Raw genomic sequence first — 229,059 nt, 5'->3', positions numbered from 1 at the left:
AGAGTCATGATACAAGAGGCTCCCAGAGAAAGCACTGGAGCCAGAGAAGGTAGCCACTGCCCGGTTTCTCCCTCCCACCCCCAAGACCATTGGAGCTAAGACCACTGTAACCAAACCTCACTCACTGCTAAGAAAGCAGAGCTTCTCAGGGGCCCAGCGGGCTCAGTTGGTCAAGTCTGTGACTTGGTCTTTGGGTTGTGAGTTCAAGCCCCACATTGGATGTGGAGCCTACTTAAAAAAAAAAAAAAAAAAAAAAAAAGATCTATTCATTTATTTTAGAGAGAGAGCTTGAGTGGGGGGAGGAACTGAGGGAGAAGGAGAGGAAGAGAATCTCAAGCAGACTCCCTGCTGAGTGTAGCGCCCAAAATGGGGCTCCATCCAATGACCCTGTGATCATGACCTGAGCAGAAATCAAGAGTCAGATGCTGAACTGATTGAGCCACTCAGGTGCTCCCCATTTCCTCCCACCCTGTCCCAAAATAAAGCTCTTAAGAAGAAAAAAAAGAGGGGCACCTGGGTGGGTCAGTGGTTGAGTGTCTGCCTTTGGCTCAGGGCATGATCGCAGGGTCCTGGAATTGAGTCCCGCATTGCGCTCCCCACAGGGATCCTGCTTCTCTCTCTGCCTGTGTCTCTGTCTCTCTCTGTGTGTCTCTTGTGAATAAATAAGTAAAATCTTTGAAAGAAAGGAAGAAAGAAAGCAGAGATTCTCACCTAGGCGGTGGAAATATATCTAAACTTCTAGTTCTAAATAGATAAGACTTCCATGGAAAAAAATAATGAAACATTTTTTCCAAATGTTTCAAATTTGAAAGTCAAAAATCATGAAACAGGGGCACCTGGGTGGCTCAGTTGGTGGAGTGCCTGACTTCTGATCTCAGGGTCATGAGTTCGAGTCCCACACTGAGTGTGGAGCCTATTTTTTAAAAAATTTGACAGATGGACTAAAGAGTAGCATAGGTTTAGATGAAGGTCGCATTAATGAACAGGGTGAATCAGGGTAGTCTCAGGTGGAATTAGTGAATTAGGGTGGTCTCCCACATTCAGTGGATAAAACTGAAGAAGAGGAGGAGAAGAAGATAAATACTGGGTCACGGAGGCTACAGGCACACTTTTAGAAATTACCTACCATAAATTCCAGAAGGGATAGACATAAAAAGAATTGAGAGGATGAGATAATCAAAGAATCAAAAAATAATGTCTCTGTCAAAGAAAGGCTCAAATCTCCAAATTGAAAGGGTCCAATGAGTACTGGGCAAGAATAATGGAAAACTATATCCTCATGAAATTTCTGAATTCCAAGGGGAAAGAGAAAATCCCCAAAGCTTGTGGTGGTGCTAGTGGTGCTGGGGGTGGTGGTGGGGAGGCCAGGGAGACACACCACCTGGAAGGAGGTGATAACCAAATTAGCCTGCGGTTCTCCTCTGCAGCACTATCGCGAGAGGACTAAATTTCCAGGGAAAAATCCCAGACCCCGTTAAACTATCTTTTAACTGTTTTTTAGAATTTAGAATTCTAGGGATCCCTGGGTGGCCCAGCGGTTGAGTGCCTGCCTTCCGCTCAGGGCAGGATCCCGGGGTACCAGGATCAAGTCCCGCATCGGGGTCCCTGCATGGAGCCTGCTTCTCCCTCGGCCTGTGTCTCTGCCTCTCTCTGTGTGTCTCTCACGAATAAATACATAAAATCTTTAAAAAGAAAAGAATTCAGAATACTACACCAGTTAGATCTATAATCAAATTATGAAAGAAAATCAGGCCCTGTTTATTTAGACACGCAAAGATTCAGCAAGTTTACCATCCAGGCAAACTTTGTGAAAGGAATACTCAAAGGGGGGAAAAAGAAGAAAGAAATACTCAAAAAAAAAAAAAAAAAAAGAAAAGAAAAGAAAAGAAAGAAAGAAATACTCAAAGAAAAAAAAGAAATACTCAAAGAAAAAATACTGAAAGAAAAAAAAAGAAATACTCAAAGGGGGGAAAAGAAAGAAATACTCAAAAAAAGAGAAAGAAAGAAAGAAGAAAGAAAGAAAGAAAGAAAGAAAGAAAGAAAGAAAGAAAGAAAGAAAGAAAGAAGAAAGAAAGAAAGAAAGAAGGAAGGAAAGAAAGAAATACTCAAAGGAAAAAAAAAAGAAATACTCAAAGAAAAAATACTAAAAGAAAAGAAAAAGAAAAAAATACTCAAAGAAAAAAAGAAAGAAAGAAAGAAAGAAATATCCAAAGGAAGAACACAAGAAATGCTCAAAGATATTTTCCAGAAGGAGTTTCGGGAGGGGATGGTGGAGGGAGAAGAGGAAGACACAGGCCCGGGAGACCGCAGTGAGCAAGGAAACCGGCCCGACTAGCAGCACAATAACCGACTGGGGTGTTCCTGCTTGGACGATGGGCCTGTTGGCCAGGGTCAGGGCCTCGGGTGTGCGTCAGCTGGTCTTTATCACACACAGTGCGCTGTGGCGGCGGGCGGCTGGGTGTGCCCTTGTCCTCGGCTGTTGTCCTGTGGGCTGTGGGCGCTGCGTCCGGAAAGGGGCCGGCAGCAGGCTTCCTTTCAGAGTCTGTGGAACAAACAGACCCCCGGCTGAGACTTCCTCTAGGGAGGCAGTGACTGTGTGTGTGTGTGTGTGTGTGTGTGTGTGTGTGTGTGCGACAGGCCCCTGACAGAGCCCCAGTCTCACTGGGGATTGCCTCAGCTCTTGAGGTCAGCGGGGCTGGACGGGCGGCCCTGAGCCAGCTGAGGCTCGGTCCCTCAGGGGTCTGGCGTTTGTATCCGAATCCACAGCTGCCCCTCCAGGTCCTGCTGGGGGGTGTCCCGGGGCTGTGGGTCCCCTCAGGGCGCTCAGGCCAGGGGGACCCGAGGAGGAAGGGCCTGGCTGCGCTTGGGGCCTCCCCTGCCCTCGCCCATGCGGGCCTGGCCTTCCCGAGAGCCCGGCGTCGTGGGGCGGCCTCCCGGCCCGTGGCCACTGGCCCCAGCGCAGCCACGTGCAGCCGCACATGCTGTATTTGCTGCCCACGGTCCAGGGCCCCCTGCGGCCGGTGTGGCCTCAGGTGTGAGAGGAGGCAGGGTGATCCCACTGCGCCTCCTCACAGGGCCACCGGGGCTCTGGGAGTCTCTGGGTGTCCCAGAGCGAGGAGTCCAGCTCTGCCCGACTTAGAGCGTCAGCAGCAAGGCATTGCTCCAGACACGCGTCCCTGTTCCCAGTCCTGACAAATAGGCCTGAGATGACACCGCTGCCCGGTGTGGCTCCTGTCGGGCGGCCTGGCGGTGTTCGCGGATGTCGTGCCAGCCTGGGAGGGCTGGTTGTGTGTGAACATGCCCTGGGGGCTACACAGGGACCCGTTTTTATCTGTTTCAGACACAGTTTTTTGTTCGGCGTAATTGTAAGTGTTAAAATACAACCAAGTAAATTTGAAGATTTAATTGGCTGCTTTAAAAAAAGAGTATTTATTTATTTGACGGAGAGGGAGAGAGAGAGAGCTCAAGCAGGGGGAGTAGCAGAGGGAGAAGCCATGTTCTCCACTGAGCGTGGAGCCTGACACAGGGCTCGATCCCAAGACCCTGAGATCATGACCTGAGGCAAAGGCAGCCACTTCACCGACTGAGCCACCCAGTGCCCCTGCCTTGAACCCTTTATCCTTCTGATCAAATGTTACCCAGGCGCCCCTTTATTTATTCATTTTTTATAAATATATTTTTATTGGTGTTCAATTTGCCAGCATATAGAATAACACCCAGTGCTCATTCCCCCAAGTGCCCCCCTCAGTGCCCGTCACCCAGTCACCCCCACCCCCCACTCTCCTCCCCTTCCACCACCCCTAGTTCCTTTCCCAGAGTTAGGAGTCTTTCATGTTCTGTCTCCCTTTCTGATATTTCCCACTAATTTTTTCTCCTTTCCCCAGGCGCCCCTTTAATTGGCTTTGTTAAATGGTTCATGAATTGGGCGGCATCCCATCTAGCAAGGTGAGAAGAACTCTGAAGAGTTGCACAAAATGGGAGGATTTTATGGGAAGGAGAATGGGGCAAGAGAGGTATTAGCAGAAGGACAGGATTGTTCCAGGCAAGGTAGCTTTCCCTTAGGGGGAAGGGCAAAGGGTCTTATCATGCAGATTATCTCACCTTCCTTTGGGGGTAGAGAGGGCTCAGGCGACAGACTTTGGCTTTTCTGGGGAAATTCTTGACTGTCCGGTTAGGACTACATTTCTAGGAGAGTTTGAAACTGCAGTTAGATTTGGTTTTAAGCCCCCATTTGGGAATTTGGCCTGAGTGACACCATTTTGGGCACTTGGTTTTCTTTTTAACAAAGTCTCCAATGGACACCTGGGTGGCTCAACAGTTGAGCATCTGCCTTCAGCTCAGAGCTTGATCCCGGGGTCCAGGATCGAGTCCCACGTCGGGCTCCCTGGGAGGAGCCTGCTTCTCCCTCTGCCTATGTCTCTGCCTCTCTCATGAATAAATAAAATCTTTAAAAAGAACCCCCCCCCCAAACAAAAAACAACAAAAAACCCCACAAAGTCTCCAAGCACGGGGTGTTACACTCTATGTTGGCAAATTGAATTTAAATACAGTAAAATTTAAAAAATATATATTATTTATACTAAATTGCTACCATAAATCTGCTAAGAGTATAGATCTTAAAAGTGTTCATCACAAGAAAAACATGAACATTAAGTAGACTTATTGCAGTGATAATTTTGCTGATATACACAAATATATTACATTATATATCTGAAACTATTATAATGTTACATGTCAATTATACCTCAATAAAATGAAAACTCAAAAAAAAAAAAAAAACAAGAGTCAGATGCTTAACTAAGTATTATTCAGGTGGCCCATCATTAACCTAAAAAAAAAAAAAAAGATTTTTAAATGTAGAGTTCAGTGGCATTAAGTACGTTCACATTGTTGTGCAACCATCACTACCTTCCGTCCACAGAACTTTTTTCATCTTGTAAAGGAAAAACTCTTTACCCATTAAATACTAACTCCCAGTACCCCTGTACCATCAACCCTTTTACTTTCAGTATCTATGAATTTGACTATTCTAAGTACCTCATATGAACAGAATCATACAATATTTGTCCTTTTAAAAGTGGCCTATTTCACTTAGCGTAATGCCATCAAGGTTCATCCACATTGAGGCATAAGTCAGAATTTTCTTCCTTTTTATGGCTGAACAATATTCCCTTGTATGGATATACCACATTTTGTTTCTCCATTTGTGCTGTCATGGATATTTGGCTTGTTTCAACCCTTTGGCTATTGTGAACGATGATGCTACGAACTTGTAAGTTGTCAAATGTACAAGTTGTCGTTGAACGTTTCAATTGGACGGCAACATACATGAAGATAGATTTCAGTATTAATGTTGATAAAAGAGACAGGAACAAATCAGCAGTCCTAGAACTATCAGAAACTTCTCTGTGCTTCCAATAGGTAGGATGATTTTGTTGTGGAAGGGGTCACTTTGAGAAGCTCTTTTCACCTTGTATACCTGTTTGAGGTCCCTTAAGAACACTTGAGATATTGGTCAGTAATCTCAATATTTTAGTTGTGATTTAAGCATTTTGTCTAATTATACAAAGACCCTCTGATGACTAAATCACTATAAAAAACTTAAAAAAAAAGACTATTTATTTTGAGAGAGAGAGAGAGTGAGTGTGTGCCCATGTGTGTGGGAGTGAGTGGGAGGGGCAGAGGGAGACAATCTCAAGCATACTCCATGCCCACTGTGGAGCCCAACATAGGGCTTGATCTCAGGACCCTGGGATCACGACCTGAGTCAAAATCAAGAATTGGGATCCTTGACTGACTAAGCCATCAGGAGCCCCTATAAAAAACTTTTTAAAAAATGAAGCTTAAAATGATATTTTTTAGAGGCACCTGACTGGCTCAATCAGTAGAACATGTGACTCTTGATCTCAGGGTTGTAAGTTCAAGCCCTACACTGGGAATAGAGATTACTTAAAATTTTTAGAAAATAAATAATAAAATGATTTTAAAATTTTTATTTTTATTTTATTTATTTATTTATTTTGAGAGAACGAGCAGGCACAAGCAGGGGCGAGGGCAGAGGGAGGGAGAGAGAGAGAGAGAATATTAAGCAGGCTCCATGCCCGGCTCAGAGTCCTACACAGGGCTTGATCTCACAACCCAGAGATCACGACCTGAGCCAAAATCAAAAGTTGGATGCTTTAAACGCCAGAGCCACCCAGATGCCCTCTAAAATGATTTTTAAAAATGTGGAAACTGACAGGCTTTTTGGAGAGCCAGGAAACTGTTATTTGGGAAGACTGAGGCCTGAAGAAGGAGCTGATGGCAATGCACAATATGTACACAGATGAGCAAAATAAAATACTTTGAATTGGTAAGAAGTGTACCTTGCTTTTTTTTCAGTAATTCCTATATAGTGGTTCTGAATTACATTTAAAAAAATGATATAATCTGCACATTATATTAATATGTACAAATAATAACAAAGTACACACATAGTTTTTAAAAAATTTAAATTGCATGTTTTTAATATTTTTTGCTCAACTTCCTGTCTCTTTTGGTGGATGTTTTTGTGGAGGACATGTGGCAAATGTAACCTAATACATTCCTCAAAGCTATCTGGTTCACTGATGTCATCCTTTCTGGTTTGAAAGCACTGTTGCATATTTAATTGTGTGTGTGTGTGTATCTTTGGCCACTTTACTGAAAGAGAATTTTCAGGAGTTACAATGTCATCTTGAAACCAAAAGTGAAAAGTTTTTGATGAAGCCATTGAAATCTAGATATGGACAAAAAGAGCTCTCTCTAAAATCTCTTTAAGAAGATGTTAAAAAAAAAAAAAAAGATGTTGCTGTATTGGCCATGCTCTCTTAAAAGAGGAACATTTTTCTTAAGCTAAAGATTTTCTCAGCAGTAATCCCACTGCTGCAAATATAACACTGGTTTAATACTCTGTTTTAATTCTAGTGACACATACCAACCAGGAGATAATTTTTCATTCTGTGATTCCATGAGCTCACCATTGGTAAGAAGTAATTATTTTTACAAAAAAAACCCCAACCAAACAAACAAAAAAAATAATAACCCTATTTGTTTGAAAGCAACAAAATGAGCCAATAAAAAGAACTGATGAGAGTCACATGATCTAATGTAGAATGAGTACATGTATTGTGCTAACATAAAATTTTGAAAATATTAAAAACATGATTCATGCAAAGACAAAAAGAAAACCTAAGATTTTATTCAACTAATTAATTCATGAGAGACTCAGCAAGATGTTGACTTCAAAGGATACTAGTAAGATGTCAAGGTTCAAAGGAGAATTTGAAGAATATACTGTACATATACATATATTTCTGTTAGGTGTGATAAAATAAATTTGCTAAATGCAAAATCGGTTGCCATCATATAAGACAAGATCTTATTATTAGATTTATCTTATTTTCACCTGACAAGAATCTCTTCTAGCTCTACTGGAAAAATTAATTTGCATTGCTATGGACAAGAACCTTTTGCATTATCAGTTTTCTGCAAGTGAATTTCTATCCATACCTATAAGAGTTATCAAATAGTCTCGTCAATACAAAGTCTATCAAAGTGCACAACTCTGTAGAATTAGATAATCCCCAGGAGGGTTACCAGACAACACCCAGCACCCCACTGAAAAGACCTGGTACACTTGCCCATTTCCAAGTTTTAGACTATTTCCCCCTGTATCACCGGTTTTAAAAAAAATACGTGTAAATAGACGCACACGTGCACACAAATATATTTAAATTTATTTATTTACTCTGCAGGAGACACGATGGTGAAGGAGAAGTATAGGTTGGTTTAAAAATAACCTACATGAATGTATTTTTGTTGAAACAATTACATGGTTTCAAAGTTCAGGAAGAGTTGAGCTTAACAAAAATTCTCTAAATTATAGAGGATAGACCACTGTAACCCCACTGCCCATCTACTCCCCACCAAAGCAGCCTCTTATCTTTGCTGAACAAAAATTAATTAGCAAGAAAGCCCGCTGCAAAAGACGCCAGGCAGTTTATTTTTAACTACGTCTTTTTAAGGCTGCACAACAAGTTTGGCCCTTATATGGGTGTGTTCACGGGTGGTTAGATTTAGAGCAGGCTCATGGTGGAAAGAGAAAGCAAAGTGAGGATATGGGTGAAGTAGTGGGGAGCCCTGCTCTTGGCCAGACCCGCGGAGGTCAAAGCCTTGAAACTGGAACTTCTTTTCTTCCCCCCGCCCCTCCCCTCCCTTGCAGCCTCTCCCTACCCCAACTTGCAAACGGTCCCTTGGGTCTGCATCTCAGTGACTCCCATCACCATCATGACCCACCGAGCTGCCCAAACCAGAAATTGAGGTGACGCCTGTAATTTCTCCTTCCTTTCCCCCACATTCTACGGGTCATAAACTCCAGCGGCTTCCACCCAACGCCGCCCTCCTGCCAAGGCCCCGCTCCCGGACGTGTCCTGTCTTGCCCGGGTTCCTGTAGCCGCCCCAGCCCCAGTCCCACGGGGCGGACCTGGAGCCCTTCTGGATGCGGTCACGCTGCTTATAGCCCTGTTACAGCTTCTGAGCACCCCCTGCCCTCGGTTTATGAGGTCGACCTTAGCTGCACAGCTTATGGCTCTCCCCGGCCATCGGTTCCCCCCCAAGGAGGTCCTCCCCGTTTCTAGAAAGCGCTGGGGCTCCCGGGCCTCTGCAGAAGCCCTCCCCGCGGCCTAGGTTCCCCTCCCACATCCTTTCCAGGCCCCGGGGCTTAGCTCACTTCCTCAGGCAGCTCCCGACGCCCCAGGCCCCGCGTCCTCGGTGCACGGGGGCCCCGGTCAGCTGCGCCGCCCCGCGCCACCTGTCACCCGCTCTCCGGCGCCCTTGGCTTCTTGCCCTCCCCCTGCGCCCCTGGCGCCCCTTGCCTCCTCCGGGACTCCCGCTCCTCCTGTCCCCCTCCGGGGAGCCCCCCCACCCCCCCCAGCCCCAGGCGGGCTCCGATCCGGCGTTCGGGTCTCGAGGCTGCCGCGCGCGGACGTCGGTCCCCAGGAGGGGGCGGGCCCCGTGGCTGTGCCCGCCGCGTCCCCGGGCGCGCAGCAGGTGCACCGGCCCCCGCCTCCCCGGGACCCCGCGCGGCGCCGGAAGCGGCCGGGCCGGCCCCCTCCCCGCGGAGCCCGCCGCCTTATCTCGGCGCCCGGGGCGGCGGGAGGAGGCGGGCGCGGCAGGGACGCGGCGGCATGGGCCGGGGCCCCCGGGGTGCAGGCCGCCCGCCCCGCCGCCTGCTGCCGCTCGTGCTGCTGCTCGGCCTGGCGCGGGGCGCGGGCGGAGCGCGGGGCGCCCACGGTGAGTGCGGGCGGGGGCGCGGGCGCGGGCGCGGGGGCCCGGGGCGAGGCTGGGGGGGGCGCGGCCCGAGCCCCGGGGCACAGCCGCGCCCGGCGTGCAAGGGCGTGCAAGGGCGTGCAAGGGCGGTCCCGCCGCACTGTCACGCTTCCGGCCCTGCTGTGGCTTTTGCACGACCCGTTCTTGACCCGAAGCAATTTTCCTTCTACTTTTTAACTTTTTTTTCCACCGAAACGAAGAGCCAGATGCTAACGTGGTGAGCGAGAAGTGCCGGGAAGATTCCGGGAGTAAAGCATCCCCGAATCCAGTCATTGGTTCAGGTCGCCGCGCTGGCCCTCGTGGAGCTCAGGGTCTGGAGGCGACAAATCATCCTTTTCCAGGGAACTGGAGCGCAGAGTCACGTGTGGTGGGACAAAGTCAAACACGTAGGGCAAGTGGCGTTTGCCCATCTACCCAAGTAACTGGAGTCGAGGGCAGAAGGCCCCAAGTGCTCTGAGAAGGCCACGGGGTCAGAGGAGGGCAGGATTCATTCTAGGTCGGGCGTCTGGTGGCCCGGTGGGTGAGGGACTCGGTGTGGATGAGGGACTCGGTGTGGGTGAGGGACTCGGTGTGGGTGAGGGACTCGGTGTGGATGAGGGACTCCGTGTGGATGAGGGACTCAGCGTGGATGAGGGACTCTTGAACTGAGCCGGTAGGTTTGGTGATACTGGGGATGGGAAGATGAGGAAAAGGCATCCCAGCCCAGGGCAGAGGGCAGAGGCACCTCTCCGTAACTGTGCGCAAAGCACAAATGCCACATGGAAGGGACAATGTGAGGAAGCACACGGAGGTATAAAAGCATGGGGCCCGTGGCACCTAGGAGACAGGTGGCAAATGGAGTTGGAAGGGCACATTGGATTAACCAGAAGGCAGAAGACCTTGGTGGCAGAGCAAGGTATCCGGCTGGTGGGAAGCCCCTGGAAGTCACCACAGGCTTTTGTACAAGGAGTGATATACAGAGCGGGCATAGGAAACCCTCCAGCTTTCTTAGTAAAACCATTCATCCTGAAGTGGGAGGGAACTTCCATGTAGGAAGATATGGGGGGGGAGGGTTCCTAGCTCAGACTCCTGTTCCCCCAAATTATTTTCATTTTTGGACTTTTGCCATCACTTTTGCCATCACTGGTGGGTGTTTCTCTTGATGGCTCAGCCTTCTGGGGTGGCCATTTTTGTGCATCAGATACTCTGGTAGGCTTCCTGACTTCCTTCCCTGACTTGGTCTCCCACGGCAGTGTGTATAAAAACCTGTAGATGTGTGGGGCCTATTTCAGAATCTGTGGTAAAGCTCTCTAGCCTAGGAAACGGTCCACCATGGTCCCACTGAATTACTGGGATTAGATGGTGAAACAAAGGTAGCATCCTTTCTTCATTTACAACCTTGAAGTATCTGGTTCTATTAAGGGCGGATTTCCTTCCAGGGGATGATGTGGGAAATGAGTGCAGGCTTAGAACCATTGAGGAAGTTGAAACAGCAGGCCTAGAAGTTCTGAGGACTGGCTCCACCAGAAAGATAGCAGGAGAAGGAGATTGGATGTAGACAGTAAGGTAGAAATGGAACCACGGGACTTGACAACAGACATTATGGTGGACAGAAGAGAAAGGGGACAAAGAGATTTGGGGACTGGGTGACTTGGATATACGGTTCCATAGGAGGAGGAATAAGATTTGGGAAGAAGGAGAAGTCATTTTGGATATCCAGAATTTGAGGTGGTGATGTTAGGACTTCTTGAAGAAGTGAACTGAATGAGGAGTTAAGACTGTGGACAAGAGGTGTGTGACAGTGGTGGAGACTTGGTGGACCCTTGAAGCCTTGAAGTTGATGAGAAGAAAGAGACCAAGGCCAGATTGGGGGGTGGGGGGGAGGCTCATTTTAGATGGCAGGTGCAAATGGAAGAGAAAGAGCAGTGGCCACACAAGTGGGAGGAAGACTGGACTGGTCCAGAGGAAACCAGCAGACAGGGAGCTATGGGAGAGGAGACTGGGAAAAAAGCTTTGGATTTGGTGGCTCTGGTCTGCGTAGGCCAGGGCTAGCAGAGAGTGAGGGTGAGAGCCAGGTGCAGGGGCCCTAGGGAGTGCAGAGGTGTTGGTTGGCTCTTAAAGGGACTCTCTAAAGAAGTTAGAAGGAAAGGGAAGATTGTATTGAGCTGGGCTGGCCAGGTCAGTGCAAGAATTTTTCTTTTTTTTTTTTTTTGGGGCGGGGTGGTAGCAGACACAAGCATACTGTAGCATGAAGGGCATTATTCAGGAGAAGGAGACTTTGAAAATGCAGAAATAAATGAGGTATTTAATGGAGCATGTCCAAAAGTGAAATTGGCCTGCAAGGGGGAAAGCTTAGTCTCTGCGAGGGGAGGGAGGAAGAATGGAGAAGGACAGCTCTTCCCTCCCCCACAGATGTCCACTTAGTGAGGGCTCTTCATTTCTCTTTTTTAAAGATTTTATCTATGTATTCATGAGAGATACAGAGAGAGGCGGAGACACAGGCAGAGGGAGAAGCAGGCTCCATGCAGGGAGCCCCATGCGGGACTCGATCCCAGGACCCTGGGATCACGCCCTGAGCCGAAGGCAGACGCTCCTCAACCGCTGGGCCGCCCAGGCGTCCGAGGGCTATTCATATTTCAAAACCAGCCCCGTCATCCTCCCTCCTCCCTCCTCCCGGGAAGCTGTCCAGTTAGTTCCCTTGCAGGCCCAGGGATCCGGGGCCTGGGATCTTGTAGGGGCCCCACATACTTGTACTGCACCCTCACCCCACACACTTCCATGCCATGTCGCAGTGCAGTTGTTTACTGGTCCAAGAGCTTCACGTGGGTGGGGGCCGGTGGCTTGTATGAGGAATTGGGCGTGAGAGTAAGTGAAGGCCACCCACGTGGGAGCGGGCAAGGGCTGGTGATACAGAGGCGGCTCTGGCGGGACAGCCCGTCAGCATCACCGACATTTATCCGACTCAAAGGCAGGCAGAGGAGTGTAAGAGCTGATAGTGGGTCACAGGGGAAGGCTTCCGGGGTGCCCTGGGCCCAGGCTGTGGGCAGGGAGAGGCTGGAGGTGGCTTACCCACAGCAGCCGTTCTACGTGATTGGCTGGGGGAGTGTACTGGGCCTTCTCGGGTTGGTCCTGAGTGTGAAAGTGAGGGCCACAATTAGGGAAGCCAGCTGTTGTTGACCCGAGCCTGGCCTTTGGGGTCTTACCGCTACAGAGCTGATGGTTTGGCTTCCTGGGCTGGTGGCTGGTGACCCACAGATCCACGTGGGTCAGCTATTTTCATACACGGCCTGGCCATTGTCTGTTTGTCCCTTCAGTGTCTGGCTGGTAACGTGCACTGAAGTTCGTTGACCTGTCATCAAAGATGTTGCAGGGAGGAGAGAGTGGAGTTGCTGAGTGTGAGGGAAGTGTGAGGCACATAGTTGATAGAGCGGAAGGGTGTTGAGAGGTGGGTGGGGTGCCCAGCCCAGGGGAATGGAAGCCTAGGAATGGGTGAGGAGGGGTGGAACCAGTCATTCCTGTTTCTTCACCTTCTCTGGCTTGGCGGTGGAGTTGGGAGTGGCCGGGGACTTGTTGGCTCAGGACTGGCTGGGTTGGGAAGGCCAGAGGACAGACAGAGGCCTTGAGAATCTTGGGGGGAGTGATGGTGGAGAGGCCTGGGGAGATTGTTGTTGCTGTAGGAAGCGTAGGCACGTCCATCACCAGTCATGCGTTTCACACAGGCCCGCTCTTCACTCTTGCATCCTAAGTCAGGGTAGGAAGGAGGAGAAATGGCGGGGCGTTAGGGGGTGGTGGTGGGGTGAGTTATTTTGGAGTGAGTGACAGTTGCTCAAAGTAAGGGAGGCGGATTCAAGCAGATGAAGAAGATCGTCCCTTTGCCCTGTCTTCGGCCTCTGGGGACTTGGCCCTGGGCACCTCCTAAGCCTTCTGGTCAGATCCTAAAATGGGTTCCTCCATCTCTGAGGCCCCGGGTACCACGTGTGGCCTCTTGGCCTTCACTCTGTGGGGGAGACAGTGGAAATTAATTGCATGGATTACCTAGAGAAGTCTTCCGCCTGCTTGAGAGAATGCGGGAGCGGGGGACGTGCCAGACGTGAACCGAGGGTGTGGCCTACGTGCAAGGCTGCTCAACTCCAAACTCAAAAGCTGTGAAATAGGGGCACTTAGTGAGGCTTGGTTCCAGGTCTGGAGGCCATGTGTGGGGGTCCCCACTGTCCGCTGGTCTTGATTCAGCAGCAGCGTGGACACAGGAGGACAAAAGGAAGCCGAGGGCCCTATATAACCATTTTACACCAAGTTCTCGGGTTCTTGATGGGGAATGTTGGTCTTGGGTTGGTGTGGGGAAGAGAAATACATGGTGGATCCCACTACCCTGCAGGGATCGTCTTGCCTGAGAGAGTAGAATGCTCTCTGTCTTGAGGGATTTGGGGAGGGGGTATTTTAAAGCAGGGGCTATGGTTCTGTTTTGTTTTGTTTGTCAGGGATGAGGGGAGGAGAGAATTTGAGGTTTCTCAAGTTCCTTCCATTTCTGGAATTTGATGCGATCCCTTAAGAGCAATACAGTTTTCTGGAAGGTGGGAGACTTGGGAATGCTTTCTCTTCCTGAGTTCTAGGCCCCCTTTCCTTATTCCCTCAGGTCATTCGCTCCCTTCCCACAAATCTGCACACAGTTTTCCTGAGAGACAAGGCTCTCGTGAAGGAAGTGCAGGGCATTTGCTTGGTCTCACTGAGACTAGCTGGGGATCAGATTAAAATCCAAACGCAAGCGCTCCATTTGTGCATTCAAACCACCTTCTTCCCTTGGCCGGGGTCGGACCTCTTCATTGTAGCGTCGAAGTCCACGTGCTGCCACTGCCCTTAAATTGCCGCTTGCACATTGAACCACCAGCCGGTGCTGAGGTCCAGGCGCACCTGTGCGTGGAGGCGAGGAGGGGGCCGAGGCCAGGGCCGAGAGGGCGAGGGCTGAGGATGCTGAGCTCCAAGGTCTGAGTCAGGTGTTACTCAGAAAGCTGGGAGGCTGTGGGGAAGGCAGGGGGTGATTATGTAAATTAGGGTGTCCTGGATCCTGGACTCTCAGCCCCACCAACAGGTAGGCATGTGTCTACACAGAGGTACTGCTTTGGGTGTTTGCACTAACGCAGCTCTCCATCACCCTCCTCATTAGTGTAACTGGGAGGCGGCCGGCTACCAGTACCTTCATGTATTCCCTAACGGGGTTGTCGCGTGGTTGTTACAGTGGCATCTGAGATATTCTAATTGCTTTATGTATATTAACTCATTCGTTCTGTATTCCTCACAGCAGCCTATGAGGTGGGTTTTTATTAGCCTCATATTCAGATTCATAGGAAGCCGAGGCCCAGAGCCTGATCTAGGACTATGCAGCCAGCAAGTGGCGGAGCTAGGATGGTACCCCTCATCCCTCTCACCCCTGCTCGGAACCGCTGTGCCAAGTGGCAGGTGCTGCCTCTCGCACGACCTCTTTCCAGCTGTAATAACAGTATCTATGGAGAGAGGCACAAATATTCAGATAAATCACCCTTTGCCGAGTGCTTTCGAGCTCGGGCAGCGTTTCTATTTCTCCTTGAATCCTCACAACACGATTCCACCTCCCAGATGAACATTGGAGGACTGACTGTGTCACCCAGGGAGCGAGAGAGAAGTCTCCCAGCCTGGGTGGACCACCAAGACCTGTGTCGCCCTCTCACCGTTGGATGTGGTTTTAGCTGGCTTGGTCGATACAGTGCCGAAGGGAAGTGAATCTAGGGCATCCTCGCTGGGGGTGCAATGAATAGTTACAAAGAGTCCTTAGCCATTTTGTCCGTCTAGACTTCGGAATGCCCACTGTCCTGTTTCTCTGCCAGTTGTTCTGGGTGGTGGGGGCCCCTCACGTCTGCAGCAGTGCCCTCCGTCACTACATGGCGGCCGCCTCTCTGCTCTTCTCAACAGTCTGCTGATGACAAAAGTAAGTCATCCTTGATCCAGATGTGAAGCTGCGCCCCCACCCATGGGCTGTACAGCAAAGGCGCGGGGATCATTCCATCCGCCCGGAGAATTTCCATTCCTTGGGTTCTTACCTCTGTCACCGTGGTCCAGCCACGCTATGCATCAGTCTAGACTTGGTGACGAACATCCTCACTGTTCCCTCGTCTTTCGCCAGGATTCTGACCCAAGCCCCTGAGGTTGAACTAGACTTGCACTGCTACTAGAGGTGGGGTCCACCTGGGAGCTTCCTTAGAAATGCACATTCTCAGGCCTCACCCCACACCTACCGAATCAGAATCTCTGGGGATTTTGTTTTAAGAAGCTCTCCAGGTCGGGGGACCAGCTGCTCGGTTTGTGCCATAGTGAGGGCTTTAGTGGGTCGCAGGACATTTAGTATTAAAACCGGGATGAGGAGGTCCCCCTCTCTCTAGGTGATTCTTAACTGAGCTAGGGGCTCGTGAACAGTGGAAACAGGGGTGTAGTTAGAAGCGACCCTCCCCACCCTGTCTCTTCTTGGATTAGGGTTGTGCTTCCTGCCACTTCCCTTAGGATAACTTGTGTCGCCCCCCCAAGAAGCTACTTAGTCCCTCAAGCAATTAGAACTCAGAAGCTGCCATATAAGGCCCTGCAGATGAGAATAATTATGACTGAATAAGAAACTTTAGTTGAGGCCCTTCTTCCTCTGGAAATGGCTTTCCTTCTGCAGGTGGGCTCAGAAGCCTTTGGTGGCCTGGGAGACGTGTTGGCTTTTTTACCAATGTGGGGAACAGACATTTATTGAGCCAGACGTGCCAAGTACTGTCCTTTTGGGGTTACACTTTGCTAAATAATTCTTAGTGGGTCATTAAAACAGGTACCCTAAGGATGATGTATCAGCTGATTAGGGGACAAGACTTTGGAGGCCACTTAATCCCTGCTGCTCAAAATGTGGTTCCCCTGGGAGCTTGTTAGAAATGCAAAATGTGCCCTCCCCACCATCAGAGCCTGTGGTTTAGCGCTATCCCCAGGTGATTTGAATGCCTTTTGCATTTTTTTTTAAAAGATGTATTTATTTATCTTAGAATATATGTTGGGAGGGGCAGAGAGAGGGAGACCAGCAGATTCCTGAGACCCTGAGATCAGGGCCCTGAGATCATGACCTGAGCCATGCAGGTGCCCTTGAATGCCCTTTAAAACGTGAGAAGCCCAAGGCCCTTGTTTTATAGATGAAAAAACTGGGATCCAGAGAGGTTCAGTGATTTGTTAAGGGTCCTCCAGTGATTGAGACTCAGCTAGATTTAGGATCTAGTTCTGATACTCAGCTCCAGGGCATGCTTTCCCCCTGTATCTGGCTGCCTTCCTACAAGGCCTTATTTTGTTTGGTTCTGTTTATTGAATGAACTTGGACTTAATTTGATTTATTTAAAAAAAAAACAACAACTTTACATTCTGTCCTTCACTAATTCAGACTGGACTTCTGTTAATCTACCTGAGTGGGTGGCATGACTTTATTTCTTGTGTGTGTTTATTTTGTGTGTGTGTTTATTAGATTCACCCAACAGTTGAATGAAATAATCCTTTTTTCCCATCTGATGTAAGTTTCTGGAACTGTAGGTACATAAATGCTGCCCTCTTTATAAAAACAAATATTCCATATAAGAAAAAAAATTAAACATTTTACCATTTTGTTGATTTCATTACTATGATATTTATTTTTTGTTATTGCACTATGCGCACACACTAGGGAGAGTGTTCATCGTTATCTGGTCGATCGATACTGGATTTAGGGGCTTGACCCAGGATCCAATATTTAAAAGGTACTTCCAGGATTTTGGGTGCATGTGATTATGAATAGACAATGTCCTATGGCACCATTTAAAAATGTTGTGTGTTAAATTTACTCCACCCTGATGGACATTTAGGTGCAGGGACCCATTCTCACTTGCCTGTTGCCCCCATGAGCAAGAGCATCTCTAGTCTATTTCCTCCAGGTTGTAAATTCTATCTTTTGCCAGGGCTAGTGAGGAGAACTGGGTGTCCACCTACTTCTTATCCATATTTTTACCTGGTTCCTTGAACTCTGAGTCCTGTCCCTTATACCTGCCTTCTGCAGCACTCAGTGGCCCCAATTCCTGAGCCTTTGGGATGGCCTTTTAGTTCCTCCTCTCAGGCCATTCGCCTATGTCCATCTCTTTCATCTTCTGAAATATTGTTGACATCCTCATCTGCTCTCATCTTGTCTGCCAGGGTTTATACCTTTCTGGTCTTTGATCCCATTTGAGGGAGGAGGAGCTTTGAGAGTTAGCTAAATCTGCAGTGTTTAACTGGATCTTTTAAAGTACAAAAACATGAAAAACTCAAATTTGCTGGAGTAGATACATCTTTGTATCTAGTATTAAATACTTCAATTTTTTTTTAAAAAAATTTTTATTTATTTAAGTAATCTCCACACCCAACATGGGGCTAAAACTCACAACCCTGAGATCAAGAGTTGCACACTCTACTGACTGAGCCAGCCAGGTTCCCTTAAACATTTCAGTTTTGCTATCCTCTTTGTCCCAAGAATTATTTAGGAGAATGTTTTGAAGTTTCCAAGTAGGTTTCTTTTGGGCTCTTGTGTTTTATTTTGTAGTCTTTCTACATAATTACGAGGTAGTCCTATAGTACGGCTTCTACAATTTCTACTTTTTTTGCACTTTGTTGCATTTTTTTTAATGGTTTGGGATATATTAAAATTTGTGAATATTCCATGGTTAATTTTGTATTACTTGGTGATAAAGCAGTGGTTTGTCTTATTTCTGTATCATATTTGTTTTAAAAGAAAAAGCAGGCGTGGTTAATGATCAGTACTGATCCTCTGAATTTACCGATCCGGTTACATCAGAACTTGGAAATCTCCTAAGTCAAAAATGCATTTAATACTTCTAACCTATCGACCATTGTAGCTTAGACTGGCCTACTAAATGTGCATAAGACATTTCTGTTCACCTACAGTTGGGCAAACATCATCTCACACCCAGCCTATTTTATTTTTTATTTTTTCCAGCCTATTTTATAATAAAGTATTGACTATCTCATGTCATGTACCGAGCACTATACTAAAAGCCATAAACAGAATGGTCGTGTAGGTGCAGACCGGTTGTGAGTTTATCAGTTGTTTGCCCTTCTGATCGCATGGCTGGCCGGAGCTGTGGCTGGCTGCCATGAGAGAGATCACACTGCATATCCCTAGCCTGGAGGAAAGAACAAAATTAAAAATTTGAAGTACGCTTTCTACTGAACATGTATTGCCTTTGTACCCCAGTAAAGTTGAAAGATTGTAAGTTGAACCATTGTAAGTCAGGGGCGGTCTGTATTTGGAAATCTCCCTGCGTCAGTTGCCTAGAGCAACCCCGAGGGCTAAGTCTTTATTATCTGGGTGGTAGTGGGGCCTAGACTAAGATGGAATTCCGTGCTGACTCTCCTGACCAGGCCACTCCTGAAATTACAGACCCCAAAAGAACAACATGATATCTCCCATGGCCTCAGGTAGGAATTCTTGTTTGACCTTGGGCCATATATCAATCACCATCTAGTAGGTTCGTGTGTGTCAGCCTCACGCCTTTTTGCTGCCTGTCTATGTGATTAGGATCTGGTCACCCAGCTGGGGACCCAGCTGCTCATCTCACTGACATCTTAAGCACATTAAGTTTTTTCCCCCAAGCAAACTGGATAGGGTAATAGACGGATGGGTTCTTCTCCCTTCCACTTGCTTTTTGAGTTGTAGCAAGTAGGATTGCAAGTTCCTTTATCCACTCGGTCAGTAAAAGTCTATTGAATGTTTCTACTGCACTGTGATGACATATGGGCGGATGACATAATAATCCGTGTCCTGGAGGAGAAGCTCATTCATGCTCCGCAGCTTGGAAGACAGAGCTGGAACAGTATATAATGACACATTAACGTGGTTGATGTGGGAATGTGCAGGTGTTAGTGGAGCACAGAGGTAGATACATTTAATTTTCCACAAGAATAGAGGAATGGGGAAGATACCAGGGAAAATGTGATATTCAAGGTGAGTCTTAAAAGTAGGAATGGAAAAAAAAAAGTAGGAATGGGTGCTAGCTGGACAGGAGAGGAGGGATAGGCATTCTGCTTGGAGGGAACATGGTAAGTATGGCATGAAGTAGGATGGGATAACATATGTGGGAAAGAGTCGTCAGCCTCTCCTGCATAGAGAATATTATGTGTGGTTTGGGTTTGGGAACAGTGAGGCTTGGAGGGATTAGCTTAGAGTCGAAATGGTCAGAGCTTTGACTGCCAGGTAGAGGCATTTGCCCTTTACTCTGTGGAAAATGAGCAGCCATTGCAGGTTTCGAAGGATGGGATCAGATCTACCTTTTATAATTCTGCTATTCAAATTTTGGTTCTCCATTTTAAATGTCCACTACCCAAAATGTGACTTGTCCAGAGGAGGTGATTGAATTTTTCTTTTCCTGTAATACACGATGTATGCTTCTGGTATAGATGTCTGTGCCACTTGCCATGAGCATGCTACCTGCAAGCAGATGGAAGGCATGAAGATGTGTGTTTGCAAATATGGATTTGTGGGCAACGGGAGGACTCACTGTGTTGGTAAGTTCTGAATCCTGGGTGAATTGGAAAGGTGAGTCAGTAACAAGATTCCCTAATGTTAAAGAGCTAATGACCTTGTGGGGAAGACGTTTTGTTTTGTTCACATGCTTTTGTTACAAGAGGGGCTGTCCATGCCTTTGTTTCAGGGTTTGAATATAGCCTTTCTTTAATGTTTCCAGGCAAGTATCTTTCCTGTTAGAGGGTCATTGAACTTGAATCTTTGGAAAACTCTCTGACCTCACACAAATTTGGAATCTGTTTCAGAGTCTTGAGTCTAATTTAACAACTTGAGTGAATTTTGCCTTCTTAATTTCTCCTGGTGGTTTTGATGCAAGATGATTTGTATTAGTGCCTGGAGGAAAAAGAAAACACAATTGCCTGTTGGACTTTTTTGGCTAAGTGGTGAAATACTGTTGCTTTGGATTCTAGGCCTGTCACAGTCCATCCTCCATTTTTTTGGAGTTTTAGCCCTTTGGGATCTTGGGTGGCTTAAAGGAATACAAAGACTACCAGGAACTCTCCAAGGTTGTTTTTTGCTTCAAAGCCTCCCCCGTGCCCTGAGGGTCATCCAATATCCAGTTCAAGCCCAATTCAGAAAGAAGGAGAATCTCACAGCCCGGTTGTAACAATGAATGCTAGGAGAAGCAGTTTTCTCCCAGCAGCCTTGTGATGTGCTGGGCACAGTTGATAGTCTGCCTTGGGGTTGTGCACTGGCACACGGTACACAACCTTGTGGTATCTTTGGGTTCTTTTCTTCCTAAAGAAAAAATAACAATTCTAAATTCCTGGGACCCCTGGGTGGCTAAGTAGTTGAGCATCTGCCTTCGGTTCAGGTTGTGACCCCAGGGTCCTGGGATCGAGTCTGGCTTTGGGCTCCCTGAGGGGATCCTACTTCTCCCTCTACTTGTGTCTCTGCCTCTCTCTGTGTGTGTTTCTTATGAATCAATAAATAAAATCTTAAAAAAAAAACCCAAATAATTCCAAGTTCCCCAAATCATATTTCAACTTCACAGAGTCAGGCTCTCAGGCACACACCACTGCCTGTTCCTGCGGGCCGGACTTGGGTCACCCTTGACCTTCTTTCTTCAGGACTCTGCCCCTGAGACTTGTGGCTGCCTGGCAGCCTGAGGCCCCTGAGGCATTTCTGGCCCCCCTTGTCCCCCTCACCCCCCCACGGCTTGCTAGCAGGGGCTTGGAAATGAGGTTGGACTGGAGCAGACAAGCCTTTTGTGCTCCCTCCCCGAGTGTAGCTCCCTTCCCATGGAAGCTCCCCGAACTCTGGATTGCTCTTTGGCTTGCCAATAGAAACTTCTATTCCTGGGAGGAAGGCCTTATTAACTTATGTGGACCTTGCTCTCAGATGCTAGACATGGCACATCCCAGCACTTGGCCTGCTGAGACCAGGCCACAGGATGCATGTGCCAGACGTGCCCTAACATGGCATCCAGGCCAGGGACCTCAGAAGTTTAGGATTTTCCCCAAACCCACTGTCCCTTCTGGTAAAGTCTGCGGGGGAGACCCGTCTCAGAAACAATAGCAAAGGACAGGAATGGGCCTTTTTATGGGTGGCAGGATGTGGCCACCGGTGCAGGGCTTCTGGGCTGGGCTAGACACGTGGCCAGGCCCAGGCCTTAGGGTTGTTTCTCTGGTCCCCCATGCAGATCTCACCATAGATGGTGTTAGCAAATGGACTGTGCTCCACGTTCAGGTACATTTTCAAAAAATATATTACCTGTGAGGAAAATGGGAAAAAAAAAAAAAAAAAAAGGAACACTGGATTTTGGAAAGGGTACTTTTGAGTTGGCAGGAATCAAGTGCAATTGTGAGAGGCCATTGACGTGCTCCGAGGGAGCCAGTGCTGTCGTAAAACACGAAATAACAATCAGGAAAAACTCTGGTTCATCAATTGATGGCACTGCTCCCCCGCCCTCATCAAACCAAACCAAGCCAAGCCAAGCCAAGCCAAGCCAAACCAAACCAAACCAAACCAAACCAAACCAAACCAAACCAAACCAAACACCAAACCAAGCCAAACCAACCCAACCCAACCCAACTAGCAGGACAGATTGGCCCTGAAAGAATGCATAAGAAATTGGCCACAGAAGTTCTTCTGATGGTAGCAGCCAGGGCACAGTCAGCAAAGTCTGGCCTGCAGGCCACATTTGGCCGCTGCCTGTTTTTGTAAACAGAGTTTTATTAGAACGCAACGTTGCTCATTTGTTTGCTTATTGTCTGTGGCTGCATGGGTGAGCAGTTGCAACCAGGCACCTACGGCTGGCCCTTCACAGAAAAAGTTTTCGAACCCCTGGGCTACAGGACAGAGACAGGAGAGAGATTTACTTTCATCTGACATCGTGACAAGTGGCTGAATTAAAAATACCCAGGGCAGGCTTGTGTGGACTCATCCAGTGTCCTATACTTCAGCTCCTTCTCCCTGGGTGACTAATATTATTCACATGGGTCATTGACGATTAGCAGGAGCTGTTCCTGCCACAATATTAGCTCTGCTCCCGGATGAGGCTTAAGCACTAATTCCATTGTGTTTCCTGGTAACTCAGAAGTAACAAATTTTCCGGTTAATCACTGGATGCAAAAATCATCCTCCTCTGCCTTTTATGAAGGAAGCAAGAGAGTGGCTCACTGAGCTGGAAAAAATGGGATGCTGCTGGATTTGTTTCTCTGACAAGGCTTCTTGAGTATGGAGACATTGAAAAAGGATCCCCTTCTCCCAGTCCTCAAATAAGATGAATGTTCAGATCAAGATGTTGGGTTTCTCTTGTGGTTTTGTTTTTACGATTTTATTTATTGAGAGACAGAGAGACAGAGAGAGAACATGCTCCTATGGGGCAAGGGGTGGCAGAAGGAGAGGGAGGGAGAGAATCACAAGCAGACTCTGCTCTGAGATCACAACCTGAGTTGAAGTCAAGAGCCACCTGCTTAACCGACTGAGCCCCCCAGCCCCCCCCTCTCTTGGGGTTTTAGATACACCTAGCCCATGACCACAAGAGGCCCGTGCCTTGTAGTCTGAGAACCACCCCGAGCAGAGGCTGGCCAAATAGACCATGGGGATGTTGTCACAGAATGGCAACTCCTGAGTCTGTAGCACAGGAGAACAGTCTGGGTTGTTGAACATGGTATGGATTGATAGCTCTTTCCTTGCCTTGTCTCAATGTATCAACAGATAAAAATGAGTGCCAGTTTGGAGCCACTGTGGTCTGTGGAAACCACACCTCTTGCCACAACACACTCGGGGGCTTTTACTGCATTTGCCTCGAAGGATATCGAGCCACGAACAACAACAAAACATTCATTCCCAATGATGGCACCTTTTGCACAGGTACTCAAGGGGGGGTGGCGGGGCGGGGCGGCTGCGGTGATGGCAGGACAGTGTCTGGCGTGTGGAGGAGGGAGAGGGCAGGGCCGGGACAGGGTGTGATCGAAGGGAGGGACTCTCCTTTGAGAAGGCCTAGAGGAAAATTTGCACGTGGACTGAGTGTTAGTTAGTAAGAGGAAATTATTGTCAGCTTTGTTCGCCGGCATAACAGCATCGTGATATTGGGCGTAATATTCTTATTTCCAGAGATGCATGCTGGAGTATCTAGGGGTATTATGAAGTACCTAGTGTTACTGTGATCTAGAAGATATCTTAAATGACAAACTGAACAGTTGTTGAATCTTGGGGGGGGGGGGCGGTCTGTGATGCGAGGTCACTGTAATATTCTTTCTCTAGAATATTCTGTGTGTTTGAACGTTTTTCTACCAAACAAGGAGGGACTCTCAGAGATGATGTGCCAGCTGCAGGTTTCTGTAACCCCAGGTGGGGTGTTCTTGGGGTGGCTCTGGCACCCACCACTGTGCACACTGCCCACTAGGACCCAGGGTGTGGACATGGTGATGATGGCTCCCGAGACGTCTCTAACAGCGAGGTGCCCTGTTAGAGATGGGACTTCCTCTCAGAGGACTGAGCTGGGTGAGGGGTGCATTGTTTTGGATCTCAATAGCTTTGAAGCTTTGGGCATGTGGTAGTTGAATACAGTGGGTGGGCGAAATCCTAATTTTCAGTGGGCCCTGCAACTATTGGCTGGACTCTATGTTACAGCACGTCATGACATTATAGCTCTTTGGTTTTCTAAGAAAAACCTATAAACAATAAAGTAGAGGAAAGGCAGGAAAAGACTCCTGGTTCTACGATGGCTTTGCATAGACTTAATGACTCTGCTTAAAAGCTTTGTGATATTTAAAGGTTTTCGGGGAAAAGGAAGGGAGGGAACATGTTTTATCTCCTTACCCGCAAGGAGGCACAGATTCTGATGCTCTGATTCATTCTCCCTCTTGACCTGTACCGAGGTAAAAATCCTGCAGGGGGTACATTTGATTTATTTTTGGCATGAATGAACTGCATTCCCTCAGAGAAAACATGTTATGATATACTGTTGTTTTAGGCAGCAAATTGCTTGTCGTATGGTTGCAGAAGTGCGGTGCTGCAGAATTAAATTAGATATGTTAAAAAAAATAACATACCAATTTTTTAAAAAAACCTTACAAGATGATGAAATGGTGTTCATTCAATACACATTTCTCCTGTACCTACTGTGTGCCAAGGCTGTGCCAGTGGGAGGTGATGGCAGACAGCTAATTTCAGTATAAAGCATAAAGCAAAGGCCACTTAGGGCACCTGGAATCCATAGGGGCTCTTATCTTGGAAGCTGGGAAGGGATCAGGGAACTTTCTGGAGGACATGATACCCGAAATTGCGTTTTCAGAGGCTATGAGAGTTTGCTGGGAAAAACTTCTATAACTACGTATATCACTCTAGTTCCCAAGGATGTGTTTGACTTTAAAAAAATAAGGAGGAGGAGAAGTGAGAAATATTTTATGCAAGAGCCAAATAGATGTCAGCCTAGTAAGAACCAGTCTTCCTGGAACAAAATCCTAATCTTGGCTCTGCTTCTATTTCTTCTACTTCTTGTAATTATTTAGTGACTTTTTTTTTAATGAGATATAATTCACATACCATCAAATTCACTCTTTGAAGGTATACAATTCAGTGGTTTATAGTATACACAAAGTTGTGGAATAATCACCAGTATCTAATTTTAGAATATCTCTGTCACCTCAAAAGAAGCCCCAACATCTGTTGTCAATCATCCTCATGACCTTTCCTTTTGAGGTTTCCAGTTATCACTTTGTAAAAAGCTGATGGACTTTTCTCAAGGATACTGAGTTTCTATCAGCATTACAGTTGCCACAGAAACATCAGTAGACTTTTTAGCTGGGGCAGAGGCTTTAGCAAGTTTTGGGGTATCAGCAGTTATCCAGTGTTTGTCTGGAACCACAGGATATGAGTCCTAGTTCCATGAATTCCAAGCACTCCTGCAACCGGGTGTGGATTGTACTTTGCAGAGTTCAAGCCAAATTCAGGAGCTGGTTGCACGTAGGCCTCTTTGGATGTCACCAACGAGAGATGAGGAATGAGTTTTAGGGGCAGATGTCCCGGCCCCCAGGGCTGTCCCCAAACAAATTCTGGGGATCACGGAAACTTTGCAGATAAAGAAGCTCTGTGGCACTTGCAGTGTGAGGGTGGCTGGGGAGAAAGGGAACTGATGTGGGACTAGGCCTGGGGCTGTCATCTCCCTACCAGCGTGGCTCCAAGGAGCATGGCCCTACCGTGTCTGCTGAAAACTGCAAGATTAAAAAAAAAAAAAAAAAGAAAAAAGAAAGAAGAAACTGCAAAATGCCTTTGAATTCCCCAAGTCTTGGGAATCCATCTCGACTCAGATGGCAGCTACAACCTTCTTTTTCATCAGCTCATTTCCTGCATCAGGGGCCTGATGCCATTTCTTCTAGGGAAATGTAACGGTATTTCAGCCTTGACTAGGATATGGGGAAATGGGAAGGGAAAAAAAAAAAAAGAGGACCTAGAGGCAGTGAATGCCTTGCCATTCATCAGTTTCTGGAACCTTCTACTGAGAGCCTGCTTCACATAGATCTGCCTGCGGTGAAGTAAATACCTTCATTCCTAGGTGTGAATCCCTACCCCTGCCAAGACCGGCCTGTTGGTTTCTCTCCCAGGTCAGGAACCTGTTTTCCATGTGAGCCTTGGCTCACAAGCTTCTCAGCTGCCCAGTTGTTTCAGGTCCTGGAGCAGCCTGCTGTGGACTCCGACACGATGTGTGGTCCCACTGAGGTTCCGCCGGCTCTGTGTGGGGTATTGCTCAATGGGCTTGCAGCTGTCCTGAGGTTTCTCCAGTGCTCTCTCCATATGGGATTCTGTTCCCCAAATCCCGATCCTTTGTTTTAGCTGGGTTTTATTCCAAAGTGTCATGTTTTACTACTTTGAAAGAAGGAGGGAACAGGGAAAGATAAACCTAAGGAAGAGTGCACTGGGGAGTCCTTATTCTCCGCCTCTCCAGAGCTCTGCCATAACCGGTGGCTTCTTCATTACTTTCCCTGTGGGATTCCCCTAACACCTGCTTAGGTCTCTCATGGTGGTGGGTGATGGCTTCAGGCCCTCGCTACTGCTCCAGTTCCTAGGAAGGAAAGAGAGGCCAAAGATTCCGAATTGGAAGATGGTTAAGGCAAAGCACCCTTCCCTTAAATGCTAGAGGCCTTGACTAAGGCACTGTTGTTTTTCTTGGGGAGTGGAGGAGCATGCCTCCCACACTTCACTCTTGCCTCTCGCTTCCCAAGGCCCTGTTGAGTGTAGTAAAATATGGACACATGGTTCTTTTTTGCTCCACTAATTGAAAGTTTTGGGAGGGATAATTGGGACAAGAGCTTTGAAGCATCTATAAAACAGGTTTTCCTAAGCAACCTATCAATATTGGCAAGATTGTGAAGGAAGTGGGTAGCCCTTTGTCTTCAGGCTCTTTGCTCATGACCAGTGCCTCTATGAGCATGACCTTGGAAATGGCTCTCCATGTATTCAGCTATTGCTTTAGCAAAGGTTCTATGTCAAAGGACACCTGGGTGGCTCAGTGGTTGAGCATCTGCCTTTGGCTTGGGTGGTGATCCTGGGGTCCTGGGATCAGGTCCTGCATCAGGCTCCCCTTGGGGAGTCTACTTCTCTCTCTGCCTGTGTCTCTGCACCTGTCTATGTGTCTCTCATGAATAAATAAATAAAATCTAAAAAAATTTTTAAAAGTTTATGTGTCAAGAAGAATGGAGCTGTTACCCCAGGATAGAGCTCTGGGATAGAGTAAAGACAATTGGGTCATAAAATTCTGATTGTGATGATCTATGATTGTTCTTCCTAAAACAAGACAGAAGAATAAGTCAGTGTTTTTCCCCCTAAGAGTATAGCTTTGTTTCTTCAATTTATTAAAAAAATCACATACTCACGTAGAGTGGTCAAGCAGCTATGCAAAAGCATAAAGGACAAAAAAAATCATATTAATTCAGAGGTTGCAATGCTTAATATTTTGGGAAAGTTCTTTTTTTTTTTTTTTAAGAGGATTGGGGGAGGGCAGAGAGAGAGAGAGAGAGAGGGAGAGAGAGAATCCTAAGCAGGCTCTGTGCCCAGCCAGAGCCCCTTGTGGGATTTGATCTCACAACCCTGAGATCATGACCTGACCAGAAATCAGGAGGCGGACACTTAATCGACTGAGCCACCCAGGTGCCCAGTAAATCTCTTTTAAGATGCCTCTATGCATATGTACTGCAATCATATTTATATTTTTATTTATTTATATATAGTTAAAGATTTTATTTATTTATTTTAGATAGGGGCAGGGAGTGAGTGGAGGGGCAGAGGAGGAGGGAAAGGGACAAGCAGACTCCATGCTGAGCTTGGAGCCTGATGTGGAGCTTGATCCCACGACCCAGAGATCACAACCTGAGTCAAGATCAAGAGTCAGACCCTCAGCTGGCTGAGCCTCCCAGGTGCCCCTGCAATCATAATTTTAGATTAATAACATGTAAACATACATTGTCCCACTATATGATATTTTATTTCCATAACACGTGATACTGTTTTCTCTACATGTAACTCCATGAAGAGAAGACGGAAGTTATTTTAGTCACAGCACATGATCTTTCCATTTCAGTAAGAATAAATATAGGGGGCACTTGCCTGACTCAGTTGGTAGAGCATGTGACTCTTGATCTTAGGGTTGTGAGTTCAAGCCCTATGCTGGGAGTAGAGGTTACTTAAAATTAAAATCTTAAAGGGGCACCTGAATGGCTCAGTTGGTTAAACATCCAACTCTTGGTTTTGGCCCAGGTCATGATCTCATGAGTTGTGAGACTGAGCCCTGCGTTGGGTTCCACACTCAGTGGGGAGTCTGCATGAAGATTCTCTCCCTCTGTCCCTATTAGACCCACTCACTCTAGCTCTTTCTCTCAAATAAATAAATAAAGAAATCTTTAAAAAATCTTTAAGAAAATCTATATAGCTCAAGAGAAATGAAAATATATGTTCACAAAGACTTGCACACAAATGTTCGTGATAGGAACACCTGGGTGGCTCAGCAGTTGAGCGTTTGCCTTCAGCTCAGGGCGTGATCCCAGGATCTGGGATTGAGTCCCATATCGGGCTCCCTGTGAGGAGCCTGCTTCTCCCTCTGTCTATGTCTCTGCCTCTCTCTCTCTCTGTCTCTCATTAATAAATAAATAAATCTTTAAAAAATAAAACAAAACAAAAACAAATGTTCATAATATCTAAACTGGAAAGACCCCAAATGTCCAATCAATGGGAGGACAGATAAACAAGTTGTGGTGCATTCCTGGAGTGGGGTACTACTCACCAAGGGAGGAACTCTCTATTGATACATGCACAACAAGGAGGAATCTCAAAGACATTATGTTGAATAGAAGATGCCCTTCACAAAAAATGTGCACTATGAGAGTCCATTTATGTGAAATACAGGCAAAAATAAGTTATAGTGATAGAAATTAGAAGGTGTTTTTTTGAGGCACCTGGTTGGGTCAGTTGGTGGAGTGTGTGATGCTTAGAGTTGTGAGTTCGAGCCCCATGTTGGGTATAGAGATTTACTTAAAAGTAAAATCTTTCTTCTTTTTTTTTTTAAATTTATTTTTTATTGGTGTTCAATTTACTAACATACAGAATAACCCCCAGTGCCCGTCACCCATTCACTCCCACCCCCCGCCCTTCTCCCCTTCCACCACCCCTAGTTCGTTTCCCAGAGTTAGCAGTCTTTACGTTCTGTCTCCCTTTCTGATATTTCCCACACATTTCTTCTCCCTTCCCTTCTATTCCCTTTCACTATTATTTATATTCCCCAAATGAATGAGAACATATAATGTTTGTCCTTCTCCGACTGACTGACTTCACTCAGCATAATACCCTCCAGTTCATCCACGTTGAAGCAAATGGTGGGTATTTGTCATTTCTAATAGCTGAGTAATATTCCATTGTATACATAAACCACATCTTCTTTATCCATTCATCTTTCGTTGGACACCGAGGCTCCTTCCACAGTTTGGCTATCATGGCCATTGCTGCTATAAACATCGGGGTGCAGGTGTCCCAGCGTTTCATTGCATTTGTATCTTTGGGGTAAATCCCCAACAGTGCAATTGCTGGGTCGTAGGGCAGGTATATTTTTAACTGTTTGAGGAACCTCCACACAGTTCACATTCACATTCCCACCAACAGTGTAAGAGGGTTCCCTTTTCTCCGCATCCTCTCCAACATTTGTTGTTTCCTGCCTTGTTAATTTGCCCCATTCTCGCTGGTGTGAGGTGGTATCTCATTGTGGTTTTGATTTGTATTTCCCTGATGGCAAGTGATGCAGAGCATTTTCTCATGTGCATGTTGGCCATGTCTATGTCTTCCTCTGTGAGATTTCTGTTCATGTCTTTTGCCCATTTCATGATTGGATTGTTTGTTTCTTTGGTGTTGAGTTTAATAAGTTCTTTATAGATCTTGGAAACTAGCCCTTTATCTGATACGTCATTTGCAAATATCTTCTCCCATTCTGTAGGTTGTCTTCTAGTTTTGTTGACTGTATCCTTTGCTGTGCAAAAGCTTCTTATCTTGATGAAGTCCCAATAGATCATTTTTGCTTTTGTTTCTTTTGCCTTCGTGGATGTATCTTGCAAGAAGTTACTATGGCCGAGTTCAAAAAGGGTGTTGCCTGTGTTCTTCTCTAGGATTTTGATGGAATCTTGTCTCACATTTACATCTTTCATCCATTTTGAGTTTATCTTTGTGTATGGTGAAAGAGAGTGGTCTAGTTTCATTCTTCTGCATGTGGATGTCCAATTTTCCCAGCACCATTCATTGAAGAGACTGTCTTTCTTCCAATGGATAGTCTTTTCTCCTTTATCGAATATTAGTTGACCATAAAGTTCAGGGTCCACTTCTGGATTTTCTATTCTGTTCCACTGATCTATGTGTCTGTTTTTGTGCCAGTACCACACTGTCTTGATGACCACAGCTTTGTAGTACAACCTGAAATCTGGCATTGTGATGCCCCAGATATGGTTTTCTTTTTTAAACTTCCCCTGGCTATTCGGGGTCTTTTCTGATTCCACACAAATCTTAAAATAATTTGTTCCAACTCTCTGAAGAAAGTCCATGGTATTTTGATAGGGATTGCATTAAACGTGTATATTGCCCTGGGTAACATTGACATTTTCACAATATTAATTCTGCCAATCCATGAGCATGGAATATTTTTCCATCTCTTTGTGTCTTCCTCAATTTCTTTCAGAAGTGTTCTATAGTTTTGAGGGTATAGATCCTTTACATCTTTGGTTAGGTTTATTCCTAGGTATCTTATGCTTTTGGGTGCAATTGTAAATGGGATTGACTCCTTAATTTCTCTTTCTTCAGTCTCATTGTTAGTGTATAGAAATGCCACTGATTTCTGGGCATTGATTTTGTATCCTGCCACGCTACCGAATTGCTGTATGAGTTCTAGCAATCTTGGGGTGGAGACTTTTGGGTTTTCTATGTAGAGTATCATGTCATCGGCGAAGAGGGAGAGTTTGACTTCTTCTTTGCCAATTTGAATGCCTTTAATGTCTTTTTGTTGTCTGATTGCTGAGGCTAGGACTTCCAGTACTATGTTGAATAGCAGTGGTGAGAGTGGACATCCCTGTCTTGTTCCTGATCTTAGGGGAAAGGCTCCCAGTGCTTCCCCATTGAGAATTATATTTGCTGTGGGCTTTTCATAGATGGCTTTTAAGATGTCGAGGAATGTTCCCTCTATCCCTACACTCTGAAGAGTTTTGATCAGAAATGGATGCTGTATTTTGTCAAATGCTTTCTCTGCATCTAATGAAAGGATCATACGGTTCTTGGTTTTTCTCTTGCTGATATGATGAATCACATTGATTGTTTTTTTTTTTTTTTCACATTGATTGTTTTACGGATGTTGAACCAGCCTTGTGTCCCAGGGATAAATCCTACTTGGTCATGGTGAATAATTTTCTTAATGTACTGTTGGATCCTATTGGCCAGTATCTTGTTGAGAATTTTTGCATCCATGGTCATCAGGGATATTGGTCTGTAATTCTCCTTTTGGTGGAGTCTTTGGTTTTGGAATTAAGGTGATGCTGGCCTCATAGAACGAATTTGGAAGTACTCCATCTCTTTCTATCTTTCCAAACAGCTTTAGGAGAATAGGTATGGTTTCTTCTTTAAACGTTTGATAAAATTCCCCTGGGAAGCCATCTGGCCCTGGACTCTTGTGTCTTGGGAGGGTTTTGATGACTGCTTCAATTTCCTCCCTGGTTATTGGCCTGTTAAGGTTTTCTATTTCTTCCTGTTCCAGTTTTGGTACTTTGTGGCTTTCCAGGAATGCGTCCATTTCTCTTAGATTGCCTAATTTATTGGCGTATAGCTGTTCATAATATGTTTTTAAAATCGTTTGTATTTCCTTGGTGTTGGTAGTGATCTCTCCTTTCTCATTCATGATTTTATTAATTTGAGTCTTCTCTCTCTTCTTTTTCATCAGGCTGGCTAATGGTTTATCTATCTTATTAATTCTTTCAAAGAACCAACTCCTGGTTCTGTTGATCTGTTCCACAGTACTTCTGGTCTCGATTTCATTGAGTTCTGCTCGAATCTTTATTAACTCCCTTCTTCTCTTGGGTGTAGGATCTATTTGCTGTTTTTTCTCTAGCTCCTTTATGTGTCTTCCTTTTTTTTTTTGTTCTTAAATAAAGGTGATTGTTTAAGGGGAGGGGAGGATTGGCTGGGAAGAAACGTGAGGAAACTTGCTGGATGATGGAAATGTTTTATCTCTTGTTTTGGATGTTGGCCCCATGGTTGTACGAGATTTTCACAACTCACGAACTATATACACTTAAGGTCAGTACATTTTTGGGGGGTGCATGGGTGGCTCAGTTGGATAAGTGTCTGATTTGTGATTACATAATTTTTTAAAAGATTTTACTTATTTATTCAGGACAGACACACACAGAGAGAGAGGCAGAGGCACAGGCAGAGGGAGAAGTAGGCTCCACGCTGGGAGCCTGATGTGAGACTCGATCCTGGGTCCCCAGGATCACGCCCTGGGCCGAAGGCGGCGCTAAACCACTGAGCCACTCAGGGATCCCTGACTCGTGATTTCAGCTTAGGTCCTGATCTCATGGGCTGTGACATTGAGCCCTGAGTTGGGCTCCACACTCCACAGGGATCTGCCTGATTCTCTCCCTCTGCCCCTCCTCCCCATTCTCTCTCAAATAAATCAATCTTAAAAAAAAAAAAAAAAAAAGATCAGTACATTTATTTATTTATTTATTTATTTATTTTTTAGATCAGTACTTTTAAAATATAGATTATAACACTTGAAAGTTAATATAGAGATTGATATATAATACCTTTACCATTAACTACATGGAATTTATTATGTGACTGTACTATGTTACTTAACTGATTATTTTTTCCCCTATCATGGTTTTTGTCCTTTTTTTTTTTTGTTTTGTGCGTGTGTTCTTTTCTATCATAAGAAATGTTATAATGAACATCCTTTTACCTACATCCTTATAGATAATTATCTCTTTGTTATAAATCCTGGAAAATAATTTCTGTGTCAAAGGTCTACCTTTGCATTGTTACTTTGCAGTACAGAATGTCTTCCAACAAGTCCACACCAGTATTCTCTCTCACTAATCATTTCATGAAGGTCTTCATTTCTTCACATCCTTGCCAGCACTGGATATGAGCAATGAATGATGTGAGTTTACCAGTCTTGATTTTATTTTATTTTATTTTATTTTATTTATTTATTTATTTATTTATTTATTTATTTATTTATTTTTTACTGATTTCATTTATTTATTCATGAGAGACACAGAGGGAGAGAGAGAGGCAGAGACACAGGCAGAGGGAGAAGCAGGCCCCACGCAGGGAGCCCGACATGGGACTCGATCCCGGGTCTCCAGGATCACACCCTGGGCTGAAGGCGGTGCTAAACCGCTGAGTCACCCGGGTTGCCCCAGTCTTGATTTTAAATGGGTGTTTGTGTCCCTCTAAATGTGGCTTCTTAAGAAGTAGGCTTCTTGGCTGAACTTGCCATTTGAGGAAGGCAAGATGGCAGGAAAAAACCCAGTGACATGACTTTCCAAGATGTGAGGAAATAATTTTCGTCTCACCTGCATGGAGTTGGAAGGAACTGATTCTTAGCTGAGTATATGGAGAAGCGCAGACTGTGAGAGCTTTTGAATAAATGTGAAATTTCTTCAGTGCACTTTTCTCACCGCGTCCATTCTGATTCTTCAGATTTTCAAGGCTTCTCCAGGCAAGGGCTTGCACGTTCTCAGACTTGCCTCTCTGGCTCGCCTGCCAAAGCTAAACTCTTGCCTCTTTGACACTCCTGTTCTAGGTCAGGGTCCTCCAGATGGGTCTTCTGATTCTGCCCTAGAGCATTCACATCCAGTGGGGCAAACCAGGTGGCCACTCCCCAGACCGCAGCCAGGAAAGCCCTGAGAGTGTGTGTGTGTGTGTGTGTGTGTGTGTCAGCATTGCTCATGGTCACACTGAGGGGCAAGTGCAGGCCTTGGGGGAGTGGCTTGTGCTCCAGGGAGAACTGAGTCCATAGAAAGGCAAGGCCCATTCATGTATTAGCCAACATGTATTGAAGACCTAATTAGCTTCATTTTACAAAAGGGCTTTAGAAAGGTTAATATATCTAGCAAGTAGCCGAATCAGTTCTCAAACCTGGGTCTGTTTGACTTTCAAACTGAGGCTATTAGATGAAAGGAGTAAATACAGAACACCGGGGCCCTGGGATCAGGTCATCGTGTCCTGCTCAGTTTTGCTACTTTCTGGTAAGGAATTGTTCTGGCTGTGGATAAAGTTAAATAGTCCTGTATATACAATAGGACAAAAGAGAATTTTCCCCTTGATTAGTTAAATATGTTAATCTGGTTGCTCAGTTGCTCAGAATGTTTCTCGTTCACAAGCAAACATGTTATGACCTTGGAGCCCCCATGGAATCCACCACTTGGAGAAGTTATTCTAATGAACTAAACATGTTTACCCAGCCAAGATTCTAGAATAGGTTAGAAGAGTGATGGTTTGTGAACATTGAGAGGTAGCAGCTCATTAAAAGTAAAAAAATCACGTCATGCTCATCTCAGGGATAGGTGATAGGTACTTCCAGACTTCATTAAGACAATTGATATCTTCGACAATGCCTGTGGACAGGATGGAATTAGTGGTTGGATGATGGTCCAATCCTATTGTAATGGGAGCCACAGTGTGGCTAGTGGTTACGGGTATGGTCCTGGAGTCAGGTATCTGGTTTCAAGCTCTGACTTTCCCACCACTTGACCTGGGTGACTTCAGTGCAGCTACTAACCCACTCTCTGCTTCACTTACTTCCTCTGTAAAATGGGAATAATAATAGCATCTTCCTCATGGGGTTATTGTGAGGAATGAGTTGAAAATAATTAGTAATAAGTGGTGAAGTGTTAGAACAGTGGCTGGCATGCACAGGATGTCATACAGGAGTCATTGAGATTAGCTCTCATTATAACAATCATTGTTATTAGGTTGTGGAATGACTGGACACAAAGCAAACTGATTAATGACTTCAGTGACTCATACAGAGCTGATCAGTATCTAGAAACTCTAAGTCTTTTCCATACCATCACTACCTAACCACATTTTTGTCCTGTAGGATTGGCACTGCCAGTACCAGAAGTCTACCGAAAAATCCATTTATTCACTCACTGTCTTTTGAGGAGTCTGAGGCAGATGGGCAGGCTGGGAGATGAATCTAAAAATATATTTTAAGAATCCTCTGTTAAACAATACCCAAAACTCCATGATTCTATTAGCAACAATTGTTTAACTGAGTTTTTGTTGGTTTCATTTCATTTTGTTGTGTTGTTTTTTTTTAAATTATGTTTCCCCCCTTCTTGACATTATTTATCCTGATGTTTTTCACTGGCTCGAATACTTTAAAAAGTCTTTTTCAGAAAAGAAATGTCAGGGGTTGCCTGGGTGGCTCAATTGGTTGATCATTCGACTCTTGATCTCGGCTCAGGTCTTGATCTCACTGTTCTGAGTTCAGGCCCTGCATTGGACTCCGTGCTGGCTGTGCAGCCAACTTAAAAAAAAAAAAAAAGGTTAAGAAAACAGCGTAAAAAAAGATTAAAAAGAAAGAAATGTCAATAATATAATTTCTGAGATCCTTCATGTTCTAAAGTGTCATTTCTTGACTTAAATATAGTACTATGCCTTGCTTCCTTTTCCTTAGAACTCTGTAAATATTATTCCATTCCTATTTGGTGTTTCAGACAAAAAGTCCTAGGTCAGGTTGGTTTTCTCTTCATTATAGATTATCATTTCTTCCTCTCCTGTTTTCAGAGATTTTTCTTTTAATCCATGAAATTCAGAATGATTTTTCACTTTTCAACATTAATGTCTGTTGCCTCAAAAGGCTGTTTTTTCCTTTTTAAGATTTTATTTATTGATTCATGAGAGACAGAGAGAGAGAGGCAGAGACACAGGCAGAGGGAGAAGCAGGCTCCATGCAGGGAGCCCTATGCAGGACTTGATCCCGGGACCCCAGGATCACGCCCTGGGCTGAAGTCAGGCGCTAAACCACTGAGTCACCCAGAGATCCCCTCAAAAGGCTGTTTGGATGTGAATACATAAGCAGAGGAAATTTTTCCTTTGATATTAGCTTTTTAAAAGATTTATTTATTTATTTAAGAGATTGAGAGAGAGAGAGATCATGAACGGGAGGGGCAGAGCTAGAGAGAATTTCAAGCAGACTCTGTGCTGAGCACAGAGCCTGACTCAGGGCTCAGTCCCATGACCCTGAGATCATGACCTGAGCCAAAACCAAGAGTTGGACACTTACCCGACTTAGCCACCTAGGTACCCCCTACAATTCCTCTTTAAGGAATTTTACATCTTTTGGATCTGTTCTTATATTGTTTATTGTCCTATAGCTTCTGTCTCATATAATTTCTTTTTCTATATGTTTTTGGAGAATTTTTTTAAAAGATTTTATTTATTTACCCATGAGAGATACAGAGAGAGAGGCAGAGACAGGCAGAGGGAGAAGCAGGCTGCCCTTAGGGAGCCCAATGTGGGACCTGATCCCAGAACCCTGGGAACACACCCTGAGCTGAAGGCAGATGCTCAACCACTGAGCCACTCAGGTGCTCTGGAGAGTTCGCCAAGTTGGAATTTGCAAATTTAGTTTTCAGCAGTGACCACCCTATTATTCAATGCCTCTATTGGGTTTTTATTTTTGACATTCATATTTTATTTTTAATTTCCAGAATCTCATTGTTTCTTCAGGAGTTCCCCTCTTTTTGTATTGATTACAATATCTTCTTTTTTTAAAAGAAATTATTTTTAAGTAATCTCTATACCCAATATGGGACTTGAACTCACAACCCTGAGATCAAGAGTCACACTGTCCTGACTGAGCCAGCCAGGCACCTTGATTACAGTATCCTCTTAAACTCATTTGGACTTCTGCATCTCTTCATATGTCCAGAGTGTTTTGGTCATCTATTATAATGGTACTCCCTGCCCCACCCCCTGCTCGGCTCCACTGAATGGCTTAAAACAGCACTTTATTATTACTCACAGTTCCATGGCTAGGTGCTTGTCTCACTCATGTGGAAACATTCAGCTGGCGGCTGGGCTGGGCTGGTAGGTAAAAGAAGGCCGCTTCTACATCCCAGGGCCTTGATGCTGACTGTTGGCCAGGACACCTTAGTTTTCCATGTGGTGTCTCAATTTGAGGGTGTCCCCTGAATGGCTTCTCTCCCAGGCATGATAGTGTGGATTTCCTTACAGCATGGCCACTGTGTTCCAACAGGGGGATAGAGGAAGCTACCAGTCATCTCCACGGTTAAATTCAGAGCAGGCACAGGGTTAACTTTTGCATTTTATTGTCTTAAGCAAGTCTCCAGACCATCCTAAGGGGAGAAGAGATGGATTCCACTCTTGACTCCCTAAGAAGTGGCTACCATCTATAGTGATGATCTCCCAGATTTTCCCTCAAATTTGCTGCACTAAGATGTAGGTTGATCAGAATTGGTAGCTTGTAGGGCCTCTTTCAGGATTTAAATGAATTACTGGCTCCTAAACAATGATTAGTGAGTGATGAGGAGTCCATTGGGCCACGACCAAAAACAAACAAACAAACAAACAAACAGGAGAATATAGTGAATTTTAATAAAGGCAGAAACAAATTTAAAAGGGTTCTGATATTATATTCTTTCTTTTTTGGTAAAATTATGGTGTTAGTGTAGGTTTTAGGAAAAAAAAGACAAAACAAAACACTCTTTCCTGGCAAAATAGAATATTGGCCACTTTATACTGGTCCTTCCAAAATAACTGGCCTTTAAAATCCCAGAGCCTGGTAACCACCAGGTTTTCTTCAGTCTTGCTCATCTCTTGCTCCCCTGCCTCCTAACCCCCTACCATGGTTCTTGCAAGTGTCTTGGGATAAGTCCCATTTCACTTAAGGTATTTTTTCCTTTAGGTGAAATTCGTGTGTGTGTAGCTCTGATGGAGTTCCTGAAATTTTAGTATTGTTCTCTAAGCCATTCCTGGGGGAAAAAATCTGCTAACTGGCAGAGTGAGTAATCCAGTCTCTGAATTACTGTGTGGTTTTTACCCCTGTACCTAATGCTTTTGGTAATCTTTAGTTTAGGGGAAAAGTCTGCCAAGGGGCATAGTCTTTTTCTTATTGAAGTTTATCATAAATTCTTATAATCTCAGTAAAAATAATGAGACCCTTCTGGAGTTTCCTCTTATACTACCTGCCTCACCATTCTGTGCCCAGGAACTAGAAAGAATTTTTCACTCTGGTTTAAATTGTTTTATATTTGGAGTTCTACTTCAGATGTATATATATATATATATATTTTTTTTTTTTAAGAGAAGGACAGAGGAGGGGCAGAGGGAGAGGGAGAGAGAGAAAATCTTAACCAGGCTCCACGCCCAGCATGGAGCCCGAGGAGGGGCTTGATCTCACAACTCTGGGATCATGACCTGAGTTGAAACCAAGAGCCTGATGCTTGACAGGCTAAGCCACCCAGGCACCCCATCCTTCAGGTATTTTAATATGAGGTGGAGGCCATCCTTACTTTGTAGTGATTGAATTTTTTTCAGCATTGTTTTTTTGGGCTCGTTTTGTTGGGTGTCAGAGAGTTGGTGATGGTCATTGGTTTTTGTAAATTTCCAAAATATCCTGACAAGGATTTATTGAAAACCTTTTAGTGCCGATGGTATAAAGGGTATATGAAAAGAACCTTTGAGGAATGAAATAAAATTCATGATGCCATTGCAAACAAATGCATCCATTTTTGTAAGGGTAGATTGAGAATGTGAGAACTGGCTGTTCCAATGCTCCCCCCTGCCCCTGTGTTTCCCCTTTTTCTGTTTTTCTCTCCCTTCTTGTATCTGGGTCTCAAGACATAGATGAGTGTGAGGTTTCCGGCCTGTGCAGGCATGGAGGACGGTGTGTGAACACTCATGGAAGCTTCAAATGCTACTGTATGGATGGATACCTGCCAAAGAATGGGCCCGAGCCTTTTCACCCGACCAGAGACGCCACATCATGCACAGGTGGGTTTCTGCCAAAGAAGGAAGCTTTTTGAAAATGGGATTCTGGTCTCAGAGGACTTTCTCCTGCTCTGAGCCTGGGTCCACAGCGTCTGTGTTGGGGATGTGAGCGGAGATTATTTATTCCTTTGCGTGTCTGTACAACTTGTGAAATCCAATAACACAAGGTAGAAGGGGTTGGCTATCTTACATTTTTTTTTTGAAAGCTACATTAGTAACCTTCCAGGATTGTTAGCAGTTAATAGATAGTCTCCTATTAAAACGTGATTTTAGGTAGTAAACAGCCAATCTGGTAAGGACCAGCAGCAGAAAAGTGACTCTGGAAATGACTAAGCCATATATAGGAAGGTATTTTGCAGTTCAAATTTTCTACTTTACTGGGCTAGACTTCTTTTTAACTAGTGTGAATTAGTGAAGGTTGATTGCCAAATTCCATCAGCTTTGTGCTTGTATAGATGCTATTCCCTATGGAAGGCCAGAAGATTGAATAGAGACAGTCGTTGGAAACATGCCCAGAAGTCAAATGGAAATGAACCAGTCTATGTAAAATACCTCTCAGGTGTGTGTAGGGGGGTAGGGGAATGATGGGGTAGAGGTAGAGAGAGAGGATGAATTTTGAAAATTCATATTCACGTAGTAATGAATTTGACGTTAATTTATTTTCAGAAATAGACTGCGGCACCCCTCCTGAGGTCCCAGATGGCTTGATCATAGGAAATTATACTTCTAGGCTTGGCAGCCAGGTTCGTTATGCTTGCAAAGAAGGATTTTTCAGTGGTCCAGAAGATACAGTTTCAAGCTGCACAGCCTCGGGCACATGGGAGTCCCCAAAATTAAATTGTCAAGGTGAGTTTTCAAAAGGTTCAGGTTCCCAGCTTCTATCATTTTGAGATTGTTTTCATATTTCTCTCTGATTTTCTCTTTCGGGTACTGAATGCATTAAAGAGATCCGATGAGTTCCTTGTCTCTAGTATTCTCTTGGTATTTTTAGGAATAGTTATCCTCTGCAAATAATAATAACATCTTTTATTTTTCTATATTTATAAAAATTATGTTTCTCTTGATTGACCCACTTGGTTAGCATTTTCAGAGCAAAAATTTAAATAGTAGTATTGATTTTGAGTCTTCTTATTTATGACTTTCATGGCAGTGGTTTTAGTTTTTCATTGTTCATTTGTGGTCTTGGCTCTTTTGATGTTATGGATATCTACTTATATTCTTATGTACACTGATCCAGTTCTATGTGCCAAGTGCTCTTAAGTACTTTATATATCGATGCATTCTCTTAGACACATGTTAAAGTGGCCATCTATGTTTCTGCTTTAAATAAGTCATATGGTAGGTTATATTATTTGCAGATAATGGTCTTACATACTAGTATCTGGAATGGATTCTGGGTCTTTGGATTTTTTTATTCTTTTCATCTGGATTATATTTGCTAAATTTTCTTTAGAAATTTTACATTGATATTCAGAAGCGAGATTGGTTTACTTTATTTTTTTCTATGCCATCTTTGTTGGGTTTGGTGTCAGTATTATTCTAAATTAAAAAAAAAAAGGATGTGAAAGAATTTCTTTCTTCATTCTCTGGACTATAAATAGACTTTTAAAAGCTTTGGGAGATTTCACTTGCAAATTATCTGCATGTGGCTTTTTTGGAGAGGTAGTCCTTGAGTTATCTTAAAAAATCCTGTACTAACTGGTCTAAGTTTCCTATCCTTTTTTGGTATCCTTTTTGGTAATTTACATATTGCTAGAAAATCATCCATTTTACCTAGATTTTTAAACTGATTTGTAGAGAGAAGCAAAAAACACTCATCTTTATAATTTTTTGTAGTTATAGTTGTTTGTAAGTGAAAAATTAGAAACAATCCCAAATATCTATCAATAGGAGGCTGGTTAAATAAATCATGACATATAATGAAATGGAATATTATGCAGCCAATAAAAATTACATTGGAAAATTATATTTATTGATATAAATTAGTCCTAACAGTCTATTATTGAGTTATCAACTATATGAATAACATGACATTAATTTTAAAAAACTCATGTACGTATATGTTTACAGAAGTTTAGAAGGTTATACAGCAAAATATAAACAGTGGTAACTCCCTTGGGGGGATCCTGGATGATTTTCAATTTTGATATTCTTTCTGTAGTCAAAGAGTTTTAAACGTATTAGATAAAGAAACAAAGCTGTTTCCATTTTGGAAAAAAGAAAACAGTTTTCATTGAATTTACTGGGCAGCCGGGAAATCTCAGTGATATGCTTGGCTAAGTTAATTCTTAACGCTGTTCTGATTTGCGATTCAGGCTCTAAATACATTTTAATAGTTAATTATCATCCTGGGGGGCTAGGAAATTCTAAAAGTACATTTTAGTTCTAACATTATCTTTCAATGGATCAATTAAATGCAGAACTTCAATTAAAATGTGCCATAATGCCTATCAAAGAACTCCCTAAGGATTTATATAGGAAAACCCCAATAATAGAGTTTGTGGGACTTTGAGAACTAGTAGTCATCTGGATTATTGGACTGAGAATGGGGAAAGTTAATTTAGAGAAGAGTACTTGTTACATTCCCCAAAGAACTGTTATTTGGAAGATCTTCACTTCCTTTTTCCCTCGTCTAATAACTGCTCCGTCTGCCTGCTGACACCCTCCACCTCCTCCCCACATGGCCACTGGCTCCTCCAGGCTGTGTCTGCTCCTCTGAGCACACCCCTTCTTATTTATCCTTCATCATCCCTCGGGCTTCAGAATCTGGGCTGCATGCCAGCCGGCACTGTATTTTCAGCTCAGAGGTATAAAGCCACAGGAATTGGGACTTCCACTAAAAACACTGGCAAACTGTGAACTTAGATGTTACTGAGGAGCAGATACTCAGGGAGGGAGCAGCTGTGTGTTACAGATGCACCTTTGGTGGCCGATTGACAAGACCTCCCCATCAGAGAAGTTACTGTTGGTGGATCCCATTGTTTGCCTTCTTCCCATTACTGTGACCCTGGAGGCTCAGTTGCTGTGGCCAGGACCCTGTGACATGTGCCCACATCTGAGCAGGCCTCAGGGGTGAGAGCCAGAAGTGAGGAGGAAAGCTTCTAATGCCAGGACTTCTGTGGCTCCCTGTTCTGACTCAGGTAGGGGTGGATAGAAGCATCAGTCCCACCCTTCCATCAGCTCTCTGGAAAAGTCGGAATCAACCTTGAGTTTGTGTTTCCTATTATTCTATTATGATTTTTTTAATTTTCAGAAAAGGTGCACAATGTATGTGGAAGCTTAAAGAAAATAAAAAAAAAAAACATTTTATTTTAAATTTTTAAAATTCAGCCGAGCAGAAGCAAAGTGAAGGAAACACTTCCAACTGTGTTGTCATCAACAATAAATCCAGAGTCCAGGGCCGATGTAGATATCCTGTAGATCTTGTGACTAAGAACAACTGGGGTCTGGGAGAAGAGAAAGCACAGGTACATCACGAACTCCTACATATTATGTGAGAAGAATGGATAAGAATGGATAAGATGGGAAATAGGGTGGTTTCCAGGGAAGAGGCTACTTGGGTGCTCTTCCCTTTGCTTGCTGTGTGAGAGAGCGGTGAGGAGTGCCTTGTAGGATAGGTAGGCCGGGTAGAGGGTTCTGGGGAGAAAATAAATCTGTCTTTCAAGATAAAATCCAAACTTCTAACCATGGCCTCTGAAGCCAATAGGCCTTTTTGGCTTTTCTATAGGTTACATCTGCTATCATTCTCTCCCAACCAACATGTCAAGCTTTTGTCAGCTTCAGGGCCTTTGCATATGCTTCTCCCATTACTTACATTACTTGCCAACCAGCTTAATTTTTTTTTATATTGTGGCAAAATATATGTAATATAAAATTTACCATTTTCACCAAGTACACAATTCAATGGCATTAAGTACATTCACAGTGTTGCCCAGTCATCATGCTTATCTAAGTCCAGAATGTTTTCATCACCTCAAACAGAAATTCTGTAGCCATTAAACAATAACTCCCCGCTCCTGTGTCCCCCAGCCACCTACCCTCATTCTACTTTCTGTCACTGAAAATTTGTGTTCTAGGTGCCTCATATGTGTGGGCTTGTATGATATTTGTCTTTTTATGTCTGGCTTATTTCACTTGGCGTACGTAATGTCTTCAGGGCTCACCCATGTTGTAGCAAGAGTGAGAACTCCATTCTTTTTTAAGGCTGAGTAATATTCCATCCTGTGTATGCACCACATTTTGCTTATTCACTCATTTGTTGATGGAGTCTCCCTGTTTTGGGCATAGCAAGCTCCTTCTCATATTTCAAGTTTCAGCTTGAAATATGTAAGTACCTGATTTATGATTCTTTGTGTGGTTTATATCACTCCTACTGGACTGTGAATCTAGAAGCCCCGCAAGCATGGCGTCTTCCTCAGCACGATCTCTCACTCCCTGGCACAGAGCCTACCATACCTGAGAGCATACTGAAGGCCTGTGGAAGCACCCTGAATCCCCTCCAAAAGGCGGCACAGACCATGGCAGGCATTATGGAGTTAGCTCCTCAACTGCCATCCCAACTTATCATGTGGCCAAGCCCTGCTGAAACCCTGGCCTCCTCTTTTGTTTCAGCCCTTGAGCTTCATGTCTTTTCCTGATTCCACATCTTCTTACTTTGTCTTCTGTATCTCCACGTTTGCTTCTCACTTGGCGTGACATCTCCGTGCTTTAATGAACCAGGAGTGAGGCCTTGGGGCTGACTCCTGGTCTTCCCTATATCTGTACATATGGCCCTCAAAAGATGGGTAGCCCAGCACTGTGGGCTGATTGCAGAGGCAGAGTTTCTCCTTTGAGTTGGTTGATAAGAATGAGACATGGTTTCTAAAGTCTAATAGTAGAGCCTGATTCTCTAAAGATGGTCAACCCTTTAAGGTGGTTTTCTATAAACATTGTCTCATCTGATCTTTAGAAATGCCTTGTGAGGTGGTTTATTAGCTTATTTCTCATTTCACATATATTCTATTTACAGCTAATGATGGGTATCATATCCCATTAAGAACCAGAGATAGGAAATGAATTAGCTTGTGTCGCTAGTTTATGTATTAAAATGAGAACCCAAGGCACTTTCTAGAAGGCAAATTCCATGTTGAAGCGACCCTTGTGAGTGCTGGAAATGGGAGGTGATGAGGAAAAGCAGAAGGGTGTGGAAGTACACGGTGTGGTCTGCGGCCCACCCAGAAGAATATGTATTGGAGTCAACTCTTCATCTTTTGAGATTCTCGTAGTAGAGCTCAATCTCATCTCTGCAAAGTTGGCAGTGTTTGAAAAAGTTTTGATGTAAGTTGGAACACAAATTAGGACGTTCAGGTGAGAGGGCGGCAGACAAATTTTGTTGTGTTGCTTTCTCTGAAGTTTCATCAGGGGTGTGGGGAGGGGGTGTGTGGAGAAGATTCACATCTAGACCTGGCCACAAAGAGTGCTGTGATTGACTCGTGCTGTCTGCCATGGGTGAGAGAGGATGACACAGTGGCAGCACACCTATCTTGTGTTTTTATCTTTTGTGTTCCAGGTAATTATTTGAAATAGATTTTTTTTTTTGGTACCACACCACATACTGATCTTTTAAAACATTAAGGAGAACCATATTGACTTCCTGGGTGCGTGCAATAAATCTCTTGTGTTATCCTTTTTGCCAAGTAATTGCCATTACAACATGTCACTTACAAATGGTTGGAGTCGGGATGCCTGGGTGGCTCAGTGGTTGAGCATCTGCCTTCAGCTCAGGGCATAATCCTGGGGTCCAGGATCGAGTCCCACATCAGGCTTCCTGTGAGGAGCCCACTTCTCCCTCTGCCTGTGTCTCTGCCTCTTTCTCTGCGTCTCTCATGAATAAATAAATAAAATCTTTAAATTAAAAAAAATGGTTGGAGTCATTTGAGTGTGCAGAATGAATGATGTTGCTGGTTATGAGACTACCACAGGGTGGTGAATCGGGAGCTTGAGAATCAGCAAGAAATGTATTCACCATCATAATAAGAGGGTCATAATCTAGTGGGTAGTGGCAGGTAGTATTTCTGACAGATATGTAAGATCTTTGTGAAACTTCCTACCATTAGAGGGAGAAGGTCTAAAATTCTCCAGCTTTCATGTCACCTAATTTATTAGTTTTCAGTTTAAATATTCTGTTTACAAGTAGAGCATTAAGATGAAGAGTTTTAATGTTATTTTTTGAGAAAAGAAAGATGCATGTGCAGCTCAAAGCGTCTCAACAACCATTATCGCTTCTACAAATAGAAGATCCTTATGAGAGATACACTGATAAACTCTTTCTTTCTTCCCAGCACTCATTTTTTTTTCATCTAGCCTGTCAGCCCTGCAGTTTCTGAAGTCTTCGGATTCTAGCTGTTTTCATACTAGACACCAGTTGTTGGCAATAAGTGTTGTTATGTGAAATGGAAAGTTTTTTCTTCTTCCAGGTGAGCTTCCTCTATGAATATGATCTGAAGGAAATGTATTGTTCATCGAGGCTAAAGTTCATGGAAGACTCTAGACTACAAATACATCAAGAAGTTTTTTTTTTTTTTTCCTGCTGCCTTAAGGGCGAGTGGACTTTTTGGTACTAATGAGCTCATTAGCTTAGTTACAGCAGTTAATAAGCTACCCTTGAGAGTGTGCTTCATGGATAGTATAACCCTCCTATTTTCCTTTGATGATCATAATAACATTTTCTAAATGCAAGTTGCCACATACCGAGATGCTAGATTCCAGCCCCCCACATTGATGATATGTGGAATTTAGGACTCAAATGATCCTGGAATGAGGCTCTAACTACATGTGGCCAAATTTAGGAGCATGCCAGAAAGTGCATGAAACTGTCTTACGGTTACATTTTTCAGCCCATTCCTTAGGCCATAATTTTTATGTGTATACATCACAAGGACTCATGTTCATAATCATATTAATAACACATGATTGCAGGGGATATTCTAAAAATATGGGATGTAGATATAGCGCACAAAGAGCTTACCATTAAGAGGGAAAAGGGACATTTTTACAAATGAAGCAAATGAAGAAAATACAGGTCTACGTGCTGAATTATCTGATCTAGAACACACATATAGTGGAGACTCTGGTGTTAATCCACTAGACTGTTTGGACCCTTACAACCTGCCACAGCCCACTGATCTCTAGGTGATATGTAAATCTGCTTTGACTCTAAGGTGCAAGAGTGACATTTCTGTTATTGTTGTGTAAATGAAAGCTGATTTTAATATGATTTTCTTTAGTTTTCATACTTGTTTCTGCTCCTCTGCCAAAGCTTCCAGGCTAGTAGTTTATTTCTCTGGGAAGACTTTTTTTTTGAGTCAATATCAGCATGTGGAATAGGTCTATCATTCATTCTCCTGGCAGTTGGCAAAACATCTGCCTCAATTTATGGACACTATTGGTCTGTTTTTTTCTTTCTCAGCTTGGTATTTATTGGTCTCTAAAACAGTTTTAGATGGAGCTTATATTATTCTGTTATTTCTGAAATCAATCACATTATTGTGCTGATGTTTATAATGAGAAGCAGCCAATGAGGATGACATTGGCGACACAGCCAGTTGTTGATTTAGATGCCACAAATTGCCAATACCTTTCATCAAATAGATTTCCTTCTGGAATATTTTCTTGGATAGAATATTAAAGCTAGTAGTGTGGATAAACATTTTTACCTTCAAGATATGAAATAGAGTTATAGTCTGAATGTGGTCCTTGAAACTCCCACAGCACATCCCCCCTCCCCTAAGGAGACTTGTTTTGAAGCTGATTATTTGAATAAAATCACAGATAGTAGGGTAGTAAAGACAAATTCCCAGCCATGGGGGCACCTGGGTAGCTTAGTCGGTTAAGTGTCTGACTTTCAGTTTCAGCTCAGGTCATGTTCCCAGGGTCCTGAGATCAAGCCCTCCATGGGGCTCTGTGCTCATCAGGGAGTCCGCCTGGGGATTCTCTCCATCTTCCCCTCCCCCCACTCGTGTGCTCTCTCTCTCTCTCTCTCTCTTTCTCTCAAATAAATAAATAAATCTTAAAAAAAATTTCCAGCCATGTTCATAATTAGTTGACTGTATTGCTGATACATATCCAAATGTTGTTCCCTCATAATATAATTAGCTAGAGAAATGTGTGCTTAAATGAACACCCCTAATGCATATCTAATGCAGATTTGTGCTCCTTATTTTTTCCTTTCCTTTGAATATAAACTGTTTTTAAATGGACTATTTCCTTGTGATATTGAGAACTTTGGGCATTTTGTGTAGAACCATATTTTTATTACCACATATTGAAGCCTCTGTTGATTGGTTTTGAAGGATTTCTTAAGAGTAGTCACCTGCTTTCTTGGGTACCATTTGGTCTGAGTAGAAGTGGCAGTGGCTGCGATCTCTCTTAAGCATGATGGGAATATCTGTGACAGGGCCATGTGCCAGGACAGACCCCTGTCCCCTGTGTTATGGGGTTAAACAACAGTACTAAGGCAGCTTTAGGGTATCTCACAGATGTAGGGGTAAGTCTATTTCCAGCAGCTGTCTTGCTCTGGGAAAGCTGTTGGAAACAAGATTTGGCAGAGGAAGTTGTTATAGAACCATTCCATACTGATTTGAATGCTCCTTTATGCAACTTTTTCTCCTGAGCTAACTTCTAAGTTCAGTCCTAATCAGGGTCTACACTCCTCAGATTTAATGGGCCTGGACTTTGGGGCCATACATCCCACGGCTTGAATACTAGCTCTATCTTTCACTAGTGGTGTGACTTTTGAATGAGACTTAAGCCCTTACGAGCTCTTAGGGGCTCTTAAGCTCCATATTCATATCTATAAATGACATGAGAAAAAACCATCTACCTTGCAAGGTGTTTTGTGAGGAATAAATAAGATAATATATATCTAATAGGCTTATGTTTAGTAGAATTTTGATGAATGCTATTATGATTAAAATGATTGAAGTCTGAACAACATCCCCAGGATTCCCTGATAGAAAACTGAGATTAGTTTTTTGTGAGTCTATTACTCTGCTTTCATTTACTTGGTGTTTGGTAGGTGTGTGTTACTGCTGTTGGGTTACAAATATAAAGGTAATGTATACTTGTTATTTGTACTTACAATTTACTGATGCCTCTTTCCTTCCTCAGGGGCTGTTATTCATTTCAAAGTAACATTTACTGCATCTTGAACAATGATAAAGCAGTAGCAAGCTATCAATGAACAATTATTTACTGAGTATTTACTATGCAAAACATACTATTTAAGCAGGCATGGGGGGGTACAAGAGATGATTAAATAAAGATTCTGTCCTTTACAAACTGGCCATATATTTGGGGAGACATAATATATTCATAGAAAGACATTAAGCCCTCAAGCATGTGATGATAAATGGTAGCTATTCATATTAGTATTTAATTTAGGTTCTGAGTTGAGCGTGTGCATAAAAATCAAACTTGGAACCTTGTAGAAATGTGGATGCCAAGAACCCAACTCAGTGCCACTGATTTAGAAGAATTATATCTGGGTAAGGGGAGAGGCTGTGAGCCACCAGCATGGGTGTTTTTCCAAAGGTCCCTAGGCAATTCAGATGTACAGCAGCTGTTTAGAACCATGTGTTTAATCCAAGCCATGCTAGAATCTTCTCTAGATATCTCTCCGCAAGAGACTATCCAACTTAAGTAGCTAGAGCATGGGATCTCAGAGAGTCCTGGTTGCCTGCATCGCCTTGAGTTGCTGAACCTTAGTCCCTAGAGACCAAGCTACTGCTCTCTCATCAACTCCCAAATTAATATTTGTGGTAATTAATTTTAAAAAATCTTGTATTTTTATGGGCCTTCCATTATTCTTGGTCACGTCCAAGGATGGAAGCCAATTTAGATATCTTCTGTACTCTTATACCTTTAGAATCTCTGCTTCTCCCTTAATCTGATTACCTATCACTGGGTTCCCAAACCTCTCCAATGTATTATTTAGAATTCTAGTTTCAAGGTCCATAAACCTACATAAACCTATACACTCAATCTCTTCACTGCTGTTCCCTCTATTTCCTGCTATAACTGAACCCTGGCTTTAACTAGAAGATATTTTAGATGTCAACAATGACTGGGCAGCCTTATGAAACATTAACCACCTGTTCGGTTGATTGCTTATGTACACACAAATATACTCATGTCTTGCAGTGTTTTGGGATGGTTGATATGTCTAAAGGTTTGATGCTGGGAAAAACATAATGAGGGCCAAGAAGCCTGGTGTCTAGTAAATGTGTATGAAAAGAAAACAAATCTCTGTGAGCAATAAGGGACTTGCAAGGTGGGCAGGGTTGGAGGATTTATGAAATGAGCACCTGGTTCTGGCTCCATAACTGCTCATGATGTCAGTCTGCACTGATCAGAGACTCACTCTTCTTTTAAAATCTCGGAGGCGAGTGACTGGTCAGGTGGGTTGAGCTGTTGTATTGATGTTCTCATGAGAGTGTTAATGACAACAGATGAAAGCCTGCTCTGGGAGGCCTCCCTCAGGGAAAGAACTCTGGGTTCTTCAACAGACCAGGCGTTCACACTGGGATGGAGGCATGTGCAGTTCCATTAAACCCACCAGTTCTTTACTGGTAACTCATTTAAGAGAAGCTACCTTTTTCTAAGGCCAAGAGTGGTTGATGGGGATTTGGGAAAATACCATTTTATCTATCTTGAATTCTTTATCTCAATAAATGCACTTATATTTTATTTTTTTTTAATAGTTATTTACTTGAAAGGGAGAGAAAAAGAGTGTGAGTGAGCATGAGCAGGAGGGGCAGAAGGGGAGGGAGAGAGAATCAAGCAGACTCCTTGCTAAGCCCAGAGCTAGAAAATATTCCAATTATAAGATTATTTACATTATGAAGAATTCCTCTCACGACCCTAAGATCACAGCCTGAGCTGAAACCAAGAGTCAAACGCTTAACCCACTGTACCACCTGGGCACCTCGCACTTACATTTTAAAAGCCTGCATGTCAAAAGTGCCTAATTTTCTTGCCTTTCTACAGACTTGGGAGAAAACTAAAAATCAGAATGAATATCAAATGTTATATATATTTTTTCTATGCATTTGGGTCTAACTGGGACTCTTGGCTACATTTGGAATGATTATGGCCTCCTTATTTTAGGTTTATTATGCTTTCTTGAATAAAATTGTGTCTATGAACTTTCCACTACTGCAGGAGGAATTAGCATGTCTCTTTTTTCCCTTTGTTTCTTTCCCTCATTGCTCAGAGTTTTTGAAATAATTTGGAATTTTATTTTCAAATTATTGATTTTTTTTTTACATTGTTCAACTTTTCATTGTAGGATCCTTTACTACTAGATGTATCTTACCTGCACATCATGCTGATTTCATTGCTTTGCTAGTGTTTCTTCTAAAACCTGTCCTCCACTTTTCTTAGGATACTTATTCTGGTTCATTTATTGTTGTTTTTGGGCAGGAGTATTTTTTTTTTCCAGAAACAATACACATACGGATTTTTAAAAATTGTAAAATATCTGAAAGAGACTTTTAGTCTTACGTGAAATAGAATTCGGCTAAGTCTAAAATAGTAGCATCATACTCCAGTTCCTTCAGATAGTTTCTGTAAATATTCTAGTGTGTTCTAGTCAGAGTTGCAGAGAAGAAATTTCATGTCAATTTTGTAATTCTAGGCTTGTCTTCCTCTATGCAGTTGATTATTTTCTTTTATAGAAACATAAAGTGAATGTTTAGACTGTATGTACTTTCCCTATTAATTTGCCTTAAAAAGTTCAAAGATTTTGTATATATTTCATTTAATAATCAGTTGGCAACAAAACTACAATTGCGTTATCATCTACTTTAGGAGTTTGTGATCTCATGATACATAGTAAAAGGTACCTGAAAATCTTAATATTTAAAAGAACCCTGGGATGGATTATTTCATTGACCAAGGAATTCTTCATAATGTAAATAATCTTATAATTGGAATATTTTCTATCTGAACGTGTTTGTAAATTTCATTGATGTCAGGCATATCTCTTTACTTCTGAGCAGTCTTCTATATCTGCAACTGGATTTTTAAATGGGGTTCATGTTTTCTCTTTTCCCTTATGACTGGACTCTATCATTGCTAAGTGTTTATTTCTATAATATGAATTATAAGGAAAGAAATGGGGGGTCATAACTAGTGCTGTGCTACTTCCCATTGCAGAAATCAACTGTGGCCATCCTCCGGAAGTGCAGCATGCAGTCCTGGTGGGGAATCACAGCTCCAGCCTGGGCAGTGTGGCTCACTATGTCTGTCAAGAGGGCTTTGAGAGCCTGGGAGGAAAGATCACTTCTGTTTGCACAGAGAAAGGCACTTGGAGAGAAAGTACTTTGACATGCACAGGTATGGACTCCATTTGGTGGGGCTTTTGTTTCCTGGAAGTGACACCCAGCAGGAGTAGTGGGACCTCCAGCTGCCCCGTTGCTCCCTCTGTGTACTCTGCCTGGCTGTGCCATTTATCTGACTGGGCACCTGGCTTGAGGTTTGCCAGCTAAATCCTGAAGATTTTGAGGATGGATTGGGAAAATAAAGTGCACAGAAAATTTCACACATATATCTTTGCAACTCACCTGAAATCACAGTGATTTCTATCTTCTCTACTTGGCTGGCTGAGAAATTTTTCTCCATGAGCCATTTTCTTAGGGGGGTTGGCATACTCAAAAGTCCTAACTTAGCACACGTTGGCAGCTTTTCAGAGAAAAGGTGGTGTAATGGATAAAGAGGTTTTAGTGTTTATTTTTATTTAAAAAATTTTAATTAATATTTTTTATTTTTTATGTTGTGTTAAATATACACAACAAAATTTACCACCTTAACCATTTTTAAGTATTATGTATACTCACATTATTGTGCAACCAATCTCCAGACCCTTGTCATATTGCAAAACTGAAACTGTGCACTCATTAAACGTTACCTCCCCATTTCCTCCTCCCGGCAGCACCACCATTCTACTTTCTGTTTCTGTGGATTTGACTAATTTAGATACCTCCTATAAACAGAATTATGTAGTTTTTGTCCTTCTGTGAATGGCTTACTTCACTTAGCATCATGTTCTGCAGGCTCATCATGTTGTTGCAGATGATGGGATTTCCTTCTTTTTAAACACTGAATAATATTCCATTATATGTATTCACCACATTTTGTTGATCCATTCATCCACTGGTGGGCACTTGTGCTGCATCCGCCTTTTGGCGATTGTGAATAGTGCTGCTATGAGCATGGGCATACAAATGATCTCTTTGAGAGCCTGCTTTCAATTCTTTTGGGTATATACCCCATAATGGAATTACTGGTGAAAGGGGTTTGGAGACATCCGTTCAAATTCTAGCAGTGTCATATATGAGTGGTGTGTCACCAGGTAAGGCATTATTTGCTTAGTTTCTTCATTTATAAAAGGGGGAAAATAAAGTCTGCTCAGTTTCTTCATTTATAAAAGGGGGGAAATAAAGGCTGCTTTTCTTATTTCAAAGAGTTATTGAGAGAAAATCAAATGAGATCATCTGTGGAGAACATTTTGAAAAGGTTAAAGCCTACATACACGTTAGGTCTTTTACTGAAATTATTGGCCTATCTTGAAGAAGGTCTTCTCATGACTCACAAGTACACACTTCTACCTGTTTTATTTCACACCACTGCCTCCAAGTAATAAGGTGGGAGAAGGCAGTGACTCTGTTTATGATGGTTGGGCAGAAGGTGTGATAGGCAGTTGTCTTCTAGTGTAGAATGTAGAATGTGTTGAATTCTAAATGTTGACTTGCTTGGCTCTAATGACAGATCTCTAAAGAGGGAAATCTCAACGTATCTTTGGTCTGGGTCTCTGATTTGATCTGAGGCAGAATTGTGGTAAGCATGTTTTGGGTGTTACTGGTCAAAGTTTTCCATAGGAAAGTCTAGCCAGAGCAAGCAAAACTTGGGGACTGCTGGTGATTATTTGTCCAGAGAGCAGTGGTTTGTAACCATTTTGTGGCTAGGAATTTGGTGAAATCTATCAAATTGACTTAATAGATACCTATTTAGCTTACACTATGTATGGAGGTACTTTGCTAGACACTACCTTCCTGGAATTTATGGGGCAACAGGGTAAACAAGCTTTTCTCCAAAGAAACCTACATACCCATATACATATAATGTCTTACAAACTCAGGATGTCTACGGACTTCCGAAATTCTTGGGTAAAGCATCCCTTTACCCTGGGATAGACGAAGAATTCAGCTCTGCTGCTAGAGCCTTCTGTGCCATGCAGTTCCCACATTCGCTCATCTCTACTACGAATGGAAGAGGATGTAGGCTAGAGACTGCAAACGTAGGGACAAAGAAGGGTAGATGTGGGTGAGAACCCAGAGATCTAGTCCAGCCTGTTCGTAGGAGGTCTCGTTGACTTAACCCTACTCACACAGAGAAACAAGGGCAGACCTGTAACTACCACCAAGGAAATTGAGTCCCAGTCTAATTAGGGAAATTGAGAAGAGCTAATGCCATGTTGGACCAGACTGATGGTCATTCCACCCTATTAGTGTATCTCCAGTGGCACTTCTAAGAACTGTTTGGAGGAAGTGAGGCAGCCGTCTCATGTGATGCTGAATAAAACATTTGGGGCAATGATCCTGGCCCTGAGATACTCAGGGAGGCGCTTGGTTAAGGGAGCTGGGCAGAGCTTCTGGACCCTCAGCCATTTGCTTCATTGCTCAAGCTGTTCTGCTTCCACCATTCAGAGTTCAGTGGGGGTACCGGGATTAGCCACTACATGAAAAACCAGTGGATCTGCATGGGGCATAGTAAGCTATTAATTAGCTGATGCTTGTAGAGCACTTTGAAGAACAAACATGTTATGTAACTGCTAATTATAATTACCGTCCTCAGCCTGCCACCTTTCACAAAGTCTGTGGTTCCAGCTGCAGCTGTTTCCTTGGGTTTATACAAGCTTTGATTTAAGGAGAGAAAAGGCATTTTCCCTGAGAGCTGTGATCTTTCTGGGAGGAGGCCTCTATGCCCTCAATCGAGATTGGCAGCTAAATTCAATTTCCGCAGATAAAGGGAGTGATTTACATGCTGATTAATTCACCGTGCAGTGCACACGATCTGGGTGGGTAGGTAGGAGAGGCTTCTGGAAATGTAGTGAGAGATGCTGATTACCATGGCTCTTGCCCAGCTGAACCCCCTTCTGCCTTCTTTTCCCTGTTTTTCACCCATTTCTGCACGCCTCTCCTATACCACCTCCCTTTGGGTATTTTGTGTTTACCTTCTTTGATGTCCACTTCTGGATTTTCCTCCCATTTTCTGCTTTTCTGCCTAACGTCTGAATGCCTTCTACCTCTGCTCTGTGTTTTCATTGTTTACCCCTCTTTTTATACTTGAATGTTTAGTTCCAAATTGGGTAGAATAATTTATCTTCACGTTACTTGGATTGTTTTTCGTTAAGAATATTTTTGGAGGCCCTGCTTCTTTGGATTAGCAGCATGGATCTGTATATGTTTTTAATGGAGTGTGAACTCTGGCAAGGTGGAGGGACTCCCCGCCCCCCCTCCTTTATTTTTTTTCCTTTAAGGCCAGTTTGGACTGGAACCTCCAGACAGCTGAGAATTAGGCAACCATTTTAGTGTCTGGAAAAACCCCAGGTGGAAGCTTGATGTTTAGTGGGTTGGTTTACCTCAAGATCAAAGAGGCTGATTCATTCTTGATAAGACTGTCCCTGGCTTTCATTCTGCTCAGGTCATTTGGCTTTTCATGTTTAGAATCTGAGTTAATAATTATAAGGTTGATACTCACTCATGCCACACTCGTAGAAGGGTAACATCTCTGTTGAAACACAGACTGTTGACCAGCTGGGAGCGATTCTGAGCTCCCTACCCTGACTCAGGCCATGAGTCCAAATGCCTCTGGGCCTCCTGTTAGCCTCTGGCCCTCCTGTTTTGTTGTTCATCTTCCTTTTCAGCCTGGTAAGCTTTCACTTGCAGTGATAATGCAATTCAGATGGGAAACAAAGGTCAGCTGGAATAAATGGACACATTTATATAAATAGCCACATGGCTGGGATTTGTTTGAATATGTGTATAATGTTTGGACTGTCAAGCATTGTAGTTACCGTGGACTGTGTACCGACTTATATACCTAGGGCTCTGCTGGGGGTCTTAATGCTTGGTTTCCTTTGTCCTCTGAAAAACCCTGTGAAGTGAGTATTGTTATTTTTCATTTCATAGATGAGTAACCTGAGACTCATAGAAGTTAGGCAAACTTTCACAGGGCCCTTCAGTAACTAGCAAATGGCAGGGATGGGATTTGAACTTCGGTCTGGAAGCCCAGAAAGCCCACGATCTCTCTCCTACCATTGTTTCCCAAGCTCGAATTATTTGTATACTCCCCTGATAATGTTTGCCATAACAAAAGTATTTAATAATAATGCAATGTTAAGTTATTAAATTAATAATACATTTATTTAAGAAGTTCCTTTTAATTTTAAATTTTAAATTATAATATAAATTCGTTGACCAAAGATACTCCATAGTGTATGTGATATTATGAGCTGGATGAATTGTGTATTTTTTCTAATATACACAAAAGTCAATACAATCCAACATATATACATTTATTCATGTGCCATAAAAAAATCATCCTAAGGTGGATAATGCATTTTAGGAAAGCACTCCTCTAAGCCATGCTATTTCTATCTATTGTATGTGACTCTAAAGACTTAAAAAAGAAAGGAAAAGAAATACAGCAGAACTCTTATAGCTAAGCATGCACTTATTCAAAGCAGTCACTTTGATTTCAGTTGATGCTGCCGTTATCAGAATGTGTCTGTTTTGTAATCTCTGTTTGGGAATGGGCTTTGGAAATAGTTTGTGGGTCCTAGTAGAAGATCAGTCATTTAACTTTTGAAATCAGATACTATTTTTGACTAGAAATGATGTTGAGCTTGACCATCTGCTTGGGTCACCTGAATTTATTCTCTATGATCTTTTACTGTTTCCAAAAATAGAGAAAATGGATATAAAATTGGAAACCAACAGAGTCTGCTGGATCAGTTCCTGCCCACAGTGGGACTTCTGAAGCCTCTCTTTCTCTTCCCAGCCTGTGGAAGGAGAGTCAGGCATCCAGCGCCTTCGCTCCACGGTAGCTCTCTCCCAAGGTCCCTACTGACCACCTGTCAAATTCATGTTCTAGCTTCAATCTTCATTCCTCTTCACCTTTCCACGACATTTAGCACTATTGATCACATATCCATACGTTCATTCATTCATCCACTCAATCAACCAAATAATAAGTATTAAAATAACTAAGGTACTTTATTAGGTGCTAGAGATAGAAAGACAAACCTAGTCTTTGCTATCATAGAGCTTCCATCCAGGAGAGATAGGCACTAAATAACCAATTACAAAATTCTTTAGTTATAAATATGATAAATACTGCAGAGAAATACTGGATGCTGGTTGAATACTAAAATATATACCTATTATATACATACATTTATATACATGTGTGTACCACATACAGAATCCAAAGCAAAGCAGAGGTACTTTATTACCCACTGAAGCTTTGGTTCCCCAAATCTTTTTTTTAAATTTTATTTATTTATTCATTCATGAGAGGGAGAGAGAGAGAGAGAGAGGTAGAGACACAGGCAGAGGAAGAAGCAGGCTCCCTGTAGGAGCCCGATGTGAGACTCAATCCCGGGACCCTGGGATCATGCCCTGAGCCACCCAGGCCTCCCTTTGATTCCCCAAATCTAATGGAGAGTTCAATTGGATGGGGTTGGTGCCTCCTTTTTTTTTTTTTTTTTTTTTTTTTTAAATCCAGTGAGGCCTAAGTGTCCTATAACTGGACAAGGCACAGCCCTGCTCTACCTATCTCTGGCTGAAGTCAAACTTGTCATGACATTTTGGACACTTTGTCAGGGGATAAAGAACTGTGTAGGAGAAGAAAGAGGTGGAGGCTTTCCTTGATACCATGATGACCTGCTCTTGTCCTTCTTGGATTGGAGGTGAGGAGGTTGTGGGGAATTGGTGGGAAGGAAAAGAGAGAACTTTTGAGAAATCAGACACTCTTTCACATCTTTCCTTGACTTCCAGGCATCCCACCAGCCACTCTCCTCCCTCTCTGCTGCTGTGTGTCTGCTAGTTTCTCCTTGGGTTCCATGTTTCCCATGTCCTGCCATTGGGCTGCTCTCCGTGTCCTACCTGGATGTTATACCAGCACCCACAGCTTCAGTGACCATCCTTGTTGACTTTCAAGATCATTTTTTCATCTGGATAGTCTGTAGATAACTCCTATCAAGCATGTTCTAAACACAGTTTATTAGTCTTTTCTCACCAACCTGGGGCGCTTCCTTCTCTGTTTCTCAGGAGAACAATAAAAGACAATCCATTGGACTCTCAAACTCAAGAGGCTGGCAGTCAGCCTACACTCCCGGCTGTTCCTTATCACTCACCTCCTAGTGTTTCTCCTTCAGAGTTGTCTCCTGGCTTTAACACCTGGCCCTGAGGCCACCTCCCCACTTCTTTGCTGAACAACTGCCACAATGCCCCAGTTCTTGGCCTTGGAGCCTGGCAATTCTAGTTTTGAATCCTGACTTGACTGCTTACAACCCACATGACCTTTGGTGGGTTACGTAACTTCTCTAGGCCTCTGGTCTAGAAAATGGACACAATAATATCAAGCTCATGGGCTTATTTTATTTTATTATTTATTTATTTATTTATTTATTTATTTATTTATTTATTTATTTTTATAAATTTATTTTTTATTGGTTCAATTTGCCAACATATAGAATAACACCCAGTGCTCATCCCATCAAGTGCCCCCTTCAGTGCCCATCACCCAGTCACCCCCACCCCCCATCCACCTCCCCTTCCACCACCCCTAGTTCGTTTCCCAGTTAGGAGTCTTTCATCTTCTGTCTCCCTCTCTGATATTTCCCACCCATTTTTTCTCCTTTCCCCTTTATTCCCTTTCACTATTTTTTTATATTCCCATGGGCTTATTTTAAATTAAATTGATTTTTAATGTTTTCCCCCTAGTTTTTTTTGAGAAATAATTGACATACATCAACTGCATAAGTTGAAGGCATACAGCGTGATGGTCTTACATGTATCATGAAATGATTATCATGGGGTTATTTTGAAGACTAAGGTAATGACACTTTTGGGGGGCCTCGGTGGTTTAGTTGGTTAGGCATCTGCCTTCAGCTTAAGTCATGATCCCTGGGTCCTGGGATTGAGTCCTGCATCAGGCTCCCTGCACAGCCAGGAGCTGCTTCTTCCTCTCCCTTTGCCCCTTCCCCAGCTCGTGCTCTCTCTTGTGCATGCTCTCTCTCTCAAATAAATAACTAAATAAACAAATAAATAAATAAAATCTTCAAAAAAATAAATGACTTAAAATACTATAGTATTTTATATAGTATCAGTTCCCTAGTAATAACTCAATAAATGTTCACTGTTGCTTCTTATGACTGCTCTTCAGGAGAGATCTGGTCTTTAAAGATCTGTCAGTGTCTGAGATATTGTAGTTGCTGAGTAAAGTGTATTCTGCTCTTATGAGCTCCAATTCTGCTCCACTGTCTACTTCACAAAACACCAGAGTTATCTTCCTACAGAAAGAAAAATTGCCATTATTTTCCTTTTAGTTACCCATAGGAGTAAGTGTGCACTTAGTGTGGCAAAGGAGGTTGTTCCCAGTCTGATCCCGTCTTGCCTCCTCCTCAGCACTCTGAATATGCCACAGCCTCTTATGATTCCAGGCATTAGACCCGCTGTCTGTTTGCTCAAGTGTCTTCCCCACCCTTCAGCCATGCATCCATCAAGGTCATGCCCTCCACAAAGCTGGCTTCCCCAGGCCCTCCAGTAAGAGTGGATGGTTTCTTTCTCTAGACCCCACGGTACTTGTGTATAACTTTGTTCTAAAATTTATTGAGTTGTAATATACCTGCTTATATGTTTGCTCCATTAGACAACATGTTCCTGAAGGAAGGACTTATGTTCTGATCATTGTCACTGCCCAGTGCCTGGCATGGGAGGATGCTTGGCACTTGGTAATCATTCAGTGAATGGTGCATAGAGTCTTGGAGTCAGTTCCAGAGAGAACTCTCAGAAATGTCTTCAGTAACCGGTACCATTAGAATTAGGGTATCTCTTTTAAAAGGGCAGCATTTATGTGGATGTTTAATATCTGATGGGTTTATAAAGAAGTCTTTCCAGCTGATTCGGAGACAACTGGAGGGAAAAGCAACCACATTTTGTTAAACTGCTCCTTGGGATGAGATATCTGACATCTCAGTAATCAGATCTTGGTCCCATCTGTGCAAGAGAGCATGGCACAGGCAGGAGGCAGATGGCAATTTTGAGATGTCATTTGCTGTTGTCATAGTGAATGAGCAAAAAGGAAGGACAAGAAGGGAATCTTTCATGTCTCCTTTCTAATCTCTGCCTGGGTGGCAAAAGGGTCCCCAGTGAGAAGGAAATTTGCTTTACTGGCAGTCAGAGACAAAATGAGGAGTGGGCTGTTTCCTTTTCCTTCTAGACCAGGGGGTAAGTTAATATCAAAGGGATGTGTGAGTGAGCAGAGGAGTCCAAAGCTCTAGGGCCTTTGAAGGGTGATAGGGAGGGAAGGGGCCAGAGTATTTGGGGCTCGTACAAGTTGTTGAAAGACTGGCACCAATGTCATCTTCACGCTCCCCAAGGGGGTGAACAGATAGGATCTTTGCATCTGTTAGGGTACCTATGTCCACAACTCGAGGATTTATTTGATTTCATTTTATCTGTGCTCTGGGAGAAGTATTAGTGTAGAGACCCGGGAATGCTTTAGACAGCCACAGGGGATCCTCTGATGTCTGTCCAGGAATTTTCCTGTTTTCCAGTCTGTGTTTATTCTTACTTACTGACAGCCTGACCTGGGCTTACCCAAGAGCCAGTAATGCTGCTGATGGATGATTTAGTAAAGGTGTAAAATCTTGGTAAAGAGATCATCAGTAGACCAGGGTCTAAGGGTAGCATTGGTTCTGGGTACAGGGGAGGTGAGTCAATACCACAGGTGCCTGAGGTACAAGCTCTCTTTCCCATGTTGGAGGCTGAGAAGGGAGAGAGGGGGCTGAGTTGAAAGGAGGCATCTTCTGAGATGGAGAATTATCTTTCCCATCCTTCTTAATGGGAGTCTTACCTTGGGTTTCCTGGAAAGCAGAGCCTGAGGCACAAAGCTTATCTTTATTACACAATGCGGAATGACACCCCAGGAAGCAGGAGTGAGGGGTACGGTGAGTAAAGCAGGGGAGGAGAGAGAGCCAACACAACTCATTGAAATCTGTGACCTCAGAACCAAGGCCCTAAGACAGTTTCCCATATTGCCAATTTTTTTTTTTTCACGGAATACACACAGAATATTTGAAAGAAGCAGGACAACTTGAAGAAATTATAACTTTCTGATAAATCAGAACTAATAGCTTCAGGTAGAGGAGCCCCAGAATATCCAGGGACCTTGTGGAGAATTTATTTAGTTGACTCCAAGCTGCTTCTGAAGAATGGTCCTGTGTGGTGATGCATGTCATTTCCCTCTTGGGAATAGTGGTGACCTGGAAATAAGAGTGTTTTGTCAGCCAGGTGGGATGAAGCCAGAAACAGATCTTACCTGGGCAGCTGCAGGGAAAATTCAGGGCTCAGCTCTGGACTTCGTTCCATCCCACATGAGTGGAACGCCAGTGGCATCCAGTGGCGTGCCAGGCCAATCACAGTTTGGAGTTCTTAGCTATTCTCAAGTGGGTATGTGTCTTTTCCCTCCTAGTCAGGTCATGGGCCGGGCTCATTTTTGATGAAGCTAAATTGGGTGTTTGGCCTGGGGCAGCTTGAATTGCCCGGTTTCTGAATCAGAGCATACAGTGATTAGCAGAGATATCAGCCACACAGATAAACTAAGTCATGCCCTCTACTCTGGTTCCATTTTGGAAAAATCCTATTTTCTAAAAGCTATTGATGCATTTTGTGAGTGGATTCTCTTTTTCTGTTTTAGAAATAATTCCAGAAATTAGTGATGTATCGGTGTTTAATAACACCTGTGTGAAGTGGCAAATAAACCCAGGAAGCATCATCTTCAAGATTGTCTACGTGGTAAGTAAAGTGATCCACTCTTTCCTGCTAGAGCAGAAGTGGTATCCTACAGGAACAAGACTTGGAGACACTTCCTTTCATAAGGGCTTTTCCATCTAATTGTCTGATTGTTCTTTTAAAAAGTGATCAGATTTTCAAAGATATACCTGGTTTATTTTATTTTACATTCTATGTTTAATATGTGTGTCATTCAGCAGGGTTGTATGTGTGGGGGATATGCTTCTATTTGGCATCATCGTGATTGCTTGTTTCCCAGCACTTGTATTTCACTTGCCCAGAGGAGGCCTGGAAGCATCTGCTGACTTGGTGACGGGATGCAGCAAGTGGTCCTCAGGTTGTGACTGCCTCCATTGTTGGCTGTCATTTGTGTGCAGGCTAGCCCTCCCTAGAGGGACTCCTCATTTTATGTCACTTCTTAGGGTTTATTGTTTACTGGGCTGATAGGCCTTCATCATCAGATACCTGATTGCGGAGCCTTACCTTATTCATCTCTCCTGGGTGCACAATGTGGTAGAAGAGGGATTAGCAGGAAAATGGGATTCAGCACCACAAAGTCTCTCTCAGCTGCTTTAACCAGAATCATGGTGAGTTCTTTTTTCTTTTCCCCTCCTGAAGATCTACATAAAAGGACACCGGTTGCACCCCGTGGAATCAGTTCATGAGGAGACAGTCAATGTGACCGCAGACAGCAGGACCCCAGAAGTGTGCCTCGATCTGTACCAAGGCACCAACTACACCGTGAGCATTTCTACCGCCCCTCCCACACGCTCCGTGCCAGCCATCATTGGGTTCCAGACAGCTGGTAGGTGGAGGTGAAGTCTCATTGCCTCCTAGAAAATGCTAAGCACAGGATGTGGGGAAATGTACTTCAGAATCAGCTGGGCACGAGAGTTCATAGTTGCTTTCTGAGTTCTGTAGCCAGGAGGATGCAGTTACTCCAGAGGTCAGAGCCAGAGTAGGTCTAGTAGGAGAGATTCCTGTCCTGTTGATGCCAGGCTGAATGTACTATTTCTCAGCTGGGTCCTTGGTTGAAATGGGAGGTAATAAGGCATTTAAAAGAGAACATTAGATGATGAGGCAGTCAGTTCTCAATTATCCAAGGCACTAGAGGGTAGCCATGTGACTTATTACTGGTAGGAAACACAACAGTCCCTTTTTACTCTTGGCTTTGAGAGAGGAGAAGCCAGGGAGGTGACCCAGTGGCTTTACATCTGGGTTGGAAACTGACCTCAGGACTCGGGGGTTCGAATCAAGTTGACAGTGAGCGAGCAGATGGGGAGAGGCAGCCCTGGATGCAGAAAGGGAGATGTTGGGATCCCTGGGTGGCGCAGTGGTTTGGCGCCTGCTTTTGGCCCAGGGCGCGATCCTGGAGACACGGGATCGAATCCCACGTCGGGCTCCCTGCATGGAGCCTGCTTCTACCTCTGCCTGTGTCTCTGCCTCTCTGTCTCTCTCTGTGTGACTATCATGAATAAATAAATAAAATCTTTAAAAAAATAGTACCTGATGTACTATTTCTCAGCTGGGTCCTTGGTTGAAATGGGAGGTAATAAGGCATTTAAAAGAGAACATTAGATGATGAGGCAGTCAGTTCTCAATTATCCAAGGCACTAGAGGGTAGCCATGTGACTTATTACTGGTAGGAAACACAACAGTCCCTTTTTACTCTTGGCTTTGAGAGAGGAGAAGCCAGGGAGGTGACCCAGTGGCTTTACATCTGGGTTGGAAACTGACCTCAGGACTCGGGGGTTCGAATCAAGTTGACAGTGAGCGAGCAGATGGGGAGAGGCAGCCCTGGATGCAGAAAGGGAGATGTTGGGATCCCTGGGTGGCGCAGTGGTTTGGCGCCTGCTTTTGGCCCAGGGCGCGATCCTGGAGACACGGGATCGAATCCCACGTCGGGCTCCCTGCATGGAGCCTGCTTCTACCTCTGCCTGTGTCTCTGCCTCTCTGTCTCTCTCTGTGTGACTATCATGAATAAATAAATAAAATCTTTAAAAAAAAAAAAGAAAGGGAGATGTTGGGTGAAAAGAGAAGTGTACAGGAAGGAGTTTCAACAGTAGTAATAAACCTCATTACACATAGGTATCTCATAGATTTTTATAATATTGTGAAAATTCTAATATTTTTTTCATAATTCTGGTTATGGGGTGTCAGGACTAATTAAATACCTTATAAGCAAATTTTGAGAAGCCATTTGTGTCATTTATTATTTTGGATGAGTTGAGGTAGTTCTCACCTAGCTGCTTGATGTCCCACTTAAAATGTGTCCCAGCCTCCAGGTACTGCCGACACCAGGAGCTGGAAAGTGACATGGATTTGTCAGAAATAATTAAATAGTCTGCCCATCTTCACAATGGAAAGCCAACCACAAAATTATACAAATTAGGTCCCCAGGGTACTTGTATATAAATAAAACATTTCTAAGTAAATAATATGTAGGGAAAGATATTGTAGAATTAATATAACTAGAGGGTCTTGTTCAGAATTAATGATTAACTGCTATGGATTTGTCAGGAATATGTCATCTTCTTCCTTTTTTTCTTACAAGTTTTTAATTTTAATTCCAGTACAGTTAACATACAGTGTTATATGAGTTTTAGGTGTACAATAGAGTGATCAACCATTCTCTGCATTACTCAGTGCTTATCATAGTGTACTCCTCAATCCCCATCAGCTATTTCAGCCGCACCCCCCACCCCAGCACCTCCCCTCTGATAACCATCAGTTATTTCTCTATAATTTAGAGACTGTTTCTTGGCTTGTATCCGTTTGTCTCCTTTTTTTCCCCTTTGCTCATGTTTTGTTTCTTAAATTTCACATATAAGTGAAATCATATGGTATTTCTCTTTCTCTGACTGACTTATTTCACTTAGCATTATACTCTCTAGCTCCATCCATGTCATGGCAAAGGGCAAGATTTCATTCTTTTTTATGGCTAATATTCCAGTGTGTGTGTGTGTGTGTGTGTGCGCGCGTGCACGTGCGCATGGGCGCCTGCATGTGCACATGCACACCACATCTTTTTTATCCATTCATCAATTGATGGACGCTTAGACTGCTTCCATTGTTCAGCTATTGTAAATAATAGCTGCAATAAACATAGGGATGCATGTATCTCTTTGAATTAGTGTTCTTGTATTCTTTGGGTAAGAACTTAGTAGTGTGATTACTAAATCATAGGGGAGTTCCATTTTTTATTTTTTGAGGAACTTCCATACTGTTTTCCACAGTGGTTGTATTCCCAACAACAGTGCATGAGAGTCCCTTTTACTCCACATCCTCAGTAACACTTGTTGTTTCTTGTGTTGTTCATTTTAGTGTTCTGACAGGTGTGAGGTGATATGTCATTGTGGTTTTCATTTGCATTTCCTGATGATGAGTGATATTGAACATCTTTCAGTGTGTTTTTTGCCCATCTGGATGTCTTCTCTAGAGCAATACCTGTTCATGTCTTTTGCTCTTTTTTTTCTTTTTTAAAAGATTTTATTTATTTATTCATGAGAGACACACACACACAGAGAGAGAGAGAGAGAGAGAGAGAGGCAGAGACACAGGGAGAGGGAGAGAAACAGGCTCCATGCAGGGAGCCCAACGTGGGACTCGATCCCGGGTCTCCAGGATCACACCCTGGGCCGAAGTCAGCACTAAACTGCTGGGCCACCAGGGCTGCCCATCGGTCTTGTTTTTTAATCCATTTTGACCCCCTGTCTTTTGATTGGGAGGTTTAGTCCATTTACATTCAGAGTAGTTATTGAGGGGCACCTGGGTGGCTCAATTGGTTAAGCACCTGCCTTTGGCTCAGGTCATGATCCCAGAGTCCTGGGATTGAGCCCTGTGTTAGGCTTCCTGCTCAGTGGGGAGCCTGCTTCTCCCTCTCCCTCTGCCTGCTGCTCCCCCTACTTGTATTTTCTCTCTAATAAACAAATAAAATCTTTTAAAAAAAGTAATTATCGATGGGTATGTATTTATTGCCATCTTGTTACTTGTTTTATGGTTCTTTTTTAGTTTTTCTGGGAATATGTCTTTTTTTTTTTTTTAAGATTTTATTTATTCATGAGAGACACAGAAAGAGAGGCAGAGACATAGACAAAGGGAGAAGCAGAGTCCCCACAGGTGAGCCTGATGCGAGATTCCATCCCTGGACCTGGGATCACGCCCGGAGCCTAAGGCAGATGCTCAACCACTGAGCCACCCAGGCCTCCCGAAATATGTCTTTTTAAGACTTTAAACTCATATGCAATTATTTAGTCAGAATGACAGTTTGCTATTCAGTGTCAGCTGTTTTTACTAATATCCAGTTATCTCTGCAAGGCATCTTCCTCTGGGAAAAGGATTGTCTTTAGGGTCAGACAGACCTGGTTTTGCATCTTAACTCTGCATTGAAGAGTTAAGTGACCATGGCTGAGTTTTTAAATGTCTCCAGAGCTCTTTCCTCTTTCTGAAATTTTAAGTGGAATTGGATTCAATTTAGAAGTTAATTTAGTGAGAACTGGGGTTTATATGGAACCATCTCAATTGGGAGTAAAGCACTTTTCTACATTTACTCAGTATGTACGTAAGTTTTATCTTTTCTGTTTGTATATGCACTGTGGTAAAAATTTACTATTCTCTTCTTCTAGAGTCTGCATGTTTGGTGATCTGATATTATTTAAGCTTTATACTAGTTCTCTTAAAATGAATTGAAAATTTTTCCATAATTAATTTTCCATTAATTAATTAGTTAATTTCCATATTTTTATGCTCTGGAAAAGTTTGTGTCGCTTTGGAATTATTGCCTTCCTTTTAAAGTTGGACACATTTGTTCATAAGATCATTAAGTTTCACCCCTTTTGGGAGATAGTTCTTTGATAACTTGTTAACTAATTAATCCTTTGTGATTTTCTTTTGATCTGTTTATGTTTCCTACAATTTCTTCAGTCAATTTTTATAATTATATTTTCCTAAAAAAGTGTCCTATTGGTTGGGATTTTAAATATTTCAGCTGAATGTCCTATGGAATATTTGCTTACAACTACCCTGGGGTTACAGGCTATATAACCCCAGGTTATTCTGATTCCTAATTTTGGTTTTATTTCTTTTAAAAATTGATTAGCTTAGCTTGAGTTTTCTGTTTTATTACTGTTTCTTTCCCCAAAGAATAAACTCTGGGGTTTTTAAGTGTTTTTCTTTTTCTATCTCATTAATTTGTCCCCTTAGTTTTATTACTTTTTTCCTCCTCCATCCCCTTAAATTGGTTATATTATTCTATTACTAAATTCTCGAGTTGATAATAAGTCTTTAATGCTTCTGGACTTGAGTATTGGTGGAATGCCTTAGGCATTGATACATATTCTCTTTATCCCTACTTTCAAGACATGATATAATTGCTCTTCTGGTTTTCTCTCCGATGGAAGAACTACTTATGCGTGTGTTCATATATGTTCTCTTTCTGTTCAATTTCAAAGCATTACATAATTGCTATTTGATTTCCCCATTGAAGAATTAATTACAAGTAAATTATACAAATGGCAGGTTTCCTTTTTTTTTGACATTTAACTTTGTGGTTAATTTCTAGATTTATTATATTTTAGTATATTTCTGGGGGCTTATAATTTGGGAAAGTTTTGTGAAATGTAGTACGTTTGCTTGTGAGTAGGGTAAGGTCCGTCTTCAGTCAATTATATTAATAAAGGTATTCACGACTTCTGGATTTTGTTGTTATTGTTACTTTTTAGTTACGTGGATTGCCATTTTTCTCGATTTCTCTCAGAAATTCCAGTTGTTTGGGTTCATACATTTTGCGTTATGTTTATGTTCATGACTGTTGTCTTAATCGTAGCTTCTCACTTTCATTGGTAACAAGTGGCTCACTTTGTTCTGTTGAATGTTTTTTGCCTTATAGTTTGATAGCAATATTGGTTTTCTTGATTTCTTGGTACATCTATTTGCATAATATGCCTTTGCCTACTTTTGTTCTTTTTTAAATTAAAAAAAATTTAATTTCAGTGTAGTTAATGTACAGTGTTATATCAGTTTCAGGTGTACAAGATAGTGACTCAGCACTTCCATATATTACTCAGTGCTCATCATGATTAGTGTACCTAATCCCCTTCCCCTGTTCCCCCCTCCCCCTCCAAACACTTTTTTTCTTCTTAAAACTACCTGAATAACATTGCTTTGGAGGTAGCATGTTGTGAACCCTTTTGAGAGAAGTTTTGTTTTTAAGTAGATAAGCAATTTACATTTAGTGTTCTTTGTAATATGATTTTCTTCTGTCATCTTATTTTTTTTTCTTTTTCATGTTGTTTTGCTATATCCATTGTTTTCTTTTTGCTACACAGATTTTTCTTTTTCAGTAATTCAGACAGTATAGATTTTGTTTTTATTCTATGTTACAGATTAAAAAACAAACAAAACCCTATTTGAATGTATATTTCTCTGATTACTGGTGTTAAGACTGAAATAATGTTTATGTCTTCCTGAATAAGACAAGGAAGTTACCATTCTCTACTTCCTTTTTTTCCTTCCTCTCTTGCTTTCTTTATGTTATTGGTTTAATACAGCATTTTATTGCCAGCTTCTTACTTTAACTTATTTTTAACATGTATTGCATCTTTAAAGAATTCATTTTTATATTTATAGCAATACTTATAACACTTATTTAAAAAGGTATGCGTTTTAACAGTTTCAGTGCTTACTACCAGCCATTTCATACCAAAGTTTCTCTGTTTTTTTTTTTTTCTGTTTTTATTTCATTGCACAATGATTTCTATCTGCTCCTTACCAAGGAATGGGATACTTTCTGAGCCCATGATTATGTGAGAGTGTCTTTTTGCTGTCTTCACGAGTAAATGAGAGGTCGATTGAAGATAAAATTCTTTTTTTTTTAATTTAAAGATTTTATTTATTTATTCATGAGAAACACACAGAGAGAGAAGAGAGAGAGAGAGAGAGGCAGAGACACAGGCAGAGGGAGAAGCAGGCTCCATGCAGGGAGCCCGACGTGGGACTCGATCCCGGTTCTCCAGGACAACACCCTGGGCCAAAGGCAGGCACTAAGCCACTGAGCCACCTAGGGATCCTGAAGATAAAATTCTTGGTCCATAACTTCTGTTGGTAGAATTCTTGAGGCATTTCACATTGATTTGGGGAATTTAAAGTTTTGAAAGAGAAAGTTGAAGATATGTTTTTTTAGAAAAAAATCCTATTGTAGATAATCTAATTTTTAAGTCTTGATATCAGAGGCTTTTTTTATGTGTGAAATTCAAGACTAATTATTCATGCACATAGTAAGTGTTTATTGACCACCTACTGTGTGTTTGACATTATTTTAGGCATTGGGAATTCAGTAGTGAATGAGACATAAATCCCTTCCCTCCTGACAACTGGCCAGGCATGATATAAATGTTATTGTTTTTCACTAAGTTTTCCTAGTACTCTGAGAGTTTTTGGACCTTCAAATTTTGGTCCATTTGATGTAGTTTGAAGTGGTGGTGGGGTTCAGAGCTGACGGTGGTTTTTTTCTTTTTTTTTTTTTAAGATTTTAAAAAATTTATTCATGAGAGACAGAGACACAGGCAGAGGGAGAAGCAGGCTCCATGCAGGGAACCCAACGTGGGACTCGATCCCGGGTCTCCAGAATCACACCCTGGGCTGAAGGCAGGGGCTAAACCGTTGAGCCACCGGGGCTGCCCCGTCGATGGTTTTATTAAAGCATGAGAACAGGACCTGTGGGCACAAAGAGCTGCATTAGGATTGTGACAGGTGATTAATTATATACTTTCAAGTTGGGAGGGGGTAGGGATCGCACAGGCCTCCAAGGTATTTTGGAAACAAGGTTCCCAGGATCCTGAGGGGACTAATTATTGTTAGGAGAAGGTTATTTATTATTATCTGGTAAACTCTAAGTCATGAGACCCTTCAGATGTTTATCAGTGGGCCATATGCTTGGAGCATGATTGCTAACATGTGTCTTGGTGGGGTCGAGATAGAAGAAGTTTCCAAAGGAATTTATATGTTAAAGTAGACTCATAGGATGTGGGGAGGGGGAAGGGTCAGGCTAAAATTGTCTTTTGCCCTTAGCAAAGTGTCAGCATCCAGGCAGCTAGCCTCTCAGAGGAAGGTCACTCTGCCTGTTTCAAGGATTTGTCAGTGGCTCTAGGCAGTAAGGAAATTTATTTATGTATTTATTTTATTTTATTTTATTTTATTTTATTTTTTTAATTTTCTTATTGGAGTTTGATTTGCCAACATATAGTATAATACCCAGTGCTCATCCCATCAAGTGTCCCACTCAGTGCCTGTCACCCAGTCACCCTATCCCCCCACCCACCTCCCCTTCCACTACCCCCTGTTCGTTTCCCAGAGTTACAAGTCTCTCATGCTGTGTCACCCTCTCTGATTTTTCCCACTCATTTTCTCTCCTTTCCCCTATAATCCCTTTCACTATTTTTTATTTTCCCCATATGAGTGAAACCATATAATGATTGTGGCAGTAAGGAAATTTAATTCTTTCTTTTGCCTTTGTTTCCCACATCACATTTACACATTAGAAATAGTTTCTTTCATGCAATCTCTGATTATTGCTTTTTTATTTCATTTGGTGTTTTGGCTCATCAAACACTCCTACGTAGAATTCCTTGTTTGTCGGCGCTGGTTTTCACTCTCTCCCTTTTTATATACCTGCCTTTTCCCTCTGCCTTCTGTGAGAGTGGAACAGGTTTGTTCATACAGGCATTTATTCATATGTTCATCAACCTTTCTGACCTTCACTATTTCTAATACATGTTATATTTTGTTGTTGCACTTACATTTCCTTTTGTTTTCTGGTCTCATCTAGTTCCTTTTTTTTTTTTTTTTTTTTTTTTAAGTAAGCTCTAGGCCCAGTGTGGGGCTTGAACTCACGACCCCAAGATCAAGAGTCACATGCTCTACGAATTAAGCCAGCCAGTCACCCCTCATCTAGTTCCCTTTTTATTTCTGCCCTTCTCAACTAGTTTCCTCTCTGCTCTTGCATTCTCTTATTAACTCATCCTTTATCTGTTTTAATCCATCTTTAAAATTTTTTACTGAAAGTACAAAACAGTGTTGCCTAATTTTACTATTACTTTGCTCAATATTTTTCTTTCAAAAGAAAATCATTCTTTGCCTCTTAAGCAGTCTTCTTGGTAGAATCATTTCATAGGCTTGCTCTTCCTTCCTTCCTCCTTTCTTTCTTTTCTTTTCTTTTTTCTTTTTCTTTCTTTTTTTTTTTTTTTTGCTTTTAGGTTACTTATTGTTAGAAGTTAGAAGTTTTATCTAGGTCTGATATTTCTCTCATAATAAATAGATGACATTCTCTTTGATATTACTTTTTATTGGATGTTGGATGATATTAGTGTGCTTATCTCAGATCTCATCTTGAAGGATTTACTGTTGATTGGATAATCCAGCATCCTTCTGTCCTTTCTCTTCCTGTCTTTCCAGGGGCAGCTAGTGGTAGGAAAGCTTACTGCTGTGAGTTTTATTTCTGAATGCTTTTTTTTTTTTAAAGTAGGCTCCACACCCAGTGTGGAGCCCAACATGGGGCATGAACTCACAACCCTGAGATCAAGACCTGAGCCAATATCAAGAGTCAGACACTTAACTGACTGAGCAGCCCAGGTGGCCCCTATTTCTGAGTACTTGGCTATCTTTTTATTTTTTTAAGATTTATTTATTTATTTATAATAGAGAGGGGGGGGGGCAGAGACACAGGCAGAGGGAGAAGCAGGCTCCATGCCTGGGGCCCGATGTGGGACTCAATCCAGGGACTCCAGGATCGTGCCCTGGGCCAAAGGCAGGCGTCAAACCGCTGAGCCACCCAGGGATCCCTTGGCTATCTTTTTAAAAAAATGATTCATTTATTTAAAAGAGAGAGAAAGAACAAGAGAGAGTGGGGGGAGGGGCAGTGGGGGAGAATCTTCAAGCAGACTCCTGCTGAGCACAGCGCCCATCTCAGGGCTGGATCTCACCATCCATGAGATTGTGACCTGAGCAGAAACCAAGAGTCTGATGCTTAACCGACTGAGCCATGCAGGCGCCCCTGAGCACTTTACTATCTTGATTAATGGAACTGTTGCTCTTGGACAGCATTTTGTTGTCTGACTTCATTATGATGCTATGGTCTACAGGGGCAGGAGAGAACCAAGTCCCTCCTGCTATCCCAGGCTCTCTGTCAGGTGGAACCTCTAGGTCTCTAAGCCTCCCCATAGAAGTCCCTCCATGTTACTGATCTCCAGTGTGCTAAGGAGGGACTAGGGACTATAGTACTAGTAGTAGTAGTAGTAGTAGTAGTAGTAGTAATTAGTGGTATATATACTTTTTGCCTATCAGCATTGCCTAGTGAATTAAAACAAAATACGGATGTGTATTGTTCCTCAGCTGATATGCAGATAGGATTGATAACTACCAGGCTAAATTGTTCCAGACAGCAAATTCATAACTTATTTGTCCTGTTCCCGCCCTCACTTTTAGCCCCCACCTCTGTGGGCATCAGTCCTTCCCTTCCTTGAAGGGTTTGAGACCGTGCTCCTTTGCTTGAGGGCATGTTGTACCTAGTACCTCTCAGAGTCTTTCTGCTGTCTGGTCTTTTCCACCTGGTGCTGAGCAGAAACATCTTCATGTCCATGCCTTGTGTATGTCAAGCACAACCCTCCCTTCCAGCCCAGATGCAAATTTTGACCCATTTTTACTATACTCAGTCACTGCTATCAGGATTGGGGGTGGGATGTGGGAACCAGATGCTTTTGCTCACATTGCCATCTTCCCCTTAGTTCAGACTATCACGGCTGTGAGTGAGAAAATCGTACTGAGATGGGAGCTGTGTTCTCTTTATGTCTGTTTGTGAACAGACGTGCTGTTTGTGATATTTCTTACATACATGTACTTTGTGTGCCTCAAAATCATACGCAAACACCTAGCAATTTTTGTCTCTGGTGTCCTTATGAAATCTTTAAAAGTTGTGAAGATAAAGGGGAGTACGTGTGATAGGTCTTCAAGTTCTCTCTCATAACCATATTTTTACATTTTTCCAATTATAGCCAAGAATATTTTCTCCTGGCAAATTGCCTTATGTTGCGTGTGTGAGAGAGATTTAATATGCTGGGTAGTTTTGATTTTGAATAGAATAATTAGTTGTCATTCTTACTTCTAGGATAGCAGAGACTCCCATGGGAGAAATGTAGTTTTCTAGGTAGTTATAAGAAGTTTCTCTCTGATAGACATTTAAACTTTTTCTCATTTGTGGAAAATGTACCAGCTTGTTGGGAAACTTGCTTTTCCTTGAAAATTAGCCATGGTATTCCTGGACACTCTATGAGTTTTTTACTTGTTAGTGACAAACCTCTTCTTTCTTTATGACTGCATGAAGAAAATAGAACATTGAAGGAATAAATTTGACTGCAGGAGGTATGAAATGACTTTTTAAAAAAGCTCTAGTGGTTGAAATAAATCTACTCCTTGATTATTTTACTGCCTTCGTCCTTATCTGAATAGCTCTTGAAATACTATCTGCTGTGAAGCAAACATCTTGCCTGGCCATCTCATTTCTGTTCATCTTCTAGGTTGGAAACACCAACTCTGAGAGTTCTCACCCATGGTTTTTGACTTTTATTCACCTTTTCCTTATTTTCAGACTTTCTAGCTATTGACATGTTTACCTTCAGGACATTTAACCTATGGAGTCTCCAAGTACAAGAGATAAGATGAACTTTCTAAAAATCTCAAAGCTCTATTAGTTTATGGTAATTTTTAAATATGAATTATTTCTTCTGATTCTCTAATAACCCGTGAGGTAGGAAAAGCAAACCAGAATACTTGATTTCACAAAGAAGGACACTGAGGTTCGTAATGGTTAAGTGACCTGTTTAAGGTCATGCAATTAACAAGTCGTAAAGCCCAGACTTGAAGCCAAATGAAATGCTCTTGCATCTTAAACACCCAGTTGGCTCTTGTAAGACGTCAGAGTTTCAATTGTACTTAGCCAAGATATGTTTTGCTAAGATATGCAACCTTTCTGTATGTTTTATCTTTTAGAAGATGATCTCCTAGAAGATTATGGAATTTTCAATATTTCAGTATTCAGTGAAGCTTGTTTGAAACTGAACAGGCACCCCCGGAAAGTTGGATCAGAACAAATGTATCAAGTAAGAAGATCTCTCATGTTATCTGTCAAAGCCTTGTGTCACTTAAAAATTTGAGTGCTCTCCAAGTGAGGATCCAAAGTATTTACACTAATGGAATGAACTTCTAGGCAGCTTGACTTTCATCTCTAGAGATGGATGTGTGGTGGATGGTCAGTAGGGGACTAAGTTGGAGGAAGGTATTCTAGAGAGTAACTTGCTATTAGTTTCCTTGTCTGATACTTCACGTATGTGGATTATATTTTATTTTAGTGCATTTTATAATTATAGCTTATTTTGTCATCAACTTTACATTTGCTTCTAGATTTTTCAGAAACTCATTGCATGGCTACTTGTCCTCATTTAACAACTTCTTAAAAGTCACACATCTCAAGCAAAATTACTAGTAAATTCAAGCAGGAGCTGAAATTCATTATTTTTTGTCACTTTTAGTACCTAGCAAACATTTGGCAAAGTAGATTAAGCATTAAATTAAAGTTCATTCATTCATTAGCCATTTACCAAAAGAATATCGTGTATTAGGATGTGTAACTTTCAATTCCCACTAATATAAACACACAAGTAAATGACAATGTGGTATGAGTGCTTCAATGAAAGGTAAATAAATGGGGGATTGTGTGTATGTCCAGGGAGGTTTTTTTGTTGTTTTTGTTTTTGTTTTAGCAAGAAGCAAAGACTGTGCTATATCATAGAGAATGAATAGGAATCAACCAGATAAAAGATGTGGGGTGATGGTAAAGAAGGGCCCTGTGGACAAGGAGAGGAGCATATTGAATATTAGGAAATGTGGTTCTCTGAGGGAAAAAGTAAGGATGGGAGAAGAGGAAGAGATGAGGCAAAAACCTAAGTAGTGACTAGATCATGAAAAGCCCTGTAATTGTGAGTTTGCATCTTATTTTGATATTTCTGTGGAGCCCCTGAAGGATTTTAAGCAGATGAGCAAAATATTCAAATTTTCATATTTAGAAGGAACACAGAAGCTAGAAACATGTTCCAGTACCCAAATAAAGTTAATATTAATATAAGATACAGATGATTATAAATAATGAGTATGGAAATAAATGGCCCTGGGACAGTTGGTTAGCTACTTGGTTAAGAAAATGATTCTTAGCATTTACACTAAAATGATTAAAGAGTTAAGTTGGAAAAAAGTTTTAAATATGCTAAACAAAGATTTATTTGTTAAAAAAAAAGATTTTTAAAATATGTTAAATGATATTCATTTAAGTAAAAGATTAAAAAAAGATTTAAAAAAGATTTTAAAAGTTTTTAAATATGTTAAAGATTCATTTAAGTAACATGTAAAACACTTAACAAATTCATGGAAAACATTAACATATACATTCATAATGTATAATATATATATATAGCCCAAACACATATGAACATGTTATACTTCACTAGTTAGAAAAAATTACATGACGAGATACCATGATTCTTCTATAAACATAGAGTACTGTTTTTTTAGAGAGTTCATGTGCGAGGTTGGGGGGGAAGGGCAGAGGAGGAGAGAGAGAGAGAATCTTAGGCAGACTCTATGCATAGTATGGAGCCCAACGCAGGACTCGATCTCACCACCCTGAGATGGTAACCTGAGCCGAAATCAAGAGTCAGACGCGTAACTGCCTGAGCCACCCAGGCGCCCCAGGCATAGAGTACTGTTACACAGGCTGCTGGCCACTTAAACTGGCAAGACTTTTGTGGAAGAGTTATATCTTAGCCTCTATCAGTAAGTTTTTGGACATGGGCTGTCATTAACTAAGCAGGTGTATACAGAAAGGTTACGCTGTTCCCTGAAGCTTCGTTTATGGTAGGGGAAATTGGAAACAACTGAAACGTCCAACAGCAGACATCTGGCTAAATAAACAATTAAACATAGATTGGAGAGAACCCCACACGGATGTGAAGTACGTTCTATATCACACTGAATAGTGTTTGCTACCATTGGCCAATATTCCCATTGAAATGGTCTCTGTTTCTCCTATTATTTTGACCCCTTTCTGTCTCTCCTTCCTAGGGCTCCCTTCCTCTGCCTGTCCCTTAAATCTGATTACCCTCAGATTGTGTGTTGCGCATTCTTTCGTCATTCTGTACCCTTCTCTGGGCCATCTTATCCAGTCTCTTTACTTCCTTCACTGTCTCCAAGCTGGTAAGTCCTAAATCTGTTTCTCCAGGCCTACCCTCTTCTATAAGCTCTCGGCCCCATACTCTCTGATTAACTTCTTGTGTTCTCTTTTGCACTGGGTCTTCACATATGTGACTCTCCTACCAGCAGCGCCCTTCCTTCCCTTACCCTACTCTGTATATATATCTATTTGATAAAATGAATTAATGACAGAGAAAAAAACTTGTATTTTGTACCCTACTCTGTATATATATCTATTTGATAAAATGAATTAATGACAGAGAAAAAAAACAATGTATTATTAAATAAAATGACTTTACTATAAAATCATGCATACAGGGTGATTTCCAGTTTGTAACCAGAAAGTTATTTTTTGTTTGTAGTCTAAATCACGTGGAGTTTAGGATGAGACTGAATTTGTAGAAATGCAGCCTGTGAGGTTTTAAAAACATTTTTATTATTTTTTTATTATTATTATTTTTTAAAGATTTTATTTATTTATTCATGAGAGATGCAGAGAGAGAGAGAGAGAGAGAGAGGCAGGCACAGACACAGGCAGAGGGAGAAGCAGGTTCCATTCCATGCTGTGAGCCCGATGTGGGACTCGATCTTGGGTCCCCAGGACCACACCCTGGGCTGAAGTGGCGCTAAACCGCTGAGCCACCCGGGCTGCCCAAAAATTTTTATTATTAAGATTTTATTTATTTATTTACGAGATACATACAGAGTGAGGCAGAAACACAGGCAGAGGGAGAAGCAGGCTCCCTGAAGTTGCCCGATGTGGGACTCGATCCTATGACCTTGTTTGGGATCACAACCTGAGCCGAAGGCAGATGCTCAACCACTGAGCCTCCCAGGTGCCCCCAAAGAGATCTCCATTTTGCTTTAGATCTGCTAACCAACACAAAATTTAATGCATCATTTCTTTTAATCTCATGACAGTTTACAGTTCTGGGTCAAAGGTGGTATCTGAGTAATTTTTATCATGCCGCATCATTTAACTTCACAACGAGGGAACAAGCTCCAGTGGTGTGTTTAGACCTGTACCCGGCAACTGATTACACAGTGAATGTCACTCTCCTGGGATCTTCTGAGCACCACTCAATGCAAATAATGATGGCAACCGCACCAGCAGGTGGGTGTATGTGTCTCTCTGTTTTGTCTCTCAGGACAAGTGAAGTACATGAATTGCACAATGTGGGGGAGCGTAAAGAATGCTCATCTGGGAGTCAAGAGACTTGTGTTCTCATTCTAACGACTACCAACTTTTTTCTGGGCTTCAGGGTGCCTGAATCTAACTGCCTATCTCCTTCCCCACAAGGGTTCTGGTCATGGAGGGTATAGACCAAGGATGGAGTGTTTTATTCAGGGCTTCCTGATAGTGACGATTGAAAAATGCTCTAGCCCCAGCTTTAAGATAGCTGAGCCCCAAGGGTGGTCATTTTGGACAACTAGAACCAAGTTCCTGGAGATCAGTCATGTGAGCCACACTGTGCTGGCAGTGGTGAGAGAAAGAGGCCTTATGACTGGACCATGTTTGAGCACATGACCCTGACATAGAGACCCAGGGACCTAATGAAGATCAGGCTTCCTAGAAAGGGCCTGAGGTCCTGCGAGCAAGCCAGATAGACGCCAAGCTGTGCCAACTCTACAGCTCTCTCTAGGAGAAAGGGACACAGGATTTTGTTGTTGTTGTTCTTTAATCCATTGGATTTAACAGACAAATTTATGGGCAACTGGGTGGAAGGGCTGCCACCTTTAAAGGAAGGCAGTTGGATAGGTCGGGTCCTGCTCCTGTCTTCCTGATGCTTCTCTCCTATATTCACCATTGTTCTGGGAAAAGAAAAGCAGAATTATGTGATGGTTGCCCAACACCGTGAGCTTGCGAAATGTCACTAAATTGTACACTCGAAAGTGGTTTATTTGATGTTGTGTGAACTTCACCTCCGTTTTTAAAAACAGCCAATGAATTAGCTATGTTCTTCTTTCTCCCGGGCCTCAGGTACCTTGTGACTGATCTTACATGACATAATACAAGTAAAATGTTTAGAATGGTTCCCAGCACATAATAATGATGATGACAATAATAGCTCTGTTTATCAAGTACTAATCAAGTGCCAGGCACTGTTTAAAGTGCCCTCCTTGGGTTAGTATCCGAAATACATAAAGAACCTATAAAACGCAACACCCAAACCCCAAACAATCCAATTAAAAATGACAGAAGAAAAAAAATGACAGAAGACACAAACAGACATTTTTCCAAAGAAGAAATACAGATGGCCAGCAGACACATGGAAGGAGGCTCAACATCATTCATCATCAGGGAGATGCAAATCAGAACCACGATGAGATACCACCTCATACTGTCAGAATGGCTAAAACCAACAACACAAAAAACAAGTGTTGGAGAGGATGTAGAGAAAGGGGAACCTTCTTGCACTGTTGGTGGGAATACACACTAGTGCAGCCAGTTTGGAAAACAGCTTGGAGGTCCTCACAAAGTTAAAAATGGAACTACCCTACAATCCAGCAATTGCACTACTAGGTATTTACCCCAAGAATACAGAAACACTAATTCAAAGGGATTACATGGACCCCGATGTTTTTTAGCATTATTTACAGTAGTCAAATTATGAAAGTAGCCCAAGTGTCCATCGATTTGAGGAATAGATAAGATATGGCATATATATATGACGGGGTACCCCCAGCTGAAACTAATATTACACTGTATGTTAACTAACTGGAATTCAAATAAACTTTAAAAAAAGAAAAAAAATTGGAGTGAGCAAGAAACAAAACAAAAGGGACGCCTGGGTGGCTCAGTGGTTAAGTGTCTGCCTTCAGCTCAGGGCATGATCCTGGAGTCTTGGGATCGAGTCCCGCATCGGGCTCCCTGCGAGGAGCCTGCCCCTCCCTCTGCCTCACTGTGTCTCTGCCTTTCTTTCTGTGCCTCTCATGAATAAATAAATAAAATCCTTAAAACAAAACAAAAAACACAGCAAAAAACACAACAGTGTGTCCTCTTTGAATCAACTCAAACCTACCAAACCTTCTGAGGAAGGCATTGTCATTATTACCATTTTATAGACAAAGATCATGAGGCACAGAGAAATTAAACAGTTTGCCTAGGATCACACACACCTAGTGATTTAAACACAGGCTGATTTGATCCCAGCTCCACGGCCCTCATTCTTAATGTACTTCTGCTGCTTCTCACTAGTTATTCAAAAGAAAGAAGCAAAATTATGTTCTCAGAATCCAGTGCATAATCAGTCCAGACCCACCTTGCTTTTGTCAACCTTGCACCCTGAGCAAAAACGTCAAATGCCATGGATGCATAAATGCATGTTTATTTCTTTCCTACTCTGTGTCAAGCAGGGTTTGATAGCTGACATTGTGGCAGCAATAAAACAGTCCCAGCTGTCATGGAGTTGGAAGTTGTTGGGGGGGGTCATGGTGGAGAGAGTTAAACAAGTAAGAAAATAAATCACATGTTAGGTGGGGAATAAAGCAAGGCAAAACGGGGTGACAATTGACGGTCAGGCAAGGGCTTTATTTTATATATATATTTATTACATATAAATATATATGTATTTTTATATTTATTTATTTTTATTAAAATTCATTTAATTAACATATAGTATATTATTAGTTTCAGAGGTGGAATTTAATGATTCATCAGTTGCATATAACACCCAGTGCTTATCACATCACGTGCCCTCCTTAATGCCCATCACCCAGTTGCCCCATCCCACCACTCATCTTCCCTCCAGTAACCCTTAGTTTCCTATAGTTAAGAGTCTCTTACATTTTGTCTCCCTTCTGATTTCTTTGTTTTCATGTGCTTTTATTTTTTTACTTTTTATTCTTTATTATTTAAAAAATATTTTATTGAAATTCAGTTTGCCAACATATAGTGTAACACTCAGTGCTCATCTCACCATGTACCCTCCTTAATGCCCGTTACCCAGTTACTCTATCCCCCCATCCACCTCCCCTTCCACAACCCTTTGTTTGTTTCCCAGAGTTAGGAATCTTTCATGGTTTGTCTTCCTCTCTAATTTTTTCCCACTCAGTTCCCCTCCTTTCCCTTATAGTTCCTTTCCCTATTTCACATATGAGTGAAACCGTATGATTGTCCTTCTCTGATTGACTTATTTCACTCAGCATAATACCCTCCAGTTCCATCCATGTCAAAGCAAATGGTGGGTGTTTGTCCTTTCTGGTGGCTGAGTAATATTCCATTATATACACACCACATCTTTATCCATTCATTTGTCGAAGGACATCATGGCTTCTTCCCACAGTTTGGCTATTGTGGACATTGCTGTCATGAATTGGGGCATAAGTGTCCTGTCATGTCACTACATCTGTATCTTTGGGGTAAATACCCAGTAGTGTAATTGCTGGGTCATAGGGTAGCTCTATTTTTAACCTCTTAAGGAACCTCCACACTGTTTTCCAGAGTGGCTGCACCAGCTTGCATTCCCACCAACAGTGCAGGAGGGTTCCCCTTTCTCCACATCCTCTCCAACATTTGTTGTTTCCTGTCTTGTTAATTTTCCCCATTCTCACTGGTGTGAGGTGGCATCTCATTGTGGTTTTGATTTGTATTTCCCTGATGGCAAGTGATGCGGAGCATTTTCTCATGTGCATGTTGGCCATGTGTATGGTGTCTTTGGAGAAATGTCTGTTCACGTCTTCTGCCCATTTCATGACTGGATTGTTTGTTTCTTGGGGGTTGGGTTTGATAAGTTCTTTATAGATCTTAGATACTAGCCCTTTATCTGATATGTCATTTGCAAATATCCTCTCCCATTCTGTAGGTTGTCTTTTACTCTTGTCAACTGTTTCCTTTGTTGTGCAGAAGCTTTTTATCTTGATAAAGTCCCAGTAGTTCATTTTTGATTTTGCTTCCTTTGCCTTCATAGATGTGTCTTGCAAGAAGTTGCTGTGGCCAAGTTCAAAAAAGTCGTTGCCTATGTTTTCCTCTAACATTTTGATTGATGGCTTCTTGTCTCATATTAAATCTTTCAACCATTTTGAGTTTATCTTTGTGTCTGGTGTAAGAGAATGGTCTAGTTTCATTCTTCTGCATGTGGCTAATTTTCCCAACACCAATTATTGAAGACTTTTTTCCAGTGGATATTCTTTCCTGCTTTGTCAAAGATGACCATATAGAGTTGACCATATAGAGTTGAGAATCCATTTCTGGGTTCTCCATTCTGTTCCATTGATCTATGCGAATGTTTTTGTGCCAGTACCATATTGTCTTGATGATCACAGCTTTATAATACAGCTTGAAGTCAGGAATTATGATGCCACAGCTTTGTTTTTCTTTTTCAACATTCCTCTGGATATTTGGGGTCTTTTCTGGTTCCATACAAATCTTAGGATTATTTGTTCCAACTCTGTGAGGAAATCCATGGTATTTTGATAGGGATTGCACTGAATGTGTAAATTGATCTGGGTAGCTAGACATTTTCACAATATTTATTCTTCCAATCCATGAGCATGGAATGTTTTTCCATCTCTTTGTGTCTTCCTTGATTTCTTTCATAAGTGTCCTGTAGTTTTTAGAGTACAGATCCTTTACCCCTTTGGTTAGATTTATTCCTAAGTATCTTATGGTTTTGGGTGCAATTGTAAATGGGATTGATTCCTTGATTTCTCTTTCTTCAGTCTCATTGTTAGTGTATAGAAATACAGCTGATTCCTGTGCATTGATTTTTGGATCCTGCCACAATGCTGAATTCCTGTATGAGTTCTGGCAATTTTGGGGTAGAGTGTTTTGGGTTTTCCCTATACAGGATCATGTCATCTGTGAAGAGGGAGAGCTTGACTTCTTCTTTGCCAATTTGAATGCCTTTTATTTCTTTTTGTTATCTGATTAGTGAGGCTAGGGCTTCTAGTACTATGTTGAACAAAAGTGGTGAGTGGGCATCCCTGTCATGCTTCTGATCTTAGGGGAAAAGCTCTCAGTTTTTCCCCAGTGAGAATGATATTCACTGTGGGCTTTTCATAGCTGGCTTTTATGGTACTGAGATAGGTTCCCTCTATCCTTACACTTTGAAGAGTTTTCATCAGGATTGGATGCTGTATTTTGTCCAATGCTTTCTCTGCATCTGTTGAGAGGATCATATGGTTCTTGTCTTTTCTTTTATTGACGTGATCCATCATGTCGATTGTTTTACGAATGTTGAACACTCTTGCATCCCAGGGATAAATCCCATTTGGTCATGGTGAATAATCTTCTTAATGTAGTATTGGATCTTATTGGCTAGTTATCTTGTTGAGAATTTTTGCATCCATGTTCATCAGGGATATCGGTAATTCTCCTTTTTGGTGGGGCCTTTGGTTTTGGGATCAAGGTAAGGCTGGCCTCAGAGTTTGGATGTATTCCTTCCATTTCTATCCTTTGAAACAGCTTTAGTAGAATAAGTATTATTTCTTCTCTAAATGTTTGGTAGAATTCCCCTGGGAAGCCATTTGGCCCTGGACTTTTGTTTGTTGGGAGGTTCTTGAGGACTGCTTCAATTTCCTTGCTGGTTATTGGCCTGTTCAGGTTTTCTATTTCTTCCTGTTTGGTTTTGGTATTTTGTAGGTTTCTAGGAATGCATCCATTTCTTCTAGATTGCCTAATTTGTTGGCATATAGTTGCTCATAATATGCTTTTGTTTTTTATTTTTTATATTTTTGAAGATTTTATTTATTCATGAGAGACACAGAGACAGAGACACAGAAGCAGGTTCCTCGCAAGGAGCCTGATGCAGAACTTGATCCCTGGATCTGGGATCACATCCTGAGCTGAAGCCAGATGCTCAACTGCTGAGTTACCCAGGCGTCCCTCATAATTTGTTTTTGAAATTGTTTGTATTTCCTTGGTATTGGTTGTAATCTCTCCTCTCTCATGATTTTATTAATTTGAGTCATTTTTCTTTTTAATAAGTCTGGATAGGGATTTATCTGTCTTATTAATTTTTTCAAAGAACCAGCTCCTGGTTTCGTTGATCTGTTCCACAGTTCTTCTGGTCTCTATTTCATTGAGTTGTGCTCTAATCTTTATTATTTCTCTTTTGCTGCTTGGCTTAGACTTTATTTGCTGTTCTTTCTCCAGTTCCTTTAGATGTAAGGTTAGCTTGTGTATTTGAGATTTTTCCAATTTTTTGAGGGAGGCTTGTATTGAGATGTAGTTCCCTCTTAGGGCTGCCTTTGCTGTATCCCAAAGATTTTGAACAGTGTGGTTTCATTTTCATTTATTTATTTTGTTATTTGCCGTGAATCTTTTTAATTCTTCTCTAATTTCCTGGTTGACCCATTCATCTTTTAATAGGATGCTCTTTAACCTCCAAGTGTTTGAGTTCCTTCCAAATTTCTTCTTGAGATTGAGTTTTTGTTTCAAAGCATTGTGGTCTGAAAATATGTGGGGGATAATCCTGTCTTTTGGTATCAGTTGAGACCTGATTTGTGACCCAGTGTGTGGTCTATTCTAGAAAAAGTTCTGTGTGCACTTGAGAAGAATGTGTATTCAGTTGCATAAGGATAGAATATTCTGTATATATCTGTGAAATCTATTTGGTCCAGTGTGTCATTCAAGGCCCTTGTTTCTTTGATAATCTTCTGCTTAGAAGATCTGCCCTTTGCTGAGAGTGCCATATTGAAGTCTCCTATTAATGTATACAATCTATGTATCTCTTTGATTATTTTTTCTTTGATTATTAATTGATTGATATAATTGGCTGCTCCCACATAAACAAATATTCATAATTGAATACTTATTCAATTAAAATATTCATAAATATTCATAATTGTTAGATATTCTTGTTGGATAAACCCTTTAAGTATGATATAGTATCCCTCTTCATCTCTTATTACAGTCTTTGGTTTAAAATCTAATTTGTCGGATATGAGGATTGCTACCCCAGCTTTCTTTTGAGGACCATTTGCATGGTAAATGGTTCCCCAACCCCTTCTTTTCAGTCTGAAAGGGTCCTTAGGTCTAAAATGAGTCTATTATAGACAGCATATAGGTGGGTCTTGCTTTTTTACCCAGTCTGATACCCTTTGTCTTTTGATTGGATAATTTAGCCCATTCACATTCAGAGTAACTATTGAAAGATAGGAATTTAGTGTCATACATAGTATTACCTATACAGTCTCCATTTCTGCAGATTGTTTCTTTGGGCTCCCTCTTCACTTACAGTGTCCCCCTTAATGTGTCTTGCAGAACTGGTTTGGTGGTCACATATTCTTTCAGTTTTTATCTATCCTGGAAGCTCTTTATCTCTCCTTCTATGCTGAATGACAGCCTTGCTGGATGAACTTTTCTTGGCTGCATGCTTTTCTTGTTTAGTACTCTGAATATATCATACCATTCATTTCTGGCCTGCCAGGTCTCTGTGGATAGGTCTGCTGTTAATCTGATATTTCTCCCCATATAAGTTAGGAATCTCTTGTCTTGAGCTGCTTTTAGGATTTTCTCTTTATCTCTGAAATTTGCAAGCTTCACTATTATTATTATTATTTTTAAATATTTTATTTATTTACTCATGAGAGACAGAGACAGAGAGAGAGAGAGAGAGAGGCAGAGACACAAGCAGAGGGAGAAGCAGGCTCCATGCAGGGAGCTGACATGGGACCTGACCCCAGGTCTCCAGGATCACACCCTGGGCTAAAGGCGGCGCTAAACCACTGAGCCACTGGGGCTGCCTGCAAGCTTCACTATTATATGTCAGGGTGTTGATTGTTTTTTGTTGATTTTGGGGGGCTGTTGTCTCTATCTCATGGATATGAATGCCTGTTTCCTTCCCCAGAGTAGGGAAGTTCTCAGCTATGATTTGTTCAAATATATTTTCTGGTCCATTCTCTCTCCATACCCTCTGGAATCCCAATAAGACAAATATTATTCTTTCTCAAACTATCACTTAATTCCCAGAGTCTCTCCTCGTGGGCTCTTGTTTTTCTCTTTTTTCTCAGCTACCTTCCTTTCCATCAACTTGTCTTCTATGTCACTCACTCTCTTCTGCTTCATTAACCCTTGCAGTTAGCGCATCCAGTTTAGACTGCATCTCGGTTAAAATATTTTTAATTTTGGCCTGATTAGATCTCAATTCTGCGGTAAAAGAATCTCTAGAGTCTTTTATGCTTTTTTTCAAGAGCCACCAGTAATTTTATAATCGTACCCCTGACTTGTATCTTTGACATCTTACTTAAACCTGTATCCATTAGATCTGTCGCAGAGCATTACTTCTGGTTCTTTTTGTGTGTGTGTGTGTGTGTGTGGTAAATTCTGCCCTCTAGCCATTTTGCCCAGTGCAGAATGGCTTATGTGTGAGCAGAGTCAAAAATATCAACCACGACCTAAGTAAAATATACCCTAGACAATTCCGAAGAGGTCAGGGACCAGAAAATAAAAGAAAAAGAAAAAGACCACAAAAGTGAAAAACAAATTTTAAAAACAGTAAAAATTTTAAAAAGTGGGGGAGCAAGTGGTGGGGGATAGAGAATATAGTCTCACAGAGTAAACTAAGATGGTGATCCTCTTGGTTCACCTCTTGTATTTTGGTCTGTATGTTGGAAAGTGCTAAATTCCAAATTTATATAAACAAGGAAAACTTATATAGAGAAACAATAGCAACAACAACAAAAAACCACGAAGACAAAAGAGGCGGGCAGAATGGGAAGGAAGAGAGAATATAATCTCACAGAGTGGACCAACATGGTGCTCCACTTGGTTCTGAATGTATTTTGGTTCATATGTTAGAAGGTACTAAATTTCAAAATTACAAAAACAAAATAAAACAAAGAACAAAAAACCCTCCAAAACTTATATATCTACAAAAATTAAATTGAATACACTGAGAGGAAGCAAAAAATGAATATATTTATGACATGTAATTGTCATTTTAGTCTGTCCTCAAAAACAGGCCATTTGTTCTTCTCTTTGATGGTTTTGAGTCACTTTCCCTGAACTAGTAAATATCCCTATTTTTTCTAGGCTTTTTAGAGTAGTTACATTTGGATGTATTTCCTTTTCCTTATATTTTTCTCACTGGACAAATAGGATTTCAAAATTTCTTCTCCTTGGTATGATTCCCCTCACTTCATTTCATTCTCTCCTAATCTTGTCCATGTGCAGCTCCCAGAAAGCAAGAATCTGCATCTTTTTTGGGGGCAGTGATCTACACTATGTGAACTCTACCCACTAGGAAATGTAACCCAAGAAATGGTAGTCTCCTTCCAGTCAGATTATATATTTACTGTTCCTTCCTTGAGGATTAGTGAGTAGGCAGTAGAGAGAGGCCACAATTGTGTTTTCCTTTGTGGAAATGGGAAGACAGGTAAATAGCAACCTTTAACACACTTGAGCAAGGTTAATTAGCCTCTGCAGTGTTAGGGGGTTGAACAGGAAAGTTCTATTATAGTTCTAGGAGTCTATATTAGGAAAGCAATTTTAGGTTCCTTCAAACACATTTATTTCAACATCGAAATTTCTTGACCAATATATTTATCATCATTATTTCATCTATCCAATTTTGTATTCTTATTGATAAATGCAACTTATTCATATAGTAAGAGTTTCACTATTTATGTCAAATATTTTGTCTTCATTAATAGTTTCTTTTAATTTTGTTTAGGGTATTTTTGACATATAAAAGTTTTAGATATTATGCAGTCAATACTATCGATCTTTTCCTTTGTGATTTTTACATTAATATGAAATATAGAATTTTAAAACAAAAGAGTATTTATTTATATCCCATCTTTTTTTTTTCTAGGAAAAACTTTAAGTGACCTGCATGGGTATAGAAAATAAAATAGGAAAAAAAAAAAAGAAAAGAAAATAGGTTAGATATGTGAGCTGAAGAAGAACGAAAACAAAGTTAGGGAAGTTAAAAAAAAAAAAAGATGTAGAAGTAAGTTTAAGAATAATCTAATTCTTATTACTTACTTATTGTTTTTTATCAGTGGCTCACAAATTTGGGTTTAGTTTTTGACCCGTCTAGGCATCATTACATTGTATTTATTTATTTATTTATTTATTTATTTATTTTTTTTTTAATTTTTTTATTGTTTTTTTATTTTTTTACTAATTTTTTTTTTAAGATTTATTTATTTGAGAGAGAGCATGTGTGTGAGAGCATGGCGGGAGGGTCAGAGGTAGAGACTCTCAAGCCGACTCCCTGCTGAGCAGGGAGCTGGATGTGGGTCTCAATCCCAGGACCCTAGCATCATGACCTGAGCCAAAGGTGGATGCTTTAACTGACTGAGCCACTCAGATGCCCTATATTGTCTTTAATGTTACAACAAAGCAGTGCTTTCCAGGGGAAGTACAATTTTTTTCCCCCCACAGTGTGGTTAGATAGGAATTTTTTATTCCAGGGGTGTTTCATAGAGAGTACAATGTATGAGCAGCATTTTACGAGAATTTTATGTGGCTGTTTCTTTTATTGCCCCTCAGTGTGACTTATTGCATTATAGGAAAGCACAATTCAGTGTACGGTAGACAAGGAAAGATGCTTTAAAAATACCTGTACTCTGCTGATTGGGCTTGATTCAGGGTTAGATTATTTGGAGGAATGACTGGAGTCTGTGTTTCCTAAATACTGTTTCTCTCAACTCAGATATGTTAAGTGGTATATGTCACTGAGCTTGAGATTATCCTCTCTCACCAGTACCCAGGGAGCAGCTGTTCTGTGTTGAATACAAGGACTTGTGCCTTAATAGAAGGCTGCCCACCTCTGTTAGAAGGTTGAGCCTGTGGAGCTAAACCAAGGAAATTGTTTGAATTTGCCCTGCACAGTTGAATGAGTGATTGAACCTCCCCCCGCCCCGCCCTGAATTTCTCTCCATATAATATGATCACATACTTTTAGCAAGCAAATTTCATGACAGTTATAACCAGATACCAAATCTGCTTAAGAAAAATTTCAACAAAGTCACAGTAAAACTCTCAACTTTGAGCAGTGTTATATCTTCTTGTTCCTTCTAAGATAAACTGCGAGGTGTACATCAAGGACAACTAAAGGATAATAAAATGATACCACTGTTTATAGAAAAGTTATAAAAATAGTGACTTTGTTTTCAAAATAGTTGATTCTTAGCCATTTTTTCTGACACTGTTTCCCTTGCAAAGTCAACTGTCTCCTTAGACTGCTCCTAATTAGAGTTTTAAAAATCCTGTCATTTATGAATATGAGATTTCTAATTTCTTTGTTAATCTTTAGCAGAGGATTATATGCATTTACTTCTAAAATAGTGTTGGTACTTTTTTTTTTTAATCAAAAGAAGAGGGAAACAGAGTAGTCTTCCTTCTGTTGCCTGGTAGAAAACTGACTGTTAAGGTGGTTTATGATGCAAGTTTTCTGGCAGCAGCATAATTTGAGATCTGTGTTGACCTTATAAAACTCCTCCTCCTAACTGATTCCTGTTTACAGAAATGAAGTCCAAAGAAAAGATAGTAAAGGCCGTAAAAAAATTTAACATTGTGCCTGATAGTTTCCTACAAAATGATAAATATTATAACAGTATTCTGTGGTGGAAAAGTTACATCTGAAGTCTTTCTGCTTCTTTTATAAACCATCAGCCTGAGAAACTCATACTTGGGGTTGTTCAAGCCAAAAAATGACATTTATTTTTCATGGAATATCTGAGCATTTGCAATATGCTAAAAATGGGGGGTGGGGGAGCAGTAAATGGTTGTTTCTTTTTAAGATAACATAATGATATTGTAGATCCAGGGAGGTAATATTGTGCTTGTGGGGTAAATAAATATGAATACGTTATTTAGAATTGGACCCCTTCCTTAAATGGGTTTGGAGGCAGTAGATTCATCTTATTCTTTTCAGGACTACCCCATATTCTAGTCATGTGTACCCAAAGAGACAAGGGTCACCAACCTTTTTTCTATAAAGAGTCAGAGAGTAAAAAAAAAAAAAAAGAGTCAGAGAGTAGCTATTTTAGGATCCCCTAACTCCTTAGTCAAAAATGTCCATTAAAAAAAAAAAGTCCATTAATATGTGCAAAGGAAAACTAACTACAGTATATTCTCTTTTATTTCATTCCCTTGTATCTTTCAAATTTTGATATTTCAAATTTCTATCTCTCTCATATTCCACTTCTCCCCCATTCTCTCTCTCTCTTCCTGAAATACATCCCACTTGGCTATGGGGTATTTGTTTCTTCTATGGTTTTGGGTTCTGTTCACTAATATTTTCTTTCATATTTTGTATCAATATTCATAAGTGATACTGGTTTATAGTTTTCTATTTTGTATCATCTTTATCAGGCTTAGGCATTAATATTTTCCTTGTTTTATAAAAATAATCTGAAAGGTTTCTTTCATCATTAAGCACTTCATTATCTGAAAGGTTTCATTCATTATTATAATTCACATAGCATTTGGACTATCTGGTCTCCAGCAGTGAGGTAGAATTTCCCCACAAAACACCCCGGGGAAGGCAGCTTTTCCTCAGGGTAGTTCCTTGGTAACTTTCTCACCGTCCCCCCTTTTTCCCCCCATGGACAATGGTCTGTTGAAACTTTTTATGTTTAATGGGGTCAATTTTAGCAAGCTTTTTCCTTGGAATTACACATTTTCTCTGTGTTTTCAAATTTATCTACAGAGTGGTCTGCAGAGTACATTTCTTTAACTTTTTGAATTTTCCTCTATTTCAATGATTATTTCTCCCTTTATTTGTATTTTCTTCCTTTCTCCCAGATTAAGTTAGCCAGCAGTTCATCTGTTTTATTATTATTTTCAAAAAGCCAAGGTTTTGTTCTCTTAATTGAATCTACTGTTTCCTTCCCCCTTTGCATTGGGGCCACATCTGGCCTGTCGCCTGTTTCTATAATAAAGTTTTATTGGACACTAAAAGCTAAGCTGTTTATTTATATAATGTCTGTGACTGCTTTTGTGCTACAAAGATGGAGTCGAATAGTTGTGAATGACCTGGCCCAGAAAATTTTTACTAAAATAGTTACTCTCTGACTCTTTATAGAAAAAGTTGGCAAAAAAAAAAAAAACAAAAAAAAAACAAAGAAAAAGAAAAAGAAAAAGTTGGTGACCCTTCTTCAACTCTATCATTGATTTCTGCTTTCATATTTATTATATTCATTTTTTTAAAAAAGATTTTATCTATTTATTAGAGAATGAGAACACAAGCAGGGGGAGGGGCAGAGGGAGAAGGGGAAGCAGACTCCCTGCTGAGCAGGGAGCCCAAAGTGGGGCTAGACCCCAGGACCCTGAGATCATGATCTGAGCCAAAGGCAAACACTTAACCAACTGAGCTACGCTGGTACTCCTCTTAAATTCCTTTTTATTTTTTCTTTTACTTTATAAAGGTGGTTGCATTTTATCTTCATTGTGAATTATGGCTTTTTGCATTAAAAAGTGTTCTTTGTCATATTTAAAGCTTTCTGGCTTGACTTCTACTTACGTGAGGATTACAACCCCTGCTTTCCTATGGTTTCCATTTGTCTGCTGTCCATCACTTTATATTTAGTCTCTCTGAAGCACTTTATTTTAGGTGTCCCTCTAGCACACAGAAGAAGTTAGATCTTGCATATGCTGAGTAGCATACATATATAAATTTTTAAAAGTCTCCATGGCCTTGATACTTGAAAGATAATCTTAGCTGGATATGCAAGTCTTGGTTCACATTTCTTGATTTGAGTTTTCTTAAAATTCCATTCTTTTGTTGCCTTGCTTTATTTTTTAGCTTTGGAGAATCTGATGCCACTTAATTCTTTTGCTTTTGGATCTTATTTATTTCTTTGAGTGGAGATGCTGAGATTTTTTTTTTTTTTTTCTTTATCTTTACAGTATAGTAGTTTTACTTGGTCAAATCTTAGGTTTGACTGTGCTGGATGGGTTTTCTCAGGTATACAGTGGGCCCTTTCAGTATTTATATTCAGATATTTTTATTTTTGTTAACTTACCCTGGATTATAGTTTTAAATATTAATTCTGTTTTAATGTTTTTCTTCCTTAGAGACTTTTATTATACATATGTTGGATCTTTGCTTTTATTCCATTTCAACCATTTGACTTTTGCTCCTTTTTACTTCTTTTTAATATCATTTTTATTCTTCTGGGCTGCTTTTCTGCATTTCTTCAATTTTCCTCATTAATTTTTATTCTAATTTATTCTTTGGGTACTATGACATTTTGACTTTATTTCTGATATGAGTTTATCTTTTCCTTTTATTTGTTTCCTGAATTCAGTCCCTTTTGTTTAATTTCCTTTCACCTCTGCTTTGTGTCCATTTCTGTTCTTAGCGTTTGAATTTCTGACTCAAGGTGTTTTCCTCATACCCCACAATGCTTTTTTAAGGATATTTACTTCAGGTTATTGTGTTACAGAGTTATCATTTGTTTCATTTTATTAAAAAATCCTTGTTTGGATGTTATTAAAAAATGTGGAGTTTTTTCACAAAATGACATATTTTGATGATCAGCTTCTGGATGGCTTTCTTTCTTTTTAAAGATGTTTATTTTATTTATTTGAGAGAGAGAATGAATAGCGGGGAGAGGGAGAAGCAGACTCCCCACTGAACAGGGAGCCTGATACTGGGCTGTATCCTCGGGACCCTGGGATCATGCCCCTAGCTGAAGGCAGCCACTTAACTTACTGAACCACCCGGGTGCTCCTCTTTCTTTTTAGTGAACACTGCTTTTGTATATTCTGTAGAATTGGTAGTTTAGAATGGTTAATAATATTTCTAGGTCAAGAGTGCCCTCTTCTGTCATTTGATGAAGTGCAATTCCTTTCAAGGATATTTTTGTTTTTTGGTGTGAGTGGGGATGAATGGTATATTCTTTTATTTGGGTGTTCTCTTTTGCCTTGTAGGATCTTGCATGCCCCCCCTTGCCTCTTTTTCCCATCACTACTTAGTCTCCACTGAACACCAGTTCTTTCCATTTAGTCATCTTCTTTCCCAGAAGCAATGCCTTTCTCATATGACTACCAGAAGCCTCCTGGACTTTCATCCTTTGCTGTAGTCTGAACTCTGATATACCAGGTCTTCTTTATAGCATTTTCACACTGAAGGTGGCATGTCTCTTTCTGGGAGTTAATTTAGCTCATGTGCAGACCTTTGTTTTCCTCTTCTCTTTCCCATGCTCTTCTCAAGACCTCTCACTCTTCTGCAGTAACTTGTGGGAGGTTGAGAAACAGCTTTGCTAGAATTTGGTGTTTATTCTTCTATTAAAAGGAAATTTAAAATTTCATATCTTCTCTGTCTTCTGGATATGATGACAGCACTGGTGTACTTGTTCTACTTGTTGATCTGAAGAGTATTTTGGGAAATGTGTTCAGAGATTTGGATTTAACTGGCCACTATTATCCTTGAACAAATTGCAACACTCATCTAGAATAACTTTGCAAGTGCTAACTTTCCCACCCCCCCTATCTTTGCACATGCAGTGTCTTCTACCTGGAATCCCCTCCCCATTTTTCTTTAGTTCCTTTTCTTTAGTTCATCCCTTCTTTTACAATCTCCCCAACTGAAAGTATATCTTCTTTCTGAATGCTTATACTCTGCTTCAGGAGGAAGTATAGGTAATAGCTTGGCACAGTTACTCTGGAGTCAGGCTATCTAATTCAAATCTCAGATCTCTTACTATCTGCATGCCTTTGGGCAAATTACTTAACCCTTATGTGCCTGAGTTGCTTTAACTTTTAAAATGGGAATAGCAATACCTGTATCATGGGTTTATTGTGAAACTAAGCGGGTTATGAGGAATCAGAACAATACCTGATGCACAATTAGCATCTGTGAAATGCTGTTATTTAAATTTACTTTATGATGTTATATATGCCCTTGTATTTTTGTTTTATTGATATTAGGTGTAACTCCTCTTCTAGGTTAAATACATACTAGGGGCAGAAACCATGCCTCATACAGAGGCTGTATTTCATTGGCTTAATATGATATCAGTTGCTTAGCTTTCTCCGTACTGCTGATTGTTTACACTTAAGCAACCAGGAATGCTGGGCCTGCCACTGTCTGGGACATCAGGAGTTCAGAGATGAAGGAGACTTAATCTCTCCCCTCAAGGAGCTCTCGGTTCAGTGGGGCGATAGGATCGATAATAATACAGTGCATAACGTGTAATTGAAGTATTTGAAGGTATTATGGGAACACCGAGGAAGTAATGATGGACTTTGCTCCGAGGTGCTCCCTCACACAAGTGAAGCAGAAACCAAGTTTCACAAAAGCTGATGAACTAAGAGCCAGCTTTTCTCTTCTTTGAGATATTCTTGCAGGGCTGGTTTTTCACCTTCAGGATTCTAGATTTGATTGGCCTGCTGGGCTGGGAAAGGAAAGACAGAGAAGGCAGAGTGGCCACTAAAAATGAGCCAGGGAAGGAATATTTGTATGAGGGACAGGGCATGTACTTTCCGTAGCCAAGGGCCAGAGAGCAGGGTAGGAAGGGATTCAGGACTAGCTCTGTCGGGGATCCTTTTCTCCCCTGTGAACACATCAGGGGTTCAACCTGTCTGTGGTCCAAACCATAAGCCTCCTGAGTGGAGGGAAGGAGACCTAGGGTGAGAGTCGCTCCCTGACCGAGAACAAACTGAATTTAACCAGTGAGACAGTTTTATTTAATTGCTCTAGCATATTCTCAGCGGGGTTGGTGTCACCCCGGGAGGCAGGATCACTCACAAAGGGGCAAAAATTGGTTCTTGAGGGCAAGAAAATACTACTCTTTTTCATATATGAACCTTAGACAAGGATACAGTACATAAGAAACATATAGCATATTGAGGATATTAAGATTTTATAGAAGGTGAGAGATTGGGGGGAAATGTTTTAAAAGTCTTGTGGGACTGTAATGATAAAAGGTTTGAGAAACACTGTTGGGCAGCCCCAGTGGCTCAGTGGTTTAGCGCCACCTTCAGCCCAGGGCATGATCCTGGAGACCCGGGATCGAGTCCCACGTCGGGCTCCCTGCATGGAGCCTGCTTCTTCCTTTGCCTGTGTCTCTGCCTCTCTCTCTCTCTGTCTCTAATAAATAAATAAAATCTTAAAAAAAGAAACACTGTTGTACCTTTATAATAGGTACTGATACTTGCTTATGGCTTCTTCCAATATTTTTAATTCAGTTTTTTTTAAATGCTATTCTCTTTCATCTTTTAGAAGAATTTTAGCAATAATTGCTTTCTGTTCTGTGGTATGCCAAGCTGATTCCTACATCTGGGATGTTGACCTTGGGCCTCCTTCTGACCCCTCTTCCTCCATTCCTGGTGACTCACTCACAACCCTCAGTACTCTACTCCCAAACAATCTGCACAGAGGGCCTTCCCTGGCCATGCTCTCTTTCCTCCTGCCATGCTTTTCTCTAGTCTTTACTGGCACATATGATTATATTTTTTATTTATTTGTTTACTTCTTTCTTTTCTGCCATTTTCACTGGAATGAATTCCCTGAGATGCAGGGACGTTTCCCCCCACTGTATCCTTAGCACCTAAAGCATGCCTGTACATGGTAAGAACTTCCTAAATAGTCGTTGAATGAATGTGCAAACTTAACACATTCCAAGAAGGTTTACTCTTAAGTCTTTCCATTCAGCGATGTGGTATTTCTCCATTGTTTTCCTTTCTGTCCTTCAGGAAGAAAAAAATCTTCTTAAGTCTTAGACATTTCTAGGTAGATTTATTTTCTAAGAGATCTATTTCTATTCTAGTCATTTGAAGTTTGTTTGTGGTTTCTTCTTTTGTGGATAGGGATCTTTTAATTATTTTATTTCATTTTTTTAAAGTTTGATTTTAATTCAGCATACCATATAATATTATTTCAGATGTACAGTATAGTGATCCAACACTTCCATACAATACCCGGTGCTCATCACGACAAGTGCTCTCCTTGATCCCCATCACTTATTTCACCCATCCTCCACCCACCTCCCCTCTGATGACCATCAGTTTGTTCTATATAGTTAAGAGTTCGTTTCTTCATTTATCTCTTTCTCTCTTTTTTTTGTCCCCTTTACTCGTTTGTTCTGTTTCTTAAATTCCACATATGAGTGAAATCATATGGTATTTGTCTTTCTCTGACTGACCTATTTCACTTAGCATTATACTCTCTAGCTCAATCCAAGTCGTGGCAAATGGCAAGATTTCATTCTTTTTTATGGCCAAGTAGTATTCCAGTGTGTGTGTGTGTGTGTGTGTGTGCACATGCACACCACATCATCTTTATCCATTCATCAGTTGATGGACACTTAGGCTGCTTCCATAGTTCGGCTATTATAAATAATGCAATAAACATAGGGATGCATGTATCCCTTTGAATTAGTGTTTTTGTATTCTTTGGGTAAATACCCAGTAGTATGATAACTGGATGATAGAGTAGTCCATTTTTGACTTTTTGAGGAACCTCCATATTGTTTTCCATAGTAGCTGCACCAGTGTGCATTCCTTTTTCTTCACATCCTCACCAACACCTGTTATTTCTTGTGTTGTTGATTTTAGTCAATCTGACAGATGTGATGTGATATCTCATTGTAGTTTTGATTTGCATTTCCCTGATGATAAGTGATGATGCACATCTTTTTATGTGTCTGTTGGCCATCTGTATGTCTTCTTTGTAGAAATGTCTGTTCGTGTCTTATGCCCATTTTTTAGTTGGATTATTTGAGTTTTATAAGGTCTTTACATATTTTGGATACTAACCTTTTACTGGATATGTCATTTGCAAAGGTTGCCTTTTAGTTTTGTTGATTGTTTCCTTCTCTGTGAAGAGGCTTTTTATTTTGATGTTGTCTCAGTAGTTTATTTTGTGCTTTTGTTTCTCTTGTCTCTGGAAAGATATTTAGAAAAAAAAGTTGCTACAGCCAATGTCAAAAAGGTTGCTGCCTGTGTTCTCCTGTAGGATTTTGATGGTTTAATGTCTCATATTTAAGTCTTTTATCCATTTTTAAGAGTTTATTCATTTATTCATGAGAGATACAGAGAGAGGAAGAGACATAGGCAGAGGGAGAAGCAGACTCCCTGAGGGGAGCCCAATGTGGGACTCGATCCCAGAAGCCTGGGATCATGCCCTGAACCAAAGGCAGATGCTCAACCACTGAGCATCTGGTGCCCCCTTTCATCATTTTGAATTTATATTTGTGTGTGGTGTAGTAAAGTGGTCCAGTTTTTTTTCTTTTACATGTTGCTGTCCAGTTTTTCCAACACAGTTTATTGAAAAGACTGTCCTTTTCCCATTGTATATTCTTTCCACCTTTGTCAAAGATTAATTGACCACATAATTGCGGGTTTAATTCTGAGTTTTCTATTCTGTTACATTGATCTCTGTGTCCACTTTTGGCCAATACCATAGTGTTTTGATTACTACAGTTTTGTAATAAAACTTGAAGTCTGGAATTTTGATGTCTCCAGCTTTGCTTTTCTTTTTCAAGACTGCTTTGGCTATTCAGAGTCTTTTGTGGTTCCATACCAAATTTTAGAACTGTTTGTCCTAGTTCTGTGAAAACTGCTGTTGATATTTTGATAGGGGTTACATTAAATCTGTAGTTTGCTTTGGGTGGTGTGGACATTTTAACAATATTTTTCTTCCAATTCATGAGCATGGAATGTTTTTTCATTTCTTTGTGTCATCTTCCATTTTTTTCATCAGTGTTTTATAGTTTTCAGAGTAGAAGTCTTTCACTTCTTTGGCTAGATTTATTCCTAGGTATCTGGTTATTTTTGATGCAATTATAAATAGGACTGTTTTCTTAATTTCTCTTTCTGCCGCTTCATTATTGGTGTATAAAAATGAAACTGATTTCCATATGTTGATTTTGAATCCTGCAACTTTACTGATTAATTTATCAGTTCTAGCAGTTTGTGGAGTCTTTAGGATTATATATATATAATACTATACTATATACTAATACTATATATATATAGTATTATGCCATCTGCAGATAGTGAAAGTTTTACTTCTTTTCTACCAGTTTGGATGCCTTAAAAATATTTCTTTTTGTAGTCTGATTGCTGTGGCTAGGACTTCCAGCATTTTGTTGAATAAAAGTGTTGAGAGTAGATTATCCTTGTCCTGTTCCTAACTAACCTCAGTAGATAGGCTCTCAATGTTTCCCTGTTAAGGGTAATATTAGCTATGAGTTTTTCATATAAGGCCTTTATTATGTTGAGGTATGTTCCCTCTAGACCATTGTTGAGGATTTTTATCATGAATGGATGTTGTATTTGTCATATGCTTTTCCTACATCTGTTGAAATGATATGATTCTTATCCTTTCTCTTTTTGATGTGATGTATCTCATTGATTGATTTGTGACTATTGAACCACGCTTGTACCCTGGGAATAAATCCCACTTAATCGTGATGAATTATTTTTTTTTAATGAACTGTTGGATTCAGTTTGCTAGTATTTGGTTGAGGATTTTTGCATCCATGTTCATCAGAGATATTGGCCTATATTTTTCTTTTTTTAGTAGTATCTTTATCCAGTTTTGGTATCAGGATAATGCTAGCCTCATAGAATGAATTTAGAACTTTTCCTTCCTTTTTTACTTTTTGGAAGAGTTAGAAAAGAATAGGTATTACTTTGTCTTTAAATGTTTGGTAGAAATAAAAATAAATAAATAAATGTTTGGTAGAATTTGTCTATAAAGCCATCTGGTCCAGGACTTTTGTTTGTTGGGAGCTTTTTTGTTGTTGTTGTTGTTGGGAGCTTTTTGATTACTGATTCAATTTTTTGGGTGCTTATTGGTCTGTTCAAATTTTCTTTTTATTCTTGCTTCAAGTTGTGGTAGTTTACATATTTCTAGGAATTTATGATTTCTTTTAAGTTGTCCAGTTTATTGGTGTATAGTTTTTCATGATATTCTCTTCCAACTGTTTGTGTTTCTGTAGTGTTGGTTGATATTTCTCCTCTCATTTGTGATTTTATTTAAGTCATCTCTCTCTTTTTTATGTTGAGAAATCTGGCTAGAGGTTTATCAGTTTTGTTTTGTTTTCAGAGAATCCGCTCCTGGTTTCATTGATCTGTCCTATTTTTTTTAAGATTTTATTTGTTTATTCATGAGAGACAGAGAGAGAGGCAGAGACACAGGCAGAGGGAGAAGCAGGCTCCATGTAGGAAGCCTGACGTGGTACTCGATCCCGGGTCTCCAGGATCACACCCTGGGCCGAAGGCAAGCGCTAAACCGCTGAACCACCCAGGGATCCCCTGTCCTATTGTTTTTGTTTTCATTTCTATATCATTTATCTCCGCTCTCATCTTTATTGCTTTAATTTAAAAAGTATTTTTTAGAGAGATAGAGCAAGAGAGTGAGAGAGAGAGAGAGAGAAAGTGCACGCATGAGCAGCAGGAGGGGCAGAGGAAGAGGAGGAGAGAGAATCTTAAGCAGGATCCACGCTGAGCATGGACCCAACAAGGGGTTCAGTCTCACTCACACCTTAAGATCATGATCTGAGCCAAAAGCAAGAGTCAGACACTTCACCAACTGAGCCACCCAGGCGCCATGTGCTCTCATCTTTACTTCATTCCTTCTGCTGGTTTTAAGTTTCATTTTTCTTTTTCTAGCTCTTTTAGATGTAAGGTTACGTTGTTTATGTGAGGTTTTTCTTGCTTTTTGAAGTAGGTCTGTATTGCTATAAACTCTCAGAATTGCTTTGGCTGCATCCCAAAGGTTTTGGACCTTCGTGTTTTTATTTTTACTTGTTTCCATGTACTCTTTAATTTTTCTTTTATTTCTTCATTGGCCCATTTATTGTTTAGCAGCATGTTATTTAACCTCCATGCATTTATGGTCTTTCCAGATTTTTTCTTATGATTGGCTTCTAGTTTCATTGCATTGTGGTCAGAAAAGATGCATGGTATGACTTCAATGTTTTTAAATTTGTTGAGGCAGGTTATGTGGCCTAATATGTCATTTATTCTGGAGAATGTTACTTGTGCACTTGCAAAGAATGTGTATTCCGTTGTTTTTAGGATGGAATGTTCTGAATATATCTGTCAAATATTTCTGTTCCATTGTGTCAATCAAAACCACTGTTTTCTTGTTGATTTTCTGGATAGAGGATCTGTCCATTGATGTAAGTGGGATGTTAAAGTTCTTTACTATTATTGTATTATTATTGACTAGTCCTTTTATATCTGTTAGTAACTGTTTCATGTATTTGGGTGCTCTTATGTTGGGTTCATAAATATAATTTTTTAATTGTCTTGTTGGATTGTCCCTTTTATTATTATATAGTGTCCTTCTTTGTCTCTTATTATAATCTTTGTTTTAAAAGTCCATTTTGTCTGATATAAGTCTGTCTGATATAATCTTTGTTTTAAAAGTCCATTTTGTCTGATATACTCTGGCTTTCTTTTGGCATCTATTTGCATGATGTTTATCCATCCTTTTGCTTTCAATCTGCAGGTGTCTTTAGGTCTGAAATGAATATATTGTAGGCAGCATATAGATGGGATTTTTTTTTAAATCATTCTGTATCTTTTGATTGGAGTGTGTAGTTCATTTACATTCAAAGAAATTATTGATAGATATGTATTTATTGCCATTTTATTACTTTTGTTGTTTCTGAAGTTTTTCTCTGATAACTTTCTTCTCTCTCTCTCTGTTTGCTGGTTTTCTTTAGTAATATATTTGGATTTCTTCCTCTTCTTTGCATGTTTATTATGGCTTTTTGATATATGGTTACCATTCAGTTTGTACATAATGTCTTCTGCATATAACAGTCTATATTAACTTGATGGTTGCTTAAGTTTGAGCCCAGTCTTCTCTCCTCCCCGTGTTTTAGATATATGTTATTATATATCATATTCTTTATTTTGTGAGTTCCTTGACTGATTTTTTAATAGAAATATTAATTTTTACTGCTTTTGTGTTTCCTACCTTTATACTATCACTTTTGGTCTCCTTTCTACTCAGAGAATCCCCTTTAATATTTCTTGCAGGGCTGGCTTAGTGTTCACAAACTCCTTTAGTTTTGTTTGTCTGGGAACCTCTTTATCTCTCTTTCTGTTTTGAATGATAGCCTTGCTGGATAGAGTGTTTTTTTTGCTGCAGACTTTTCTCATTCAGAATTTTGAATATATCATGCCATTTTCTGCTGGCTTTTAAAATTTCTGTTGAAAAATCTCCTGCAGCCTTATGAGTTTTCCCTTCTAAATTACTGTCTTCTTTTTTCTTGCTGCTTTAAAATTTTTTTTCTTTATCACTATATTTTGTCATTTAATTACAATATGTCTTGGTGTGGGTCTGCTTTTGTTGATGTCTACTGGAGTTCTCTGTGCCTCCTGGATCTGGATATTTGTTTCCTTCCTCAGTTTAAGGAATTTTTCAGTTATTAGTTATTTTCTTTTATTTTTTCTCTTCTCTTCTCTTTTCTTTTTCTTAAAAGATTTTAAAATTTATTTATGTGAGAGAGGGAGAGTAAGCAAGAGAGAGAGAGCATAAGGGGCAGAGGGAGAAGCAGACTCCCCGCTGAGCAGGGAGCTCAATGCAGGACTCAGTCCCAGGATCCTGGGATCATGACCCGAGCCAAAGGCAGACACTTGACTGAGTGAGCCACCCAGGCACCCCCAGTTATTATTTCTTCAAATAAATTCTCTGTCCTCTTTTCTTTTTTCTTTTCTTGGGACTTCTATAACACAAATGTCATTATGTATGATGGAGTTACTGAGTTCCCTAAGTCTGTTCCCATTTTGCATAATTCTTTTTTCTATCTTTTGTTCAGTTTGATTACTTCCCATTACTCTGTCTTCTAGGTCACTAATTCATTCCTTTGTGTTTCTTCCATTCTGCTACTCATTTCAAGTGTGTTTCTCATTTTGTTTATTGAGCCCTTTATCTCTGCTATGTTATTTTTTATCTCCATCTTAGCGTCTCACTCATGTCTTCCACTCTTCTCAGGTCCAGTGAGTATCCTTATGATCATTGCTTTAAATTCTCTATCAGGCATGTTACTTATATCTGTTTTGCTTAGATATCTGGCTGTGGCCTTGTCCTGTCCTTTGTTGGGGGTAAATTTCTCTATCTCCTCATTTTGTCTGCCTCTCTGTGTTTGTATCTTTGTTTTAAGAAAGTCAGCTATGTCATCTATTCTTGAAAGTAGTGACTTTATGAAGAAGTCTTGGAGTACCCTACAGTGCCGTGTCCCCTGTTCACCAAGACCTGGCACTACAGGAGAGTATCCTATGTGTGTTGCTATGTGTGTAGATTGCTGTTGTGTCTGAATCACTTTTCCTTTTAGTGCAGTTGTCTACACTGACTCTCTGCCTATTGTGGGCTGTGTTTGTTCTCTGTAGTGTTAGAGGGACCCAGGCAGGGTAAGCATGCCTGCCAGGGAACTTGAAAGTGGGTGGTGGTGGTGGTGGTAGCAAATTTGTTATGCATTGCTACCCTATACTGGATTTTCTGAAGTGCTGTGGTAGCTGGGGGCACGAGGCTGGGTGCAGCATGCATCAGTGGTTAGGTGGAACATGTGAAGGCAGCTGTGCATGGTGCTCTGTAGTAGTTGGGCCATGCATGGCAGCTGGGTGCTGCACCTTTTTATTGTAATTTTTTTGTTGTTTTAGTTTCCTATTGCTAGTATGACAAATTACTGCAAATTTAGTGACTTAAAACAATCTGAATTCATTATATTTCTGGAGGTCAGAAATCTGAATCAGTTCTGTTGTGTTAAAAGTATGGTGGCAGCAGGCCTGTATTTATTCTGGAGGCTAGAGAAGGGAATCCATTTTGTTGTCCTTTCCAATTTCTAGATCTCACCTACATTTCTTGGCTTGTGGGACCCATCCTCCATTTCTGAAGCTCCTTGACTTAATTGCCCCTTTTGTCCTTAAATCACTCTCTAACTCTGATCTTTTTGTCTCTTATAAGGAGTGTGATCTCTACATTAGGCTCATCTAGATAATTCTGGATAATCTCCCTGCCTTCATCACACTACAAAGTCCTTCTGCCATATAAGGTAACATGGTCACAGATGGATATGGACATTTTGGGGGGTCTGTTTTCAGCATACCATACTTGTTCTTGCAGATACATCAACAAGTACTAATTTTTCTATGTTCTTGTATTTGGGTATACTTTGCCAAAGTCCTATTATTTGTATTTGTTTTTCTGTTGTTTACAAACTATTTTTTTTTCCAGTAGATTCCATTAGATTTACTGACAGTGGCATCATTTGTTCCCTTTCTTCCTGGTACTTATAGTTCTTTTGTTCTTGTCTCTTTCCGTGTTGTCTAGAATCTTCTAGTTAATGCTAAATAATACCTATGAGACCATGCATCCTTGTATTGTTCTCAACTTTATTAGAAATTGCCTCATTGTTTTACTACCCATGATTAGTTTGGCATAGTGTGTTTAGTAATTGCTCATTCTGTCCTTGCACAGTTTGGGCATTGTGGTTTATCTAGTCATCTTGAATACATTGGGCAATTCTCTACCTTTTCGTATGGTCTGTAACTGTTTATTTTATTTATCTATCTGCTTATCTATCTATTTATTTATTTGTTTTCCACCACCCCTCCCCTGGAACTACTTAAATAGTATTGAGGTTATTGTTTTTTGAAAATTTTATAAACATAAGGGTCTTTGGACCACTGCTACTTATCTCTAAAACCTTCTATATCCAATAGTGAGTTGCATTCTTCTGAATCACCTGTACTTTCTTATCTACTCTGTCTTACAACATTTGAAGTTATAGCTTGCGACCTGTGGAACAGGTTTCCTCTGGCAAGGCTGCCCAATCCATAAAGAAAGGTCACGTCTACCAAAGTGGCTTCATTCACAGGAACCTGTCAGGCCAGGGGCTTACACAATAAAGGCTTGGCTCCTGTGAGACTTTCTTTTTTCATGTGCTTTGGGAGTTGTCTTTTTCATTTATTAATCATTGCCATGTTGCTATGAAACTCTTTTTTATTTTTTTTATTTATTTTTTTGTTTTTTTTTTGAAACTCTTTTTTAAAAAAGATTTTATTTATTTATTTACTTACTTATTGGAGAGAGAGAAAAGTTGAGTGGGAGGAGGAGCAGAAGGAGAGAATCTCTAGCAGCCTCCCCACCGAGTGTGGAGCCTGATGTGGGGCTTGATCTCACAACCCTGAAATCATAACCTGAGTGGAAATCAAGAGTCGGATGCTCAACTGACTGACCTACCCAGGCACCCCTCCTGTGAAACTCTTAGAAGCAAATCTTTTTCAGTTCTTCAAAGAGAACTTCGCAATTCTCTGCTGAGGTATTACTCCCAGCTCAGAATTCGAAACTGATACTTATTTGTATAAATGAGGCCCAAAGCCAAGCTGCAGTTTTAGGTTAATGAACTAAGGGGAGTTTGCAGTGATTGGATTTAAGATGGATCCTCTGATTGAGCATCTTTTAATTTAATCAGGATTGAGTTTACATAAATATAAAAGTGCTGCTACCACTAATTTCTAAATTAAAGTACTGCCGAAATCATCCTAATGTATAACTTAATTAAAACATAGTATTTTGGGGCAGCATCTGGGTGGTATAGTTGGTTAAGCATCCAACTCTTGGTTTTGGCTCAGGTCATGATCTCAGGGGCCTGGGACCTAGACCCTTATTGGGCTCTGTGCTCAGCGTGGAGTCTGCCTGAAAGACTCTCTCTCTCCCTCTCCTTCTGCCCACCCTCCCCCCACACAAGTGCTCTCTCCCTCTTTCAAATAAATAAATTTTATTTAAGGTAGTATTTTTTCTTTTTTTTAATTGAAGTTCAATTTGCCAACATATAGTATAACACCCAGTGCTCATCCCATCAAGTGCCCTCTTCAGTGCCCACCACCCAGTTATCCCATCCCCCTGCCCACCTCCCTTTCCACTACCCTTTTCTTAAAAAAGATTTTATTTTTAAAGTAATCCCAATACCCAACATGGGCCTCTGACTCACAATCCCAAAATCAAGAATTGCATGCTCTATAGATGGTAGTATTTTCATGTAGAGTGTAAGTTGATTTCTCTTTCTTTCCCCCCTGCAGTAAAACAGATCATCAGTAACATTTCAATATTTAATGAAACCTGCTTGAGATGGAGAAGTACAAAGACAGCTGATATAGAGGAGATGTATTCAGTAAGTTACTAAGTTATTCTATGTATAGATGTTGTCTAGTGTGGGAGGTTTAAAAATACATCAGCAAACCTAAACATCTACTTACATAGCTGTTATTATCAATGGCAGATTGATAGCAAGAATTGCAAGACAAAGCAAGAGAATGGACACTTGTCCTACATATTTGAAGAAAGACCTTGGGGATGGCTGAGTAAGCTGTGAGAGTTTCTTTGTGCACATGGCCTATGCAGAGTTGATGCTCACACAGTATCCATGGGAGGAACCCATGGCTTTTGCCTGTGTGTGTCTCCTCACACCAGTGTCTCTGACCAGGGTCTGGACATGTTGTCTAGAGAGTCAAGGAGAACTTTTGTAGCTATTGTGGTTCACCATGGGATGAGCTGGTACTAGAAAAAATTAAGTGGGCAGAAAAGTATGTCTATTGGCCCAGGTGCTGGGATGTTACAGGAAAGTGTCGGGAATGTCAGACAGGAGCAGCAGAGGAGAAAAGCCCTGCTGGGGTTTTACCAGGCCAGCTCGGAGTGCCCTCATTCAGGTCCTGCTTTGGAGAAGCCTTAGTTCAGATTCTTCGTCTTCTCTCTAGGAAAATGTTCTGTGGCCTTGTGTTCTTGCAGCTTTGCCAAGAGACTTTGACATTGTTCATTGTACATGTGAGAACAAGAAGGAGAAAATTGTTTGTACTGGGGCCTCAGCCTTTTGGACATTTTGATTTAAAGACATTTTTATTATACTGATAGATCGTAATGACAGTGTGGATGGTATTACAACTCTAATATTTGCTCACTGTTCTTTTTTCACTTTTCGAAGGAACTTGAGAGTTGAGAGCAAGTTTGCTCATGAGAAAGCTCCTTCCAAGCCAGCCATTCACCTAGTGAACTTTCCTGTGTTTCAGTTCCACATTCAAGGCCAGAGATGGTATCAGAAGGAATTTGCCCAGGAAATGACCTTTAATATCACTGCCAGCAGCCAGGCTCCTGAGATGTGCTTGGACCTATGTCCGGGCACCAACTACAGTGTCAACATCCAGGCTTTGTCTTCCGAACGTCCTGTGGTCCTCTTTCTGACAACCCAGATTTCAGGTAAATCTTGAATGGCAGCATTTGTATGAACAAATCACCATAGAGCCATAGACAGGCCCGGATCAAGAGGAACAGGATTGCTTCCTATGGTTATAGAGTGGACTTTAAGAGCAAGAGAAGAAGGTCATGGAACCAGGGAAGGACCCTAAAGGTGCTGTAGTTATGACTGGCATGTTTTCCTTTCTAAAAAGATAGTTTTTTTGTTTTTGCCTTTTTTTTTAAATATTTTATTTATGAGAGACACAGAGAGAGAGGCAGAGACATATGTAGAGAGAGAAACAGGCTTCCTGTGGCAAGCCCAATGTGGGACTCAGTCCCAGGACCCTGGGATCATGACCTGAGCCAAAGGCAGATGCTCAACCACTGAGCCGCCACCCAGGTGCCCCCCCAAAAAAGATAGTTGAGACAAAATATTAACACGAATTAAATCTGGCTAGCATGTACATGAGCGCTGGTTACAGTCCTTTGGGATCTTTGAAATATTTCATACCTGAAAGGAATTTTTCCACATTACTGTTTGTCAGTCATGTGTCATTGCCATTTTGTCACAGGGGCCTCAAGAGTCGGTTATTCTCAGGGAAGAGTGATTGGCAGTCGTGCTTCGGTCCCCCAGTGAATTCACCCTCCACTCATTTTCTGTCTCTCCTCACATCTGGGATATTCCCCCTGCCCTGACCCTCCCCCCACACTCTGAGCTAATACTCTGAGTATTAGCTTCTTGTTTCTTACTTCACTGAACAATTAGAAGTAATGGGGGGAGGGGGATTTGCCTCTCCCACGTCTCCCAAGGCTACCCACACACAGTCTTCTGTCTTCGCTCCTGTCCCCACTTCTAAGGTGACCACCACCCTCAGGGGCATTGGATCCCATCCTTTCCTCCCTATTCATCGTGCCCCCCCAATGGAGAAAGGGTCCCAACACTGCATGAGCATGTTGTAGTCTCCTTTTTTATTTTTATTTTATTTTTATTATTTTTTTTAATTTTTAAAAAATTTTTATTTATTTATGATAGTCACAGAGAGAGAGAGAGAGGCAGAGAGACACAGGCAGAGGGAGAAGCAGGCTCCATGCACCGGGAGCCCGATGTGGGATTCGATCCCGGGTCTCCAGGATCGCGCCCTGGGCCAAAGGCAGGCGCCAAACTGCTGCGCCACCCAGGGATCCCCTAGTCTCCTTTTTTAAAATGAAAACAAAGAAACCAGAAACTTCCTTTGATCCCACATTCCCTCCAGCTACTTCCATGGCATCCCTTTTACAGTAGAACTTCTTTTAAAAAGCGTCTGTTGTGTAGGCTCCACATGCTTACTTCCTGTTTCCCCTTTCACTGGTTCCAATCCGGAGGCAGTTGTCCTCAGTGTATCTGATTTTTTCCCCCCACATCATCTGACATCCCCTCCTTCACCAGACACTTTTTCTCTTGGCTTTTGGGCCTCCTGCCTTGCTACTCCTTCTCAGGCCTCTTTGCTGGCTCCATCCACTTTTAGTAATGCCCTCTCTGCCTGCTTCTGTTCCTTTTTCGTTATGTACCCCCTCCTCCTGTACCAGTCTCATGGCTGTAAACATTGCCTGTCTGCTGAGGATTCCCAACGATGGATCCTGGTCCCAGACTCTCCCCTGAGTTCCACACTCATATATGCGGTCATCTTTTAAACATCTCTTAATCATCTCTTGACCATTCAATAGTCAGGTCCAAGAGGATTTTGATTTCTCAACTCTTCTCTCACCTCCAAAGCCATTTCCCACCCAGGCTTCTCTGCCCTGGTTATTGGCATTCCTCTTCACTAGTTGCCCAGGCCAGAAAGAGTCTACCCCTCCCCACCGACTCCTAATCCATCAATAAGCCCCATTGGCTGCTTTCTAAAATGTATCCTGAACTCAGCTACTCCCCACCCTCCCTTCACCACAAAGCAGCCTTATCCAAGCCAGCCACCTCTTGCTTGGACTTCTACAGTAGCTTTCTTACTGGTCTCTCTGCTTTCACGAGTGCCTGTTGGTCTCCTGCCCCGCATCCCCACCTCTATATTACGATGAAGACCATAACTTTAAAAAGATCACTCAGGACTCAGAGTGATTTTTTATTTTATTATTTTTAAAAAAGATTTATTTATTTATTCATCAGAGACACACAGAAGCAGAGACACAGGCAGAGGAAGAAACAGGCTCCCTGTGGGGAGCCCAATGCAAGACTCGATCCCTGATCCCAGGATCAGGCCCTGAGCCGAAGGCAGACACTCAACCCTTGAGCCACCCAGGCGTCCCCTCAGAGTGATTTTTTAAAAAATACATTGGAGAACATGTCATCCCCAGCTGAAAACTGTCCAGTGAGTCTGCATTGGTCTTAGAATCGGATTCAGTTTCCTCACCCCCACCTTCCTCACTGACTTCATCTCTACTCTCCTCCTTTCTCGCTAAGCATCTGTCCTCTGTACCCTCCTTGCTGTTCCTCAGAGGGGTCAAACCTGCTTGCTCATCGATGCCTTTCCATCCACCCTTTACCTTTTCTGGGGAATATCGTGCACATGGCTTCTTAATAATCATCCAGGTCTCTGCTCAGATGTCATTACCTTGGAGGAGCTCTCCCTGCCAGTCCTTTCAAATAACCTCCATCTCCAACCACCACTCTCTATCCACTTATCCTGCCGGAATTTCATCACAGAACTTGTTTTCAGAACTTGTTTGTTTTTTTTTTTTTACTTGTTTATTTTCTTTCACCCCTGTGAAAATAGGAGGTCCTCAAAGGCAGAGATGTAAAGACAGTGCTGGCACGTAGCACAACGAACCCTGAATGGCCCCTGGGTGGTATTGGTATTGAAGGGATGTCTGGTTAGTTAAGGAAAGCTTTCAAACGAAAAAAATTCAACTTTCAGGCTGGAAAGAGAAGTAATGTTCGATTGGGTGTTCCTCCCTCTGGTGCGACTTATTCAGATGAAAAGCTGTTTAGTTTCCTGCCCTTTGGTCCTTGCTGTGTCTTGGATGGTCTGCATTGCTGATTCAAATTAGTATATTGTATTTCTTGAGTTGGGGAGGGGAATTTCTTCTTGAGACGCGTATTTCTACCTTGTTTTGCAGGCTAAATGTAGCCTAGTAGCCCAAGAGCCGTGTGCTCGTGGTCACCGGGGGGCACTGTTGAGCCGTCTAAGTCCATTGAGACCCTTAGCTAAGCTCTTTGAGACAATGGCTGCTTATGTTCCAACTCAACCCTACTTTAAAGATTTTGAAATTTTAAAAAAGTGTGAAAATTCAAGTTGAAAGATCAAGCGGGTCTTCCAAAAGGGTAAAAACCAACCAACCAATCAACAAAACTACCCAAGCCCTCTCTTTCATTAAAAGGGGAGAAAAAGGGATCCCTGGGTGGCGCAGCGGTTTGGCGCCTGCCTTTGGCTCAGGGCGCGATCCTGGAGACCCGGGATCGAATCCCACGTCGGGCTCCCGGGGCATGGAGCCTGCTTCTCTCTCTGCCTGTGTCTCTGCCTCTCTCTCTCTCTCTCTCTCTCTCTCTGAGTGTGACTATCGTAAATAAATAAATTAAAAAAAAAAAGGGAGAAAAAGAGAGCCTTGAGTGTTGATAGAAGGAGGTATTCATTTGAGGAATATAAAAAATAGTGAAAGGGATTAAAGGGCAAAGGAGAGAAAATGAGTTGGAAATATCAGAGAGGGTGACAGCACATGAGAGACTCCTAACTCTGGGAAACGAACAAGGGGTGGTGGAAGGGAGGTGGGCGGGGGGTGAGGTGACTGGGTGATGGGCACTGACGGGGGCGCTTTGCAGGATGAGCACTGGGGGATCTGCTATATGTTGGCAAATCGAACTCCAATAAAAAAAAAGAAGAAGGAGGCATGCCTGATTGCCTAAGAAATGGCTTTGTTTCAGTAAAATCATGAACTTTTGAATTTTACCAGAAATGTGAGGCAAGGGATTTGGGTCTGGAAAACACAGCAGCTGATTTCCCAGAAGAAATGTGAATGGAATTTCCCTCCCGAATGTCTTAACATTAAACTAAAACTTACTGATGGGAACAGGATGAAGGCAAGTGCTTTAAATATGTCGCTGACCTCAGAGGAGGGCGCAGGTTCGAGGCATGTTGAAGGACAGAGGCAAGTGTTCCAGTGAGATGGGGAGCCGAGCAGCTCAGAGGCGAGGGGGAGGCCAGATCCTTCTCCCAGAATTTCTACCCCAGGGCTGACAGGCTTCCTCAGGTAGGGCCCAGGGGCCTGACTTCTGACTTCTTCCGAAGAGGGCCACCACTTCTACGCCCTCGAGGGCCGAGGGAAGAGCAAACTTTCATCCTTGGTGTAGATCCAGGGTCAGAAGAGCTTTCACACGTGGGCTACGCCATTTCCTAGCCAAGGCAGGAAGCTGGTTGGCAAAATTGTCTTCCTACAGGGAGCAGGAGAGGACCAGGGAGGGGAAAGTGTGTGTGTGGGGGGGGGGGGGGCAGAGAGACAAAGCAAATGTGTGCAGAACTGTCAAGCTAAACCGCTTGTGTACACGACACAGTGATCATTATTTATGATAGAGCCAAGAATGCCGGAGGGGAAGAGGGAAGAAAAAATATCAAGGAAACCAGTCCTTCCCCACGTTTGCCTTCCAGGCCGAGCCCTGGCCGCTGCCGCGGGGCACCTCCCCATCTCTGCCCCCATTCTCCAGAAGGGAAGGAGAATGTACTTTTTCGGATGCTCAGGAGACCAGTTGAAAACACACGTGTGTCCCGAGCATTATCAGACGGGCCTCCTGGTGGAGAGTGGAGATGGGCCCAGTCAGGGTGCCTCCGATTCCCCCCAGAACCGGGAGCCACAGCCTCCCCCTGAGGCCCCCCCCCGCCCCGGGAAGGACCGTGCAGGCCCACATCTGTTGAGATCTTCTGCAGGAGGCTTCTGCTCCGGGGCTGGCGGCCCACACACCCTCCAAACATCGTGCCCTCATGTGTCCCCCGAGACCCGTCTCCTTAGGCTGGTCGCAGGGAGTCCCCGGCTCCCAGGGGCAGAAGCTGCGGTAGAGTTGGGACAGGGACTGACCTTCTCGTCCCAGCTGTTCCCTCTTCGTGGGGACTCTCTCAGAGTCTTTCAGGGTCGCAGGTTTTTTGACACCTGCACAGGCCAGCAGGGAGGCACACACGCCCTTCCAGCCCTCCGTGGGCCACCTGGTGCTCTGATCCTCAGCGGTCTCCCAACGGCTTTCGAGCAGCAAATCGAACCCCAAACCCCCAAGTGAATGGCCCTCAGGGATTGGATGGATGGATGGACCCCAGCTCCCCTCACCGAAAGCAGCCACATCTGGGCCTGGGCCCCAGGAGACGAGATGATGCACCACAGGAGAAAATGGGCTGGATACTGTTATTTTCTTGTATTAGGGTTGGTTTGCCAAAATATGAATGGGGCCGTTTCTTTACATCATAGGCCTGAGAGCCAGAGTTTCTGTGTGTGTTGGGAGTGGGAGGGGCATGACGTAATAACTTAACCCAGCAAATATTTATTGACTGGCTACGCACAAAGACCTGTGCTAAGTGCTGAAGAGGGGATTTAAAGATGAAAGGAACATTGCTCCTTCTCCTTGGGAAGGCCGAGTCCATAACTTTGGTGACAGGGGAGTGATGACCCCCCTTTATGGGGTCAGCTGCCATTTTTTTTCTACTGCTGTCAATTTCGACTGGCCACGCCTTCAGCGTGTGGCATGGTCCATCTGGGGCGGTGCCAGGGATTAGAAAAGAAACACCACAGTGTCTTTACGTGTATTTTTGTGTGGGGGGTTAATTCCTTGCATTTAACTCGAAGTTGATAGTAAAATTGGGACTTCTGTTAGTTTTAGTGCAGATACAATTTTCTACTTTGGGTTCTCTTTTGTTCATTTTGGTACGTTTTAGGGGATTTTAACATGTTTTCATTTGTATTACCTCCTTTCTCTTATTGATTTTAATAGTTTGCCTACACTAATGATATTAATCTTTGGCTGTACCTATTATAATCCCCCCCAGGCTATTTACTGTTTAGTTTCCTTGCCGGTATTCTTCTTACATTTAGACATTTTAAATTTTCATGTAATCAATTCTATTGATTGTTTTATAGTTTCTGCCTCTGGTCATGCTAAGAAAAGCCTTCCCCACCCTGAAATTAGATCAATTCTTATTCTTTCATATTTTCTAATGCTGCTGCTGCTTCTTCTTCTTCTTTTTAATGTTAGCTCTGTGCCCAATGTGGGGCTTGAACTCAGGTCCCCCAAATCAAGAGTCACACACTCTACTGACTGAGCTAGCCATGTGCCCCTCTAATGCTTCCTCATAATTTTGCTTTTCACCTTTAAATTTAGACCCATTTGGAATTCATCTTGATGTACGGTATAAATTTACATGGTAATTTTTCCCCCTACATGATAAGCCAGTTTCCCACCACATTTGGAACGACTGTTCATGTCATACACTATTTTCTCATTTGTTTGTTTGGGTCTCTTTCTAGGCTCTCTAGCTTTTTCCATTGCTTTGCCTGTCCTGTGCTCGCACCTTACCGTTTCAATTATTGTAACTTTATTCTGTATATTTTTTTAACTTCATACTATATTATAATATTTTGTAGGGCACGTTCTCCTTCAGTGCTTTTCTCCTTACTCTGCAGGGTTTTCACACTTGGCAGCCCCTATATATTCCTTTGTCATTTGCTTCTAGTAGAGGAATGGTAATGAGAGTCTCCCTTCTGCATCTTCCCCCACTTCGAATATCCAGGGTTGAAGAGCTTCACTCTCCAGCTCAGACACAACCCATTTCTGGCCTTGGGTCTGATCTGGCTTAAGTCAGTAATGAGGCTAATGGAAAGGAGAGCGCATCCGCCCAGGATACCATTTTGGGGAATGAGGAACACAACCTTGGAAAGAGATGGCTGGAAGTTAAAGTTATTTAACCTTGAAATGTGTTTAAGAACCAGCCTGCTGAAGTTCAGGCTTTTACATGAGAGAGAAAAAGGTGCCCTGTTTAAAATATAAGATGGGGGGAGGTCCGAAAGCAGAAAGCAGTCTGGAAGTCACATGTTGATGGCATCGGCTGGATGGCAGTGGCACATTTAGGACGGCAGGTATGACACTAGCCACAGGCCGGGGTGGCCTTCCTGCCCACCCCCCCCATGGGCCTGCCTTCTGCACGCTGAGCGAGCACTTTGTTCTGCTTATACCAAGGGCAATGGGAAGTGGGGTGGTTTTAAAAGGTTAGCCAAGAGATTAGAGGAACTAGAATTATTAATCTCGGAGAAGAGCAAAGAAAGGAAAAATTTAAAAAGAGCCCGAGGAGGGAGGGGTTCTCACACACACAGTGAACAGTGAATCTCCCTCTGGGCTGAAAACAGGAAGCGTGTGATAAAAACCACTTACTTTACTGCAAACAGCAAAACATCACAAGTGAGAAGGCATTTCAGTGTTAGCGCGGAGGGCTGGGGGCAGAAATTCTCCGACTAGAAGGGGCCTGTCCCCCTGGGGGACCTGGTAGGGGCTTTTCAAACCTCACCGCCCTGTCCCCCTCACCGCTGCAGGAACCCAGGGGCTTCCTCTTGGGAACCCACACCTCTCGGGAACAGCCTAGACCTCCAGCACCTCTTGTAAGATGTGGACTGCAAGCAGGGCCATTCTAGGCCACCTCCGGGGGTCCCTGGCAACCCCACAGGCCTATGGAGGCCAGAATTTATGTGACCCTATCTGGCTGACTTTGGAAGAAATTCTAGACTTGGTACCATTTGAGAAAGCTACTGGGGGTTGTCTCTCTTCCATCCAGTATTAGATGCCTGGGCTTCCAGTGGTCAGGGCCCCGAGCCCTCCGCTCAGCTTGGGGGCTTTTGTGCGGTCCCCCTGGGCAGCGGTGCCTCTCCTGCTGGGGACTGACTCCATGTCACCTCCAGTTGGCTCCTGCGTGGACCCGTCTCCTGCTGCCTGCCGGATAATTCCACAAGCACGCCGAACATAATCAGGCCTAGAAGTGAGCTGCTTCTGAACTTCTCCCCCAAAACCTTGATAAATGACGTCACGACTGAGCCACCAACACCAAAGCCCAGATTCTTCCCCCTTCTTTGTCTGCCACCACATCCTGTTCTCTCTCCCCCCACGTGTCTCTCCCATCTGGCGACCTCTGCTCCGTTCTCAATGCCATCACTTGCTTCAGACCTCAGGTACCTAGACTTTGGGCAACCTGTCCTCTTGTTCTTAGTCGGTCCTCCAACCAGCTGTCTGAATTGTATTTCTACAATACATGTCAGCTGAGAATCTGTAAATGACTTATTTCCAGGACGTTTGATCCGACCTGTACCCACACCTCCCAGTTTGGTGCGAGCCTCTCCCAGGCTGGGACTTGACCTTTCAGCCAGGTATGGCTGCAGTTCTGTCTCTGCTGGCCCTCCACCTCCGGGCCCTGTATACATGTATCTCTGCATTCAATGGTCTCACCAGCCCCTGCCCTTGGTCAGGTGTTCTTCCTCTGCGCTCCCACGACGCCCTGTGTTTAACTTGATCATAACTCTAAGCGCCACGTGTTTATAAAACCGTCTCCACTGTGAGACTTTGAACTCCTGGAAAGCAGAAACTGTGCCTTCCGTGGCTGCTTCTCCCAGCCTGCCATGGTACATGGTGTATAAAGGTGGCTAATAAATGTTGTTGCTTGGTGATGTATGATTAACATATTCGATAGAGCTTTTTCATTGAAGAATAATTGACATACAAATTGTATTAGTTTTAGGTATATGACGATAATTTGATATTTATATACATTATGAAATGGGCACACGATAAGTCCAGTTACCATCTGTCACCATGCAGAGTTGTTAAAATACTATTGACTGTATTCTCTATACTGTGTGTTATATCCCCGTGTCTTATTTATTTTGTAATGAGATTTAGCTCTTAATCCCTTTCTCTTATTTTGCCTACCGCCCTTCCCTCTGACAAGCATCATATTCGTAGTGCTTTAAAAACTATCTAGGCAAATAAATAAACAAACAAACAAACAAACAAACTAGGCCATTAGGGGTGGCTCAGTCGGTTAAGTGTCTGACTTTTGATTTCAGCTCATGTCGTGAGATTGAGCCCTGTGTCAGGCTCTGTACTGGGCCTGGAGCCTGCTTAAGATTTTCTCTTTCCTTCTCCCTCTGTCCCTCCTCCCACCAACCCCTCCCCAAAAAAAACTATCTAGGAAGGTATAGGTTTTTATTTATTATAATTTGGATTGGGAATTTCTACCCCAAGTCTATTTTCTTATTTTTCAAAAATTTAAAAAACATTTTTATTTATTTGAGAGCGAGAGAGCGAAGGAAGAGCACAAGCAGGGGGAGGGGCAGAAGGAGAGGGAGAAGTAAGCTCCCTACTGAGCAGGGAGCCTGAAGTGGAGCTCCATCCCAGGACTTATGGGATCATGTCCTGAGCCAAAGGCAGATGCTTAACCAACTAAGCTACCTAGGTGCCCCCGACAAGCTAAAGTACTGTTTCTTTTGGTCTCCTAGTCCTTAATTTCGCTGTAGCAGATTTCAAAGCTAGGGTTGGGTCGGGGGGGCATTCTTATTTATTTATTTATTTATTTATTTATTTATTTATTTACTTATTTATTTATTTATTTATTATTTTATTTAAATTCAATGAACATATAGTATATTATTAGTTTCAGAGATAGAGTTTAGTGTTTCATCAGTCTTATATAATACCCGAGGGGAGGGCATTCATATTATATTGTCTTTTTCTCTTCCTTTCTCCCTCTGTAGATCTCATTCACTTGATAGCAACATTGAGAAGATTATATGAGATGAGGCCCATGCAGGACACAGCTAGTGCATTTGGTTAGTGCCTGGTGCATCTGAGCTGTGCTACCCACCAACCAGAATGGCGGCCTGTGCATTCATACCATGAATGTAACTACCAGTTGCATTCATACAAAGTTGCACTAGAACACTTGGTGTCAACCAGTCTCCTCCCAGTGGAGAGTCTATGTGGGAGACCTGGGTGTTGGGGAGAACAAAAGGAGGACAGAACAGTCTGTGATGGGAAAGGATCTAGAAGTCTGATATGCTGGTCTTCCCCATCAAATAGGAACCTGTCCAGCAAGTTAACCGTAAGGCTTGCTGTGTGTACCCTCTGTCAGCATAGGGGCATCCCTTACTTTTCTTACAAAAAGTTTATTTTGGTCCAATATATAACGTAAAATGTACATTTTAACCATTTCCTGGCACCAAATTTATTGGCATGAAGTCCATTCACAATGTTGTAAATCATCATCACTGTCTATTTCTGGAAACTTTTCATCACACCAAACAGAAACTCTGTTGATCATTAAGCAACTAACTCCCCCTTGCCTACCCACCCCTCAGTCCTGAGAAACCTCTAACATACTTCAGTTTCCATGAATTTGTCTATTCTAGATATTGCATATCAGAGGGGTCATACAATGTTTGTCCTTCTAAGTCTGGCTTATTTCACTTAGCGTAATGTTTTCAAAATTCATCCATGTGGTAGCAGAGTCAGAAAATGCTCATCGCATCTTACACGAACACTTCCTCTCGATGGCCCCATGAGGACCACTTTCATTATGCTTCCATTGTTTCCAATCACACCCTTTTCCTCTTTTCAACCTGTTTTCAGAGCCTCCACTTCCGGAAGTAGACTTTGTCACGGTGCATGGAGGGCCTCTACCACGGCTGAGACTGAGGAAGGCCAAGGAGAAGAATGGACCTATCAGGTGGGTAGTGGCCCCTTCTCTGTGGATGTCCAGTGGTCCTCATGGAGAGTTTTGGGAACTTTGGTTTGATCGAGGAGGGGACTTCTCCCTAGATGCTGCGCCTTTTTCTTTTTAAGATGTTATTTATTTATTTATTCATGAGAGACACAGAGGGTAGAGAGAGAGAGAGAGAGAGAGAGAGAGAGGCAAAGGGAGAAGCAGGCTCCATGCAGGGAGCCCGACCTGGGACTCGATCCCGGGTCTCCAAGATCACGCCCTGGGCTGAAGGCAGCGCTAAATTGCTGAGCCATCTGGGCTGCCCTCAGACTGGGCCTTTAATTCCAACCAGCATCCTTCCAAATGATAGAGAGACTTCTAAGGGGTAAAGACAAGCATTTAGGCAGCTTAGCTCAATAAATTAAATCTATTCCTTTGGTCACCAGACAAGCGTTGATTGCATGTGACTTGTCAAGTATCATCCTTTGCACTAACATCTTCATGTACATCTCTCAGTGATGGTGGATTGGAAACATCATTTCATTTACCAAAGGCAGAATATCTTTTTCTTTCTTTAAGGATGGTCTTTGGGCGGCTGTAGTGGCTTCCAAAAGGGCCATTTGGATAATTCTCTTAATTTGATCACATATTGAGCTATGGGCAAGAAACTGTGTAGTTAATGACTGCTTCTGGGATTCCAGATAGTGTTAGGATGGAATTAATTCACCTGAGTTGAAGAACTACACTGTGTTCCCTTAAGCATTTTTATTTACAGGGTCATGCTTGGATTAGGAAAGCAGAATTACCCCCTTTTTTAGAAAGGAACGTGGAAGTTTCCCTGGAGAGATAAGCAACTTGCTCACAGGAATAAAGCAAGGACACGACAATAACCTTGCCTTCCTTGTCCTGACCTTCCTTCATTGCCTTAGGTCATTCTTGACCTGTCAGTCTAATGACCCTTCAGTACATTCAGGGTGAAAATAAATGTGAGATATTATAAAATTATAAAAAAGAAAGTCTGGCTATATTATCTGTGGGTCCCTACCCACCTGCCCTCCCCTTTAAAAAAAATTTTAAGTAGGCTCCATGCCTGTATAGAGCCCAACATGGGGCTTGAGCTTATGACTGTGAGATCAAGACCTGAGCTAAGATCAGGGTCAGACACTTAACCATCCGAGCCACCCAAGCATCCCTATGTGTCCCTTTATAATGAAACTTAGGCTTTTCCTGTGTTTCCATTAGTTTAAGTGCAGTAAGTTTTCAAAGGTCTTTCCAGGCATGGACATTGCCTACATTGTTCTGCTTCTGGATTCCTGACCAGTTACTGGAAGGTGCTGTAATTCTGTTGCTATGAGGAGAACAGAAGGTATGATATCACTGCCCGAGAGAATTTGCAAGAGCAAATGTGATATCTAGGCCACATCATTACGTAAGGCAAAAAGAAAAGCCAAATGACAATCTATCCTTGTGGCTAATGTGCCCTCTGGTGCCTCCAAAACAGGAAGTGGAGATCTGTGAGTCATTCGAGGGAGGGTGGCGGTGAGAAAGAGGGGAGAAGTCTTTCCAGAACACTCATGTTCCAAACAGCCACAACTGCTTCCCTAACGTCATCAGGGTTAATTACCAACAGGCACACGGGGCGGTTTCCTCTCCCTGACTACCTGGTTTGAGCTGAGGGAGCAGCTTTGCTGCCGTGTAAGACAGGCCTGAGTCTTTGTTGCTGCATTGTTGGGGGTGGGGCAGTGGCTTGGGGCCCATGGTGGGATGGGGCCCTGGAACCAAAGCTCTCATCCTTAGCCTGGTGATCTCGGGTGAATGATGCAACCTGATCCTGGGCTGTCTTAATGCTAGTGTCTCCCACACTTGCCAACTTCTAGAAATCATCCAGAGTGCCTCATCAGTGGTACAAATTCTTCAATTCAGCTCCTGGAGATTTTGGTTCAGTAGGTCTGCGATGGGGGCTGGAAGTCTGTATAATTATCAAGCAACTCAGGTGATTATGATCACGCTAACTGGGGGAGACTGCTTTATGCCCCAAGAATGGTGCCCCTAAATGTCCAGAACCAAAGCTGGGCCTTGATCTTGCACTGGAACACCACCGTCTACGTGGAAAGGCAAGATGGCTTTGAAGAGGAGCTTGTGGACAGCATTTACTCTCTTCCCTGCAGCCATGATTCACGGAGATGTCCTCAAGCCGCCAGGAAAGCGTGTTGTCACAGGTGTTCCCCTGTAGGCAGTGGACGCTTAGTAAATGTCTCCTGGTGGCAGCAGCGGCAGCTCACCACCTGCAGGCTTTACCTTGTACCTTTTGTAGAAAGCTCTTTGCTCAAAAGTGAGCCAGACTTTGTGGAAACCAGGGCCCTGGGGACACACAGGATGTTTGGGATGGAGACTTTCCAAGTCTGATACCTACTGTGGTGGGGGCTCCCTTTTCTGCACCTAGTGACTCGTGGACTTTTAGGAAGCAGGAGGTGGGGGCACCCTGAGTGGCTCAGCGGTTTAGTGCTGCCTTTGGCCTGGGGTGTGATCCTGGAGACCTGGGATCAAGTCCCACATCAGACTTCTGTATGGAGCCTGCTTCTTCCTCTGCCTCTCTCTCTCTCTGCCTCTTGTGGATAAATAAATAAAATCTTAAAAAAAAAAAAAAAAAAAAGAAGCAGGAGATGGGGCATTCGGAACCTGGAACAGGAAGTGTATATTTACTAGTAAAATAGATTATGTGGCCTCCTGGTTTGGAAATTACCCTAATCATATTTGATACTGATGCATGCATGTTTTTCCCTCTTCACTGAAATGTCAACTCAAGAAACATTAGTGGGGAGGCCGTCACAGCCAGAGAACTGGGTAAGGATTTGCAAGGATACAAGAGTAAGTCACTTAAATCCCTGCTATCAAGCCTGATAGAGAAAGCAGATGTTCAGACACGTGCTGTTCCAGAGGCAGGAGGGAAAGGATGGAAGGGAGGGGTTGAAAAAGAAGGCATGGTTGGTCCTCTGCGGGGGGGGGGGGGGGGGGGGGGGGGGGTTGTTGTTTTTGTTTGTTTGTTTGTTTGTTGTTTTTTGTTTTTTGCTCTTACAGCTCCTTTCACTGCCAGGCTTTGTATTTGGCAGGATAAACAATAACCCAGCACGTGCACAAAGGGCTACTTGATGGCTGGTGTGCTTCTCCGTCCACATTTAGGCAAGAGTTTCACCTCATCCCCATGACATTTTACCCCCCTGGCTATTTTAGGATATCGTCAGACTGGATTAATGCATGGTGACTTGGCACTCCTTGCTTCTCATTTATTTCACATGAACTTTGATGTGTGAACTGGAGGGGGATCACATGAGTTCTGTTTCAGGTTACCATGTGATTGGAGCCTTTTTTTTTTTTTTTTTTTTTTCAGACTTAGGACATTAATGCTTCTCAGCAGCAGCCTCCATGTGACTGCTAAACCCTTTCCCCAGCTGGGCTTTATTCGCCCACGTGAAAACCAGTGATGAGTTCGGCTTTAGGCCATGGACACCCAGGGCAGCCATACGTGTAACAACTTCTCCCAGCTAAAGAGGATTTGCTTGGCATCCGCAGCAGCTGGAAGTTGAGATCCCTCACGTCGTGTCATGGGGCATTAGCGCCGTAGGTCCAAACTGGAGTTCCAGAAGCTGTTGGAGCTGTCAGACTGTAAATCCCCTGGGGGGGGTGGGCAGGACTTTTTCTTGTCCAGTGTTATATATCTCCAGTGTCCAGAAAAGTGTTTATCTTATAGCAGGTGCTCAGTAAATGTGAATAATTGAATGAATGAATCTCCCAAGCAAGGGTCTGATAGACATTTTCTTTTCTTTTTTCTAGTTCATATCAAGTGTTGGTGCTTCCCTTGGCCCTCCAAAGTACATTTTTTTGTGATTCTGAAGGGGCCACCTCATTCTTTAGCAACACTTCTGATGCTGAGGGATATGTGGCTGCAGAACTACTGGCCAAAGATGTTCCAGATGATGCCATGGAGATACCTATTGGAGACAGGCTGTACTATGGGAAGTACTATAACGCACCTTTGAGAAAAGGGAAAGATTACTGCATTATATTACGAATCACAAGTGAATGGAATAAGGTATTCTTCTTTAAGAAGTCGTGAATTCTCTATTTCCTTCTTCTTGTGAAATGTAAATGTTTGAACATTTGTTTTCCTGGTATTTGAGACGGACACTGCATGGGCTAACCACTAAAATGTGTCACACACCATTGCCTTTCTAAATGTTGGGCAGGTGAGACCTTTAAGGAGGTTGATGGTCTGAACTTCCCATGGAACTTGGTTGGATCTGTGCTTGGACTGACCTAGCGTTGGTTCTTCCTCTTAAGCTTCACAAACACCCTCATCCTATTGCCCTGCTGACGCCTGAGTTGGAGAGGAACGTCTAGATGTCGCTCTTGCCAGCATGCTGCCTCCCCTCACTCTCTCAGAAGCAGGAAGGGGAGGCTGATGAATGTCAGCACTGCCCTATTTTCTGCTTCTGTGACTTGCTCGGCCACACCCACCTCTCCTGATCCTTAGAAAGCCTACATTATCCCAGTGGTTCTTTCATGAGACATAGGACCATATATTCATTGCATAATAAATAGATATAGTGAGCTGGACAGGCAGAATGGCAAGAGCTGAATCAGTGAGTCATGGGTGGAAGATCTGGAAGGACCGTTGTGATGGTTGCCCCAGGAGAACTCAGAGTATGAGATAAATTCATATGGATTGATAATGGAAACTAGAAACAGATTATATTACTTTTTTAAAACTTTTTATTTTATTTTATTTATTTATTCATGAGAGAGAGAGAAAGAGAAAGAGAGAGAGGCAGAGACACAAGCAGAGGGAGAAGCAGGCTCCATGCAGGGAGCCTGACGTGGGACTCGATCCTGGGACTCCAGGATCAGGCCCTGGGCTGAAGGCGGTGCTAAACCACTGAGCCACCCGGGCTGCCTCCAGATTATATTACTAATAATAGAAACATCTTTTGACTGATGAATTTGAGCCATCTTTAATGTAAATTTGCTTGCTTGTTTATTTATTTATTTATGTTTATTTTTTTAGCATGGGCTCCACACTGGGTGAGGAGCCCAGCACAGGGCTTGACCTCACAACCCTAAGATCAAGACCCGACTGAGCTGAGATTAAGAGTCAGATACTTAACTGACTGAGCCAGCCAGGCGCCTGCCTCACATATTTAAAACTGAGATGTACTCTATTAAATTCTGAGTAGGACACAAATCTAATGTACCTCTATCATGCTTGATATTAAACCAGCGATTACTTTTTTTCTCTTAAGATTTTATTTATTTGACAGAAAGAGAGCACAAACACGAGCAGGGCAGGGAGAGGGAGAAGCAGGCTCCCCACTGAGCAGGGAGCCTGACGTGGGGCTCAGTTCCAGAACCCGGGATCATGACCTGAGCTGAATGAAGGCAGATGCTCAACCGACCGAGCCACCCAGGTGCCCCAGCAGTGGTTACTTTTAAGAGTATGTACAAGTGGCAAAGAGATTCGGTAGCATTTTGTGACAATAATGTAGGAATTAAGAATTGGCAGGCTAAAGCCCAGACTATATTTCCCTGAACTTGTTTAAAAGGTGTTTATGATGTAGACAGGCCTCCTTGCTAGAAGATTACCTGGAGAGCCTGCCTTGGCATTTCTCGCCACAGACATAGCACTAGCAGTACCATGTGACTGCAGTTTAGAGCCTGCTCACAGAGCTGCTGTCCCAGATTGAGACTTTGGCCTAAGAGGAACATTAGTACACATGGGCTGCCATGATACAATGCCGTAGGCTGGGTGGTCTCAATCACAGAAATGCATTTCTCACAGCTTTGGAAATTGGGAAGTCCAAGATTAAGGTCCCAGCTGACCTGGTTCCTTGGTAAGAGCCCTCCTCTTGGCTTTCAGACAGCTGCCTTCTTGCTGTGTCCTCGCCTGGTAGAAAGCATGCAATCTAGCCCTGGGCCGTCTTTTTCATTTTACCGGAACACTAATCCCATCATGGAGTCCCCACCTTCATGACCTCATCTAAACCTAATTACTTTCCAAAGGCCCTAATCTCAAGTACCACCATCTGTGGGGCTAGGGCTTCAAGATGTGAACTTTAGGTGACCCAGACATTCAAGCCATAACGCAGGTAGTGGAGTGAGAGGTTAGGATAAGAATCCTAGTTTATAGTATAGGGAACTTTTCTGTAATGTCATTGATATCTCTTTTTTCATATAGCTTAGCAGAACACGTGCTTGGGCTTTGGGATGGTTAAGGAGACGAAGGGGTTTTGAAAACATTTATATTGGGACTTGCATTTTTGAATTGCAATTACTTCTCCTAAGGGGTTCCAAATCTTTTTTTTTTTTTTTTTTTTTTTTTAAATCTTTTTTTTATTTTTTTTTATTTTTTTTTTTTATTTTTTTTTTTTTTATTGGTGTTCAATTTACTAACATACAGAATAACACCCAGTGCCCGTCACCCATTCACTCCCACCCCCCGCCCTCCTCCCCTTCCACCACCCCTAGTTCGTTTCCCAGAGTTAGCAGTCTTTATGTTCTGTCTCCCTTTCTGATATTTCCCACACATTTCTTCTCCCTTCCCTTATTTTCCCTTTCACTATTATTTATATTCCCCAAATGAATGAGAACATATAATGTTTGTCCTTCTCCGACTGACTTACTTCACTCAGCATAATACCCTCCAGTTCCATCCACGTTGAAGCAAATGGTGGGTATTTGTCATTTCTAATAGCTGAGTAATATTCCATTGTATACATAAACCACATCTTCTTTATCCATTCATCTTTCGTTGGACACCGAGGCTCCTTCCACAGTTTGGCTATCGTGGCCATTGCTGCTAGAAACATCGGGGTGCAGGTGTCCTGGCGTTTCATTGCATTTGTATCTTTGGGGTAAATCCCCAACAGTGCAATTGCTGGGTCGTAGGGCAGGTCTATTTTTAACTGTTTGAGGAACCTCCACACAGTTTTCCAGAGTGGCTGCACCAGTTCACATTCCCACCAACAGTGTAAGAGGGTTCCCTTTTCTCCACATCCTCTCCAACATTTGTTGTTTCCTGCCTTGTTAATTTTTCCCATTCTCACTGGTGTGAGGTGGTATCTCATTGTGGTTTTGATTTGTATTTCCCTGATGGCAAGTGATGCAGAGCATTTTCTCATGTGCATGTTGGCCATGTCTATGTCTTCTTCTGTGAGATTTCTGTTCATGTCTTTTGCCCATTTCATGATTGGATTGTTTGTTTCTTTGGTGTTGAGTTTAATAAGTTCTTTATAGATCTTGGAAACTAGCCCTTTATCTGATATGTCATTTGCAAATATCTTCTCCCATTCTGTAGGTTGTCTTTGAGTTTTGTTGACTGTATCCTTTGCTGTGCAAAAGCTTCTTATCTTGATGAAGTCCCAATAGTTCATTTTTGCTTTTGTTTCTTTTGCCTTCGTGGATGTATCTTGCAAGAAGTTACTATGGCCGAGTTCAAAAAGGGTGTTGCCTGTGTTCTTCTCTAGGATTTTGATGGAATCTTGTCTCACATTTAGATCTTTCATCCATTTTGAGTTTATCTTTGTGTATGGTGAAAGAGAGTGGTCTAGTTTCATTCTTCTGCATGTGGATGTCCAATTTTCCCAGCACCATTTATTGAAGAGACTGTCTTTCTTCCAATGGATAGTCTTTCCTCCTTTATCGAATATTAGTTGCCCATAAAGTTCAGGGTCCACTTCTGGATTCTCTATTCTGTTCCACTGATCTATGTGTCTGTTTTTGTGCCAGTACCACACTGTCTTGATGACCACAGCTTTGTAGTACAACCTGAAATCTGGCATTGTGATGCCCCCAGATATGGTTTTCTTTTTTAAAATTCTAAGGGGTTCCAAATCTGTTAGTGTTACAGTCCTATTCAGATGAGTAGTGAACTATTTATTTTTCTTTTTTAAACAGCTTTACGGAGAGATAATTCACATACCATATTAATCATCCATTTAAAGTATATCATTTATAGCATAAGGAACATAGTTATATGGTAATAGTGATATATATTTTTTTAAAGATTTTATTTATTCATGAGAGACAGAAGCAGAGACATAGGCAGAGGTAGAAGCAGGCTCCCTGAGGAGCCCCATGTGGGATTCAGGACTCGATCCCAGGACCCCAGGATCACAACTGGAGCCAAAGACAGACGCTCAACCACTGAGCCACTCAGGTGCCCCAGTAACAGTGATGTAATGGCACAGATGATAGTTACATTGGTGGCGAACATGGCATCTTATAAACTTGTCAAATTACTAAGCTGTACACCTGAAACAAATACAACATTATGTGTCAACTATACTCAAATAAGAAATTCTTAAAAGTAAAAATAGTTAAGATGGTGAAAAAAAAAATAAAGCATACAATTCAGTGGTCTTTAGTGTATTCACAAGGTGGTACAAACCATTACCACCATTTAATTCCAGAACATTTGGTAGTGGTGTATGTTGAATATTTGTTTTTTCATGGTGGGAAAATACATATAACAAAACTTACCACGTAAATAATTTTTAAGTGCACAGTTTATTAGTATTAAGTTCACTTAAGTTGTTATGCATCCAGTCTCCAGAGCTCTTTTCATCTTGCCAAACTGAAAGACTGTCCCCATCAAACAGAAACTTTCTCCTTCCTGCCTTCCCCAAACCCTGGCAACTACTCTGCTACTTTCTGTTTCTATGAATTTGACCACTCCTGGTACCTCATTTGAGTAGAATCATACATTATTTGTCTTATTTCACTTAGCCACATGTCCTTAAAGTTCACTCATGGTGTAGCATTGTGTCAGAATTTCTTCCTTTTGGCATATTCCATTGTATGTAAGCACCACATTTTGTTTAGCCATTTATCTGTGGATGGACACTTGGGTTGCTTTCATCTTTGGGCTATTCTGAATAAGACTGCTATGAACATGGGTGTATAAATATTTCTTTGAGTCCCTGCTCGCAGTTCTTTGGGGGCATTTACCAAGAGTTGGAATTGTTGGATCATATGTTAATTCTCTTTGTATTTTTTTGAAGAACTATAACACTATTTTCCACAGTGGCAGCACCATATTACATTCTCACTGACAGTGCACAAAGGTTCCATTTTCTCCACATCCTCCCCAAGACCTGCTGTTTTCTGTGTTGGTAATGGCCCTCCCTAATGGATGTGAGATGGAATCTCATTGTGGTTTTGGCTTCCATTTCTCTAATGATTAGCGATGTTGAGCATCTTTTCATATGCTTTTGACAACTTGTGTGTCCTCTTTGGGGAAACGGTGATTCAAGTCCTTTGCCCACTTTTGAATTGAGTTATTTATTTCTTTGTTGTTGGGTATTAGGAGTTCTGTATATATTCTGGATATTAATGCTTTATGAGATTTGCAATGTGCAAATATTTTCATTCCATGAGTTGCCTTTTTTGCTCTGTCATTAAGTGTCCTTTGATGTACAAAAGTTAATTTTTTTAACATTCCATCTTTCTTTGTTTTTAACTCCAGTATAATTAATATACAATGTTATATGTGTACAATAGAGTGATTTAACAATTCTATATATTACTCAGTGCTCATTGTGATACATGTCCCTTTAATCTCCTTCATTTATTTTGCCCATCTCCCACCCAGCTCCCCTCTGGCAACCACCAATTTGTTCTCTATATTTAGGAATCTGGTTTTTTGTTTGTCTCTATTTATAATTTGTTTTGTTTCTAAATTCCACATATGAGTGAAGTCATATGGTATTTGTCTTTCTCTGGCTGACTTACTTCACTTAGCGTTATACCCTCTAGTTCCATCCATGTTGTTGCAGTGGCACGATGTCATTCTTTTTTATGGCTGAGTGATATTCCATTTTTGTGTGTGTGTATCACATCTCCTCTATCTTCTCTATCCATTCATCTCTCCATGGACCCTTGATTCCGTATCTTGGCTATTGAAAATAATGCTGCAGTAAACATAGGGGTGCATGTATCTCTTCTTTGGGTAAGCACCCAGTAGTGGCATTATTGGATCCTGGTTAGTTCTATTTTTAATTTTTTGAGGACCCTCCATACTGTTTTCCACAGTGGCTGCACCAGTTTGCATCCCACTAACAGTGCACGAGGGTTCTTTTTTCTTCACATCCTCAAAAGTTCTTAATTTTGAGGAAGTCCAGTTTGTCCATTTTTTCTTTTGCTGTCTATGCCTTTGATGTCATATCCAAGAAATCATTGCTAAATCCAATTTGCTGAAGCTTACTCTCTATGTTTTCTTTTTTTCTGGGTCCTACATTTGGATGATCCATTCTGAGTTAATTTTTGTATGTGGTGTTAGGTCGGGGTCCCACTTCATTCTTTTGCATGTGAATATCTAGTTTTCCTGGCATCATTTATTGAAAAGATTTCCTTTACCCATTGAATGTTCTTGGTGACCCCTGTCAAAAATTATTTGACATATATGCAAGAGTTTAATCTCTGGGCTCTCTATTCTACTGTATTGGTCTATATATCTGTCTCTATGCCAGCACCACATTGTTTCGATTACTGAAGCTGTGCAGTAAAATTTGACACCAGGAAGTTTGTTTTCCAATTCTTCCAGTTTGTTTTTCCTTCTGTGTATCTGTTCCAGTAAATAGCATCACCATGCTCCCATTTGCTAAGACAGAAATCAAGGAATAATTCTTGTCTTCTCCCTCTTTATCTTTTTGTCTAGTACATCATCAAATTCTGTCAATTCTTTCACATTAAAGCTGTATAAAATCATCCTTTCCTCTGCTCCCTTAACAATGTTTAGCCTTTGGCATCTCTTGCCTAAACACCAATTGTCTTTTTTTCCCTTTTTTAAAGATTTTATTTATTTGAGAGAGAGAGAGAGAGAGCGAGCGAGCACAGCAGCGGGGAAGGGCAGAAGGCGACTCCACGCAGAGCAGGGAGCTCAATGTGGAGCTCGATCCCAGGACCCTGGGGTCATGACCTGAGCCAAAGGCAGATGCTTAACCCACTCAGCCTCCCAGGCGCCCCTGAACATCAATTTTCTAATTCATCTTCCTGTCTCTTTGCTCCAAACAACTGCCAGAATGAAGTTTATAAATTGTAAATCTGGCCATGACACTCTATTTTAATGAGCTCCCTTCTTCCCTTGGCCCATTTCTCTCCTTTAATACACTCAATTCCCTAGTACCTGCCTTACTACTTGAGGTCCCTTTCACCGGTTATTCTTGAATATGATTTTCCACTCGATGCCCTTGATACACTTAGCATCAATGCAAAGTTTAGTCACATTCAAGAACTTAGGGCCATTTCAAGCATTCACCAGCATTTTTCAGTGCAAATATATATATATATATATATATATATATATATTTAAATTTTTCAATAAAACCAGACTACCCATTTTGTCAACTTGAAAGAGAATCTCCTTTTGAAGTTGGAGGAATCTTTCTCTAACCCCTGCTATTTAGTTTCCTCTGGGGAACATTTAGCTGAGTAATCCCAGTATTCCTAACAGACAAATATGCATGTAATAACTGGAAGAGAAGAGAAGGTATCTCATTCCAGTGTGTTTGTGGGTCTTGGTCAGATAAGTATCATCTAGACCGGTGAGGTGTTATTACTTACCAAGAGTTCTCATAATCTTGCCTGTCCCATGTATCACTGTCACTGTCCTATCACTGTCACATGGATGGGACCTCAGAATCTTTTTCAGCAGTTGGTGCCAGTTGCTCAGAGCTGGGAAGGAGAATGAAACTCATTGCCATTTCTGTTGTTTACCCATAGGGCATGCTTTTTGAGATCTATTGAGAAGCCACAGAACTGATCCCTAGGGTTCCATGCCAGTCCCTCAAATACTTAGTGATCATATGGCTAAATTATTAGATGTTCAAGCTAGATGAGGATATTTTAATCCAGATTAAGAAGAAAAAATAACCCACTAAACTTTTTGGGCCAAAATGTATTCTTTAAATTGATGTTATGTGCTGCCTCATTAAATGTGTTGCTGCATTTCTCTTTATAGGTGAGAAGATGCTCCTGTGCAGTTTGGGCTCAAGTGAAAGGTAAAAACCATTTTCTGCCTAAGCCTCCGGTCCTCCTTTCTCCTCTCCAGTCTGCAGCATCAAGTTTATATTGATGAGATTTCTTTTAAAATTGCCACAGGGGACAGAAACCCATCTCATACTAGTTTAAGCAAAAAGCCACAGCTGCAAAGGATGGGGTGGGGAGCTTATGGACCTCGACCCAAAGGGGCATCACGAGGATTCCAGGAACTGACACTTGGGACTTGACTCCATGAGAGGGACAGTCTGTCTTTGTCTCTGCTCTCTGTTTCTGAGTTGGCTTCATTTTCTTCTATAATAAGCCATGTGATGGAGAGGGCTGGGCACCAGCTGTGCAGTTTAGCAACTTCAGTGGGAACAGAAGGTTTTTCAGTTCCGGGAAAGGATCTTTTCTCCTAGATTAAGGGACTGGCTATGGGATGACTAGTGCTCCTCCTAGGGAACTATGCGCTATGCGCTATGCGCTAAGCCCCTGGGATTTGGGGCTTACTCATATGGTTGGTTGGGGGTAGATCAGTGTCATTGATAGCCACACCAGGATTGCACTGAGAGGCAGACCTGATCCCCATCAGGAAAAGAGGCACAGAAAAACATGTTGGCAGATCAGTACAAAGAGCTGCAGCATTTTGGCCATTTAGCTGCTTTGCATGTACGCACACATACACGTACACTTTTTTTTTAAAAGATTTTATTTATTTATTTTAGGGAGAGGGAAGAGAACAAGAGAGAGTGGGGGGGCAGAGGGAGAGAGAGTCCTAAGCAGACTCCACACTGAGCTGAGAGCCTGACGTGGGGCTCGATCCCCTGACCCCAAGATCACGACCCCAGCCGAAACCAAGAGTCAGATGCCCAACTACACCACCCAGGCGCCCCATGTGTACTTTTAAGAAAAACACCCTCCATTATGGAAGAATAATACTCTATACAACCAAAAGTGGAGCTCGAGTGGAAGACAGCTCGAGGGTGGGTCTGTTATTGCATCCAGCTCCAAGACCAGGCTCCCTGGGGACGGTCCATGCCTCTTGATCAAATCCAGGTGGACTTCTCATGGTCCCTTAGCAGTCTGTGACTGAATGCAGAATGTACGTAAGCATCTTCAAACCACAGCATTTAACATGAAAGGGGAGCCTGGGTAAGCTCAGTAAGCACTTTCATTTAGAAAGGAAGAAAAGATAAAGTGCTGTGCCATGGACAGGGGGCCCATGACAATGACCACATCCTGCTGGATGGGAAAAGCAAGCTTCCCTTGGCCTGGCAGCAGAGGGACTCACATGGTCACTTAGTTGGGCCGCCTCAGTCTTTTCCTGGTTCTGCCTGATGGGAAAGTACCCTCGTCCATTTCCTCCAGAGCTGTTTGTACATAAGATGCAGCAGGAAGGAGCTCTACCGAGGGCTGTATAGCTTCACATGCCTTCCTCGCGCAGGCAGCTGTCCAGGTGGGAGACTGGCCTCGGGGATTGAGCAATCGCAGCTCAGTGTTTGCCAGACGTGGGATTTCCCTGGCAGTACATCTCTTTAAACCAACAGGCAGCCAGCCAGTGGATTTGATTCCCAGGAATTCCATTAGTTTGTAGCTAATACCAGAAACCTTGTCAAGTTTATGACCTTTGAATCTGGACCTTTTCTTTGTGGTCTAGGAGTCCTAGCAACAGCCTGAGGAATTTTGCTCTTAGCTTGGAGTATCAGTTTAACCCCTTACATCCTGCCCCTTACCTCAGAGCAGCGTGAAACAATAGGCTGGGGTGGTAAGGAAGTGCCCATATAACCCTGCTTCCAGAAGGATTCCAGCTAGGGGCACTTTACAATGGGGGATCTGGTACCTTGTCAGTAGAAGGTGCTTAACAGGAAATGATTGGGAGGGACCTGGAGAATTAGGCTTCCTTCATTTGTCTGCTTATCTTCTAATGTTATTTCCCATCTTTTTTATCTCTATTCACACCTACTTCAACGAGAGCAAGAGGACATGGCCTTTCTCCTGGGCAAAGCACATTACCTGACCATCTGCCATCTTGGATTGTGTTTGCCAGGCAGCAAGGGTCTCCCCCACACCCCTCCACTTTCTTGAGATATAATTTATGAAGCATTGAGTTTAAGGTGTACAATGTGATGATTGGATCTCTATTGCAAAATGATCCCCATTGCCCACATAATTACCATGTGTATATATTCGTGTATGTGTGAACATTTAAGATTTACTCTCCTAGCAACTTTCAAGCATATAATACAGTATTCATTATAGTTACCATGTTGTACATCATTAGGTGCCTGGTACTTACTCATTTTATAGCTGGAAGTTTGTGCCCTTTGGCCATACCTCCCCATTTCTCCCTACCCCCCAACCCCAGACTCTGGCAACTACTAGTCTTCTATTTCAATGAGTTTAGCCTTTGTAGATTCCACATATAAATGGGATCATATAGTATTTGTCTCTGACTTATTTTACTTAGCATAATTAGTGAGTCTCCCTTCACAGAGATGGGTGCTGTTACACTAATGCGTGTAGATAGGCTAAGCTTCCTGTCCTAGAATTTCAGTGAAGGCCACAAGAAATAACCACATGCTCCAACAAATGGAAGTTTTTCAGCCAGTCCATTCCCTGAGGCTCTGGGGGTGCGAATGCAGTTCACACAAAGAAAATAGGTGCTTTATCAAAAGAATGGAGATGTGCAATCATCCTGGACAAGCACAGAAGCTCCCAGAATCCACAGCCTTCAGCAGCTGTTTGATATGGTTAGCAGACACTCAAACTGGGTGGCAGAAATGGCCAAGGAGCTGACTATAGTCATTCTACTGTGATTAAGCTCACAGGAAGGATTTCGCTTTGGAAATATCTAAGTGGTTTGGTAGTACCTTTTTTACCCCCCTCAACTTAAGAATCAGTGTTGAAAGAGAGTTCAAACCTTGAAAATAAAACTATTAGAAGGCTCTAGTGATAATAGAAGAACCCACTGTTATATTGAAATGCTGAAGGCAATTCTGAATCTGTGTATAAACTTGACCTGTGTAAAGTACCTCTGATAGTCTCCTTTTGCAAAAATGTGGACGACTGCCATCTCAGAAAGTAATTTGGAGAGAGCTAGGATCCAGATTAGTCCTGAACTTGTTCTAGTTCATCTGTGCCAATCAATAGCCCCATTCTGACCTTTGCCCAGTGACAAAGTATGCTATTTACCTTATGCAGATCACCCCTAAAAGAGTTTTGTGATGATTACCAGGGAACCAGCAGTTGGTTTGAGGGGGAAATGCAGAGGCCTGGGCTTCCTTGCTTGAGCCTTGCTACTAATCAGCCGAGTGTCTTTGAAATTATATTTAACTTGGCTGGTTCTCAATTTCCTCTTACCGAGATCTCTCAGATCCCTTCCAGCCACAAAGTACTGACTCTTTGATTTCTTGAGTCACAAAACAAGTCATCTGATATATGTGAGATGTTCACAAACGGTATTCATAGAACATTCTTGAGTGATAGGAGTAACCCCTGAGTCATTAGTGACCACTCCCCTTTGCCTTTCAGCCCACATTTTATACGTAGGGTATGCCCATCTCATGTCTGGGTTCACCACACCCCCTATTCCCCCAGCATAGGCCTTTATATCTGCAGCATAGACAACTGGCAAAGCCTCTTTTTTCCTCGCCCACCATGGTGTTCAGGGGTTCCTTCTTCACTCCAGCCTACACTCCTGACTCATATTTCTAAACTGCAGTGCCGATTTGACTATTTCCCCTTCCAGAGTTCTCTATTATGTTTTAGACTGATTTCCAAGACATCAGTTTGACAGTGGCATACCCTTCTAGTGACCTCTCTCCTTCTCCGTTTGCAGTGATGTACTAGCTCTTCTCTGGCTAGGCCCTTGCCTACTTTCCTTAATGTCTTTACTCATACGATTACTTGCTTATTTCCACCTGGATTGCCCTATAACCTTCCTGTAATCTCTGTTTATTAGCTTACTACAATCCCATCTGTTCGTCAAGATTACAATCAAATGCTATGTCCTTCCTGAAGCTTTATTTCCTCAATGGGGTAGGACCTACCTCTCTCCCCCCCATCTCCCTCTCTCCCCATCCCCCTTGCTCCCTCCCCGCTCCCTCCACATAGGCTTTCTGCCACACTTTATTTTTTTTTTAAGATTTCATTTATTTATTCATGAGACACACACACACACACACACACACACACACACACAGGCAGAGACACAGGCAGAGGGAGAAGCAGGCTCCATGCAGGGAGCCCAATGTGGGACTAGATCCTGAGACTCCAGGATCACGCCCTGGGCTGAAGGCAGGCACTAAACTGCTGAGCCACCCAGGGATTCCCCCCCTCCCTTTTAAAGATATCTGCCACACTTTAGAGCAACTGGTGCATTTGTCTTTTCTTACTAGATTTCATACCCCTGGGGAAGAGCATTTGAAGAACTGGAGCAGTGCCTGGTACACATTGGTGCCTCATCAGAATTTAGTGAATTGTGTTAGATGATTACGGTCAACCAGCAGTAGAGCCTGATGAAAAGCATAGCACAGTAGGTACAATACTTAAGCCAGAGAAGATTTACATCAATATATAAGCCTAGTGTGTACATATGTGTTTGTATATGCGGTGCAGATGTATGTATACACACAAACACGCACAGGCATACCTTCCACCTTCCTCACTGCGGTTGGCAGAGTTATTATACAGCCTCACAGATTCCTGGTGTACACGCACCATCTCTCAGTTACTCAATCAAAGGCTATTCTGAGTGTTGCTGAGAAAGGATTTGAAGATGTAATTAAGGTCCCGAATAGGGAGATTATCCAGATGCACCTGACCTTCACATGAACCCTTTAACTCTGGATCTAGAAGTCAGAAATGGGAGATTGGAGATTCAAAGGGAGAGATGGATCTGACATCAATCAGGGTTTCTCCTGCTGCCTTTGGAGATGGAAGGAACCACATGGCAGCAATGTGGGTGGCCAGTGGCTGACAGCCAGTAAGTATATGGGAACCTTAGTCCTACAAGTGCTATGAACTTGGAAGCAGATTCTTCCCCAGAGGCTCCAGAGGGAAATACAGCCCACCTGACACATTGATTTCAGCCTTAGAAGACACTGAGCAGAGGACCCAGTCACAATGCACCTGAACTTCTGGTTCCCAGAACCGCGAGCTATGAATGGGGGCTGGCTGCTAAGTTTATGGTGATTTGTTAAGCTGCAATAGAAAATGAGTTCAAAAGTGTTGCCGATTCATCAGGTGATACTTATCTCTAAATTAATCTACTTTGATCTCCTTTGTCCTCTGCATGGGATTCAAATAAGGAGACCCTAAAATAGCAGAGAGGAGTTTAACACACTAAGTAGAAGTCACAGTGGTAATTTTGTGTACCTTTTGGAAAGTGGACTTGTTGCTTTCAGGAAGTGCCCTTGCTCGTGTAAATTCATGAAAAAATGTCCACAGCCACAGGAAGTCCTCAAGCTGTTACAGAGCTTGAGAGTAGGCATAGAGTCTTTCTAACTTGTTCTTCAGCACCTGTGATATTTGCATTAGTGGAAGAGTTAAAAGATACGCCCACAGAAGCCCTGTCACGCCTCCTGAGCACTCTACCTCCTCAGGGAGCCACCCTGAAGAGAATGACAGTATTTTAACCTAATGGTTTTACTCTCTCCAAGAATGAGTCACTGCAAATCTGTGCTATAACACATGATTCACTCCAGTTTCCGAAAGAATATTCTACAAGTAATTCGGGGGAAAAGGAAGCATGATTTTATAGCATAAAACCGTGAAAGGGAGGGAAACCAGAAGACGGCAAAGCTCTAAAAAATGTAATTCGAATTAGCCAGCTGTAAATTTTCTCAGCGAGGAATTAATTGGGAAAGTCCCTACAGAAATCTTGTGCGGCTACACTGTGAGTGCTCTGGGTTGGATGGACTCAGATTTTCACAGAGTACATACACAAGGTAGACCAAGAGACATGTACCAGCAAGAACCATGCCTGGAGCCAAAACCCAAGTCATGTTTTGCAGAATAATTAAAAAAAAAAAAAGATGATTTTCCAATATTTACATCCAGAGTAAGGAATAGCTGGGTGGGCCTGTTGCTTAGGGTAAATGATGTTCTGCTGGTGGGTGGTCAAGAGAAAGTCAAGTCTATCAACTCCTACTTTGCCTCTGTCCTGTTTGTGAGGGGACATTTAAAAGCAGGAGAAGAGCTCACTGCTTCACATAAATTAAAGCCTTTTGACCCAGATGCAGCACATTCTAGCAGCTTCATACAATTTGCAAATGAGATGGTGAGCCGCAGCAGCTGATCTTTAAGAAATCTTGAAGAGCAAACCTAAGTAGACCAGAGAGGAGCAAAGAACATGGAACTTTGGGTGAGGAAGATAGAGTTTGCAAAGCGTAGTTGAGGATAACTTGAGGTCAAGGCCAGGCAAGATCTTTTAAGAGGTGGCTCTGTGGTAGAAGCAGCAGCAGATCCCAGCGGTGAGCATCATGGTTTCTGCATTAATAAATATGCTTAAGGCAGTTCTTACCTGTTTGAGATAAATATTTTAGATAAGTATTCACTTACCCTTTGATCTAATTCTTTTAGGTTTCAATTTAATCTGTCTGGATTTTATTTTGGCATATACAGTTTAAGCTCTAATGGTCAACATCACTTTATTCTAAATGGTCAGTTTTCTCAACATGAATTATGAAAAATATATCATTTCTCCTAATGACTTGAAGCAGTAGCAAAGCAACAATAATGAACCATACATAGCCAGCACTTGCCAGCTGCCTGCTGTGTCCTGGGCACAGTCCTGACACAACTTACCTCATTTATTTCTCACAATAACCCTATAAAGTGGGGACTATTATTATCATTCCCATGTTGCTAAATCAGTCCTCAATGAGGAAACTGAGGCACAGAATGGCTGAATCACTTGTCCAGAGTCCACAGTCAGGGTGTTCAAATACAGACTTGGACCACCTGACTTCGATATTTAAGCTTGGAAGTTATTTGATATACATGGGTTTGTTCCTATGCTATTTTGTTCCCATGTATTCATCCCTATGCTGATTCTGCACTGTTTTAATATCCAGTAATTTAAGTCACTCCTCTAATTTTTTTTCTCTGCTAATTTCTAGTTTACCCACAGCTCCTCCTTCCATCTTGTAGTGTGGCTTCTTTCTTCTGGTTACTAAAGGTAGCCAAACAATACAAGCCATGTTTTTTCTAGAAAGTCTCTTGACAACACTTTCTGAGGTAATGGGTTTTGCAGAGGTTTTTAGCAAGAACTGTATTCCATGGCTGCTTTTGCTGGTGCCAGCTACCCTGTTAGAGAATAGAACCAAACTGCACTTACCCCCGTCGTGGAGATGGAGCAGTGCCAATCAATACAACTTTATGCAACGATGGAAAGATTTTAAAGCTGTGTTGTCCAGAATGGTAGCAACAAGCCACATGTGGCTACTGGGCATTTGAAATGTGGATTTGAAATCGAGCACTTGAACTGGTATGATTGAGAAACTGAATTTTTAATTTAATTGGAACTTATTTATTTTTAATTTTTTTAAAAAAGATTTTATTTATTTATTCATGAGAGACACACAGAGACACAGGCAGAGGGAGAAGCAGGCTCCTCACAGGGAGCCCCATGTGGGACTTGATCCTAGGACCCCGGGACCACACTCTGAGCTGAAGACAGACGCTCAACCACTGAGCCACCCAGGCGCCCTAACTGGAACTGATTTAGATTTAACAGCCACACTGTGGCTAGTGGCTACTGTGTTAGTGCAGATTGGGTGATGGAAGACTTAGGTAGCAGCAGGCTCCCCTGCCAGCCCCCTTCTCAGATGTGCCTCGGCAGCCAGGGATGAGAGTCAACTGTGTTTCAAGGCCCTCAAGCCCAGGGGCTACTACTTTTTCTCTCAAGCCCCTCCTCCTTACCTAACAGATCTTTGCTCGTTTACTGTTTCAGCTCTTCCCAGGCAGTAGTGGATGGCCCAGAGGGCAGACTAACGTGTGCCTGGGGCATCAGTAAAAGGAGGGCACCGAAAAATGAAATGATTTGATATTCCGACAGTGACAATCACAGCAAATCATCTGGCAAAATTTGGACTTCGTTGCACTTCCTTACCATTCTTCCATGGCTTGGCTGTGTTTTGTTTTTGTTTTTAATTCTATACGTGCAGCATCAGCCCCCACGATCTTTGCAGGGTCTGATGGCACTATTGCACACAGACTTTTGTTCTTTTAAAGAAGAGCTTGAACAGCTATGGTCCGAGCTCCATCATCATCGGCCTATGCAGGAAAGGGCAGGGCCTGGCCCCCTAACTTCTGATGACCTGCTCTGCTGGAGACAGAGCTGGGCTCAGATCTGCCCTGGGAAAGCATGGTGTTGTGGTTAAAACCAAAGATGCTGGAACCAGACAACATGGGTTTGGATCCTGACTCTCTTGGTTCTCAGCTTGTGACCTGGATAAGTTGCTGAACCACTCCATGCCTCGGTCCCTCATCTGTAAAATGGGAATAATAACAGCACTCAGTGTATTGTTATTACGCTGGGCACTATGATTGTAATACCTGGTTCTATTCTTATAGTACTCACTAGGTGGCTAGGAGAAGTCATGAGAACAGAGTTTGGCATATTGTAAGTGCTAAATAAGTTGATTGCAAATTAAAACGAGACCTTTGGTAGAGAACATGATGCTCTGATTCAGTCACTTGGCTGTTTTTTGGTTTATAGCAACTCAAGTGTGGGTGTTTTTTGGTTTATAACAAAGGATCTCCCTGGGGTTGGCCTATGATACACCCCAAATTAGAACACATGTATTTTAGAGAGCTTCTCCATCAGTTTTCTTACTTCATCCTCATGGCAACCTGCCAAGCGGAGCAGGGAGGTCCTCTCCTTGTTGGTGTGTTGGGAAAATGACATATCCTATCCGTCAGAGAGGATCTGTTTGCTGTGTTTGACCACTGGCGCTCCCTAATCATTTTCGGAGCAAAAATCCAAATGTTGTCAGGAGTTCTTCCTCAATGCAAAAGAAAGCTTCCCATAAACACTTTGAGGAGCAGTTAACTGGGAGAGGACCAGTACAAGCAGCACAGTCTGCTGTACTTATATGCACAACAAGATGAGCTATTTTATCCCTTGTAAGTTGAGTGTGGCCTGGTTTTCCATTTCCTTTTCAGAAATACCTGGGACTGTGCTTTCCTTACGCCCTGCACCCTCAGGGCTGACTCGGAGGACACAGAGGCACTCTGGGCATTCTTGGGATGGTTTGTGAAATGGGGCCAAGCCTTGGGTTAAAACGGAGTGAGCACAGGTGCACGTGTGCTGTGATTGCGTGCCGTGGGCTCAGTGTGTGGTTTTGTCCCGCAGACTCGTCATTCTTGCTGCAGCAGATGGTGGGCGTCGGGCTGGGATCCATGGCTGTTGTGATTATTCTCGCATTCCTCTCCTTCTCAGCCGTGTGGTATGTGAGACTGACATTTTTGAGAAATGAGTGGAACGGCGGAAGGATGGGGTTAGAGTCCTGAAGAACAGCTGGGATTGAGGAGGGTCAAGGGGGAGGTGAGAAGAGGTGGTCCTGGGCCCAGCCCTCAGCAGGTGAAAGGCCTGGGCAACTCTACACCTCAGGGCAGGGGCGGGGGGTGCCCTTCTGGTGCAGAAAACAAGCAGGATCAGTAATAGGTGCTCTGATGGCCCATGCTGTTTCCCATGAAGGTACGTGAGCTGCACGTACAGAGGCACCAAGGCAAAACCAAAGTGTGTCAATGATCTCTTTTCCTCCCCCACGTCTAGATCACAGACGGGCGCTACGTGAGCAGGATGCGCTGCTGCTGGGGCAGATGTTATGACAGCTTCTCAGGTGCCCGCCCACACAGAGGCCCCACGTGGCTTCCATCCAGGTGTGCGTGGGTCTGCAACTTTTTCCATTCCCAGCCTGGCTCCAGTTCTGGATTCAAGATGCTGACTATCCCTGTGGAACCACCCCTCTCAAGAGGAGGAAACTCTGGAATCGCTGACATCTTCTCTGCCTGCTACACAAGCAGTTCTGTGTCTGTGAACTTGGACCCTTGAGACACAACGTAACCTTGACCCCAGGCTACGGATCATATGGGCGGGAGCTTTGTCTTCCTCTGAGTGGGTCCTGATTGTCTGCTCTTCTGGACTTTTGAGTGCAAGAGAGTCTCTGCAACTTCCTTTGCAGCATCTCTGAGCTAATTTGGAATCCATCCTTTTACGATGAGCAATGAGATGGACTTAAGTTTGAGATGGACTTAAGTTTGAGCTGGAATTTGCCTTTATAAAGGAGGTCATTGAAAAGGATAGAGATCATTGACGTAGGCAACCTGCCCAACGTTTTAGAAGCAACCCCTTTCCTACAATTAATTGACATCCTAACAGACAGTATGCTAAGCTGGCCACTCCGGTAAGTTCCCTGCAATGCCTCTTAGGCAGCATGGCTTTGATACGGATCCATTGGTCTGACAGGTATTCAAAAGCCATAAGTTTTCATTCCAATAAAAACATGCTGTTAATTTAGGTGGTTTCTCTCTTCCACACGACCATTTATAGCAGTCTTGGCTAACTTTTTTTATAACCCTCTCTTCCCTTTTTATAACCCGTATCTTCCCTTTAGATGGGATGTTCATATAACGGTGGGCTGAAACACCGTCAAGCCCAAGGCCAGAGTCTGTGTGTTCACAGGGAAGGGGGAAGATGTGAGTGACCTGATCTCCCCCTTTACCTACAACCGCAGTAACGATGACTGTTACTTTTTCAGGAACCATGACATGTTAGATGTAAGGAGCCCTGGGGCTGCTGTCAACTTGCTCAATTTACAGATGGAGTGAATTAGATTTGATTTTTAAAGCCTCAGTCAGTGTTCTTTACCTTTCTTCCCTGATGGCATAACTCCAAGGCCCAGTAAAAAACGAATGGAGCAGAGGCATGTGGCTTTCCTAAGTGACAATAGTATTCTCCTCCCTTCCCTCTTTTTCTAGCCCTGGAGAATGAAAAGCACGGGGGAGGAGAATGGGGCACAGTTATATTTTACAGCCTTGAGGCCCAGTATATTTGAACGTGGCTCTGGAATTATGTAGGGCTGCAGTCCCAAGGGAAAGGGGTGATGTTCCTGACGGGTTGGGCTGGTGTGTCCTCTCTCCCCTAAATTCCTGGGTGTCACATCCGAGTGATCTGGGCTTATGGGCAGATGTGGAAAGGAGAGGAACGATGGAAACTGGTGGGAACTATGAGGCTGCCTTGCCCTGGGAGACCAGGCTCAAAGTCTATCCCCTCAACTGGGAAGAGTGAGAGAGAGGGAAGTGATGTCCTGCCACTCGGGTGTCAGTGACAGCTGCCGGCCCTGGTCCTGTCAGCACTAGGCAGTATTAGGAATAATTGTCCTTTGTCCTCTGAGGTACTACCTTGGACTACAACCTAGGATCAGCATTTAGAACCTTTCGGGCTCTCATCTGAGGTGGCTGACAGAGAAGAGTTGTCAAAAGACTAATACAAATAGTTTTCCACTTTTAATTTTTACGTGCAACTATTCAAACTGTTTCACAGACTTTGAATGACATTTGGCATCATTACAAATTACCGTGGTTAGTGTAGGGTAGGGTCCCTGATGAGCAAGGATTTCCCCGAAAGCCTCCTCTATGCAAAGAGAGAATCTGAACTTCCATTATTATTCTTATTTTCCTGGTTCTGTAAACACAAGATGTTTCTGCAGCCCCCTTAACTTCCAGCTCCAGACCGAGCTGCCAAAGAAGTGACTGTGGTCCACAGGGGAGCCCGGCAAAAATTGTCACTCAAAGGAAGAAATCCCACTTGCTTAGTATCAGAAGTTTCTGGTTAAAACAACTAAGTATTAAGTAAAATATTAGGTAAAATGTACTTCTGGGTACAGTGCAGAAGTGTAAAACAGTTTATGAAAGAAGAATAAAATAACCAAAAACACCCATGGACTTTTCCCCTGCCTCTAAATGTTCCAGACAATAGGCCAGAGTTGCTCGGGAGTATTAACAGAAGCAGGCGCTGAGCATTGGCGGAAAGGATGTACCATCTCCCTGCGGCTCTCATCATTTTCTGATAAACATGAGGGCAGCTAGGAGTTCTCTAAGTTCGCCTAGTAGCTTTGCCACCATACTGTTCTTTGTGTCCCAAGCAGACTCTGGGTAAGGTGGGGAGGGCATCTCAGGAGGCCGGTAGTGGGCCTTCCGGGGGGACGCAGGGTCTGGCTGTCCAAGGACCGGTCAGGCCGACTCAGAGTTGGGTCTGAGTGTCACTAAAGAAATCTGGGTCCAGGCTGGGGATGGAGGAAGGATCTTTCTCTTATTAACTGTCTTGGAGACAGTGTGTAGAGGTGAGCACTACGACCCAGTTGTGAGTCCCCTTCTAGATGAGGAATCAAAATTGGGCTTGCCCAGCTATGGAGCAGATTGTTCTGTGGCTGGAGTGTGTGTGTGTGTGTGTGTGTGTGTGTGTGTGTGTGTGTGCGTGCGCGCGCATGCTCCTGTAGTTTTGATTTATCTCCACTGGAGTTTTTGTTTATACACATTCTTCCATTCCATCCTCACAATACTTGTGTATGGTGGGAAGGTCAGGGGTTACCATTTTTTTCCCACTTTAGAATGGAGAAATGGGTTCAGACAGCTGTGCGACCTGAACTGTGGGGCTGAGCCTTCTTGCTGCAGTCTAGTCCATTCCTAGGATTGGCCAGGCCTTGAGCTAACCTTTGGACAACAGCTCTTTTGGTTTTGGGGAGAGTCAGGTCTTTGCATTTCCAAATATATATATATATTTTAACCTTAACTACTAACTATAACTTAGCTACTATAGCAGAGGCCTTTTTATATCTATCTTTTCACTATAAGGTATCTCCCCACTCACCCCGCCCGCATCACTTTTAGAAGGAGACACAAACCACCAAACAGACAGAGGTTAATTAGGGGAAATAGGTAGTAGTCGGTCTCTGACTCAAGACCTCAAATTGTAGCTGGGCACTTAACCAAGACCAGAGCAAAAGTGACTATCTTGCAGTTCCACATTAGCTTGGAATCAAGTTAATGTTTAAATTGATTTTAAAGGAAGTAAAAAAGAATCCGCAGTGCCCCCCTTTTTATTGCTGACCTCACATTCGGATTTTCTTTTTTTCTTTTTAAATATTTATTTATTTATCCATGAGAGATACAGAGAGAGAGGCAGAGACACAGGCAGAGGGAGGGAGAAGCAGGCTCCATGTAGGGAGCCTGATGCAGGACTCGATCCCGGATCCCAGGATCACGCCCTGAGCCAAAGGCAGATGCTCAACCGCTGAGCCACCCAGATGTCCCACATTCGGATTTTCTAAGCCTTCTATTTTTCCATTCTTTTCATCTAGGAGAAAACCGGTACTAGTAGCAGTAGTCAATCAAATAGTGTTCTAGGGGCCTTTTGCCTACCACGACCATTGTCACTGAATGAAGTGCAAGATTTGGGAAAGGAGAGGGGGTGTGGCTTTTTCTGTACCCAGGTTCGTGGGCGGGTGATTCATTGAAGCAAGTCAATTAAAAAAGCAGTGCGCTCATTGTCGGAGAGAGAGGAAGAGAATGAATGAATCATTTTGGTGATGCGTTTGCATGCACCTGTATCCATACCCATACTTTTTGGGCACCACTCAGGGTTACCAAAAGGGGGTCAAACTACACATGTCATTTTGTAAATGATTGTTTCTTTCCTTCCTGGGCACATTTTTTTTTTTATGTCAATAGTGACTAAATTACAAGTTTGTGCCATAGATTTTTTTTTTTAACCTGTACTCTTCTGGGCATTGCACATTTAGAATATTTCCAGATGTTTACTATCCTTATGTAATTTGTGTAATTGTATGTAATTGTCATTTAGACTAAATTCCTAGGAATGAAATTGAAAATGATATACATTTTGTGTTTACTACCTATCGTCAGAGGAACCTCAACAGGAGGTTTACACCAGTTTACACTCTCCCCAGCTGAAAGCCTCAGCACCACTGGGCACTGTTGCCGTGTTTCATCTTGACTAATCTGATGGGTGAAAAATGAGGATTCAGTGTTTTATCTGCATATCTCTATTTTTGCACGTGGATTGACCATTTGTAATTCTGTCTTGGCAAATTGCCTTTTTTCTCAGTACTTGGCTTGTCTTTTATAAATATGAAAAGCTCTTTTGTTTCATAGTAATTTTTTTTCCTAGCTGTGGTATATTTTGTAAACAAATTTTCCAGTTTATCATTTCCCTTTTGACCTTGTTTGTGTCATACATTGCCACAGAAAAACTTTATAGAGTCAAATTTATCCATCTTTTCCGTATATATTTTGCCTTTGGTGCCATGCTTAGAGGGACCTTCCAATCTCAAGGTAACATAATTCAGCAATTTAAAAAAGCATTCGAATCTTTAATCCATCTGAAATTTATTTTAGTATAAGGTGTGAGGTTCAGGGAATTTTTTTTTTGTAAGTTGCTAAATCGGTTAGCCAGTTTTCCTATTAATATTCATTGACTTTTCCCCCCTGTGATTTGAATTATATACTGAATCATATACCAAAGTCTATTTCTGAACATTCTCCTTTGTTCTACTGATCTATTTCTGTGCCAATACCACCTGCTGTAACTTTAAAATAGGGTTTTTCCTAACATGTAAAAGTAAGTTACCACTCTTTCTGTTAATTTTGATTATTCTCAGCTTTTATTATATACTTATTCATGGATACTTATTTATTGTACATAAGCTAAAGAATTATTTGATCAGTCTCTCCCTCAGATCTTAACATTTTGGGGTGGGGGTGGAGGATGTGTTAAACAAAGAGTGCTCCCATCCCGCAATACAGTATGCATCTCCATTTCATTTTTTTGTGTATGTCCCTCTCAGAATATTCTAGTTTTCAATTTACAAGGTAGCATATGCTTATTTTTATTATGTCTAGGTTTTTTTTAGATTTTATTTATTTATTCATGAGAGACATAGAGAGAGGCAGAGACATAGGCAGAGGGAGAAGCAGGCTCCATATGGGAGCCGTGGGGTCACGACCTGAGCTGAAGGGGGATGCTCAACCACTGAGCCACCCAGGAACCCCATGTCTAGGTATTTTATATTTTATTCTCCTGGACTCTTGAGTCACGACTCTAGCTCCTACCCTGAAAGTGCCTCCCACACCCTCCCACTGCTGGCATTACTGGAGTCCTCTTGCCCTGGATATCTGTCCTTTTTTGGGAAAAGTCACATCAAGGTGGTTCCTCCAACATAATTACTTTCCAAGGTCTCTACTGGACTCGTGGAAACTCACAGATCCTTGCCATGCCAAATGGAGGACTGCCTGGCCTCACAGCTAGCTCCAGCCACAGACTCGCTTTCTTACTCATTTGACCCTCTCCTCCCGCCAGTGAAAGCGTAGCTTGCTTCCAGCATGGCCCCCACTCTTGTCCTGCTGTCTGGCCCAACAGCCTTAGCTTCTGGACTCTTGAGTTTCTTCTCCTTGGAATCAACTGCCAGGCCAGTCTTTCCAAAGCTTTAGGGTATGCAAGTCAGATTCTCTGAGTGTGGGGTTCCCTTGAAGCTTCTCTTTCCAGGCTTGCCCGGAGGAAAGCTCCCTCACTCCCTGCCACTGTGATTGGGGATAGAAAATGCTCAGCTCACCAATGGCTTCCTCCAAAGAATTTCTTTCTTTTGACCTTTCCCACTTTATATCCTGGATTTGGGGCTAAGGGCCACAAGACTATTGGAAAAACCTCATTTTTAGAAGATGGAGGTCCTTGCAACCTACTATTTTCAGGTGTTTGGAACTTTGGTCAAAACAGAACGGTTTGGGGTCAAGGGATATGAAAATGTAGCTCATAGAGAAAGAAATGCAAATGGCTCTTCAACATTGAAAAAAAGATGCTCAACCTCACTTTTAAGAAAAATGCAAATTAGTAAGGTATCATTTCTCACCTGTCAATTTGAGGGAAATCCAGAGGTTTAACAACACACTCTCTTATGAGGCTGGGGGGAAGCGGGCACCCAAGCCTGCTAGTGAGGGTACAGAATGGTACAATCTCTGTGGAAAGGAAGAGAACCTGGCGATACTTACATTGCCTTTGCCTGGGTACCCTTGTGCTACAACCCCAGCTGTCCTGTTCCCCGTGGGTTCACCTGCACGTGTTCAAAATGACCCAGTACAGGGTTATCCACCGTGACATAGTTTTATAGTCACAAAAGCTGAGAAATGACCCACATGCCCCTCAGGAGGAAACTAAATGAACTATGATAACCTCCATGTAACCGCGGAATACCATGCAGCCATGAAAAAGGAATGAGGAAGCGCTCTGGGCACCAATGTGGAGAGATCCTAAGATGTGTTGTTTTGGGTAGATGATATTCTATATTTTGTGTAAGAAAGAGGGGGAATGAAAATACATATTCAATTTTATGTGAAGAAACACTGGAATAATAATGAATTAATGCAAATGGTTACAAATAGAGCAAGGGAGAATGGAGTGGGGGTGGACATGGTGAAGGTGAGTCTTTCGGATGTTCAGCTTCTCATTTTTTAAATTTTAAACCTGTGACTGTATTGCTATTCAAAGGCATAAAAATAAAGTTTCATAAGAAAAAGTGTTCTCTTTAATATCCAGTTACACGTGTCAAGGCAAAACCTGATGGGTACGGCCTGGCTTCCTTCTCAGCCTAATCCAAGACATTTAGGGTTTGGGTAGGATTAATTTAGCTCCTTATTCCAAAATTGGTAGAGCGTCCAGTGCTGTCTTTTACAATTTCTGCAAATTCTGTGAGGGAGGAACGGCACATGGGTTATATTCCTGGGACCCTAGAGTCTAGAAACTAGAATCCTAGTTTCTGCTTCCTCTGAACTGATTCGGTGGATGGATCATCTCACTCTCCTGTATGGGGTCCCTGTTCCACCCCCACTCACCCACCTGTAGAACTTGGCTCCTTTCCATGATTCCCACTCAAAGTCTCGGTAAGGAATTTGGGCGTTTAGATAATGTGAATTAGTGTATCACTTTCCAATTGATGTTATAACCAACCTCCACAAACTTGGTGGCTTACAGCCACACACATTTATTATTTTACAGTTCTGGGAGTCACAAGTCTGTCATGAGTCTCTCTGGGCTAACGTCAACATATTGGCAGAACTGTGATGCTTCTGGAAGCTCTTGAGAAAATACATTTCTTTGCCTTTTCCAGCTCCTAGAAGCTGCCTACATTCCTTAGATGTGGCCTCTCCTTCATCTTCAAAGCCAGTGGCATCTTCCCATCACGTTCTGACTCTGTCTACCCATCCCTTCTTTCACATATAAGGATCCTTGTGATTACATTGGGCCTGCCTGGAAAATCCAGGATTATCTCCTGACCTCAAGATTTTTTTAAAATTTTTACTTATTTTATTTGACAGAGAAAGAGAGAGACAGCTAGTACAAGTAGGGGAAGCCACAGAGGGAGAGGGAGCCTGATGCAGGGTTTGATCCCAGGACCCCGGGATCATGACCTGAGCCAAAGGCAGATGATGCTTAATCGACTGAGCCACCCAGGCACCCCTCCCTACCTCAAGATTCTTAATTGCATCTATAATGTTTCTTTTGCTGTGGAAGGTACCATAGTCACAGCTTCTGGTACGTGGACATCTTTGGTGACCCTTATTCTTTCCACAACAGAGAGTATTATATTTCAGATATGCAGACAATTACAAGTGGATATTAGTTATCCCTGTTATTCAGAGTTCTCTTCCTTTCCCATCTTCATTCTTTATTGAACTTCCTAAATTCCTGAAATACAGAACAATTTACCTGTGTCTTTTTTTTTTTTTTTGGCTCATCTATGCTGTAACCATCCACCTTTACCCAAATAGTTTACCAAAGTGTTGTTGTTACCAAAGTATTATTTAATTTTTAAAGGATTGATTTATTTATTTTAGAGAGAATGTTGAGGGGGAGGGGCAAAGAGAGAGGGAGATAACCTCAAGCAGACTCCCTACTGACCACGGAGCCCGATGTGGGGCTTGAGCTCACGATCCTCAGATCATGACTGGAGGCAAAACCAAGAGTTGGGCTTAACCAACTGAGTCACCCAGGTGCCCCACCAGAGTATTATTTTTAAAAAAATATTTTTTCCTACTTAATTCTGTTGCAAGCTGTTAACTTAAATTTGATATTTTTGGCCTTCTGGAAATTTCACAAAGCTTCTTATTATTGAGTGTATTTTTCCTTGTTACACAGTAGTGATGCAGTGATTTTTCTTACAAGTTTTTTTTGTGACTCTTTGGTCGCGTGATTTTGGGAGACAACTAGGAACTAGATGGTGAACTATTTGTGAGAGAAGTATAGCAAAGACCACATACGCTTTTAGCCATGTATGAGTTTTCTATTTGCTCTGTAACAAATGACCACAAATGTAGTGGCTTAAAACAGTCCACATTTATTCCCCCCTGGTTTCTTTCTTTTTTAAAAAAAGATTTTATTTATTTATTCATGAGAAACAGAGAGACAGAGACACAGGCAGAGGGAGAAGCAGGCTCCCTGCAGGGAGCCCAACGTGGGACTCGATCCCAGGTCTCCAGGATCACGCCCTGAGCCAAAGGTGGCTCTAAACCACTGAGCCACCCAGGCTGCCCTCCCGCCCCCCGGTTTCTATGGGTCAGAATCTGGGGTTAGTTTAGTTGGATTCTCTGCCCAGGGTATCCCAAGTCCACAGTGGAGGTATTGGCTAGGGTGCATTTTCATCTGGAGTTTCGACTGAGGAGGATTTCTCTTCTGTGCTTATTTAGATTGTTGGCAGTGTTCATTTCCTTGTGGTTGTATGGCAGGGGGTCCCAACACTTTGCTGGCTGGTGGCTCAGGTCCTGGATGCCACCTACAGTTCCTCCAGGCCAACTGCATTTGTCTACTTTGTGGGCTTCCTGGACACACTGCCTAATTCGTCAAGCCAGCAAGGAGCATCTATGACTGCAGGGAGGGCACAGTCTCTTCTAAGTGAGGCCCACCCAAGACAACTGAAAATCAACTAATTGGGAACCTTAATTACATCTGCAAAATCCTTTCACCTTTGCTGTGTTCTACCGTTTAGAAAGAAGTCCCATGGGGTGGAGGAGGGTGGGGTAGAGGAGGGGAAGATTGTAGAGGCTGTGAACACTAGGGGGCAGGGATTACCTGCCATCTTGGAATTCTGCGAACCGCAAATTGCTAACAAAAAAGATCAATTATGAACTTTAAACTTCACCACAGTATTGCCTGGGACCTTCTGATGAGGCTATTTGACTTTATGGCAAAACCTTGGGGCATAAAAAAAAAAAAAAAAAAAAAAACCTTGGGGCATAATTCTATTTTCTCTAGGTGGAGGTGCCAAGGCTGCCAGGAGTAGAAAGGACCAATGGCCCAGGGGAGGAAAGCAGCTGGGTCTGTACGGCTGCTTTCTCACCTGTGCCTGAATGCACTCAGTTGAGTGAAGCACAGAGCTTTGGCGGAGGGAAAGGGCACCATTTCTCTGGGCCCATGGGCAGGTGTCGCATCTCCTAGCCTTTGGGTTAGCAGGATTCAGGGTTTGTGAGCTTGGCCTGAAAAAGTCTATTTCTGCCAAACTTGAGAGAGGTAGTGTGTGGCCCTGGAGGGTTAGGCCTCTCCTACAGTCCCTGGAAGTGGCCATCCTGAGTCTTGGTGGGCAGGCAAGGTAAGGCAACACTGACCAGACCCAAGGCTTCCAGAGGGTGGTGAGAGCTCTAGGGAGCAGAGCTGGAGGGCACAAGGGTCATCCCCAGCGCCCAGCCCTTCCCTTGGCCAAGGACTTGGCAGTAGGAGTGTGTGGCCCAGAGTGGCTGGGGCCGAGGGAAAAGCAGTGACAGCTCTTAGCCACCAGCTGTTACTCCCTGTGTTCAAAGTGCCTCCCAGGGAAGAGTGGACCCAAGAACCTGAAAGAAGCCTGGGTTCCAGGAGCCAAGGGAACTTGGCATCTTTGGAGGGGCGGGCAATAACTGTGGCTTGGGGTCTCACAGAGCACCGGGGCATCCAGGGCCCTCCGTGGGCAGGGGCTCTGGCGTGCGGGTGGCGGTCAGGGACGCCGGGAGGCTCGCCCCCGGGCGCCTTCTGGTTTAGGAGGGCAGCGCCGGGCCAGGGTGGTTGTTATGCAGCCTGGGAAGGGGCAGCGGCCGGGCAGTTGCGAGCCCTGAACTGTGCACACTGCGCTTAGTGGGGGGGGGGGCACCCCTCCAGCGTGGCCCAGGGCCGAGGCCGGGCTCTGTCCGCGTGGCCGCCTGGGACCTGCCTTCATCCATGTCCTCGCTGGATTGCTCTTGGAAGGTTAATACGTTGTCATCCGGGCTGCCTAGGCGTCTGAGTTTGGTGCATCTGCAGCAGTTTGCTGGCACCTGGGGGTGCAGCGGTGGAGCGTCTGCCTTTAGCTCAGGGCGTGACCCCGGGGTCCTGGCATCAAGTCCTGCATCAGGTTCCCCACGGGGAGCCTGCTTCTCCCTCTGCCTGTGTCTCTGTGTCTCTTAGGAATAAATAAATAAAATCTTTAAAAAAGAAAGAAGAAAGAAAGAAAGAAAAGAAAGAAAGAAGAAAGAAAGAAAGAAAGAAAGAAAGAAAGAAAGAAAGAAAGAAAGAAAGAAGAAAGAAAGAAGAAAGAAAGAAAGAAAGAAAGAAGGAAAGAAAGAAAGAAAGAAAAAGAAAGAAAGAAAAAGAAAGAAAGAAAGAAAGAAAAAGAAAGAAAGAAAGAAAGAAAGATCACATGGGGACTGCAGGACCTCGGCGGAGGTAAAGGACCTGCCAGCGTTGATGTCCTGAGACTGCGTGTCCGCCTCCGGCGGTAACAGCCACTTGCCTCCATCTCCCCGCATTTCTGCAGCCCCATTTCTGGGGCTCCCTCGCCCTCTGCCTGCAGGCTGCTGCTGCTCACCCCTGCAGCTCCGGGGGGCGCCCCTTGAGGCGCCTGGGGTGGGCCGCGGAGCTGGAGCCCACAGTGGAGAGACGGGCGGGAGGGTCCCCATGAGAGCCCAGCCCAGAAAGGCCAAGGCCTATCACTGAGAGAGAGGACCGAGCCCCACTTTTGGAGGGCAGGAAGCAGTCTGCCTTCCTGAAGGCCGCCCACAGCTGAACAGCCTCGGGGCTTGGCCTGGAGTGCGGTCCGTATGCAGCAGTCTGTGCAGCGGTCTGTATGCAGCGGTCTGTATGCACTGGCCTGTATGCAGTGGTCTGTATGCACCGTACCGCTGGCTTGGCTCTCTAAGGTTGACCAGTTCCCCCATCGTGGGGCGCCAGCTGGCCCCTTGTTCCCCCGTGCAGCTGGCATCAGCTTGGTCACCCCGGCCATCGCCCTTAATCCCTGGGACTTGACTGGTTTCCCAAGAACGCAGGGCTCATAGTACCTCTTGTCTCCACTGCGAGTGAGCCTGCATTTTAGGAACCTCTGATAACGTTTCCAAACGGACTTTTTTGTTTGTTTTTTTCCTGTAGGGCTTCTGCTTTGCATAATCGCTTGCTTGGTCAAGCACCATGCTGCATGGGATAAACCCGAAGTAAAGGAAGTTGTTTGAAAGGAGCAGCAGGGACAAGAATTCGTCTTGAGCAGAAGCTTAGCAAGTGAGATGAGAGCCTGAGACTTGAGTCCAAAGGAGAGGGAGACCAGCTCTGCCCCTTCCAAGCGTTTCACCAGAGAAGCTCCAAAATTCCCTGATCTCGGTGGATTCCCAGCTAATCCTGAGGAGGCTCCTCGCCCGACATTCTAAGGGAGTGGTGATATGTCCCTGGAGTCATTTATATCTATTTTTATAAGACTTACAGGGAATGCTTATTGTGAAAGGAAACTTTTTTTTTAAACCATTACACAAAGGGATGGGGTTTGGTGCACAGTGAAAGAAATCATAGCTTAAGTTAGTCTAAGCCTGTGTTTTGGGAATGCTCCAAATAGTAAGGCCACATACTCTAAGACCAAAGTGTGGAGATTATGATAAATTTTTTTTTTTATTCCCAGGAATAAACTTGCTGAGTCACCACAGGTTTTTGGTTGGTTGGTTTGTTGGTTGGTTGGTTGGTTTTTAGCTTCATGAATGTCATTGTCCAGTTGGCTTGGAGTGCTCTGGGTCCACCCTCAAGCCCACTTTTACAGCCCGTGTGGCATTTGGAGGCATGCATACTGGCGATCTCCTCCCTGCTAAGTATAAAGCTGTGGTGGCTGTTTCAAATTACTGGGGAGTGATGGGTTATTAGGGAAGGGGGGGAATAAATGTCTAACCGTGTGGGCAAAACTTGTGTGCAATAAACATGGCTAACAAACGACTTAAGAGGCCTACTATGTGAAAGTCTTAATCATCAGTAAGAAAACCTGCAAGCTCCTCCTGCAAGGGGAAAAAATGATCAGACGGTTCATAAGCCTGCTGATGTTTTTCTCTGGAGGTCATACATGTATTTTAGTTTTTCTCGCACTTCCAAAAACAGAGCCACCAATGAAGAACCTGAGAACACTGGAATAGGAAGCCAGGTGAACATCAGACGGCTGACCGAGCTTTTCACTATCTAAAGGTGAGGTGTGGTTTCTATCCTGGCTCACACAGTGTGTATCTTCAATTTGTATATTCCCTGATATTATTATTATTTTTTAAAGATTTTATTTATTTATTCATGAGAGACACAGAGACATAGGCAGAGGCAGAAGCAGGCTCCCTGCAGGGAACCCAATGAGGGACTCAGTCCCAGGACCCCGGCATCACTACCTGAGCTGAAGGCAGACACTCAATCACTGAGTCACCGAGGTGCCCCTAATACTATTATTATTTTCTTACCTGCTACTAGTCTTCTCTAATTGATGGCTTCCAATTGATCACATAACTCAACTTTCTTAAACCCGAAAGAGGACTTGATGGGTGTCCCTCGTATGGAGTGTGCCTGGGAAGCTTCCCCATACAGATTCAAAGGCATGAGACTGGGAGTGCAAAATTCAGTCCCATCTGTTGTTAATTTATTATTCATTCTGTGCAAAATGGATATTAGCCCAACTGAAAGTGATGTGGTTTTTTTCCCCCTTTCATTTTGACCCTGAACCTCCCCTGTGGTTAAGAAATCCGTCCAATCTTCGTTTCACAACACCCAGCAGATACCTGACTGAGTGCCACCCGATGGAAACCCTCCACTACACAGTGGTTCAGTGTGACAAGCAGAACGGCAGGGAGCAAAGCAGGAGGCCAGCAAGTCCATACTCAGGTGGATTTGGGGCTGGACCTTGAAGGACTCGGAGAGTTTTGTCAGGTAGAGAAGACTGGGGGGAACCTCCAGTAATGGGGGCACGCGAATAAATAAATGGGGGCATGACATTTCAGCAAGAGAGATGTTACACATCACAGTGGAGGAGCCAGAGGGGAAGGTCCAATGTAAGGGAGACCTTAGGAAAGAAAAACTGAAGGAAGTGGTGGTGCGCTGGATTGGCTGGTGCTGGAGGATGCAGGGAGGTACGTGTAGGAAGGGGAAGAGCTGCTTATTAAGCCTTTCAAAATAACATTTAGAAAGCAGAGAATATCAGCTAGATAAATTATCTAGCTAAGTCTCTAACGTGGCTCTTCCCCCACAAAACAAACCAGATATTCATGGTTTTCCCCCAAAACAAATCAGATTATTTACTTGTGATGCTACTAGTGTTTAAAGAAGGCCTTAGAAATCCCCTTCGGGAATTAATTGCCTTCAGAATGTGTTACTGACCTACAGCAGAGCATCAACTAGTCTTGCTACCTTACGGGTTTCTCAGTCGCTGTGTGCCTCTATCTATGATGGAAACGTTCCATATGCATATAAGATACAGATCGTTAGAACTTAACCAGTTGCACATTTCTTTTATAAATTGGAGAATGTGGCAACTGGCTTTTGCCTATTTCCAAAAACCGAATGCAATGCACAAAGGATTTCACTTGTGGGCTCAGAAGACCAGAAGAATGTGCTGCAGGCTCTGATGGCAATCCCCGAGGGGAGACTGGCAATACGTTGGAGCAGCCACCGCCCTGGAGTCCGTGCTGGCTTCCACAGTGTCTGCTGACCCATGGACCGTGTTCTGTGCGATTTTTGTTGCTGTGAGTAGACAAGTCATTATGTGCCAGTTTATGGTCCATGGTGGCCTCTAATGCAGTCACTCACAATTAGAACCTCTTGCTAAATTACCCCTGAAGACTGGCACAACTGGGGAAGGTGGGGGGTTTCCTAGTACCATCAAAACCGAAGACAAGACAACCTACTGGTGGAATCAGCTCATTGCACACTCGGGCTTTGTTTCACAAAAACAGAGCCCTTGTGCAAAGGGAAGAAAGCCCTTCCCATGACTTGAACCAGGAAATGGACAGTGATGCTTCTCTGTGCAGTGATTCCACTTTGGAGGGGAGGCTGAACGTGTCCCCTCCACGAGCACATTCATGGGCAGTATTCTGGATTCAGAAAGAACAAAAAGCTTAGAAAGAGCTGAACAGTACACCAAGAAGGAACACACTACAGGGACACAGGTGTGATTCCTCAACGAACTGCCCAAGGTGTGCGTGCGTGTGTGTTACATGTGTACATATGTGTGTTGTGTGTGTGCATGGTGTGTATGTTGCATGTGTGCATATGTGGTGTGTGTGCATATGTGGTGTGTGTGTGTGCGTGTGTGTGATGGGCGTTTGGGAGGTGTGTGATAGGAGTGAGTGGTAAGAACTGCCATTGGTTGTATTTCCTCCCTTCTTCAGAGGTCAGTAGAGACAGGAGAAAAAAATTTATCAGCTGCAGAACTTATACTTTGTTTGCTTTGTTCATTCATTTGGTTTCTTAAACCCCACATCGTATTTGTTTTTCTCTTATTTCACTTAGTGCAATACTCACTAGTTCCAGGTATATCGTTGCAGATGGCAAGATTTCATTCTTCTTTTTATGGCAGTAATATTTCACTGTGTGTCTACACCACATCTTCTTTATCCAGTCATCTGGGAACGGACACTTGAGCGGCTTCCATAGCTTGACTAGTGTAAATAATCCTGCCATAAACATAGGGGTCTGTGTGTGTTTTGAGTCACCACATTCGTTTTCTTTCTTTTGAAGAAACTATTGGTTCTTTGTTTTATTTGGAAGGAGGAGTGATTTATTCTTAACTGCCCAGCTCTTTATATTTGGGTAGCAGCAGGTTGTCTGTCATTCATATTACACATATTTCCCCACATTTGTTCTTTGTCTTTCAGCTTTATTTTTAGGCTATTGTTTGTTTTTGCCATTGGAAACTTTTCGTTGTCACAGTCGAGGTTATCAATCTTGTGATTGCTGGTTTTTAGGATGTATTTAGAAATATCTTCCACCCAAGATTACAGAAATACTTGTGCAGTCTTTGTTCTAGGTTTTATATATATAATTTTAGTTTTTACTTTACAATGTTTGTTGTATTTGGAATTTGAGTAATGAATGAAACAAGAACCCACATTTTATTTAAAACACTTCATACCAAACCTGTATTTGTCTCTCCTACTATTCATCATAGTTATAATAGCACAATTATTGATGTGATTATCTTTTGCCAATCATGGTTTTGAAATATCACCATTTTATTATGCAGTTGGGATACTTTTTAAAATGCTCTCTCCCACAAGTAGCATGCTGGGATTTTGACCAGAAATAAGATGATTTTCTAGATTATTTTGGAAGAATTTGTATTTTTACAACCATACTGAATATTATTCCAGGGTATGCCTTTTCACGTAGTCACCTATTATTTTATATTTCTTGGTCATTTTCTGCTTCTTCATATAATTCAAGTTTATTTGTGTAATTTTATGTTTTTATATTTTTATAAATGATTGACTTGGGATTATATTTTAATACACTATAAGATTTGTGATTTTTGAATATCAAGATATCATGAAAACTTTTTGGACTCTCTTTTGCTTTTATTTTTCAATAATTTTCTGCTGAATCTTTGTATTATCTGCAAATAATGATAATTCTGTCTTCTTCATTCTAATATTTAAAACTCTTATTTTATTCTCTTGTCTAATTGCAATATCTATCACATAAAAGTAATGTCATAGACATTATCACCAAGGATGATATCGGCTCTTGGTTTAAGATATGTCTTGATATTAAGGAAATCATTCACTGAATCCCATTTCACAAAGAGCAATTATCAGGTGTGGACACTAAATGTTATGTTAATATCTACCTTAGGATCATATGTTTTTCCCCCTTTGGTCAATATTGGTGTAGATTTCCTAATATTTAGCTATCTTTGCATTATTGGAATACACACTCATACTCATGCTATATTGCTATTTAAATCTACTCCTAGATTTTATTTACTAGTACTTTATTTAGAACCTTTTAGTTTTTTAATTTTTAGAAAGACTTATTTATCTATTTTAGAGAGAGAGGGAGAGCACAAGCAGGAGGGGCAGAAGGAGAAGGAGAGAGAATCCAAAGCAGACTCTGCACTGAGCATAGAGCCCAATGTGGGTCTTGATCCCACGACCCCGAGATCACAATCTGAGCACTCAACCGACTGCATCACCCAGGTGCCCCTAGAATACTTTAAAAATCTGTTCTGATATCTTTAGTTTTCTCTTGTGCATTATCTGTTTAGAACAGAAGTATATTGGTATTTGTTAACTGACAAGAATTTCTTCTTTCTCTAACCTATAACATTTTAGATCACATAGGAATCTCTTTCCATCTAGTTTCCAGTTATGTCATACAGGATTATTCAGGGTTCTCTGTGATTGTGAAGTAGGCTTTGCCTCCAGACATTGCCCCAATGTGATAGGAAACAATGAAGAAATGGAGTGTTTGACAGGGCAGTCTCTCTCGCAACACCACATACCTTAGCAATCAGTGGTGGGCCAATGTGCTTGTGGGGGAGTGTTTTCTTATTCTTCCAGAAGTTTGTCCATGCCTCCAGAACTCATACTGGTGGGAACCTATGGAATTTCCTTTACTTGTGACCTCAGTACTGCCCTGAGGTCATGAGCTAGAGACTGGTGGTAGATCATGGAACTCTTGATTACTTCCAGATGGCATTCTATCTGGCTGCGTTCCTCACAGTGAGTTGATGTGCCAATGGGAGATGGTTAGATTTCCAAGGGAATCTAGAAAACTTAAAAATAAACCGATAGTTTGTACTATGTTTACTCAGTGTATTTTTAGTTTCTCACTTGGAGAGGGCACTGGGGTAGCTAAGAGACAGGAGGACTATTTCAGAAGGGAGAGTGGTCCCAGCTGAAGGACCAAAATCAAGAATTCAGATTCAGAATAGTGCATCTATAAATGAAACCATGTGTCTCTTATTAAGGCCAGAACATTTCAGCTATTTCTGTGTGATCTTTACATATCAGATAATGACAGACAGGGACACTTCTCAGTCTTTTAGTTTTTGAATAGAATATGACTAGAGTGATCAAGACCTATCAAATGCTTACCCCGTGCCGGGCATGGAGCTAAGCTCTTTGTAAACAGCTTATGCTGTAGGTGTCCAACTGTCTCATCATCATCATGATTGCTATTTTAAAGATGACAAAACTGAGACTTAGTGTGGTTAAAGTCATTATCCAAGGTCACCTATGATCCAGAGCTGGGGTTCTCACCAGGGCTCTGTACTCTCAACTTGAGCTTGGAATTTTTTTGAATATAAAGTTACATAAGTGCAGACATTTGTCTCATGCTGAGAGGAATTTCTGGATGATAAACTCAACTTCCTGTTCCCCAGTTAAGAGACCACAAACAGACGACCCCTGGGAATAAAAATCAAACACTAGCAAATACTTCTTTTTGCTTCTCAGATGTCAGGGTGACACTCTAGTGTTCTACTTTCTAAATTTCAATACGATTCCTTTTGTTTCCCAGTAAATATATTTTTAGTTTTGCTCTGATCTTAGGGTGGGTGTGAATATGTGTTTGTTCTAGGTGCTTGTATGTCAGAACAATTTATAGTACAGTTAATTTTTAAATTCCTCTGGGCCATCGGTTTAAACAGCATGCCAGCCGGCTGGAGAGTTGACAAAGAAATGAGTTCACCTCCTAGAAAACTCCTCAATGAATGACTCTTTTCTTGCTCTTAGGAATTAAATTCTCACATTCAACTTCATCTCAGGAGTAGCTTCTCTTTCATTTCCTGTGATATTTTAACCTTCCCCACCCCCGCACACTGACCAAAGCACCCCAATATGCAAATACTGTTGTGCCTTTCTGAGTCTTGCCTAGTCTTAGAAATACCCTGGAAAGCACCCCAATTGAGGGTATCACCAGCATTCTCCTTGAAGGACAGCCTGAGTAAAGCGGTGTGCCCTGTCACACGAGGGAGTGTTGGTTGTCTGTCTCTACTATTTTTTCACACTGGACCCTGCCAAGTCTCACATGTACTGGTTTCAGAAAACAGCATTGCCTTGTCGGCCGATTCAGAAACTTCAGATCAGTGGGTCACAATCTTTGCTATACATTGAAATCGTCTGGGAAGCTTTAAAAAATACTTATGCTCAGGAGCTCCTGGGGGGCTCAATTAGTTAAGCATCTGCCTTTGGCTCAGGTCATGATCCCAGGAGACCCTGGGGTCCTGGGATAGAGCCCCATGTTGGGCTCCCTGTTCAGCAGGGAGTCTGCTTCTCCTTCTCCCTCTGTACCCTCCCACCACTCTGCATGCTCCCTCTCTCTCAGATAAATAAATAAATCTTTAAAATAAAATACTCATGCTCAGGTCTCACATGATGGATTTAATTGGCCTAGGGTGCCACTTGGGCATTGACTTTATTTTAAAGCTCCTCAGCTAATTCTAGTGCGCAGCTGTGTTTGGAGAATTTTGCCCTCGGGTGTAGGAGCACAGCTTTAGCTATTTCCTTGTTTGGAGCAGAAATAAAACCAGGTAAAAACCACTGCTGCTACTTTAGTTATGAGGAAGCAGAGTCCCTGTGATGTCTCAGAATCCAGTGCCTTCCATTGGCCTCCTCCCCTAGCATCTGTCTCAGAATTGTATTTTACAGAGGAAAAAATGAACTTCATCTGTTTTCACCAATAGGGAGGATGTAGCTGATATTTATTATCTATTTATCTATCTATTTATAATTGAAGTGTAGTTGACATGAAATATTACATTAGTTTCAGGATGCAGCATAGTGATTTGACGTTTATATGCATTACTAAATACCACACTAAGTGTAGCTACCACCTGTCACCATACAAAATTACTACAATATTGTTGGACTGTATTCCCCATGCTGTACTTTTCACCCCCATTACTTCTTTTTTTTTCCCCATTACTTCTTGTAACATGAAGTTTGTCCCGCTTAATCTCCTCCATCTGTTTTTTTTCACCTATGTTTTTAAATATAACACTTAATGTTGGATTGAGAGTCCAGGAAGCCTCCATGGCAATACATATTATACAGAGCCTGAAACTAATTCACACTGTTTTATGATAATCAAGGTATTTTAGTTCTTGGGGAAGAAGTTTATGGATGATTATAACTCTTTGGTAGATGTGTATCCCCTTCACTAGCACTTTCATTCTGGGTCACAAACGTTCAAATCTTCCCTGGGCTTTAAAACATTTCCCTTTTCTTTGCTTCTTTTTCAATCCACCATACCACTTTCTCGCATCCTCTCACTGCTGAATTCTTCAAGAGCACAACCTATACTTTCCACTCTTTTCCAAACATCGGTAAATCTAGCATGGAACTGCACTCAGAAAGGAGATCAAGGTTTGGGGACTCAAATCCAAATCCAGTAGCTTCTCATTCTTCATTTTGCTTGACTTGTAGTGACTTAACACCTCTTAGCTTTAATTTTTATTTTTTTAATTTATTTTGAGAGAGAGAGAGAGAGAGATAACTTGAGCAGGAGGAGGGGCAGAAGGAGAGAGAGAGAATCTCAAGCAGACTCTGTGCTGAGCACGGAGCTGGACAGAGCTTGACCCTGAGATCATGACCTCAGCCAAAATCAAGAGTCAGAAGCTCAACTGACTGAGCCATCCAGGTGCCCCTACTTAACACTTTTTAAAATTCTATGAAGCAATGGTGATGAAAATACTGAACTTGACACAAAAATCTATACATGGATCAGAGAAACGTACTTGAGTCCAGAAATAAACTTGAGAGCGTGTGGATAGTAAATATAGGACAAAGCTGGACATCAAATTAAGCAGAAAGAGAATCCATCTATTTCATTAGTGGTCTGGCTGTGCATCATGAGGAAAGGGGGTGGACATATTCCTCATGTATCACATATAAAAAGTGTATCTCGGATTAGTTTTACATGTGATAAAAAGCAAATTTAGAAGAATATAGTGTAAACCGGAAGAAGGGAGAATTCTTAAGCAAATCAGAATACTCCGAATTTATAAAGGAAAACATAGATATGGTTGGCTACATTAATTTTTTTTATGAAGTCAAAGTCAAAGACTCATGGCAGATTGGGAAAAATACTAGTAATACACGTGATAGAGATTTAATGTCCCCATATATAAAGAGCGCCTACAGATTGATAGAAAAGAACCAAGTCAAATTTTAGATGGGAAAGGACACAATGAGGCTATTCTAGAAGAGGCAATGAAATATCCAATAAATGTGGAAGATAGAGTAACACAAATTAATGCAATTAGGAGATACCATTATTCACTGAGATTGACTTTTCTTACTGAAAATGAGGAATTCAGAAAACACCTGATTCCTCCTGTTCTCGACAGAGCACTCGAAGTGCTGCAATTCTGGGTGCATCTGATATGTAGGGGTGTCCTCATGTTTATACAATGCAGGTATTTCTTATTAACCTACGAGCTGAAAGGAGTCAGGAAATTAGACTATTTAGCCTCAGGCTTTCTCATGCCAGGGAGGACCTTCTCTCCTGCTGTTAGTAGGCCTCTCTACTGGCAGTTGGGCTGGTAGATCAAGGGCTCTGCCAAGGGAGGTGGGACAAGTAAGGTTTAGGGCTTGAGCTCTGGGGTCTCTCTACCCACTTGCTGGTTGGCTGGCCTTGGATGATTAACTTATATTTAATTCCCTCATCCAAAAGATAAAAGGTAGGGGGATGGCAACAGCAGAGCTCCAAAGGGTGGTTTTGAGGATTAAATCATACAATCCCTACTTCTGGCATATACTAAATGCTCATGAAATGCCAGATACTGTATTAATTTTTCATCATCATCATCATCCATGAAAGAGGGCTGATGAACTTTCAGGATCATTTCTGCCAGCACTCAACAAAGTAGCATAACAATGGTTGCTCTCTCCTTCTTGAGAACTTTCTGCTCATGATTTTCCTACAGACCAAACACATGCTGGCTCATAAGGGGGTAATCACAGATCTATTAATAAAGAGAAGATTTGCTGTCACAGAGGACGAACTGAGACTTTCTTCAGTTGACTCATTCCTCTTATATAACATAAGGGGCAAGTCCTTACCACCTCCACAAAGAAGGTCTTCCACACAGAGTCCTCTTTTCCTTAAAGAACGCTTCGTTCTTCCTCCTTCCCTCTATAGTCTCTGTGAGGTCCCCACAGTTCCTAGTCCCCACTCAGTTTTCTTGGAAAATTCAACCTCGTTTCAGGAGAGATAGAAGTCATAGCCCTGAGGATCTTCAAAATGCCCCTGTGGCATCACCTAGATGCTAGGGCGGGCATCTTCTGCTCATGCTTTGCCAGCTTCGAAGGGAGGAGGGGATCTGGCCTATCAGGGCAGCAGATGGAGAGCTCCCATCTTCTTGGATTAACTTCCCTCCAACAAGAGCCACGGCTCATTCGGAGTCGCAGTTCTCTAAGCAGCAAAGGTACTTCATTCATCTAGCCCAAGGGTTAGCAAACTTTTTAATTAAAAAAATCATGATCTGTTTCTGGGCTAATTCTTTCTCTCTCCCTTGAGAGTATCCCTGATGATATTCCTGTAGTTTTATGATATATATCAGTAGAGAATAGAGCTAGTTTCCTCTTCAGTGCTTTTGTTTTTCCAAATTGTGCAGCTATTTATGGGAGAATTTCAGCTTAACCCTTCCTATACTTATCTAGATCCTTCTTCTCTGCATGAGACTCTAGAGAGGCAAAGCACTCAGGTTCCCAACCTCCTTTGTTGCTCCGGGTGGACAGAGCAAACAGTTCTAGTTAATCAGGCTGAAATGAGGTCTCCTATGGGACTTTCTGGGAAATCTTTTACTTTGCTGATAAAGGGCACAATTGGGACCATTGCCTCTCCTTTCCCTTTCTTCTTCTCTTGAGAGAAGATGTGTGGCAGCCATTTTGACTGTAAGCATCATTTTGTCAAGAAGTACAGTTAAGCAAGGGGCCTTTGTACAGCTCTGTGGAAGGAGAGGGCTATTTCTTTTTAAAAGATTTTTTATCTTTAAGTAATCTCTACACCCACTGTAGGGCTTGGACTCACAACCCCGAGATCAAGAGTCACATGCTCTATCAAATGAGCCAGTCAGGCACCCCTGAGATATTTTAGATTTTTTTTTTTTCTCTAGAGCTGTGGGGGAGAATTAGGCAAAATGTGGCCAAACCCCAGAGAGTGAGTTTCATTAACTCATCCACTTTACAAGGCTTGGTTGAGTCTTTCCTGTGTGATGTTTGTGGGTACAAAAAATGATGTCTTTAGGGTGACTGGCTGGCTTGGTCAGAAGAACATGTGACTGTTGATCTCACAGTCATGAGTTCGAGCCCTACATTGGGTATAGAGATTACTCACATAAATAACTTTTATTTTTTTTTTTTGATTTAATTATTAGTATTTATTTAATATTATTATTATTTTTTTTTGAATATTTTATTTATTTATTTATTTATTTTTAAATTTATTTTTTATTGGTGTTCAATTTACTAACATACAGAATAACACCCAGTGCCCGTCACCCATTCACTCCCACCCCCCGCCCTCCTCCCCTTCTACCACCCCTAGTTTGTTTCCCAGAGTTAGCAGTCTTTACGTTCTGTCTCCCTTTCTGATATTTCCCACACATTTCTTCTCCCTTCCCTTATTTTCCCTTTCACTATTATTTATATTCCCCAAATGAATGAGAACATATAATGTTTGTCCTTCTCCGACTGACTTACTTCACTCAGCATAAATAACTTTTAAAAAGTGATCTTATTGTCTAAGGTTGACGGGTGCAGGGCACAGAAAGGAGCCAGAAATCAACCCGTATGATGGTCTCTATTTTCCACTTGAGCGAATAAATCTGGGCAATAGACACCTGCCTCCCATGGACTCTATAAGAGCAATTTCCCAGCACAATTGTGTCCACCCAATCTCTACCTTCCCAGGATGACTTTTACTATCTCAAATTGCCTTGTGTAGAGAATATTCTCTTCCAGTAAGCCTGGACAACCTACTGGGGAGCAGGTGGCACAGGAACCATGCTTGAAGCCAGTGCTAAACGGGGGCCTGAGATAGGCTAAGGGTACAACGATGACATGAATAGCAGGCACTCTTGAGTGTATGCTTTGAATTCAGGAGGGATGAGGCCTTTTGAGGCTGGGGGGATTGGAGACAAGTTCACAACTAAAGTGGCATCTGTTCTCCCATTCTAGGAGTTACGGCTCACGGTCCACAGACTTAAGCAATTCACCCAAAGCAGAAACAAAACAGGCTTTTGTGGGGAAAGTGGAAAGTGGCTGGTAGGTGTTCTTCATACCACAGATATGCTGGGAGTCCTCCTGGAGTGGCAGCTGGTAGGGAACAGTGGTTTGTCAAAGTGATTAGCAAAGTTGCTTACAAGCCAAGACTGTGAGTCATCCTCATTGGAGCCTGGTGTCCCAGAAAAGACTGAATCATGTACTTCCCTTCCTTGTCACCAGAACTCTGACCTCCCTTTGGAGGTTTTCTGAGGACATCTGACACCAGGACCCATTGAGGTGTGAAGGGACAGTCTGGACTCGTAAGTTTGGAATGTTGAAGCCTGAACTTGCTCTGGGGTAGAAAGTTCTGGTACTGGACAAGATAATCTATTGAAGGAAGTGGTTGTCTTTGTTTTCTTTGTATATTACTCAGCATTTCAGCAGCTGTCCAAGTCTTCAAGCTCCCTTGCCCCAGGGCCTAGAGAAGAAGGGCAGGCCATCTCCCTTCCTGACTTTCTCCCCTTTCTCCTGGGGGATTTGAGTATATATGATTTGAGGGAAAGGAACTGAGAGTGGGTTTGAGGGGTAAAGTTTCCAGGAGTGAAAGTGCAAAGACTTTTCCCCAAGAGAAGGAACAGATGTCTGCAGTTTTTGTAAGTACAGGTTCCCCCGCTATCCAAAAGTAGGGCGTTCCCATGAAAACTTTCCAAAGCTGAAATGGGGTAAAGGGAAGAAGTATTACCGTGAATTTATAGGAAAACACTTTTGAGCATTCCTGGACCCCCAAAATAATCACTCTTAGGCTTTTCTGATACCTGAGGCCCCTCTTGCTAATGGATGCACAGAGTAAATGGAGACCAAGCACAGTTGCTCCCAGCCGCAGCCCAGAGCTCTGTATCCCCCCCTTCCCCCCCCCCCATGCTGAGATCCTCCTGGGGAAGGAGCTTGGCCAGGCCGCTCACTGCTCAGAGTGTGCGCTGCCTCTATACAGGCTCCCCTGCAACACAAACACTGAACACTATTTTTGCTTTTTGCCTTTTTGCACGAAATTTGAAAGTCCTGCTTTAGATAAAAAGGTACTAAGGGAGGTCTTTCATAAAAGCAAAATGGCCTAATATGACCTTTCGAAAAGCAGGGGATACCTGTCATGGTGCTCTGGGGTCCATCCTCCACAGAACCTCAGGAAGATGACAGGCCGCCCAGAGGCACCAACTGCATGGTAAGTACAGGAAAGTCCTCCTGGATTCTGGGGACCAGGGCTCTCAGCCCTGGCAAAGAGCCACCCAACTTCAAGGACCTACGTAAGGTTGGCCTATGGGGATCTTGCTAGACATCATGTTGATAAGGGGTTGGCCCTTGCGTCTAAATCTGGCCCACCATCTGTTTTTGTGTGACCTGTTAGCTAAGAATGGTTGCCTATTATTGTCTGCGGCTGCTTTCAAGCAATAATGGTGGAGTTTAGTAGTTGTGACAGAGACCCATCGGGCCCACCAAACCTGAAATATTTACTACCTGGTCCTTTGCAGAAAAAAAAAGTTGCTGGCCCTCGATGACAGAGATGCCTCCTGAGTGTTTGGCTTCACATCCCAACTCCCAATCATTAACTCTTGGAGTGGCGAAGGCAGCGGGAGGTGAGAGGCGAAGAGAACCCTCTCAATCTTTGAAATTAAATTAAATCCTGCCAGCTAAAGGGAACGGGGGCTCAGTGTCATACATACCCTGATTTTATATTAAGCAAATACAGCAATGTTGCCCTTTTTTGCACATCCAGGTTTGAGTTACAGATTCATTCCTATCACGCTTCAGCTTCTAAGCCTTCTGTTTGATAATTGTAGCTGTTGTTTTATCGAATCTGTTCTGGGAGTAACATCCCTGGGTCTCCCCTATCTCTGCATATCCAAAGCTTCCCATTAGGTCCCAACTTATATGTTTGACTTCCCCTCCACTCCTGGAAGTCTTACTTTGTTTTTTCAACTTACAAATCCACCTGACAAGATTTTTCAAAAACAAATTTGCTTCCAGGTATCCTGATTGGTTTCTCCTTAGACAGTTGTACCATATTTCTTAGATTAAAAAGTTAAGATTGTGTTTTTCTCCATTCTCTCAATTCCTACGGGATAATTCTTCTTTTCTTTTTCTTCTTTCTTCTTTCTTTCTTCCTTCCTTTCTTTCTTCCTTCCTTTCTTTCTTTCTTTCTTTCCTCCTCCTCCTCCTCTTCCTCCTCCTCTTCTTCCTCCCCTCCTCCTCCCCCTCCTCCCCTCCTCCTCCATCCTCCTCCTCCTCCTCCTCCTCCTCCTCCTCCTCCTCCTCCTCCTCCTTCTTCTTCTTCTTCTTCTTCTTCTTCTTCTTCTTCTTCTTCTTCTTCTTCTTCTTCTTCTTCTTCTTCTTCTTTCTTCCTTTCTTAATTTTATTTATTTGAGAGAAAGAGAGACAAAGAGAGAGAGCGCATGAGCAGGGAAGAGGGGCAGAGGGAGAGGGAGAAGCAGACTCCCAGATGAACAGGAAGCCTAATGTGGGCCTTGATCCCAAGACCTGGAAACCATGGCCTGAGCTGAAGACAGACACTTAACCATCTGAGCCACCCAGAACCCCTCACTACTGGGTTCTGATGCACAATCACATCATGGTAATTTGCCTACATTCCTTGTTCGTTTCCTTGAGTCCAGGGGCTGAGTCTTGGGCAGCTAAACCGGATTGGACAGGAATCAGCTTGATCCAGGTTCAAATTCTGACTCCTCTACTAGCCTGTACAACCACGGACATATCATCAACACTGTTGGGCTTTAGTTTCATCATCCAAAATATTCTAGTAATCCCGTCTGTGCCTCCAGAGATGTGAGGATTAAATATGATCGTGCCATAAAAGTGCTTTTTAGGAATCCGTGCTCTCAGTACCCTTTGCAGTCCAACTCTGATCCTGGAGTGCAGTTGGTGAAATCACTGACTTGCGTTATCTGTGGCGATCAACCTGGGGGCAAGATAAGGCCCTGGTTTAGGAAACAGGCACTTGACACCAACATTTCCTCTTTCTTCAGGAGAGTTGTGACTCATCCTGAGAATCTGTAGTATTCCTTTGATCCCCACCTCACCCCTCACATGATCATTGTTGTGCTGGGAATGCCCAGGAGGGGAAGAGAGGAGAGCTTGGATTGGATTCGATGGGTGAAACCGGAATGCCAGGGTGAGGTGGAGGGCAGAGGCCCCAATGCTTTGCTGGTGCTGCAGACTGGTGTGCAGCCCACCCTTGGGGCTTTCTGGGGGAGGGGGATCTGGCCTCGGATGCCTGGTCACCAGTGCCATGAAGGATCACGTGACTTTGCAGGAGACTTCTCTGCTCCAGTTGGGCCCTGGCTTTTGGGGCTTTTGTAATCTCATTGGAAATGGAGCCAACTGTCCCGGAGAGGACAAACAAATCTCAGGATGTACATCCTGCAGAGATAGGATAATTAAAGATTCCAAATCCTCTTGATTTATTTATTTTAAATAACCAAGATATTGTTTGTACTTCTTCCCGTGAAACATGCTCTGTGTACTTATTTTGATCATTTCCTTCATCCATGTGGTTGGTCTACTCCTCAGAGCCTGCTCCAGCTAAGGGGCATTGCATCTGTCAAAAGGGGGTGGGAATCAGAGTTTAGGGAATCAGGAATTCTGTTCTCTGGCACCTGCTCTAATCCACCTTTTCCACTCATTACTATCCCTTTACACAATGAACGACTCTCAAATAGAGGCTTTGTCTGCCTGTGGGACAGCTGGGAGGGAGTCCTGAGGGAGGTATGTTGACAGGAGCCAGGCTGGCTCGGCACCAGTTCCTGGTCTAAGACCACTTATGGGAAGTCATTTTGATGTGAGGACAGACCAGTCCAGGGAGGAGCCTTCCATTTTCTGTGCCCGCACTGTCACTACCCGGGTCTCCCTGCTTCTTACGTGTTTGACAGACTGTGTACCTGGTGGTCTTCTGCCCAGACTCTCATGGCTGAGGCAAATCCACTCTCAGGAAAACTTTGTTCTGCTCCATCTTCTGCCTTCTGAAGGACCATAATACGTGGTTGTCCCCCCTCCAGCCCATCAAATCTCTCCTTGATGGGAGACTCCCTATCAGCCTTAAAATATGTTCTTTTTCTCCATGCCCCAAAACAAACCCCCTAAACAACCCTCCTAAGACCCCATGGCCTTCTTTAGAATCAACCCACTTCTCTTCTCTTCTTTTAACTGGACTTCTTGACATTGACCCTCATGTCTCCACCCCCCTCACCTCCATTCCATTCCACCTGCAACCCACAGCAACCTAGCCTCCACTGGAGCTGCTCTCGTGAAGCTGGCCTATTCACCCTCAGCTTGTTTGATCTCTGTTGGCGCCTCTCCTTTTCTTGAAACATGCTTTCACTGGCCTCTGTGATGTCTCACAATCCTGGGTTTTTTCTTAAGTTTCTGATCACTTTTTCTTAGCCTTCTTGTCAATGACTCCTCCATCCAGTCGGTTCTGTTGGAGTTCTTTACAGCTCTGTCCTATAACCTTTTCTCATCTAATACTCATTTCTCAAGAAGTTGCATCTACTTCTTTGGCTTCAAATAGCCTCAGAGAGGAGCCCTTGGGTGGTGAAGTGAAGCATCTGCTTTCAGGTCAGGTCATGATACTGGGGTCCTGGGATGGAGCCTCATGTTGGGCTCCCTGCTCAGTGGGTTGGCTTCTCTTTCTGCCCCCACCACCTGGTGCTCTCTTGTGCACACTATCTTGCTCTCTCAAATAAATAATTAATAAATAAAATCTTTATTAAAAATAGCATAAGAGAGCTCAATCCTTATAGCAGAATGGCCCCACCACAGTACTGGAGCTTTTGGCTTTGATGTGCAAGACCAAGTTGGGTCAGGATAGGCCCAGAGAAGAGGGAAGATGGGATTTCAACCCATAGAATCACTAAAAAAGCAGCCTAGTCAAATATCTTTCCTCATCTAAGAAAGTCACTCATTGGGTCAGTCAAGATGAATCAGACCTCAATGCATCAGTGAGCCTGGGGATCTCTGATTGGCCTGAAGGCCTCTCAGTCCAGCACCCCTCAGTCTGCTAGGTTAGCCTTAGCTCTTAAAGATACATTATCTGTATAATTCCATTTCTATGATATCCAGAATAGGCAAATCCATAAAGTCAGAATAGATTGGTGGTTGCCAGTCTAGGAGGAGGGGAGAATGAGGAGTGGTTGCTTAATGGATTTGAGGTTTCCTATTGGGATGATAAAAATAATCAGCAACTAGACAGTAGTGGAGGTTGCACAACACTGCAAGTGTACTACCTGTCATTAATGGTCTTAAAATATAAATATCTGGGTTTTTCTCCAGAAGAGGAACCACTGCTACTGAGCCGAGCCACGTAGGCCGTGGACGCTTTCATGGTCAGTTGTGACTATTAGATAAGGAACTGTAAAATGGAAAGGACTCTTACCACCAAAGTGACTGGAAACCACCCAGGCCTCTAAGATAGTGTACAGAATGTGCTATTTCGCAAGATAACCAGAAGATTTCTAAACTGTGTCAGCTAACGGTACCCTGCAGCACACATACCTTTAGAGTAGAACATAGGTAGGAAACTAAATGATACACCCCCCCCCCACCTTCAAATCCATTTCTCTGTGACTGTGATGAAGTCAGATTGGATGTTTTGGTGGAGCATTCTGGTAGCTTGAACTGAGGCTGCAGAAGGAGGCTGACTTAGCAATATTTAAGGCTTTGAGCTAGCAGGACCCTGTAACCATTTGGATCGTCTAGAATTATCCTTGGCAAGAGAAGTGAGTGAACATGACCCTCCAGATGTTGTCTTATTGTATTTCTCACAACAACCCTATGAGGGGACCCAGTGGAACCAAGGTTTGAACCCGTAGAGTCTGCTAAATCCTACTGCGTCTGTGAGCCCATGGGAGCCCTTGAATCAGAAAGGGAGGGGCTGGCTGGGGCAGGAAGCTGCTGGTGCCCCAGGGGTTCTGCTTACCATGGTTCAGCCAACATCTGTGATTTCTCTCACTGTGCCTACAGTCTGTGCGGGAGACGTGGCCTATGCCCTTATCGAGCAACCTTCTTCAGCCTTGACATTTCATCTTTCCTGCAGATAACAAAACGAGAGAACCATGCTGCTGAGGGAAAGCTCTAGAGTTGGCTGGCTTGTCAAGTTTCTCCTCACATTTGCCATCCCCACTTCATTTCCTGACTTGTAAACAGGCGGGATGAGAGCAGGTGACTGATGAGTTTGATAACCAGCGAGCTCTGCTGTGCTCAGCGTATCCTGTTATTGTGAATCTCAAGTCCTGCTTTGGCATCGGCTGTCCTATTTTCCCTCTTTTTTTTTTTTTTTTTTTTTTCTGGCTGACTCAGAAGATCCTGAACCTTGGAATCAGCACTGGATTCAAATTCTAGTTCTAACAACTGAACTTCAGTTTCCATTTTGCCTGAAAATAAATAGAAATATTAAGCTCAGAGTCTTTTTCTTTTTGGGTCTTTTTGGGATGTGGGTCTTGAACTCATGACCCCAAGATCAAGACCTGAGTGTCAAGATCAAGAACCTGACATTTAACTGACGGGGCCACCCAGGGGCCCCTCAGAGTCATTTTTGAAGGTTATATGAGATCACAGGAAAGGGCCCAGCTCTTTTCCTGACTTTTAGTAAGCATTCAAGGAATTATCTTGCTTCTCTTCCCCACCCCCCTTTGCCCCTCATCGCACCCCCAACTGTTTTAGTTTTAGCACAGAACCCAGCCTAAGCATTCGACCATGGGACAGTCTCCGTATGTCATGGTGCTCAGAGTTCAGGGAGCAGGATAAGCATGGGAAGTCTGGTAAGTCATGAAGAACACAACTCAGCTGGACACGGAGGAGGCAGGCCCCCGGCTCTCCCTCACTGATTGGAGCAGGAAGGTTGCGGAGCTCAAAGCACATTCCCGCCTTTTCTCTCCTCTCTTCCAAAGTGCACTCCCTGCCTAGAATCAGGCCTCAGCTTGGGCCTCAGCACAAGTTACTCTATAGGCTTTGCCTTACTCTTTCTCTCCCTCCAGTGTTAAGACTGAGGGTAGGCGGGGCCCAGACTTGGGAGAGATGATAAAACATGTACTTAGTTCCTGGGGCAGCCAATATCCTGAATTTGGTCCTTTCTCTCCTTAAGGTTGGCTTTCATTGCAGTGCCCGGATGTCTCCATCTTCCCCTACACACACACACACACACACACACACACACACACGCATCTACCCCCAAACCTCAGCTTCCAGAAAGTATGTGGGTCAAGTCAGCCCCAGCCCAGTCCCGTCACAGCATGTTAGGACATAGTTGCCCAAGAAGTGCCCAACAGAGCAGCCAGCAGTAGAGTCAACAGATGACTCCTTGCCTTCATTTATTAACCTGATAGAAGAAGTAAAGTTGGGGCTTGGATCACAATACTTCTCTATTTCTTCCTTTTCCTTCCTTCTATATCAGCCACTTGAGCAAGAACACCCAGAATAATAATATCAGCTAACATATATAAGTGTATGATTCGTTTTCAAAAACGATTCTAAGATATTTATGTGTATTAACTTACTAGCGACAACTCTATGAGTTAGGAACAGTTATTATTCCCATTTCTGGATAAAGAAATAGAGGCACGGGAAAGTTCAGTCCCTCATCCAAGGTCATATAATTAGTAGTAAATGAAGAATCAAGCCCAGGAAATCTAATTCTACATCCTGGGCTTTTAACATTACTCGAATGCAGAGTAGGATCTAACATGACTTTAAGTCAAGTGTTGAGGTCTGAATTTTGGGTCAGGACATAGGCGTCAGTAGTTACTGGGACACAATCAGTATCTTTTGAATGAAACTAGTTATTTGGACTTTTCTTTATAATCAGAGTATGTGAGTTGGGGTATATATCGAAGTAGCCATCTTTGGAAAATATAATTTGCCCCAACATATTTGAGGATGTTATAAAAATTAAGGCCTTTACATAAAATATTAAAATGTCTTCTACTAATAAAAAGTAAAACCCACAAAATTTCCTTCTTATTCTGGGTTCTACTTACTCACCTTCAAAGCAGTACCTATCTAGAAGGCGGGGGTGACCCAAAAGCCATAGTCCTTATATATGGAGAAATTTAAAAGACCGTATCAAAAGACCACATAAACTTAAGTGTTCAGGTGAAGGATGTATTCCAATCCTTAGCTGATACCTAAAAACCAAGAGGGGAAAAGTCTTTCAACCGTAAGGTTTATAGAGAGAGGTCAAAGCCTTTGGATTTCCCCACGTGTAGGTATGGTAGCAATAATGAGCGAGCACGGCCATGTGGTTGTCCTCACACTGTCTCAGATTTTGCTGGGCGAGGCCTGCGCTCTCTGAACACGACTGTCACCTGCTTCTGGATTCTGCTGCCTGGCAAGCTGCCAAGAGCATTCCTGGTGACATTCTTCTGCAACATACAAACACTTCTTACAGCATAGGCTCTGTTATGACCAGGACCCTAACAAAAGTGGGGGCTCCAGTGTTTTTTTTTTCCCCATTGAGATATGTATGGTGGAGCACACATTCCTGTCTGTTGACTGGAGAAACAGCCTGATCAAGGGGCAGGAATGGTGAAGCGTGAAACTTAATGCTCCTATTAGAGAATAATCAGTTCCAACCATGAAGATAGTGAAAGTCAATTTAAAAGCATAATGCAGTGGGGTTGAAAGAAGAATATAATACTATGAGTCATATTGAGCACCCTGTACAGTGTACTTTATTTAACTTTCACAAGGAGCCCTAGAAATTGGGTGTTAAAATAAGCTCCATTTTTGAGATCCCTGGGTGGCGCAGCGGTTTGGCGCCTGCCTTTGGCTCAGGGCGTGATCCTGGAGACCCGGGATCGAATCCCACATCGGGCTCCCGGTGCATGGAGCCTGCTTCTCCCTCTGCCTGTGTCTCTGCCTCTCTCTCTCTCTCTCTCTGTGTGTGACTATCATAAATAAATAAAAATTTTTAAAAATATTTAAAATAAGCTCCATTTTTGTGGGATGGAGCCGGTGAGGTTCTGAAGGTGGAAATAACTTGCCCGGTCACACAGCTGGTCAGTGGTAGAGCTGGATTTTCCAATCCAGACCGTCTAAATCTGATGTTCACATTCTTCACTGCTAAGCAGTGCTCTGGCTGTTACTCTTCCAAAGCCTGGTTGAGTTGGTGGTATCACCTCCCCATTGGTCACCAAGCTCGGGAGTCATCTTTCACAAGGTTCCCTCCATTTCCCTCACCTCTGCTATTTGTTTAACACATGGACTTGGGCTCTCCCACGTGCCAGGTAGTATGGATAGAATGGGGAACAAGGCGGTCAAGATTCCTGCCTGAGTTAAGTTCATCTTCTCTGGGATTTTAAAATTTGGAACCAGACAGAGTAAATATCAGTCTCATCTTGTAGAGAAAGAGGCTGGGGAGCCAGCCTGGGCCAGGCTGGGGAGCCTCCTGCAGCCGTGTCTCCCGTTGTGTGGAAAAATCTGGAGGGAAGTAAACTGACGTTCAGAGAGGACTGGAAGTGAGAGATGGTCCTGGCAATGTGTCCAAGACTCTGTTTCTGGCTGTTCTTGAGACCATTTGTACCCTACTCTCAGTGCACTTATGTTAGCCTTTTCATGATTTTTCACTTTCTCCCTCAGAAGGTTAGAGTTGTGTTTCTATTTCTTTTTTAAAGATTTTATTTATTTACTCATGAGAGACACAAAGAGAGGCAGAGACAGGCAGAGGGAGAAGCAGGCTCCCTGTGGGGAGCCCAATGCGGGACTCGATCCCAGGACCCCGGGATCACCACTGAGCCACCCAGGTGCCCCTTGTGTTTCTATTTCTTGCAGCTAACCCATCCTTGAATGACACAAACTGAAACTAAAAGACACCCACAATCTCACCCCCAGAGATACGTTGTTTTCACATTGTGGTGTGCATTCTCGTGGCAGCTCCTCTTGTAGCACCTGCCCAGCTCGCAAAGCGTCTCTTCCTGGCCATAGCCCCTGATTCACAAGACCTCTAGTTATTATGTCAATACTACTTGGCTGTATCCACTTGGCCATAGTTTATTAATCCAAACAGTCATTCCTGCCCCAAGTTGGGTCAGTCAGAAACTCTTAAAATTTTTCATTTGGACTATTAAGATGTATATTACTGTCTATTTCAGGAATTTCTGTCTTCCAAGTGCAGCCTCTGATCTTGCTACTCACAACACCAGACTCAAGGTCTCTTTGCACTCTTTCCTAAAGAAGATCCATTTAACAAAACATTCATGATCAATGTGGATTTTACTAAATATTTGCTAGGAAAGACAGAGGAGTGCGTTTCCATCACACACCAACATACAGACCAATCAATGAGCCCCTAGTCCCATTCGGGCTGAGCCATCTCCAATGGCCTCATCTACTCTATGTTTCTCCACATGGGTCTGGGTCCTGGTGGGGTTTTCAAATACTTATTTCACAGTGAAAAGTCAGTTCTCTAGATCTGTACTCCCACTCTAGCTCTTACCCAAAGGCCTTGGTGATCAAGAAATTTGGGTGCTTAAGAGGAGGAGATAGGGTCTAGGGTTGCCCTAACCCTGGTGGGACTACTGGGGTCTGAAAGCATGCTACTTCCCCCTCCTTGGCTGGGGCAGCTGGACCTTCTGACTTATAAAGGGTCTTTAACCTCATAGCAGCCCACTGGCAGCTCCAAGCGGGTTGGAAGACACCAAGGCAGACAGCTGCATTTGAAAGCTAACTGTCATGATTGCCCTAGAACAGATTCGAAGTGTGTGTTGTCCTCTCTCATCCCTTACTGAGCAGTGAAACTCCTCTCCATGCACTATCATCATATCAAGTATTGTTCTTTGCAAAGTACTTCTGCATATGCAGCCTTATTCCTTCTAAGAATTCTGTGAGATAAGTGATTACATCCAATTTACAGAAAAGACAACATCAGACATTTATACAACTAAACCAGAAAAGATGGGGCTAGGTAAGGCATTGAACTGAAAAGCCTGGTGCAAAATTGTTTAACTTTTTCCCACGGAATATTTATGATCTTCCCAACACCCCCCCCCCCCCCTTTTGCTTTAACAGTCTTTAGTTCAGTATTTTCCAAGTCAAACAGTGGACTCTATGCCCTTTAGTCTCCAGGTTCTCCCAGCTTATTTTGTAGTCAGGCTTTTTGCAATGCTAACCAGGGGGCTGTGGGTCAGCCTGCAAAGAGACAAGGTCAACACTACTTGAAAGGAATGGGTGTGGTGCCTTGAGGTTTGTAGTGTGACTCAATTGTTTTGCATTATTGGAGAAAGGGGTTGGAAAGTCTTGCCAAGCCTTAAGGGCCAATGACCTTCTTCTTAGGAAACTCCACTGCTTCAGGGCTGTTGGAGTGAGGAGTGAGGCCTTGGGGTGTGATGGGGTGCAGGGGGTGGCAGGGAGCTTGGCAGAGTGTGGATTGTGTATTTCACTGGGGTCTTCATATTCATCAGCATACAGAAATTTAGGGCATTTGTTGATGATTTTTAAATCTTCATGTCACTAAACAAATCCTCCTTAAAATTCAGGGTAAATCTTATTATTTGTGTTGCCTTAGTATTATTTTTAAATAACTAGATAACCCAAAGAAACAGCTCAAGGATTTACTCATCTGTTCTGTCCAATTTTGTTTCTTAATTAGTTTCCACCTTGATCTTTATTATTTTGATCGTCTTGATTTCTTTGGGGTGGGTTTTATTTAAATCTCTGTCATTAAACAGTAACACATTATTTTTATTCTTTGTTTATAAAAAGTATTATTGGGCAGCCTGGGTGGCTCAGCAGTTTAGTGCCGCCTTTGGCCCAGGGCATGATCCTGGAGACCTGGGATCGAGTCCCCCATCGGGCTCCCTGCATGGAGCCTGTTTCTCCCTCTCCCTCTGCCTGTGTCTGTGCCTCTCTCTCTCTCTGTGTCTCTCATGAATAAATAAATAAAATCTTTAAAATAATAAAATAAATAAAATTAAATTAAAAAGTATTATTAAATGAAAGCAACTCTTTTATACAAGATATATTTTAATTTAATAGAATCATCCTCCTTACATAACAAGGTACCAAGTGGCATTTTTCTGATTGTTTTTGGAACTCTGGCTAATAAGGAGAATAAATGGAGCTAAACACCATGTATTCAAAGTTCAAAAGCATCCAGAAGTTGGGGTCAGAAACCTCACAGATGACTTTCTCACCCGAACCACAGTTTCCCAACCCCAGGTCAATACAAGGGGAGGACTGAGAAGTACAAGGTTGACACCTTTTTGAGAAAGGAGTGCTCCTCTACTTCCTCTATCCTCACACCCCTTTGAGGAAGAAGGAACCACTGATTCTTTCAACAGCAAGGTACCCTACCAATAGGGCATCACCCAGACAAGGAATCCCAGGAGATGGGAGCTGCCCTAGGGGGGTTAGGGAATGGTAGAAGAGGTCACACCCAGGCCAGAAGGCTCACGTCACAGAACAAGCAGGGGGACAACTTTTTGTAGGGCTTTCAAAAGACCTGCCCTGCAGAAGAGCTAACATTTTTAATGATGCCTTAGTTTCCTGGTTGCCTTAATGAAGTCCCACAAATTAGCTCAAACAACAGGAATTTATGATCTCACGGTCCTGGAGGCTAGAAGTCCAATATCAAGGTGTCCACAGGTTTGTTGCTTTGTGGGCTGTGAGAGAGAATCTGCTCCATGCCCCTCTCCTAACTTCTGGTGATTTGCCAGCAAATTTTAGAATTTTAGAATTCTTTGGCTTGGAGATGCATCACTTCAATAGCTGTCTTCGCTTTCACATGGCATTCTCCCTGTCTTCACATCATCTTCCCTCTGTGCAGGTCTGGCTCTATGTCCAAATGGCTCCTTTTTATAAGGACACTGGTCATGTTGGATTAGAGACCACCCCAATGATCTTATTTTAACTTAGTTGTCTCTCTAAAGCCCTATTTTTTTTCTTCCAAAATTTTATTTAAATTCAACTTATTTGACATACACTGTAGTATTGGCTTTAAGAATAGAATTTAGTGATTCATCACTTACATATAACACCAGTGCTCATCACAACAAGTGCCCTCCTTAATGCCCATCGCCCATCTAGCACATCCCCTCTGCCCACCTTCCTTCCAGCAACCCTCAGTATGTTCTCTATAGTTAAAAGTCTCTTATGGTTTGCCTCCCTCTCTGTTTTTATCTTATTTTATTTTTCTTTCCCTTCCCCTATATTCATCAGTTTTGTTTCTTAAATTCCATATGTGAGTGAAGTCATATGGTATATGTTTTTCTCTGACTCACTTATTTCACTTAGCATAATATCCTCTAGTTCCATCCATATCATTGCAAATGGCAAGATTTCATTCTTTTTGATGGCTGAGTAATATTCCAGTGTGTGTGTGTGCGCGCGCATGTGCACCGTATCTTCTTTATCCAGTCATCAGAACAGAACATTGGGGTTCTTTCCATAATTTGACTATTGTTAATAAGTGCTATAAACATTTCGGTGCATGTGCCCCTTCAATCACTATATTTGTATTCTTTGGATAAATACCCAGTAATGCAATTGCTAGGTTGTAAGGTAGTTCTATTTTTTAACTTTTTGAAGAATCTCCATACTCCTTTTCCAGAGTGGTTGCCCCAGTTTGGAATTCCACCAACAATGCAAAAGGGTTCCATTTATTCCACATCTTCACCAACATATTGTTTCCTAAGTTGTTCATTTTAGCCATTCTGACTGGTGTGAGGTGGTATCGCATTGTGGTTTTGATTTGTATTTCGCTGATGATGAGTGATGTTGAGCACTTTTTCATGTGTCTACTAGCCATGTATATTTTGTCTTTGTAGAAATGTCTGTTCATGTCTTGTGCCCATTTCTTGATTGGATTATTTATTTCTGGAGTGCTGAGTTTGAGAACTTCATTATAGATTTTGAATACAAGCCCTTTACCTGGTAAGACATTTGCAACTATCTTCTCCCATTCTGCAGGTTGCCTTTTAGTTTTGTTGACTGCTTCCTTCACTGTGCAGAATATTTTTATCTTGATGAAGTCTCAACAGTTCATTTTTTGGGAAGCATCTCATTTTATAAATAGTTTGTAATAGTATTTTAATGTTGGGCAGCACAGAAGTCTTTTCTAGTTTCCAGTTGGTAGATATTAAAAATCAAAATGGAATGTTAGTGAAACTTACCAGTAATATTTATATCTAGGATTGCAGAAATGCATAAATCATCCTCATCCAGTCACTCTGTACTTCTCCTTAGAGATTCCCGCAGAGCTTTATACAAGAAACATGAATCAAATGGGAATCAAAGCACCATTTTAATAGCTGAGCCAGTTCATAGTAACGTTCATCGAGAAGCTCTGGAGAAGCTAGAATGGAGCACAGAACTCAGGGTCAAGCCCAACAGAGACCCTGCTCTAAATCCTGGGAGCAAATACTCAGGTATCGTGCTGGGAGAGCTGGCTGGGCTCTGAGAGGTGTCCTGATGGTCCCCATCTGGACATCAGTGTTCCCAGGCATGCAGAACTAGAAAGGGACAAAGAAGTGGGCAGAGCTCTGAAGCCACCTGGCTTAGAGGAAGAGTGTGAGAGAGGAAGAGGGTGGGCAGAGAAGCATGTGGCATGGGGAGAACTAAAATTTCCCTTCCTCTGTAGTGGAGATTTTATTTTTGTGTTGTAGTTTTGTTATTAATGTTGCCTTATGCTCTGTGGTCAAAGAATATGATCTGAAAAAGTTCTGTGTTTCAGAACCTGAGATTTTCTTCCTGGGCTGTTTCTCTGTGCAAATTTTTCTTGGGTATTTAAAAAAGAAACTATTTTATACATATTAAATGTATCTACTGAGTCAAGCTTGTATGTATTATTCAACATTTTAATAAATTTATTTGTTGTCCGTTTGATTGGAAGAGACCAGTGGGGACAGATACAATAGTGTATTTAGGAACAAAATCGAACATGATCAGCTTTAATCTTTCTTCCCTGAATCTTTTAACTTTTATTCATATAAAATGATTCCCTTTGTCTCACTGAAGCCTTAGCCCTTGAACTCCACTTTTCTGCTATGAATATTGTCAGGGTTTTCTGTGTTTGCTTGATAAACCTTCACCCACATCTTATTTAAACTTTTCTGAGTATTTTGTATTAATTGTGTCTGAATCTAAAACTTTTGTGTTACTTCTGTCCCATTGTTTTATACTTTTATGTCTTAAAAAATATTTCTTTCTGTTTCAATTCTTTTCTTCCTCTTTCCCTCCTACCCTCCTCTGGCACTCCCCTTCCATTTCACTAACTTAAATATATACTTCAGTAATTTTTAGTACATTCATAGAGCTGTGCGACCGTCACCATAGTCCAATTTTAGAACTTTCTCATCATTCCCCTTTTCTGTGAAATTCACACAAGTGAAATCATAAAATATGTAGTCTTTTGTCTCTGGCTTTTTTTGCACTTAGCATCATGTTTTTGAAGTATTTTGTGTATGTCTTTTCACAGAGCATTATTTTCTTCCTGTAATTGCTGAAGAGTATTCCATTATGTGGATACACCACATTTTACTGTTCTACTCACCACTGGGTGGACCAGTTTTTGGCTATCATCAATAATGCAACTATGACTATTCTCGTACAATTACTTGTGTGACCATATTTTCATTTCCCTTGGGTAGATTCCCAAGAGTGGAATCTATGGTACGATTTATGGTCAGATTCTATCTGACCTTATTTATTGCTTATGAAAATACAAGTAGATCAGCAGATCATTTTTATCAGACGCAACTGGTCTTCCTATTTCTCTCCATCCCCGCCCCCCTTTTTTTTTCTAACTTGCAAAAGCTATCCTTTATGTGATGGAATATATCCATATAAAGTTGTTGCTTTAATTCAGACCTTTTGGAATGTGGGACCCCAGTGTTTTTAGTTTTAATCTATTTTACCTGAAATATAATTCATATAACATAAAATTTACCTTTTTGAAGTATACAGTTGTGTGGTTTTGGGTATATTCACTATGTTGTGCAACCATCACCATTATCTAATTCCAGAAGATTTCCATCATCCCCCAAAAGAGACCCCATACCTATTAGCAGTCAGTCCCAATTCCTCCCTTCCCCTGTCCCTTGAAAACCATACTAACCTATTTTTGAGCTCTACAGATTTGCCTATCCTGGAAATGTCAGAAATATGGAATCATACAGTATGTGGCCTTTGTGTCTGGCGTCTTTCACTTAGCATGGCATGTTCAATGTTTTAAGAAATAACGTGTACCAGTTTACATTCCCATCAGCAGTATATGAGGGTTCCAGTTCCTTTAGATAGTATTTTAATGATTGCAATTCTTGTTATTCCCATGAAATCAAAACAGAAGAGATGTGCCTGACTCAGCAGTAAACACCTCCCTTTGACTTATGTCAATATGGCAGGAGCAGGAGCAAAAAGATGGGAGAAGGAGACTTAGCTTAATCTCATGTGGATGGTGACTTTGTTTTGGACCTTCTAATGAGGTGGGAACACTCTGGTCTCATTTCCTTACAGCGCTTCCTTGGGCCTTGAGGAAAGTCTTTCTAGCCCTTTCCACATTCCAGGTCTGGATTGAAGTGAGGAGAGAAATGGTTACACTGGCTGATTTAGGAAATTTAAAAAGGCAATATGAAATAGCATCACTCTTGGGTATGACTTTCTCTAGCTTTTCTTTTTTTCCTGGAAGGAATGAATGGTGCTTTCCAACTGAGCTTGAAAGAGTAATCTTTGATTTATTTGATTATATGAGTTAGCCCGAAAAGAGAACACTTGCAATTCTGATAACCACCACTCATCTCTGCTTCATGGCTGTCCCAGAGTCAGTCCTGTGGTTTACTGAGGCAGCACACTGTTGCAGAAAGAATTCTTTCAGAGGCCAGATTTGGTTTTGGGGCTGGCTTTGTCAGGCATCTTGGGAAGTTACTACACTCAATGTCATTGCTACTGAGGTTAGTTATGACAGGTGTTAGAAGAACAAATATAATTCCTCAGAGAGGAAGGGGGTTAAAACTGGTTCCCTGAAGGGAAACAAACAAACAAAATGAAAGTTAGGCCAAAGTTTATTTCTTAAGTCTTCTGTTTTGGGCCCTAGGGCAATTAGTAAAGACAAATTGAATGGGTTTCCTTACAAGCTGGAAGGATAACTATCTCTGTGGCAAAAATATAGTGACAGTGTCCTTGAATATACTTGAGGTGATTTTCCAAAAACTCTATTGCCTACCAGTTATTGCCTATCGGTTCTCAGAGGTGTCTTCCTGGGGGATAGACCAGGCCCTGCCTATCCTGAAGGTATGGATAAGAAAGAGCAGTTTTCGAATATGCTCAGTAACCCAGTGCAAATAACAATATATGGTGGCATGAAAAATAATTACATATTCAGAAGGCTACTTTCTCAGTGGAAAACACTGAGTTTGGAAGGGGGCTGGGCCTTCTCTAGTAACTGCATTTTAAATTCAAATCAACTCGCATGTATCTAAGTAAATTTATAAATACATTTTTAAAAATTTGCATCTCTCCAGCAATTTTGTGGGGCCTTTCTTCCTACGGCTATTATTATACATAATGATTTGCAGAAATATTTATTTATAAGGAAGAAAAGGTCGGTTTTAGAGCTCTAAGTCAGGCAGCTCTAAGTTGTGTTCTATTAGCTTGCTGTCTTGAACATCAGTGCTTTAGCATTTTCCAAGTGACGTTTCTGGAGATTCATACCATTAAAGGTGGCTAATGGCATCTGGTTCAATTTCTGTTTTTTTAAGCAATATTTGTCCCTGTGATTTGGAAGATTTGAGAGCCTCTAGGTGCACATGGAGTGAGCATATACAATACTTAATGGGAGCCAGACAAATGTTCTGGAGAATGAATTATCTAGAGGTTGTATTGCTTGGTTAAACAGCTGTTTTTATTACTTATCACTTATATTATTTTATTTATTTTCACAATTGTGATAAATGCCACAAAGTCTTGAAGGATATGTAGGAATAATTCTATAAATTGGCCTCAAACTAATCTTCATTCTATCGTATGTTGCACTTATCCAAATCAGATTCTTATATAGCCTAATAAAGAGCATCTAATACTTGAAAAATTAATATAAAAAAAGAAACTATGGTAACATGTATTTTCCATTACCTTTTTTTGCTTATTGGGAATAAAGATTATCTATACCTAGATTCTTTCATTTGCAGAGAAAGCCTCCTGTTAGCTGCCTGGAACTTTCTAATCTTATTAGTCAGAAGTAAAATGCAAAAATCAAAACAGTGAATCAATTGATTTTTTTGCTTTTTAAAAAAATATATTTTAAAATTTAAATTTGATTAATTAACATATAATGTATTATTAGTTTCAGAGGTAGAGGTCAGTGATTCATCAGTTTTATGTAACACCCAGTGCTCATTACATCACATGACCTCCCTAATGTCCATCACCCAGTTACCCCATCCTCCCACCTCTTCCCTTCCAGCAACCCTGTTTGTTTCCTATGGTTAAGAGTCACTTATGATTTGTCTCCCTCTCTGATTTTGTCTTGTTTTATTTTTTCCTTTCTTCCCCTATGATCCTCTGTGTTGTTTCTTAAATTTTCAATGAATTTTTTAATATTCAGAAATGTCAAAGTTATGAACAATGGGTTTTGTCTACTGGTAATTTAGTTCTTCATTTTCGTATGTGCTTGATCCTCAACTAAACTCAACATAACATGTCATTTAAATTTTTTATTTAAAATTGTGATTTTGGGGGGTGCCTGGGCAGTTGAGCATCTTACTCTTGACTTCACCTCAGGTCATGATCTCAGGGTCATGGGATTGAGCCCCACCTTGGGTTCCACACTAAGCATGGAGCTTGCTTGGGATTCTCTCTCTCTCTCTTTCTCTCTCTCTCTGTGCCTCCCCCTTCCCCCACTTGTGCACACACACACACTCTCTCTCTCTTAAAAAAAAAGATTATTTCTATTTTTAATCAAAGAAAATCAGAGTATTTGTCAAATAAGAGAAAGCCTTTACATATTATCAGACTATATTAAAATGAACTTGTAGTACACTGATAAGATATCGCTCTAAAATAAATCATTTTAAAATTAAACTTGCTTCTGTATTATATACCATGCAAAAATGCTGGTTTTCAATTTCTAAAAAATGACGGGGAAATATATAAGTAGTTAATAGAATGCATTAAATGAACTTTATATATAAGGAGCTCTAAATATATAAATAACTACACTTATATGTATACAGATAGATAGATGGTGATAGATACATAGATAGGTAGACAGATGGATGATGGGTATAGATCTAAGGAAATACCTTTTACTGAAAATCACTTGTGAATACATAGTCTATGTTTGATGAGGAGAAATGACAGAGAGGGGAGGAGTGAAATACTGGTGGAAATAAATACTTAGTTTATATTACCAAACCATTGTCCTATACATCTCCTTTTAGTAAATCCATGTGATCCCACGTAGAAAATTTACTTCATCTCTGCTGCCTTTCCCAAGAGTATGGAATATGAGGCTTTGCCCCAAATACCCCACCCTTTTCTTTTCTAGGACTAACTCCTATTTGAGAAGTTAAGGGTTTGGTGGCAGTTAATAACTTCTCTAGACCTTTCAAGGATCAATAGAGTGGGCCTGGATATTGGGTGGTTTATCCTCTTTCTCACACGAGCTTCTTTTCTCTTCTACCACCATCAGGAAGCTGACCCACATGGACAAGAGGCAGAATGTTCCCAGGGTCAGAAAGACCACGAATATGCATTGAATAACCAAAGAGTAAGCAGCTGTCTTTGACATATGAACAAGGGCGCACAATGTTGGCATGGAACTTGGGCTGGTTTCCTGACATGAATCTTGACATGCTCTCTTGACTCTCAGACTAATTTTGTTTCCCCAGTCTCTGGGTTCTACAGTTTCAGAGTTACCTCCTGTTTATATTTGTCTAGACTAAGTATCTGTTCATAAAAGCAGTCATTATGCAAGTGGCTAGTCCTTTCCCTTACCCACCAGCCTGTGGCAGGTCCCAGATGTTTGGTATGAAAGAGAAAACAAGTGCCATCTCAATCTGGACTCTGTGGGATCAGAGCCCATCATTTCAGTTCCTTTCTGGTTTCCTAACTTCCCCATGCTACTATTACCAGACATACCTCAACTTTTGCATGGCTAGATATGATCTCTCATTACGGGTACAGTGAACCTTGAAATGGTCATTGTTCCTTGAGCGATAAATGCATAAAGGCTACTCAAGTTCCGAAAGTCTTAGAAAAATATCTTTCAAAACTGAGCAGGGGTCTCTGTAACTTTGCCAGGAAGTTTTCCTTTTTTTTTTTTTTTCTAGTTTTATTTTTTCTACTGCAGGCTTACCTCATGTATCATGGTCCCCTGATGGTGAAAAATCATGAATGTGTCAATTTTTCATGGTATTGAGTGCCCTTTGCCTTGCTGGCTGGCTTTTGAAAGGCCCATAAAGGAATCCCTTTACCTAGATACTTGAATGACATGTTATAGCCAACAGGAGATAAATAAAGCACCTGATAATAGGACCATCATGGTAGCCTGATAAATCACTTACTATATATAATAAAGGTAAACTCAGTTCTGAAAGGACTACAAAAACCAAAGCTAATTCTTGGAATTGATCATATAGTTAAACATGTATAACAATAATCTGGCTGTAAAACCTGTATCTGGCCTTATTTTACTTTTTTTATGTTATGTTCAGTCTTCTTTGCTAAAGTATAGGCTCTGTGAGGGAAGAGGTTGTTTCTTTACCATTGTGCCATCTGTGTCTTCTGCATATTAGGTGGTCAGGAACCAATAGTGAATAGTTGGGAAAAGAAAGTGGTCTAGTCAACATTTTAAAAAAGTTTTCATCATGCAAAGATATAAAGATAAGTATGAATAGAATTAGAAACATTGATTAATTTTCCAAAACACTATCAAAGATCTGTCATAAAAACTTTAAGCTGGGATGCCTGGGTGGCTCAGTGGTTGAGTGTCTGTCTTTGGCTCAGGGTGTGATCCCAGGGTCCTGGGATCGAGTCCCACATCAGGCATGGAACCTGCTTCTCCCTCTGCCTGTGTCTCTGCCTCTCTCTCTGTGTCTCTCATGAATAAATAAATAAAATCTTAAAAAACAAAACCAAAAAACTTTAAGCTAAATATCGGAGGACAGAAAACAAAGGGGAACAAGAGGAAGCATAAGAAAAAATGCAAAACATAAAATTCAAGAGGCCAAATTTATCAGTCATGACAAGAAATGTAAATGAGTAAAACTATCCTATTAAAAGACAAAAACATCTGTAATAATTTTTAAAAATTCTATTTACTTATACTTAATATCACATAAATACATTTTATTTTTTGTAAAACAGGCCATTCAAAAAGAGCTACTGTTAAAAGATCAGAAGCCATGAACACAGAGTGGTTTCAGTCTTTGTGAATAACCAATCATTTAAATTGCATCCAAAAAGAACAGAGGCGATAAGATTCAAAGTATGAAGATAGAAAAGTGTGACGGTGATACATTTTTGGAAACAGGACCTTCACCTCTAAGCACCTTTCAGGTGATAGCTATTTTATAGGCACCAGAAGTTCATAATCAAAATTAAATCGCCCAGAAGGCATAGATGAAGCATTCACATAAATACACAAACAATTTTGTATAACGTTAAAAACTTATTTTAAAATGCTTCCAAATATGTAGAACTATACATTAATCTGTCAAACTGTCTGGGTTGAGGGTAGAAATACAAGCAGAGGTAAGGTCATGAATGGACTTGCAAACTATGTTAGATCTTTCCTTTTATTTATTTTTATTGTTTTTAGATCTTTCCTTTTACAAGCAATGAGAGCTATATAAAAGTTTTAAGTACAGGAAGAAACATAATTAAATTTGCTTTTTAAAAGGATCGTGCTATCAGTCATACAGAGAATAAAGGAGATCCAGAAGGACCTTGGAAGCCATTTAGGAAGCTGAGATGGGGCCAGGAAGGAAAAGATGGTGGCTTGGGTAAGGTGGTGGAAATGGAAAGAAGTGACTGCATTTGAGAAGCAGTTGGAAAGTAGAGTTTGAAAGTGGAACAAATAAGATCTGGTGATTGGTTGTATGGATAATCATGATAGACTATTTCCAGAGATGGTCACAACGGTATTTCCCACCCATATCAAGAGATGGAGCCTTTCTCCACCCTCTCAACTCTGGGTGTGTCCTGAGACTACTCTGATCAATACAATGTAGGAGACGTAACCCTGTGTCAGTTCCAAGTCAGTGCCCAGCCAGCCTGGTATCTTCCACTTCCTGTCTCTTAGAACCTCTGGGTGGGAAATATGACTACCCAGAAAACAAGCTGTGAAAAGCCCAAGGCATCAGAGAGATCCTGGAGAATTAGGTGCCATGTGAAGAGAAAGAGATGGATTCCTGACGTGTCACAGCATGTGAGTGAAGAAGACATCTTGGCAGTAGATCTTCCACCCCGAGATGTCTCAGCAGATACCATATAGATCAGGGATGAATTGCCTAGCCAAGCCCTTCATGAATTCTGACTCACAAAATCATGAGTAAAATAAATACCTGTTTTTAGTCACTATGCTTTGGGAGTAATTTTTTATGCAGTAATGGATAACAGAAACAGGGAGGGAGAGGGGGAAATGGGATAGGAATGCCAGGCTTATGGTGGTGCCTTTTTCTGAGCTAGAAGACGGTTGGGAAGATGATAAACTCATTTGAGTGTAATTCATCAACGAGAAAGCCTTGTGGAGTTTCCAGTAGGTTCTAGCAAGAGTTGGTACAGTGGCTAGAGTGAATCAAGAACAATACAGGATCCCCAGGAAACCAACATAAAGAAGTGAAAAAGGAAGAGTGAGTTAGGAAGGTCATGAAGGAGAAGCCAGACTTTAATGAAGATTCAGAAACCAAGGGCAAAAAAGAATCTTAAGAAGGAGAGAAAGAGGGGCACCTGAGTGACTCAATAGTTGAGCGTCTCTCTTTGGCTCAGGTCATGATCCTGGGGTCCTGGGATCGAGTCTTGCACCAGGCTTCCCGCAGGGAACCTGCTTCTCCCTCTGCCTGTGTCTCTGCCTCTCTTTCTGTGTCTCTCATAATAAAAAGATTAAAAAAAATTTTTTAAGAGAGAGAAAGATGAACAACATCACCTTAACACTGAAGAGATCTCAAATCTTATAAGGACACCAAAGTGCCCATTGGGCTTTAGGCAAAGTGATGGGAGAGAAGGCAGATGGAAGTTCCTGAAGGAATGGGACAGAGGGGAGGACACGAGGACAGGGAAAGAAGACAATATTGAACATTGGTATGACTACAGAAGAGAAGGAAAAGAGGGATGTATCTTGATGAGGACAGGGTTTGGGTGAAGGATGCTTTTTTTCTCCCCCTTAAGTTGAGGGAGGCAACTGTTTTTTTTTTTCTTTAAAAAAGTGATAGTTGTTGCAGTCAGGGCTGTTCTTGTTTAATTGTCTCCTGGCTTCTTATGTTGCTGTGAGACATACTGGTCTTAAGTCCAAGCCCGAAGCCTTTCCTGAGTGGGGGCCATCTTGCTTCTTCCTGGTTTCCTCTGACAGGCTCCCTACTTTCCTCCCATCTTTTATCTCTTCCATCTGCTCTCAATTTTACAAAAGTAGTTCTGACACCTGAGTCGACTATTATTTCCTCTCCAATTCTCTTTGTCGGTTTTATGGCTGTTGAAAATCACTCCTTTTACTGTCCCTTGAGTGGGTTTTTAATGTGTTCACTTTGCTTTGTTTAATTGGAATCCCTTGCTCATGGAATCCTAACACCACTTATTTGGTCAGACAGGCAACGATCATACGTTCCTCAAAGCAAAAATCTTATAGGTCATATTGACTCATGGCAGTGGAAAAGGAGAGGTAAAAGTAGGGGTAACAGGACTTAGCTGGGATCCAGAAATGATGTGCAGTGGATTCGGTGTTGCTAAATGGCCACTGCCAAATGTGGGCACAGTTGGTGGCAATGAGGAAGTAGGCCTGAGTCAGATGGCCCTTCCATCATGGTCTTGTGTTGGTCTCCCCCCTGAATGACACAGAACTTTGTGGTGGGTGGAGAGGTGTCATGTGGTGGCCTTATGCTTCCTTCTCTTGGGGGTATAGCACTCCTTCATGCCCAATGCCTTCAAGAATGCAATTACCCTTGGGTGGTGAGGCACCCTTGCCTGGCAGACATGGTTTTAGTTCGTGGCCTCATTTTTGTGGGTGATAATATAGGTTTTTAGGCCTTTTCACAAGATTTCCCTGCTGTGACTTTGCTTCTGGTAGACAGTGGCTCCCCTTCTCTAGGCTGGATCTAGACAGAGACCAGACTTACAGTCCCCCCCTCGGGCACAGACAGGGTGTGCTCACCTCAGGTCCATGCCATCCATCTTTCTGGCGTATCCTCTGGCAGCCTCCTTGTGACCTTTCTCCTCACCAACTCAACCTATACTTCTCCATTCTGCGTGAGAGGAGAATTATTCTCCCTGAATAGGACCTCCTACCTTTCTTAGGATTAAATTCCTGAATATCGGAACAGCCAAGATATTTCAACAATTAAAGTTCACCGTTGAGCTCTACACTAGAAGGTGTGTCAAACGCCGCCCTTAGCGCTCTGTGAGGAGTGACCCCTTTCATCCCAACCACACTGAATCAACCATGTTTCATTGGTTCTGGGAATTCATTTTCACATTTTAACGTCTCTAAAACCCAGATGCATCTTATAACAAATACAATGCTTGGTGTAGTTGATAACATTTTTTTTTCTTTCTCAGTGGTACATAAAATCGTGCTGCATTCACGTTAATGATGTCTTGGATTTGATTCCAACAGCTCAAAATGTGCTACCTTTGTGAACCCCAGCCTGGGGACCATTGAGATAGAGAAGGTCTGATGTCCCATTGTGGGGGATTCTTTTATATTTTAGGGCTTCAGCAGGAATAGACAGTCACCCTATTACTGTGCCCCTATTTTTCCTTTGGTGAGAAGCCAAACTCTCCATCAAGACTTCTTTTGCCATCAACAGCTCCTGGGAAGGCTGGGCAGTTAACTTTACAGACGGCATAACAGAAAAAAGGAAGAGAAGATTCTCAAGAAGGCCTCATTTACAAATTTCAAAGTCTGCTCTTTTGGCAGTCATCCTCTCAAAGGCTCTGTCTCGTGTAACCTCGTTAGGAATTAGAAATTAAATCCCTTCTAGTACAATACAGACGCAAATTCAAGACTTGGCTTCCATTTAAAAATCCTTTTAGCTTGTGGACTGTGCTTTTAAACTATGATGTCATATCTATGAGCCCATCCTCAAAGCACCAGGACCACAAGCTCTCCCGCATGAAGGTCAATAGGAAACATCTCATGAGACCCTTCACATTCGTCCCACTGCTGGGGACAAGTCCTGGTGGAGTAATGTGCTGAGGCCAAGATCGCCCCTCCTGTGTGTACAGGGCTCCTTGACCAGAAGTTGGACATCTCTTCCAGTTGCTGAGCAGTCTGGTGGCTCCTCCGGGCTTCCAGGTGCTGGCTTCCAGCCTGGGGTGGCCGCTGAGACGTTGGGATTGCTTCTGTCTTCATAGGGAGGTGGAGCAGCCAGGAGAAATGGAGCAGACAAGTTCTTTCTAGAACCGAGTCCGTAGTCCAAAATCATTCCATTCTTGTGCCTAAGAGCCAGAGCCACATGGCAAAAAGAGAACTGAAAAAAGTCTGAAACTGCGGCTTAAAATAGTGGCTATCTTTATGCTCGATAAGGCCATTGACTAGGCATCTTGGGCTCCAGAACCAGAAGGAAATTTGAGCAGAGGCTTGCCTGGTCAGAGAAGTACCATCCTTCTCCCAACTTACCTGCTAAGAGTTAGATGAGGAAGGGGGCTCACGCTACCCATCTGTAAGTCTGTAGCCTGTCTGCTGGAAAAGGAATCTCTGGGGGAGGGGGTTGGAGGTGTGTGTGAGGGTTTTAGTGGAGTGAGTGGGTCCTGTGTTTTGTTTTGCGAGTCTGTGTAGCACAGAAGTTAAATCACCAACTTTGGAACCAGACTTCTTGGGTTTAAAGCCTGGGGCTTTGCTCCTTACTGGCTCTGTGACCTTGGGCTAGTTACTTAATCTCTCTGTGCCCATCTCCTTACCCACAAAATAATAATAATAATAATAATAATAATAATAATACCTCTTTCGGTGGATGGATGTGAATTTTAAATTACCAATCTCTGTAGAATACATTAAACTGTGCCAAGGAAAAAAAAATTTTTTTAAATAAATAAATAAATAAAGTGTGCCAAGGAACAGTGTTCAATTGCTCGGCGCCCTGGGCTGTAGTTGCACCACTGCCACTAGGGGGAGCTGCTAGCCTTAGGGGCACCATAGTTCCCCTTGAGGGGAACAGGATTTCCTGAGCAGGAACTCAGCAATGAAAAAGCTCCTGCTCTCTCTGTCATTTGAGTAAGAAGAGGAATTAGTGATTGTTGAAGAATCAACTGACCATGGGGCACGATAATGGCTGGGTGAGGCCAGGCCAGAGAAGGCCCAGCAAGCAGGAGGTGTCCTATGAAGCCGGAGCTGGGGACTGGGATAAATGGGGACCCCCCCAGGGCAACGAGGGTGACTGTTGAACTTTGGCTTTGGGGAGAGTAGCGCCCATGGATTCGCACCTATGCTCCCCGAAGCAGCCAGGGCAACTGAGTCAGTAGGAAGGACTCGCAGCTTCAGAGTGAGGAAAGAGAATCACGAATGAATCCTGCTTGAATCCTGCGTTGAAGTGGAGAACTGACAGGGCGCCTGGGTGGCTCAGTCGGTTAAGCATCTGCCTTGGGCTCAGGTCATGATTCCAGGATCCTGGGATCGAGTCCCGCATCAGGCTCCCTGCTCAGCGATGAGCCTGCTTCTCCCTCTCCCTCTGCCTGCAGCTCCCCCTGCTCTCTCTCTCTCTCTCTCTCTCTCTCTCTCCAAAAAAATAGAGTGGAGAACTGAAACCAGATACAAAGCCAAGGTCCAAAGGGGAGAGATCAGAGGCAAGACAAGTCAGTGGGTTGAGGAGGACTGTCTGAGAAGTACACAGCAGAAAGGAACACTTTGCGAGAGGCCTGCCTCCAGAGCCCCCCATTGGGAGGAGCCCTCTTAGGGCCACCGAGGCCTTGGGGAGTCTCCCCCGGGCATGCCTCCTCCCGCCTGCTGTGCGACCCTCCATTTAGGCCTGCAGCTTCCTGGACCCACACAGATTGTCTGTGGGCAAAAGCATCCTACAGCACAACGGGCCTTCCTTACCACGTCGTTTGCTGTACCCCTTGCGGAAATCAGACTGGCTCCCCCCCGGGGGCCCTGAGATGTTTCGCAGTTTCCACAGCCAGTGGCTCCCATCTCGATGGGTTTCCTCGATGCACTTCTTCTGTACCAACTTGCCTCCCACGCCCGGCTTTCGCTCACAGGCCATCTCAGGACTTTTGCAGCATTTTTTTTTCTATTTTTTTTTAAGTTTTATTTATTTATGATAGTCACAGAGAGAGAGAGAGAGAGAGAGAGAGAGAGAGAGGCAGAGACACAGGCAGAGGGAGAAGCAGGCTCCATGCACCGGGAGCCCGACGTGGGACTCGATCCCGGGTCTCCAGGATCACGCCCTGGGCCAAAGGCAGGGGCCAAACCGCTGCGCCACCAGGGATCCCTTGCAGCATTTTCTGTGTGTGCGTGTGAGCGTGTGGCAGGGAGATGCCGAGAGAGGCCTCCTGAACTGGGCCGAGGCGGACTAGCCCGCTCGGCGGGGTGTGCGGGCCCTGAGAAAGTCCGTGGTATTTATAGGAACAAAGAAATGTGTCATTTCTCACGTCTAAGTGTGAGGCTGCGAAACTCCCATGAGCTATCCTGACTTCCTCAAGCTGCCCGTGTTCAGAAGGGGGCACTTTGTGGTCGAATTTGCCAGGAGGGTCCCCGCTGCCCCGGAGTAGCTTCCCGGCCACCTCCTCTGGGCCTGGCATTTTAGGCATTAGCATTATTCCTGTCGCAGAGGTATCTCTGCAAGAAGAGGACAGCGGGACCACCTGCTGCCCCACCGACAGGGCGGCCTGCAGAGAGCAGGGCCGAGGGCAGGCCTAACGGGGGAGCCTGCTCGGTGTGGTTTCCCATCTGGCGTCACAGCTACACCGGGGGGCAGTTCTCCTGTGTGTCTTCTCCTTGGCTCAACGGCCGCTCGAGGCACACGGTGCTCGGCCTCCTTCCTGGGGCCCCTGCCTCCTCTCGCTGCCCGGAGTCTTCTCAGAGAAGCCGCGCCGACCGTGGTTGATCCAGAGCCCGGTTGACAGAAACACTGTGGGGGCCCCCGCCCTACGGCCAGCCTTGCTCCCTGGACCCCCTGCTCCATCTCAGAAGATGGGGCGCACTTCCCAAAGGTCTTCACGCTGGCTCGGCTAGACCACCCCCTTTCCAGAGAGTGGGACTGTGAGTGGCCTACTGGAAGCTTCCTTCCGTTAGCCTCTACAGCCACGAGCTCGGGCCAGAAATCTCAGCCTCGGTCCAGATTCCTCTCTTTCTCGGATCCCCCCCCCCCCCCCCCCCCCAGTCCCTCAGCAAGGCCCTGCAGTTCTTGTCTTCCTGAGGCACCTCAGACCACAGCGGACATATTTCGCTTCTGTGAGGAGAAAAAAATAAACATGTGGGTGTGGGCCCGGAGCTGATTATGGGCGGTTTTCTGTGAACAAGGGCCAGAGAGGGCAGGGGGTGGAGGTCCAGGGTTTGACAGAGTGAGAACAGCAGCTGAGGTTTGGAAAAAGGATGAAAAACGCTGAGGGATAAATACTGTCCCCTCCTCCTCTGCGACAGGGAAGCTCCTGAGAGCGTGTAGGCCCCGCGGGAACGCACGTCCCCGTGTTTAGAGCTGAAGATTTGGCCCAGCTGGGTCAGGGTTCCCAAAGGCCCGGAGTGGCGGGCTCGGCTTAATCCCGGGGATGCTGGCGGTTTCCCTGGGGACAGGGTAGTGCCAGAGGCCGCCCAGGCCTGACGGGTGGGGAGGCCATGCTCCGTGTCTGAGGCTCCCTCAGGCGGGGCCTCCTCCAGGCCAGGCCCAGGAGGCGGCCTTTCCGGAGGAGGGCAGGGAACACAGGGTGTGTGTTGGCTCCATGGGACCATGAGCCCCCGGAGCTGGGCAGAGGCTGCCTCACTAGAGGGTCCAGTGAGAAGGTTCTTCTTTCTGGTCTGAAGGCTGAGGTAATCTTTTTTTTTTTTTTTTTTAATTTATTCACTCACGAGAGACCCACAGAGAGAGGCAGAGACACAGGCAAAGGGAGAAGCAGGCTCCCTGCGGGGAGCCCAACGTGGGACTCGATCCCAGGACCCCGGGGTCACACCCTGAGCCAAAGGCAGACGCTCAACCGCTGAGCCACCCGGGCGTCCTGAAGACTGGGGTGTGTCTAGCAGCACGAAGAGGTGCCCTGAAAGCATGCCTGCCAGGTGCCAGAGTCTAACGGGCACCAACATATTCCCCACCAGCTGGGAACTGGGGAGACCAGAGAGCTGCTTCAAGTTCCTCACAGATGTTTCCACCCCTAGAGATTTGCTTACTAGCTGCCCTAAAAGGAAACCCTCGTGAGGAGGACCTCCCCTCCTGCCTCCACCCCTCTGCCCTGTGAGAGGATATGGAACCGGTGGCAAGACATAAGACTTTAGAGCTTAAAAAAAAAAAAAAAAAAGACTTTAGAGCCTCACTTCCTGCGTTCAAATTTGCGGCTCTACCACTCATTGGTGGGTGAGTTTAGGCAAATTACATCCTCTCTCTAAGCCTATTTTTTCATTTGAAGAATGAAGGAAATAATGTCACATGCCTTGTAGATTTGTTACGAACATCAGATGCGATAAAGTGCTTGGCCTAATACCTGGTCAAACAAAATAAATTTTAGGTGTGATTATCACCGTCACAAGGAGGTGGGTAAGGCAAGAGCATCTGTAACAAATGAAAGGGAAGAGTTCTCTTTTTTTTAACTTTTGATTTTTAAAATTAAAAAAAAATTAAGTAGGCTCCTTGCCCAACGTGGGGCTCAAACTCACAACCCCAAGATCCAGAGCTGCATGCTCCATCGACTGAGCCAGCCAGGTGCCCCGAGACGGAAGAGTTCCAAGGTAGGATAGTGGTACATATGCCGCACGTGGCCTCCCCTGGTGCCCCCCAACTAGAGCGTCATCGTGGTGGTAGGGAATGGTGCCCCAGGATGAGGCAGGGATGCAGAAGAAGCAGCATCCCAGAGGCCTAAGTCTGCTTAGACTCTGCCCCCATCCCAGCCCACAGAGCACCCCCAGGTTTGCTGTGCACCAGAAAGAGAAAAGCTCAAATTTCCCCAAAAATCATGGTGAAAGAAAATCAACCCCAGGAAGTGGACCGAGGCTGGAGAAAATGAACTTTTTGCTCAAAGAGAGAGATACGTGGCCAGAAGAAAGAGAAGAAGCGATCCGCCATCCAGGGCGAGGGGCCTGGTTCTTTCACCCTGGCTCCCACTGCCCAAAGGGGTCCATGGCTCATCCCTGGGGACAAATGGGCAGGTGGGGGCGGGGGAGGAGAAGGTGGAGAGTCCATATCTGGGCTCACGATGCTGGGACCGCTCCGAGGGAAGGGGAGCTGCTTCATCGGTCTGGGGCTTGGTAAACCCAAGCGGCCTCAGCTCTCCCCTTAGCACAGAAAACAGGGAGGAAGAGAAGCAGAACAGGGAAATGGGGGTGGAGGGGAGGCCATGTGCTGTGGTGGTGATGCTGTTGGTTCTACATCATCAGGCTACTACCCAGCTGCCTTTATGGGGTCCCTGTGTGTTGATAACCCTAGAACAGACCCCCCCCCAGTGGACTCACCCCTAGCTGGAGTGAGGACCTGGCATAAGGTCGGTAGCAAATCAGGGTTGGGGTTTGTGGAGCAGATGTTTCAGGAGTGGTGCCCACAGGAGGAAACTCCCAGCAGGCCTCTGTCCTGCTCGGCCCTCGGTGCCTTCTCAGCCCCCAGCTGGCTCTCCAAGCTGTCTGGCCTTCCTGTGCTGTGGCTGCTTCCCTCCCTTCCCCTTTCCCTCCCAGCTCATTTAGAGGTCACCACCACTGACCCTGTGCTCTATTTAAGGGCTGGACCGCAGTGGAGAAGGGAATCTCCTTGCCTCTTCCCCTAGAAGAACAGCACACAGACTGTCTTCCCTTTGCTGATTTTATCCCTACTCACGAAAGAGAAACCCATCGAGGAGAGTTACAGAATCATATGGTTTTTACCACTCAGGCCTCTGATCCATTTCATACACTCCTTCATTCATTTGTCTTTTAACTTATTTATCCATTCCACAAGCACTGAGCACCTGCTGTGTACCAGGGACTGGCCTAGGCATTGAGGCTGCTCTCATGCATGGAGGTCCTCACTCCGCTGAGAGTCACAGGAGCCTATGCCTCTGTGTCCTCTGCTGTCTAGATTCCCACTGGGAGGCACTGCCTCAAAGAGCCCGCATTTTAGGCCAGAGGCAGGCAGCCTGAGCTGTTGACCTGAAACAGCTAGAAGCAGGGCCACCAAGGGACGCCTGGGTGGCTCAGTGGTTGAGCGTCTGCCTTCGGCCCAGGGCATGATCTCAGGGTCCCGGGATCGAGTCCCATGTCGGGCTCCCTGCAGGGAGCCTGCTTCTCCCTCTGCCTGTGTCTCTGCCTCTCTCTGTGTCTCTCACGAATAAATAAATAACATCTTTAAAAAAAATAGAAGCAGTGCAACCAGGGATAGATGTGCTAGTGGTGGAGGAGGAAAGGCAGAAATCAGGGCCCAAGCGGTAGTGCCATGGTGGGTCTACGGGCTGGGTGCAGGGCTGCCTGGGTGCAGGGCTGCCTGATTCCAGGCTTTTGGGAGAGGTCAGGAGACAGAAGCCAGGGGAGGTGGCTGTTAAAAGGCACGGGTATTAGGAACTCACCTTGCTGGGAGCTGGCTAAGTGGCAGGAAATCAAGTGTTTAATCATGGTAACGACAAAAGCGATAACACTCGCCGTTAAGTGTGTACGGAGTGCTCAGAGCATCTGCGCCAGCCACCAGGCTAGGCAGGCTACACACAGTCTCCCGTGAAGACAGGAAGGGCTTGGCAGGAATTCTGCTCTGAAGCATAGAAAGGAATTCACCAAACCTCCCCTTCCTAGACCCTGGCGAAGAGTGAAGGCCGAGCTGAGCTTCCCCTCCTGACACCCCACTCCCCACTTTCAGCTCTTACTATCATCTATATGTTGCAGTGGGTATTAAGGTAAAATTAAGTGGGGGGCACCGGGTGGCTCAGTGGTTGAGCGCCTGCCTTGGGCTCAGGGCCTGATCCTGGAGACCCGGGATCGAGTCCCACGTCGGGCTCCCTGCAGGGAGCCTGCTTCTCCCTCTGCCTGTGTCTCTGCCTCTCTCTCTGTCTCTCATGAATAAATAATTAAAATCTATAAAAAAATAAAATAAATAAAATAAAATAAAATAATAAAATAAAATAAAATAAAATAAAATAAAGGCAGAATAAAAGTGGCCTCACCCCAAGTGGACAATGAACATCTCTGAGCAACTCAGCTCTTTCCTAAACCGTTTTCAATCCCAGGAATGATTCCCCTTGGGCATCACCTTTTACAGGAGCACAGGTTCCAGCGGGTCAGGGGCCAGGCAGGAGATGGAAATGAATGTGGGGGGAGAAAATGGACCCTAGTCTTCAGAGCCAGAGAAGATCCGCGGCCATCTGGGGGGTGCTTGCCCTTCAAGGCATGAAGCCCAATGGTCAGACCTTTTGTTTTTGTGTTTGTTTTTGTTTTCAAGAGAAGACAGAAATCCAGATTATAATATGAAACCTCTACCTTGACAAATGTTGCCAATACCTCTCTGGAACTTCTAGAATAGGCATCAAATGAAACACAGCTGAGAGCTGTCCATTAGCCACTGTCCCTGGCAGCGTCTCAGCAATGTCAAAACTGAGTCAGTTCTTGGAACCCCTTCCCCCGACATGTTCAATCCTTCCACAGATAGAGTAATACCTTTAGGATGGTGATACTGCTTTTGCCAAATTCTAAAGTGGCTTTGAATTTCCATTATCCATGGACTTTGGGAGAAGTGGGAGGGGTGAGAAAAGCCATGGGGGGGGGGGGGAGGGAGAAGAAGGCCACCACTGTACTCTGGGCCTATTTTATTGATACCTTATCTCATTTAATCTCATAGCATGGATACTTTTCCTGTTTTCCAGAGGAGAAACCTTTCCTGAGGTCACTCAGAGCCAGAGCTTTTGCTCTTTTCCAGTATATTCTGTAGAACTCACTGGAGGGACATCTGGGCCCATGGCCTCAGGGGAGCTGACACAGCCAAGCTCTCACTCTGTGTCTCTCTGGACTCAGGGTTGGGGCGCTGAGCACACACTGAGCACCAGGCAGCTGGGGCCGAAGGGATGGAAAGAACACCAGGCCTGTCCACACTCTCTGTGGCAGCCTTGCTTTGCACACTAGCATCCTTCACACATACTTCTCAGGCGCTTGCTCTCTGCTCACACTGCTCTTGGAGTGCTGAGACCATGTAGAAGCAGCCCAGGACCCAATTCTCCCCGCAGAGAGCTTGCTGTCTGATAAAGGGGACCCAGGACCACCACAGGACATTGGGTTGAGGACGGGAAAAGCCACCTGTTTCCAAGTGCAAACGAGGTGGTCAGATTTGCTGTCCCATGGAGACAACCTGGGGAGAAGGGTACTCAGAGCTGGGGTTGGGGGGCCTGTGGGTGGGTCTCCAGGAAAGAGGCTCAGGGGAAGGAGCCAATGGCCAGAGCTGCTCGTTCAGTCCCATTCAAATCACACATCTGGAATTGTATTCAGTACTAAGAAGGGACAAAATCGATGCACGCTACAACAGAGACCAACCTCGGAATCATCACGCTCCCCGAAAGAAGCCAGACACGCAACTGAATGATTCTATCAACATAAAATGTCCAGGAAAGGCCAATCCATAGAGACAGTAGATTAGTGGTGGCCCGGGGTTGTGGGTAGAAATGGGGATTAACTGTAAATGGGGAAGAGAGATCTTAGTGGATGATGGGAGTGTTTATCACTGGGTTGTGGTGCTAGTTACACAAGTCGGTAAAATGACTGGTGAATTTTATGGTATCCAAACTTGTCTATTTTGTTTTTTTAAAGATTTTATTTATTTGTCAGAAAGAAAGACAGAGAGGGAGAGGGAGAGAGTACAAGTAGGGGCAGTGTCAGCCAGAAGCTCAAGTACAGATAGGATCTGTGTCCCGGAGCTGCTACTATCTCATCAAACCTGATTGGACAGTTGGACAGTTCGCAGCCTCGAAGGAAGATGAGTGTGGGTAAACTCTACATGATTACAGGCCGGACTTGCACGAAGGAGGCCACCCCAACCTCAGCCAGATAGGGGAGAACCGCCCCATCCATGAATGGGGCACACCAGAGCCTTCTGGACGTGCAAAACCTACTGATGGCCATGCTTGTAATTAAGGAAAGGATTGGCATTTTGCTGTTTCCTCAACAATGGTTCGGTGGAGAAGGCCCAGAGTGACTTTGGGAATAGAGTTAAATCTTTCCTTGGAAGAGAGAAATGAGGAACCCAAAGCCCGGGTGGTAGTAGAGGTAATGACATGGGTTGCTGGATTCTGGAAGATTTTAGCCTTCTTTCACTCACTAGCTACGTGACCTTATGCCACATGAAGTGCAATTGCCTCTTAACGCCCCTCAGCCCACTTCCTTATCTGTACGACTGTAGTTAAAATCACGCATTTTAGTAAAGCACTTCGCAAGATATCTCATCGGCAAGTGCTCCATTCATGTACTTTATTCACGTAATGATGTATCGTGGGCTTATACTACGTGTCAGGGACTGGAGAGACATCGGCAAATACAGAGCAGCATCATTTCATCCTGAGGAGTGTTTGAAAAGAAGTAAAACAGGAGCACCTGGGGGCCTCAGTGGTTGAGCGTCTGCTTTCGGCTCAGGGTATGATCCTGGGGCCCTGGGATCGAGTCCCACATCGGGCTCCCGGTGCATGGAGCCTGCATCTCCCTCTGCCTGTGTCTCTGCCTCTCTCTCTCTGTCTGTGTGACTATCATAAATAAAATAAAATAAAATAAAATAAAATAAAATAAAATAAAATTCCATATGTGAGTGAAATCATATTGTATTTGCCTTTCTCTAAAATTTTGCCCTTTTGTTCATCATGAACTTTCTTGCATCAGGGCATTAACATATTATTTACCGTGATTACTGAGTTTTGGGGCACCCCTTACATTTTGCACCAAGGCTAGTGCCCCACTCCTCTTTCCCTAATCCTGGCCCTGTGGGCAGAAAGAAGTGGAATAAAAATGGTAGCTGCTCTTGATGTTGTTGGGAGGAATACTTTCTATAAATGTTGGGATGGGGGGATCCCTGGGTGGCTCAACGGTTTAGCTCCTGCCTTTGGTCCAGGGCATGATCCTGGAGACCCGGGATCGAGTCTCACATCAGGCTCCCTGCATGGAGCCTGCTTCTCCCTCTGCCTGTGTCTCTGCCTGTCTCTCTCTCTCTCTGTCTATCATGAATAGATAAATAAAATCTTTTAAAAAATAAAAATAAATGTTGGGATGGGCCTCTGGGCAACACCTCTGATTCTGTGATTTTTTTTTTTAATTTTATTTATTTATTTAGAGAGAGGGTGTGCGAGCAGGGGCGGGGGGGTGGAGAGGGAGAGGAGAGATCTCAGACAGACTCCTCGCTGAGTGTAGGGCCTGATGTGGGGCTCAATCTCACGACCCTGAGATCGTGACCTGAGCTGAAATCAAGAGTCCGATGCTTAAGCCACTGAGCCCCCCAGGTGCCCCTGATTCCATGATTCTGTGAGGTCAGGATTACCACAAAAATAATCTAATGATAACCACTTCTCTGTTCTCCTCTTTTTGGAAAAATTAAGACCCTGGATGATGCTCCGACAATGTGTTTGCCAGATTATTCTCAGACCCCCTGATTCCAAGTCCACCCACGTGCTCTCTCCCTCTTCCGCCACATTTGTCAACGGACACACCAGAGTCTTCCCCAGATCACTCCAGGCAGGTGGCGAGTTCTGGGGCTGCCAGCTGTGGGGCCCTTCCCGGGGGTCGTCCCAGGCCCAGCCCCATGCTAACACCAGCATTCTTCTCCAGGCCCCCCTAGCCCCCCCAGTGCCCTCCCCAGTCTGCAGCATTCCTTTCAGATTTAGAAAATGCACCTAATGACAAAGCTCTAGCAAAGTCTCATCTGCTGGCTCTTGCAAGGCCTCGGGCCTCTCTGGTGCCATTGGAAGAAACCCTTCCCACCCTCTGCTCTGCCAAAGCCCTGCAGGGCCCGCTTGGGGTATTCACGAAACCCTGGCCCCCACAGGTAGCTTTGCTTCTTTCACGTTTCCAGAGCCTCACGTTGGAGATCTGGGCCACGGCTTGGTTTTGCATCTGGCCTCATTTATTTTCCCTTGCCTCGGGATTGGAGAGAAGCAGCTTCCTTCTGTCCCGGCTTAGGCAATTTTTAGGGCTCGGGGCAACCTTTATGCAAACAGGCACCCAGGGGCCTGCTGGGATAGCTCACCCTCCCTCCCTCCTTCCTCTCTCTAATCCAACAGATGCATTTTCTGATTGCCTGTCCCCGTGCCCTTGTAGTGAGGACACAAGAATAAGTAAGACAGACATGGCCCTGGCATAGTGAGCTCTCAGTCTGGTCAGGGAGACAGAAGAAGCAATTGCAATAGAGTTGCCATGATGAGGGAGGTATGGGGTGACTCCCACGTCCACAACAGGGAGGGGGAGAAATCTAAACTCTCATTCTTTTAAAATATGGAAATGAGGCTCAGAGGAAGAAAAAGTAGTGTGCTCGGTCACATGGTCCCAAAGCTCTGGTCTTCTCATGTCCTGACTCATGCTCTTTCTACTCCTTTTACTTCCCAAGAAAGATCTCTCTGGGGGCCCAGAAAATCTCTAAAGGGAAAGGAAGGCAGGTGTGTGACATCAAAGCAGAGGGATTTGCTGGGGGGTGTGGGGCAGATGGCACTCTGAGGAGGTGTGCTGCCTAAAAGCCAAGGCCAGAGCAACAACTCCTGCCAGCCCTGGCCTCACCCCTAGTCTACTGCCCCTGGGGTAGCCGGGCTGCAGGAGGGACAAGCCTGGACCTGGCTGGGACCAGCGTGAGCCTTCTGACTTTCTCTTTGTGTGCTTCCTGCGCCAACTCTCCTTTTATGTGTAAAGCTTGGTCTGCACAGCATTGGTTTTCTAACATTGCTCCAGAAGCGGGGATGGGCGCTGGAAACGTGGGCTGTGTCCACCCCAGGCAGTCAAATACTTCTTTAAACCCATCCATCTGGGGGATCCCTGGGTGGCTCAGCGGTTTAGCGCCTGCCTTTGGCTCAGGGAGTGATCCCGGGGTCCTGGGATCGAGTCCCGCGTCGGGCTCCCTGCATGGAGCCTGCTTCTCCCGCTGCCTGTGTCTCTGCTCCCCCCCACCCATGTCTATCATGAATAAATACATAAAATCTTAAAAAAAATAAAAATAAATAAACCCGTCCATCAAACCATTCCCATTTGCAACTTGCCTTCACCTCCCAAAGGACAGGTTTCCAGAAAGAGCTGACATGTGTTGTAATTTCTGGCTCAGTAGCGCATTTGTGTGTGTCACTGCACCTCGAGCATCATAGATGGCAGAGCGACTCTAGCCGCTGATCCTGCCCGACCTTATCTTTGGTGATCTAATCTCAAGCTGCCCCTCTACCCCCAAAGCAGTGGTTAACAGGTCTCCTTCAGCAGGAGCTCGGGCGGTGAGGCCTGGAAAAAGATCGTGACCAGGAAAAGATAAAGGGCTTTCTTCTCCTCCGCCCGCCCAGAAGATGGTCATGCCTGACAGGGGAATGAGGCCAAGAGACGTCCTCTCCCTCGGCAACGTTACTTCAAGTTTCCCAGAAACTTTTTGGCCCAGAATAATCTTTTTCCTTCCTTAAATTGTTTAGTTCTTGGTGAAAGCTGAGAGCAGGTGGCTGGCTGCTTGGAAACCAGGAGGAAGGCCTGGAGATACAGCAGAGCTTTCTGACTTTAGAAAGACTTTTGGTTTCCTCATTACCTCGGGCTCTACAGGGCGGCCTGGTGATTTCTCGGTGCTGTGAAGTGGCTCAATCCTGCATTTTTTGGTGCACAAGTCTGGCAGTTAAACAGGATCACTGGGGCACCTGGGGGGGCTCAGTCAGTTAAGCATCTGGTGATGATCCCAGAGTCCTGAGATCGAGTCCCTCCTCAGGCTCCCAGCTCAGCAGGGAGCCTGCTTCTCCCTCTCTCCCTCTGCCTGAAGCTCCCCCTGCTTGTGCTCTCTCTCTGTCAAATAAATAAACACAATCTTTTTTAAAAAGAAATAAATAAACAGGCCGACTTGCATTGCTGGTTTTGGGGGTGCTATCCAAATAGACGTAGAGGTCAGAGTTCAACCATGCTGTACAGATTCTTCTCTCTCTCATATCGGGGAAAAGTAAAAATTCCATTCTGTTATGATAGCTCAAGCAATTAACATTCCCGAAGGAAAATCTAAATGCAGAGTGTACCTGCCAACTAGGATCCCCCGAGGGGAGGAATGCGGGAATCTGTTAACAAACAGCTTGTGTGAACTTTTGTTCCTAGGAAATTAACCTTTAATATGTCATTTTGGTAAAATAATACCCTGTAAAGTAATGATTATTAATCCTGACCGCATGCTAGAATCATCTGGGAGAGTCTTTGAAAAATGCTGATGTATGGGCCCTCTTCCAGGGATGATTTAAAGGCACAGGGTGGGGCCCGGGGTGCAGGGCGCCTGCTAGGCACCAGGGCTGAGAGCAGTGTCCTAAGTGGACTCTTTCCACCCGATTCCCAGCTCGGCCAGATATTCTAATTCAGAAAAGAAGAGAAAAAGCAATACTAGTGGCATTAAATTACACCAGCTCACTGACCCACCGGGGATAGGCAGGATGGCTCAATTAGCCCCGCACGTCTGCAGAAGGAATGGAGATGCTTTGTTGACTTCAGCTTTGGTTTCTTCCCCAGAGTAGCCACGCATTTTACCCCAATGGTGAGATGAAAGAGACACACTTTCCCCACTGGTTCCACATTCTTATTACCTATTAATATCCCAGTATAATGGGGACTTCTCTGACGTCTCCAATCTAGTTCATTGATCTACCTATTTCTGCATCAGTATCACCTAGATATCACATATCACTCTGTATATAGTAGAGTTATTTATTCCCAATTTATTAATCTTCCTTGACTACTAAAGTAACAACGGGGTAATAGTCTCCAGAAATGGCCATTTTTAACCACCAAAGTAACTAATGCTTAGTAAGCAGTTGCCCTTGGTGGGCCACCCTTCCATGTAGCGACTGGTTTCATCAGTACAGCCCTGAGTTAAGTATCAGTATTAGCCGCATTTTACAGGAAGGGAGGGGGCAAGGGGAGATTAAATCTTGCCAGAGGCCACCCAGTGTGTAAATGGTAGAGCTGGGATCCAATATATGTGATGTGACTCCAAAGCTCTTCCCAGGCTATTCAATCTCTCTCTGTCTCTCTCTTTGTCTCTGTTTCCCCCTCTCTATATGTAATATATAACTTTCTTATGTACTTATTCTAAATATTATATTAAAAAATAAATGTCCATACAATAAATATAAATTAATATGAATAAAATACTATTATTGCGTATCATATGATAAAATGTGTGCATATGTATTAGTGTATGTTATGTTTTTGAAGGAAATATTTTACATACTATTTTTGGAGCCAAATTCTCTCCTCCACCTAACAATGTGTCTTGAGCAAATTTTTTTAAAGATTTTATTTTTTATTCACAAGACACACACAGACAGAGGCAGAGACATAGGCAGAGGGAGAAGCAGGAAGCGGGACTCCATCCCAGGACCCCGGGGTCATGACCTGAGCCCAAGGCAGATGCTCTAACCACTGAGCCCCCCAGGCGCCCTGTCTTGAGCAATTTCAAAAGGAGTCTATAGAGAGCTTCTTCTGATCTCACTGATGAGAGACATGTTAGTGGTCACATGCTTCAGCTCTTAGAGGGAGATTAACTGGATTCAAGTACCTGCTCCATCACTTGCTCCCTCTGTGACCTTGGGAAAATTAATGAACCCTCCCTAAGTCAGATTCCTCAATTTTAAAAAATAGATATAATGGGGATGCGTGGGTGGCTCAGTCACAGCAGAGCCTGCTTGGGATTCTCTCTCTCTTTCTCCCTCTCTGTGCTCCTCCCCCTCACATGCACACACATGCATGCGTGCTTTCTCTCTCTCAAAACATAATAGGTATAACGATGATAATATTCCCTCTCATATTCTAATATGTAGTTTATTTTAATTGCTTTCTTATGGCACACTTAGAAGTTGGGTAACCTTGAGCAAGATACTTAAGTTTTCCATGCCTCAGTTTCCTTTTCTGTAAAATGGGGATAATAGTGGTACCTAGCTCATAGAGTTGTTTTAAAGATGGGGTGAGGGGCACCTGGGTTGGCTCAGGGTGTGATCCCTGGGTCCTGGGATCGAGTGCCGCATCAGGCTCCCCACAGGGAGTCTGCTTCTCCCTCTGCTTGTGCCTCTACCTCTCTCTGTGTGTCTCTGATGAATAAAAAATAAAATCTTAAAAAAAAAAATAAAGATGGGGTAAGATGGGATGCCATGTGAAAGAGTGCTTGGCACCCAGTGGTTGCTGACTGAATATTAGTTCTAAGAATTGAAGACAAAAAAAATTTTTTTTTTTGTCTAAGCAAAGATTGCAAAAGTTAGCGTTAGCCAGAGTCTAGATCGATTTTCCATATTTCTGTCAGAGTCTCATTCTTGTTTAGCCAACTGTCCTAGAATTTTATCTCTTTCAATGCAGCTTTTTAAACTTTTAGACTCGCTTTAATTTTTCTGATCCTATAAATTTCCCTTATCACGACCAGTTTTATGAATTAGTACTATCTTTCCCAACAAGACTTCCTGCTTTTGAGAATCACTGCTATCGTGGGCCCCTTCCTTCAGACGTGCCGAGAAAAAATATGTAGCTGAGTCCTGGTTTAAAAATGTCCAATCCTCTATTAATTAAATCTTCTCTACTGTAGTTAATTTTTAAAATCTGTGTGATCTAACAGTTTCTGAGTAAGTGTTAAAACTTCTTCTAAAAATGGTGGCTTTATCGGTTTCTCCCTAGTTTCCTTTATCTATTTTAAGGCTAAGTAGTCGGATGTACACATGCTCGTAATCATTATGTCTTTTGGGGTCTACTATACTTGTACCATTACATGACATCATTATTTTTCCCCATAGTCTGTTTTTGGGGGGGCAGGGTGGGAAAGAAATGAAGAGTTTGAAATCTGTTTTGCCTCAAATTAAACCTCGGTTCCAGCTTTCTCCAGCTCTTCTCTTCTGATGTGTTATTCCTTCTCACCTTGTCTTATACCCTTTAAAATTTTCCGTGTCTTCTCCCCAAATGAGTCAAGTCTCTCAGCGCAATTTCACGACCCTGTAACGCGGCCTTCTCTCCCAGAATGTTGGAATTCCGCATGGTCATGAACACACATTTTTGTCTTTTAATTTTTGCCATTATTTTAGGTGGCAATAAAGTCAAAGTGATTTACTTACCTTATGTCTCCCATGACATTGCTCCTTCCTCATCACACCCATTATTCTTTCTGTACTGTCCCATTTCTAATTCCTTCCCTGCGTTTCCAAGGACATCTGTAATTTTTATTTGATATTTATTTTGCTGGGCCTTTAACTCTGCTTCCTCTGCTGTCAGCTTTTCAATTTGTCATCTTTATTTTATGGTGTTTGTGTTCCTCGGATGTCTCATTTTTTTTTTCCTCGTGAGCTCATATTCCCTGTGCCTGCTGTGGCCATGTGTGCTCTGGCTGCCCAGTGCCTCCTGGGGAGGGATGAAGACATGAAGACACAAGTGCTGTCTTCCTCTCCAGATGAGTGGGCTGGGGAGGGGGGCCGGGGAGGCCCAACCACTCCACCTTAGCACACCCCCAAGGGCCCCAGGCAATCCCACTCTTTGGGCAATCTCTAAACCAGTTTATCCAGGCAGAGGTCTTTTGCAGGGTGGCATCCTCGTTTATCATTTCCTAGTCACAGATTGGGGGTGGTGAAGCAAGGTGATGATTGGGGGCCAAACACCTGCCCCACCTGTCATTACCAGAAGATGCTGTGTTGGGCAGAGGGGCCCTCTCCAATTGACTTCCTGTGGGCATTGCCATCCTGCTGCCATTCACCCAGGGACGGTGGTATGGGGGGGAGTGTGCTCTTTCAGCTATTCTCTCACCCTGTGGCTCTTGCCACCCTGCCTCAGTTTGCTCATCTGTAAAATGAAGATAGGAATTCCTACCTCCCAGAATTGTTCAGGGGATTAAATGAGCTAATAATATGTATATGGGACTTAGAAGAGCACCTGGCAAACAATGAACACTTTATATTACTTGTATTATTATCAGGCTTCCAAAGCCCATTTCCCTCCCTCACCCAGACAAGAAATTGCCTCATTATTTATTATGAGCTACAGAACTGCTTTATATATTCTGGATATGGGTGCTTTGGCAAATAGACAAACTGTGAATATTTTCTCCCAGTCCATTGCTTTCTTAACAGCATCTTTAGAAGAATAGAGTTTTAAATTTCAATGAAGTCTAATTTATCTCTCTCTCTTTTTATGGCTCATGCTTTTGGTGTTTTATCTCAGAAATCTTTAACTAGGGGGCACCTGGCTCACCAGTCATTAGAGCATGCAATTTTTGATCTGGGGTTTTGTGAGTTTGAGCCCCATATTTGGGCCCAAAGATTACTTGAAAATAAAATCTTAAAAAATTTTTTTTTTTTTTTGTCTAGGCAAAGATTGCAAAAATTTTCTCCTATGTTTTCTTTCAGAAGATTTATAGTTTTGGCTTTTACATTTAAGTCTGTGATCTCTTTTGTGTTAATTTTTGTGTATAGTGAGACATCAATGTTGATGTATATAATAATGTGAAGTAGGGATTTCAACAACACAATTTATTGAAAAAGACTATTCTTTCCTTATTTGCTTTACCTTGGCACCTTTATCAAGATCAATTGACTAGATATATGTAAAATTCTACTTCTGGACTCTCTCTTGTAGTCCATTATTTTATTTATTGTTCAGGGTTTTTTGTTTGTTTGTTTGTTTGTTTGGTAATCTGCTGGGAAGCCACATTTCTTTTCAAGAGTTGTTAAAAATCCCATAACTGTGAGCAACTTCACTGATTTCAGATCAGTGTCTTTCTGGTGGGGGAACAGTAGGGAGGGTCTCCATACCTCTGTTTGATCCTGACTTTGGGGAAAGGCAGCCATTTTGATGGAGATCTGGCTAGGGAGATGCTGATGCTAGTGCTTGGTTTTGGTGGTTGGCATATCTTCCCCCACACTCTACCCAGTCACTCCTGTTCTGCAGCTCCCCTAAAGACCTAACCTGTTCAGGAGTGTCAAGTCAACAAGAAGAGCTACTTATCCAGTGTTCTCTGTAATTTTATTAATATCTTACAGAGGAATGGGTCTTGAATGTACGATCCACAACCCACCCTCTCTGTTGGGTAGTAATGGTGAGATTCTCAGAATTTCGTCCTCTTCCCGTACCACCAATGCTCACCAACTCAAATGTTAATGCTTTCATTACCAGCACCAGTTTTCAATTTGGTATGAATTGAATCATAGCTAGCTAATTTGCCTAATATGTATGACTTTGGGTCCTTCTCTATTTGGGGATATTTTTTGCTTATTTTCATGAGTCTAGGCTGGAAAGGAATTTGCAAGTTTGCATTGAAATGACCACTTTCCCAGAAATGTTCATCCGATAGATTTTCAATGAGTTCTCTCTCAACTTTCTTGTACAGTCTATTTTCAATATGAACTGAGATCATCACTTAAATGTAGTTTTGGCTTTTTATTTATTTAGTTTTGATTGGCACGATTTCTTTAACCCCAAATTCAATGGGAAGTTCAATGTCCTTTTTAGTTATGTTTGCAGATTCCCGGTGAGTTTATTGACCCCCAGTCATTTCTGGTTTTAAGTTGCAATTCCCTCACACTCTTGGTTTTATTTATATCCCACTTCCTGAAGCCATTCTCTCTTCCCTGCTCCATGACTCAGCTACTTTTCTGTGATCCTTTGCCCCACAACTGTACCCCCCACCAAAACTTCCCACAGGCATTTGTTTTTTGTATACGATCCACTTGTTTGAGGTGAAGGGGTGAACTGGGAGCAGGCACTCCTCTCCCTGCTCCTGAAAGCTCCAGCACCTTTCCTCTTAGAAGCCCTCCATCTCAATTCCCCTTATTCTAATAAGCATGATAATGACAGCTATACTTGTAGTCTTAATAGTAAACATATGCAGAATTTACTGTGTGCCAGACACTTCCAAAGCACTATACTCACAGCATTAATCAGGTAATCCTATAATCCTATGGAGAAGCTATTATTTTTTTAATTTATTTATTTATTTATTCGTGATAGACATAGAGAGAGAGAGAGAGAGAGAGAGCGAGGCAGAGACACAGGAGGAGGGAGAAGCAGACTCCATGCCGGGAGCCCGACGTGGGAATTGATCCCAGACCTCCAGGATCGCGCCCTGGGCCAAAGGCAGGTGCCAAACCGCTGAGCCACCTAGGGATCCCTGAAGAAGCTATTATGATTAGCCACGTTTTGAAAAAAAAATCACATACAATCTGCGCTGCTTAAAAAACGGACCATTAGAAAAGCTAATAAAGCTAATAAAGGGACACCCAGGTGGCTTGGTGGTTGAGCCCTTTGGCTCAGGGCGTGATCCCGGAGTCCTGGGATCGAGTCCTACATCGGGATCCCTGCAGGGAGCCTGCTTCTCCCTCTGCCTGTGTCTGCCTCTCTCACGAATAAATAAATAAAATCTTTAAAAAAGAAAAACTAACAGAGGTTTTGAAATTTTGTTTATTTCTTCTCTCTCCTCACTTGTTTCTAGGAGGTAAACTGAGCCATACAGCAATGCATTTTCCCAAATCGCTGAGTGATGCCAGTTCTTTTGCATAGTCAGTGAACTTTTGGATAACTGCAAGACGTCAGCTGAGATCACCCTGCTTTGCAAGATCTAGTGTAACCTGAAGTCTTCATTTTATAATGTATAGAAATCAATGATCTTTCCCAAGTTTTTACAATAGTTTGAGGAACTGACCTGCTCACTATTACCTCTGTTCTGGTTCATGTTTCTACTGAATAAGTTTAGATTATGGACCATCCATGACAGCACATAGACCCAGATATGGATGCAGCTACTGCCCTCTACTCCCCTCCCCATCCCCACTACCAGGCTTTTCATTTGAGGAATGAAGGATGCAGAGAACTTGGAGAGATGGTGAATGTCAAAACAATACCAACAGGGCCATCTGGGTGGCTTTTGAGGTAAAGCATTTGCCTTCAGCTCAGGTCATGATCTCAGAGTCCTGGGATCGAGCCTCATGTGGGGCTCCCTGCTCGGCAGGGAGTCTGCTTCTCCTTTTGCCTCTTCCCTCCACCCCCCTAACACCCCCTCCCCCACTTGCTCTTGAACTCTTTCTCAAATAAATAAGTAAAATCTTAAAAAAACAATACCAACAACTCAACTCTGAATATTGGGTATCCTCCTAAAAGTCTGTTTAGCAATCTCAGCCCTGGGGATTTCACTGTATCACTGGCTTTTGCTTTTTCTGTCTGCCTTCCTTGTTTCTGTCATCTCCTCATGGAATTCTAAAATAATTCCTTTCGTTCTCATAAGGCAATTGAACTCCCTTTTTACACCTTATGACTAGGCTTTTTGACCTGAGAACCAACTTTGTGTGTCTAAGAGGACTATGAAATGTTTTGTATACAGAGTGCTCTCTCCCTAAGATAAATCTTCGGGCCACTTGTTTTGATCATTTGAAAAAGAAGACTTGCCCCTGTCCGTTATATGAAAATAAAAGTTTGATAACTTCAGACAAATTTCTCACTGTTGAGTCACAGCATGGGCCTTGCTCTAGCAGCCTCACCCACAGGCAATAAAGGTCATCCCTAAGTTCTCTTGTTTAGGGCATATCTCTTGTGTTCTAATCTAGTCTAATCAGTGCGATGACTAGACCTTGCCCATGGGGTCTAAGTACAAGATGAGAGCAGTGCAAGCTTTAATTTATGCAACTTTCAAGTTCCTGTATTATAAGCCTAAAATTTCATATATATTCTGTATAAAATATAATACAGTGCAATATAATGTGTTTATGAATATACATTTGTGTTCCAAAAATAGCTAACTGGAAGAGCTACATTAGCAAGGCTGAAAGAAAAGCCCAGAAAAGTCCTATGTCTTTACATTGTGCAAGATATTATATATACACTATGTGTATAAACACTGTCCAGCAAATTACAGAGGTAGGACAGATTTGGATAATTTCGAAAATGGTATTGGAAAAGTTGGCTAGCCATTTGAAAAAAATAGCAAGAAATATACTTCCAGAGATGGATGAACATTTACGTAATCTTGAAGTAAGAAAATCTTTCCTAATGATGACAATAAAGCCACTGCAGTAGATTTGACTGCCACATCAAAGCAATGCTCAAGGGGCCTTCAGAAATCTGCAAAGGGAATGAGCTTCACCTCAGATTGGGAACAGTCTGAAGATTTAAGGTAGGCCCACATGACGGGCCCTGACAGGGTCACAGAAGAGCTGAGACAAAATGCGTAAATGCATGCATGCATGCACAGATTGCTGAAAGGCCAAACAAGAGGGTATCGATGTGCATTTTTAAGTCCCAGGGGCAGAATGCACAGGGAATCCAAAGACACAAAGGAGAGGAGTAAAGGAGAAAGCACTCCCACTATTGACAGTCAACAGGAGACTTGGAGAATATATCCCAGGGAACAGCAGAGGCTTTCAGATAACACATGCCTTGCACTCTCCACAGAAAAGATAGAGCATGTGACCTCTGTGGAAAACAAGAGATAAAAGATAGAGTAATAAATCAACTGAATGAGATAAAAGAAGGAGCCAGAAGAGCTAAGAAAAGTAAGCAAGGACATCATAGCATTTTCCAATGACTGCACATCATAGAAATAGCAGACAGAGCATGATTTATGCAGGAGCCAACTTGATGTGGGGTATGAAGAAAAAGCCTAAGAAAATCACATGAACTTTAGGCAAAAACACAAAGTGATAAAAGCAATAAGAAGGAGGAGGAAGAGAGGCCGTGACCAGCCGGCATAGCTTTTTGACGGACGCCATTGGCTGTTGATTCAAATGGCCATTCCCAGCCTCTTCTCTCTTGCTATACACAGGCGATGAGGAAGCTAACTACTCAGTATCTCAGCCTCCTCAGGAAGATACACAATCTTCTGATTTGGAAACGTGTTGAAATTAAGTGAAGAAAAAACAAGTTGCAGAACTGTTCAGGACAAGAAAAATTGTACATGTGTGTTGTGAGGCTGAGTTCATACGTAACCCCCCAATTCATATGCTAGAGCCTTAATCCTGGGTATTTCAGGATGTGACTGTATTTAGAGAAAAGCTCTTTAAAGAGGTAATTGAAGCTAAATGAGGTCTTTAGGATGGATTCTACTCCAATATGACTAGTGTCCTTATAAGAAAAGGAAGTTAGGACACAGACATGCACTGAGTAAGACCATGTGAAGACAGAGGTAGAAGGTGGCCATCGGCAAGCCAAGGAGAGAGGTCTCAGGAGAAACCCAACCCTGGGGATCCCCGGGTGGCTCAGCGGTTGAGCCCCTGCCTTCGGCCTAGGGCCTGATCCTGGAGACCAGGGATCAAGTCCCACATTGGGCTCCCTGCATGGAGCCTGCTTCTCTCTCTGCCTCTCTCTCTCCCTCTCTCTGTGTCTCTCATGAATGAATAAATAAAATCTTTAAAAAAAAAAAAAAAAAACTTAAAAAAAAAAAAAAGAAAGAAACCCAACCCTGCTGACCCCTTTATCTCAGATGTCTAGCTTCCAAAACTGTGAGAAGATTAATTTCTGTTGTTTAAGTCACCCAGTCTGTGGTACTTTCTTCTGGCAGCCCTAGCCTAGCAAACTAATACAGGGTGTGTATGTATGTGTATAAAATAAACCCGGAAAAAAACCTATCAAACTCTTGCTGTTATCCCTGAAGAGGTGGTTCTATAAGGGATTTTATTTTATTTATTTTTAAAATATTTTATTTATTTATTCATAAGAAGCAGAGAGAGAGAGAGAGACATAGGCAGAGAGAGGAACAGGGTTCCTACAGCGAGTCTGACGCGAGACTTGATCCCAGGATCCCAGGATCATGACCTGAGCCGAAGGCAGATGTTCAACTACCGAGCCACCCAGGTGCCCCTAAGTAAACATTTTACTCTATACATTTTTATTGGAACATATTACATGAAGCACAATTTCTTTCTTAATGGAAATAAGGAATTTTTCAAAAAATTAAGGGTGCCTGGGTAGCTCAGTCAGTTGAGCATCTGCCTTCAGGACATGATCTAGGGTCCTGGAATTGAGCCCCATGGCGGGGGAGGGGGGTCCCTGCTCAGCATTGAGTCTGCTTCTCCCTCTCCTCTACTGCTGTTCATATTCTCTCTTGCTCTCTCTTTCTTTCTCTCAAAGAAATAAATAAAGTCTAAATAAGTAAATAAATAAACAAACAAATAAATAATTAAAAATTAGGCAGGATAAAAGAAAAAAAAACTCTAAAATGCACAGTGACCAGCACACCTCTGTGTGCAGCCACAAATTCTCCTCTGAGCTGTCAGTAATGCAATTCATACAAGTACAGATTGTTGGGTACAGTTCACTATGTCTAGGAGATAAAGCTCAGGTCAGTGGTCACAGGTACCCACCTAATGTTGATAGTGTTATCAGTCAAGAATTGACTCACGGGCCTCACAAAGGTGACATTGTAAGCATTCTTATAATTCAAATTATGGCTTGTTCCCCAGTGGCTAGCTACTAGCCCTCAGTACCGCCGGGAGTGAAGCAAAGGCAATTTTATGAGGCCAGGAACAAATTGTACTCTCCAATTTGTCACACATCTCACCTGGCCTGTTGTACTTGTTTATATACCTGTCTGTTCTCTGTGGATATTTAAAATTGCAACCCCAGTGTAAACAGAGAGAGTAGGGTTAGAAGCAGGGTTTGTGGAATTAGACCCTCTTCTTCATCTCCCTGAGCCATGCTTTGAGCAAAACCAAGGGAGTGATGCCTATGACCAGCTGTGGAAAACTCAATATCGACTACCTAGTTGTTTGGTCCGGGCACAAGAATTGGAGGTCGGAGGTGTTTATTCCAGGGTGTAGATAAAGAGGACTGTACTTTGCTCCCCAACACGTCCTGAACACTTGCTCTGTGTGAGTCAGTTAAGCGTGTATCATTTTATTTCATTTAAGCCTTACAACAACCCTCAGAGGTAGATTATATTACCGTCTCCATCTTGATAAAGGGGACAGCTGGGCCTGAAAGAGGTTAAATTAGTCAAATCTCTCAGCTAGGAGAGGAGGCAGGATTTGATTGTGTGTTGTGTGGTTCTGAGGCTGGTGTTCTCTTAATCGCTACACCTAGTATAAGAAGGCCTGGTGTCAAGTTCTAATGCAGCTACTTGCTAAATGAATGACTTTGGCAAATCCTTTCCTGTCTTTAAGCCTAATTTGTAGAGAGAGGTCTTCACTTAGGTACCCTCCAGGAGCCTTTAAGCTTAGCCATGCCATCTTTTTTGGTGAGTGGTCTAGATGGAAGACTTCACCGACAGATGAGGCCTTGGCTTGGCTTTGAGAAGGCACCTATCTCCAAAGAATGGAAGCTGTTGCCAGGGAAGATGTGATATCTTTTTTGCAAGACCTACCCGGGGATATGACTCACTCAGAGCCAGGCTATGCTGTAAGATCTTGGGGAGCTTTTAGGATCCTGTGTGCCTCCTCTTCCTTTCCTATCCCTACTTCTGCCTCCATTGTTTCTTTCTATGGCCATCTTCTCAGCACAGCCCTGCTCCTCAGAGGAGACAGCTGATGCCCAAAGATTGACAACTGCACTTCCAGACCAATCGGATATGTCTTCCCAGGCCAACCAGCAACTCTAGGTATTAGGGCCAAAGAATCTGAAGTCTTAATGGGCTATTTTCCAGTGCTACTCCCCATCTAAGACCTGACTATCATCCCAACCCTACATGAAGCTTCACAATTTTGCATGACCTCATTAACTCTATTGAGCCATACTTTTCCTAAAAGCCACTTTCTCACAGTACTCTGGTGCAGGCCTTCCTAGGAGGAAGGGTTGTAGCTGGTTTTCTTCAGGGCAAGAAACTTCTCTCCAATGCATACCAAAACCTTCACTTTGAAATTGTTTGTACTTTTCAAGGGGCGCAGCTTGAAAGTCCCTTTTCCTTGAAGTCTGTCTTCAAGTTGGAGGTGACCTGTTTCCCACTTAAGGGCTCCCACTGAACCTTATCAATTCTTTTCTTTAAAAAAAATTATTTATTTATTCATGAGAGACACACAGAGAGAGAGAGAGAGAGAGAGAGAGAGAGAGAGAGAGAAAAGCAGAGGGAGAAGCAGGTTCCATGCAGGGAGCCCGATGTGCCGATGTGGGATTTGATCCTGGGACTCCAGGATCATGTCCTGGCCGAAGGCAGGCACTAAACCGCTGAGCCACCCAGAGATCCCCTATCAATTCTTTTCTTAGAGCACACAGCACTTCTTATCTCACAGCATAGTTATCTGATAATGTTTCAACTACAAGGTAGGACTTGAGTCACACGGAGCATCTTTTGTGTCCCACAGCATCTAGGACATATTAATGATTGATGAACTCAGGGTACTTGAGTACAGAGCATGAGTAATAAACTCATCAAACACAGTTCCAGAGACTCTAGAGCATGAAATGTAAGGCTGGGCCACAGAGATAAAAGAGAACAGAGTTACTCAAGGGAACATTCATGGTAGTGTAGAAATCAATTGCCTTAGGCTAGAGACTCAGTGGAGGGCACATAGGTAAGGAAGGATAAAAAGGGAGAATAGGGGCAACCTGGGTGGCTCAGTGGTTTAGTGCAACCTTCAGCCGGAGTGGGATCCTGGGGTCCTGGGATCGAGTCCCACATCAGGCTCCCTGCATGGAGCCTGCTTCTCCCTCTACCTGTGTCTCTGTCTCCCTCTCTCTGTCTCTCACAAATAAATAAATAAAATCTTTAAAAAAAGGGGGGCGGAGAATATATAAGAACCTTGGCTGTGGGAAAGAATTGCATCCTGCTCACCCGGCTGAAGGGAAGTCAAGGGCAAGATATTGGTAATACATGAGCTCTCCACCCTCTCCTGAAAATCTCATTCATGTAAGACCCAAATGTGGGGTCATCCAATTAGATGAGGGGGCCACCAAATATGGGGTGGGGGCTGGTAGCTCAGGCAGTGAAAGAATTCATACAAAGCAGAACAAAAGAGATATGAGTTTATTGAATACATCGCTGGGGAGACACGGGCAGGACAGCAAAGGAAAGGCTGTATGCTATGAGGTGGTGTGAGGGGCCACAGCTACAGGGTGGAGTGAGGGATTATAGGAACATAGGGAGTTTTCTCGTTTGGAGTAATCTTAGGAACTGTGCCCAGTTGTAATTGGTCAGTTAGGGTCTCTGGCTATGCCAGGTGGCCTGTTTGCATTCAGCCTGGTAGTCCCTTCGGGCCCTTCTGCTTCCCTCAAGTTTCCATTGCTCAAGCCTCCTGCTTAAAAGTGGCCCCTACACCAAAAATGTGGCCAAGTTCTTGCTTTGCTTTCCTAATGGTTTCATGGTGCAGAGGAAATGGAAGTGGGGGTGGGGATGGGGGACAAATCTGTCGAGAAGCAAAAGTAGAGAAGCAATACTGATCAAAAAGTGAAGTCAAATTTATGAGAATCACAAGACCGTGAACACATGGGTTCCTCAGAGGGATTAGGAAGCGATGATACACTTTGACTGTATTAAAGTTCTTATCCTCTAGAAAAAAATAACACTCGTGATTCAGAATGGAGCCAGCCCAGGAGATGCAGGAGATGCAGGACTCAGATCCCACAACCTGGAGATCATGACATGAGCCAAAATCAAGATTCAGATGCTTGACAGACCGAGCAACCCAGGTGCCCCTCATGTATGAGTTTTCTATGGCTGCTGTGGTAAGTTTACCACAAAGTGGGGAGTTTAAAAACACAAAGTTATTGTCTTACAATTCTGGAGGTCAGAGTCCAGCATGGGTCTCACGAGACTGAAATCAAAGAGTAGGCAGGGCGGTTTTCCTTCTGGAAGCTGTAAAGGAGAATCCATTTCCTGCCTTTGCCAGTTCTAAGGGCCACCTGCATCCTCCGGCTCATGGCCCCTTCCTCCATCTTTAAAGCCCACAGTGTAGCATCTTTAAATCTTTTCTGCCTCTCTCGTCCATATTTAAGAAACTTTTGTAATTACACTGGGATCATCTGGTTAATCTAGAATAATCTTCTCATTTTAAGATCTGCTGCTTGGCAAGCCTCATTCCAGGCACAACATTAATTGCTCTTTGCAAAAAAAAAACAAAAAAACAAAAAACATGTTCACTGTTCACATGTAAGATAATATATCCTTCCTGATCCAGGGATTAGGACAACTTGGGGATGGGGAATTTAGCAAAGATTATCTGTCACGAAAACATGGAGAAAGGATCCTTCTCCTTATTTTCCTTTTATCATTCTCATCAAATAGAAAGGTCTTTGGATCCAAAAGCGAAGAATAAACATTGATCGGAACCAAAGCTCGAGGTGGGTGAAGAGGCAGTATGTGCTCTGGGCTCCCAGATTGGAATGGAATTCACTCCAAGATTCTGAGAATTTAGGGATGAGATTTCCAAATTGCTCAGGGAGAATTTGAAGGACTCATGGAGAATAGTCAACATGTTAAAAGATTAGAAATGCTCTAATTTTTAAAAGAGAGAAGATAGATTCCTTAAACTATAGATAAATAAGTTCAACACTGCTTCTGGAAGTAACTTGGGATGAAACATTTAGGTCCACAAGCACCTAAGAGAGTCCACTGCAATTATGAAATGACATGGGTTCCCTGAGAACAAATCACATCAGATAAATCTTAATTCCTCCACTGACATGGTTTCTCCATGGCACATCTAGAGGGAAGACTGCCATTGTGCATCACCAGACTATAAGAACCTCTTGGAGCTTTCCTATGGGAACCTGGGTGGCTCAGTCAGTTAAGCATCCAACTCTTGATTTTGGCTCAGGTCATGAGCTCACCATCTACAACCAGCCTTGCCCTCAGTGTGCAGTCTGCTTGGGATTCTCTCTCTCCCTCTCCCTCTGCCCCTCCTACTGTGCTCTCTCTCTCTTTCTTTCTCTCAAAATAAATAAATAAAGTCTTAAAAAAAAAAGAAAGAAACAATCTATGGTTCATGGGTACATCATCAGTGCTGTGCTGGAGTTGACTCATGCTGGCTCATGAGAGCTGATTGTGCACATACCCTCTCAGCTCCATGTTTTGTGACATCACATTAATAGTTAGAAATCTGCCATTTGGGAGGTACTTATGTCATGGAAATCAGCAAATGCTACCAACCAGAGATTTTTTTGGGGGGGGCAAGTAGTCAGTGTTAAACATTTTCCAGCATAACGCTGCCTATACTCTGGGTACCTACTACTTCCAAGATCCAGCAGGTGCCCAATACTGTTGTGTGAAGGAATAAATAACTTGAACAAGAAACTCAACAAAGTCTCCCATAGTTAGGTTGTGGTCAATAAAGAGACATCTTAACTGGATGCTAGTACAACAAATACCAAAAGGGAAATAGAGGAAGAAAGAAAAGAAAAGAAAAGAAAGAAAAGAAAAGAAAAGAAAAGAAAAGAAAAGAAAGAAAGAAAAAAAGAAAGAAAGAAAGAAGAAAAGAAGAAAGAAAGAAAGAAAGAAAGAAAGAAAGAAAGAAAGAAAGAAAGAATTAATTTATGTCAAGTTGGAGGAAATTTTCTTAAGAGTGGAATAAAGAGCTCTGCCCTTTGTTCTGAGTCTTGAGTAATCTTTGTACCAATATGAGAGAATGAGTATGTTGCATGATACAAAGATGTCTTCATCATCTGGAATGGTGAGCTGTGCCTTGCACGATAAAATTTCGCAGGGCAAGCGTAAGGATTAAATGAGAACTAAAATAATAAAACAGGTCATGCCAGTCAGGATGGAGTAGTGGGAGAACATAGCTTAGCAGCACGAAATGTGAAAAGTGGATCTCATTTCTCCCAACATCATCTGCAGATGATGACTGGAGCATTGTGCCCAGATCTGGGCAGAACATGGTTGAGCACTGGGAGAAGTGACTTAAGCGATGGGAGATACAAAATTTGTCATGTGAGACATGACAGGAGAAATTTGGAGGTTTTGGTTGGAGAAGAAAAGACTCAAAGGAATAGGAGGTTGACACCAAATATTTAGATGACTGTTCCCTAGACAGGGCCGCCACCCTGCCCGACTCCTTACGTTGTGGTCTATGTGAACAGCAATGAGTCTGCACAGCCAGAGTGCTACTCTTGCACGTGGGCAATGGGTTGCTATTCCAAATAGTAGAAGCCCCTGACAGGGGTATTTCAGCTCAATTTCAGCAAGAACCTCAACATTCCTAGAGTATTGTCTCTTGCCTTGGAGAGACTCAAAGCAGAGGCTGGATGGCCACATGTCTTGGGGGTCAATGGAATAGCAGAAGGAGGGTTTTAATGGGTGACCTTTAACATTTTTCCAATTCTGAGACTCACTAATGCAGAGATGAAAATTATAATTTATCAGGGTGCCTGGGTGTAGTGGGTTGAGTGTCCAACTCTTGGTTTTAGTTCATGTTGTGATCTCAGGGTAGTGAATCAAGCCTTGTATTGGGCTCTGAACTGAGCACACAGTCTGCTTGGGATTCTCTGCCTCTGCCTCTAACCTTTCTGCTGGAGCATGCTCTCTCTCTAAAATAAATATATAAATAAAACTTCTTAATAAATAAAAATAAGGGTGGCTCAGTCAGTTAAGCATCTGCCTTCGGGTCAGGTCATGATCTCAGGTTCCTGGGATTAAACCTTGTGCTGGGGAATCTGCTTCTCCCTCTCCCTCTGCCTCCCCTTGCTACTCATGAATTCTATCTCTCTCTTTCTAAATAAATAAATAAATAAATAAATAAATAAATAAATAAATCTTAAAATATATATATAAATAAATAAGAGAACTACCATTTATGGAGCTTCTACTTGTGGTAGGCATTGTGTTAGGTACTTTATATACCTTATTTGATTTGATCTTCATAACCGCCCTACAAAATAGATGTGTTGTTGTTGTTTTATTTTTTTCAAAATAGATGTTATTGTCTTTAAGATACAGATGAAGAAATTGAGACTAAGTTATTTGTCCCTGGTCATCCAGTTATTAAGTAGCTTAGCCAGGGATCATCCCTGGGAGTGTATGACTCCTTGGTTCTTCCTGCAGCCCTGAGGATTGGAAGGAGAGCTAACCATCCCACCCACTCCATGACTACTGGGTAGCAGGGCGACCAGTGTTGATATCAGTATTATAGTCAGGGGACTTGTGGGAGGAAGCTCACTGGAGAGACTATAGAACCACAACTGTGGGTGCTATTGACTGGCCAGTGGGGTTGTGTCTTGTAGGTAAGATTTCATACCTGCAAGAGCTGACTTTGCTGTACCCGACTCTTCCTTTGCCCCTGCTCTTGCACTGTCAACATAAATTCACAAGGCCTTGATGAAAATGAAGATGCTCACAGAAACATGATCTCTGACCAAAAGCCCCCTCTTTGGATCAAGGATGTGAGTCAGGAGTTTTTGCTTCAGTGCTTAAGACACTGAAATTTGAGTCTTGATGATGACTCTGTGGGCTCATCATAATCAGCCCTGGGATTGCTTGCATGGATGGAGCCACTCGAAGTCTGGAGCAAGTTTCTGGGAACTACCAAGTAGTTGACAAACTAGGAAACATGATCTTTGACTCATCCACCCATTACACAACTAATCAGCATTCAGAGTTTGGGTGTTCACCTTGTGTCACCACACACCGGAGCCACACCTCTCCATTGCTGGAATAGCTTGCCTGGCTAGCCTTTGAAGCATCAGAAGATGTTTGTTGACTTGGAAGAATCAGTACCTTTTCTATTACCTAATGAGCCGCATCAAGACTGGCATTCCGACTTGCCAGTAGTTTTTCAGTGTGAGAGTTTGGCTGCGGGCTCATGTTGTGTCTTAGGCAATTACTGTGGATTTCTCTGGAACCACCCCTGTTGACATGACTTGTACTCACACCTAAGTTTAAAGTCTGCTTATTATCAGAGGGCAAACACCTGTCCTCACAATGAACACGACCAACATTACAGTCAGGGTTTATTTGGGGCCTTGCTCTTTTTTCTGTCTGAAGTATCTCCCTGCCATCCAGACACTCTAGATCCCACCATTATTCTGTTCAACTCCCTCCCCATTCTTTCCATGTCAGAAAATTTACCTCAGGATTGTAGAAGCTAATGCTGCAGATAAGGAAATAAAGCACAGGAAGGCTCTTTCTACATAAAGTAGCAAGTGAAACAAACGGTCTTTCCACCCAATTATCATGCCCCCTCAAATGAAGAACCATTGTAATGTGTGACAGGAATGATAGGAAGGGTGATACATATCCTAATTTTTCTAGAGGACTCTAGTGTTGCCTTGGAATTCACCAAGCTCAGAGCTTTATGGAAATGGCAAAGTGAAATGTTGAGGACAACTGAAGTGGGGCTATAGTACATGGGGGTAACAGCCCATGATGAGTTCTGAACCCCAGGTCTGGCTCCTCTTTGGATAGTTCTGGTGATGACCCTAAAGCAGAGGGGCAGGTTGGGTCTAATTCTCTATAGGCAGCCGCTATGTCCCCATCACACAGTGTGCCCTGCACTGGGAGGTCTGCCTTTTTCTTTCTTTCTTTCTTTTTCTTTCTTTCTTTCTTTCTTTCTTTCTTTCTTTCTTTCTTTCTTTCTTTCTTTCTTTCTTTCTTTCTTTTTTCTTTCTTTCTTCTTTCTTTCTTTCTTTCCTTCTCTCTCTTTCTTTCTTTCTTTCTTTCTTTCTTTCTTTCTTTCTTTCTTTCTTTCTTTCTTCTTCCCTCCTCCCTTCCCTTCTTTCTTTCTTAAAGATTTTATTTATTTATTTATGAGAGAGAGAACATGCAAGCAGGACAGAGAGAGAGAATCTCAAGCAGACTCTGGTGCTGAGTGTGGAGGCTGATGCGGGCCTTGAGCTCACCACCCCGAGATCATGACCTGAGCAGAAACCAAGAGTCAGACCCTGAACCGCCTGAGCCACCCAGGTGTCCCAAGGTCTGCCTCTTTTCATAGGATCCAACTGCTCTACATCATCTTTCTGCACAGGCTTGAAGGTACAGTGGATGCCTAGTCTGGGAATAGCTGAGTGAGGCTGGTGCTCTCTCATCCCCAAGGACACCGAGTGTACGCTCTGCTGGGACTCTTCTTTTCTGGTGGCTGTACTCATCATAAATTGTGGTGGCAATCAGGGGTTTTAAAGGCTCTCTGGCCAGAGGAGTCTCTTCCTGCTTGAGGTCAGAACTGAAAGATGACTTCCCCATTTACACAGCACTCTGGCCTTTCCTATGCAACAGTGTTGTCGTTTTTTGCCCCGTATTTCCTATTACATAGTCACAACCCTCTTGCGCTCTTTCATTCATCAGAAAGGGAGAAGAGTTGGTGAATAGTCTTTCTTCAGCTGCAATCTGTCAGAGATGAGCGAAGTGCTCTCTGTGTCATTTTACTGGAAAAATCGGGCAAGGCTTGATGAAAGGAGATGCCACCTACCTATCTCCATTCTTAATCCAGACAAACTGCTCTACCACGGTGCTTACCCCATATCACAGGCTGCAGAGACTTCCAAAGATTGCTTCTTCCTCATTGGAGCCATCCTTTTTTTTTTTTTTTAAGATTTTATTTATTTATTCATAAATGCTTCTCCCTCTGCCTGTGTCTCTGCCTCTCTCTATGTGTCTCTATGAGACATAGAGAGAGGCAGAGACACAGGCAGAGGGAGAAGCAGGCTCCCTGCAGGGACCCCGATGGGGGACTCGATCCTGGGTCTGCAGGATCAAGCCCTGGGCTGAAGGCAGCACTAAACTGCTGAGCCACCCAGACTGCCCTGCTATGTGTATATCTTTAGAATAAACTCCTAGAAGTGGAACTATTAGGTCAAAAGGCATGTGATCTGTAATTTTCATACTGAGAATTGTGCCAATTTATACCCCTACCAGAGATGTGTGAGAGTGCTTGTTGTCCTACACCTTTGTAAATAAAGTGAGCTTTTAAACTCTCTCAATTTTATGGATGAGACAATAAAATAAAGTTTGCATCCAGTTGTGAAAAATCCATGCTTTTATCACTGGAGACTCTTTGGCAAAAGGAGACCTGGATTCTGTAGCAGCTTCTTTAAGATTTACTCATATCACCGCAGGGTCCTATAGACAGGTTGGGGAAAGGAGGAGAGAAAAGTCATACAGAGCCAAAAAAAAAGACTGAAGAGGGTGAGGGAATCAAGTAGGAGTAGGTTGGGACATAGCCAAGCGAAGCTAGAGATGACAATTCCTCGCTATCAGGTGCATTCCTCTTCTCTCCCCACCTGACTTACCTCCCTCCGTCCAATACACACATTCAACACATACACTCATACTCATCTGCTCCATGTCCATGAATAGGTAGTCATGCTCTAGGGACCTAGTCATCCTGACTGCTCACGCCATTCTTGGACCTTAGGACGGACACTCGTCATGGAGGTACCTACTGCCCAAGGAGTCGCTGCTTAGTGAGCCAGGAAAAAAGGAGTCGTTTAGGTTGTGCCAGGAGGTTTTTAAGGCTGTACTGGTGATTATTTGGGATGGGAGAAATGATCACAGGTGAGTTCTGGGCTAATTAAAGACCTTAGGTCTTCCTGCCAGGGAAGATAAGACATTGGATCAAAACTTTTCATACTAAGGTGTACGGTTTGTACAGGTGCAGTCACCAGGGGAAAAGCTAATGTGTTAGCCTGTTTGGGTTGTAGCATACAAAGAGGCCTAGCCAGTTTACCATGAGTGTTGGTGGTTTTAAGAAAGAATGACATCGGGACTCCTGGGTGGCTCAGTGGTTGAGCGTCTGTCTTTGGCTCAGAATGTGATCCCAGAGTTCCGGGACTGAGTCCCACATCAGGCTCCCTGTGAGGCACCTGCTTTTCTCTCTCTCCCTATGTCTCTGCCTTCTCTCTGTGTCTCTCATAAATAAATAAATAAATAAATAAATAAATAAATAAATAAATAAATAAATTATATATATATATATATATATATATATATATATATATATATATATATATATAAAAGAATGACATCTTGGCCTCATAACCAGGTCCCTGGTGATTACAAATAGCTCAATAGCTAACCTCTTCAGGGCCTAGGACATAGTTTGACAATTGGAAGGTAAAGTACAGGGTCCAACGTGGGTCTGGCAACTGGGTGATGTCTACACCTCCCTCAACAGCAGGACGAGCTAATTGCTGCCCTAAAGCTTCACCATTGTTTGGATCCTGCCCCTCTATCCTTTCTTCTGCTGTCCACATCTCCTCCATGAAATGCTCTTTACTGCACCTGACCTCACACTCTGCTCACTCATAGTTTCAGCTCATGTCTTCCTACGGCCTGTGTTCTGTTGCTTTTGTTCTTTCTATCATTTGCTCAATGCCCAATGTCTCATATTCAAAAATCCTCAAAAGACAGAATCTGGTGGGTTCAATTAGTAATTGGAATCCCTTCTGCTGAGTTTATAGACCAGCACCTAGGTTGGCTACTGTTCCATCAGATGCCCATGCTGTAGGGATCAACAGGGGCAGCCTAGGACCTAAGGTGAGAAAGCCTTCCTTAGAAGGGGGTCATGAGCATGGGGCTGAGGTCAGTAGACTTCTTTAGGACAACCAGACTAAATGTCTGGATTCACATCCCAGTTCCACGAATTCCCATATGACCTTGACAAACAAGCCATCAGGTAGGGAAGGATTTGTTGTACATGATCTCCAAGGTTCTTTACAGCCCTGACAATCTAATTTCGTGGTTATACCAGTCCACAAATAACACATCTGCTTTTCCTGGTTACCAGTCCTTCCTCCTATATGATTGTCCCATTTACCTACCATTTGAGATAAGACATCAAAGACCATTGTCTTTCTTTCTTCATTTCTTCATCACAATGGATTACATTTTGCATCTGCTGATGGTCCCTGGTAGACTCAGGATGTTGCAATATGGGAAGCACAGTGTTGAGAGGAAGGAATGCTTGTTCCCCTTTCCTGACACTGCCCAGAAATCATGGGCAGACACGTTCAGCCTGTCTCTCCTTCATACAGTGCTCTCCAAGGGAGGAGGAGTGAGCAACTGGAAAATTCTCTTTTGGAGCATCCTACTCTCTGAAAACTCAGGTTCTCTGCTTCTCCATGAAGTGGACTTACCAGAACACATTCTGCTCCTCAGAGAGAAAAGACTGTTATTTGGCAGATAAATAGTAGGAAGTCTGGGGAGGTGAAGCCATGGTCTCCTTTGCAGCCATAAAGCTAGTATTTTTTATCTTTGTCTCTGTAAAATCTTATAATTATGTCTCAGTCACTTTGGAAGGTGGCTTAGGAGGGAGGAGTAGGGTTACTCAGCACCACCTTGTTTCCCAATATATGGCCATCTTTGGGCCTGGGTGCTAGAGAAAGCATGCCACACCAGCATTGATACAGCACCGAGTGATTTGCCTCAAGGGTCCCAAAGGAACCTGAGGAAAGAAGCACACCCTGCAGGGATGCTGGCCTCCTACCAGGGAACCCCAGGCCCCTGGCTCTATCCAGAAAGATGCCCCATCCTTCATATTCTTCTGTGGCTCGACACAGTAGACAATGTGCTGGGTTTGGTGTCAGAAGATTTGAACTCAAACCTCAGCTCTGCTCATTACTAATTGCACAATTATACATACATGTAGGTCTACTCGTGAGTCTCCGTTTCTCCATCTTTAAGATGAACCTCATGATGCCTACTCAGTCCTTGTGAAGATCTCAGTCAGTAAGGAAATCAGTGGGAACACGTTTGTCAACTCTGTGGATGGGAGTGGTTGCCAACAACCCCACTGAGAATGAGTGCACTGTGCTCTTCTCACCCACCCACCTCCCTCTGCTCTTCCTATTGAGTTCTGGTGGCCCCAAGCTGGAAATGAAAAAGATGCAGTAGTTTTCTGATGACTATAGCATTGCTGAGTTCTCTGTGAGCCCCTTCATATGGCGCAAAAGGAGAACTGAGGCCTTAGCCTAAATTAGTCTGGCAGGTGGGAATTCTGAAAACAGTGGGATATTCATTTGCCAGAACCCTTGGTTACTCTTATCATCTGTAAAGTGAATATAATCATTCCAGCCTCATAAAGTTCTTGGGAGGGGGGGACAAATAGGCTCAGAGATCTGGTGCGTGATGAGATAATCAAATGTTACCTCTTTTCTTTCCATTAAACATGGAGTCAGATGCTACTCCTGAGAAATGTTTCTAATAGATATAACTTGCTTTGCCGAAATGTGATTTTTGAGGACCACACAACAAAGAAAGCTCACAGAATGTCAAGTTTAAACTTGAATCCATACAGACATCTGGACAGATTAATTTTTTCAAGCAACCAGAAAAATGATTAGTAGTGACTTTTTTTTTTTTAAAGGTTTTAATTTGGGATACCTGGGCAGCTCAGTGTTTGAGCATCTGCCTTTGGCTCAGGTGATCCTGGGGTCCTGGGATAGAGTCCCGCATTAGGTTCCCTACTTGGCATCCTTCCAGAGCTCACCTGTTGTGTCTCTTCCCTCAGCTTTTCATCTGTATTCTTTATCATATCCTTTAATAAACTGGTAAACTATGAATAAAGGTTTCTCTGAGTTCTGAGAGCCATTCTAGCAAATTAATTGAACCGGAGGAGGGGGGCCATGGGAACCTCAGTTTTATTTATAGCTGATGGATCAGAAGCACAGGTGACAAGCTGGACAAGTTTTCCTTGCTCTGGATCCTGCTCAATCCTAGAAGGATTGGTCACAGTAAAACGGTCAAAGCGGCGTGCTTAAATGTGGTATACAGTGTCCCCCAAATCTAAAGAGGTCTGCTGAGTGCTGTGCCTCTTCCTTAATGGTAGAGGTTGCAAGGCCCACCTACCTCTTCCTTTGAAAGTGGTATCCCAAGCCTTGGGCGCCTGGGTGGCTCACTCGGTTAGGCATCTGCCTTCAGCTCAGATCATGACCCCGGGGTCCTGGGGGCCTGGGGTCCCCACATCAGACACCCTCTTAGCGGGGAGTCTGCTTCTCCCTGTCCCTCTGCAGATCTCCCTGCTTGTGCTCTCTTGTGCTTTCTCTCTCAAGTAAATAATAAAAAATCTTAAAGAAAATAAAAGAGAGTGGTTATCCCGTTTTGTACTCTAGGAGAGCTTTATACTTAATGGGGGGGGGCAGCCCCCTATATTTTCATGGCATGCATCTCTCACTTTAGTCCTATCTATATCTCCCCCAAGGTCCCAAAAGCACCCGCCGCATCCTGGCTTCTAGGTTCTATTAGCTTGATGTCATCCACGGGATGGGCCAGCATCACGTCCAGCATCACGTCCTGTGGAACAGGGAGAAAGGCCAGGCTACATAGTGGCACAGAGGCAGCCCCTGTAATCCCGGGACAGGGTGGCAGGTGCGCAGGTGGGCCTGCAGGTGAAAGCAAAGCGCAACTACTGCCTTCTTTCTGGATGGACAGAACCGGGCACCACGCCCATCGTTGGGTGCCCATCGTTGCACCCCAGATTGTTCAGAACTGTGCTTGTTTGCTCTGGTGAGGAGACCACATCTGGAACAGCAGAGACGATCTGAGTCACTACCTAATTAAGTCTAGAAGAACACGGAATATGTCTTTGAGTTTATCTGACAGCTGCGCAGGTAAAACAGTCATGTTAAAAAGGGATATGGAAGGAGCCATTCCCAAACAACCACAACCACAATGAAATTTTTTTTTATTGCATATGCATTTCTGAGAATCTTCCAGGAATGTGTCGTTGCTTCTGGCTTGCTCTCAGAGTAGAAGGGAGAAGCTCTAGAGCTGGGCCAGCCAATACCATAGCCACTGGCCGCATGGGCACTCGGCATGCGGTTAGTCCGCAATAAGATGTCCTGTAAGTGTAGCTTCAGACAAAAATAAGTGTATTAATAAGTTGTGTATTGATTATATGTTGAAATGATACTATTTTGAATGTAGTGGCATAAATAAAATAAATTACTAAAAGTAAGTTTACCTGTTTCTCTTTACCTTTTTAAATTATGGCCACTTGAAACTTAAAATTAGATGCACGCTCACATCATGTTTCTAGTGGACGGTACTCCCTGGAGGCTTAAATTTGCTTCTCTTACCACAATAGCCCTCATGTCAGGGGTCAGGAAGCAGACTTGAAAATTATGTTCATTTCTAAATTTATCTGTTTCAGCTACGCTCAACCACAAGATAGGTAGGTGCAGGGTTTCACAGGGCCCAACGTGAGGCTGATTAGAATAAAATATTTAGAATTCGATCATTATGAAGCTCCACTCACTGGGAATCCACGGAGGCATTCTAGTTTGCCATGATTTCAAAGCCAAAGGTTGGGAGATTTTTCTTTCCCTAAGTATACATTGATGCTGATAAATAGCTGTCTCTTTGGAGAAGATGAGGAGAAAGAGGCACAGTATAAACCTGACATGTTATCGCAGATGCTTTTTTTATCAGGGATATGCACCCTTCCTTTCATTCAAGGGCTCAGAGTTTCTGAAATAAATCAGGCCTGCGAATTGAGTGAGGACATGGGGTTGTCCATTGAAGTGGCTTGAGTGAGATCTCTTTCCACCAGACTGGAGGGTTTTTGTTCCAGAAATCAGGTACAACCTTGTAGGAGGCTTCCCATTGGTTTCTGGATCTTTTACTTATTAATTAGATACCATCAAAGAGTCAGACCATTCCGATTACCACTGTAGTGCCTTTGCCAATTACATTAATTATAGATACCGGGCCTCTGGTGGTTAAGTGCAATGTTTGGCCTTGCTCAAGAGGCCATCATCCTTCCCTGATCCTACCATCCCTCCTGACATCAGGAAGACTATTGTAGCACAGCCTGTTCCTCCTATCGGCCTCTTTGTCCAAATACCTTCACAAAGATCCTTGCTCTCCCTGAACAAATGTGTTTCTCAATGGTTTGACGATAGGAGGACATTCTTGATCTTTACTGGGAGATAAACTGAATCATGCATCATAAATGCATTCCAAAATCCCTGTCTTCCTAAGTCTCTCTATTTCTTCTTTGCTGTTGTCCCCGGCTAACGTTTTGGCTTCATTTGATGTGGTCCATCTCTGACAGTTTCCAGCCAGCCTATTGAGAAAAGCAATCAGATGTCTTCCTAGCTATTGGAGCTAGTATTTTCACCCAAGATCCCTGGAAAGAATACCATATCAAAAAATGTAGCCTAGGGGTGCCTGGGTGGCTCAATCAGTTAAGCATCTACCTTTAGATCAGGTCATGATCTCAGGGTCCCGAGATGCAGCCCCACATCGGGCTCCCTGGTCAGTGAGGGGTCTGCTTCTCCCTCTCCCTCTGCTGCTCCTCCTTCTTGTGTTCTCTCTTTCTCTGTCAAATAACTAAATAAAATCTTTATTAAAAAAATAAGAAAAGAAAAAGTAAAAATGTTGCCTAATTTTTATTCATGTCCCTCTCTCCTTGGTCAAGCCTCTAATCTCACACATTCGCCAGGATTTTGCTGATAAAAATTAGCAAAGATTTAAAAGTCCTTTGATGTTGGGGCACCTGGGTGGCTCAGTGGCTGAGCATCTGCCTTCAGCTCAGGCCATGATCCTGGAGTCCTGGGATTGAGCCCCACATCGGGCTCTTTGCTCAATGGGGAGTCTGCTTCTCCTTCTGCCTATCCCCACCACTCGTGTTTTTACTCTCTCAAATAAATAAATAAATAAATAAATAAATAAATACTTTAAAAAAGTGCACAGCCTTCTAATGGGTGGACTATATATTATATAATATATAAATATATAAATAATATAACATATATTGTAACCATCATCACAAGGTTTCTGCTAGTTCTTTTTATTTTTAAGGGAGAAATTCTTCCTTTTGTCCAACTGGGCATCCTGATGGGCATCCTGATGGGCATTGAGCAGGTGGGCCAGGAGCTAGGTTTGCAATCTGTTGCTAACCGGCCTGGTGTGAAGAATAAGATGAACATGGGCAGGAACAAGAACAGGGATGGGTAACTGAGAGGGCAAAGAAAGGACACCACTGGGTGAGAGAAAGAGAGAGAGACACACAGGCAGAGAGAGAGAGAGAGACAAGAGAGAGAGATTGAGGGATATTACTACTACCATTAAGATTTCCTCCGTGGAAGAACGGAACCAAAGACTTTTTTTGTCTAGGAGGCAACTTGAAGTTGTTGGTTGTGTGCCATGAAATGGCTCTGCAGCCCTTCCCTGTGCCTTGGTGGACCTCAACAAAGCTTAAAACCACTTTTCCTTCCCCATTTGCTTTCACGTCCTTACACCTAGGTTTTGAGATAAGTTCTAATTTTAGCCAAGGCTATTGAAATTCCCCCTCTAAAAAGCCTTATCTGATTCAAAAATTCTCATTTTTCCATGCCACACTAGCGTCATCCATTCAGACCATGACTCACACAAGGTTCCTTATTCGCCACTGTTTCCTTGAATTCTTTCAATTCTCTCATGCGGAGATTTCCGATGGGGGTTATTTTCTGGAGTTTTCTTGACCCCTTTCTTCAGACAGAACACGTGGCTGGTGTACTTTCTGAGGCCCTGCATGTCCAAAAATGTCTTCCCCCCACCCCTCCTCTAATAATGTTTTGACTGGAAGCAAGATTTCCTGATCATAACCCACCTTTCCTCCTACTAGCCTGTAGATATCCATGTGCCTTCCAGAGCCTTCAGTATTGTTGATAGTTCATTGCTGGATGGCCTCACTCTCTTTCCTTTGTCAGTAACTCATTCTTTCCGGCTAATGAGGGTAGAGTTCATCCTTGAAGCTCAGAACTTTCACCAGGATGCTTCTCTGTGGATGTGTCTTTTCAATAAACTCACCTGGGCCCTTTAAATAGAAATCATGTCTTCAGATTTCTTCTCTCATACCCCTTTCTCCCAGGACTCCAACTGCTAGACTGTTAAGTCTCCCCTCGTCCTTTATGTCTTGGATCTGTGCATTTTCACATTTAGTATGCTTTGTTTTATGTTGTTTGGCTCTGGATTACTGAGACACCCCCCCGCCCCAAACACAGATTTGGTTTTTAGACGGAATCACTCTGTTTCTACAGCAAAGTACTAAATTTAGAAATCTTGCCTTTTACTTCTATAATTTCATTTGTTATGCTCTAATTCCGTCTTCTTGAAAGTTCTCATTATGTTTTCCCACTCATTATGTTTTTTAATTGAATTTCCCCTCTGTTTCCCCCATTATATTCCACCTCCACTTACCCACATCTTCTGTCCCGCTTGGTCTCTTTCCTGCAAATGACATGTTCTCTTCGTTGGCAATTTCTCTTGCCTGAGAATTTGGCAAGTGGGTTGTGGGAATCCCTCAAACCGTGGTGGACTGACTGCCCCTGTACTATGGGCAGCTGTGACAGGGAGAGGAAGCCTGACATTTCTGCTGAGGCTTGGCAGGAGGGTCGGGGTGGGGGGCTCTGTTCTCAGGTGGAAAAAAGCTCAATCATCTTTTGAGCTCCCCTGCTGTGGGTGGAATCACACCAGTTTCACCCAGACAAGATCACAGCAAGGACGTAGAGCAGCTAGACTGGGATCCTAGGGCCCAGATGTCAAACAACGAGTTCTTAGCTGTGTCTGGACTCTTCATTCTGTGGCCAGGCTGGAAGGGACAGAGACCAGAGAGAAGTGACTATGACAGGTTGTCCTTTTCCCAGAATTCCCTAGTACAGCAACTGTTGGTCTTCATCACCGGGACCCTGCAGGACAGATGCTTCCCACCATCACTCAGCACCTTTGGTCCAATGTCTTCAGACGCACCAATGGAGCCCCTTCCACACCATTTTCCCCTTTGCACTGCTCTGTGAAAACAAAGTAAAAATTTAAAGTTCCAGCTACCCTGGTCACAAAGTTCAAAATTACAGTTTCTTTTTTTTTTTTTTTAATGCTTATTGTATTTATTTATTTGAGAGAGAGAGAGAGAGAGCACAGAGGGAGAAGGAGAAGCAGACTTCACTGAGCAGGGAGCCCGATGTGGGGCTCGATCCCAGGACCCTGAGATCATGACCTGAGCCGAAGGAAGATGCTTCACCTGCTGAGCCACCCAGGGGCCCCAAAATTAGAGTTCCTAAGAAGCAAATGTTTAAAAACTTCGTTAACTTTTCATGGTGTTTTCCTCTCCAAGAGATCCCAGACCTCTTGTTTGCCAGTCAACGTCTGCCATTCAGATGATCCGCCTCGTGGAGTCCCGAGTGCGGCGGGCCCTCCGGTGATTACGCTTCCACTGGGCCACCATGTGCCCCAGGCACAGCCCCCACGTGCGGTGGGGAGGCTCCCCGTCCGCCGAACAGTGCTCAGGACACCAGCCGGGTGTCTCCAGGTTTAGCTCTGCTGTGACACTCTGTACCCAGGTCTCACAGGCCGAGGCCTCAGTTCTAGAGGACTATTCCCCAACCTGCCCCTGCCACTTCAGAAGCCTGTCCAGGTTGTCACCTGTGCTTCTGACCAACCGCCTCTAGATTGGAGTTTCCACGCCCCCCCCACCCCGGCCTTGGGTTCCACTGACTTGCTAGAGCGGCTCAGGAACAGTTCACTTATGAGATTAGCTGGTCACCTCAGGGAACAACTCTGGGACAGCCAGAGGGAGAGGACGCGGAGGCCGTGGCATGAGGAAAGGCTTGCAGCTTCCATGGCACATGGATCGCCCACCAATCTGCAGTTCACCACCCTGGAAGTCCTCTGAACCCCATCCTTTAGGGAGGCTTCATTACATAGGCACGATTGATTAAATCATTGGCCTCTGGTCATTGATTCAAATTCTGGCCTCTCTCCCTTCCCTGAGTGTTGGGGTTGGGGGGCCGGTGGGACTGCATGTTCCACCCTCCAGTCCCAGGTTGGGTTCTCCCGGCAACCAGGCAACCATGCCAGCCCCAGGAGCAGCCCCAAAGTCGCCTCATTAACACAACAAAAGACCTCCTGTCATGCAGGAAAATTACATAAGGGTTTTAGGAGTTCTGTGCCAGAAATGGGAATGAAGATCAAATATATATTTAATATTATTTTTTCAAAAGGAGGCTCTACGCCCAGTGCAGAGCCCAGCTCAGGGCTCTAACTTACGACCCTGAGATCAAGACCTGAGCCAAGACCAAGAGTCAGATGCTCAACCGATTGAGCCACGCAGGCGCCCCTATGTTTCTTATTATAAACCACAATATCTCAGCCACTTCGCTTAGAGAT

General features: G+C 43.0%; 1 protein-coding gene and 2 long non-coding RNA genes across 8 annotated transcripts; 1 reads left to right on the top strand and 2 right to left on the bottom strand.

The window, feature by feature from the left end:
- The first annotated feature begins 9,186 nt into the window (after window positions 1–9,186).
- On the top strand, window positions 9,187–137,724 carry SUSD1 (sushi domain containing 1). 4 transcript variants are annotated; one of them, XM_077912904.1, is made up of 18 exons: window positions 9,547–9,565; window positions 19,792–19,899; window positions 23,081–23,236; window positions 38,765–38,917; window positions 39,581–39,760; window positions 51,110–51,289; window positions 60,938–61,035; window positions 61,651–61,837; window positions 73,072–73,181; window positions 76,246–76,438; window positions 103,268–103,359; window positions 104,252–104,438; window positions 114,156–114,230; window positions 115,030–115,126; window positions 118,934–119,116; window positions 127,114–127,152; window positions 136,491–136,584; window positions 136,914–137,724. In XM_077912904.1, exons 2-18 carry the CDS (start codon window positions 19,833–19,835, stop codon window positions 137,190–137,192), a joined length of 2,370 nt encoding a protein of 789 aa, XP_077769030.1. In that variant the 5' UTR covers window positions 9,547–9,565; window positions 19,792–19,832; the 3' UTR covers window positions 137,193–137,724. The 4 variants fall into 4 exon arrangements, with proteins under 4 accessions (XP_077769032.1, XP_077769031.1, XP_077769030.1 ...); XM_077912903.1 differs by lacking the exon at window positions 9,547–9,565 and adding an exon at window positions 19,136–19,339; XM_077912906.1 differs by lacking the exons at window positions 9,547–9,565; window positions 114,156–114,230 and adding an exon at window positions 9,187–9,312 and having other exon boundaries at window positions 118,934–119,192; window positions 127,113–127,152; window positions 136,914–137,054.
- On the bottom strand, window positions 60,007–109,604 carry LOC144322664 (uncharacterized). Of its 3 annotated transcripts, XR_013388316.1 has the most exons (5): window positions 109,455–109,604; window positions 108,447–108,778; window positions 63,275–63,336; window positions 61,516–61,652; window positions 60,007–60,503 (listed from the first exon to the last, which is right to left on the bottom strand). It is a non-coding gene; the product is annotated as an uncharacterized LOC144322664 (long non-coding RNA). The 3 variants fall into 3 exon arrangements; XR_013388317.1 differs by lacking the exons at window positions 60,007–60,503; window positions 61,516–61,652 and adding an exon at window positions 62,540–63,027; XR_013388315.1 differs by lacking the exons at window positions 60,007–60,503; window positions 61,516–61,652 and having other exon boundaries at window positions 63,212–63,336.
- A 13,241-nt stretch (window positions 137,725–150,965) lies between the features above and the next one.
- Window positions 150,966–154,045, bottom strand: LOC144322665 (uncharacterized). The gene is made up of 3 exons (XR_013388318.1): window positions 153,931–154,045; window positions 151,953–152,104; window positions 150,966–151,172 (listed from the first exon to the last, which is right to left on the bottom strand). It is a non-coding gene; the product is annotated as an uncharacterized LOC144322665 (long non-coding RNA).
- Window positions 154,046–229,059: the final 75,014 nt, after the last annotated feature.

Source organism: Canis aureus, chromosome 10 (genome assembly GCF_053574225.1).
Source record: "Canis aureus isolate CA01 chromosome 10, VMU_Caureus_v.1.0, whole genome shotgun sequence".
In the NCBI taxonomy this organism is placed as follows: domain Eukaryota; kingdom Metazoa; phylum Chordata; class Mammalia; order Carnivora; family Canidae; genus Canis; species Canis aureus.
This window is presented reverse-complemented; position numbering and strand designations above follow the sequence as displayed.

Bases quoted from the DNA above. Each gene is read 5' to 3' on its own strand.
- SUSD1 (XM_077912904.1), top strand. From the start codon at position 19,833: ATGGAAGGCATGAAGATGTGTGTTTGCAAATATGGATTTGTGGGCAAC. The intron at 114,231-115,029 runs GTTAGTGCCTGG...ACCTGTTTTCAG, and splicing joins GGACACAGCTAGTGCATTTG to AGCCTCCACTTCCGGAAGTA. The intron at 115,127-118,933 runs GTGGGTAGTGGC...TCTTTTTTCTAG, and splicing joins GAGAAGAATGGACCTATCAG to TTCATATCAAGTGTTGGTGC.